At 43.0% G+C, this 288,358-nt stretch overlaps 2 protein-coding genes and 2 long non-coding RNA genes across 10 annotated transcripts; 1 reads left to right on the forward strand and 3 right to left on the reverse strand.

The window, feature by feature from the left end:
- Positions 1-46,707: 46,707 nt before the first annotated feature.
- FMR1NB (FMR1 neighbor) lies at positions 46,708-64,562 on the reverse strand. Of its 2 annotated transcripts, XM_075941074.2 has the most exons (8): positions 62,637-64,562; positions 61,359-61,436; positions 58,720-58,827; positions 57,906-58,019; positions 55,052-55,192; positions 52,913-53,009; positions 47,416-47,558; positions 46,708-46,888 (listed from the first exon to the last, which is right to left on the reverse strand). In XM_075941074.2, exons 2-8 carry the CDS (start codon positions 61,432-61,434, stop codon positions 46,830-46,832), a joined length of 738 nt encoding a protein of 245 aa, XP_075797189.1. In that variant the 5' UTR covers positions 61,435-61,436; positions 62,637-64,562; the 3' UTR covers positions 46,708-46,829. The 2 variants fall into 2 exon arrangements, with proteins under 2 accessions (XP_075797189.1, XP_075797191.1); XM_075941076.2 differs by lacking the exon at positions 58,720-58,827.
- A 118-nt stretch (positions 64,563-64,680) lies between these two features.
- On the reverse strand, positions 64,681-116,953 carry FMR1 (fragile X messenger ribonucleoprotein 1). Of its 4 annotated transcripts, none has more exons than XM_075941071.2 (16): positions 116,617-116,953; positions 101,817-101,869; positions 98,883-98,976; positions 96,372-96,443; positions 95,953-96,101; positions 92,245-92,338; positions 92,039-92,155; positions 86,963-87,133; positions 86,787-86,865; positions 83,661-83,770; positions 81,948-82,010; positions 77,692-77,778; positions 73,166-73,361; positions 71,689-71,868; positions 69,970-70,052; positions 64,681-67,226 (listed from the first exon to the last, which is right to left on the reverse strand). In XM_075941071.2, the coding sequence occupies exons 1-16, from the start codon at positions 116,665-116,667 to the stop codon at positions 67,065-67,067; spliced, it is 1,761 nt and encodes a 586-aa protein (XP_075797186.1). In that variant the 5' UTR covers positions 116,668-116,953; the 3' UTR covers positions 64,681-67,064. The 4 variants fall into 4 exon arrangements, with proteins under 4 accessions (XP_075797186.1, XP_025034614.1, XP_075797187.1 ...); XM_025178829.3 differs by lacking the exon at positions 116,617-116,953 and adding an exon at positions 115,915-116,089; XM_075941073.2 differs by having other exon boundaries at positions 67,083-67,221.
- Positions 116,465-163,963, forward strand: LOC112543815 (uncharacterized). 3 transcript variants are annotated; one of them, XR_012906950.2, is made up of 3 exons: positions 116,465-116,612; positions 117,037-117,232; positions 119,087-121,160. It is a non-coding gene; the product is annotated as an uncharacterized LOC112543815 (long non-coding RNA). The 3 variants fall into 3 exon arrangements; XR_016350612.1 differs by lacking the exon at positions 116,465-116,612 and adding an exon at positions 156,426-163,963 and having other exon boundaries at positions 117,030-117,232; positions 119,087-119,242; XR_012906949.2 differs by lacking the exon at positions 116,465-116,612 and having other exon boundaries at positions 117,026-117,232.
- Positions 163,964-223,129: 59,166 nt separating this feature from the next.
- On the reverse strand, positions 223,130-239,727 carry LOC142831257 (uncharacterized). The gene is made up of 3 exons (XR_012906953.2): positions 239,386-239,727; positions 229,592-229,740; positions 223,130-223,385 (listed from the first exon to the last, which is right to left on the reverse strand). It is a non-coding gene; the product is annotated as an uncharacterized LOC142831257 (long non-coding RNA).
- Between the last annotated feature and the right edge of the window lie 48,631 nt (positions 239,728-288,358).

Here is a 288,358-nt window from a genome sequence, read left to right on the forward strand (position 1 = left end):
TTATAAAAATGTGAAATTGTTGTTATTGGGAGAGCAAATCTGTGTGTGAAAACAAACATAGACTTGAGGCCTCCTTTGAAAATTGAGGCACAAATCCAGAGCAGACTCTCCTCAAATATAGATTTCGCCTTTTCCAAAAGTCTTTCACTCTCAAAACAACGAAATGCAAAACCAAAACAAACCAAGCTGACTGAAAATGGTAGATACTGCCCATCCGATAAATCATGATGTTTTTCTCTTCCTCCACCTCCTACCCCCACCTCCCAAGGAGGTAGGACTACTACAATAGCCAAATGAGAGCCAGAGAAACTACCCTCTCTGCCTTCTGCTATATTCTAACATGGAAATAAGTTTTCCAATTTTCAGCACACATTGCCATGTTCAACTGTCAGAAGGTGCTGATCTCCATGGTAACTGTATGATTCTCATTATCATACTGGGACCATCTCCTTTTTTAGAAGCCTTATTTGTCAGGCTCTCTCTAACTACTAAAGAAGAAACCGAGTGAATCAAAGAATGATTTGGATTTTGCCTTTAGACTATCATCAGACATTTATCTGGTTTTGTCCCTGGAGTTCTTTAGACTGCAATAAATCTATTGTGGGACTTGTGAGTGATTCTCTCTTTTGCTCTCCCCACTCCCTACCATCCCAGTACTCTGATTTTCTCATTTTTATAAATAAGCAGAACCGTAAATAAAATGACAAAAGCAGGGAACAAAAGCAGAGCTGATTCAGCTTGCTGAGAATCAACAGCTATCAGCCAGACGGCAGAAAGTTACAGCTCTCACAGTGGCTCCTTATAATGAAGAGCTAACATGATTAGGCACAAAGGCGGGGGAGGGGGAGATTAAGTCGGAACTCTCAGGTCCACTTTCCCATCCTCCTGCTGATCTACAGTGGCCATACGCAAGCTACTCAACCTCTGCATATTTTAACGCATCCTTCTGTAAGATTGATTTTTTTTATGCTTATCTTCTAAGAGTGTTGAGAAATTTAATACACACTGTGACAGACCCAGGGCAGCTGGCTACAGTAGCTTGGTGGAGGGTAAATATACAGGAAACTGGATGAATAATTCTCTGTTCCCTGAGTGAACTGGCCAGGCACTGCTGTCAGGAATCAAGGCGCCAATAAAGAGCTTGCCTGAAGCAACAGGCTAATCAGGGCATCTGCAGCCCATTAACGGACTGGGGCCAGTTTAAAAGGCTTCCCCCTCAGGAAGGGCAGGGAGAAGACCAAAGACTGAGAGCGAAGAGGTACACTGAGAGCGCTAGGGACGGGGAGAGTGGTAGAGAGCTGTGGAGTAGCAGGAAGGATTGCTCAGGTACTAAGGAGAAGGTGCAGGGAGGGAGCGTTTGAGGAAGAGATTCAGGGAAAGGCTGCAAGACTAGGAGTGGAGGAAACACTGCCAGTTGCCCCTGCCTTAAGGTCCCTAGGCTGGAACCTGGAGTAGTGGGTGGGCCTGGGTCCCCTCTCAACCCTCCACGTAACACTGCAGAGTCCACCCCTTAGGGTACGTCTAGACTACAGGCTGTTGTCGACATGAGAGTGTAGACGGAAAAGACAGTGTAGATGCAATAACGCCTTCTGTCGACAGAACTCTTCAACAAAAGGCGTTATTCCTCGTAGAATGAGGTTTACTGCCATTGACAAAACTGCCAAGTTCTGTCGGCGGTAGTGTAGACGCAGGTGTAGTTTTGTCAACAAAAGGCCACTTTTGTCGACAAAACCCCGTAGTCTAGACACACCTTTAGAGAGGAGACCAGCGGTATGGAGGGGTTTCACCCCAAACTATGGACTAGCCCAGGGGTGGGGAATAATTTTTTGCCAAGGGACACTTCAGAAATTTTTTAAGTGGCCCTGGGCTGCACTGGAAGGGGCGGGGCCTCAAGCAGACGGGGTGGGGCCAGGATACTTCCCTGCTTCCCCACCAACAGACCATCATTGGTTTGGGGGAGTACATGAAGTCTTCCCCCCCCCCCCCAGAGGTTTCCCCTAGGCACCCATTCCCCTAGCATTGGGAGGAGACTTCGCATGCCCCCGTTCTGCCCCCAGGCCAATCAGGGTTTGGGGGCAGGGGAGCATGTGAAGTCTCCTCCCGCCCTGACAGGAGTGTGTGGCTCTTCTAAGCAATACGTGCTCCTTGCAGGGCTGGGCCGAGGAAACTTGTGTTCTCGTTTTCCCCCTCCCCCCAAGGCCAAGCAGGCTGCACGCTCCTGGCAGGGTGGAGGACATTTTGTGCACTTCCCCCCGCCTCCACACCCTAATTGGCCTGTGGGCAGGAAGTGGCAGGGCCTCCGTGGGCCAATCAACCCATTTGGTGGGCTGGATCTGGCACGTGGAGGCCCTTTTGCCCACCCTGGACTAGCCTATGATGAGCATAGCTCAGTAGGCTGGGACCTTTGTCTCTAGTAAAGAGAAAGAGGCTGTGTGGAGTGTCATACTGTGCCTCTGATGTAAACACTAACCACCAGGAAGCACAAGATATGTGGGGCATGGCTACAGCTTTTCCACAATACATGCTGGTAAATTTGTTCTGTTTTTTTTCCTCATAAAAGGCACAATTATATAGTGTGTATAACAAACTTATGAGTCAATATTTTTCTGAGCTGATCCCTCAATAAGTCCAGTGTACGTAGGGAGGCTGATTCCCTGTTATGTTGTGTGCTTAGACACTTACAATACCCTGCTATTTTACTTCACTCTAGTCATACAGAAGGATAAAGCTATTTAATCAGTTGATAGGAGGATTGGACTTGAGATGTTCAACGGCCACTGATTAGCTCCTTACAGATGTATATTAATCCAGAATAGTCACCTGACATTTGAACAAAGAATGATCACAGATTTCAGTGGCATTCCATAATAATTAAAAAAAAGAATTGGAATAGGTCTAGTTCCACAGAGGCACTAAAATCTGAATGCTTTAAGCATGTCTAGAAAATCTTAGAGGCATTTTTACATACAAATCTATTATTTCCAAAGGATATTCAGTGAGTTGGCAAAAACGATAAAGTTACAAGAAACAATGCCATCAAATCCATTTTTAGCCGGAGGATGGATTTTTTAGGAACTGAGAGAACGTCAAATATGCATTGTCTAGCCCAGGAACCTACGCCTTTCATAATAAAAGAATCAGTAGTTCAGCTAATAAGGGCTGGGTTGAAGCCACAAGAATATTTGGTCAGACATCAGGGAATATCATACCTGCCAAAGGGCTCCTGGCAATCCACGCTGAATAAGGGTCAGCTCACGCTTAGGGTGCTTTAGGAGCAGACCAAGGACTGAATCATGACTGGCTCATAATTAGCAACCTGCTCTTCATTGCTTCATGGGGCAAGTAAACTGCCTGGCTTCCCTTCCCCATTCATGCTGGTACAGTTGAACCAGTTGGGGTGAATCCCAGATCTGCCCGCTCCCTAGGCTTTCTCTTATGCTTCCCACCCCCCTCCACAAGAAAGATGGAATCTCCCTCCCTCCATGCCACTACCCAAGCTACAGGCGGCCCAGGCAGAGGATGAAAGGGGCTTGTTTCATCCCTGAGTGGGAGTCAGGGTCATGATATGCTCTGAAACAGGAGTAATTTTGACTCAGGGCCCCTATTAGAGACACCTGCTTACTGTGCTCTAAGGGAACTAAGCGGAGGGCTTGGCTTACCAAACATGGCCTTTCCAATTGCTCAGCAAGTTATGGAAGAAGCCCTGTGTCCACGGGTCAGCATGGCAACCTGCCTGCTATAGAGTCTGGTTAGACTGAAGAAAATGGTGTGTGATGGGAAAAGTCTCCTGGAAACCAAAACAATTTCTCCTCTACCCCTTTTCCCCAGATTTTATTCATTCCTGGCACAAGCCAGTGAGTTTCCCATTGCAGCTAGTGGTGACACATATTAGATACAGTTTTTTAAGGTATACATGGCAGCCAGTTCGGCGAGACCACCTCATACCCCTCTTGTGCCAAATCTCCTGCTAGCATTGCAGATACTTCCAAGCCCAGCAGCGGGCGGGTTTTTCTTTCCTCAAAGGATGAACAGCTTGTTAGTCAGTCGCCAAAGCCCAACTCATTAAGAGACTGACTCTTTCTTTCAGCGCCACTTGCTGCTTAGCACCTTAAAATATGCTGTTCTGAGCTCCGTTGTAGCAGGTCTCTCGATGGTGTTGACCAAGGCAGCGTTGAAGAGTTGTGCTGAAGGCGGGGAAGGGAAGCAAAGCCAGGCTCTCTCACAGGCCTATTGCCTAATAGTTTGGCCCAAAGGAGGTGTCCCAGGATGCGGGAATGCCCAGAATACACTATCATGATTACTGCATGATAAAAAGTCATACTTCTCCCTTCCCCCATCTGCCCCACCACATAACCCCAGAACGATCATGCTACTGCATTTTCAACAGCAACCACTGTGAAGGCCACCAGCACTTCATAGGCTCATGGAACAGACCATGTTGATACATTCAGCACCCTGGCCAGCACTCACCACTGAACATACCAGCCCAAAGGCTTGGCACACATCGGCTATGTCTACACTGGTGAGTTCTTGTGCAAGAACATCTTGCACAAGAGTTCCTGCACAAGAACCCTTGCACAAGAATATGTCCACACGGCCATGTGCTTTTGCGCAAGAGCATCCATGGCCGTGAGGACGCTTTTCTTGCGCAAGAAAGCTCTGATGGCCATTTTAGCCATAGCCAAGCAGCCACACTGCTCTCTTGCGCAAGAGCTCTTGTGCAAGAGGGCTTACACTTTTTAGAGAAGCTCTTGCGCAAAAAGCCCTCTCTTCCCACATTTTGCGGTAAATCTTCTTGCGCAAGAGGGGGTGGGCCATGTGAATGCTCTGCAGGTTCTTGTGCAAGAACCCGCCAGTATAGACATAGCCATCATGTGCAGCCCCAGAGTCACTTTTATTCTGCTCCAGCTACTACTATAGAACAAATACATGGTGCAATTCCTATGGCTGTGTCTACATTGGCATGATTTTGCGCAAAAGCGACCGCTGGCGGGGAGTTTTTGCGCAAGAACACTGACGTTCTATTGTGTGAAATCAGTGCTTCTTGTGCAAGAACTATGATGCTCCCGCTCAGGAATAAGCCCTCTTGCGCAACTGTTCTTGCGCAAGAGGCCAGTGTAGACAGGCAACATGAATTTCTTGCACAAGAAAGCCCGATGGCTAAAATGGCCATTAGAGTTTTCTTGCACAAGAGAGCGTCTACACTGGCACGGATGCTCTTGCGGAAAAGCACATGCCAGTGTAGACGCTCTCTTCCGGAAGAGTTTTTGCACAAGAACTCTTCCGCAAAAGAGTTCTTGCGCAAAATCATGCCAATGTAGACGTAGCCTAAGTGTATATCTCAGCTGTTCCTGCAAGATTTCACTCTTTGCCAGCTGAGTGCCTCCACTGGGTCTCTATTGGACAGAGCTGGCTTCTCTAGCACTTGCTGGGAGCCCTTTTAATACAGTAACCTCTACAGACCTCAGCTCGGGGTCCCAATGCACTAGGTGCTATACAAACACATAGTAAGAAAATCCCAGCCCCAAGGATGACAAGGTGGGGGAGTGGAGAATGGTGGCACAGAGAGATGAGGTGACTTTGTCCAGTGCTAGAGCTGAGAACAGACCCTTGGGCTCCCAGGCCCAGGGAGGTGCTCAATAGAGCAGTGTCTCTCAAAGTACATACCTCTGGTGAGTTGGGCCAGAGCCTAACACTGATGGACTAACACTGCTGTGTAGACATGGCCCAAAATAACAAGGAGCGTGTCTACACCGCAAACCATTATTTCAAACTAATGTTAAGCTAGAGGACTTCGTACTCCGACTCCTGTTTCCCTCATTTCACGAGGAGTCAGGGAAGCTGAAAGAAGAGTGCTCTTCCTTTGATTTCCTGCCATGTAGACAGCGCCAAAAGCCAAATTAAACTATTTTGACTTCAGCTATGCAATTGACATAGCTGAAGTTGTGTAGCTTAATTTGAGTTTTGCCCTGCTGTGCAGACATACTCATAGGGAGGAGAGGTTTTTTCCCCCTAGTGCTGCAGTCAAACAGCTGTCAACAATTAATATACACTGCAATGTGATCGAAAGGATTCAGCACAATTGATTCCTGAATTGGGGAAAGAAACCGGAGGAAAGTGGATGGTTGATTTCCCTATTATTGGCCCCTGGACCACAATGTAATGATTCTGTGTCATCTTTGCGGAGGAAGGCACAGCAGTTCAGGACACCAAACCACAAGACTCTGAGAGAAAAGATCTCACCACTTCACTGCCACATGGGACTTCTCCCAAAAAAATCTAGCTGCTGAAGAGAGTGTAGCGACTTGGAGAAATTAACTGTGGGGGATAGCAAAGATAGTAAGAGCAGTCCGTCTGATGCTAAAATAAGCAGCAATAAAGAAATTTCTAAGCTCACCAAGAAAGGTAGAAAGCTATATACTGACAGAGTTATATAAAAAAAAAAGTTATAAACCCTGCAGAATCTGGTGAGAGTATGTAATGTACCAGAGTTGGGAATCCCAAATGGAAAAGCTACTGAGGGAGTTGCCTGGATTTATGGGAGGCTACATTCTGAGGACAAGCAATTTAAATGGAGCTGCCATAAATATTCTGTTTTTAGAAAAAGGAACTGCAGAATTTGTGTTTAAAGTTCTATAGGAAGATAATGAGGACAACACAATAATAAGGTTCTTATTCAGGAGCAAAGAGAAGAGGAGGATGCTAAATATGACCATATCCACTGAAGGAAACAATCTTGCTTTATTTTATTTTAATTTCTCCAGACCTCAGTGTGACATCCAAAGCAAGGGAAATCCTTTAGGGAAGTTTTTGAAGTTGGGTGCCTGTATCTGTGTTTACCCACCAGTAATATCAATAGACCCATTTTCCTTGATATTTATTGCACACACAAAAAAAGACTTAATTTTAGTTTGTCCATAGATGATTCATTTAATCTAACTAGAGATATTTTTGTCTTCTCTCAAAACTAGAGAGGAAACAAATAATTTATTTTACAGACTATTAAGGATAGTGAATTTTTAGCACCTCATAGTTGAGCAATTGCTAAGAAGGAATTGAACTTTACATAACTAATTCTTGAATGTCTGCACTTGAATTCAATCATGCCTCTAACTTTGTTTGATTAACTCCTGTCCAGGCAAAAGCTTCCCAGAGTATGTCACAAGAACCTGTCATTCAACATCAAGATTTTCCAAGAGATCCAAGAAAAGAACATTGGAAAAGGCCAAAACCCAAGGGCCATTTGAAAGGCTGAAAACAAAGGAAGAAAATTCCAGCCTAACTTTGATTAAAATATTTGAAGACTGCTGGCTTGCGAGGCAAAACTATAGTTCTTTGCTTAAATCAGTGCTGGGTGTATTAGTTGAGATGCTTTTCTTAATTGGATATTCATGAAAAGATCTCAAAGTCACAAGCTAGATTATGTCATTTGGGCACAGTCCTGAATTGGGTGGGAATGCCTCCCAGAATCCCCAGTGAGAGAGAGAGCACATAAAATTCTGTAGCTCTTTAAGAACTAATCCGCATGGAAGAAATAACGGTGTAGATGAAGAGTGTCATGGTTAATAATACATCCCCCTGAAGTCTGTCGCAACTAGTGGACAGGGTTTTAAATACTGCATTCTTGGTCTATACAGAGCACGAAATGGTATTTAGCATGATGTTAAGTACCACTTACCAGATCAGTGTTTATTTTTCTAGGACCAACGAGCCTGTGTGGTGCAGTTTATTGTCCTCTACTATGTGCACATGCAGCAGAGACATGAATCCTGCTTGTATTCACCTCCTCTGGGATACCATGTTCCCCCCCAAGAACCAGCCTCGGGAACAGCCTTATAATTCTCCCAAGCATGGGAGACTGCAATCTTGTACCCTCTACAAAGGAAGGAAGATTCCTTACACCTCACCCCACTGCATAAAACCCTGTGTCTGCATGAAGGCCTACTGATTTCATGTTCTCCCTCACCACATGACTTGCGAGAGAGCTTCCACCTCTTTCTGACACCCTTAAGCTTAGTCAACTTGTGTTCTGTCATTGCTCTGGGATTGTCCACTTACGGCAGGGGCTGTATCCTACTTTTCTCCATGGGGCTACACTCAATGTGAGATCATCATTGGCAGTCCAAAGACCTCTCCTCCATTTACTTCTCTTCCGCCATTTCACTCTGCAACCCTAGCCAAATCATTTAGCCTCTCTGGACCCGTCTTAAAATGCTTCCTTGTCTCCCATGGAAGTTGGGAGGCTTAATCTGTTTGTGTTTGTACCATGCTGAGACCCTCTCATGGACAACATCTAGGAAGTAACAAGTGGTTAAGTTAAGGCATGAATCTCTGCGTTGAGGAGTGGGCAATGTGTAGATTTCATGGAGGGATACCCTGAATAGGATGAGACGTTTGGGTCCTTGGGAATCGCTAGAGACTGTCAGAATACTGAGGGATAGATTCAGCTAGCACAAAGGGAACATAGCCCTCTGGCTCAGAGGTCAGAGAGAGGAACTTGGCAAAAGGCCAGAGGTGTTAGCAAGAACCATCAGAAAGATTTAGACTTGAAGGTGGGGCGGGGCGGGGGGGGGGGGGAAGATGTCTTCAGTAGTAACAGGAAAACTGCTGCAGGGAAATGGCAGTCAAGCAGATATTTCTGTCTTGGTCAGGTTACAAGTTCCTGTGGAAAGATCCCTACAGGTCAGAGCTTAATGTGCTGTAACAATGAAGAAACCCTTCCCAATTTAGAGCTGCTAAAAGGAATACAAAAGCCACCAGGAAAGGAGGAATTCATGCTTTTTGTGAGTTCCGGTATTTGTCAGGCTACCTTGGAAAGCACAGAGTTGTTCTAACAAGGATTCTGCATAGAGTCTTCTGAATGAGAGTGGGATTAAAAAAACCCTGAAGTTGTGAAGGGAAGGGAAGAGACGGTCTCATGGCTGACATCAAGGATTCTTACATTTCAAAAGAGGCAGTTTAACTGACTCAGATAACCTTTCTGTACTTGGAATAGACACAAGGACTGCCCAGATCATCTGTAGGTTCAGGAATATAGTCAGAGCCCTTGTACGTTTTGATATCCAGAGTAGTGGATGGAGACTTACAAAGGGATGGGTTGATTGTGGCTGCCCACTGGTCAAATTACAGAGGCCGCCAATGGTGTGAGCTTTGCGGGAGCACACTCAGTGACTCGACGAGAGGAGATTAGAAGTATAAGAAAGAAATAAGGGCTCCAGAATAAATGGATGAAAAACACAGTATGGCTGCTCAGGGCCTAGAGCAAGAACAGAAATCATGTGTTTTATATAGCATGCAAGTTCTTTGGGGCTAGGATTGTCTTTTTGTTCTGGGTTTGTACGGCACCTAACATAAAGGGGTCCTGGTGCATGTCTAGGGCTCCTAGGGATTACACCACCGAAATAACTCGTGTTTGCATAAATGCGGGGGGGGGGGGGGAGGAGAGGAGGGAGAGAAATACTCAGGCTTTGTCTACACTGGCATGTTTTGTAGCCAAAACCTGCCTTTTGGTGACAAAACAGTGAAAATGTTTACACTACAATGCAACTTTTGTCAGGAAAAACACCCTGTTTTGGCAACAAAAAACTTCCAGACCTGTGAGAGATTTTTGTCTTTTCCCTTTCCTTTATTGTTGACAAAAAGCCACTGTGGACTCTGTTGCTTATTTTGTTGAGAGAATTGGCTTCTGCCAGTATCCCACAATGCCTGCCCTGATGGCTGTGCTCAGTGGTTTGTGAACTCTGCTGCCCTGCAGGCATGCACCCCTTCCCTGTCAAATATCCAGGAAATATCTGACAGCTGAGTGAGCTGCTCCATTTCAGAGGGATGGCGGGGACAAAGATCAAATCATTGGAATGCTCCTGTTCTGCCCTTCTAGGAACACAGCGGCAGGTAGATTGCTGCTGCACAGGGAAGGCTGGAGAGACTGCTGTGTTGCTTTGACATTCCTCAGCACCCAGAGCTCACAAAGCAGTTCTGCCCTCCCACAGCACTGCCCTGTGGGATGCTTACCCACAAAGCTTTGCTCTATCTGTTGACAGGGGAGCTAGTAATGTGTCCATGAAATGTCAGCAATGGGAGGCAGAAAAACTGGCTTGACTGGTTTTCACTTTTGGAACTTTTGCACGTCCACAGCCCTTTTGTCACCAAACCTTCCCAGTGTAGACATAGTCTCGGACACAGAAAAGAGAGGGATACGTAGAACAAAAGAGATAGAGGAGTTGCAGAAAGATGCACGCATCACCTGGGCAACCCCACAGGACTGAGCCTGGCAAAGCAACGATCTTCCCTCTGGCGCATCCTCCTGACCATAGCTCCTGTCCACAGCTGAGTCCTACCCCTTCCAGGTGGAGAAGAGTCCAATGAATATAAACCCCATGGGCCCTTATAAAATTTTTCAACCCCAGCTCAGTACCCTATGGTCCTCCTCTCAGGGCTCTCTGTCATTCTTGTCCCACTCTGAGGGGCATCACCCCACCTTCCCCAGTAGTTGATAGGGAGAACCTAGCACCTCATACCACATTAAGTTCCAGTCCAGGAACCCTATAACCAACAGCCATCGTCTGCTCCTCTAGGCTCCTTACTGCTGCTTTCTTCCTATCGTAGCTGATCTCTCCACAGTCTCTCTACATCCTGTTCTCTCAGAGCTACAATTCTCAGGGCTCCTCCCTCTGAAACACACCAATATATGGTATATAAAAAGTATTAACTTAAACTAATTCTGCCCTCCTGAGGCTTGGCCTTTCACAAGCAAGTTCCCCCTTGCTATTTCTCCACTGAATGCCCCCTAAGGACTTCCCCCCTGCCCTTTTATTAGGGTTCCTCTCCACTCAACCAATTCCATCACCAGTGGCTTCTCTGGGTCTCTCCTACCCTCCTATCAGTCTTCTCTACTTAGGATAAGATCTCAGGGCCAACTCTTCTACTGAGTTATCTCTCTGGGGCCCCTGATTGCTCTGAATTTAGAAAATGACTGAAGGGTTTCTCTCTAAAGCCCCTTTCCTGCTCAAGCCTTTCTTTATAGTCCTCAAGGCCAACCCTTTTCCCAGCTGGGCCTCATCTTTAATTAAGCCTGGCCTACAATCCAGCTGCAGCCAGGTAGCATAATTGACCTCCTAAAATCACCTTAATCCTTTCATTGCATCACAGGAACCTAACCCTAAAACAGTGGTTCTCAAACTTTTTGGCTTGTGGTCCCCCACGCTCAACGCAGGCCTTTCCGCAGACCACCAGCCACCCACCCGTGATTACAAAATGGGTGGAGGGGATTGGAGTATGGGGTCTGGTCAGAAGGTGGGGTGCAGGAGTGGGTTGAGGGTGGGGGGTTTGGGAGGGAGAGTGCAGGGGCATGAGGTGTTGGCGGGAAGAGGATGGGAGTGTGGGGTCTGGGCATGAAGGGGAAGCTTACCTGGCTCTCTGCCTCCTTCCACTCCCAAGCACTGCCTCCCACTGCTCCCGTTGGCTGTGGGAGCAGTGGGAAAGCCACCAGCTGAGCTGGTTTCCTGTGCTCCCATTCCCCCAGCTGAGGGAAGGAGGCGTGGCAATGCGTGAAGCCATTTCCTTGCCCCGCAAGTCAGATCCAGCCCGCAAGTCTCCCCCTCCTACAACAGAAAGCCAGCACTGGTGCTCTTTCCTCACAGGGCAGGGCTGAAGCACCAGCACAGGCTCCCCGTGACAAGGGAGGGCCAGCCCTGAGCCCATGGATTACCTGCAAGTCGGTCATGGACCACTCGTAGTCCATGGACCACACTTTGAGAACCTCTGCCCTAACACCATGCAGAAAACATTGGGCTTTTTTTTTCCCCCACAGAAAAAACAGGAGACAAAACTGACTGAGTTGCAGCAGTGAACAGCCAACAATAGAGATAACAGGACAAATAGCAGTCTTATAGGCTGAAAGCCAAGACACTGTCTGAGCTAACTCAAGCTCTGGAGTCTTTGTGTGGCCTTTGCCAAATCTCTTAACCTGTGTGGATCTCATTTGTGGAATAGAATAACCCTCAACAGGCCCCAGGATGTTTTTACAGTTCTTTGAAAAAGTTCTAGCTACTTCGGTGATGAGCCCATTAAAAAGATATTTGATAGATTAAGTGGTATTATTCTCAGAGAGTTGCTAACTATTGAAAGTGGGAATGGACAAATACAAAACAAATACAAAAGGGAAGCAAAGCAAAACTCTTGATGAACCTAGTGAATTATTTTGTCCGTAAGGGTGTTCAGGTTTAGAAAAAAAACACCTCTGTTCTAATGCCGCTCAGTGCTTTCTGCCGCACACTCCCCAGTCCTCTGTGAATGACAGACATTACGGAGGCCAGTTTTGTCAGCAGGAATGAGTAGAAAAAGCAAAGCTGGGCCCTGCTGAATAAGTGTGCACTCCTGAAAATGGCCATAATTTCCTCAAGCCTCTTCCATTGATACCGATAGGAGCAACATTTTAAGATAAGCCTAGAGGAAAAAGCTGTAATTTTCTGGTTCTGAAAGAAACCCTTGCTTCTTTCCCTACTGCTTTTGTGGGAAGAGGAAGCCCCAGGCATCTGCCTGCCAGCGCTCAGTCATCCTGTGACTCTGACCTACAACCCATAATACAGGGCAATCACACCTCTATAGGGTAGCTATTCAGGAACAGTCGAGCTGGTACAGGCGAGATGGGTCCTTTCACATTTTTTGAACCCCTCAGTCTGGATGAAAATGTCTCTCCTTTTTCAGCAACTCTTCCCCTCTGTCCCCTCAAATATATATCCATCACTAATGCCAGTCAGAGCTGAGGTATCAAGGCCATGTCAAGGTGAGAGAGAAAAAGGCCCTACTTCTTGACAGTACCACAGAACAGGACACAGTCCTGTTGTTATCCAGCCACAGAGGTAAATCCGTGTGTCATAGAGAGGAAGAGGGAATCTCCGTGGGAGCTGGGTGTCTAAAGGGAGGGCGGATGTTCATGCAGGGAGTCTTATAGATATGTTAATATTCATGAGGGAAAATGTGTCAGGAAGCCAAGAGAAGATGAATATGAATGACAGACAAGGAAGAGGCAGAGGGGATTCTGTAGGAGAAAGGAGGCCTCTAGAAGGCAGCCAATAGTGTTCCCACTGTCTGGGAAGGGGATAACCCCAGAGAAAGCTAGCTCGAGCATATATTTCCGTCCTGGAAATATTCCAAATCCCCAGAAAAGCGTGCCATATGTAGCAACTGCTCTTCAGTTCTGTCCCGACATGATCCGTGAATACTGAACCATGCACTGTTCACATGGAGATGCACTGTGGGATCATAGGAAAAGGAGGATCACACCATGTGGCCATCATTCCTCACAAGGTAAAGGCACTTGAAATCTGTTTTCCTCCTCCTCTGCTCCCCACCACACTTTGCAGGGCAATAGAGCCTTGATCCTAGTGTTTTGAAAACATATTTCATACTGAATAGTGATAAAGGAAAAACATTCATTAAGGCCGCATTTCTCAAACTGTGGGTCCCGACCCCCGGGGGCTCGTGAGCAACTTAGAGGGGGGTTGCGGTATCACAAAGTTTGAGAACCCCTGCATTAAGGATAGACTGGACTCTTCAGCTGGTAAGGGAGACAAATGTCCATTAGTTAGACTTCAGAATTGGCTGCATTTTTCAATCTCCTCAAAAACTGTATCATTATTATTCAGCACTTGGAACAATAATTTTCCATTGTAAAACTTAATTATATTAATATAAAATGTCATTTCTATAGTTAATATTCCACACAAAAAATCCCCCAGTGCTAAGAGAACACTGAGGTTGCATAGTTAAGACAGAAAATGACTAAGTTAACCTTTACTTTGTCCCTTAGGCATATGCATTATAACATAGCCTTTAGTGACACGATTGCATAGTATTTACTGACTACCAGAATGCTCCGCAGTGCTTGTTTATTTACTTAGGCCTATTCTGGAAGATGTGATGTTTTTGTATAGTTAGGGTTGTTAATGTACTACAGATTGGTACATAATAAATAATAATAGTCAATACATTTGAAGAACCATACTGATAAAACATTAATATTTATTCATTTTGTTGAAATAGTGCCTACTAGCCACAGGCCAGGTCTACACTAGACCGAGCAGCTTGACTTAAGCTCATCTTAAATGAGCTTGGCGGCATCCCCACATTGAGAGGCTGATGGGAGCAAATGCTCTTGTCACCTTCCCTTACTCCTTACAAAAGCAGGAGTCCTGGACACCAATGGGTGTGCCCTCTGAGTTTGACTTAGTGAGTCTTAACTAGACTTGCTAAATTGAACTCTGGAAGATCGATTGTAGCAGCATCGATCTGCCATAGAGTGAAGACATGCTCCTGGTCATGGACGAAATCCCCATTGAGCAAGTTACTGTACCGACAGGGCAGAGGAAGACGACACTGCTCAAAAGAGTTTAGCATCTTAGTTCCGTGTATAAGATGGAGGGCAAAAAACATTTCAATCTTCCCTCCCCCAATATCAGATTTAAAAACTAAGTTCCTTCTTACAAACATTCTCATTTTATTGCACAGGAAGTTACATATACATTTTTATGCATCAGGATCAAGCTTACCTGTAGGCCTTTGAGAACCCCACACCTATTAAAAAGAAAAGGAAAAAGAGCTGCTGTACACTGGTTTATATGCAAACAAAACAGTGTACTGTAGTTCGTTTTCCTTTGCTTTTGTGAGTGTGTGTGTGTGTGTGTGTGTGTGTGTGTGTGTGTGTGTGTGTGTGTGCACACGCATGCGTGAAAGTCCAGGCACAACAACATTAAGGCTGGATTATTTTTGTCACAAAGAGAAACAAAACAATGAAGTGATTAATTAGATGAATACTCTTGAGCTTTTCATTTCCTCTTTAGTGATGTGATGTTTACTTTTAGTTTCCAAATTATTTTCACTTTATGCCATCACCGCTAAGCTCTCATCTTTAATTTCTCGGTGCCCACCCGATAGTGGGGTAAAACATCCTCCCACCAAGATAAAGAGTTTAAGCACAGCCTGATACCCATTGCCCTATATTTTAGGGACTCTGAAGAGAGACACCGCCACCGTGAGAGAACTAACAACAACACTGGAACCTGAGATAAGGAAGGACTGAGAAAAACAGCAACCACATGTTCTCATGGGATGAGGCTTGGCTGATGCTAGAGCAAGAAATACATGAAAGAAACAAGTGAACCGCACCCAAGAAATGACAGCTTCTCTTCAGTGATAAAGACTCAGATAGGCTCCTGCAAGCTTGCTCTCTGGCTCAGTAATTTATACCATCTATGAGCTCTCAACTAGGAAAACATTATAATAAAATAAACAATAATAAAACCTGGAAGCAACAAATGATTGGCAATTATTCTTGTAATCCTCTTTTTAATATACACAGAGCCCAGCGATGCTGTTAAAAATATTGGTGAAGTGTAAGAGTCCCTCTGTCCAACCAGTTTGTCAATAAATCCAAATAAGCAGACTGGTACAAGGTGAAGGCCATACAGTTCAACTTAAAACGGGTCTGGAAATATAAAATGAGAGATTCCTTCAGCTTTGCTCACTCTGGCACTCTGGTATGGTGTCTATTTGCAAAGAGACAGCACCGTACTAAGCGTGCTTTTATAAATGACCAAAGGAGCAGCAACAACAACAAAAACAGGAAGAGACAGTTTGAGATATATTCAACAGGGCCATATTAGAGCGCTGTAAGAAATTGTGATGAGACCAAGCCATGAACTACGCCTCTGGTTCTGGATTTCTCCCTAGCAAAGTGGTGATGATGTTTGGGACTCTCTATAACACGAACCTTCATATTCACATTTTCTTCCTATTTGAACTATGCTCCCTAATACCAGCAAGTGTACATTCATTTTAATTTCCTGGTTGTGATTTAAAAAAAACTACCTCCACAGCTCCCTGTGTGGAGGGCAGCCCCACCACGGAGTGGATACCCTCCCCAGGAGGGATGTGGGGGCAAGAGCTTCATAGGGCACCAAAATTGGTAGGAACAGCTCTGGTAGATTTCCTGTCTTTCATTCACCACCTTTCTCGTTTGCCTCACTCCCAGGCCTCTGAATTGCTCCTATGAAACTGTCTCTCTCCCCCCCCCCCCCCTCATATTATAAAACATAACCACAATCCTTTGCTGTTAATGAAGATATCTACGTTTTGATTGGGATTTCTCCCAAACAGTCCTATCTGGTGGATTCTTTAGCAAAAGTATTATGAGATAACACCACCTCATACTCCAAATGATCAGCCAGGGTAGGACAAAGTCAATATTAGGACTATATGGCAAGATGAAATAGCAAACAAAATGAGATTTGAAAGTGTCAAGCTCTTGTTTAAACACCAAAAGATTACACCAATTTGCAAAGACGGTGAGAAAAATACAAAATGGACCTGATTTCAATTCTGCTGCACTTTAAAGCTGCTCTTTAATATGTAGATTTTAAACAGGAGGAGATTGAAAAGTCAATACTTTAGTTTACTAATTTTGTGCAATGATTAGTATTTACTGGATCTTAAAGGCTATTCATGGAGTTACTGACGAAAAACAGGCTTTATGTTTCTAATCTGAAAAGTAATAAAAATAATTTAAGTAAACTGAAATCAAGGTGACAATATAATGCTGTACTTGATGGTAAAACCTGTTGTATATACATTTATTCTCAGGTACCAGATCAGGAATAAAGTAAATACCACCACATTATAAACTTTATTTACAACAGCTGCTGTTTTAAAGCATGACAATAAAGGGGAAAATGCAGATTAAATATTATCTCCGGTATTCAAACCTTTCTCAAACTACCTCTAGTGAACACTGTCAATTTTTAATTTTTAGATTACATGCAAATACGTGTTGGAAATGTGTGCTCTCTAAAGAATCAATTGACAAAAATAAGCTACTTTTACAAGTACATATCATGCTTGCTTAAAATCAATCATTTTAATTCCACACTGTGTAATGTATTTGTGGTGCAGGCATAATCCTTTCCTCACAGAAAGACCTGCTATTAATTCTAATCTCACAGTGCTCTCTACTGGCAATAATTTATGTTAAAATAAGAACATAAGAACGGCCGTACTGGGTCAGACCAAAGGTCCATCTAGCCCAGTAGCCTGTCTGCCGACAGTGGCCAGCCCCAGGTGCCCCAGAGAGGGTGGACCGAAGACAATGATCAAGCGATTTGTCTCCTGCCATCCCTCTCCACCCTCTGACAAACAGAGGCCAAGGACACCATTCTATCCCCTGGCTAATAGCCTTTTATGGACCTAACCTCCATGAAATTATCTAGCTTCTCTTTAAACTCTGTCATAGTCCTAGCCTTCACAGCCTCCTCTGGCAAGGAGTTCCACAGGTTGACTACGCGCTGTGTGAAGAAGAACTTTCGTTTATTAGTTTTAAACCTGCCACCCATTAATTTCATTTGGTGTCCTCTAGTTCTTCTATTTAGGGAACTAATAAATAACTTTTCTTTATTGGCCCTCTCCACACCACTCATGATTTTATATACTTCTATCATATCCCCCCTCAGTCTCCTCTTTTCTAAACTGAAAAGTCCCAGACGCTTTAACCTCTCCTCATATGGGACCCGTTCCAAACCTCTAATCATTTTAGTTGCCCTTTTCTGAACCCTTTCCAAGACCAAAATATCTTTTTTAGGTGAGGAGACCACATCTGTACACAGTATTCAAGATGTGGGCGTACCATAGTTTTACACAGGGGCAATAAGATATTCTGGGTCTTATTTTCTTTCTATCCCTTTCCTAATAATTCCTGACAAAATACAGTACTATGTAGCACTTTAAAGACTAACAAGATGGTTTATTAGATGATGAGCTTTCGTGGGCCAGACCCACTTCCTCAGATCAAATACTGGAACAGATCTAATAAACCATCTTGTTAGTCTTTAAAGTGCTACATAGTCCTGTATTTTGTTTCAGCTACCCTAGACTAACACGGCTACATTTCTATCACTATTCTAATAATTCCTAGCATCCTATTTGCCTTTTTGACCGCCGCTGCACAGTGTGTGGAAGTTTTCAGAGAACTGTCCACGATAACTCCAAGATCTCTTTCCTGATTTGTCGTAGCCAAATTAGCCCCCATCATACTGTACGTATAGTTGGGGTTCTTTTTCCCAATGTGCATTACTTTACACTTATCCACATTAAATTTCATTTGCCATTTTGTTGCCCAATCACTCAGTTTGGTGAGATCTTCTTGGAGTCCCTCACAGTCTGCTTCTATCTTGACTATCCTAAACAGTTTTGTATCATCTGCAAGCTTTACCACCTCACTGCTTACCCCTTTCTCCAGATCATTTATGAATAAGTTGAAAAGGATTGGTCCCAGGACTGACCCTTGGGGGACACCACTAGTTACCCCTCTCCAATCTGAAAATTTACCATTTATTCCTACCCTTTGTTTCCTGTCTTTTAACCAGTTCTCAATCCAAGAAAGGACCTTCCCTCTTATCCCATGGCCATGTAATTTACCACAAGAGCCTTTGGTGAGGGACCTTGTCAAAGGCTTTCTGAAAATCCAAGTATACTATATCTACTGGATCCCCCTTGTCCGCATGTTTGTTAGCCCCTCAAAGAACTCTAATAGATTAGTAAGACAGGGTTTCCCTTTACAGAAACCATGTTGACTTTTGTTCTTACACACCCACAGTACTAGGGCAATGTTAAGGTCTCTACCTAGAATGTGCCTCATCTATGAATAAATATAGAGATGAGAAGCATAAGGAAACAACATGGAGCCAAATTGGTGGTGCAGGCTACGTCTACACTACGTGTTTTGTCGGAAGAGGCAATGCAAATGAAGCACTGATTAGCATTTTCTTGTGCTTCATTTGCATCATCTATTCTGATCAGCTTTTGCGCATGGGGTTTTTGCGCAAAAACATGCAGCGTGGGCGTCTGTTTTGCACAAAATCCCCTTTCTGCCTCTCTGCATGTTTTTGCGCCAAAACCTCTTGCGCAAAAACAGATTGGAATAGATTATGCAAATGAAGCACGAGAAAATGCTAATCAGCGCTTCATTTGCATTGCCTCTTCCAACAAAACACGTAGTGTAGACATAGCCTCACTGTAAATGCTAAGAACAAGAGAACATTTTGTTTGAGGTTGCATTTCATATGATGCAGCAATGACAATTTAACTAGGTCATCGACCCATTCCTGTTTATGCTGAATTCAGTGCCAAAACACGCCGCTTGACCTGGTTCCCTGTACTATTTTGTATAGGCACAGTCCTGCACATCGCGTGCATGTCAATATTTTTCTCTGAACACAATAGGATTTGAGGGTTTTCATGAAAGATGCCAACTATCTTTAGATACAGTTCCACCTATTCTCTCTCTTTGGATGGTCCAACCACAAAAACCAAGGGAGATAGCGGTTTATTTATATACATAAATACTCAATTATTAGGAACACAATGATTCACCAATTTGATTCCACCACTGGAGACTTTAACAAATTATTTTGTAATCTCATAAGAACAGCCATACCAGGTCAGAGCAATGGTCCATCTAGCTCAGTATCCTCTCTTCCAACAGTGGCCAATGCCAGGTACTTCAGAAGGAAAGAGGTAATCACCACATTATTCATCCCACGTTACCCATCCCAGCTTCTGGCAAGCAAGCAGCAATATTAACCAAAATGTAGGCTAACTATCACTGTCTAGTGGAGGCATTTTTCATTTCCACGCAGTTGCTCTGTAATATGTTCGGTAACAACACTATACTATATTGCTCATGGGCCTGGCCTTGCTTTCACTGCAATCAGTGGCAAGACATGCCCTTCAGTGGGAAATGCATATGCTGCGTCTGTATCACCAGGTGCCAGTTCAAGCGGGAGCAGAAGCAGGCTGCGGTTGAGGCCTAGCGTGGAAACAGTTACGGGCTAGATCAGGAGCAGTCTCCTGTCGAAGCTACTAGGCAACAGAAGTGTCCACAGCCAAGTAATAGGGAGCAGACTAGAAAACAACTTCCCTTAGGAGCTTTTATTCCTGGTCCAACAAAACAGGTAAAAATATAGACACACAGCCAGGCTCATTTTCTGTATCTGTTCCTTAATCAGGCTCATCCCTGGTCCTACCACCTTCCTGCCTTTTTCCTTTGGTGTTGCTGAGCGCTGAGAGTGCTCCATGAGCTTCCCTCTCAGCTGTGTGGCAGCTCGGTCCTGCAGTGGCTTAATGAGCTCCGCCCAGCGGGGTCTCAAGGCTCCGCCCACGGAGCTGCCTGGCTGGGGGAGGGGCTCTTCTCCCTAAGCCACAGCAGCAGCTGCCTGAGAGTCTCTCCCGGCTGGTAGGGAGGGGTCAGGCTGGGCAGGGCTCATTAAGCAGCTGTGGGACTGTGCGGCCACGCAGCTTAGAGGGAACCTTGGTGCTTCAGCCCAGGAGCGCCCAAGGGGAAGCCGGACCACAGATATTTAGAGGTCTGACATGTATCTTCCTTTCAGTTCCAAGAGAGGAGTAACTCTCCTTGCCCACTTGGCTGTTTCCTCATCTCTTTCCATGCCTGCTCAAAGCTTTCCTCCATCCACCTTTTTGTCACTTTGTTTTCAATGTACTCCTCAGTCATTCATCAGACCTAAACTTTCCCCATCTTCCTGACATGGCTAAGTCACCTAACAGTTTCCCCCTATTTTTCTTTTCACACTTCTTTTTCCTTGATAAATTAAACACATGGTTTCAAAAAAGGGCGGGAGAGTTAAAAGATACAGTATTATGTTCATCTCCAGCATTTCAAGCTATTTCAAATGATTTCAATCTGAGGACAGTCATCACCAACTGTAGGCTCAAACTGAATTAAAGACAGAGAGTAAATTATCATAATCAAGGTTATAATAGAAATACGGATAGATTTTTATTTGCTAGGCCTCTTATCACTGCTGTTTACACCGCAGATTAAACTGGCGTGTTAATTGTTTAACAACATATGGATCACAGAAAGCCTAAACCTTTCTTAAGCCTTCATGCTACAAAGGGAACTGCTAAAATGGGCCTCTGATTCTCCCTGAATTAAACTCCTTGGGTGCATCTACACTGGCCGCTTGAATTTGCACAAGAGCACTGACTTTGTAATGTACCTTCTTGCGCAAATACTTTGATGCTTCCGCTCAGGAAAAAGCCCTCTTGTGCAAGTGTTCTTGCGCAAGAGGGCCAGTGTAGACAGGGAAGGAATTTTTTGCGTAAGAAATCCCCGATGGCAAAAATGGCCGCTGGAGCTTTCTTGCGCAAAATCACGTCTATACTGGCCACGGATGCTTTTGCGCAAAAGCACTTTTTGAGCAAAAGCATCCGTGCCAATCTAGACGCTCTTTTGTGGAAATACTTTTAACAGAAAAACATTTCCGTTAAAAGTATTTCCGCAAAATCATGCCAGTCTAGATGCAGCCTTTGGCTATGTCTACACTGCAGGCTTCTTGTGCAATAACGGAAGTTCTTGTGCAAAAACTTGCGGAGCGTCCATACTATAAGCCCGTTCTTGTGCAAGAATGTTTACAGTAGATCGTCAGAAGAGGGCTTTTTGTGCAAGAGTTATTCCTCTCCCCACGAGGAATAAGCCTTTTTGTGCAAGAGTTATTCCTCTCCCCACAAGGCATAAGCCTTTTTGTGCAAGAGTTATTCCTCTCCCCACAAGGCATAAGCCTTTTTGTGCAAGAGTTATTCCTCTCCCCATGAGGAATAAGCCTTTTTGTGCAAGAGTTATTCCTCTCCCCACAAGGCATAAACCTTTTTGTGCAAGAGCTCTTGTGCAAGAAGGCAGTGTGGATGGGCAACAGGGGTTTCTTGCACAAGAAACCCCTATGGCTAAAAGTCATCAGCACTTGTGTAAGAGAGCATCCACACCACCACTGATGCTCTTGTACAAAAGCACATCTCTTGTGCAAAAGCACATGGCAGTGTGGACGTGCTCTTGTGCAAGAACTCTTGCACAAAAAATTCTTGCGCAAGAAGCCTGCTGTGTAGACATAGCCCTTGGGTTAGAGTCTCTGCCACATCTTCTGCTAGAGAGCTCTCAATCCAGACTGCTTTAATCCTGGTCTGTTCCAGGGCCCTTGTGTAATTTCAATAGCTGTAGAGGCCTGTCCAAATTGTCACCGCCTGTCCCCAGCACTGCATGCTCTGCCTCCATCCTCAGCGTACCTTCTCCCAACCACATTCCACCTGGTATGCCAGCCACACCTGGCTATATCAGTGGAACCTCAAAGACAGCTTTACCACTTACCTTCCTCAATTCCTGTGCCAGGGGTATCCACCCCAGGGCTTTTAGAGCTGCTTTTTGACACTCTGGTCCTTTTAGGTGGAGACAAGGGAGCCATGGCAGAGTGAAGGCTTCACCCATGATGTTTAATAGGAAGTCCACAGGAGATAGGGTCCACAATTATGGATCTCTTTGCAGGCTCGCACTGCTCCTAACCCTCAGGCCTTCTCCCTATGGTTAATCCTGGGAGAGAGGCGGGGGCAAGTACCATAGGTTGTAATTCCCTGATGGGCCCCCCTCGGGACCTGACTGGTTCCAAGTGAGAGAATTTGCCAGACTAGGAGAGGTCGATACTAGCTTTTCTGATGCCGCCGGCTGCAAGACTCCACTCTGGCAGCAGCAGAGGGGCCAGCATTGATGAGTGGGGACTGGTGCTTGCAGGAGGAGGCAGGGCGGCTGTGAGCCCTGTGGCCAGGGGCCAAACCCTGCAAGAGTGCACCAAGCCCCAGGCCCCTAGCCATGGGCTCCACAGCCATAGGCCTCCTCCTCTGAGCATGACCCCTCCCCCCACTTCTGTCAGCCCTGGGGCTACACTCTTCAGCCACAGGACTCTTCAGTCACCCTGCCTCTTCTCCCAAGCATTCCCCTCAACCTTGCTCCTGCCCCCCTGAGCTTAAGCACGGCCGATAGCTCATTTACAGCACTCCAGAAGGGCAGGGGAAGAGTTGGTGAGTGTGGGGACCCACTGTTCCCCATGAGTGCTCCAGGACTGGAGATGCTGGACCACAGATGTTTAGAGGTCCAATTAGGGTTGCCAGGTGCCCGGTATTGGACCAGACAGCCTGGTATTTGCAGCATGTGTGCGGTAAAAAAACCCAGAAAATACCAGACACGTAACATGTCTAGTTTTTCTATTTTTCTCAGATGGAAGGCTGTTTGGGCCGGGGGGAGTGTGGGAGAATTTAAAGGGGCCATGAATTTTTTTTTTTATGCTCAACCAATTTTTTCCCCACGGTATTCGGTATTTTTTGTGAAACTATCTGGCAACCCTATTCAATTTCAAGAGAGAAGTAACTAGATGTTTTTGTTGAAAGGTTGTACTCTAAGAGCAGGAATGAATCCCAGGCCACAGCTATGAGACCACTGACTCCTAACCGCAAAGCCACCAGTCCTTCTCAATCAATGAAGTCTACTGCCCTCCAACATGCACAGGGCCAGATCTCAAGTCAGCATCGCACCACAGAGGTTAATGGAATGAGCACAATTTACACCAACTGGGATCTATCCCTTGCATGGTAAAGACATTCCTGTTTCCAAACACCTCTTGCTCGGGGAAGCACTGGATTCATTTCTGAGAACAATATAGGTGTTTAAAGTTCTCAGGCAATGTATTATTTTGCAAGGAAATGCCATTCAGAAAACCTGACAATGTGTAACTAAACATCAGTCACACAACAACCCGCGGTGCTACTAGTACGTGGAAAGTGATACTTGGTCTGGGATTTAAAACACATTAAAAAACAGACATTCAGGAAAACAATTCAGTTCGGGGCAATTTACGACCCAATTATGATGCGACCAATTATTGGATCGCATTGACAAATATTTCCTTCACTTTCTTCTGCTCTTGCGTTGGCAAGACTACCTGCGCTCGGAGAAGTTGGAATTCCTGGCAGGCTGCTTGGCACTTCTTTAATTGACAATTTTAGGGTAGTAAATTAGCAAGGTTTTTCATGTTGTTTACTTCTAATTTTATCAGACATATAGCCACTTGGCAAAGTCAGCCGCACTCTCTCTTCCATGCAAGTTCACAATGCCTCCATAAAAATGCCCTCATTGAAATGTAACTTAACTTTAAAGGAGTTACATAAAGCAATGTGCTGACTAAATGTGCTAGTACAGCGCATTGAGAGACTGCGAATTCCAATTTCAGCCATGCCAGTCATTTGGCATTAAAATATGCACCAGCTGTGAGTGTTTGGATCTCGATAAGTCAGAGAATGCTGGAAAGCTGTCAAGATACTGCTGTGAAAATGTTTTCAGCCCCCTAATCTCTGCTCCGTCGCTCCTTTTTCATATTTTGCTACCCATGTTGGTGTCCAATATATGAAGAAATAAATGCAAAATCCCAGGAGGATGTGCACAGAGTGACACAGAGTGTTTATAGGGCTTGTAAGATAGAGTCCAGAACTGTGAGAGCAGCAGTACTGCCTCGATGGGTTCTCTGTGGTCATCCTTTATAAATTGCTAATTTCAAGAGAGATGAGTCGGATGAGCAAAACTGGGAGATGAAATAATGTCAAGGCAAGGAGAAGGGAAATTCCACACTGGGTGCTGCAAACTGGACCACAAAGCTGCCAGCTTCTGTAGGAATTCATTCTTACAGTGAAGGAAATGTTTTAATTGCATTGATCGATCAGTCACATGAATAATTCTGTAAACTGTTTTGAGCAAAGACTCTCTCTCTCAGATCCACATTAACTCTCCTGCACAAGCAGCCAGATTCTAACCTGCTGAGGAGGGCATGGCTGTATGCTTTCCATCTGTTCTATTTAGTCAACAAGATGCTCTGAGCTTTACCCTGCCTTCCTACAATCAAATCTTCCTTTCCTATGGCAACCGTCTTCCCGGCGACGCCACGGGGGTAAGTGAGAAGGGAAAGCCTGCAACTGCAACTTCACAGCATAGCCGGAGCCTTCTGCAGCGGAAAGCCAAAGAGGGGCTGTTTCTATGGAGTCAACTGCTGTGCTCTTTGTGGTGTTTTACGCTGTTTGGGGGTTTAACACCCATTCCAGTCCAGAGGGCCCATACAAGACAGTCTACATCATTTATCCTTTAGGGTTGCATTCTGTACACTCCTCTCCCAGTATGGAGAGGGGGACATACATGCTCCCAGAATGCATAGGAGATTTAGCAGCTGGTCAGTAGAGGTCAAAGAGTTTGGTGACTCCACAGGTTATTCCGCTCTTCTCCCAGCAACGAGAAAAAAGAATGTAGTTGGCGGGAAAAGCTGCTTTGGTATCACTTCTATGGCACACTGCAGGAAGTGAAAACGACTGTAGTGTTCCTTAACATCTAGAACAGTTTCTTGACATGAGGACTGAAGAGAGGGTTTTGGCCACAATACAGAGCTCTCTGGATCATCAGCCTGGACTAGAGTGAGTGCTGTCCTTCAATGTGAACTACATAAAGATCCAAAATATGCATGTATCCAAAAGGAGCAAGTATACCCCCACTTATTTATAAGAACCCTCGTGTTATTTCCCGGAATGTAGCATTGGCAAGCAAATTTCTATTTTGATACAATATTAACCAATATTAAGTAATAGGAGGATAGTAATTACAGCTCCTGGCATGGAAGAGAATTTGTCACAGTATGCCCTTACTCCAAAATGAGCTAAAATGGGTTAAAAATACAAATATCCACACAGAGCTGTCTGTCAGCCAAAGCAAGGTTTGGAAATCAAAGCACCAAGCCACCACTGCAAAGGTCATTTCCCACACAGTTGTGAGCAAAACTAGAAAGAAGTTATTTTCTGTGTCACAAATAGGAAACAATTTTATGTTTCTATGGAAGAAAAGAAAATGTCTGACAGTCACCGTTTAGCAGCAAAAATGTAACAAATTGCCACAGTTAGAGCCAGAATAGTTTCCAATTACAAGCCAAGGTCGTGGAGCCTCATATGGAAATCAGAGCAAACTAATGATGAAGTAAATCCACAACGAAGGATGCAGATGTCGTGAGCAATGGAAACAATAACTTGGGACTTTCCCATTGATATCACCAATGATCTGTTTTAGCCACTCTAGAAGTATGAAATTCAAACTTTGATATTCATGAGAATCCTTTACTTGTTAATCAAAGAGTAAATTAAAGCATTTTCAGAAGCAGGCCAACCTCACTAATTGGTCCTATTAAAAGTGTAATCAATGAATACATACATTTGCCTCTTATTTTGAACTGTCATTTCCTACCTAAAATATTATTATATTATTATAGATGGGACTGGCAGCACTGTTTTATATTAAGGTTTCCTGATACTTCCCCATTATAAGTCCTTGTTTTCAACTACTTAGAGTTTTGCCACATTAACTATTTGGGGTTCAATTTCCCAGGCTAGATGTCTGCCTCAGGCTGAATTGTTTTGGAAAAAATTGAGATGAAAAGAGTCTGCAGTTTTCAAGAACAAGGCTAGGGAGTAATACATCGTAACACATTATTTTGCCCACATTAAAAAATGCTGGAGATCTTTTTTTCTCAAAAAGCTCTAGCATCTCCATTTATAGACTTGAAATTTGGTGGAAGGGTGGCTTTTATGTCAGGGAGCACCTTTGTTCACCATGTGAAAATCTACCCAAATTTGGCCAAGTTATAAGCCTTTATTTAAAACTCCCCTCCCTCATAGTTTCCACATGCTCGGTTGAAATTAGACAGAGTTTTACAGCTTAATTCCCTGAAGATTCTTTGTACAAAGGATTCCTGAGTCTCACCATTACTCTGCTGACAGCAAGCAGGTGTTACTCTGTGGCAAAATGCTCCATCCATCTCTAGTCCTGGTCAAAATAGAGGATGATAACCTGCTACTGGCATCAGGTATTCCATTAGCAGAAGTGGCAGACATGTCTATAGTGGATCTAATGGTTCCAACACCACAGATGACTCATGTGCATGTCAGTATGAAGTCACATCATGAAATGTCTGATTTTCCAGGTTTTTTTTATACCTAGGAAATTACACCTCAAAATTACATTAAAAGAACATCATTAGGGTTGCAAAATCAAGCATTTGAAGTTAAGAGATACCAGAAGTAAGTTTGCGTATGAAACTTTCATTCAGCCCCATTGTGTGTCTGCGTTGTGACACAGTCTTTAATGTCACAATCACATCTTATTTTTTTTCCAATTATGTAGTTTTTGTGGGTGTATTATATAGTAAGTGGAGACCAAGCTTTACTCATGGCTAAAACTGCACAGATACTGCAAATAATTGGTTGTAGATGTCTCACAATTTGTTTGCATTCCCAAATAAGGGAGTTATATCAATATCTGAGTATTACATTTGCACCCACAATTAACTGTAAGTGCAAGAATATGGGTACAATTATTGACAGGCACAAAATGATGATGAAAGTTTTGTGTCGAGTCTAAAGGACTGATGTTTAGACCCCAGCCACCTCCTGAGAGCACACACATTTGCACACACTCTTTTACATCACTAATGCCCGGCAAAGTTCTTTTACGGGTGTTGCTACTATAACAGGATGTGCCAAGATGAATGTGCACAAGAGCAACCTGAAAAAGACATGTGTATGTGTATACACTGGCTTGAATCCTCAGCTGAACAAAGCTGACTGACACCCGGTCGAGTGCCAGCCCTAGGTGAAAATATTGGCTATGTTGCTTTCATTCCATATGTACATAATTAATTCAGGGCCCTTGTGAAAGTGCCCCTCGGTGTTCTGCTAGGGTTGGCCAGGTTTTAAATAACGATTTGCCACTGCTTTGGAGCCCCCTACTGGAATGTGAGGAAGGCCAAAATACAGACAGAAGGCCTGCAGCAGCTGGGAGGAAAGGCAATTTCACTGAACTAACAGCTGTGAGTGGCGCAGAGAATTTACTTTTCTCTGATTTTATTTTATGTGACTTTATCCACTTACCTTTATTGAATACGTTTATTTTACTTTGATTTTATTGTCTCCTTGTGGGAGGGAGGGAGGGAATTCCAAGTGCCCACACGGTAAGACCGTACATCCATGTCTCAGATACTCATGAAAACGAAAGATGCAGCCTCAGATTTCTTGCTTCCAAGGAGAGAAGGGCGTTCTTCTTGAGGGATAAATGTTCGCAGCAAGGACCAGTTAGTCTGTAATAACATTAGCAACATAGATTAACTGACAACAGTGATAACCCCAGTCCATTGTTAACATACACCGCACATAAAAACATTGCACATTTAGGAGTCAGAACACTGAGCACACTGCTGTGAGAGAATGCATTGGCTCCTTGTGTGCTGTCAACACCGTCCCACTTACTACCTGCTGACAAGGGAGTAGCAGCTGTAACACTGTGACACAGAAGTGTCAAGATCACTGAAATTAATACTAGCAGGCATAGTGTTTAGCTGGTTGACTCAGGTGTGTGTTACAAGATCAGGGGAGTCAGACAGTATGGCTGGTATTATTTACCATCAAAGAGAAGATGGGTTTATTTGGTAAGGTCTCAGGCTTTTCCATCAGTATATATCCTTCGCTCGCCTTTCATCTTACAATCTCAATTTCCTTTACAAAATGCACCTGTTATTTTCCCCAGTTTTACAGATGGGGAAGAACGCAAGCAAGCTAAGTTAGGTGTTCAACCGGGGAAAGTCGCTGAGTTAGGAATACACCTGATTCTTGATTCCCATTTCTCCAGCTATAACCGTTATGCAGACTGGTCCTCCCAAAACAAAACCATTCTAAGAATAGTCACACACCTGTGGCTATTTAATGCTGCTTCACAGTTGTCACACTGCTGGATGACATGACCTCTCAGCCTGTCACTGCAAGGCGGGGGGTAGATCCCACAGCATCCTGTGCCAAAACCACGTGACTCTTTTGCTATAGTGAAAGTGAGATGCTTCGGTGTCCATGATCAGGTTTATCACATAGCTGAGGAGTTCCAATTCTGCTGAGGTGAGGACAGTAATAGCCATATCTACTCTCCCGTTCTTTACAACACTTTTACCTACCAGCTTGTTATGGCTTCCTTGAGCAAATGACAAGGTGGTCTGTCTGGATGTGACTAAATGAGACACACTGTTCAAATAGTTTTAAAAAAATAAAATGACATTACTTAATCTGATGTATCAAATTCCTTGGGCATTCATGGGCCAGTAAGTATACAGCAATAATAGACCACTACTAAATCGCTCTTACTCTTATGCAGAATTATCCCTAGGCATACACAAAGTACACAGCTGCATAGGCACCCAAAAATTTGGGGCACCAAATTTTTGGGAGTCTCCATGACTACTAATATGGCTGAGGATATGCCTCTGTTGGTTTCTCTCTGGCTCCTGCCTATAGCTCCTGTCCCCTGCCTGCTGACCGGCTTCTCCCCGTCTTCTTCTCTGACCCTCACATGTTCCTCTTGGCCAGCAGCAGCAGGTTAGTGATACCTCTCTGCTGCCAGACACGCACACGGCTTTTTTTCTACAGCAAATGATAGAACAGTGGGATATTTTAAAAAGAAAAAAATGCCAAAGCTGCTGACTGTCCCAGACAGACAGGACGAGGCACCTGTGATAAGGATGAGGCCTTATCTTAGCATGTGTTTATGTTCAACGCACCAGAAAAGTCCTGTTTTGGTTTTAACTATCTCTCCTATGGACAAAAGAATCGGAGGCTGTCAGTTATTGTACATTCATGCTACCTGAGCATCTTGCTTTTTTGCTCAAGTTTTGATGCACAAGCAATATCAACATCTGTTTCAAGGATCTCTGCTGGAACTGCAGCTTCATGCAGCCAAATTGCCTATGCTTCCACTGAGGAAACGGCTATTTATTTTATGCCGCCATCTGGGCTCTAAATAGTATGTTTTGTCATTTAGTGGTCTTGTTTTCAAAGCTTATTTTTAAGTATAAAATTTGATGCCTTCATAAGTAATTTCTTCTGTAAATGGCATATGGGTTTTTTTTTTATAATCAAACTCATGAATAAATGTTCCAGAAGTGGTTTGCAATGTCGGAGTCAAGTCATAAATATTTTGGAACTAAATTCAGCTCTCCCCCCTCCTACCCAATTGCAGTAGCTTGGATGTTTCACATTTACACTTTGTTGAAAAGCAATTTAAACTCTAGAGAGGCCATTTATAGTTGCCTACAGACTTGTGGTGGGAATAGTTCCATAAAGAGAAGAGGAAGCAAAAGTGTAAGCGTTCCAGAATATGTGATGGGAATGATGGCCATGGACTAGACTGAACCCAGGATCTCTGAGGCTAAAAAAAAATAAGAACATGAGCCTCTTGAGCTAAAGAGACAGGCTCATTTGTACCCCAACAGTAGCAGACTCCAGCTTTTTTGTGTGGTTGAGCCACAAGAGAAGAAAAGTGGTGGATCACACAATGTTAGCTTGGGTTCCACTACAAAACACAGATACCTTCTCCACCAGCATAACATTTTTGCTCACCAAATCAAATCTGTTCAGCAACTGGCTTCCAAAAATGCTATGCCGCAGAGTCTGGAAGCACCAGTAATGCTTCCAGGCCATTTACAGATGGCGGGAAGTGCAAAGTCACAAATAAGAAGGGTGAAATTGTCCTGGTCCCTTCGTGGTTACACTCACAATATGTCATACAACTGGCAGCAGCGGCACAAGCAGCCAACCTCGGCATCCTCAAACCCCTCCCCGCTTTTCCCCCACTGAGTTCCCAAACCCTTGTGCGTGTGACGGGAAGTGCTCCATCTCCTCACAACCCTGCCCTGCCCCCCCCCTTTCCCTATCTCCTGTCTGTGTACGCGTGGGGAATGGGTCTGTCCTCAATCCGCTCTCCATCTCCATGGTCAGGTGCATTCCCTCTCTCCACCCTGCTGCAGTCCCTTAAGGAGGCTCACTTGCTCCCCCCCTCACCCGCTCAGGTGGGGCTCATTCTCTTCCCACATTTCCCTGCTCAGTCGGTAACTCTCTGGGGAAGAGGAGTCCAGTCAGGGATCAGCCAGTGCTGTACAGGTCAACTCCTCTCTGCTGAATTTGGGATGGGACAGGGAGCTGGTGAGAGCAGAAGCTTTTCCTGCCTCACCTCCTCCCACCTAGAGCCAGTGACAGACAGGAAGAGCTGTGGTAACCTTGTTCTGGCTCAGCTTCCCTACCACTGCCTGTTCCCTGCTGTTATGGGCCTCCATTGGAGAGGGCCATAAAGGGACACATTGTCCCCAAACAATTATTTTGCTTTTTACCTCAATTTCCCAGAAGGGTGAGCCTCCCTCAGCGTTGCCCAAAGCCCAATGATATAAGGGGCCTGGGAGTCCAGCTCTGGCCACCGCATCTGCTACTGTGGCAGCTGGACTCCCAGGCTCCTTTGTATCACCAGGCCTTGGGTCAATTGCCCCTTTACCCTGCCCTGCCAGCAGGCCTGTGTCCCCTCACTGACAAGCTGTGCTCAGTTCAGCCCCTTCCTGACTCTGCTCTTCCCCCTTGTTCACTCCACTAAATCTGCATCACCTTCTTCTCCTGCTGATGTGCAGCCCCCTACACCTAGCACTCCCTTTCTGGCCTCCACATCCTTCCTCATAACACACTTTTTTCCATGAACGCCTGAAACCCTGATCTGCCCTCCAACAATCATTTGAAAACCCCTGTCCTCTGGAACCGACGACGCTAGGAGGCCAAAAATAACCTTCCAGGCACTTTGCTTCCTGCTGCTTCAGCTTTGGCTGTTCAGACAACGTTCCTCAGAGCAGGGACGTGCTCTTTCATCCATGTTGGTAACGCATCAAGCGTATGGCATCAGGGCATCTGACTCCAAAAAATGTGAGGCCACTGTATATAAAAAAAAACCCAATCTCTAACGCGTTAACAGCACCAGAGCCCTCAGGCAGTAGCAGCTGCTGCCTCCTCTAGAGCTGGAAACAGGTGGCATCTACTAGGACCATCCTTAGGATTTATGGGGTCCTCCGCAGTATTATTAAACTGGTGCCCCTATGCACCATGGCAGCTGGGGTCGGGGTGGTGGAGGGGAAGGATTTTTTAGTGTTGTGATTTTATAATCTTCAGCAACACACTAATGGGATATTTTTCAAGTACATTTTGCACTAAGGTCCTGTCGAGTGACACAGTAAATTCAAACACTGAGAGGATAAACCTGGGCTTGGCAAATGTCTGTGAAATGGCTTTGTTACCACATGAACGGCTCTCTCACAGGTTCAGTGTGCTGCTAATAGCTCTGGTGGGCTCTCTCTGTTTTACCTTTTTCGTTTAGCTCCTCTCCAGAGGAAACAGAGCCACAGAGCAGGAATAGAGGCAGGTGAGTGGACACCGAGACCCAGTGGTGCCCTCAGATTTTCAGATGCCCTATACCGCAGCATATTCTGTGTATGTTTTGGCTTCCATCTTTGTCCCTCCATCCTTTATTTCAATTTCCATTCCCTTCACCATCTCTCAAACAACACCCACCTGCAACCCAGTTAGGCTATGTCTAGACTGCAAGCCTCTTTTGAAAGAGGCTTTTCCAAAGATACTTTCGAAAAAGCCTCTTTTGAAAAAGAGCGTCTAGACTACAACCAGCACTTTGGAAAAAGCAAGCCGCTTTTCCGAAAGAGAGCACTCAGGCAGTCTGGATGCTCTCTTTTGAAAAAGCATAGTTTGTATTACATAATGCCTTTTTTCGAAAGAGCACTTTCGAAAAAAAAGCATTCTCCCCTGTAAAACAAGGTTTTCTGCGGTTGAAAAAACTGCTGCATTCTTTCGAAAGTAAATCGAAAGAACGTGGCAGTAGTCTAGACCCAGGGGAAGTTTTTTTTAGAAAAAAGGCCACTTTTTTTGAAAAAACCCTGTTGTCTAGACACACCCTTAGGCTATGTCTAGACTCGCGGTTTCTTGCACGAGAAATATGCAAATTACGCTAAGCGTGGAATATTGCTGAGCCTCATTTGCATATCTAATGAGCCACCATTTTGGCAGAAGAGGCTTTTGCGCCAGAAGGAGCTGTCTACACTGCCCCTTCTTGCGCAAGAAAAACCCTCTTGTGCAATGCCGTTCTTCCTGAAAATAATTAGCATAGCAGCATTGTGCAAGAGGGCTTTTCTTGTGTAAGAAGGGGTAGTGTAGACAGCTCCTTCTGGTGCAAGAGCCTCTTCTGTCAAAATGGCATCTCATTAGGTATGCAAATGAGGCATGGCAATATTCCACGCTTAGCCTCATTTGCATATTTCTGGTGCAAGAAGCCGCAAGTGTAGACATAGCCTTAGTGTGAGGGGCGGGGAGGAAGGGGAAGGAACCACTATGAACTTTCAGTGCTGTAATAACTAGGTCATGGCCTGGTAGTGCATTGACAGCCTGGCATGGAGAGGCCTGTATGATCCCTGCCGGCATATCTCCAGACTCAAGCATGAGTCGTTAGTCCTTGTTTCATTTTCTCGAAAACTAAATTCACTCTGTAATGTCAAAAATTCCAAGTTAAAAAAAAAAAAGAATGGGACAGCAAAAGATTGGGTTCTTCGCTATTAATCGCTTAGGTAATGGAAGCAGGATCAGACAGGCCTCTCCATGAGGAAAACAAGGTTTCATTATTGATTTCCGTTTATAAAGCACGCTGACAAGGTAAGGTGCCATAGAAGGGTTAAGGATTGTTATGATCCACCATTAAGGTGCTGTAGCTTCAGTAGGCCCGATAACGTGGCTGGCTGTGAATTTGCTTCCACAGTCTTTTATGGGAGATAAAAAGAAGGGACTCATATACCCAACTCATCAGAGACAGCCAATGACCACAAGAAAGCATTATGCCCAGGATGTCTACCTGTGGGCAAGTCCCTTGCTGCCTAGAAAGATATTATTAAACGACGGAAGACTGCATTAAAGTAACTGTAAGTGTCCTGACTTAGGCCCATACAAAGGAAATTCTGTGTTATAAATTAACCCAGCTATATACTCTTGCACTCTAGTTTTAAATGACACCAGCTGATATGTGGAAATCCCATGTACCATGTGTACTGTAAATACGTTGGCACAATATGGAGAATTAAAGATGGAGTTTCAGAGCCAACTCTGAATTTTCATGTTTGTGTGGTCCTAACAGATGCTTAATATATCTCTAAATAACCATTGTGGTTTACTTTCATTTTTTTTAACTGAATATAAGAAAAAAAAGGAGGGCTTTTTTGTTGTTGTTAAATGTAGACTTTTATTAAAGTAATAGAACATGAGAATTGCTACAACAGATCAAAGAAACTCCTTTGGGATTACGCTGTGCATTCTTTACTATGCATATTGTTTAACCAATAGACCATAACAGCTCATTTGGAGCTAGCAGGTCTATTGTGTAAATATCTGGTTAGGGGCTGTTTAACGGGTGTTATTGACGCTCTAGACCATAATGGCTGTTTTGGAGCTGTTAGTCTCTTTCATTTTCATCTGTTAAGTCCTGTCAATTTTGAAGGCACTTTATGGGCCCAGTAGACTGCTTGAGGCTACAGTTTAGGGGTGGTGTGGGCATTGCGTAATATGAGGATCTGTGACATCCTAGACCATAAAGAACAAGACACGAGTATATTTTGAACGATAATAGTCAGGGGACCAGATTTTCAGAGTGAATAGCCAAGATGCCAGCCACATATCTAGGGGACAATGAAAAGAGATGCAAGGGGTTAGGATGGGGAGGGAGAAAAGGAGGGAGTCCTTGTAAATGCGCCACTGAATTCATCTGAAACATCAGCAGAAAGCACCAGGAGAGAGTTAATCGTCTCTGCCTGTGAGGACCAAAACCTGCCTTTCGAGCTTGGGAAGTTCTACCACTCTCCCATTATGAAGGCAGATACATCCTACCCATGGGGGTATTTTAAGAGGAAAATAATTAGGCAGGTCCCTGACTGCTATGCACAAGTGGGGAATACCCACTTTGGTGACACTCCCCCTCCCTTTTTCTGTAGGCTCACCCACTGCCTCATGAAAATAAGCCTACTTTTGCATAGTACTGCATACCCTTCTCCCCCATTGAGTTCCCCGATACTCATTCAGCCCTGTTGTCAGGAAGAGTCCAGCTCCCCATTGGACAAACTTCTGTTATGCGTTCAGCACTCACCTCATGCAAGCACTCCTGTTTGGCCGAATGCGGGTTCCTGCACAAACTCAGTTTTTAAAAGCCTTGTGGCTACTTAGGCTGTCACACTCTTTTGTGTAATCACAAACCCCTTTAAGGGTACACCTCTAACAGAGACCCTTTCCATTGCAGAGTGTCTCTCTGATTCTAGTCTCTCAAACTGTTTCCCGGCTAGGTAGGAGAGTGGTGCCTCTGAGGCTTCTTCTTCTGGAGACAATGGCCTGCCCAGCTCACCCCGGTGAGCTGTCCTTGGTTCTGCCACACAGCCCCTTTCATCTTCTCCTTTCCTGGTCTGGGCTACAACTGAGCTGCTACTAGTCCTGCAGCTTCTTTTCTAGGTCTCCCTGGCCCTTGATTGGCCAGTTTCCTCCTAGCCACTCTAGCCTCCTGGAGGACTTCTCTATGGCCCTTTTGGCCTCAGGGCCTAGCTCCATTACAGGCCTCAATTGTTTCCCTACAGAGCAGCCAAATTGCTAACCCTTGCTATGCAGTAACAACCGTGTGTGGATTTTCCCCCAAAACATGTTTTGTGTGTCCAAAAAGGCTGTGATATCCCAAGTTTAAGGATAGCCTGGAGAAATGAGAATGTGGGACACATGGCAAAAGATGATCGATATGGCACATTTTGAAAGTCATTGCTCTGAGGCAGGAAGAAGTTCCCACAGCTGGGATTGTAGCCTTACAATTCTACCAGCAGGACCGGGGGCTTGACTGGCATACTGCATCTGTTTCCAAGAGCTTGTGGTCATTGAGATAAATGCTGAGAAACATCAAGTGCATAGACTGCTGAAAATATAATTCCCTTCCCCCGTCATTCAAAATTTTGCTAAGGTGATAGGAAAAGTGACTTCATGGAGTGACAGTGGGGGAGGAAAGGACAGTTGCCTGTTATTGGCATCATGGTAAAATATTGCAAAATGCACCAAAGCTCCCAAAATTACTGTATTCCTATCAGAGTCAGATAAGACCAGAGTTTGTATGGTATGATGTTCTGTGATCAAAACCAGTTTGTAGCTCTCATCTTACACTTCCTGATACAGTTCTGCAAAATTCTATCACTCACTTTCCGGGGGTGCAACACACATACACACAAAAATGATTTTGTTGCAGGGAGAAGGGGTCTTGAGTTCTTCCTCAGACAGAGGAAGGTGATCCTCCCCCAGGCAAGTAGCTAGCCCTTTCAAGGTAAGACCTTAAAACTGATGATTTCAAAAGTTTTTCCTCCTGCCATGCTGTTCTGCTCCTGCATTCCCGTGGTGCAGACAGATGAAGCTGTAAGCCTGCTTGCCTCCCTGCATCTAATCTTGATAGCGCTCAGCAGCAGGGAAGGTGGGCAAATGTTCGCTAGCAGTTGCTGGCAAAGAAGCGCAGCTTGATCCAAACTGGATGACGCCACTGTGTGTGTAAAACAACCATTTGAGCAACTGCTAGTGAGGGGGGGGGGGGAGAGGGGATTTTGAGTTGCTTTTAACCTTTTGCTAGCAAACTGGCTCCAGTGGCCAGCTGTGACTACATCCCTGGTGTCCACCAGTCAACAGCTAGGAACAGTCAGCTCTGTCCAGGGAAACTGGCAGCTACACCTGCATTCCCGGAAGGGGTGGAGCCTCAAGCGGAAGGGGCAGGGTTGGGGCTAGGCAGCCCTTGGAGTGTGTCACACCAGTCCCCCCTCCAGCTCTTGGAGTCACCCAGAGCATGCTCCAGAGGCAATTGAGAGAGCCTGGGGCTTTACTGCGGTAGCATGGGGGAGTAGTGGGAGCAGTAGCCAGCCCTGGGCCTTTTAGAAATGCTGGGCCCTGAGGCAATTGCCCCCTTTACCATCTTCTCCTTCCCTATTGAATGTGACCGTAACAAATCAGCAGAGTTCTGCATCACTCTGCATGCCCATTAAATATCCCCTGGCGTTTTCTGCTAAGAGTAAGGATTTCTCCCTGCGCCACCCTTTCCCTCTTTATTGTTGAACAGCTGGCCAATTAATTGATGCGCCCCACCCCAGAAATCACTGCATTTCTGCAGGCACAACAGTCATTTTCACAGCACCTCAGGAACTTGCACATCGAAGAACCAATTCTTTGATGGACATGCAGATGACATGTACCTGCACTGATAACTCCATGACACCTCCAATTAGGAGATCATCTTACTTCAGCCCTGAGACAGGATGCTCTGTGCCTTTAAAGGCCCCCTGGGTCTTGGGCCGACCTGCCCTGTCATGAGGTGAGGCCCCTTTAAGAATTAGGTTTGGGCCTGGAAGAGGACATGATGAGACACAGGTGGGAAGGGTTCCCAGGACTGCCCAAACAACACCTGATTCCTATCAAGGTGGAAAGACCTCAAGTTGAGGAGGGGAGTGGCAGAAAGCTGCTTGTAACAGAGTGTTGCTGTCTATAGGGCCTGTCTCTGGGAAGAAGCTTCTAGAAGTAGGGCAATTGACCTAAGGACGCCATGTTGGATTTATAACGAATGAATTTATTCTGGGGTTTGCAAAGGATAGTTGGTGCCCAAAGTGCCCTGAATGGATAATGGCTGTGGGGTTTAATCCTTTTTGGGCTGAGGCGCCAGAGCAGCAGCTGTCCTCCAGCGACATGGTCTCTGTGCCTCTGGGATCTCCAGCCTCTACAGCTCCTGAGGATTCTGACCTCTTTTGGGTGTCTGCAGATAGCTGAGCGTCTGCTGGAGCCCCAATTCTGCCAAAATCCAGGCAGTGCCCAAGTAAGCCTGCAGCTCTTTGGCAGCTCACCCTGACTAAACTGGGTTGCTCACTTTTGTACTGATACTCCAGTTGGAGCATGCCCAGCAGGGAAAACAGGGCACGGCTTTCTCTGCCCAAAATACAGATAACCCCTCCTTGTCCAGTGCGGGGCAAGTACACCCTGTCCCAGGGATGTTCAGGCAATCGAGTTTCACCTGCACAAATAATCAGGAAAAGCTTATTTTAGGTTTGCACACTTACATTCTTTCAGTGTAAGTACTTGGAACCCACTCTGTCAGCTTCATTTAGCATGGACACTCTAAGGCTGTCTCTAGACTAGCCAGTTTTTCTGGAAAATCAGCCACTTTTCCAGAAAAACTTGCCAGCTGTCTACACTGGCCGCTTGAATTTCCGCAAAAACACTGACTTCCTACTGTAAGAAATCAGTGCTTTTTGCGGAAATACTATGCTGCTCCCGTTCGGGCAAAAGTCCCTTTTCTGCAAAACTTTTGCGTGAAAGGGCCAGTGTAGACAGCTCAGATTTGTTTTGTGCAAAAAAGCCCCTATCGCAAAAATGGCGATCAGGGCTTTTTTGCACAAAAAGCGCATCTAGATTGGCCACGGACGCTTTTCCGCAAAAAGTGCTTTTGCGGAAAAGTGCTCGTGCCAATCTAGATGCTCTTTTCTGAAAATGCTTTTAACTGAAAACTTTTCCGTTAAAAGCATTTCCGGAAAATCATGCCAGTCTAGACGTAGCCTATTTTTTCCCATTTTTTTTCTCCTTTCCTTCTCCCCCGCCCCCAACCACCTCCCTGTCTCTGCTATTTGTTTGGAACCTGGACTCCTTAAACTCCATTCATCTGAAGAAGTGTACCCACAAAAGTTCATGACATCTTCTTTTTTGGCTAGTCCCTAAGGTGCTGCAGGACCATTCGTTGTATTTTTAAAGTTTTTTTTTCAGTTACAGACTAACATGGCTACCCCTCTGAAACTTTTGACTTTTTTGTATGAACAGTCACAAAAAGGAACGTGATTGTACGTTATGCTCGCCCAATCAGAGAATAGAAGCAACAGTGTGTGACTTAAGTAACCCATCACAACCATGCAACACAGCATTTCTCCTAAACGGTGAGTCATAAAATTAATTAAAAAATGGGGAAAGTTTAATCCGACTAATAACCTTGAGACACCTGGAATCTTTTTTAAAAAATGCAAATTCAAATAAATTCTAATGAATTATGGTTTGTGCTCTAGTTAATAAAAATGAAGGCCCATATGCTGAGAAAGGAAAAACAATTGCAACAGGCTCGGTATTGGTTTTTTAGATAAGCCATAAGACCATAAATATCGCCAGACCGGGTCAGACCAAAGGTCCATCTAGCCCAGTATCCTGTCAGCTGACAGTGGCCATTACCAGATGCCCCAGAGGGAGGGAACACAACAGGTAATCCTCACGTGTTCCCTCCCCTGTCACCCACCTCCAGACAAACAGAGGCTAGGGACACCATTCCTACCCATCCTGGCTCCATGAAGCTATCTAGCACTTTTTTGAACACTGTTAAAGTCCTAAGCCTTCACCACACCCTTTGGCAAGAAGTTCCACAGGTCAACTGTGCACTGAGTGAAGAAAAACTTCCTTTTGTTTGTTTTAAACATGCTGCCTACTAATTTCATTTGGTGACCCCTAGGTCTTATATTGTGGGAATAAATAAATAACTATTCCTTATTCACTTTTTCCACACCAGTCATGATTTTAACAGACCTCTATCATATCCCCTCTTAGTCTCTTCTTTTCTAAGCTGAGAAGTCCAAGTCTTTTTCATTTCTCTGCATATGGGACCCATTCCAAACCCCTAATCATTTTTGTTGCCCTTTTCTGATCCTTGTCAGAGCTACAGGAACTTAGCACTTTGCCATATTTGGCATTTTACAAATGACAATCCAGTTATATCTGTAAAAATGTCTCTTTGAAATAATATTATCTTCTTTTAGCAGATATGTCTTTGCTTTGGTAGTTAAATTTAAAAAGCTGCTTCTAACAGCCACAAAAAACACACCAACAAATCTATTTACATATTCAGATAAGTTAACTTAACTCTGAGTCCGTATACAATATTAAAGGACAATTCTGATATCAGGGACTGGGGAGGACTGAAACATGACATATCAGAAGGGTTGCTGCATTGGTCTGTATCCACAAAAACCAAGAGTCCCGTGGTGCCTTAAAGACTAACAGATTTATCTGGGCATCAGCTTTCATGGGAAAAACCCCCACTTTGTCAGATGAAACAATGTGGGGTTTTGCCCCCAAAAGCTGATGCCCAAATAAACTTTAGTCTTTAAGGCGCCACAGGACTCCTGCCTGAAATGTGAACATGTCATGTTGGCTCAAACTACGAGTCAATTTCTAGTCTCCAATTTAGTACACAAGGCTAGATCCTGGCTGTTTTTTTTAAACCTTATTTTGTCACAGATTGTCAATGTACTAGCACACAGTACAGTTCAGTTAGACACAACCGCATTTAGGAAGAGAGCCTGTGAGATCAACTGAAGCACATCTGGTAAAGGAGGACAATGTTACTCAATTAGCCTTTTACCTCTCCATCCTGCCACAGTCCTCCAATCTCCACATGGACCCTAAGAATACCCATATTTTTTCACTTTTCCCGAAGCAAAGGGCAGGATGACAGTCTGCTCACTGTAACCAAGAAGAGCTCAGCGTGCCTGCCTTTAGAAATTAATACTGTTCTCAAACCTGCCAGGGAGGTTTTTGTAGAGGAATATTATGCATTTTCTTCCCACAGGGGGGTAAGCCTCCCACCTCTGCATTGCTTCCAGTTTGTGCCAGCAAAGGATCAAAGGACAGATAGCATTTCAACCATGTATCCATTGCATGGCAACATGATGGAAATAATTACTTTATTGTGTCTTTATGCTGTGCCACTAATTATGTTCTCTCTTATTTGCGATTTCTGAATTCACGTGCAATCCAGTTAGGTGAAATAAATCAAGCAACGCATCCTTTTCTCAGTTTTGTCAACCTCAAGTTTTCAAAGAAAAAAAAAATCAGGCCCCAAACATCATGAGCCTGTTTTTAATAAGTGAGTCTTTCTTTGCCTTTGAGGTTTTGTGCCTTTTTGGTTCATGTCTTCCAGGGTTTCTCTGCAAATCTGAGAGCAGTGTGTTAGTCTCCAGTTCTTAAAAATGAAATAAATGCTCATGATCCCCAGATCTGAGCTTTTAAGAAAAGTACCAAATAGTGTGAGAGTTGGTATCATTGTTTATATTAGAAAATCGTAAGTTCACTTTGCTTTAAACATTCCTTTTTAGCAAACTGCTTGCAAAACTTTTACAATTTTCTGCATTAACATTAAAAAAAGAGAGGTGGTTGAGTCAACTTGCTTACTATCAAGTAGGCAGCTGGCTTAGCTGTATATTTTCATAAGCTTTGTGAAGAGGAGGAGGAAACATGACTGAGAAAGGTGTTGGTTTGGTGTGGTTCACCGACGTAGAACAGACAGCAGACTTGAAGCCACAAACAGACATTTCCATGTCTTCTAAAGCCTTGTCATCATAGGCTGTATGGTATTTTTGTGTTTGCGCTGAGTGACCATTGCTCTCTTGCACCATTTCTGCCTTCTTTGTGACTTGAAATCAGTGGAAAATGTAAAGATCAATAGTATTTTTTTTTAAAAAAGCAGCAGCAGCAACTGCATCGGACCCATCAGAAGTATAGCCTCAGAGAAAATGTTTTCCTACAGTGCCATCTCGTGGCTCTTGAGTATTCTAACATCTGAGGTATTTTCTAATGCCTGTACATTTACTTAGGCCAGGTCTACAACAAAGGGGAAGGCTGAATTAAAATAAGCCACTCCAGCTACATTAATTATCAATGTCCCTTAATTCGAGTTTCCCTGCTGTCCCCAGACCAGGAGGCTAATGGATGCAAAGTACCAGTGCTTACCAGGGCGCATTCTGCGTTCGCTTGTGGCAGCTTCAGTGTTCCCTGGAGTGAAGACATGGCCTCAGTTGAAGCTCTGTTTTTGAAGGTGACAGCAAGGGTGCATCTACCCAGCAGGGCTTAACTTGAAATGAGCGACGCAAATTGAGCTACGTCAATTGTGCAGTTTATTTCAAAATAGCTTATTTTGAAATTGGGAGAGTCTACACAGCACTAATTTCAAAACAAAGCACTCTTCCTCTGACTTCCCTTACTCCTTGTACAATGAGGGTTACAGGAGTCGGAGTAAGAAGTCCTCCAGCTTGACAGTATTTTAAAATAACTGTCTGAGTGTAGACACACACTATGTTATTTGGAAATAACACTAGTTATTTCGAAATGTTGCTGTGTAGACGTACCCCAAGATTGGATTTGGGGAACTGTGAACGCAGTGTTTTACAGTTTCCATTACATTCCACCACAGATGTATGTATGGGAGGGAGTGTGGGGGGGGGGGGGGAGAAGGTGTATGTTGGGGGGTTGGTGAAAACTTTTCTAAACAGTATACATGCTCTTCTTTGAGGACATGGAGCATAAGACAGGATCTGCCTCATGCAGAATGACTCGTGTTGTTAGGAATAGTTCTTTGTGGAGCCAGGGATACCAAGATGGCTTTGGTCATGTGCACAGAAATGGCCCTTGCAAAACAGAGGTGTAAATTTTTGAATGGTTAGCGAATGAGGGTGAACAATTTTTGTGACATATAGCAACCGAACTAAGTATTTCTCTATATGAGATTGCACACAGAACAGGTACCATCATTGTCATGGCTGTGAATGAATCTTCTGTAATGTGACATTCAAGTGACAGTCCTGACCACGGATAATAAGGACACAGATATCATGACATTTTTATTCTGGTGGTCATCATCTGATTGCATTTTAACATATCAAAAAGCACAATGCTGGTGCTGGATAGCTATTGATCCAATGTGGTCAGATATCTTCACACTATTCACAGTCAACCTGTGGAACTCCTTGCTAGAGGATACTGTGAAGGCCTGGTCATTAATGGGGTTCAAAAATAGCTAGATAAATTCATGGTCCATCAATGGTTATGCCAGGATAGGCAGCAATGGTGCCCCTAGCTTCTGTTTGTCGTAAGTTGGGAATGGGTGACAGGGGAGGGATCACTTGATGGTTTCCTGTTCTGTTCATTCCCTCTGGGACACCTGGCATTGGCCACTGTTGGAAGACAGGATACTGGACTAGATGGACCTTTAAGTCTGACCCAGTATAGCCATTTTTATGTTTGAGGCTGGAGCAGTGCACCCTTTCCGTAGGGGCTGGGATGCTGGGGCAGTGTGCCCTCCCCATGCTCTGGGGCCAGGGAGACAGGGCGCCTCTCTCTGCCCTGGGGCGGCTCTCATGGGGGGTTGGAGGCTTGGCTCCTGTGGGAGGCGTGGCCTTGGGCAGAAGTGGGGGGAGGGAGGGCTGGCAGCTTGCCTCTCCCAGCCTTACACTCACCCACCACCCATGCTGAAGGGTCCCCCTTTGATCTAAATGTAACTCCCCCTGGTAGTAAGGATGATGCTGATAGGAAGAAAGCATTGAGACCTAAACAAGGGAACAGTTTGGAGGAGCATGTAAGCTCAAGGCATTTCTACAAGCGTGTCGCTATTTAGTAGAAGTTGCCACTCGCCCACATTACAAAGCGAAGTGGCGAACAAGTGAAAAAAAAAAAATCTTCCAAGCAGATGTGGAGCTTGTGAGACATTGATGTCACTTAAGCATGGCCAAGTCCCGTTGCCCACATATCGTAGGGTTGCCAGGCATCCGGTATTTTCGGCTCCTGTCCGTTAAAAAAATTCAGAGAATACCGGACACCTAAAATGTCTGGTATTTTCTGAATTTTTCCCTAGCCAGGAGGCGAAAATGCCGGGTACCTGGCAACCCAGAAACACTCAGTACCCGGTCTCCCCCAACCCACCGAACCATCTCTGGCCCCCAATACCCCCCGCCCTCATGCTTACCTGGTACCCCAAGGCTGCTGGCACAAAATGGCTGCTGGCCAAAAGACCTAGGAGAAGCAATGCTCAACCGTTCCCCTGTTCCTATCCCTGCTGTTAAAGGGGACATGCTGTTTTAATAATGTTTTATTTTAAAATTTTTTGGCTTAAGTCCATGGAGTTTTTTTTTTTTTTTGCTTAACAGCTTTGGTCCTCTCCGGTTTTTCCCCTTCAACAGAGTATTTTCCTGGTGGTTTTTTTTGGGGGGGAGGGCGGGGTTGGTATTTTTGTTTCAACCATCTGGCAACCCTACACATGAGGCATTTGAGAGCAAAGCAGTTTGAATACACATTCCCTTGTATATCTTCAGGAATCATTGATCTCTCCTATAAATTCACAAGACTAAAATATGAACTGTTAGAAAAGTCACTGTAAATCAAGGGTGGGCAATAATTTTTCCCCAGGGGCCACTTCAAAAATTTTCGAAGTAGCCCCAGGACACCCCAGAAGGGGCATGGCATAAACAGGAAGGGGCGGGGCCTAAATGGAAAGGGGAGGGGCTCCCCCACCCCCCAGAGCATGATTGGTCTGGGGTGGGGAAGCTTCTTTGCCCCCACTTTCCACCAGGTACCCATGCTCTGGAAGAAGCTTGGCACACTCCCCCACCCCCAGGCCAATCAGGCCCTGGGGGTAAGGAAAACCTCCTCCTGCCCTGCAAGGAGCACGTGGCACTTTGACATGCCACAGGCTCTATGCAGGGCCGGGGCAGGGCAAAGGAAGCTTCATGCAGCTCCCCCACCCCCATGTCCTGATTGGCCTGGGGGTGGGGGAGCGTGCAAAGCCTCCTCTGCTCTTCCCCCACCCTGTGAGCAGCGCATGGTGCTTCAAAGTGCCACATGCTCCTGTCAGGGCGGGAGGAGGCTTCCCTTGCCCGTAGGCCCTGACTGGCCTGGGGGCGGGGGAGCAGCAGGGCCTCTGTGGGATGGATCCACCCGGATCTGGCCCTTTTGTCAACCCCTGCTGGAAACTGTACTTGGATAAAAGTCCGAGGTAGTCAGCCAGTGCATAGGGAAAATGGGGAATCTTCAACAGCTAAAAGTAAGCAGGCATCCCGTAACTGAAAAAGGTGGCGAGAGCCTGACAAATCTAAGAGCCATAAGAATATTAAAAATGGCCACACTGGGTCAGACTAATGCTCCCTCCAGCCCATTATTCTGGCTTCCCACAGTGACCTAAGCCAGATGCTTCTGAGAGAAGGAACAGAATAGGGCAATTAACAAGGGATCCATCCTCTGCCATCCAGTCCCAACTTCTGGCAGTCAGAGGTTTAGAGCCAAAATGTAAAGCAACAGGATTGGCTTCTTTCTGGAGCTAGATACAGAAGAGAACAGTAAAAGTGACAGAGTGGATTAAAAGGGTCTGAAGAGACAGATGCCTTTGTGGGGGGATCAAAACTGACTAGGGGATTTAGCCACGCCACTTCTCATTTCAATGAAAGTTGTCTGGCTCAATTCCCTATGTGGATTTGAAAATTCCAGCTCGGATGTTTATGGCTCGTCAAGATGGGTGAAGCTTGTAAAGCAATGAGGGAATATTTTCACCTTGGTTGAGATGAGACAGCAGGAGCAAGAGAAAGGACGCAGACAATGTGCCCTTCACAAGTTCCCTGTCCCTCACCAATGTGACAATTCCACAAGTTCGGCTGTCACATCTTTTCCTTGCACTCCTAGTCAATGCACTCTACTTCAGACTATAATCAGACCAGGGAGAATATAAGCACATTTCCATTCCTTGTAGCGTCTCCAGTGGCCTACGGTTTTTTTGCTTACATGCATTTTGGTCTGGTGCTGCCAGACACAGTGACTGCAGCTTGTTTGCTGTTAAAGTTGTTTCATCAGCGTGTCTCTTGTTGTCAAGACGTTACATGATACTGAAAGCAGCTGTACTGTCAATGATATGTAAGCAAAGGGAATTTATTACTCTTCAAATCAAAATCATGATGCACCAAATGAAGGCCTAACTTTTTCCAAAGTGGAGCTCTCTATCCTATAATAATGAGAAGCCACCAGGGTATATTTGATCTGTCACATGCATATTTCCGCAATGACAGTGCCCCGAAGTTCACAGGCAAGGAAATTCTTCATTTTACTCTACCTGCATTTTGCCAAACATCACAATGGAAATCGCATCTAGCCCCAGCAAATGGAGTCAGCTCCAAACTGAAAACAAGGGTTCGGTTACTGTCATTCCCCGGCGCAACATCAAACGCATCGCCGGCTCCTTTGTTTGCAAAACTGATACCTAAAGCGGTTCTGACAAAGGTCCTGCCGTGGTTGCAATATCAAGTTCTAAAGGGCCTGCATAGAGATGGGCGTAATCAGCAGCAAGGTCACTGATTACACTGCCAGTGCATTGCAGCAGGCTACTTCCCCTTACCCTAAGCCAGTGGTTTTCAAACCAGGGGTTGCAACCCAGAGTTGGGTGGTGGAATGTCAGGCACTCGTTGCTGCAGGGTGACCAGTGGGGGTGCTACAGCAGCTACCTGCCTGTCCTAACACCACAGACTGTGCTGAACCCCAGAAGCAGCCAACTGCAGGATCGGCTCCTGGGGCAGGGAGGAGGAAGAAGAGCGCACCGGGCTCCATGCACTGCCCCTGCCCTGAGCACTAGCTCTGCACTCCCATTGGCTGGGAACCTGCAACTGACTGCTTCTGGGGCACAGCCTGGTCTGTGGTGCAAGGAGAAGCAAGAAGCTGCCTTAGCACCCCCACTGCATCGCTGACTAGGAGCCACTTGAGGTAAACTCCTCCTGTCCCCGCTTGGACCCCCCCCCCCAAGCCGGAGCCCCCTCCTACAACATAAACTCTCCTCTTCAGCCCCACCCCAGAGCCCACATTCCAGGCAAATGATGTGGGGTTGTGGGCATCAATGATTTTCTTCAACTGGGTCATGAGCACAACCAAGCCCTTCTCTTGCTCTAAGTGCGGAGAAGAGGAAGCTGCCGACTAATCTGGGTGGCTCTAGCTCTTATCATTTAGGAGGAGTTCTTGAACAAATGGACTTGCAGACAGGCACAGATGGACTCGCAGACAGACAGATGCACATATACAAACACATATATAAGAGTACGAATTCCTGCTGCAAAGCTCAGCAGCAATAATCGCAGATTATTGAGACTGCACGTTTGAAACCAAACAACTCAACCCGTTTCCTGATATACTCAGGTTGCACTGGCCTCCTTGTCCTGCCCAGGCTGGTCTGGATCAGCTGGTCTTTGTTCTGTAAAGGAAAAAGAAATAGCAAAACATAGTGTAAAGGCAGAGTTAGGGGAGTGTTTAAAATGTCCTCAGTGCAAGATAGGGTGGCAGGCTCTGACCCTCGGTGATCCTACAGAGAGCACAGAGCTAAGTCCTGCCCATCGTTCTCCATCCTGGGGTGCCAGGGTAAGATGTCTCAGCCCTTCGCAATGAATCCTCACCTCCTGTCATCAGGTTAACCAGACTCTTTGGTTGGTTCCTCCGTGCACCCAACACAGTTTTTGCAGAGTTGGGGCTGACTGGGAGGAATAGAGGCTCTTCTCGGGAAGAGGAAAGGATTTTTCCTTCTGACCATGCAGATCTTCTGATTCACCCAGGCCAAAAAATCGGGGTGATACCGAATAAACGGGCCCTGTTGACATGGTTTATTCGTCTGGACTCGGCTAGCTGCCAATCTTTATTACCATTCAGGTAAAGAATAGGCATTATGGCAACAATGCTAACCAGAACAATGTACAGTTTAGATTAACCTTTAAAGCAGATTGCTACCTTTCTTCTTGCGCTTGCGGTCCTTAGCATCTTCTCTAAGTATATCCAGCAAATAGGCACCGATGGTTTTACGCCTATCTGTTTGCTTCTGTTTGACTTGCTCTACTTCTTTGTTTGTTCTTAGCAAAGGATTGACACACTGACTGCAACACAGGAAAACGACAGCTGAAATGGGATGCTATGAATCCACAGGAGGAAAGACTGCAAAGACCCAGGGTGAAATCTTGTCTGGAAAAACTCCCATTGACTTGCATAGCGCTGGGATTTTAGCCCTAGTAGTTAAAGAAGTTTCAAGCTAGGAAAAGCAGCTGGACAAAGTCTTTGCCATCTCTGAGGGTTTCTTCCAAAGATTTCTCTGCTTTTCCACTAGACGTTCCTTACCCCATCCAAATCTTGTCTAAAATCCCTTTGCATCAACCACTTTGGTTATATCATATCATCTTTGAACTAGAGATGGTCATATTTATTTTGCATAACTTTGAACTATCTAGAACAATGTGAGTTCAGAAGTTCCACTCACATTTATTGGCTTCATGTTTTACTAAGGAGAGACTGACTAGTGGAAGAAAGAAGAAAAAAAACTTAAGTGAAAATGTACATACCATAGATCAGATCCTGGGTCCCATTAAAGCAGCTTTATATAGAGAATAAAACAGTTGTCTCTATTTAAATCTAGGGTACGTCCACACCTTGAATACTACATGCAGGTGTGGACACCTTATATCAAAAAAGGTATCTTGGCATCAGAAAAGGGCAACAAAAATGATTAGGGGCATGGGAACAGCTGTCATATGAGGAGAGATTAATAAAACTGGGACTTTTAAGCTTGGAAAGAGGCCAGTACATGCAGATATAATACAGGTCTGTAAAATGATGGTTGGTGTGTAGAAAGTGGATAATGAAGAGTTATTTTCTCCTTCCCATAACACAAAAACTAGGGCTCACCAAATGAAATTAACAGTTGGCTGGTTTAAAACAAACAAAAGGAAGCACTTCCTCATGCAATGCACAGTCAACTTGTGGAACTCCTTGCCAGAAGATGTTGTGCAATCCAAGAGTACAAAAGGATTTTAAAAAAACCTAGATAAATTCATGGGGGATAGGCCCATCAATGGCCATTAGCTAGGATTGGCAGGGATTGTGTCCCTAGCTTCTGTGTCAAAAACTGGGGATGGGTGACAGGGGATGAATTTAAGCCTGCTGAAAGGGGTGGGATGGGAATAGAGATATTAGATAGTAGATAATAGAATAGTTGACTAACCACATGAATTTTTAGCAGTTAGTTGACTATTCTATAGTTCTCCTGCTTCGCTCACTCTTGCTGCCTCTGATACAGAGGCAGCAAGGTGTCGGGGGGGGGGGGGGAGAAAGATGAGAAATCGAGAAGATTAACCGATAAGTCTAGGCTTATCTGTTAATCATCTATTTGACTACTTTTTCATATCCCTAAGTGAAAAAGAAGGCAGTTACCCCACGGCCCGGTGATTCAAGGGGTGTGGACAGTGCTAAAGGATGGGGGGAGCATGCTGTGCTCTGGGCAGCGCTGAAGGTTGTCTGTAGGCCAACATGGCATGAGCTGGGCAGTGCAGAGGGCTGGATATCCTTGGCTCCTCCCCTTCCACTCTCAACTCTGCTCCTTCCAGGAGCACCCACCATCTTGCCCAGGAGTATGGGGGCTGTTAGGTACCTTGGATGGATCACTTGATGATTCCCTGTTTTGTTCACTCCCTCTGGGGAATCTGGCATTGGCCACTGTTGGAAGACGGGATACTGGGCTAGATGGACCTTTGGTCTGAACACATATGGCCCTTCTTATATTTATGTTCTAATTAAGTGACCAGCTGAAATCCCCCTTGTGTAGGTCATGTAGCCAAAGAAATGACCATGGAATTGTATTCTAACAGACCCTGCTTGCTGGAATGACCCCCAAGAGGCTGTGGTAGTAGTGAAACTTAGATTAGCCCTGAGGATCTGGGACTTTAGTGTTAGCCTGGTATTTTGGGATTCTTCTATCCAAAATCCTCAGGATAGCCTCCCCTCTTAGTTAACATTACTTTCATTTGATCATCCTTGGAAAAACATGGATATTCTCAGGGGAAAAGAGATTCTCAACGTGGAGCTACTTTTGAGAATCCCCAAAAGTGTTCATGAGGTTTGCAAAAATGTATGAATTCCGAAACTCCTCCTTCTTGGTCTTGGAAAGGAGGCTCAGCCATAACCAGTGTGAATCAATTATTTTAGTAGGGCAATAAAGGCCAGCAAGTTTCTTCATGGCTACAACCCACCAAACACTATCTTCTAGCACCCCTTTAGGAATTTTGAAGCATGCAATGCTTGTTAGCAGTGACTTTATTGTAAAGATTTATCCCAGAAGGACTCAAGTATCCTATTGGTCAAGAGCACCCTTGTATTTTTAAAGTATCTGCTTAGTAACTCATCTTTCCCACTGATCCTGGTTGGAGGTGGGATGGATAAGCCAGAAGATGAAACATCAGGACTACAAAAGACAAAAGCACAGATACCCTGGTAAGAAGAACTAGCATGCAAGGAAAGGGTAAATGATGTGAAATGGGGATGCAAATATATACAAAAAAAAGCCCAGGGACGGGAGAACAGAATGGAGAAAACAAAAACAAAGTAGGAAAAAAACCGTAACTGTGTCCTGTGTAGCTCAAATTTCCCACGTGAGAGAAGGCAGAGCACACAGACCATAAGAATGGCCATAGTGGGTCAGACCAAAGGATCTAGCCCAGGATCCTGTCTGCCAACAGTGGCCAATACCAGATGTCCTAGAGGGAGGGATCACAACAGGTAAACCTCAAGTGATCCCTCCCCTGTCAACCATTTCTAGACAAACAGAAGCTAGGGACACCATTCCTACACATCCTGGCTAATAGCCATTGATGGACCTAACCTCTATGAATCTATCTAGCTCTTTTTTAACCCTGTTCAAGTCCTAGCCTTCACCACATCCTCTGGCAAGGAGTTCCACAGGTTAACTGGGCACCGAGTGAAAAAAACCTTCCTTTTGTTTGTTTTAAGTCAAGCATGAGCAACAAAAACCCATTGACTACAGAGACTAAATATAACATTGACTAGAATAAGGCATACTGCGAACAAGTGCTCAGCCTGTCCCTTAGTTATTCCAATGCTGAGCATCTCCTAAGTAGACAACAAATCATCTCTAACTATGCCCAAGTGTATGGTGGTTTGGAGATATGGCAGGAGCTAAAAAAACTACCAGAAATGTAGTGACTTGAGCTACAACTGGACCAGAGGTGAAGACAAGTGTGCAAAAAAAGAAATTCCACCCCTCTCTCAGGCCTGTAGATACAAAGGTCAGTGGATGCAGAACTGGTGCACGTTCTGTTGTGCAAAAGGGCCTAATTTGTAGTGACTGCACTGGGGTGCAGAACCCCTCTGCGATGAGAAACTCAGCTCTGCATCACTTCTGTACATACTTGCTTACTGGGAGATTTGAGACGGGCCTACAAGAAGCCTGGTGTTTCTGGTGACTCCACAGTCTGATGCTCTAAGTGTTTTGCCAGCAGTAACAGAAGCCAATGTTTTGTAGCTTTTGAACATCATAACTCCCAGCCCATCAGCTACATTACGAACAGCATGAATGTTGCATGCAGGATTTCATGGATAACTGTTCTGCCATCTCTGTTGGATGTTGATGCAGCCATCAGGAATACCTCCCAGGTACCAGGGTTTGGTCCTTAGCAGAATGTCTGCCAAGGTCCCCTCCTGTATCAGCCGCCTTATTAAAACTACCAAAACTCTATCAAAAGTTACTATATTATAAGTTTGCTTCTTTCCTAGAATTCCAATATAGAACACTGGAAATTAAACCCATTTAGCATCTGGTTAATCACCGCATTACAAAAGCCCTCTTAGCAAAAGAAGCTATCTTCCTAGTAAAACTGTATAACGAACCCCGCTCCACACACACAAAAATGAGCATTCACACATTAATGTGAGTTCTCTCAAAAAGAACAAACATTAATTCATTTTCAAGCCACTTTTTAAAGATCATTTTATGCTAATTCTTTGTTTCCTGTTTTCAGAGGCCCTGACAGCACAGCATGGCTCTCTTCATTCTGAACATCAGCTGTTGAGCACCATGTAAGTTGTAATGTGGCAATTGGCACAGCAGGAATTGTCTCAATGTGGGACTCTCCATCTGGCGAGCCACTGCATTGGCGGGAGCCACATGCATTGGCATGTGCAGATATGTGTACACACGTGGACATGCCCACACACAACCTCCTGGTACATTTTAATATAGCAAATTGCACACTCGGAAAACATTGTTAAAAAATAGCAGTTCTGTCACCTTAACTGAGTTATTTGTGTTCTATGAAGAATTATACACTCAATATCAATGTCTGCCTTAGGAAAATAAACCTGTCCCCATTATTATAACAGCATATATATTCTGAACAACAACATAACAGCAATACTGTAAGGCAGTCAAATAATACTCCATGTTTCAGGCATTCCTGATCCACAATGCATGTCATTGTCTGTGCAGTAGCCATATTTCTGTCATAAGTAACATCACCATTTTGCTGACGTATCTGCTAAGATTGGGGTGAAAGAAAAGGTTTTTGCCTCTCTCTGCTGGTGACTGGAGAGATGGGGTAAATATGGGGGCATTTTCTTGTTTCCTTTCACTTTCTGATATATTCCAAAGTGTGATCAATTGCTCTTGTCATGGAGGGAACATTTCCTCCTCTCTTTCACTGCTCCTTCTGAGTTCGCTCTGGATCTAGGATACCTGTCAGTGGACATCATATTGGACCACCATGTAGACGCAAGCTCATGTTAGGTTGGGCAAGTGCTCGGTAGGTTATCAGGGCTATTATTTGTGTCCTCACTCCTGTTGGTGCTAGGGATAAATAAATATAAATATAAAAATAAATACCGGAGGGATGACAGACTCTCTGAAAGGAAGAGGTGGGTGGTGCCCACGCAATGTTGGTTCCCGGCATCCTAATAAATCAGATCAGATTAGAACTCAGTTCCTGTCAGAATTTAGCTGAGATCACGATCCAGGACTCAATTCCAGTCACTGGTAGAGCTAGAGGTCAAAACTTTTCCTTTCACCCCAGTCTTAGCAGATACTTCACGGAGTTCCTTGCAGGCAGAGCTCTATGACTACTTAAAGCCTCCTTAAGGTAAACAGATTTCTGTACCAATGTATGGATTTCACAAGAACGGAGGGCACAGGACTGCAAGGCTCCAAATATGGGGGTTTGGAAGGGGAGACCAGCTATATGGATAATATCTGGAATGTATTACCTCAACTTTGTCCAAGTCAGATTCTTTTTATTCTTATAGGGGTTTTTAAAAAATTGTGTCTATTTAATAGATTCGAGAGCTTTCTGTCCTCTTTCCCTTACTGGCTTTAAGCAAGTCTACTGTCCACAATTCTTCGTTACCGCTGGAGTGTGATATGCATCTTGTTCAGTGTCACACAATACATTCTTACCTCCCCTGTAAATATGTACAGCAGAAAAGTGGCAGACACCCCAAAATAATCATTCCTGCTATTCCGATTCCAAACAGTCGCAATGTCAGCTGGATTTCTGTTGGTTCAATAGAAGTATATATTAAATATTATGTGTGATCTAGACTCAAGCACTGATGCAACAAAGAAAACCACATCTAAGAAAGCCAGATGTGTTTAACTAGTCCTATTGAATGAGCAATATAATCAGATGTTAGAAATAAGGCCAGACTCAGATCAAAGCTGATCAGAATCCAGATGCCACAGATACTTGTTAAGTTTAGATGGATGCCTCAGGTTTTATTTTGAAGTAACTTGTGTGCACCCAGAGCCTGAATAGAAGTCCCCCTTTAAAAGTCTCTTAACTTGGGCACCTCACAATTAAGACACATAAGTCACCAGTAAGTCATGAAAATATAGGCTGCTGTTCCAATTCAGAAGCATCTCCCACAGTTTGTACAGTGGATTGTTGAGAGCCTCTCAATCAAGCTGTAAACCATTTCAAATCAGCAGCACATACAGGACTCTTTAGCTCCAACACTTATGGCCACCTCTGCTAGACATGACCCTTCACCTACTGGTGTCGCTAGCTTTTGCAACATTTTCTTAAGGCTTAAGCCTGTTACCATTAAAGTCAATAGCAAATCTCCCTAGATCAAGCCCTTGAATCCCGTATAGAAACGTGAGTGCCCTAAATCTAATATCTGTTAATTGTTTGTCATTTGTCAACAGATTGTTATGATATACACAGCTTGTGTTCCCAGAGCCATAAGGCTATGTTTACACTACACACAGAAGCTTGACACTGCTGCAGTTGATCTTCTGTGGTTTGATTTAGCGGGTCTACAATAGACCTGCTAAATCAAACTCAAAGGGTGCCCTCGTCGGTGCCGGTACTCCTGTTCCTTATGAGCATTTGCTTGTCGACCTCCCACTATGTGGATGGCACGGAAACCTGATTTAAGATACGTCAACTCCAGCTACACAATTAATGTAGCTGGAGTTGCATATCTTAAATCAACCTTCTGCTGTAGTGTAGACCAGGCCCAAGTGTATGTTCTTTTGACATATATTGAACGTCCTAGAGTATTCACATAGCAGCAGGACAGGGTGGCAAGAAGCCCCAGAGAGCAAAAGGAGGGTGGCAGTGGCCTTGTCAGCACCCCTGAATCACCCTCCAGAGGTCATCTGTGACCTCCCCCCATCACAACCAGAACTGGACACAGTATTCCATCAGCGGTTACACTAATGACAAATACAGAGCAGCGGCATAACCTCTCTAGTTTCTCAATATTCCCATTTGTATTTCGACTGGTTTATACATTAAATCTTTTGGCAGCAGTGTTACACCAAGAGCTCAAGTTCAGCTAATGAACCTTCAGTCTTTTTCAGACTGCTTTCAAGAACAGAGTCCCCTCTCCTGCAAATATGGTCTGCATTCTTTGTTCTTAGATCTTACATATGGTCGCGTTAAAACACCCATTATTTGCTTCTGCCCAGCTTATCAAGCAAATGCAGATCATTCTGTATCAGTGATTTGACCTCTCTCTTACATTATGCGTAGGGCTGTCAAGCGATTAAAAAATGTAATCATGATTAATCATGTGCACATCCTCTTTGAAATGCTGTGACGGCATTTCAACGGGGCAGCGCTGCATGGAGACCGGGATCAGCTGGGGATTTCCACAGAGCAGTGCATTAAGGAGCCTGAGATCAGCTGTTGCAAAGCACCTTTGAAGCGCAGGAGTGGCACTAAATGGGGCTTTGCAATGCGGAGCCAGGAATCAGCCGGGCACTCCAGCTGATCCCTGGCTCCCCTTGTGCTGCCCCTTTGAGGTGCCGGAATGGCATTTCAAAAGGGGCAGCGCAGCATTAATGCCTGCGATTAACACATTAAAAAAATTAATGTGTTAATTCTGTCCTGCATTAATTGCAGGCATTAACGCAGGTCACTTGACAGCCCTAATTACATGCAACCAGGACAACAAGCTATAGGTTACCTATCTGAGTTGATACACTGAAAAGATAAGGGAATAAACAGTACAAAATGACAGGATCTGAGCAGATGATGCATTTGGTTAAAGAGAATTCTGCAATAGTTCACAGGACAAGCTTACTCACTGTCTTTGAGCGGGGCGTAGCACTTGAGTTGACTGCTTTTTTTGGAAGAGTGACAACATCTATTTTTCAGACAAGTGGTCTCGTTAATATTGTCTCCTGCATGGCAAGCGACTACTGTTTGATCTTCTTTGGGACGACACGCTTTCAAAAATTAAATAAAGCATGAGGTTTTAGTTCTAAGAACAATGCTCCATCCAATAAATACATAATAATGATAATTTATTTAATAACTATACATTTGCATATTTTATAATGCTATGATAATTATATATATTCAGCATGTTCTGATGGGATGCATATTCAAGGGACTGGTATAACCAATTTCCATAAATGATGAATTTTTGGATATGGAATATTCACTTCATATGAGAAGTAAGCTTCTTGGGGCAGGTGCCATCTCTTTGTTCTGTATTTGTACAGCTCCTAGCACAACGTGGTACTGGCCCATAATTAGGATTTGTAGGCACTGTGTGATAATAAATAATAACAAATAACAATTAAAGCTAAAAAGAAGCTTAGATCATACAACCTAAGACACCTGGAAAGAACTGCTGATGTTTCAAGAACAGAAACATTAATAACGTATTTAAGAAAAGTATAGTCTAAATAGCATGGGGTATGTCTACACTACAGGATAAGGTTGAATTAAGATATGCGACTTCAGCTATGTTAATTGCCTAGCTGAAGTCAAAGTACCTTAACTTAACTTTAGCACTGTCTACACTGCAGGAAGTCAAAGGGAGAACACTCTCTCTTCAACTTCCCTTACTCCTCCTGGAAACAGGACTACCGGTATCAACTGGCATACCCCTTTTAGTTCAAATTGGCGTGTCTTCACTAGACCCACTAGACATCAGCAATTTCAATCTTCTCTGTAGTGTAGATGTACCCACAGTGTTGTGTTTGTCTATTTTTAAAAATTTTGAAAAATAACCAGGAAATTAGATTTAACTTTCTGATCAGAGATCTTCTCAAAGAAAAAGACACGCAAAAACCCTAACAGTTTTAATTCTAACTTATGGCTTTCTGAAAGACTAACAACTTAGTAGGCTGCACCTACTATATTTCTCTATGCATGACAGTTACATGTGTATGCACCTAGTGGGAAGTCATTTTCTAAATGACTAAGAAAACCTAAGAAAATATTATCCAAGTAGCTACAGTAATATTAGAAACATTTCTAAAGTTTGCTGTTTCATAATAGATTTAGACAGAAACTCTGTATAAAAGTATAAATGTATAAAATATTTATGAATAAGGGGGCATCTCCAACTATTGGCCATTTACTTTTCTATAAAACTTCTATTTTCAGTGTTCAAGAAAATAACCATATATTCCCCCAAAAGCATAGAGTCTTTCACATAGAAGAGTTAGATACCAAAGTAAATATTAGAAATTGTTGAAGTGCGAGTGGGAAAAATGGGGCTTTCAGTTAAACTGCAACTCCATACCTTCCCTTAGACATATGACACAGCAGTTATGGGATATGATATAGATCCTGCTTAATTCATTTATACTGCATCCTAGATCCTCTATCCATTGAAGTCAATGGCAAATGGCCAATTTGGTCAAATAGTACAGAATCAGGCATTTTAATTGGTTACTCTGTGGGGATAGATCTTCAGATGGTGTAAATTGTTGCAGCTCCAGGAACTTTCGATGAGGTTTGCAGATTGACCCCCCCCCCCCAAATGAGGATCTGAGTAACTATAGTTCTCCTCATACTTATTTCCCCTTTTCTTATTGCTCTCATTTGTCATAGGCCAGGTCTACACTAAAGGGGAAAGTCGACTTAAGATATGCAACTCCAACTATGTTAATTACATAGCTGGAGTCAACGTACCTTCAATTATGTTTGTGCACCATCCACACAGTGGGAGGTCGACAGAAGCACTCTCTCCCTTCAACTTCCCTTACTCCCCACAAGGGACAGGACTAACAGCGCCAATGGAGATGCCCTCTCAGTTCAAATTAGCGGGTCTTCACTAGAATAATGGGGCATCTCCAACTAGCTTGCGTTTACTTTTCTGTAAAACTTGTATTTTCAGTGTTTAAAAAAATAACTGTATGTTCCCCAAAAACAGATTCTTTCACATAAAAGAGTTAGATATCAAAATACATATTAGAAATTGTTGAAGGGGGAGTGGGAAGAACGGGGTTGCCGCAATCGATCTTCCGCATAGAATAGACGTGGCCATAAGGAATTCCTCTTGCATTCCGTGCACATCTGAAAGTCCCATATTGAAATCAAAGGAGTCCTGGCTGAGTGAAGACTGCAGAATCAGACCTTTTATCATCAAGCATCGTGGGGTCCATGTTTATAGGAATATTCCTGGATAAAGGCCATCACTCTTTCCTTTCACACACTACTCAGCAAGTGTTTAGCATTACATAGCATGAATGCAGGCTGTCTTCACTATAAATCCAAGACACTTCCCAAAAAACTTGGGACTTAGACGAAGAATTTTTTCCTCAGGACTGACTTCCATTTGCGCAGATCGGTTTCTTTTTGCGCGATGAAAGAGTGGGGAATGGGAAGACTTACAACGCATCAGTTTCTACAAGTGTCAACAACTTTAGTGCAGAACGGACTTATAGCAGGGACGCCCTGTACAACACTGCATACATGAATATAACATGTTACGAAAGACCTTAAAGCAGGCAACAATTGTGAAACAATGGCAGCAAATCTATGGTCCAAATGTGGATATAAAGGAACATGGAGACAATGCCACTTTTAATGGAGCCTGCTAAATTATATTGTAACCAAGTTTTACAGAACGGGTTAATCTTTCAAAACAATCGGTGCAGGTAAAAAGAGGGAGAACAATGCACTGACCACATCAACACTTACTTACTGGATTGAAGAAATTGAACAGAGATTCTGATATATCTTCCAGCTTTGTTTTAGGTTTGTTGGGTGCCACTTCGCTTCTTTTTACAATATGCTGACTTGGTGAAGCCAAACCTGAAAGCTCATAATGACTAGCTCATTACTATCAAAATATCCATAATTAATTACATGCAATGACATGTTCATACTGGTTATCTTTTATTACAAAGGCATTTATAGTTATGAATTGTGCATACTGATAGCTAACAGAATTAAGTATAAATGTCATTTTTGACTGTATTCGATTATATTACTTCAATTTGCTTCATGAACAAAGATGAACGAAGAATTATAGCTGTGAAATTTAAATATACTAAAGAATCCTTTCATCTAGAAATTGTCAAGATCGAAAGCATGACCATTTATATACAAATTGTAGATTACTTAAAAACAGGACCAGATAACTATGTATGTAGGTCCTTCTCATTATTTAAATAAAGCCCTTCAAAGCCTCAGAATCTTATTGTACACTGTACCCACAGATCATATGAACCAATCTCTGTCCCCACAGAATTCACACTTTTATTAGCTGTGTCTACTTATTACTAGATCAGCACAGCTGCAATCAATGCAGCATGTCGATTTATCTGGTCTGGTAAAGACTCGCTAAGCCGATGGCAGAGCGCTCGTTGATTTCCATACTCCAGCTTCCTGAGAAGTCTAAGTTGGCAGTATAGTGTCTCTTGTCTATGCAGTGCAGTGTAGACAGCATTATAAGTCTACCTAAGTTACACCAACTTCAGTTACATAACGCACTTAACTTACATTAACTTACTTTGGGCAAGAGGCTGGACTTGATGACGTCCTGAGGTCTCTTCCCCCTCTATGATTCTACACAACTGAAGTAGTGTAACTAAGGTTGATTTACAGATGTGGTGTAGACCTGCCCAAAGGTAGGGGGAAGGAAATATCCTCACAATACACATTTAACAAGCAGTGAAATGAAGCAAAGAGAAATTGCTAAGGCCACACAGGAAATCTATGACAAAGAAAAGAGTTGAATCCAGACTGCCTATGCCTCAGGCCAGTGCCTTCACCCCAAGACAATTCTCTTTCTAGGTACAACAAAGGTAATAATTGAAAAGGAAGAAATTAACTATGCAATATGGCAAAGGCAATCTCAAGAACAGATGGATTAAAAGGAGAGGTGGTGAAACCTGAGAAACAAAACATCACGAAGCCTCAGGACTCAAGAGTCAACACAAGTTTGAGTTCAAGCATCTCATGGCTGAGATACTAGTGGCAGACATTGCGGAAATGTTGTCTGGCTAGCAGTCATCTTACTTTATAATAAAATTTGCAGAAATTTCTTGGAAAAACTGTGACGTTATATGTCCTCCTCTAGAGGCTGGGCCACAGAAGAGGATAAGATCCTACTACTGCTATCAGCTTATGGAGTTACTCCTTTAATCGAGTTACATGGACAATTGTTTATACTGCTGATGGACCTGGTCAAGCCCAGATTTCCCCTTCTTCTGGAGAGCAATCCAATCCTTCCGTACTAAGAACAGAGAGGGCTGCAAAGCTGAAACTACCCTGCACACAAGCAGATAGATCCCTACATGAATACAAAATGTGTATCTGCAGCCAATTCGTGATCTGCAAAAATGACCTGTGCATATCCACAGATTTGTAGGATTTTCTATATAAAGTTTGGAGCCGCATCAGCCCATGATCTGCAGAATCGGTCCCAGGATATTTGCATTTGTAGCCAGAGATGTGGATATAAAGCAGATATCTGAAGATTGGCAAGGCTCTAGACACAAACAGAGCTCATACCGTGGAGATTCTGAACATTTGCATCCTTGGCTGGTTGTATACCCTAGACTCTTAGGACCTGACGGCTAATTTCCCTCTAATTTGCATGGCTGCACAACTTCCCATTAAGCCCCATGCAGGGGCTCAGGGCGGCAGGGAGGAGAAATACTTCTCCCCAAACCCTGAAGCTGTCCCGACCAGGGGAAAGGGGGCTCCTCCGGTTGGCCCCAGCACAAAGCAGCTGGGGCAGAGAGATCCTTCCCTCAGCACGGAGCTGCTGCAGCTGGAGCAGCTTTATGCTGGAGCCAGTGGGGAAATGACCAGCTGGATCCTAAGTGGGGGCCACAGGGCTGTGCACTGGGTTTGCGCTCCCATTGGCCAATGGTAGCTGGGGCTGATGCTTGTGGGCGAGAGTGGTGCACCACAGAGCCTCATGACCAACCCTCAGGAGCCAGACCTGGCCACTTTCGGGGTGCAACATGGTGTCCTGGGACAGGAAGGCACCAGGCAGCCCGCTTTAGCCCAACTAAGCCTCAGCCCCAGCTCCCTACCCCACTCTGAGCCCTCCCTCCCAACCCGGAGCCATCTCCTTCACTCTAAACTTCTCATACCAGGCCCCATCCCAAAACACACTAACCCAGTCCAGAGCCTGTACCCTCTCCTGCATCCCAACCCCTCTCCTTCACCCCAACCACCAAGTCTGAGTCTCCCACCCATACCTGGAGTCTCCTTTTGCATCCCAAAGTCCTCAACCCCAGGCCCACCCCAGAGCCCTCAGACCCACCTCCCCATACCCCAACTAACCCGCCTCAACCTGCAGCCCCCTCCTGTATTCTGAATTCCTTGGATCCACCCTCCAGTTTGGAGCCCCCTCCTACACCCAAGCCCCTCCTCCCCAGACACATTTTAGAGCCCACCACTCCCCCCCTCCCGCCTTCCAACTACTTGCAGCCGCCTGGAATCCCCATTTAGAGACAAACCCCCATGTAGAGCCCTCAACTCTACCCCTAGGCCTCACCCCCTACTCGTGTGCAGAATGACTTGATATGTGATGTCACCTCCATATTGGTGCACATTTCCCTCAGGTTAGAGCCACTTCCCACAAGCAAAACGTGCAGCCAGTGTGGTGTGACATCACAAAAAGCAACGGGTCAAATGTGAGCGTGGATCCCTCATATGTGTAGGGTTTTGTTACACGTTTGACATGGCAAGGGTTGCTACTGTTCATACTGCCTGACAACTTGGCTTGCCAAAAGGCCCCTTCTACACTGTGGAGGCACCAAATATGTCCCTTCTTACTTGGTTTTCTGGCTCTCCCAATTCCACCCATTGCAAAATGGGAACAATGTCTTTAAGGTGGAAAAATCTCTGAAAAAAGCCAAAATTCAATACTAGGTAAAAGCTAATAGACAGCTGTTTCCCATCTAAAGCCTGGACAGACAGGCAAAAGAGATGGGCTACAATTTGGGGAAATACTTCATTTTAAAAAAAAATAAATCTAGCTGCGGTATGCTGTGTAATTTGAAACACTGGAATTTCAATAGCACTTGGTATATTACAGCCAAAAATAATGTTGATGAGCTGCCATCTTTATCTTCCCAATAGTAAAATTACTAGCTAGCTCTATTAAAATACTTTTCTCTTTGTAATACTCACTTGGACTGATGCTAGGAACCACCACCAAAATCACATAGTTTCCCCAAAACAGAGTGCCAGTCACCATTTGCATCATTACTGCAATAAATCAGATTTATAGGTCCATTTAAGTCATTCTACCTCAAAAGACCTTTTGAATTTTTCCTTGTTGTAGGCTTGTAAAAATAAAGCATAGGAAGTAGGACAGAGAGCAACAGAAGAACGAATATCTTCCTCCATTAAAGAAACAAAACCAAAGTGTCTCCAAAATCAGATGGTTTCACAAGTGACTAGAAATGTTGTGTGTTTAATGTGAGACACCTTAAAAGAGGACTGATTTTCAGAGGGAGGGCAGGACACTGAGTTTTTGGAAAATGGACGTCCATTGAGGGAGACTCAGGTTGGATGTCTAAAATTGATACCCCCATTTTTAAAAATCTTAAAGAGTTTTAGTACATGTTTAGGGGCCAAGGCTGGAAAACGTAAAGGTGTTGAGATTTTAGTCAAGTCAGTTCAGTTCTTCAACCTTCCAAGCTCAAGATAGGGAGATCTGGTCCGAATATGAGGTGCTTTTGGATGAGAACAGAACTCTCTCTGTCCTACCTAGTCATGAAAGGTCTCAGGGGCACGTCAACAGTTAGTTTGTCTGGGTATCTCTAGACAATATTTTTCTTCCCCAACTCCTTGGCAGGATTCTACCTATTTCCACCCCCACCCCCTCCCGGCTGATGGCTCACTTTCACTTTAGCTTTTAAAGCATGCTGGCATCCTAAGGAGGAAAGGCACATGATGATTATTTCCATTGTGGTAAAACCTAGGAGTTCCAGTTGGGGGGGGATCAGGACTCCATTTTGCTAGGTGCTGTACAAACTTACATAAAAGATGGCATTTTATCCATTTTGAAGGGGGACTTTCTTTTGAGAGATAATGGAAACCCCATGGAGAAATGCTCTCCGCTGCTTAAAGAGAAAAACACTTGTGCATTGGGATGGATTAATATTGTAGAATACTATGGAAACACTTAAAATTGTAGGGGGACAGTTTCTGGAAGCTTAGTAAAAAATTCCACCAAGAGTAGTGTTTGAATTCTTCACTGTGGGACAGATCAGGAAAAAGTGTCAAAAGTGAATTGACAGCTGTAACCTTCATGAAAGTATAATGGTAGCTTCAGGACAGAAGGGAAAGTAAAGTAAAGTATTTCCCGAGATTGATGTCAGAGAACAGGAACAAATAGCAAGAAGACAGTGGAGGAAAATTCCTGATTTCTCCGCAATAGACATATCCCTGCTCCCTATCTACCTTCTTTGTAGTCATTATAGCAGAAACAGGAGTCTTTGTGCAGGTATAATCACAGCAAAGCTGTCCAGGAAGGGGAGGAAGGATAGCAAGGCAGCAAAGTCTGTAACAATAGGAACCTCTGTTACCAATGGTATAGGTCACAATAGAAATTACACTGGTGATAGCTTTGCCCCAGACTGTTTGTCAGGAAAGGGGAAAAGTCAAGTGAGTTGTGAAATACAGAATCTTCTTCCCCCCAAAAGCTAGTACCAACTAAAACAGAGTATGTTATGGAGTTCTAATAACTTAAGATCGCTTCTTTCCCTGTGCTAGACCTACAGGTACAGGCCTTATCTCCCCTCCTTCTCGTAGTACCAACATGGGAAACAGGAGGGCATAATCTTATACTTCTGACTTTATTGTAAAGATACAAAATCTGAGCACTCCCACACTGATGTATCAGTGAAGAGATGAACTAAACCACAAATCCTTCTCTATTTTCTAAAGCACTCTGATTTAAAATGCCTTTCTGGAGGCTATGATTTTAGGAGTTTCACCTTGGGCTGTAGCATTAGGGAAATCGGGCTTACCTGAAAACATCCTTTCTTTGTGTAAAAAGGTCCACAGACCATTTACATTACTGCAGCTTGCTTGATGCTTGGTGATAGCTTGATCTGTCAGTCACTGACATCAGCTCCTCAAGTTCCCTTCAATTGAGAAAACTTTCATGGCCAGATGAATTCAAATCTACTTTCTTAAATACAGATTGGTCACCAGCCCCACCAAACTGACCAACAGTGAGAGATCCATTTCTGGGTATTTGGGCCATTCCGTTAAGCTGACTTCTGCCAGTCAAATCCTCCCATCCTTTCATCTCCACTGGTGTGGATAGGACACTTTGCTCCATCCAGAACAGGAAAATCATTGTATTCCATCTGGTGAACCCTGTGTTCTCTTTTTCTGGCATCCATTCCTATATCAGTTCTTTAGCGTACAAATCCCCGCCCACAAGATCTGTCCTGGGAGAGAGAAATACATTTCTTTCCCTAAAAGCCAATGCCGCTACCATGATTTTGTACTGACATCCTAGGGAGCACATGCAAGATCAAAAAGTAATCCTCAAAGATGGGGAAAAGAGCCACTTTTAGGAACTCATTTAGTTGGGCCTGTTAGTCTGTTTTTCTAAGGCTAGAAAGAAGTTGGGGAGGATGAAAATACTTTGAAGTAGAAAAAATAAATGGTGGGCCAGGAGGACCCTTGTGGTTTTCCACTTCTTCCACCTCAGGGCTGCTGTCCTGCTTATCACTCCATAGTCATCTGCTGAGGGAAGGAAATGGAGGTGAATGGGATAATCTGCAACAGAGACTGGGAAACACACTGCACATTTGGGCATGGCCACCCATCGCAGCAGCTAGGGATGACAGCCTGATACTTTTCCAATCTTTTAAATGTAGCAGGAAATCAGTCTTCCTAAATTACATCATCACAGACTGCACAAGGAATAGAACTACAGTTTGCCTGGGACAGTTGCAGACCCCTTAAGCATAATTTCAGAATACTCTGGAGTACTCTTCTCTAAATCTGATTTGGACTGCTGGCCTGCCTCCCTAAACAGAGAATTCCCTTTGTATGGGGTATGTCTGTGCAAGCCCAGAGCACTCAGAATATCCCTAGTGACTGGGAGCAATTAATCTGCCAGGCTGCGCTCCATGAGGCTAAACAGGGGAACTGAAAATTGAGAATTATCCGCCAAGATGCACACAGTGATGGTGAGCAGGAGAGCAGTGTTAATTTTATTCATTTGCTTCCTCCTGGAATTGTGCTAAGGGAGGTGGGGTGGGAAGATAAAGGGGAGTGAGATAGAGAAAAATCTCCTATTTTACTAGGTTTATCATGAGCAATGACCAGAACATTTATCCTCCTTGAGGAGGCTACACAAACTCTCTAACCTCCCTCCCAACAAAGAGTGATTTTTCTCCTAATTTTTGAAGATACATTTGTTATTTTAGAGGGTTGTTGTTTAATCCTACTTGATCTTAAATCTTTGGCACCATTCACAAATACCTTTCACTGTTTAAAAAAAAACTTTATTTTTTAAAATAATTTTAATTCATTAGACCATACTTTATAAGTTACCAGTAGGATCTGAACCCAAGCATCAGACATGTTGCACTTTCAAGCTTTGTAACAATGCATGATTTTTCAAAATAAAATTCACATTTAGATTTACAAATTGTTTTTGAAATTTACTAACTTAAAAAAAACATTGGAATTTGAATTGAAAGGGATACAATGTTTAACTTCAGCAACAGAAATACTGTAAAATAAGCCATTACCCAAAATGCATTTGAAAATTGAATGTGATTAACCTATCAAATTGAAGTTTTAGTAATTAATCATTTACATATAACCTAGTTAGCACCTTATTCAACTCAGCCTTTGAGTGTAAAAAATATAGTGCATATTGTAATAACTCAACATGTATTGTACCATTTCACCTACAAGGTTCTTTTTTTGTTAAGCATTATTTGCCAATGTTTGAAAACTGGTAACATTTCAGAAGCTTTCTACAATATGTGGAACAATTACTATAGTTAAAGTTTAACAGAGAAATACAGGCTCTCTCTACTTATAAGCTGACTGTTTTTAAAAGCAATCATTTATAAGGATTGCATCAACATCAGTTAGCAGAGGAAGATCAAACTTTATTGAAACTGCTTGCATACAAAATATATTGCACTATAACCAAACAAATGTCAACATAAAATCCAATCTGTTGTAGCTAATATGTACAGAGAATATTGCCCAAGAGCAGTTACATTACAAGGTCAGTCTACCTTGGTTAATTATCTACAGTATTTTAAACCAAACAGTTTACAGATGATGTGTGCAAGGTACCAATTTCTGTTTTCAAATATTATACATTCCCAAAATAAATAACTAGAAATGAACATTAATGTTTGGCAATACTTTTTAAGACATTTTTATGTGTGTTAAATCATGTGCAGTTTGTTGCCATTTTTATATGCGTACTTGTATGCAAGGATAAACAGTGGAATAAAAAAAAGCAAAGAAACGAAACTCACAAAATACATCAGAGGCAAGGTCGTGTTTGTACAGTTCTGTACATAATCAGTGGCACTCCTATTGGAGTAATTTCAATAAAAATAGAATAGATTAAAATGAGGGTCCTCACACAGTTTTACCCAGTAAATTTAATTCATGATCAGAAATAAAGAGAAAAAAAGTACGTTTAATTCCCCCTTTATGTTCCCTGACTCCTTCCAAACGTTCTTGTGCTACAGACCTTGTACCTCAAAAATTATGAATTTGTCCTGCCTCCAATGTAGCTACTCTACAGCTACCTTACTCCCTGTAGAGAACAGGGTATCATGTGTGGGAATGTTCTTTTTATCTCCCTTGAGATACGTTTCAAATTAAAATTTTAAACAATTTCAAAACTTTTGGGAGGATGAAGAAAGGTTATCATTTTTTAATTGGTCATCTGGCCAAAAAGCAGGCACACATTACTAGCTTGTGAACAAGTTACATTTGTTCCCTCAGTAAAAATGAATTTTTAGTTTCCCAGAAAGGGAATTCTTTTTAAACTTCGTGTACTGTCTACAAAAAAATTACACCCCTGTCTCAGTAACACTATTTGCCAAATCTTCAGTGCAAAAGAAATTTCCTATTCTTATAACTGCCTAACCTGATGCTTATGTAAGGAAAAAATTATGGAAAGCATGCATTCTTCTATAAAGTACTAATGTCTGACAAGGTTTGCTACATATATTTTACATTTAGTGTTTCCAACTCATCTTCCCTGATTTCTGCATCCAAATATAATATTCCTACCTGCCAAGATATAAAAAAGGCACAGATCATACAACTTTTTTTTTTTTTTTGCTAATGAAAATGACAATTGTTACATCACACATATTTCAGGGTCCACTAAAATACTGAAAAAGTGGACCAAAACGTCAACTGACACAGGACATAAAACGACATAGCATTTCATGAAGAACTTGTAAGTTAGATTGAAAACAGAAGCCCAATTTATTACTGCAAACACTATTTATTACGAAAATTGAAATTGAGCAGTGATTTTGACCCAATGCGTTAAAATGGTACAACTGAACAAAAAGTATACCAATGCACAGCTCAGTATTTTTAAAACAAACAAAAATAATCTTTCATTGTTTGAAGTGCACAATGTACTTGAAAGCATTTTTCAGAAGTTCAGATATTTTTATGCAAATATTTGTATAACTTCTTATTCTGAAAACAACTGCATACTGCTGATGTTAAAAAAGGCTAACAGAACTTTTATGTTCATTTCATGCCCTGCGCCATTTTGCCTACTATTTGTCTTTGGCCTAACAAGTTTCTCTAATGTGGAATAAGAATCACTGAAACAGTATAGGAAATATGACTTTAGAATTATGCAGTTTAGGGTACTCCATTCACCAATGGTTGCTGACCATCCCCGCTGTCCGATTTCTCTTTCTTCTGATTACGATCTTTACCCGTGCGCAGCCGACTACCTTCATTGGAGGTATTCTGTAACGTTTTAGTGTGGACACTCCTTTCATTATTGCAGTCAATTCTAATCTGAAACAAGTTACAGTTATATAAAGCATACCCTTTAAATATTGCAGTTAACTGTTAAAAGGAAGCAGTAGCAAATAATTTAGATGCCATCTTTAAAATTTTATTTGAAAAGAAGCTAGCTTTATTAAATGTATGAATTTTTTTTACAAATATTATAGTGAATGCTTATTACTCATACACAATATATACATTTAATTAAATAGTGAAATGTTCAACACTGTAATATACCATATAAGTGCAGGAGAACCAGAAAGTAAAACTGATCAGTCTACTATAATTTTATTTTTCACGCAGACCTTAAATGTATATACAGGCAGTCCCCGGGTTAAGAACAAACCTACAGTCCCTATCTTGTATGTAAGTTGAATCTGTATGTAAGTCGGAACTGGCGTCCAGATTCAGCTGCTGCTGAAACTGATCAGTTTCAACAGCGGCTGAATCTGGACGCCAGTTCTGACTTACATACAGATTCAACTTAAGAACCCCAGGCATCCCCAAGTCAGCTGCTGCTGAAACTGATCAGCGGCTGATTCCAGGAAGCCCGGGGCAGGGGCTTCCTGTAGTCAGCCACTGGTCAGTTTCAGCAGCGGCTGTCTTGGGAACACCTGGGGCAGAGCAGCTGGGGTGCTGCCGGGTTGGTCCAGTAGCGCCCAGAGCGGCGCTACGGGACCAACCGGCAGCGCCCCAGCTGCTGTACCACAGGCGTCCGGAGCAAAGCCGCGGAGCACGGGGGCAGCGGGACAGCCCAGACGCGTCGTGGCTGTCCTGCTGCCCTCGGGCTCCGTGGCTTTGCTCTGCTTTGCTCCCCATCCCCCTGGTCTGCAGACCAGGGGGACGGGGGGCAAAGCAGAGCAAAGCCACGGAGCACGCGGGCAGCGGACAGCCCTTTCCGCTGTCCGCGTGTTCCGCCCCTTTGCTTCCTCTCCCTGGTCTGCTGGAGACCAGGGAGAGGGAGGGCCCCGTTCGTAACTGCGGATCCGACATAAGTCGGATCCACGTAACTCGGGGACTGCCTGTACGTATCAAAAGATTTTAAACTTGTTTCAGTTTTAATAAATCAAGATATTCCTAGTCATAAAGAAGTATGTTTGAATATCAACATTGCAAAACCATGATGCAACTATAGTAACAAATCAAAATCTACTCTGCCCCCCTCTGCCAAGATTGAATTTAAACTAAAAGTATTGTGGCTTTTGGTGTGGGCAAGAAGAATTATGTTTTAAATGTAAAATCTGTAACTAAATAATAATGTACCTTTCAAAAAAACATTACACATTAACAGAGCCTTGCACATATGAAATTTGTATCTGAATCCATATCTGTATCTGCAAAAATGAGCCACTAATATTCGCATCCACATCTGAGGCTGTGGCTACATGAAGGCGTTTGCAAATGTGCAGGGTTCTAGATACAAAATTTGTATCCACATTTATAGCTGCAAAAATAAGCTGCAGATATCCACATCCCCATCTGCAGGTGCAGATACACAGGGCTCTACATATTAAATTACTGGCTAATCAAGAGGTAAATATTGAAGTTACAGCAACATCCCGTAACACTTACTTTATTAGAGTATCATCTCATCAGCTCTCAGAAGAGTGAAAACTCCTGATACGCTGATAAAATGGAGGCTTTTTACCTGTAACTAGTTGTTACTCAAGATGTGTGGTCCCTATCTGTATTCCACATATGGGTACACATTTGCACAGCATGCTTGAATCTTGAGATATCTAGCAAGTATTGTGTATTGATACACATGTACATACTTGTTCTCCTCATAGTCTGGACTGAGGGTATAAATGATAGTGTGGACTGGCATTGCTTCAGTTTATCTTCTCACTGCAAATCTATTCATGATCCACCACAGAGGGGATGGAGGGAAGGTAGTGGAATTAACCTCCATTTCCTATTCTCTCCGTGATGCTGGGATGGATCGTTTGATAATTGCCCTGTTCTATTTATTCCCTTTGAAGTACCTGTCATTGGCCAGGATACCGGGCTAGAGGGACCACTGGTTTAACTCAGTATGGCTCTTCTTATTTTCTTGTTTCAGTGAAGGAACTAATACTCATTGATTACAGGGTTCTAATAGAAATAATGGTTAGGTTTGGCAATTTGAGGAAAAAAGGCCAGATTAGTCACTCAGTTTTAACAATTCTATTCAATTTATCAATAGTCTCAACTATAAAAGGTTTCGTTATAAAAGTTTCATATTTGCTGTACTATGGAGCGAGATCTACATGTATCTACAAGGCTCTCACACCAAGTTAACACTACGTAGATCTACACTGCCACAGTCGATCTTTTGGAGTTCAATTTAGCGGATCTAGTGAAAACCCACTAATTCGAAATGACAGGGTGCGCCCCGCCCCCATCAGCGCCAGTATTCCTGCTCCTCACAAGGAATAAGAGAAACTGATGGGAGCTTTTGCTCCTGTCAACCTCCTGCTGGGTGGACGGCATGAAAACATGATTTAATATTTACGTAATTAATGTAGCTGGAGTTGCATATTTTAAGTCGACTTTCCTCGTTAGTGGAGACCTGGACTCACATATCAAGACATGATGATTAAATACACCAGCGTTCTTGGAAACTTGTCTTGGGAATAGGAAATCAATTAAACATTCAGTGGAAGGTGACTTATTACCCGCAGTTTGAAGCAGGATGATGTTTGTACGCTGGCATTGGGTATGTCTTTACATTATACAGAATTTATTCATAGATTTAACAAAAGACATTTACCTGAAGCGATCCATCTGCTGTTTTCCCTTTAGATTCTCTTGAGTTACGCTGACGGTTATCTGTTCGTGACTGTTCATCATTTCCTATAAAGATAATATAATATTCAGCAAAGTTGCTGCTCGTCATTGATTTTAAAATTGCCCGATTCTTCTTTAAGCAGTTAACATTTATATAGTCAGTATGGAGTTAATTTAAAGCTAAATAGCATCAGAAATATTCTCATTTCTTCAATAAAGTAGAGCAGAAGTTCTCAAACTATGTCCATCAGTGATTCACAGAATCTTCTACTGGGGGCCTTAGAATGGAACAAAGAACCATGCTGGGATTTAAAAAGTGATCCACAGAATGAGAAAGATGAAGAATCAATTTTTATAGAGTATTACATATTTAACATCTTCTACTGACTGCTTATGTATTTTCCAAGCTCTGCTTTATCGGTCTCAAATATTTGTGGCATAATTCCCTGTTCTCAATATGTCAAAATAAGCAAAAAGTAGCCTATGGAAAAGAAATAAGAATCTCTCTAAAGACACTGAATTGTAAATTATGGAACATAATCAGAATGCTAAGTTTATTAAATACTATTTAAAAGTGAGAACTGGAGTTAAAATTTAGACTTCAAGCTTGGTTCTCAGATTTCACTCCCATAATTCTTTCCTACTGCACATATAAATTACAACCCTAAGTTTTAGTCACATAATATAAAAAGACAAGATGGGTGTAGAGCAATTTTAGAAGGGGGAGATATTCTAAGAATTTGGTAAGTAGTCAGGGGCTGTACTCTTCTACAATATTAATGGAGGGGTACAGATTCTGGAATGGAGCTTGGGTACAGGAGGGAGTTGTGGATTGGGGTGCACAAAGGTTTGGGTACAGGAGAGGTTTGTTCCCTGGGGCAGGAGGTTGGAGTAAAGGAGGGGTTGGGGTGCCAGGTACAGGCTTTGGCCAGGAGACGTTTACTATAGGCAGCTCCTTGGCTTCTGTGGCCCCACAGGCTGCTTAAATCAGCTGGCTGCAAGGGCCAGCGTGTGCCTGCATAGTGCATGCCCCTTGGAAGGGAGGAGTTGTTAATTCCCTTATCCCCACTACCCCAGAACCATCCTCGTTGCCTCCCATTGGCTGGGAACTGGCCAATGGTAGCTGCAAGGGTAGGACTTGCTGGCATGCACTCTAAGCAGTCACACTGACCCACCCAGGAGGCACATGCTGCGCAGACACACACATGCTGGCCCTAGCAGACGTCTGCTTTTAGCAGGGTGCGCGGCTCCTTGTCTGAGGCTACCACTGGACCATGGCGGGCTGGATCTAACTGTTTGGCAGGCCAGATCCAGTCCACCCCTGGTATATGGAGATCTCAGACAATTTCTGTAAGTTTACTGTATGTATTAGTGTTATATGCCGATAAGTGGACCAAACTGATTGACTCCCAAAAGGCTATGAGCCAAATTACACTGAAATTAGTAGAAATATTTTAACTTCTATAAATTTAAGTATTGCTATCAGCGGATCTCAATCAGGGGTTCTCTCTTTTTTGTTTTTAAATAAAGCTATTTAATTTTATTAAAATTGACACTATTTGGCATCCAGAACGTGTCATAATTCACACTTCAGGAATCCTACACAAGAGAATGCTGAAATGAAGAAATCAAAGGAGCAAAACTCTTTATTCAAAAATCCTACACCAAATTCCCTTTCTTCCAAATCTAAATCTCAATTTACCTTTGAAACCTCCACGACCCCGCCCTCCTTGGCCTCGTGCACCACCTCCACGTCTTCGTCCATCTCCTCTGCGAAGGTAATTGTCTCGTTCCTCTTCTGCTGGGGCTAACGACCAATCACTAAGCTCATCTCTGTGATCAGATTCTGTTTCAGAAGCATTTGATGCTTCAGAGTTAGTCCCTACCAAGAGTTAAAAGATGACATTGTCTATTTTTATGAATGTAATATTTTAGGAAAATCAACTGACTTATAAAACAAACACTGCAACAAGTTTCCTTTAATGAACAAATTTAAGTTTCTTGCTTTACAATCAGTAAAACTTGGTTGACAGAATAAAAGCTTTTACAAAGTTTATGTACCAATTCACTTAGGTAACATTAATGTCAGCCTCCAGTTCCCAAGGCGAAGTCATGTTGTATATTTACCCATCAGGCAGGGCTAATTTAATATGATTATGTTTAATAGTAAACTTATGAATTCAGAATTAAAAGACCACACTCTGAACAGTCTAAGCCAAGTCTGAGTATAGCAAATTGATGCAGCCAATTGAAAGATTAGGAATAGGAAAAAACATATACAACCAAATGAGCATGATGATGAATTATATAGTTTTGTTAATTACTAAAAGTTTACATTTTAGTTCAAAATGTTTGTTTTCATTACTTTGGTCCATTTAATTATTTCTTTTCCATTACTACCCTTTGATGTGTTAAGACATAACATATATACAAGTTTGGTAATTGCTGAACAATAATTACATATTTTTTACACCTAGGATATTAGGCAATCTTCATATACTAGTACTCTTGATGAATAAATACTAATGAACAGGGCTCACCGAACTGCGGCGAGCCCCGCTCACCAGCCGGACTATCCAGCAATCTGCGCATGTGCAGATCGCCTGAACCCAGCTCTTCTGGGTTGAAATCTACTCGCCCCAGGCAAGTAGATTGCATTATTTGTTGAACCCTGCTAATGAATATATAACTAATCCTCTGAAACATCCAGTACTCAAGCACTATATTTTACTAGAGTCCAAATTTCAGAAAATTACAAAATCAAAGTGGCTCTCTAGGGCTACGCCTAGATTACGAGTCTCTTTCGAAAGAGGCTTTTTCGAAAGAATCTTTTGAAAAAGCCTCTTTTGAAAGAGAGCATCTCGACTACAAGCAGATTTTTTAAAAAGCGAGCTGCTTTTTCGAAAGAGAGTCTAGATGCTCTTTCAAAAAAGCAGTTTGCATTCAATAGCGCCTTACTTTTGAAAAAAGGCGTTATTCCTCATAAAATGAGGTTTACCGTGATCAAAAAAACCTCCTGCATTCTTTTGATTTACTTGCAAAAGAACGCAGCTGCAGTCTAAACGCAGGTGAAGGTTTTTTTTTTTTTTAAGGCTACTTTTTTCTAAAAAAAACCCCGTCATCTAGACACACCCTAGAAGACCAACCTTAAAGCTGTAGACAGACTGGTATTTACCTACCTGAAGCATAGCCTGGACCGCGTCTGCTGTGCCCTCTGTTTCTGTAGGGTCGACTACCTCGCCCAAGTCCTGGACCATCATCAGTCATATATCCTTTTTCCTTGTCAGGACGATTTGGGGGTGGTCTAGAAGTAGCTCCAATTTGTCGGAGCTGTTCATCAATTTGCAATCTTTCCAAACGTAGTTGGTCCACCTCCTATATAAAACAATTTATAACATAGAATTCCTATTCAATTACTATTCAAGTATATAAATGCTTTCTAATGTTTGAAAGTGAACCACAGAGAAACGTGCCATTGAACAGGTGAACACATTTTTATTATCAATTCACTACTGAGAAAAAGCATTAAGAGATCAATAATCTTCAAATCCTTATACTAGAAATATGCTACTTTTGTAAAATAAGTTGTTAGAAAAGTCTTGCAAGGCTGATGCTTTTTTTTCCTCCCTTGATCCTTAACTATTTCACATTTAATTTTGAAGAGACAAAGCAGAGGTGAGGCGTGTGCTTCGTCTAGTTCAGTCATTCTAATGTTTTTTATACCCGACCCCAGAAATAGGGGGAGAGCAATACAGTCACAAGCGGAACCTCAGAGACCACTACTTAGATGTTTAAAAGTGAGAGGATGCATGCTGTTCATCCTCCCCTTGCAAAAGGTCAACAGAGAAAGTATATAGGGAAAAGTCATCATGGTTGAGTATTATCACCCAAAGCATCTAAGAAAGATGATAATCTGCTTAACTTGTTCCTTCCCACTTAAGGACGTTAAGTAAAAAAGTTACGATCTTTGGACACATTAACAATTAAGTCAGATAGCATCTATTAACATTTGCTCCCACATTCTCCTTCTGTGAAGCAACTAACTGAAAGCTGCAGTCCTGGTGCACCTCTCCTCTTGTCACTGCCAGCCCTGAATGTTCCTCATGTTCTGAGTAGGTATGGGCACATCTACACAGCAAAGCTAAATTAGAAATAAGCTATGCAACTTGAACTACGCTAACAGCGTAGCTTAAATAGAAATAGCTTAATTCAACTGTTGGTCCTGCCCACACAGCAGTTATTTTGAAATAGAGCACCCTTCCTCCAACTTCCCTTACTCCTCATACAACGAGGGTTACAGGAGTCAGAGTAAGAAACCCATCATTTTGAATTTATTTATAAATAACAGGCTTGCTGTGTAGATGCTCGTTACGTTACTTTGGAATAGCTGACGGTATTCCGAAATAACACTGCTGCGTAGGCTACTCCTGGAGTCAGCTAGAAGTTTTGTCTCAAGACAGAGACAAGTGGAAGAGACTTGTAGATGACCTATGCTCCACTTGGAGTACAAGGGTTTAAGAAGAAAAGAGAAGCAGACACAGCCTATTGTGAGCAGAATCTCTCCTGCTTCCAATTCCTTTGGTTCTTAAGAGAGTATGCCTTGTGCTGAGGTGTTTCTTTTCATGTTCCACAGGAAACTGTGAGGAACACAAAAGAGTGCTCCAGTTGTGAGGAGCACAAAAGAGCGCTAAAGTATCCAGTGATGATACTTGCATTGGTTAAATAAATTCCATCCTCAACTATTAGCTCAGTTATTTTATCAAACAACATTTGATTAATTAGCACTGCTTTCTAAAAACACTTGTAATTTTGTCAAGTGTATGGAGAAGACATTGTTTCCCAATCTTCACTATTAAAGTCGATTTGTTCCAAATATTTTATCCAATGTCCAACCTCAAGAAGGACAAGTGTCCCCTACCTGGGTTGGGAACACCTTAGTAACGCCAGGACTCACTGGAGAACTCACTCTGCAGCCACCGTTGTTAGACAAGCCAGTATCACCACTGTGTTGCTTTGAGGTTGGATTTTGCAGTAGGATTTTGAGGAGGTAAATGTATCACTGACAGCATAACTAGTGGATGGCCAGAGAAATGGCTAAATCAAAGAGCCTGTGACATCCTTCATCTCTGTGAAACACGACAAAGAAAGGAGATGGAAGTGGAGAAATAGAAGCAACATCATGTTGATAAAAGGAGAAGCGATAAGAACCTTTGGAACTGCTTATCAGTATGAAATGGTCTTCAAAAATAAACTCCTGCAAACTCAAGTCATCATGCATCAGTGCAATATACCACCTTCCTCTGCAAGCTGGTAAGAAAAAGCCTAAAGGAAGACTTCAAGAAGTACCAAAATGAAAGATTCTTAAAGATAGCTGAAGAGCGCAGAAGCCTCAAAAAAAACCATCCAAACAAAAAACCAAAGAGGAACTGATGTTGTATAGATCAACAACAGCAGCACTAAAAATAAAAGAAAAAAAAGTAGTAATTAACACGGATGCAAGTGGTCTGCAAAGATTCCTACATTGAACTTTTCACATCTCAAATATATGCCCCACTACCAACTGACCAATGAGCACTTACTCCTGGTCCTTGTCTGCAAATGTCAACATGCAGTTTACCAAATGAAAGAAGGAAAAGCCTCAGGAAATGGACAACTAAAATAAGAGCTGGAGGCTATGATCTCTAGGAAACCCCTACTTAGAGGTTTAGCTGTCACTTGGAAATGCAGAAGATACCTTCTGGCTGGAAAGAGTTTAATATCATTCTGTTGTTCAAGTAAGGTGATCATAAAGATCTGAAGAACTATCATCTATTATGCCTGCTCTCATGTCTACAAGCTGTTTACCAAAATAATAGCAAACTGATTCTTGTAGAGGCTGAATGACCAGCAGCTGAGAGAGAGAGCAGGCAGGCTTTTGAAGGAATTTTAACATAGTGGACTATATGTTCACTATATACTAGTCATTGGAATGCTTAAGGGAATAAAAATTCCCTTTATGCAATGTCTTAATTGACGATAGAAAAGTATCGAGATCAACACAATGCTTCTGCAGAACAGAGCACTGACATGAACTACATCAAAATACTACAGAAAGAAAACTGACTACACTACAGATAAAACTCTGTTCACCACTTCTCTTCACATCCCAGTGAAAAGGTGCAGGGCAAGGAGACCAGTTTTACTGAAACTTTTCACCGCTTACCTTGAAAACATAATGAGGCAGATGAATTAAAAGGGGGAAATCAGCAACCACAGAGAGCAATTAAACCACTCAGACTCACTGACTACTTTGCACTGATTACTGAAAACATCAAACTACAGAAAATGGTATAAGAACGCAACACAAAAAGCAGCCAAGTCGGACTGAAAAAGAACCGTTTCAAAACAAAATTTATGTAGTAAGATGTCTTGCCAAAAGTACAAATAATAGTCAAGAATAGAAGAAATTAAGAAATATGGGCCATGATCCAGGAACATGAACTCCAGCGAAGAAAGAAAGCTAACTATTGCACACACAATTCTATCAAGGGTATCTTCCAAGAAGGGGGGACAGGAGAAATCAAACATGGGACAACTTCCTCAATTCAACAGTACTGCTAACAATGTTCTACAGCAGTGAATCATGGACTCTGACAAAGACAGAGGAGTAAGAACGGTCACAGGAAGAGCAATGGATAGAATGTTTCTGGGGATTTCAATCAGTGACGGAGTCACCAATGAAGAGATCAGGCAGCTGGGTGGAATGCAGGATGTTGTTGAAAGCAAGAATAATAAAATGTAATGGGTTAGGCATATAGCTAGGCTCACTGACCATCAATGGACTGCAGTTGTCATGGAGTAGTACCCACGGGGAACAACAGTGACAATTCAGCTGACCTCTAAAGAGATGAGAAGATTTTATACTGAAAAGGCATGGTTGCTCATGGAGAAGGAAGACCAGGGTGAAAAGAATGGAAGGTGTGCTGTAGTCAGCACAATCTAGAAGGGCTGAGAGATCAATTTTACCCAGGTGATTTTACCCAGAAATTATAGCCATCTCATTCTTTTCATCCCCTCTAATTTGTCTCCCTACTTTCTTCTTCCTCAAATAATCCTGGTTAAACTTACCAAATAGCAGGTACTGTAGCAAAACAGTTGTATATTAGAGAGAACATAAGAATGGCCATACTGGGTCAGACAAATGGTTCATCTAACCCAGTATTCTGTCAGCAGACAGTGGCCAAAAAACAGATACCCTAGAGGGAGGAACACAACAGGTAATCCTCACATGATCCCTCCCCCGTCACCCATTTCCAGACAAACAGAAGCTTGGGAGGTAATGTGTCTTTTTTTCCCTGTGTCAGGTGCAATATCGTTATAAAAATTAAGGAGCAATTTGTATGGTTAAATAGCCTCTTAGGCAACTAGACAACTGATTTGTTCACCCAAATATATGATTAAGATACAGTAAGCTCCCTCAAAGCTTATTTTCTTGATTTGCATGAAACAGATGGCTAGTTGAAAAAACAACCAAATACTCAAAAACCCCATGATGTATATTTTTTAAATCATTTTTACTAGGGTTTTTAAATTATCTTTATTAGGAACACAGATATTTAAGACTTTTGTTACCTCACGTTCAAGCTTTTAAGACCTCTTTTAACTGTTAAATTTTCTTGTCAACTTTTATAAAAGCTTTGAAGTAGAGTAATATAATTGTCCTCACCTTTAAATAATTTAGGTGATAATCTAAAAGCACAGTTGCATTAGTGATGCTGTCCTTGGTTCCCACAAACACAAATGGTACCATTCCCTAAAAAGAAATTACATATTTTGTAAACCCATGCAACAATATTTAGACATCAAATATTAAAGAGATACTAATAAATATTAATGCATGACTGCAAAATATATGAAGAACATCCTTTATAATGGGGACACTCCCAGTCTCAATTTCATAAACAATTGACGTATCAACTAATAGTAACAGCAGTAAAAATAATTGCTTACTTGTACCTAAAGTAAACCTAGCTTAACAATAGTCCACTCATCTAAGGACGGTAATTTATCCTGGAAGGGAAAAATAAATTCTAACCTCATTTTATCCATTAACACTCATCACAATAAAAGTGGACAAGTAGGTTCTAGAGTTGGATAAGTAAATTCTAGACTGACTTTAAGGAATATGGATAATAAAGCCACATTTTTAGATTATACTTTCTGAACCATGTTACAAAATTATTAGCAATACTGTTCGTCCATCTTGCCTTCTCCCAAACTCAATGTAAACAATACTTTTCCATAAAGCACTAGCTTTTATGTGCCAGGTTCTGTTAATCTACAATCTCAGAAAAGAAACCATTTAAGCACTTTAAAACATAAGGCAAGTCAATCTGTGCATAAAACAGCACTTGCTTCTCCTAGATCCTGTAAAATAATTTGTAAAGGACAAACAAAAGTCTTCATTAAGGTGAAGTTACGACTGCAGGCATACCACCAGTGGGCCGAATTTTCATTATTTTTCAAAAACATTAATAGTTTTAACAACCATTTGTTAGAAGGCTAGGGATTCAGCACTAAGCTGAACACAATAATTCTAGCATTTGAAAATACTGACGTTTACAGGCAAGTCAACTAAAAGACCTTAGCTCTGTAGTTATAACAATGTAAGCTTCCCAACTTCCCTTCTATATCTTTTATAACTAATTTGCATGACATATTATTATTGTAACAAGGACTGTTTTTAAGGGCTTTAGGTACACATTCCTAGGTAAATCCAGAGATATGCTAAGATTCCTTAGCATTTCACAGAACAGATATTCATGGAGAGGTAGCATGCTATTTATGCAAACATAAGCATTTTTTCATGTGGAGTGTGTAAAACAAAAAAAAAAACAGAAAGCTGGCGCAGCAAGTTTGATTAAGAGTAAATTATTTTGATTTTGGTGGTCACTTAAATTTCAGTTATGATTAAAGTAACTAGTGATTACGATTTTCTCATCACATTGCCAGGGAGCAGAGTTTTATTTAAATACACTACCTGTGAATTTTCCTTAGGTTTTTGTAAATTTAATTTTAAATATGGATTTCCCAAGTGTGCATATGTACACATTTTATGCAGGAGATGTGCCTATCATCTGATGTGAGAATCCCTTCTCTCACTCCCAGGCTCTCTGCAAAATGTAGGAAGGCAAACATTCTGGCGTTTTCTGCTTTCCAGCATTGTATCTGGAGGCACTGATGAAATAATTCATAGACTTCTGATAGGCCATAGCAAAGATAGTAGAAATGGTAACATATAAAATAAAGTAACAAGTAATCTTTGGTGCTATGTACTATGACTTAGCTGAGATTTTTTCTCCTACGGGCTAAAAGCCCTCAGTTAAAAAAAAAAAAAAAAAAACAATTCTGTGTAATAGAGTAAATAATCTAAGGGATTGTCAGTCTGGAGCACATAACCCAATAACCATTCCTTGTCTGTGCCAGCTCTAATGGATCTGTTGTGCAAAAGCTGCCCAGTTAAATTCAAGATCTTATAAATACTTAAGGATAGACAACCTCCACAGGTTATGTTACTGTAACTCAGCTTCCTTCTGCTGCAGCCAAGAAAGGTGTCTAGTTGCACAGTTACAATTCTTATAGCAATATGTGTCTAACAGGTTACCTTTTTGAAGTAGTCATCTCTCCCAGAAATCCAAATAAAAACTTGAAGAGTTCCACCACAAACTTTAGCAGACTGAAGTCATAAACACATGTTTCAAGACCAATGACTTGTAATGCAAATACTAGGATGGGTATAATCAGTGCAGAATCCCAGCACATTTACAAGGAATTTCAAACTGTGACAACTACTCACTTGGGAAGATGAACCCTAAAAGATTACTCAGGACACAAAAGCAAGCTAGGAAGCTTGTTTACTATCTGCCTATGGCACTTTAAAAATGAGTTCTTTCCAAATGATTTAAGGATGGTTTCAGTTCAAATGCTCCTGATTTGCAGACATGGTTTTCCAAGAGAGAAAACCAGAGAAGATGTGAAACAAATGTAGCTATTATAAAGCCTTAAGCCATGTCTTCATTAAAAGGAAGATAAACACTGCCAATCAATCTTCTGGAGTTCGATTTAACTTGATTCGACCTTTCCCTTTAGTGTAGACCTGGCCTCAAATCAAAACTAATGCCTGCAGGCTGATGTCACAGTCCCATCTCTGTTTCCTCTTTTTTTTCCTTGCTGTGTCTCTTTCTCTTCAACATCTGAGAAAGTGAGTTGTAGCTTATGAAAGCTTATGCTTTAACTCCTAATAAATTCTACAGTCTTTAAAGTGCCACCGGTCTCCTTGTTGTTTATGCTGCGTGTGTGCTATCCTTGACAGGTTGGAAGGAGAGGCAAGTTCATTGGTCATTGGTCTATTAGCTTGCTAACTAAAGGTGCGTCTACACAGCAGGGCGTAACTTGAAATAAGCTATTCAAATTGTGCTACGTCAATTGCATAGCTTATTTTGAAACTTGGAGAGTGTACACAGCATTTATTTCAAAATAGAGCACTCTTCCTCTGACTTCCTTTACTCCTCGTACAATGAGGGTTACAGGAGTTGGAGTAAGAAGCCCTCCAGCTTGAGAGTATTTCAACATTATTTTGAAACAACTGCCTGCTGTGTATACGCAGAATAAGTTATTTCAAAATAATGCTAGTTATTTTGAAATAATGTTACTGTGTAGACATACCCTAACAGTTTTTAATTTACATAGCATCATATGGCTACATTTATTTAAATTCTAATAGCTAAGAACAGAACTAGTAAGTGTATTTTGTTATTCTCTTACACCTACGTTCTGATCTAGTAGCATCCTCAAAAATTTTCAAACCACAAAAACAGATGATTCAAATTGACTCTCAGTATCAGGAATATTTTGAAGTCTGGTGATATTTAACTCTCAAATCGAAAAAGGGTAATTAATTTATACTGAATTGCCATTCTGGTTGTCCTGTAATTGGTACTACTAAATAAAACCTATCAATTTACTTAAAACTTGCATTAAAAATGCCATTTGTGGCTTCTGTCAGTGCATCTCTCTGTGTGCACTGGCCTTTAACTTTTACTACAGAGAAAAACTGTAATTCTTTAAACCAGGGGAACCTAAGGCCTGGGGGCTGGATGCAGCCCCTGGCTTGTCTGAATCCAGCCCTTGAGGCTCAGGGCTCCCCTCCTCCAGCACTGTGGAGCCTGCACTGGCGCGCCAGTCCTTGCTGCACCACCATGGGGTTGGAGCACACAAAATCTACTAGGCTGGAGTGTCTTTCTCCTTCTCAGTCAGAGGCCATGTCAGTGAGGGTTCATTTATTTATTTGCCTCACTTGTGTGTGACCTCTGAGTGATTTTTCTGTGGGTCAGTGGCCCCCGACCCAAAGATTCCCCACCCATGCTTTTAACTTTTGTTTCAACTTATACATATAACATTGTCACAAAGGGAAATATTTACTCACTCAGGGTAACAGATCAATTTTAGTCTCTTAAACGGACACAGGATTTTATTTTAGTTAACTGAACATTGCTTCTGTATTCTAGACAGAAGGTCCATAGCCTATTTTTGACATCACTGAAGGATTCTGCATCAGGCAGACTTGAACCTACATTTTTTTTCTCTTAGTATTTTTAGGGAGGTCTACAAACTGTATGTAATCATATACCATGTATGTATTACAATGCTAAGACACTTATAACATCACTATTAAAACAAGATCTGTGGTACTTGTTTATATAATCATAGGAGTTATGAAATGTCAAATAATTTGTGAACATTTTGAAATCACTGTATAAGAATGAGAGCCCAAAACTACTTCTGAAGCTTTTAAAATTAACTGAAATGCTGCCCCCCCCCACCCCGCACCCTATGGGATCCAAAATCTAATCAAGTAGGTATATAAGCTACATTACAAACACAGTTTAAAAACAAGAATTTAGAACATGGAAGGATTCTTACCTGCCTAGATTTGACCTCAGGTATCTGTGTTTCCCCTGTTACAGCTGATGACACAACTAACACCTAAAGCAGTGTAAGGAATGCAAGTGTTAATAGTGTCATTATCTATAAACAGGAGATACACAGAACTCTGAACTCAGGACTTGGCAGGTAAAAGTCTTTCAATTCACCTTTAACATCTGTATTTTAGAACTGAACACCATATACAAATAAGATTTTTTTCAAGCTGAAAACAGCCTCTTATATAATAAATGTGGTCATAGCTTCTCTATTGCTTGAATTTTGCAGCTCCAATTGGACCCTACTTTTGTATTCTGTGCAACAGTTACACAATAATGCCATTAAAGTTGATGAAAAATTAGCTTAGAATAAAATACCGACCCCTTTGTTCATCCAAACGGCCCAAAACATCACACTGTAAGAAGATTTTGTTACCAGAAATAAAATGTGAAAGATATGAATTTAAATTTAGAAGCGGAACTTCTAATTCTAAATGCTGAGTGGTGCTGATACTGCATTTAAATACTCTCATTCTATTGAACAATTGTTCAAGTAATATTAAAGCAAGTTTGAAATTGGGCTACTGATTCTTGCCTAACACTCTTGTTGCGTTAGTGTCACAAAGGTCTCAATTTTCAGCAAGAACATTCAAATTAAAAAAAATACATTTCACATCTTATTCTGGGATATGTCTATACTACACAGCTTTGAGCAACAGGCCTGTCACTAAAAGTCAGCATGTATGAAGGCTGTTTGTCGGCACTTCTGCGGACAAAGTAAAAGCAACCTATGCTTTGTTCGCAGAAGAGCGCTCCTGCTGACAAAGCAGCATTCATATTTACACGTGAAAAGGCAAAATTTTGTCATTCCTGGGAGTGTGTGAAGGAGAGTGTAAAAGACAAGTTTTGTTGACCAAGTGTAAATGTAGACATAGCCTTAGTAGTAAAGGTTCATTTGTTGGCAAATTTTTAAATGCTAGGTAAATAAGGGCTTCAACTTAAAAGTTAACCATGTTTTAAAATTTGAAATTTGGGATGAAAACTTTGTATTTTAAAAATAACGGTATTTTTGTGTTATAAATTTCCTTTGCCAGCTACCCCTTTTCCCTAGAAATACAATTTTTAATGTATGCAGTTCAAGGCTTCATTGAGATCCTATCTAAGGTCAAAAATCTGTTTTAAATTTAAACAACTTTATACATTGTTCTTATAGCAGATCTGGCGTACACCACCTGTCAAGACATTTTTTAAAAGCACAGATTAAAAAAATACCCTGACTACTAGTAAGTGCATAATCTAATACCTGTAGTAACAGAGTTATAATAAAAGTGCAAACAGATTTAACTATAGCATAAAAAACCCCATAAAAATAAGACCCGAGGAGAAGTTCAAGATATCAAATTTAAACAAATTATTAGTGAGTGTGAAAATAAGTTTGCATGTATGTTTCTAGGATAGCACTATTCTGAGAAACCAATACTAATGCTTCTAACAAAAATAAAGTGATTCTAAAAAGGTGAATAGTGATGTGTCAAAAATCAGCACCAGTATGTGAAAAATTCTCTTTCAACTCCAGGGTGGAAAAAGTCAGCTCCATCAGGAAATAAACCAACATATGAATTGTACCCTCTTACCACTAAGAGGTTATTTTACTGTTAGATATACAACATCACCACCAATTAACAGACACAGAACACATTTACTATAAACATACCTCTTCTTGCGGAATATTTTTATCATTTTCAGCCTCAATTCTTACTCTCACAACACCCGATTTGTCCACTATCTCCTGAATCAGTTTTCCATTTTTTCCTATTACTTTTCCTACAGAAAAAATACACAGAACATTCCACCTTTAGGCTTTCTCCCCAAAATCTGAAAATATTACTGTACAGTAGTTTAGTAGACTAATTTAATACCAATAGAAAGGGTTTGCCAACATTCACCTAATGGTTTGCACTAAAATTTAGTCGAGCCATGAACTAAATTTTCTAAGTAACCTAAGGTATAAATTTTGGTAACCACTCCAAAGCAGCCATAACACCACAGAGGTAATTAAACAAGTTTTGAAATATGTAGATAGATTTGATGAACAAAACCAAGGAAAACTAGGAGAACAAAGGAAATTCAGTCACAAAAACCCTACATTTGTGTAATATGACTAAGTCTTAACACTAAAAATCTTAGTCTAAGTGAAAGTTCACACAGTTTTCATATTCTCATTTTTCCTGCTTTTGCGGACTTTCTTTAAAATTGCATAGAAATATATGCAGGGGCTGAATGAAAATTCTCTCCTTTTACAATATTACAAGTTTGCCAATGGCAAAAGTGGTTCAACAAGCAAACGGCATAACAAATTTGATTAGTTTGGTCCTCACAATTTTAGTTAGAATTATATTTTCTGGCACCAGAGATGAAGTTGACAAGGCAAGACTGCCCAAATCCTCAGAAGCACATTTTGTTTTGACATTCATGTTTGACAGGATATTTCTGTTACCTTAAAGTAATTTTTTAAAAAGACCAATAGAAAGAACTTTTCAGAATTATACTTACACAAATGTTTTATAACCAAAAATGTGTATCTCAAATAAATTAGAGGAACAGAAATTTACCTAAGGAAATGGGAAGTTTTAATCTGAAAATTCTTAAAGCTAACTGGAAACAAACACTTAGTGCTATTATAACTAAAATAAAAAAAATAAACTAGATATCCAAAAGCAGGCTAGTGATGTATGATGTTGATTTATAAAAGTAATTAACAAATTATCTACTGGAGAGACAGAATATTTAAAATTTTCATTAAAAAAGATTAATGCAAATGACAGTGTATATCAAACAAGATGAGAACTTTTAACATAGAACTTAACCTTATTTGTTGAATGAATTTAAAACATGGAGTTATAAAATAAAGGGCAAAAGATTTATTTAACAAATAATTATTTGTTCTCCTGGTCTGATTTAATCCAGCAAGAACAAATTGATTAAAACCCACTTTCAATCACACAAAACATGGTTCATCTCTCACAACATAATGGACATTTTGCTAATATTTTCTTAAATTCCCAGATACTAATTAGGGCCAAGTTCCTACATTACACCTAAATTATACAATTATTTTTACTTTAATTCAACCCAAATATTACCTCTTAGTAGTGATAATTTTAGGATGATTTTCACATTGTCCATTTTAATTTGAACATATTAAGAAAAAGCTTGCCACATATACAGCCAATTTGTTCTTCTTGACCACAATGACTAATTTAGGCCCTGTTACCAGCAAAGAGTCAAAAGCGTCTTGAATACTGGTAACTGCTAACATTTATAACAGATGAAATACAATATTAAAGTCAACATAATGGGTGCATATGAAGAGAGCCACACACACAAAAAAAATCTCATTAAACAATTACAAATTTCCAAAAACTATAAGAAATTAAGTAATCCAAAATACATTTGTTTATTTCAACCACTAATAAAATTATCTTCCCTCTTCTAAAAATTCAACAATATATATTTTATCAATCAATAGTCAATACAGGCTTGCATGCTCCAAATGGAATATATGCTACATAGTATTTAAGCAGGTGGTGTGTTTTCCTGGGAACTTAAAGCTTTTAATAACAGTTACTATAAAAACTCAGTTTAAAAAGAAAAATTAAAAAAAAAAAACACAAAAAACACACTACAATTATATTTTGCTAATTAATTGAGTAGTGAGAGCAAATTAATGCCCCCCCCTTTTTTAAACTTAGACTGAAAATTTTAGTTTTCTGCCAAGCTACAGGTAAGTGCACACTTTGAAAGTGGTAGTGTTCCTCCAAATATCACTTAATGTTCTTATTAATATATGTCCAAAATAACAAATGTATTTTCTTTCTATGGGATCTAGGTCAAGAAACAAAATGTGAAATGAAAAAGATTGCTCCAATATACAATGCAGTTTAATTTTAAATATTTTTAATTTTTAAATCCTGAACACATGGAGTAGTAATCAATTAAAATCCAAATTAAATTCAAGTCTACCACTTTTGTATTAGTTCGGAGTACAGCTCAGAGGAACATCGTCTCGGTACTTATCTAAAACTTCGAATAATTCAGACCATGCCACGTCAGCATTGCTTCCAAAATCTGCTGCAATGAGGGGTTGTGCCTTTTACAAAGACAGGTGATATGTATGTGCAAAGACATGAACTCATCTTGTTATCCACTGCTTAAAAACAACACGTAATCCTGTGGCACCCTAGAGAGTAATGATTATAATTTTTATTGTATATAAATATATATAGTATGAGCTGTTGTGTGCAAAACCCATGTCTTTTTTGTTAGTCTCTAAGGGTGCATTTACAATGCACCAATATTTTGAAATAACTAGCGTTATTAGCGACGAGGAGTCCTGTGGCACCTTATAGACTAACTGAAGTGTAGGAGCATAAGCTTTCGTGGGCAAAGACCCACTTCGTCAGATGACATGCATCTGACGAAGTGGGTCTTTGCCCACGAAAGCTTATGCTCCTACACTTCAGTTAGTCTATAAGGTGCCACAGGACTCCTCGTCGCTTTTGCAGATTCAGACTAACACGGTTACCCCTCTGATACTTAGCGTTATTAGGAATCAGTTCCTCACTCAAACACATTTTAATGAAAGTTTCTAAGATCCTACATGAAGCTGAAAAGTATTTTGTAACAAGAGTAACCAAAATCCACTCGCAAAACAAAAAAACCCCCACACATCTCCAAAATGGTAGGTTATTGTCCATATATTGATCTTAAAAGTTAAAACAAATTCTCAACTAATAATATTTCTCTACTATTTCAGAGCTAAACTCCGAAACTGACATACCTACTAAGTTTCTTGGGACTTGTATGACATCTTCAGCAAATTCGAGGTAACTTCTTGCCTTTTTCACTGCATCCTGATCCTAAGGAATAGAAAAAATAAAAAATAAAAGGAGTTAAGTGTTTTCCAAAAGCATCCTAGTTTATTAAGTTTTATCATTTATCTATCTGTAGGCTTACCTCTCCATAAATATGGAATGTGCAGGTATCTTCATCAAGATCAATAGCAGTAACACCAGGTACTTTTCTAGCTTGCTGAATATTGGCACCATGAGTGCCAATGGCCAGACCCATTAGGTCTTCACGTACAACAAATTGTTCATGAAATCGTGATGCAAGCTGCCTTGAGCTCTTAAAAAAAAAGTATTCCTAGTTAACTTTGCATTTTAATTTTACAGCAATTTACATTGATTTAGGTAACGACACATATATGTAGACTACTTCCTTATTTTTCACATCAGTTAATTTCTAAAGTGCAAGGAGAAACTGCCAAGCATGTACAATTAAAAAAAACCAGACAAACTGATAGACGCCTTCACCAAATTTTGAGCTAAGAAAGGTATGGATGGAAATCCCAAAGGTAAGGAGAAGAAAAATTACAGTTAAGTTTTCTCTCTCAACTCCCCCCTTCCCCCCCCAAAAAACCCCATGTTTTTAAATGTATGATAACCCTAAAGTAAGTCTTGATACCAGTACTATTAGAAGTTACATATATTTGAAGTTGCTTTCAAATGGTTTGAATCTATAAAATGTGTCACGCAGTGGCAGAAGTTGAAGCTTCATGTATCATTTTAGGGTGCAAGTAAGAAATCAAATAGAGAGGGTGTTTTACAAGATAGCAAAGATGGAAGATCAACTACTCGTGTTGCAGAACCCCCCCCCAAACAAACATAAAAAGTAGCCCCATGAAAATATATGAAAAATAGTAATGGCTGAGTCACCAGCTTCATTATGATTATGACAAAAAGTTATATGGATATTGACCATCCACACAAAGACCAAAAATGAAGACTCAAGTTCTGTGTAAAATAATGCAAAACACACAAACTTGCAGAAGTAACAGGTTACTTGAACAAAAGTATGAGCCCGAAGGGTTTTGGTACAGTCACCACCCATAGCGCTTTCACAGATATAGAAAGTCAAAATTCGAGTAAAGATCTGGGTTGTGCAAAAAATAACTATTCTTACAATCATGTACCATTAACAAGATAAAATGTACATCCTGTCTCATCAGTAAGGATGTTAAATTGCAGTTATCTGGCTAATCGTGTAGTTAATACAATTTGTATTGACTGCAGGATTAGTCGATAAGAACCATTCTGCAAAGTCACAGCGGGGGGTAGCTCCCGGAGCTTCCTCAAGCCAGGACTGAGCAGTCTCAGCTCATGCCGGCTCCAGGAGCCACCCATGCTACAGCTCTGCATTTTAAATGTAGTAAGAACCGCCAGGGTCTTACTACATTTAAAATGCAGAGGCGCAGCATCTAGACCAGTGCGAGCCGAGATTGCTCCATCCTGGCTCGCACTGAGTCCAGCAACCCCTGGAGCAGCCCCGTGCATGGCCAGCCTGGGATGCCGCAAACAGGGGCTGCTTGGTGGCAGCAGCTTCTGTCCGTGGGGGGCCCCAACTCCCTGATAGAGCAGTCTCTGCCCGCAGCAAGCCTTGGCTTGCCAGGGCAACGAGGGAGGAAGGGGAGAAGAGGGAGAATCAACAGAGAGGTGGTACTGCAGAGAAGGTACTGGGGGGAGAGGAAGGCATTTAAGCCGGCTCCCCCCAACACTGTTTCCTGCTCCCCCTCTTTGCTGCCTCTCATACAGAGACAACAAGGGGGGAAAGCTAACAGTCGAGTATGCCACTTGACTACTCTCTAACATCCTTACTTAGCAGATCAGTATTAATGATTTTGTAGGCCAAATTGGGCCTTCAATTACACCTGTGCAGCACAAGTGTCTTCAGTTTAACTATTGTTACATTTTTGCATGTTCCATTAGTTTTAAAAAAAAACAACAATAAATGGTCTGGTAGCACTTTATAGACTAACAAAACATGTAGATAATATCTACATGTTTTGTTAGTCTATAAAGTGCTACCAGACCATTTGTTGTTTTTTTCTGTAACAGACTATCTTGGCTATCTCCCCTGAAGCTCCATTAGTTTTAAGTGCAGCTTTACAGGTGTAAATCTTCGCCTAAAATGATGTACAGATTTTTTTCCTTACTGGAGAATTTGAACAAGGAAAATCAACTTTTATATCTAAAGGGAAGTTTGCCAGACACGGAATCACAAACACTCACACTTGATTAGTAAACTGAGCAAATCTAGTTGAAATCAGTAAAATACAATAATCCTACTGAAATTTACAAATCTCCTTCCAGGGTTAGAACTATACTTTAAAAGATTATATTAGAAAGCACTGTTCTGCTCTGTGAATGGGGTAACAATACATTGAGTGTAATTATGGAGAAATCAATGGACTTAGAAAACAGTTCCATGAAAAAAGCATCCTTCTTACAAAAATCTTATTTTCAAGGAACAAAATACTGACTAACAATTATCTATTACAAAGACTTCTCATGCCTTATAAAAAAGATATAGATGTAATCAATATAAGAGCGAGCTTTGCTGAAGAATGACAGTGAGTGGTAGAATGCCCAAGTCTTGCATTACTGCAAGAGTAATTTAGGCACACACAAAGTGGACAAGGAAAACATTTTGAATAGTGAAATTATCACATTTAAGTGAACTGTTGTGAGTACTCAATTGCAATTATGATAAACTAAATTTAAAATTTCAACTAAGAACAGTAAACACAAGGCAGTGTCACAATAAGATCATGCAGCATTTATTTCAACCTTATGTAAAATTATACATTATCCATAAATGCCTGGCATAACAGAGAAAAAAAACTAACTGGTGACTGAAAACTACATAATTTTGCATTTTAGTTCTTTTGCTCTCTGATGACAGAACTAATCTCTCTCTCTCTCTCTCACACACACACCCCCCCAAACTTACTAGCCCATAAAAGTATATGTAGGAGAAAATGCAATTTGGAAAGAAAAATTCTCCCTTCATCATTTCTATTAAATTGTCGTTGCAATCTCTTAGGTTCACAGAATGAATCTAATTAGTATATGATGGATCTTTAGGACAAATATACATCACAATTTATCTTGAGTTACTGCCATGCTAATGGTATTGTACGTGATCAGTAGCAATCCACAAATAAAAACAAATTTCCGTGATAAAATGTTTTAAGTAAGCACTGCCAAGATACATTCTGGTCACTTTAAATCATTTAAGCCATTTTAAAAAATAAACTGTTGATAGATATTACAGCCAAGTTTTATCCCACTATTCATACTGGATTCTAGACTGTTTTCCTTCAGGATCCAAAAAACCTTTCATGGTTTCTTGTCAGGATCTGCTGAAATTCCCCAATCCTTTGAGGAATTGTTAAGAGTTTTAGAACTGAAGTAACAGCAAGAGCCCATGGCTGGTTTTCAGTAAAAGCTGAAGAATGATAATGATAGCCGGTGTGCAAGAAGAGGAGCGAAAATGAAGTTTAGTGAGGAGATATTTCTGCTTTGCACCCACAGAGTTATTAGCTCTGGGGAAGTAGCACTGTGAGGAGGCTGTGTCCTGAAACACCACTTACCAAGGACCTCACATTTTGCGGGCATGGGACAAAGGAAAAGAATGGAGCAGTGGGACTGCTGGGGGAGGGAGGAGGAAATCAGCAAAGGTCAGTAGTACAATGGGAGTAAGTTGCTTCCCCCCCCCCCCTTACTCATGGCTGGGTGCTAGGTGCTCTCAACAGGAACATTCACTTGTTAGTTGCCTCCCATGAGTTCTTAATTCCTACACTATATTTCACAAGTGTCAAATTTCTTTTCACTTTAAGCAAAAATGAGAAATTAAAAGCTCTGAAAATAAGCGTTCCAAAATAATAGAACAGAGGTGTCATTTGCCAATATGAAATTTTAAATAGTAATAATGATACAGGTTGAACCTCTCTAAGCCAGCACTCCTGGGCCCTCAGGGTGATGAGCCAGAGAATTTATCGAACTACAGAGATCAACGCTGTTGCAAGCAGGTCTTTTTATATTTTTATTTCACTGAGGTAAATAAAAGGAATAATGTTTGCAATGCTGCTTAATGACATATGGCTATGCCTAGCCAAGGCAGAACAATTTTACGGTATTGGCACAAGGAAACAGATAAAGAGTAAAATCCATACTTAGCGGCATTACCAACACTTACTCTACTTACTGGGCTCTTAGAAGACACTTAGGGGTAAATTAGAGCTAAATAACTGCATAGAATACTGAGCGACAGGACTGTCTGCTTTATGCAAATTTTGTGGGACCTCAGGAAACTTGGCCATATGCATTATAAGGGGACCTCCAGCTAACAAAAATCATGCCTAACCACAGGAGGTTGGACTAGAGAGATTCAACCTGTATTCAACAGTTATAGCTCTTGCTAATACAGCTCAAAACTCTTTACAAATACAGACATTATCTTTGGCTTACACTTAGGAAAGAAAGAAAAAGTTCATTCTATTTTGTCGAAATAAGTATTTGCTTGCCCGCTCTTTTTCCATGTACAAACACAAGTCAGCTTACTTCCATGCAACACATTCTTCAATAACAAGAATATAGTGTGTCTTATGTTTCTTGTGAATTGATTTGTGCATATAGTATATACTGATTATAAATACTATCCCCTTCAGTCTCCCAATAACATCAGTCTCACCACTTTCTCCATTTTCTTCTCCAGTTCATTGCTGTGCTTTCTTTTATGCCACACTGTAAAGTCCTTCATATTCCAGTGTTCCAAGCTTTTAATCCATAACATTTTAAAACCCCATGTGGAAATGTGTTTTTTCTATGAGGGCTATAAACACTAAACTATGGCAAAGTCATGTTACAGCCACTCCCATCTATAACTGAAAGCAAACATTCTAAAGTAACAAATCTCTGGATTCTCCAGCATAGTATTCTCAAAAATCTTAATATTTTAAAGGGTCCAATTCTGTGAAGCAATTACTCTCTTACTCCTGCTGACTCCACTGGGGCTGGATGCAAGATTAGACCCTTGAATTGTAAATTTCTCTGTCAGGGACTACACTTCTATCTGACTCTGGTATAAAACTTAAGAATACTGGAAGTAAAAACATCTTGCCAACTATATATGCACAAGTTTGCTTGGTACAGTATTCAGGTTATCTGATGGAGAAACAGAAAAACATACCTCTAGCTGTTTACTAGCTTCTTCATTCCTCATTATCAAAGATAACTTGGTGCGAAGACTTCGAAAGTGCATATCAATCAGCATATTTGCTCGCTTGGTTGTTACTTCATTGATGGACTACATTATTGATAAAAATTAAAACAGTTGATAAATCTAGTGTTCGGACAGACCCGAGTAATAGGTATAATTAGGGAAATAATACTTACCAAAATGATAAGATGATAGTTTTCAGAATCATATATTACAGAAAATGCTCCAACTGCCTTTTTGAAGTCTTTATGTGCAGACTCTTTGGCACACCTAAGAACAAAAATCTATTATATATTTTGAAGAGTGAGTTTGTTTGTTTGTAGATTTGTTTGTGCAAAATAAAGTCATACTTTGTGATTATCAACAGATACCAAGCTTTGCATAAACAATCCTGACATTTAAAGTAGATGAATGCACTACTTTTATTACCAGAATATGCTGGGCAAAAAGTTTAAATCTGTCTCTCAAAGTGGTCCATGGACCCACTCTGAGAAAGCTGCTACCAGGCCACTCTGGGTTGTTTACTTACTGGTTCCGCAGCCACAGAGCCTTGCGACTCCCATTGGCTGTGGGAGGCAGCATAACCTGGGCCGCTGTTTCCTGCTGCTCCCTTTGGAGCCAGTAACTAAATAAACCAGACCTGCTTGGCAGCAGTTCTCTCAGAATGGGTCCACAGACCACTTTCAGAAACACTGGTTTAAACAATTATTTTTGTTTTTCAGCGGAAAAAAGTCATGACTATTATGATTAGAGTTCATAAAATATATTTGCTAACAAAATTAAAATCAAGTCGCCTATTCAACTGCTATTTTAGCGTAAAAAATTCTTTACTGTTACAAATCACAAAATAATTCAAATTAGTTACAGAAAGAGCAATGGAAGCTTTATGAGTTTCTGATTCAAATTTACTATGCATGGTAATTATTTAATAAATTGAATAATGTTTGAAATTGAAATTTCTACTAACTTAAATCTGTTCTTTTACTTCCATTTTGCAAGCACAATAATAAAAAAAATTCTATTATACATATTTAATTGCTTGAATTGTATAATCTATGTAAAATGACTTTATCCAGTCAATGATAGGCCTCGCCTGCTAGTGCTACATATTTACAGAATGTTTATTTGATGCATTTGTAGACTCAATCATAAGGTTTATCGTCTATGAAACTATTAATGGTAAAATATTTTCTTTGTAGAACATAGAAAAATATAATTCTGCTGGCACAAGTAGATATGGGAACCACAATCAACATCTTTAAAAGAAAGATTTGAATAACAAGATAGTTCAAATCTGCTTTTCGAAAAATCTAAACTTAAATATACTACTTCTATAAAGGATGAAGACTTTTTTGGGGGAAGTGACAGCAGTTCTTCCTGACTCAAATACAGAAAATAGTAAAAGGATACATATTCTAGTGGTCTCTCCACACATGCTTGCTTATGTGGTTTATAAAGATACTAAGCAAGATTAAAAGATTAGTACTCCAAGTATCTTTTTGGTCTTCACAAATGTGGGTATGTACACAGTGAACTTGTTTAAAAGGACAATATACTTTTATTACGTGAACATTATTGGGAATTGAAGATATAAATAATAATTTAAAGAAAATTAAGGAACTATTATTTCTACTGGTCATAGAGAGAACATTGAATCCACTTCATTCACATATCCATAAAAGATTCCCACACGACTCATGACAACAATCACAAAATGTCATTAGAACCTTGAAATGTAGGTCATTATTTTCATCTTATGTAAAATATACTTTTCTTTTATGAATGTCAAATTTATGAATGTCAATTTTTTAGTTTTGTACATTTGTAGTTGAATTATACCAGGTTATATCCATAATATATCTGTATTTATGTGACAATAACCACACTTAATTTTGAACACCTTAGTACTTGGGAAGGGGAGTATAGTGTTTCCTAGATTCTTCTCCCTACCTATTGTACCGATATAAGCAAATCCTGAACTCTTCATCAAGAGATTCACAAAGGAGCCTTTCACAAAATAATGGATGTGGTGGTGTTTTTTTTTTTTTTAACAATGGTTTTAATAGTGACATTTTCACCCATTTTTCCCATTACCAAGCTTTTCAGTCTTCAGAAAAATATTTACAAAACTATCTGAAGTGTATTAAGTACACTTATTCTGCATTTGATTTGTTACATTTTCAATTACACTTCTTAAAACAGAGAAGCTTCAAGTAAACTATTTCAACAGATGCACTCAGGTCAAAATGTCAAAAGTTTATGATTCATCAGAAACTGGAGATTAAATTATTTCCAAGTAATTTACTGCAGCTCATATATTGTTCCTGCACATAACATTCATCTAACACCGTTTTCGAAAAGAGAAATGATGAGCTTTTTAGGAAAAAAAAGCAGTTAAGATCTTATCTCTTTAAAAGACTCTGTTTAATCTTAAATACTTAAAAAAAAACCCACAAACACACACAAACACTGAGTTGTCTTTTTTTAATGCATCTGTCAGACCTTAGGATTTAGGTTTCCATATTTTGCCTTCCACTGATGATATAACAAACTACAGCACAGTAAATGCATCCAGTTCTCTACTTAATATAAATGAATGCTAGGAGGTCACTGAGGGACTATGTAATATTCCACTTAACTTATAAAAAGAAGCTATTCTATTGCTTAAGAGCCCCTTCTCTAGTTCTGTTTTGGGCCATCTTCTCTTCTCTATATATTAAAAAAAACCCTCTTCCTATAGGATCACAGAGTGACATCACGTCACTCTGCATCCCGCCTGCCTCCTCTCTCTTCCCTGGTGCTCTGGGGTGGAGCCGGGCCTGCTGCACCGCACCCTTGGTCCAGCCCAACTCCTTTTCCCCTGGCAGCCAGGGGGGAGAGATCCAGCCCTACTGAGGCCTTGGCTCAGCCCAACCCCTCGGCAGCAGCAGGGAGAGAGCCAGGCCTGCTGTGACCTCAGCCCACCCCAACTCCCTGGAGGTTGGGAGAAAGGAGGTAGAGCTAGGCCTGGTGAAGCCTCTCCCACTCCTCCCCCGCTGTAGCTGGGAGGAGACAGCTGGGATGGTATGGTGTGGCCTAGGTCCTACCCGGCAGCTGGGGGGAAAGGTGGGTGAGGAGGGGACAGGCCAGGGCTGCTACCCTTTGGCATGACTGTCTCCGGCAGCCGTGGGGAGAGCTGGGGCTACCTACCCCCAGAGAGAGAGAGGTTGGGGAGTGTAGCGAGCAGGGGGCACAGCCCCCTAGTAAAACTATAAAGGGAACTCAAGAGTTTCAACCAAGGTTTTTCCAACTACATTCTCAAGAATTTTCAGGTAACTGATATGTATGTCTTCTAAAAGACTGTAATTTTCAAATAAAGATAAATTTTTGCTATTATTTATTACTATTTCATTATTTCATCAACACATTCATAATTAAAATAATTATATTTTTAATGGCAGAGTAAGTTTAGGTTATCTAGACACTTGTCCTACAACCTGCTTATTAAATTCAAAAGTATTTTCATGCAATTATCAAATCAAGTTAATAAGATGCGCTCAATTCTTACAAGATTTTTTTTTTTTTATATTTATGTAAGTAAACAGTACAATCATGCAAGAAAAATCAGAACAAAATCTGTCTGGCTTCATATTATTGAAGATCATGAAAACCCAAAAGAAAAAAATTATTTCTGCAGGCTTTCAGTACTGCTTCAGGGATGATTTCCTGAAATAGGTCCAAACTATGACATTATTAATAATGTTTATATTTCTGCACATTCATTTGATAAATTTAAAAAAAATCTCATTACAACTATTAATGACAATTTTCAATTCCCTCGTCAGAGTTCTTAAATCTAGTAAAATTTCAAAATAAAGTATGCATACACACAGATTTATACTTACATTTGCCTTAAATCTTCTGGCACTTCCAGCTTGATCTTGTGAAAAGTATCTTTTGTTGCAGGTTTGTTGGGATTCACAGATCTTAAACGCTCAATTGTGACAATTTCATTGTATGTAGCATCACAGGCTGCATATTCTATTACATAAAACTGATATAAAAAATAATAAAATCATCCAAGCCACATGTTTAATGACAAGAGCAAGAACTGTGATATGACTGTATTGACCATTAATTGTGGAAATAAACTCAGCACTTCTTTAGTTTTAGGTAAAAAGACACTCAATCAAACTTTCTACTAATAGGATAGCCTAAATAGTTACTCGAGAATTTAAAAACAGAAAACTTAAAATCCAATGCCCAGACAGTTGCAAAGGAGAAATACAAGAAAATGAAAGTATGTGTGTATATACATTCCTACCTCACCCTTTATCATTCTCACTTTAGCCAGCCACCAGCAACATGGTTCTTTTTCATTTGCTCTGGAATAAACCTAAACAAAAATCATCATGTACAACACTGCAGGATGAGAACTGCATTATATTAATAAAGAAAGTTGCATAGAATTTGCATAAAGCACAAGTCATAACTGACTGATCTTACCACTAACAATGTACTGCTATGCAAGAGCTTTTTAAGCCAGCAAACTACGTAGCAAGGCTACTCAACTCACAGCCCATGGGCCGCCTGCAGCCCACATGTAGCCCTCAGGCATTTGTTTGCAGCTCACAGTGCAGTTTGGCTACGACTAGACTGGCATGATTTTCCGGAGATGCTTTTAACGGAAAAGTTTTCTGTTAAAAGCATTTTCGGAACAGAGCGTCTAGATTGGCACGGACGCTTTTCCGCAAAAGCACTTTTTGCGGAAAAGCGTCCATGGCCAATCTAGATCCGCTTTTCCGCAAAAAAGCCCCGATCGCCATTTTCGCGATTGGGGCTTTTTTGCAGAAAACAAATCTCAGCTGTCTACACTGGCCCTTTTGCACAAAAGTTTTACGCAAAAGGGACTTTTGCCCGAACGGGAGCAGCATAGTATTTCCGCAAAAAGCACTGATTTCTTACAGTAGGAAGTCAGTGCTTTTGTGGAAATTCAAGCGGCCAGTGTAGACAGCTGGCAAGTTTTTCCAGAAAAGTGGCTGATTTTCCGGAAAAACTGGCCAGTCTAGACACAGCCTTTAGGTTTATGCAGGGCTCAACACGTAGCCCGCATTTGGGAGCCAAAACAAAAAAGTAGTCAATATAATGATCTTCTGTTGATATGCATTTTAGTAGTTAAATTTCAGTATTGTCATTGCTCGTTAAAAGTGCTGTCATATTGGTGGAAATCGGGTAAATACTGCATTTTATTAATGTCAGCATAACTGACTTAAATATGTAGTCTTGCCTTAATCTTTGTATTTATGCCCATCAGTGTGAAAAGCTATTTGCATATATATTTGCATGTACATGCAACCACACTTAAGTTGCAGCCCTCAGCATGTACTGTGAGTATCATTGTGGCCCTCAGGGCTTCCAAAGTTGAGTAGCCTTGCTATATAGGATTCATAAAAATTGACAAAATGCCTAGTTCAAACACCATACAAAATATAAAATGATACCCTATATGTATCAACAATCAATACAGTCCTGAAGTACTCAAAAAAGCCTTATAGGTCAGCTAATATTTCATTTTCATCTATAACTCTTCTAATTACGTACAGGTACTGTCAGGATCATGCCAATGCACAATATTATAGAGACAGCAAATTAGCTAATAGTACTTTTCTCACAATTAATAAAGCTAGGTCTATTTTTGCCAGCATAGCAAGGTCAGTTAGAGATGTGATGATTTTATGGTATTTTTTTTTAAAAGCCCTAGTACAGACATAATTCTATAAGCAAAGAAGTGATTTTGCTGGCATAGTTTATTTTGCTTTCTGAATCAGAATAACCTGAATAGCCATACCAATTATGTAAATTTGTACAAAAATACTTCAATTGTGCAAAAGGTTCCAGTTTTCCCATAAACCCTTAAATGAATAATTCCGTTCCCCTTCAGCCATTTATCTGCATACCAGGGATGTAAAATCCTGTTTCATTAGTTAACTGGTTAAACTTTATGTTTAACTAGTTAACAGTCAGGAGGTCATGCCAGCTGGGACAGAGCAGCTCTCCTCTCCACTTCCAATGGGCCCTGGGGGGCTGGAGCAGCCCCCACCAGCTAACCATAACCATTAAGCCTACCTAGTAAGGGTGAGGCTTATGGTTAACCATTCACATCCCTACCGCTATCTCCCAGCTGTACGTCCATGATGGAACCCAAGAGCTGCCTCCAGGTCAATTAAGTATGTGCTTCCCAGCCCCACATCAAGCAATTCTGACTCTGTCCACCATACACTTATTTCTGCACTCTCTGCCCAAGTATCAAGTCTGCATTCCCAGTCAATCAACTGGGAAAGTGAAGACGACAGTTAAATCACAAGCATCACAAGATCTATAGGAAAGTCTGAAAACTCATCAAGTTGACAAGTTTATTATCAATGGGCAATAGGGGAATTTTTTAGTGCAAAGTTGCTTATTTCCCTTGAAGTTTTACATTTACCTGTCTATACTACAGTTTAAATAGTTCTGGTTAACATGATACAAGACCTTGCACACACTAAACCAATTACCTTTATCAATGAAAACATGAGAATCTAATCTACAGCACTGTTTGTAAGCCAATTGTTAACATTGCCATGGAGGTCAAGAAAACAATTGTGGCATGCAAATACTTCAGCTGTCAAAAGCTATGGTTTGCAATTGTTGAAAGAAGCTCTTAAATAAACTCAAGATAGATCTTCTATAACATCTGATATTTATAAGATGGCATAGTGTTGCAATTATGCCCAGTTACTTGGTTAGTATTCTTGCCCTGTCACTAAAAAGGTACTCTTTAAAACATAATACATACCTCTACTTCATCACTTTCGTTTATATCTTTATTATAGCCTGCAGGTGGTGGAAACCTCACATCATGGAATGGAATTTGTCTCTCTGGCTGCCAGCTGAAAACAAAAATACAGTGATAGACTGGCCCATGTACTTTCACTTTAAAAAAAAAAAAAAAAAAAAAAAAAAAAAGATTGACCTGTAACGTTCACATCTTTACTTTTCATGCATTTTAACACAAACTTCATAAAATATAACAAAATCTACTTCAGAACTTTGGCAGAAAAAGGTTTTAAAATATCGTTAAGCATCTTAAAACCAATAGGAGTATAAAATTTGTATCAAGGACCTTCTTGAACTCCAGATGTAGCAGAAACACCTTTTGGTTTTCTTATCACAAAATTTCCACTCTATCCCCACATTTTGCTAAGAATACTGTCCAAAATCTACAAGTTCTGTTTTTATGTTAAACAAATTCTTCTGTTTTTCATTTTTAAAACATAACTAAAGTTTTTCTGAGTACAACATATCACGAACACTGATGATTTAAAGGTGTGGATATTGAAGATTTCATCAAGAAATATGTGCTGAATGCATCTTATAATCAGGCTAACATGGATATATTAGCCCAAAACCTTAAAGAAAAAGACAGCTTGAAAATCTAGCCTTTTTTTTTAAGTTAAGTTTCAGATTTTACATTTTCTCTGAATCTGACTTATTTGAGTTTATTACATACTTCTTTACCTTTAAATAATGTGTTTCTCTTTTCTGTTGCCATTTGAAAGAGCCAAACAAATAAGAGAGACAATAAAATTGATTACACAGGTTGCATAACAGTATCTGTATCTCCCTAAACCGGGACTGTCTGGTCTGGACCAGAGAGCCGAGGGGCAGGGAGGGCAGTGGTAGGTAGGGGGCACAGGCAATGGAGGGAGCACAGCACCAGAGGGCTCAGGCAGCATGGAGAATCCCATGATGTGGCTGGGAGCACTGAGACACGGGGAACTGGTGGCATAAGGAGCCCTGTGGCCAGCGCAGGGAGCTCCGGTGGTGCAGCTGGGAGCCCCGCAAGAGGGGCTCCGGCAGTGCAGAGTCCCACGACACAGCCAGAAGCCCTGTAGAAGGAAATCAAGCAGCATGGGGAGCTCCGGCAACGCAGCCAAGAGCCCTGCAGCAGAGGTTTAGGCAGTGCAGGGAGCCCCGCAGCGTGTCTAGGAGCCCTGCGACAGGTGACTCAAGCGGCGCAGCTAGGAGTCCCAGGGCTGACGAATTCAGCCAGAGCCAGCAGCACATCTGACTGAAGACTGTGGGGGCCAGTTGGGACCAGAAGCAGAGTTGGCAGGTGCCTGGAAGGCTGGTGACAGGCGACCTTCCCTGGTCCAGCAAATTCCTGTGCTTGTGACTGGCCAGGTCTCAAGGGTGCTGGACCACAGAGATACAACCCGTACACTGAGGACTCGTCTAGACTACATTCCTCTGTCAAAAGAGGAATGTAAATGAGCCCGATCAAAAGTGCAAATGAAGCGCAGATTTAAATATCCCACGCTTCATTTGCGTCTAATCGCCAATCGTGGCTTGAGCCGGATCTGGTAACTCAGATCTTGCTCCCCGCCCCCCCGGACAGGAGGTGCTACCATCCTATGCTGCTGCTTCCCATACAGAAGCAGCAGCATGGAGTGGCAGGGGGCTTCTTGAGAGTGGGGCCAAAGTACACTGGCTGCCAGGTCCACCCTGGGGGACTATAGAATAGTCGAGTAACCAATAAGAACTCATGAGGTTACTCAACTATTCAATTAACTGATATTTAACATCCCGACTACAGAATACTGCAAAAAAAATTTCTTTTATATGCCTCTAAATGTGTACGTATGCTTAAAAAATGAAAAGATGTGGGTAGCGCATATGGATTTCCAAGGATGTTGCTATGGACCTCAGTGTTGATGTGGCTACATTTTAAAAACAACTCAGAATAGCTGCTGTAATAATTTGATGAGTCTAACATTTCTATTGAGAGATACTGGTTGAAGCCATAGAACTGCTTTTGATCCATCCAAACATGACAGGTATCATTAGTAATATAACAATGTTTAACATTGCCTTTCACAAAACAAACTTGTTTATTATTACACCTTTCCTATGCAAAATTTTCAAGTAAAGTACTTTTTATTGTGAAGTGGAATAGTACGAGCATTCCAATTTTAAATGTTTTACAATTACTCACACTGAAAAAACATTTTTTATGTTTTACTAGGGGGCAGTGCCCCCTGCTCACTAACTTCACCAACACCCCTCTCGGGGTATAGGCAGCCCCAGCTCTATCCTGGCCACTGTGGAGGGCCAGGTTGAGGTATAGGAGCCTTGGCCTGCCCCGGCTCTCCCCACTCCGGCCACTAGGGGAGGAGGGACTGGGCCAAAGGGAGACTGGCCTGGCCCTCTCCCTCTGGTGACGACGGAGAGGAGAAGAAGGAGGGGGTGTGGCACCTGGCCCTCTTCCTCTGGCAGGGAGGGGGAAGGAGGCGCGACTCTGGCCTCCTGCCATCAAGGGGCAAAGCCGTGCGGCTCCCATGTCCTCCCCCCCGTGATACTGCATACATCCTGCGCATTCCAGTCCCCCTACCTCAGTTCCTGCAAGGCTCCGCGGCTCCCGCATGCCCCAACCACAGAGAGGCTGTGTGGCTTCTGCACCCCCATCTCCCCCCAGGGCTACTGCACATCCTCCTCCACCAGCTCCCCCTACTTGAGCCCCCATGACTCCTGCATATCCCCTCCCTCCACCTAAGCCCCCACAAGGCTATGCGGCTCCCTCATGCCCCCCAATCTCCTGAGAGAGAACACAGTTCCCAGGCACCCCCTTCTTCCCCGGATCCCGTGCACCCCCCTCAGCTTCTGCGTGCCCTCTCCCCCACCACCTGAGCTTTTGCTTTGTGAAAAACTATAACATCAGCAGCACACTTACTTGTTTTCAAATGCAACTGTTATCGAATCTTCATGAACATCCTTCACAATTGCCTGTGTGAAAAAATTAGTAGAATCAGACGTTTTAAAAATATTGCCATCTTAAAGCTTTTCTCCCCCATTGACACCACTGAAACTTAAAAACTAAATCCATTTCCAAATAATCTGGTTTCTCTAATTTTGCAATATTTTCCCTAAAAGATGGGAATATAGAGATAATATTGCTGACATATTTGTAAGCCGCTGGCTCATCAGCACCAACCAGTACAACGATATATTTATGCAATACTCAATTTGTACATGTCCTATTTTATTTTCACTACTTAAAGAAAATAGTGTGTGATATCAACAGAACAAGTAAATATTAAATGAGTTAAATACAGTCACTTAATGTGTTGTGTTAATAAGGTTTACTTAGAGTTCTACATTTCTAGTAATTCTGACACTAAGAACTATAGTGTAAATCAAAAATCCCAACAAGCTTTTATTTCCCACTCGCATATACCAGAACTCAGCGCTCTCAGCTCCCTCGCGAGCTCCTCTCTTCACCCCAAAACACGTTCCAGTAACACCTTCAAGACCCAATTATACCCAATTCACTCAAGCTTTAGACAGATTCCCTTCATTCCTATTGTCAGGCACTCATCAATTTCATTTCTAAATTAATTCAAGTGGGACAAACTACATCCTTCCCTCCATTTTTCTCCTGAAGTGCTGGTTCCAAAAATTTCTTATTCCTAAGTTTCTCCTTTGGGGTAAGAAGGATAAAGCTTTAGTGGGCCTACTGGACCGGTAACTGAACTGTGACTCAGGAAACCTGGATTTTATCCCGTTACACCCCTGGCTTGCTGGATGACCATGGGAAAATGTCTTTTATCATCTGTGCTTTGCAGTATTGCCATTTCCCCATCTGTAAAATTATGAAATTAATACTCATCACTTCTATAAATCATTTAAAGATGCACCAAGGTGTTATATGAAAGGTAAGCACTATTATTCATAGCCTTCAGATAATGGTGGTTATGTAGAAGGGTAGAAACTAAAGATATTGATTAGTCAGTTACCTGTCTCGAGTATTTGATACAATTTCTATTTACTACACAATTGGTTGATAAGGGAAGATGCTCTGTCCTGGTTCCTGCTGGTCCAGGGGCTGTCTGCATCTCTGTAGTTTAAATGAAGCAGAAGCTGGGTGTGAAGGCAGCCCGGCCCCTACTACATTTAAATTGCAGAGCTCCAGCAGGGTTAGGTCCCACACTGGCACGAGCTGGGACTGCTGCGGCTCAGCATTTTAAATGTAATAAGAACTGGGTGGCTCCTGTCTGTGGTGGCCCAGGCTGGCCACAGGCAGAGGCTGCTCTGACAGGCTACTCCACAGCAGCCTCCCTTACCCAGTGCAGCAGTACGAAGGTGGGGGGCAGGTGGCACCACGGAGATGGTGCTGGGTGGAACTGGCTTTTAAGCCAACTCCCCCCAGGATCAGTTCTTGTCCTCCCCACTGCTGCCTCTGATACAGAGGCAGCAAGGGCGGAGGGGGAGTGAATAGTCAACTCAACTATTCACTTACATCCCTAGTAGAAACTTTGAAATTTCTTCCACTAACTAAGAACCTTCAAAAAAACCTTGCAAGTGTCTAAAAATGAAATAAATATATAATTGTTAAACTACGATAATTGATGATGGTATTATGGGTTTTCTGCTTGCACTTGTCCATCTAACAAGTTGATTCCTGTGTGATTTAGGAGGCTAGATGGGGAAGAGGGACACGAACAAAATGAATTATTCTAGTTTGTTCTACTAAAAAGTGATGGAATTTTTTGCACATCAACCAGTGACAGTATTAAAGATTATTTATACCAAATATTATATGGAACATTTAACCTTCCCCCACTTTTGAGACTTCTACTTAAACAAGAGGGCACTTTTATAATTCAGATTCCATAATAACTTCACTTTTCTTGCAAAATTTCTCTTTTAAAAATACTCCCAAGTATTTTCTGATGTAAAGAAGCACCTAAGTATGAAACCAGCATCACGAGAGACTACAGTTAAAAATGAAGCATAATGGGTATAAATGAGTACAACTGTCATTCTTCTAGCTTGATAACCTGCTATTAACTAATAATCTCTTGAGCTGAGGTCAAAGCAAAGTGAAAAAGAGTAAGACCACTGTCAGAGTCTCTGCAACCTGTTCCACAGCATTTCTCATCCTTTAAAGCACTCAAGAACATTAAAGGAAGCATTAAAGTTAATTATATTGAAGTACCTGCAAAAAGGACACACATAGATTTTAAAATTTGGCCATATCACTTACAAAGCCTTCCTTTCCATACACAGCAAAAATACAGTTAATATTTTTCTCTGGTATGATGTAAAACAAATGTAACATTACAGTTCACAACCAATGGCAGCAACAGGGGGAGATGACAGCGTCTGAGTAGCCGGGTACAGGAGCCAGTTAAACAAACCCCATCCCTCTCAGACCCAGACTCTACAGCCCAATTGCCCTCACAGACATCCCCTCCCACTGAGATCTCCCACACTGTTCTTGCACTCCCTCCTCTCCAGACGTTGCATCTCACCTGCACCCCACCTCGTGCCCATTCATACACCCTCAGCCCACTTCAGCATTCCACCTCTCACCCAAACCCTGCACCTCCATCTAGGGATGTAAAATTTAGTTTAATCAACTAATTGACAGATTTCTGGCCTGGAAGTTAACCTTGCTGTGGTTCTGCCTTTTAAATGTATTAAGAACCAATACATTAAAAATGTATTAAGAACTAATACATTAAAAAGACAAAAGCACAGCAGGAGGGACCCAGCATGAGCTGGGTCAGCTGCTCCCTGGCTCGCACAGGGCCCCCCCGCTGCGCACCACTTTTAAATACTTTTAAATGTATTTATTAGGATTGTGCACAGCGGGGGCAACCCAGCGCAAGCCAGGAATCGGTTGTCTAGGCTGGCACTGGATCCACTCCACTGCACTTCTGATTTTTAAATGTCTGATTTTAAAAAGCAGAGGCACAGCTTCTGGGACTGGACACAAGCCGGGAATCAGCTGATTCCCAGCTCCTGCTATCACCCTATCTACCCCCCACCACAGAAATGGTGCTGGGGGGAACCGGCTTTTATGCCGGCCCACTCCCCCCCCCCCCCCAGCACCAACTCCTGCTCCACACCTTGCTGCCTCTGATAAAGGTGGCAGGGGAAGCGACTAGTTGAGGGACAAGTTGACTATCTGATAAGCTTTTGCTTATCAGATAATCAATAAGTCATTTACATCCTTACCTCCATCCCTCTCCCTGGCAACCCCTTCACACACACTGAATCCCTCATTTGGCCCCACCACAGAGCCTAATATTTTGTGGGCCGTTCTACTAGCCTGGGTATGGATGTAATAATATAGTCAATTAACCGATAAGCAAAAGCTTACAGGTTAATGCTATAGACCAGTGGTCTCCAACCTTTTTACACCCAAGATCACTTCTTAAATGTCAGGACAAGCCAAGATCTACCCCATACCTTCCTTGTGGCCCCTCACTCTCTGTTCCCCTTCTCTCCATCACTTGCTATCCTCAGCCCTTATACACTCTCAGGGTATGGCTACACTGCTGCTTTTATTTGCTCCTTCTGTTGGAAGAAATTTTTCCGACATTTGGCCTGTCTAGAGTGGGCCAAATGTCAGAAAACCCCCTTCTTTTGGAAGCCCTTTTATTCCTTGTGGAACGAGGAATACAGGAGCTGCCAAAAGAGCATGTTTGCTGGAAAAACTCCTGCAGTCTAGCCTCATTGTGTTGAGACAGGAGGTGCGGGCTCTGGGGTGGGAATGAGGGATTTAGGTGTGGGAAAGGGTGAGAGGTGCTAGCTCTGGGAGGGAATCTGGATGCAGGAGGATATGGAGAAGAGGATGCTGGCTCAGCGAGGGGGCTCCAGGCTGGGGAGTGTTGGGCTCAGGTGGAGGGTTGGAGTGCTGAGCAAGCTACAGGCTTGTGGATGTGAGGGTGCAGGAGTTTGGTTTGGGATATGTGAGGGACTCAGGGCAGGGAGGTTGGGAGTATGATGGGCTCAGGACACAGATTTGCAATGTGTGAATGATGCAAGTGTGTTGTGGCAGAAGACTGAGGATGTGGGGATGCAGGAGTTTGGGGATGAGAGAGGCTCAGGACAGGGTTCCAGTATATGGTAGGCTCAGATTTGGGGTCGGAGTGAGGGGTACAGGAATGTTATGATGCTGAAGCCAGATGAAAGCTTGGCCCCAATTGGGGGCTTGTTGGCCAGGCTTCATTTTTAAATTAAATATTATGTCAAACACAAAATATTTCTGCATTGTCTGTATTTATGAGAGGGGAGGGGAACCTGTTTTGAGTCAGGGGACACTGATCCACAGAAAAGTCAGTCGGGGCCACATAAGTGAGATACAAAAACACAACTCCTCCAAAAGCCTCAAGCCTCACTAATGTGGCCCCAACTATGCTGGTGGTGGTAGGGGGACAGAGTACTTATGGGTGCTGGGGCAGGGGACAGGGTACAAGGGCAGGAGCCTGGTGCAGGAGACAGGGTTCCAGAGCAGGGGGCCAATGGGTGCTGGGGCAGGGTACTTGTGGGGGTCTGGGCAGGGAGAGGGGACAGGGACTGGTACCTGGGGATCCTGCAGCTGTGCGCCAAGGCCCAGGAAATGCGCGGGCTGCTCCCCCGTCCCCCAAACAGCAGCGCGGTATCTGAAATGCTGGCCATCGCATGCCTGATGCCTTCCAGCGCAAGGGGGGAGAGGGGAAGTCCCGGACCATGTCAGCTGGAGCCGGTGTGCTGGAGACTTTATTCCCCTGCTGCCTTCCTGCGCCCGGGGGGGGGGGGGGGGGGGGCAAGAGGGGATGTCCCGGACTGCACCAGCCCCAACCGCTTGGGCAGCACACTTCTTGCTCCTCCACTCCCCACAACAGCACGCGTTGCCCGAACAGCTGGAGCCGACACAGTCCCAGACTCCCACCCTCTTCCCCACGTGCAGGAAGGCGGCAAGAGAACAAAGTCCCCAGTGCGCGACAGACCGGCGTTTTAGGTACCGTGCCAGCTGTTTGAGGGGGGAGGGGAGAACAACCTACGCACTTCCAGGACCTGGTGCGTAGAGGCAGAACTCCCTCCCCCCCCCACCCCGCTGGAAGCCCACGCTACTTATGTTGTCCCTGGAGGTAGCATCAGCACGGCATTCATCTAGGGGGTGGAGAGCAGTGAGGGGGGCCCCCGAAAGCCTCCTGATAGACTGGTCGGGCCCCCAGGATCGACCAGTCGATCACGATCGATGGGTTGGTGATCACGGCTATAGACTACACGCATTCCCCCTCCCAACTCCTTGCCAGTAAATTCTTAGCAGGCTGGCCAGCATCCCAGCTTGCACTGGATCCTGGACATACCCCTGCTGTGGCTCTGCATTTAAAGTATATTGGGAGCCAGGCAGGCAGCCCAGTTCAGTTCCAGGTCATGCCAGGTCCAGGAGTTCAGATCCACCCCTCCCAGACAGGGGCCGCTTAGGAACTGTAGAATAGTCGACTAACCGATTCATGAGGTTAATCAACTATTCAATTAACTGATATTTAACATTCCTAGCCTTGAGACCACAGAGGAATTAATCTGGACCATGGGAAGTCCTGAAGCTCTGTCTTCCCTAGCCTCTCTTCCCCCCCGCGAGGCTGGAACACAAGGGGAGTGAGGTGTCTCAGTCATGGGCCATATCAGTGAGGGTTGGGTTTTTTGGGGGGTTTTTTGCTTTTGCTTCTAACTTGTGTGGCCTCCAACCCAAAAAAGGTTTCCCACTCCTATCATAAAGAAAGACAATGTTGAAATATTTTGTTTTTGACATAAATACTTTATTTAAAAATGAAGTTTGGTAAACTAACATGATAAAGTTAAAGCACTTATTCTGTTTAATGATTCTAATTAATGCTATTGCCTCTCTTACAGGTTACATGCACCCCCTTATGTCACAGCTGCATTTTTATGATCTAGTAGCCTAAAATGAATAAATTAGTATTTAAAGTATTTAAATATAAGCAAAGGCATTTTGTCATCCTGGGTGGTTGACCCGTGGAAAGGTTTATGTTGGGTTGGATGAGCCAGGCCGTGGGCCAAAAGTTTGAGAACCACTGCTCTATATGAAACACATAGTAATAACTGAATAACATATCCTTGTGTGATGTTACTGGATCTCTCAAATGTGTCAACATTCATGAACACTATAAAATAAGGTTTTACTTTCAATGTTCTGAACAGTTTAGGCTAAAATGTATTATTAGTCATTTTATAAATGTAAATGTTTGGTACTGTAAACACAAACTTATGTATTATTTCAGTGCCCAACTGCATGCTAAGCACATCACATTAAAAATTAAAGATGTGTTACCTGTCTAAAGGAGTTTAAAGTCTAAAATCAAGTGTCATAACTAGAGGTCAGAAAGAGGTAGAGGGAAGGGGAAGAGCAGAGATAAAGGTGATAGCAAGAAAACTGTTCACTTACTTAGTATGGCATATACACATTTTGATCATACTATTAAATTAAGTGTTAAGAGGGGTTACATTTATCTTTTAATTTTCTGTTGTGGGTGGCTGAAGTAATTTTTTTCTTCAAAGGAATCAGAGACAAAAGTGAATCAGTTTGACTAACATGCCTGGGAAAGGCATTCCACATAGAGTAGCAGAATGGAAAAAAGTCACAAAGGAGCAGCAGGGGAAGGAAACAAAGGAAATGTCCAGGCTGGCACCATTAGAGGATGGAGGGGATGAGGATGGACATAAAAGGAGAAAAGGTTGGAGATATCTGTTGGGGATGAATTATGTAAGACCTTCAAAGAAGAGACAGGAACTTGATATAGAGTACAATGGGGAGCCAGTGGGGAGTTCTGCAGGATGTGATGAAATTAAAACAAAATGATAAAACTGATTTTGGTGTTAGCAGTCTGGATGGATACAAATTAAATATTCAGAATTCCAAAATAAAAATTGTAGTCATTAAAGCAATGGACAAGGAATTTAACCATCATGAAATAAAAAAGGGGTAGATTTTAACTATCAGCAAAGAAAAAATGGCAACATTTGGCCACAGACAAAAAGTAGATGGAGAAGTCAAAAATGGACCCCATGTTACAAACTGACAGGATGCTCATATTCTATCAAAAGCAAGAGATGGAGGTAGTGAGAATCTTTCAGGGGGAAAAAAAAAAGCATATTTCAATCCCACTGGCACAGGGTTGATCTCATTAAACAGTTGTATACAATATTTTATTATCTAATTTAAATAATGTCATAGGCTTAGCATACATGCTAATTGTTTTTTAAGTGATCTCTTTGGTCACTTGCAGCAAAAGTGCAAAGACACACCTACTTCAAGAGAAGTACCCACTTTTAATCAACGTATCATATTGGCATCAATTTTACATGCAACACTGGTATTATGGGAGAAGGATTAAGCTATATAGTTTCATAAGGCAGATAAAGATTAAGAACACAGTAGAAGACCTAAAACTGGTAGTAAAACTAAATAAAACTGAAACAAGCGCACTACTGAATGTGCTACATTGGGTATTGTATTGTGCCTTCTATTGCATCTATATTCATTACAGAAAATATTTACGGATAGGCATCATGATTTTCAAGACTGAAAATAGAGCAGGCAGCCAAGAACTCAGTTTTAAACTCAGGGAGCAGCAGGCAAAATAACATGTTGAATATCTGCAAACTTGGGGTAATAAAAATTGTCTACCTACTTTGTGAAGAGATTAGAGGGTTGTTTATATTATCAAAGAATCATACAAATATTAAGTAGTAAGATATTATATAAAAATCAGTAGATTATTTTTCTATAGTTATATTAGCAACATATTTTTCCTATGCAAATGAAATAAACACTTTTTTTAAAGCTGTCATTGTCCAAAATGGCAATTTTACTTAATGTATATCCACAGGAACAAATGTTAGAGGTAAGGATTATTTTGTACACAAGGCTGCAGAAAGAGGTGGATTATTTTGTATACAAGGTTGCTCTGGCATTGCATGTAGGGATGTTAATTTCCATAGACTACTCTATAGTCACTTCTGCATTCCTCCTTTGAAACATACAAGAGCCCTCACTGGGGCTCTTGTGCATTTTAAAGGAGGAATCCGGAACTCTGCATACAGCCTGGGGCCAGTGGGAAGTCCTGCTGACTCCAGGTTGCAAGCAGGGGCTGCCCAGCGGGGGCTCTTGTGCATTTCAAAGCTATGGAGCCCAGGGTCAGCGGGAGAGTCCCTCAATGACCTATGGCTCCATGCTGTGCTGCATGCCATGCGGAGCCTGGGGTCAGCTGGGGAGTCCCCTGCTGACCCCAGGTTTTGAACAACACTTCCCCAGAACCCACGGTCAGCTGGGGAGTCCCCAGCTGATCCCAGGCTCCACAGCTGCCCCTTTGAAATGCAGAGGCAGCCCCGGCCAGAACCACGTGGTTGTCTGTCTCTCATATCATACTGAAATGTTATATCACTTTCATGAGGGCTCTAGCTGAGATGAGCACATAGCTGCAGAGATTATTGGCTCTGATCTAGCAAGGCACTGAAGCAAATGATTAACTTTAAACAAGTGAGACATCCCAAATGTGGTGAGTGCTCCTTCCCAGATCCCGCAAAAGACTAAGGGCATGTCTACACTACGAAATTATTTTGAGATAACTACATCTGAAATAATAACTCCCAAAGTAACAAAACTGAAAAAGCGTATCCCCCACCCCAGGTATTCAACATCTGTCATCATGTTCAAGAAATCTGGATATATTAATGTCACCGCCACTCATCTGTTTAAGTGTGTCTGTCTGTCTTTGTTTTGCACTGCTACTTTTCTGAAAGCAATTGCTATAGTCTTACCATTATGACATAAAATTCATTACTCAAACAAGGAAAAAAAATATTTGTGGTCTGGTGTCTGAGCTTTTAGGGTGCATCTGCTTCATATTTTCTCGCTTTCCTCTCCAACTGTGAGGTCTACAATTACAATTTTTTTAAAAGGGGAAAGCAGATATTGATGCAAACTTTTGTTTCCAGTGAGGCTTTAAGAAAAGTAATGTAAGTCCCATAATAAAAATCACAAAAGGTGGCAAGACTGCAGGAGGGGAAACGGACAACACACCCTGGGTCTCACCCCACTGATTAAACATTGTTCTTTACCAGGGCTGATTGACAATTTCTGAAGGAAAACTGGGCCTTTGACAAAACAAACCTTTTATATGTAAAATGTTTACTTTCATTAAAAAAATAATTTACAAGTAGGATTCCCCCCACTGATATTTTAGGCAGTTTTTGACCAGCTGTACCTGTTACTCATGAGTAAACTAGAGTAAAAATCCTTTGTATATTACTCCCTGCTAATTTTCCATTTCCTCCATTTTTTAAAACTGAGTTTTAGGCAGTACAGAATGTGATTTCCTATTGATAACGAAGGAACATCCAAGAGGATACCACCACAGCAAAGATATAAGCAACAGTAATCAGAACCCCTCATATGACAATAGGTTCACCATGCAGTCACTATGAACCGTGGCCCCGGCTCCAACTCTGGCAGCCATCATCTCTCTAGCCATTGTAAAGTACCATAAACAGTTCATTTGTGTCAGGTCAAGTTCTGCCAACCTCGAGAACAGCAGTAGCAGTTGATCTTTGCCAAGGAAACCATTCCCGCCACCATTTTTCACTGGTGTTGTGTAGCAGCATAGCACAAGTCTTTATTGTTCAAACTTTGCAGGTATGTGTGTGTGTGTGTGGGGGGGGGGGGGGGGGGGTTGACGTCTTTTTACCTTATTTCTAACAGATGGCATTATATAGTACATTGGCACTTACGGTCAGCCATAATAATAAGGATGCTTGAGTGAAAGCATTTAACAGCTATTCTTATTTTTTTGTGACTGGGAAAGGTCTGTTTTTGTATTCTGTCTTCCATAACGTTTAAATATAAATATATATATATATATATATGATATTTGTTAGTAATTGGTGGGTGCAATGGTGGCACACCACCAAACAAGAGTGCATGACCTCGATATTGGTGCACAAGACAAAACTCACTCTGCTCATGGATGGAAAATCTTAAAGGGAACACTGCACACAGCCTAGTGTAAAAAACACTTTATAACCTCAAACATTGAATTTCTACCCATAATTCAACAGGTGAGAGTGACAATAGAAGAACAGTTGCTGATCCCAGATCTAAATCCAACATCGCATGTCAACAAGAATTTCTAGAAGTAAGCATCCTACCTTTCAGGTGTGCTGAGCACTCTCAGCTCATATCATCATGTGAATAAAAGCTCAGAGGATCACTTCTGAAAAACCAGGCCAGAGAGTTTTACCCATGGGAAAGACAGAAATCCTATCATTTAAATGTGATTTGTTACTTGTTTCTAGCTATGACAGACTATGAAGTATCTGTCGTTAAGTTTCTGACAGTAAAATTTATAAAAGCTATTTTAGATCCTTAAATAATGTTTACATTGTAGTAACAGTTAGATGCCAGATCAAGACCCCACTGTAAAAGACACAGTAAAAACAAAAGCTTCCCCAATTTTAAGTTACATTTTCCCTTTCTACTAATATAATTGGATTTACAGTTTTAAAAACTTTGGCTTCTGGTAAAGAGATAAAAAATGTCCAACATTTTAAACAGCTCTCCAGAACACTACTAAAACATTTTCTTTTAATATGACATAAAACTAGTATTACTGATAGTTTGCATTACTGATATGATGGTACTACTGACCTTCATTTGGGATGATCTGAATAATTCTTTATAGCTTTGCCACTTAAAATTAAAATGGTCATTCCCTAACACATGCAAGGGAGTGTCTTTATCTTTTGTCTTTTACTCCATACATACTACATGATTTAATGTATTAACAATATTTTTGCTAAAGGTCTTCCAGAGTGAATTAACGTGGTTTTCTAGTAGGGATGTAAGAGAATAGTCGAGTACTCGACTACCGGATAAGCCCAGGCTAATTGGGTAGTCAGCCAAGTTCTCAACTACTCTACATGCATTTCCCCTCCACCTCCATAAGGACCCACGAAGAGCCAGCTGCTCTGGGGGAAGCTTAGATGCAGCTCCACTCTGTGTCTGTCCCACGCGCTGGGCTGGCCATGCTCCCTGGGAATCACGCTCATGGCCGGCAGGCAGGGAAGGGACTGGAGCTACCCACCGCTGGACCAGGCATTGAGGACTGAAGCCCAGGCGGGCGGAGCACAGCAGTGAAGCGAGCTCAGTGCTTTCAGGCTGCGCTTTAGGAGATGTAGGCTTGCCTCACTGGCCAGGCTAATGGTGCTCTGCGGAAAGGTCTCCCTTGGCGAGCTGGGCAAATGTCGCCGGTGGTGCTGTACAGAACACTGGCCTGGGCAGGCGGGGGCAGCACCTTGCATCGGGCTGGGTACTCGGGGATCCCAGCCATGACTTGCGGGCACCTGGGAGGAGGCTCTGGCAGCCGAGTCGGTGTGGCTGGGCTCGCTGCTCAGTGAACACCGGCGGCAGCAGCAGCTCCCATTCCCCAAGCCCAGTGACTGGAGCTCATCTGTTGCTGGGGCTTTGTCCTGGACAGGTGAGCACTGTGCGGTTCAGCCCAAGCACGCTGCAGCCTGAAGGAGCAGAGCAGGGCAAGCAGGGCTCCCGTGGGTGCAGCAGTGCTCGGGCTGTAGCTTAGCTCCACTGTCCTCTCATCCTGGCCCTGTGATTCTCAACCAGGCTCTGCCTGACCCGTGCAGTGCCTGGGTGCTGCTGCCCAGAGCATCAGGCAGCCAGGGGGAGCGCCCCCAGAAATGGCTTTGGTAGTTTGCTCTGTGGAGCTGGAGGAGCAAATAGGTGGGTCAAGCGACCCTCACCGACCCAGCGCTGTCTTTCTGGATCCCAGCGAGGCTGGAGAACTCTTCGCCTTCTCCTCCCGGTTGCGGGATTTGCGCGGCAGGGAGCACTTGCTGCAGTGTTGTCCCAGCCACCAGGGCCCAGAAAGGGGATAAGGGGTGGGAGAGTTAAATGAGATGCACTGGGAAGCCACGTCCCAAATCAAACCCACCTGCAGGCTGCCCCTTGCCGAGCTTGCCCAGTGCGTTTTGCTGCCCTTGGGGCTGGCCACTGACGGTTTGCTGGATCTGGAGTGAGCCAGCCCAGCCTGTGCACCTGGTTCTTACTACATTTCAACTGTAGAGCTGCAGCGGGGGTAGCCCCTGGAGGCTTCTAACCCTATTGACTAATTGTGTGGTACAAGATTAGCTGATTCTTAACAGCCCTATTTTCTAGTAGTAACTGTACAATGAGAACAGTATCAGTTATATATTAATATATCATAAAATGAAATGGAATGAACAGTTTTACAACATGATAATTCTACAGGGTTCTGTCAAGATTCTTTGTGAAGAAATTTCTTATTTTCTCATTTGGACAGTCTTGTGTTAAATCTGCTCTGTTCCTGATCCCGATAAGGTTAGACAAGGAAATTCATTCTATACTTCAGTATCTCCATCTGGAATATGGGGATAATACTGACATCTCACAGTACAGTATGAGGATTAATTAATAAGTGCAAGGTGCTTAGATATTATAACATTAAAATGACAACTAGAGTGGACAAACTGACTTTTCTGTTAAATACTAATCCTTAAACAATTGAGAGAAACTTTTCATATAAAAGCTTGTTTCTAGATTTATAATGTATGTAATCCTCTAAGTAATCTTTGAGTCAGAGTGGATCATTATGGCTTGCCATTTTAAAATTTTATTTATCCTTCCTATGTGCTAAAAAACAGGCTATATAAATTCTTAAATAGAAGAAAAAATATACATTTCTGCTTGGAGAAACGTTTGTAAAATAGGCTAGATGTACTAAACAATGTTTGAACAAACTCTCAATTTATGAAATAAAGTGACTTGTTACGAACCAACAAAACTTTCCATTCATCATAAACCTAACTTGTTCCGGGACACAAATTAACCAGAAATAATAATAATAATTATGGCTCGCCAAGCAGCGGCGAGCTCTGCTCGCCACCTGCACGATTTCACGTGGTTCTGCACATGTGCAGATTGCTCTGCGCTGGCTCTTCCAGGTTATAAGCTACTTGCCACAGATGAGTAGATTACATTATTTGTTGAGCCCTGATAATAATAAATAATAATAATAATCATCATCATCATGTAAGCCAGTACATTTTATTGTATTGGTTTAGTGTTAGAAAAAAAAACCAGAAGAGGTCATGAAAATTACAGTATTTTTCAAGTTGAGAACTTTCTGTACTAATGTCATGCAATTAAAGTATGTCAAATTTGTTTTATATACTCTCAATAATCTTGTCACAGTAGTACTGTATACTTTTAATTAATCAGAGAGAATACATGTTTTAAATTATGTCTTTCTACAAAGGCTGCCTACCAGTGCCACTTTATTACTGGCGCACAATTTGAAAAAAAAATTAACCCCCCCCCACAAAAACCCCAAACCTTCAGCCATTTAAAACTCCTACTTTGTTTATCCCTAAAATTCATACTTTACATTTTCAATTATCTTTTGGAACAATGACGAACCCGGAAGAGATAAAGAAAAGAGACTTTTGTGAATGCTGGGTATTTTATTTCCTACCAGCTATATACAGATCTTGGATTTCAACTGGAACACTGCAAACCCAACAGACACTCTATTTAGCACTTTTTCTGTTCTCTTACTATGAAAACACAGGAGATGTTACCATATATTAAAACTCTCCTCTCCAGATTTTTTTAACAAAAAATTGTATACAGTATGAACTTTAAAAGAAAATCAATATTATCTCGGTACCAGATCCTACTTCCTACCTCCCTTGTGCTACAGTATGTGAACTATTCAGTTTTGTAAGAGTTCACATCTACCTTGTTAACATACACATGCGATGCTGCTGAATAGTAGGCTCAATTCTTGAAGACACGAAGAACATTCAACAACCCATAGAAGTGGAGGGCTTAGCACTTTGCAGCAACAGACCCATCATGGTGAAGAGTATTTTGACAAAGGGTCTGGATCCGCTCCAACTGACTCCAGTGGGAGTAGGCCCTAACCCCATGCTCTACTAACCTGGTTGTGTGTTATCTTAAGTCTCCTGGATCACAGCCCATTGCAACCCAAAGGATGCTCTCCTGTCTACTGACCGACGCTCTTCACTTCACGGAGCAACAATGGCAACGCGAGCTGCTATCACAATAGCCAGGAATAACTCCGTGCCACGCTCAGGGGAGGCTCTCCCCACCCCCAGTGCACGCACCCCCCACTGCTGCCTACCACACACACTCGGGTCCGTAACGTTCGCAGGAAGCCGGGGCAGGCCCTGCAGGCCCCGCCACGCTCCCGCCCGTGCGGGTGCCGGCATCCCTGGCCGCAGCGGCGCGGAGGGGGGGGGGGGGGGCATTTCACCGCGAAAGCCTGCTCACGAGCTTCCGCCGCGCCCGGCAGGGGCTCGCCGGGATGCAGCGCGGAGGCTCCAGGCCGCCCCTGGTCCCCCACAGCGCCGGGAGGGCAGAGGCCCAGCCGTGCCCTCTCCCCCTTCCCTCGCACAGCGGCGAGGCGAGGCATGTCCCCCCCCCCCCCCCCGCAGGGCGAAGGTCTCGCAGGCCCCAAGCCCGCCCGCAGCTCCCTCAGACCTCGGCGGCTTCCCTCATTCGACCTCCCCTCAGGCTCTCCCAGGCCGCCGTCCAGCCCGGGCCGCTCGCCTTCCCGCACAGGCGGGGGGAGCCGCCGCCGCCGCCTCCGGGCCCTCCCCTGAGGCCCGGCGCACGGTACCTTGTAGAAGGCCCCATTGGAGCCCCGCACCTCCACCACCAGCTCCTCCATGTTGTGCCGCGGCGGCTCGGTGCGGGATGCCCAGGCCCGGCGCCGCCTCTCTCTCTCCGAGGGAGGGTGGGGGGGAGCCTCGGTTCGCTCCGTAGCCGGAGGGGTGGGGGCGGGTCGGCTCCGGTCCTCGCCCGCGGCTGCCCGGAAATGAAAGCGAAACGGTCACCACCCGGCGGCGCGCGGGGGGGGGCCGTAGGAAGAGGGGCGCCCGCTTCGAATGTAAACATTAAACCCGCATCACGTGACAGGCCCCCCGATCGGGGTGGGAGGGGCGGGAAAATCAGCTCGCGCGAGCACGCCCCGCTCACGTCCACCTAACGGCTAGCCCGGCGCGCCCCTCCCTCACACACACACTCTCTCTTCCCCCAGCGGCGGCACGCAACCGAACCTCACGGCGCGACGGCATCCCACCCCTGCCGCTCACGCTCTGAGCGACTGCACCGCCACCCAATGGCGGCGCGCCATCGTCGTGCGCCGCGGCCAATGGGAGTGCCCGGGAAGGAGGCCGCGTGACCCGTCGAGGCGCCTGTTAGCACGGCGTCCAACGGCCCTCGGGAAGAGACGGGTAAGGGGGCCGTTAGTGGAGTTCGCGACGAGAACGGAAGGGGTAGGGCTTGTGGCGCCAAAATAACGAGCGGGCGAGGTATGGGGAGAGAGGCGGGAGGGAGCGGTGCTGGTGCGGGACCAGGAGTGGGGGAAGACCCGGGGGGGGAGGGGTCTGAGGTGCGGAACCAGGAAAGGCGGAAGATTGGGGAGGCTGGGAGGGAGGGTTGTGGGGTGGGACTGCGGGTGGGGCGAGAGGGTTGTGATGTGGGGTGCGGGGTGCGGGACCAGGGAAGAGGCGGGGGGGAGGGTGGGGGTGGGGTGGGGGAGAGGGTGAAGAGGAGGCTTGTGGTGGGGTGGGGTGGGGGTGGGGGAGGCTGGAGCTGGGGGGGGGGAGGGGGTCAGACTGGGGGGCTGGTGCTGGGTGGAGGGAGGGCAGTGATGCATGGCTGAAAGAGGGGAGAGGCGGGGGGGAGGGTGCAGCGGGTGGGAAATGTTGGCAGAAGAGGATTGTGGCTTAGCTGTCCTGGGCAGAGCCCTGGGTGGTTACAAAGTTGGTATCTGCCAAAAGAAAAAACCCATGGATGCTTACATTTGCCAGTGCTCATACCTATAAAACAGACATCCACAGGCTTGCATTGTTCTAGATACACAGTCTCTATCTGCCAATATGAGCCGGTGGGTATCTGTAACCACATACCACAGCTGCCTGTGATTTGCATCACTCTCATCATGCAGCAGGTGAAGTTGAGTTTTCTGTGCAGTGGTGCTAGGTTTAGATGCACAACTAAAGAAGGCCCTTGGCAGTGGAGGAGTAAGCTGGCTAATCACTTGCCACGCATTTTGCACTAATTGTTTGATCTGAATTAAAACCCTGCAGGTGCTGTTAAGAAGGGGCCTATCTTCCTCTTGGGGATCTAACCCAAGCTCAGTTCTTCATGTTGAGAGTAAATGGAGGCCGTAGCTTGAGTTGTTTCTGCCCTTTCTTGTTAGCTGTTTCTCCTCCGACCTAGACCATTTCAGATGTTCTGTAGATCAAATCCGAAAGAGAGCTCAGGAAGCCCTTGTTAAATACAGGTGGCAATGTTGGGGACTGTTAGTGCTATTGCACAACTTCCACTCTTGGCTTGGACATTTATTGAAAGCACCATGCAATACAACAAACAGATACATTTAATACAAATTGTATCCCAACATAATATGTAAAAATGTACAAATAGAGTTCAAGCAAAGTAGTATCTATTGCTTATGCGGAGTTTGTACACAGATGGTCTGGATGAATCTTCACTTACGGGATATATTCTTGGTGCTATTCAATAATCCTATATTAAGACTATGAGGCTATATCTACACTGCAGGTATTTGTCGGCAGAGAGTATGCTAATGAAGCACTGTCATGTACATATTCTCCGCAGATGCTTTTTGCGCAAAAACAAACAGTGTAGATGGGTCTGTTTTGCGCTAAAACCCACTTTTGCGCAAGATCTCCTATGCCTAAAAAAAGGCGGTATACAGGTTCTTGCGCAAAAGGTTTTTTTTGCACAAAACAGACCCGTCTACACTGCTTGTTTTTGTGCAAAAACTTGTTGCGCAAAAAGCATTGGCAGAGAATATGACAGAGCATTGGCAGAGCACTTCATTAGCGCACTCTCTGCTGACAAATACCTGCAGTGTGGATAGCACAGAAATCTCATGTTTTGCAAATATTCCTTTTGGTTCAATGGTTTCCTTTGCAAGTTACAGAAATAATATCTTTGTTTGTCTTAGTACTGTATCTGATTTTACCCCTACAAACTGCTGGATTTATTTAAAAATTTGTAGGGTGTGCTGTTTAAATGCATTATAACTCTGAGATTTTATTTTACATAAACACCAGATTTACAAACAGAGCAGTCAACCACATCCCTAATTTGGAACCAGAAGAACGCAATCAGGCAGCAGCAGAGACTCCACCCCTAAAAAGCAAATACACTACAATACTATGTTAAATATAAGCTACTAAAAAATGGAAGATTAAAAAAAAATTGGCACGGTAAGGAAACTGATTATAATGCTTGTTTCATTTAAATCAAGATGATTAAAAGTGTTTCTCTCTCCCCCTTCCCCCCACCCTGTAAGGTGTCAAAGCTTTATTAAGTCAGCGCTTAGATGTAAACTTTTAAAAGAACAACCATAATGTTTTGTTCAGAGTTACAAACCTTTCAGATGGTATCATGAGCTTTCGTGGGCACAGCCTACTTCTTTAGATGTGGTCATCTGAGGAAGTGGGCTGTACCCACAGAAGCTCATGTTAGTCTGTAAAGTGCTACCAGACTATTAGTCTGTACAGGGTAAACTTAAAACACAACAAACTCGGCTATCCCCTGAAGCTTTTAAACTTCTCAGAGTTAGGGATGTTAGTGAGTAGTCAATAAGCTTATGCTTATTGGGTAGTTGACTGGAGTATTGACTACTTTCTAGCCCTGTCTGCAGCCAGCCCTGGCTGCCATGAACAGAAACTGGTGTCAAAGCAGCCTCTGTTGGTGGCAGACAGAGCTGGCTGCTGCCAACAGGGCTCCTGGACTCAGCATGAGGCAAGACAGAGCAGTCCTGGCTTGCACTGGTCCGGGATGCTGTGCCTCTGCATTTTAAATGTAGTAAGAGCCCAGCACCTCTTACTACATTTAAAATGCAGAACTGGAGTGTGGGTGGCTCCTGGGAATATTCAGTCCTGGCTAGAGCCGGCTCCTGGAGCTACCCCGCTGTGACTGTGCAGAGTGGTCCTTCTTGACTAACCATGAAGTAGATAAAAATATTGACTACACAATTAGTCAGATAGCTGCAATTGAACATCCCTATTCAGTGTTATGAACAACTTCCGTTCTCAAGGTGTTTATAACTAAGGTTCTGCTGTACTCAAGATCTGCATGCACAATAGGGCTTGAAATCTGATTTATAAATATTAAATGATATTTTATATCAGAGGCAACAGCATAGGGGAGACGAGGTAGGCGGGAGCAGTTACGCACAGGGAGCCGGCTTAAATGCCGGCTCCCCACGCACACCAGCTCCCGGGATGTCTACTGCCACCTTGTGTGAAACGACTGAAATTTTCAGCAGTTGTATGGTTACTTAAAATATATTTTAACATCTTGACTATTATCCTCCAGATACCATGGTGCTACAGGTGAACTATAGATAAATTTTATAACACTACATTAAAGACACATTAAGATTGCAAGGTAATACACTCAAAAGTTAGGAAATGCCAGAAGTAAACTTGCATGTGTGAAAGTATTATGATAGTCAGTCATCTGGTATAATGAAATACTATTTTGGGGCATATAGATTTTTCTGCTAATTAAGGGACAAGAAGAGGAGGGAAATACTATTTTGATACACTTGTAAACTTTTGAAAATGTTAATTTGTTTGTCATGGCCATGTCTTCTGGGACAAAACTTATGACTCTAGGTGTGTCTTTGGACAAAAGCCATGCTTTAATATTTCGGCCCCTTTGAAGACAGTGATAAAACTGTTGATGTCAGGAAGTCCAGTATTGCACATGGTTTCTTTCATCTTCATCACTCTGTTCTTGAACAAAACACTTCCATGAGTGTTTACAGATTTCTGTGTATGCACTCACTCTAGCATGTAGGCAGAGGGTGGCTGCTAGTGTTAAACTTTTAAATATAAAAAATTTTAAACACATTTTGATGTGAAAATGTTTAACCTCTCATGAGAAACAGCATTTTCTAGGACTTTTCCTTTTTAAACTAATGTTTTGTCATGCTGCGATGGATTTGGAATTGCCTGTAAAATAGTACTTGCTTGCAAAATTTGATAAATGTGTCAATCTGTTCTTATGTTTAATGTATGCCTATATTGAAGAAGGACTTGAAAAAGAACTGTGTGGTAAACTCATCTCTCTCTCTCCAACAGAATTTAATCCAATAAAGGATATCTCACCCACCTTGTCTCTCTGTGTATAATGTTATTTCAGTTGCACGGTCCTTAGGAAATGCACCCAGGGTAGCAGGGTGCTGATATACCCTTAGCAAATACTTGAGGAACAGTGCAAAAGCCATTACATTGGCACTGTGACTCAGCTCTTTCCTAGTTTCCTCATGAATAGCTCAATTTCTGTTAAACAATCCAAGTGAGTTGAAAGTCTGAGAGGTTAGACTTGAGATAAGATGCAGGGTTGTTTTTTGTTGTTAAATCCTTTTCTTATGTTATGCTTTTTCCCTATGGTTTAATTTACAAAACTTTTATGTTAAAGGCTGTTTTGGGTCACTAAATCACTGTGATGGGCTCCTGAAAGGAAGAAATGCTAATTTCTGAAACCATTTGGATCTGCTTGGGTAAGACTGTGGCTATGGAGTGTATTGTAGCCCCAGGTTTGTTCAGAGAAGCATGTGATTCTACTACTTGAAAAGTAAAGGCACAAAGTTTAGCACTTAAGCAGGAGTGATCAGAGGTGCAGCTGGTCTTGTAGCCATGGCATATGGATTTTCTCATCTCTATCTTTGACAATCATTCAAGGGCCAAATTCTAGCCCTGTAAAATGAGACACAGTGAGATAAATATTGGATCATGCTGTAACTTACATTGTAATTGTATAAATAACAAATGGATGTTTCTAAAAGCATTCTAACAGAAAGGTTCTTTTTCAGTGAGATTTAGGGAGGATGCTATATATATTCATTTTGTGTTGCCTTAATATCAGGATTCCATGTAAACAGCATCACATTGGAAGTCCTTGACATTTTTGTTGAAAGCAACTGTTCATATGACATGTAGTTTGTCAAATTACAGGCAGTCCCCGACTTACGCGGATCTGACTTATGTCGGATCCGCACTTACGAACGGGGCTTTCTCACCCCAGAGCTGGCAGGCAGCGGTCCCGCCACCTCGACCTCCGGGGCGAGAGAAGCTGCTCCCGGTGCCCCATGTCTGCTGGGGACCATCTCCAGCAGACCAGGGGCACCGGGAGCAAAGCCGCAGCAGCGGCAGGTTCCCGCGCTTCTGAGGCTTTGCTCTGGCAAAGCCTCAGAGGCACGGGACCCCGCTGTGGCTTTGCTCCCGGTGTTCCTGGTCTGCTGGAGACCCCCCCCAGCAGACCAGGGGCACGGGGAGCAAAGCCGCAGCTGCGGCGGGTTCCCGCGCTTCTGAGGCTTTGCCAGAGCAAAGCCTCAGAGGCGCGGGACCCCGCCGCGGCTGCGGCTTTGCTCCCCATGTCCCTAGTCTGCTGGGGGGGGTCTCAGCTAGTGTCCCTTCCCCCCCCCTCCCGCCAGCAGACCAGGCTTTTCTTGTGGACGCTGGGGCAGAGCAGCTGGGGCGCTGCCGGTTGGTCCCACAGCGCTGCTCTGGGCACTACTGGACCAACCTGGCAGCACCCCAGCTGCTCTGCCCCAGGCGTCCCCAAGTCAGCCGCTGACTACAGTTGCTCTGCCCCGGGCTTCCTGGAATCAGCCGCTGATCAGTTTCAGCAGCAGCTGACTTGGGACGCTTGGGGTTCTTAAGTTGAATCTGTATGTAAGTCAGAACTGGCCGTCAGTTTCAGCAGCGGCTGAACCTGGACGCTAGTTCCGACTTACATACAGATTCAACTTAAGAACAAACCTACGGTCCCTATCTTGTACGTAACCCGGGGACTGCCTGTATTCCAAGCACATGAAGTTAGTGGGTTTAAAAACAAAAACCAAAGCTGCAATAGGTAAGGCGTTTTAATGTGTGACATCCTTTTCATTGCTGTCTTTTAATGCTGCCAATCTGTTCCCAAAAAAACAAGGACTGAAACAGCATGCATTATTAGGAAAAGATTTCATGGGGTGTCTGAGTTTTTGTGTTTAGCTAATTATCACTTGCATAGGGGAAAGATCAAGCTATAAAGACAAGAACAAGAAGCTTATATGTACTTACAGTTGCATTACTAGCCTGTATTTAACCAGAGTTTGAATAAATTTTTATTCACTCTTAAGTGTGTTTATGTGAACATGTTCTCTATCTGACTTGTGATTTGATAGACTACATACTTATTCTCATGTGCTTTTCCACACAAGTGTGACTTTCAGCTCTTGGAAGGAATCTATGAATACTGGTAGTCATGAATGTACATGTATGCAAACATTGAATTTGTGGTTTTTATTTACACGTGAAGTACTTTGAATCCATCCTTAAGTATCCACTGCTATTCACTAGGGATGTGAATGGTTTACTAATTTCAGTTAACTGGTAAGGGTTGGAGCGCCCCACCTGCTATGGGCAGAAGGCCACTCCAGCCCCATGGGACCACACCACAGGCAGGGACTACTCCAGCTGGCCCAAGCAGCTCTTGACTGTGGTAGGGAAATCACTTCAGCCTCCCACCTGTTCCTCCTTTAATCAGTTAACCAATTAAACAGGATTTTATGTCTCTACTGTCTACTTTGAGATTACTTATTGCATGTAAGTCTCCCTGCTAGAGAAAGTTGAAGCCAATAAAACTGTCCTATCTTTTTCTTTTTTTCAGGAAGGGTCCAGGTATTTGGACCATGTAGCCAGCATCTGTACTACTTGTCTAAATGAGGACAGGAAAAGATTTTTAAAATGTCTTAGATTTCAAGTCCAGCTAATCTCCACCCATGTTCTTTATGGTCTACCAGGTATTTCTTAGAGCTCTGAAAGAGGAGGGGTGCATGTACGCAGGGACCCAAACACTGAGCAGAGCTATCAGGACAGGTATTGTGGGATACTAGTGGAAGCCAGTTCTGCCTACAAAACAAACAGCAGTGTGTATACTAGCTCTTTATTGACAATACAGGAGGGGAAAAGAAAAGTTTCTCCTGAGGTGAAGTTTGTCCCCAAAATTGAGGGTTTTTTCCAGACAAAAGTTGCACTGCTGTGTTTTACGCCTTCACTGTTTGGTTGGCAAAAGGTAGTTTTTGGTCACAAAACGTGCTAGTGTTGACATACCCTGAGAGAAATCCATATGGGAACATGTTCCAGCAGCAAAGAAAGATTTGATATAATCAACAATTATTTCAAGGACCTGAGTGAACAAGAGGAGATAAGTATGGGTAATCTTTTCAGAGATTCTTCTGGTGCTAAGTGTAAGCAAAGACAGAAAAAGTTAATACAGACATCCCACCACAGCTTTCCTGTGTTGTTTAGGCCACCTTTTGAAAAAAACCTAGACCATGTTAGTCAATGATTTTTTGAAAGCAGCTCTCAGCTGTGATCCAGTTTAACAGTTTGTTTCTGCCCTGCAGAGCCCTATTAAACACGTGGTAGAGTTGATTATTATTATTTTGCTTTAAGAGTTTGAATTACACCATAGAAATGTTTGAACATACCTACTTGGCAGAAACTCCTGTTTCTTAAAAGACCAACAGGGTAATTTTGGATTCTAAACCATCTGATTCTAGAGCACAGCAAGGAAACAAATAATTACTTACACTACGATAGCTGGTTTCATAAACTGAAAGTTCGTAATTAGAAAGATATACCTGGCATTGCTCAGGTCCTTTTGGGCAAGGGGTGTGGAAGGTACAGGAGTCAGGGCAGGGGCTTGGAGATGTATGGGGCTACAGGTAGGAGGCTGCAGGTGTGGAGGGGTGTAGGAGTTAGCCTTGGAGGATGAAGAGCGGACTTAGGACAGGGTGAGATCACAGGAGTCAGAATGGGGTTGGAAGGTTCAGGGGGTTAGGGTGGGGGCAGTCAGTGGTTTCTCTCTGGGACTATGGTTGGCCACACAACCTACCTGCTGGCTTGTCCGTGGGGATGTCTTCTCCTTGGAGGCCACATGGCCCTATGTGTGGATGCTCCCCCAAGGGTAGGTCAGAATGGTGGATGCTGTGCTGCTGGTCAGTGGCTGCTCCCTGGAGTGCTTGCTGTCCCCCGTGGTTACTCCAGTATAACTGCCCCTGCTCTCCCATTCCTCCCTTCCATTTGAAGCAAAACAATCACGTTCCCCACACATCCCATTGTCCTGGCACAACCAAATCCTGACTTTGTTTTAAGTTATAAGAGGAAGCTGCATGCTGAATTTGGTGGTCCTAGCTCTTGCCATTTAGGAAGAGTTTTTGAACAAATTAACTCAGATGGACACAAATGTACAAACGCTCTCAATATATTGTAGATTACAGGAGGGACAGTTTCCTCACTTGTCTTATGTAGACCCTGTCGCATTATCAGTGTTTAATAATTCCTTTGCGTTTACACATGCTGATTGATAGTTTCAGGCTGTGAACCCAGAAGGAAGATTGCATTTGGTTACACTTGGTTCATGTGTTTTCTTCACAAAAATGGGAGCTAGAAACCTACTGTTAAAAAAAAAAACTCATTTAGATTCTGTACAAACTGTTTGTCACAATGACTACATTAATAAATTAGTTACACTAGGTAGGGCTAGGCCAGGGTCTCATGCCCAGCCTGTGGTCCAGTCCTGTCCAGAGCAAGTGCCCAATGTGTTCCGCTTACCCCACTCTCTGTGGAAGCAGAAGCTGGAGGGGATGTGTGTGCAATCGCTGCTGCTATGTGGTGCGAGGCTCCTCCCTGGCGATCTCTAAAGCTTCATACTCCAGGGATGGACTGCCATGGGTGGGATGAGGCCAGAAAGTGTGGAGCTAAGGTGCTGGTAATGGATAGACTCCTTCAGCCTGCCAGGAGTTCCAGGCTGGATTGTGTAATTGCTCCAGCCAGGACTGGCCCATGGGATGGGAGTTGAGACCCCTGGACTAGGATCTGACACCTAGATTTATAACAATGCTGATGGAAGCCTTTGGGTGTTGTTACGTTACTGTTCGCCATTGCATGTTATTAGTCTTCCTTTACCAGGGTGGTATTGATCTGCTTTTTTTTTCTAAAGCACATAGACTAGACATGTCTAATTTAGCTCTGACCATCACCCAAAGATAATTTCACAAGTTTCCAAAACTGGAACTTTGCCATACTATTATCTCTTCCCCCTAATACCCTAAATTTTTCTCGCAGTAGCTTAAAATGCATCACTTCTTATTCTGTCACCATTAACTAGTGAGACTATTTAATCCCTGCCCCTTTTATAAACCCAAATTTCATATTTGCAGACAGTTGTTTTAGTCTTATTTTCTTCAGATGACAGCTTTTATCCTTTCCTTATAGGTCTTACTTTTTTCACAGAACTTATTTTTCTTGCAGTCTTTCGACTCTATCATTTTTAATGTAGTAGTCACAATAGATTAGCACTTTATCAAAACTATCTTTCAAATGAAGACTACCCTTTACCAACCCTTTTGAAAAATATCTGTTATAAATGACATAGGATCATTATCAAAATAAATTTTTTACAATAGTTGTGTAAAGAATGCTTCTCCCTTGACTTCTAAATGTCAAGTATAGTGCATGCAAATGTTTCAAGTAAAATATAGCCATACACTAAAGACAGAAGAGGTGATATTTAATTAAAATAAACTATGGTGCCCCCTTTGCTTTCTGAATTCTTCCCTATATAAATCCATGGTATGGCCACATCTTGAATCCTGTGTGTAGATGTGGTTGCCCCCTCTCATAAAAGATATAGTAGAGTTGGAAAAGGACAACAAAAGTGCTTAGGTGCATGGAACAGCTGCTTTATGAGGCCAGTTTAATAAAACTGAGAATATTTAGCTCAGAAAAGAGACTATTAAAGTGGGGGATATTAGAGAAGTCTATAAAATCATAGCTGGTGGGGAGAAAGTAAATGGGGAAGTGCTACTTATTCTACTTAACATTTAACCAGGGGTCACCAAATGACTAGCAGGTTTAAACCAAAGTATTTTTTTTTTTTTTGCACCACACATACACACTTAGCCTGTGGTACTCCTTGCCAGAGGATGTTGTAAAAGCAAGACCATAGTGGGGTTCAAAAAAGAACCAGATAAATTCACGGAGGATAAGTCCATCAGTGGCTATTTCACATTAGACAGGATGGGTAGGAATGATGTCCCTAGCTTTTGTTTGCCAGAAGCTGGAAATAAGCCACAACGATGGATCACTTGATTGCCGTTCTCTTCATTCCCTTAGGGCAGCTGGCATTGGTCCCTGTCAGAAGACAGGATACTGAGCTAGATGTACCTTTGGTCTAACCCAGTATGGCTGTTTCTATGTTCATAGGCTGTGGCAAATTTCCAACTCATCTACCTATTCCAGATTATGGGCTTGATCTTGCAAGGTTCATCATCTTCTATTCAAGTCTGTGGAGCTGACAGTCTTAACCAGGAATGCCCTGCTTCTTGCAGGAATAAGTTCCATCATATTATTTTCTGGCTCATCACATTTGGACTACCTTACTCTCATCAGCAAGTATGACATAAGACACCTGTTTTAAAGGAACCACCAAGGCATTTCTTGTTCATTGAGATTACACCAAAGGATGTCTTTAGTATGTGAAATATGTGAGAGGTTTTGCTCTAACCATGCCCTAGGTTGGGTATGAACTAAAATGCAATTTATCTTCAGACCCTGCCCCTTTCCCATCATTCTGATACTGTGGTGTATATGATGAGACATTTTCATGGATCCAGGGCAAAGATGGAAGAGATATTACCTCCTTGTCATTCTGAAGAGCCAGTGTTGATAGATTTTAAAGAGCTTGTCCATCTGACAAGTTACTATATCTTATCTAAAGCAGAACTATTCATTGTAATAGTTTATCAAATATTTTTTAAAATTGTAAAATTAGAAATAGAGAAAGTTAATAATGGCCACAAAAACTTTGAACAAATGACCGGTATATGGGGAAAAGTTACATGCAATAGATTTAGGTTTGGAAAAAATACTGTGGCTTCCTTATGTGTGGGCCAGAGTAGATCCCACTGATGAGCGCATCTTACAGACACAATAACAGATTTAAAAGAAATAGCAGTAGCTGTTGGGGCTGTACATGTGCCCTGTGCTGCCTAATGTACCAGTGCAAGGGCACACAGGGTGTGGAGTGGCCATGACCCTCCTTCAGTTCCCTCTCACTACCTGTGACAGCAAGACAGGACCCAGTATGTCTCCAACCAGGGATTTTCTCCAAGATTCTTAACTCCTCTCATCTAGTTTTGTGAAAAACACTCTTTAATTTGGATGTTCCTTCAGCAAACAAACCCGTCCACATCTCACCAAACACTCTACAGTGGGGCCTCATGCCAACGGCTAGGGTGAAATCTTAAACATCTGGTTTTAAATCCTATCTGTGCTGTGATAGACACAACTATGCCTTTTCTGTCTGAGGGATGGCCACTTCTCCTGTGGTCTCTTTTGTTCTGGCTTAGTTTGATCTATTGCTTTTTAAATTTTTTTAAAAATCATGTCTAATGCATAAGTTTGTACAGTAAAGCTGGCCTTGTTCTGGTTTAAATGTTGTCTTAGTGACTCTGATATTAGGTAAACTTGTTGATAGCTACTATATAATCACAGGATGTGATTGAAGGGGAGAATATTACATAGAATGGAGTTACCAGCAGAATATTACATAGAATGGAGTTACCAGCAAACAACAGATACATAAAATGTGATATCAAGAGGCAATTAGAGTAAAACCGGGAAAAACAGTTCCTATGTAGAAAAACAGGTCAAAGTGACCTGGCCAGAATGTATGTATAGTTAGCGCATCAGCAGTGGTAATAAACCAATCGAAAATAAATATTAACATGACTATAGCAAACAGCAAAAATTGTCCTTTAAACTTCACACATGTATTGTATGAGTTACATAATGGTGATTGGGAGAAAGCTAATATGTAATATGAATGTGTACAATGTTAGGGATTTTGAGAGAGAGTTGGAACTCCATAGGAGAAATCTATCATGACCCACCTATGCTCCAGGAGAAGGTAATGGGTTACTGCTTTATTTTGCGCGTGTGTTATTACTTACAATTCTTATTAAAGTAATCACAAAGTTAAAATAAAGGTTTGAATTAATAAACAATGTCTCAGGTCTGAGCATGTGGCCTTCTCACCCAACACTATTGAGAAATCTGTCTGTTACAATTAGAACCCCTTTTTAAAAAAGGGCCCATTCTGACCTTTAGTCATATTTAACATTGCATTGTTTTTAACAGAGATAAAATGAGGAGTTTCTCCTCATGAAACCAAATTCCAACACCACTTCAGTAACAAATGCCTGCCCTCACCCTCATTACATCTCTCCCTTGGTAAAAAGATTACCTTTGCCATGTTCCCTGAAAGTCAACACCTTTAGGTAATTTTGGACCAATGTGAATAGGAGGTCCACAAACTGAAGGTTTTTTCTCAGTCTCTTTCAGCAGTTCCTTCTTTCACATTAAGGGGACTCCAGTTGGAGAGTGTCTGCTGAAACAGAACCAGAGGTGAAAGTGGTCTGGTACACACTGGTACAGCATACTGGTAAGAAGTGGCCATTAGTACCAGCCCATACACAAGCAATGTTAAATAGTGCTCCTGGATCCTTCCAGCAGGACTGTTGAGTCGCCAGGGCCTCCGGCGGGGGGAGCAAACGGGTCAGCTGCCATGGGAGCCTTTACATTGCCATGGGAGCCCAGGGTGGCACATACCATGTAGCAATGATGGGCTGGCTGGGGAGGCTGGTCCCCAACCCCACCTGCTTTAGGGCCTGGAACCGGCTCCTGTATTGGGAAGATTTTTAAATTACTTTCACCCCGATGAAAATACACCAGATGACATCAGACCTGCTATATTTTATACCAACTTCAGATACTTTATTTGAAACATGGTCCCAAATATATTAATTTATAGTCATTTAATCTTGATGCTAGAAAGGCCTAGCTTATAGTAACAAGGTCAGCAACAAAGCCAGCACAGTCTCCAATGTATATAAAGTGTGGGCATGGGGAGTCTTTAGACATTTAGGCATGATTATCCAATAGTACCGGGTTGTTCATACTGGTATTGTATACTAGTAACTTTCTTACAGATAGACAGAAAGATGCATAGGTCCAAATATCTTCCTACTGTCCCCAAGGAGGCACTAGACTTAAGAGGAGAAGACTTCCAAATGTTGCATTGTATGCACCAAATCAGACCACTTCATCTATACAATTTTATCCTATAGTCAGGTAACTTATGATACAGTACCTGGGGGGAAAAATCATGGTATAAGCACAAAAAGAGCAAAGGAAAGTTGCTAAAGTTAATTGTTACAAACTATCTAAAACAAAAATCCTACACACTATAACACGAATAATGATTTTGTGTTATCATTGCTCAAAGCTACTCTTTGACTGAATACGACTATTGCTACTCGTGTGCAGCTCCATTTTCCCCCTTGCCTATTTCATACAATTACTGTGACAATAAACTGGGGATTGGTATGCACTGGCTATGCTTTGTTTTGCCACAAATCTTTTTGTTGTATAAACATTGCTTCCCACCAATCATTTTTAGTCGTCTTCAGTGCGCTGGGTCTTCCTGATCCAGGTAGCTTTTTAGGAAATCCTTTTGGATTTAAAGCTACTTCTGTTCACTTTGCAGCTGCAATTTGAGAGATCTCTTTTTCTGAAATAGCAAAGGAAGTGACAGTATGCGTCTAAGATTATTGAAGTCAAGCAATTCATGGAAACATCTTTTAGAAAGATGTTCTGGAAAATACCTTGACTATTGCCTAAGTCAAGGATATTCAAATAGCCCACTAAAAAGTCATTTTGTCATGCAGCTTACCTCATGAAATAATTGTCCAGCTGTACTTCTGCCTTTCAATTTGTAAGAATAATGAGTCTTAATAGTTATTTCCAGATTCTCACCAAAACATTTTAATATCGATTCACTAACCTTGATTTCTTTTTTTGGTGATATTTTTAAACTTAAATTTTACATTTCACATACCATTTTTCTGGTTCCTTTAATCTCTTCGAGCGTTAGTACATTAAGCCTACATGTTATTTCAGCAGCAAGTAGCATGCCCTCTTTATACTAATAATTAACGTTCCTGCATTAAAATGTAAACATATGAGTTAATTATTCAGTTAATTTGAATTGAATGTTTGTTATTCATTAACTAGATGGCAAAGATATGAAAATAGTTCACATAGTTGTGTAGCATTTACTCATCAACAAGTAAAAGTTTACTTCTCTTGCCAGGAGAAATCAATTCCTCAGGGAGTCTTCATGGGAAAGATACACTATTCCTCCAGTGGTGAGAATTACATAACCCCTGCCACAGTGTTATATTTAGTAGCTATCTAGTCATCTCAGGATAGCACTTCTTTCTGCTCCTTTCTACAATTTAACTTCCATCTTTTTCTCCTTCTCTCTAGGAACTGCAGTCTCTGATTCATGACTAAGTCTTCTGGCCAGATCACAGTAATTTTTCCATTCTGGGGATGTGTATCAAACTGCTCCCAAGCAGTTTGAGGCAGTCCTCCCATTCACTGATGCCCTGTACCTCAGAGATTCTGCCTCAGTGATGGGCAACCTAGGTTAGAAAGTGGACTGTACGAGTGGCCCTCCATCTTAGTGGGGTGCAAGATTTTCCTAACCAAGATGGTGTCCCAAGACAGGGTCATTTTACTAACTGCTCTTGCATACCTATAATTTGTGGGGTGTGCCAAGTGAAGCATAGCAGTGCTTTGATTGGATTCAGTGGGAGCACGTGGCTGTCAGTCAGTTTTGTGTGCAGTCAGCACGTACCCTCACTTCATAGGTCCTTGTTTTATGTGTGTACTAATGGTTGAAAAAAACTACCTGAATCAAAAACAGTGGAATCTGGCAACCTTGCATGTGGGCAATAATAAACAAAATGTCTTTCATGCTACACATAGAACCCTGATGGGTTGCATGCAGCCCACAGTCTGCAGAATGCCCACTCCTGCACCTTGCTGCCTTTCCCTGAGCTTCTTCCTTAACTACTGGCCTGCTCTATTCCTAAGGGTTTGCCAGCCTGTTTACTCCCTTTTCCCAGTGAGTAACCATAAGCTACCCGCCTCTATAGCCCCTGAATGCACCTCCCTTCTCCCAGGGAGTGATGTAGACTACCTCCCTATAGCTTCCCCTGCTTCCAATTTCCTATGTTCATATAAGCCGTACCTGTTCCCACAGAGATGAGCTTCCCCTAATTTAAGCCTTTCCTCCCAGACCTTATTCTCCCAGATGGCAGGTTAATTGAGCCTCCAATTCAGTTGTTGTGGGGACGTGTGGGGAGGACATCCATCGGTAACAGGCATCCCTGGGTTACAACCTGCAGCTGTGCCCTCAGGCCCAGCCTGGACTCTCATGACGCTTTTCTGGTGACAAGAGCAAATACCTCCAGATGCTACAATCACTCAGCCACCCGCATACAGCCACACACCCAGCTAAATTGCATGAATGCTCTCTCAGCGACTGATAAACCATACAGAGGGAGACTCCAACAAATCCCCCTCCTTAACCCTTAGCCTTGCACCCCCACAAATGCATTGTTTTTTTAGACTTTCAACAATGCTTCCTTAATTAGTTCACCACTTTGTCAAAGGAAGTGGATTTGCACCTGCCATGTGAGCAGATTCCCCCAGCACTTCAGGCAAACTAACAGGGAAAGATAAACATTAAAATTAAATAATGATGAATTAATAATTACATGTTTAAATAATAGTTAAATAAATTTAACTACAGAAAGATATATTTTAAGTTATTATAAGTGATAGGCATAAGTCACCTTTGATAGTTATCTAAGAAAATAAAAAGTAAAAACCACTATCAAAATACCAAATTCCATTAGACTAAGCAAGATTCAAATGAAACAGCTATTCTTACCCTAATGGGTCTCTTAGGTATGTTACAGTTCCTGAATGCCCTCCTCAGCCTGGGGCAAGTCTCATTTTGAAGTATTCTTGTCTTCAGCATAGTTGGGGGAAGACAAAGGTGAGTTCATGATGCTACTGTCCCTTATTTTATACTCAATGTCCTGGTGGGCCTTGCACAATTGAGCAATCCCCGTTATGTGATGCTTACTCTTTTGTTTACAATTCCTCTGCTGGTCAATGCCTCGAAGTGGTTTTTTAGGGTACTTCTAGACTACAGGCTTTGTCGACAGACACTGTCGACAAAGCCTCTGTCAAAAAAGAGCTAGACTACAGCCAGTTCTGTCAAAAAAGCAAGCTGCTGTTTCGAAAGAGAGTGTAGACGCTCTCTTTTGAAAAAGCACAGTGTGGACGCAATAGCGCATTTTTTCGACAACTCTGTCAAAGAAACGCGTTATTCCTCGTAAAACGAGGTTTACTGCCATCGACAAAACTGCTGCATTCTGTTGACTTACTGTCGACAGAACTTGGCAGTAGTGTAGACGCAAGTCCGGTTTTCTCGACAAAACCCTGTAGTATAGACACACCCTTAATGTCCATTTGGGCGTGGGTCATCATCTTTGTTCTCACTGGAGAGCTAGCAGTGGGTATCTTCCAAATTCCCAGCATGTTTCAATAACAGATTACAAAATCTTAACTTCATACACACTGAAGAGATACATATATAGGCTGAACAATGCGGTCCAGCATATGGTACCTAAATGGCATGCTTTGTATGAAATATCATAACCATATACAAATGGTAAATATGGGGTTACAGAGTGCTATTGTGCTACTTCGAGGTTCAGTGAATTACACCCATCACAGACAGGTTGTCACATTTTGTTCTCTATTAAAAAGGGATGTAATCAGGAAGATTGTACTTCCACAAATCTACACTAAATTGTTGCAGTAAAGAAAGTTGTGATCTTGTGGCTATAGCTAGAAAATATAAAGTAAGTAAAGAACAAAAGGAGTCAAACTGTATAGGGAGTTTTTAATCCTGGGTATGTCTACACTACATGGTTCCGTCGACAGAGCCATGTAGATGAAGGTTGTAGACATAGCAAAATGAAGTGGCAATTTAAATAATCGCCGCTTCATTTACATCAAAATGGCTGCTGTGCTGCGCTGATCAGCTGTTTGTCGGCTCAGTGCGGTACTCTGGATGCTTGGCGATCGACATCAAAAGCCTTTGTCGGCCGCCCCGGTAAACCTCATCCCGTGAGGCATAACGGGGCGGTTGACAAGGGCTTCTGATGTTGACTGCCGAGCATCCAGACTACCGTGCTGAGCTGACAAACAGCTGATCGGCACAGCGCAGCAGCCATTTTGATGTAAATGAAGCGGTGATTATTTAAATCGCCACTTCATTTTGCTGTGTCTACAAAGCTCATCTACATGGCTCCGTCGACGGAGCCATGTAGTGTAGACATACCCCTGATTTCAGTTTTATTTTTAGTTATATTTTACCTTTTTATTTCCACACAATCACATTTTCAGAAACAAAATCCTTGACATTTCAGTTACATGCTCATAGCGCATACTTTTAAGCTGTTCATGTTTTCATCTCTTTTGACCTTTCCATGTTTTTATGGTTTTCAAAATCAGCTTTGTCAAGTTACAGAAAATAAACGTTCATATAAACCACACATGATGGTTTGGAAGATGGATCAGTGGAATATGTTCATAAAAATCCATCCAGATTTCAAATGCAATAGTTGAGTCTTACCACAAGAGGACACTCAAAGACAGTTTGTCTTGTAAAGTAGTCACTGTATTACAATATTAAAATGAAAAATAATATGGAAAAATGAGGAAATACATATTTGGTGGCAGAGTGCCAATGTCTCCCATACATTTCATTATGTTCTAGAATAGATAATATATTTTACTGTAATGTGGGATGCGCATATGATATGATGCTAGAAGGGTAGTTATAGACTTGTTTAGGACTAATGATGTTTGAGCACACCCCAAGTAATCTGTAATCAATCCTAATAACGTCTGCAGGCAATCTTTTCCCTGATACATTGCGCTGGGGCATTTTTAAGCTGTACTATAATGGTTAAATATTTCTTAATAATGGAAACAAACCAGGATCTAGACTGCTCTTTCATAGTACAGGTTGAACCTCTGTAGTCTGGGACTCTCTTGTTTGGCAATATCCGTAGCCCTATCAGCTCATGGATGCTGCTGGACCAGAGAGCCTCAGTGGCAGAAGTTGCAGTAGCTGGGAGAGAAGCCAGGAGCTGTGGACAGGGGAGCCCAGCTGGAGCTGATGGCAGAGAGTTAATGTCCCTGGGCCAGAGCCTGGCAGCCAGGAGCAGAGTCCTGCAGGGAGCTGGAGGCCTATGGTTGGGGTAGGAGATCAGTGGCTAGAGTTAGGGGCTGGAGCGTCTGTGGCTAGAAGCAGAGCATGGTGGCTGTAGTGGAACCTGGAGGCCTGCAACCGAGGGGCTGGCTTTGACCTCCCCTGGTCCAGCAAACTCCCTCGTTTGGGACTGGTCAGGTCCCAAGGATGTTGGATCAGGGAGGTTCAACCTGTAATATATTCATAGCATATAAGGCCAGAAGGGACCATTGTAAAGTCAGACCACTTGTATCACACAGGCCATGCAAACACCATGAATGAAAATCTTGTATTCCAGGTGATACTTGAACTCATAGCCCTGGCATTGCTCCACCCAGTACTACTTTATAAAACTCATGGACTAACAGATTGTGCCAGTGGAGCACTCCTCAAGTACAAGCTAGTTACTATAGAGTTATCCAAAACCCTCAGTCTTCATGTCAAAAGTGGAACACTCCTATCTTTCCTCACAAACACAAGAAAACACAAAGGCCACGATTTCAAAACATGGGATGCTTGGTATTTAGCACCTAAGTTTAGAAAAACTATTTTTCTAAGAAAATCTGTCCAAAAAATTCTAGAAATGCCTTGCAAAAGTGAGCTATCCTTGTGTCTTCCCAATGGCAAGCATGGCACTGTGGTTGAACCCTGCTTTACTTTTCCCATTTAGGCACCATTAAATTCATGTCCACAGATTGGAGCAGTAAAGAACCAGAAGAAAGTAATCAAAATAATTGTCTCCTTTAATAAACCCTCAGGGAAGGCGAACTTGGAAGAAACGTTCAAAGGCCCTTCCCTTAGGACCCAGGTTCAGAACTTCCAGACTTTAAGTTCAAAAACAAAGTCTCTGCATCTGGTCAAGCTAGTCTTCCAGAGCAGGGGAGAGCAGCATCCCTTGCAAACTTGATGGTTTCTTCCCCCTCCCTCTTGTTCCTGTTCAATTAGACCATCCTTAAAAGAGGCAGAAGCCCTTTTAATTGCATGCTGACTGTTATGTTTGAGAGTTCCTGTCTGTCTTTCAAAGGGATAGGACTCTCCTTTACCAACCTAATGTGAAAACCAAGTTCTAAAAGGACTAAATCTGTATCTTTAAGGGCCCAAAGTCCATGTTGTAAATGGGCAGTCAAAACTGGTAACTCTCACCAGGACTTCTCAGGCAGCAGAAAAGTGTATATGCTGTACAGTATCTGAAGTATCACGGAATGATGTTTCAACCAAATATAATCCCATAGAAATGAACAAAACATATTTTGATTCTATAAAAAACCACAACAATCCATTAAAATGTACAGTAATGACCAAGAGAAACAGTATTTAACATCAGTATCACTGCTATTTTATATCATGTTCCAGCATCACTGCAACATCAAATTCTCCTATGTTGAAGCTTCTATAACAGTGCCGTTGCCCAAGGAAAGCTCTAGGCCTGATGACCTAGAGCTAGTTGAAGTATACTAGTGACATTCTCAGGAACTTTGCAAACGGTTTGTAATTATTACCTATGTATTCACCAAAAGCACCTTCCCCAAATTTTTTGATCTGGACATGAAAATATTAGCTAAATATCCTTCCATCTGGACTGCAAAAAGCACTTAACCAATGACACAAAAATACAATTAGCTAGAGTATTCAGTATTAGTACTTATCCCTTCAGTAACAAGGCTCATGAAAGAGTACCAGCAGTCTCACTGTTACTCTCTGCCAGCAGAAACAATCACTGCAATATGAAAGCAGGGTTTTATGTGCATAGAACTGGTAAAAGCCATTGACCCCATGAATGGTGCTTCTTCTTTCCATTTTGAAAAATGTGAAACAGAACACGGTGGAGAGGCTAGCTGCCACAAGTACATACAGTAGTCTCTGATGGGTACACTTTTGGGTTGGTTAGCCCCTCCCAATGCTCTTGCTGCCCGTTACATCCACCTAGCTAAAAGTTTGTGCATGTGAAGGCTTGTCTTCACTACCAGGGAGTGCAATTGATGCAGCGGGTGTTAATTTAGTTGGTCTAATGAAGACCCACTAAATCAAAGGCAGAGGCCTCTCTAGTTTACTCTGCTATGCCACTTCTCCAAGAAGAGTAAGGTAAGTTGACTAGAGAGCATCTTCTGCTGACGCAATGCAGAGAAGACATTGGGTAAGTAGACCTAAGGTATGTCACCTTCAGCTACATCATTCACAAAGCTGGAATATTGTAACTTAAATTGATGTAGTGGTAGTGAAGACAAGCCCATAAGTCTCCTTGAGCTGACATACATTTAGATTGAGGTTACTGAATGTTTTAGCAAAACTCGTGTCGCTCTTCTTTATAAAACATCTTTTGCTTTTGTTCAAATTGTTCTTCAAATTTTTGTTCAAATTGTTGTCAAAGCATCCAGTCCGGCTCTGGAGTTTGGTTAGCAATTCACTCCTTCTAAAAGGCTTGGCAATTCTAGTGTTTCGATGTCAGATGTTACTATTGATTTTTGTTTGAAACAAGTATCACTAAGGGTACGTCTAGACTACCGAGTTTTGTCGACGGAAGTTTTGTCGACAGATACTGTCGACAAAACTTCTGTCGACATAGAGCGTCCAGACACATTGAGTTCTGTCGACAAAGCAAGCTGCTTTGTCGACAGAACCCCGTAGTCTGGACGCAACCCTACAGGCAATAACACCTTCTGTCGACAGAACTCTGTCGACAGAAGGTGTTATGCCTCATAAAATAAGGTATACCAGCGTCGACAAAACTGCTGAGTTCTGTCGACGTTATGTCGACAGAACTCAGCGGTAGTGTAGACGCTGGTATAGTTTTGTCGACAAAACTCCCCTTTTGTCCACAAAACTCGGTAGTCTAGACACACCCTTAGAGAATCATTCTTTTTGTAGTAAACATTTTCAGTACTTTTACACTTCTGTACTGTACAGAGGTATATGTGTGGAAAAATAAACACCTACATTTTATGAATATTCTAATATTACAATAGGCTATCTTCAGAATCATCCTGGTCCCTCAGGAAAACCAATGGAGGTCAAGTTCCAAATTCTCCCAATAGGGATGTGTGGAGGTGATAATTGAGCAATGGGAAAAGCAGGTGGTTTAGTTATGCATACTCATGGATCTCATGGGATCTGCTGGACATACAAGGACATCCATTCAGAGATCCCATGCCTCTGCGCCAGCTCCATCCTGTCTCATCTCTTCTGCCCCGAGACCTTGGCACTATTTGACACTGTCCAACCTGAATGAATTGTGGGATGATGTTACAGAAGATAGTCCACTAGGGCAGGGAATCTACATGTAAGCACTAGAGGAGATTGCATTGTGATCACATGAGCAGACTTCTACTTTTCCTCATGACTCTCAGATTATAACTATTGTAAAGCTAAGGTGAATATCTGCATCACAGTTACAGTGCTGGGCTGAAATCCTGGCTCCATTGAAGTAAATAGGACTTTTGTCATTGATTTCAATTGTGTCATCACTTTATGGTACAATCATGCTTCAGAGCCTAATCACATTCATAAGTGTGCACCCTTTGATGATTCAAAAAGTAATCCCCTATTCTGTCAGTTTGCACTGATGATTACAAAGCCATATCTTCAGTAAAGAGAGTTAGGTGACAATCCCTGCCCTCTTTATTGAATCTTTAGCACACAGAGCAGAGCTGCTAGAGAATCAATTACAATACATAATTGTATTTGGAAGCAGGAAGATTGTAAGAAGGTCATAAGGACCTCCCACACTGACATTAAACAAAAGGGAGGGTATTGATGAAAGATAGCCTATGAACAGTAAGGAACAAGCATAGTTAAGCAGAAGAAAGTAATTTTAACTTCAGAGAAAAAATTCCTTTGCGGGCATGGAGTGAGGGCGATCAGACAGGAAACAGACATATGGATTCCATACCAGACTTCTTTAGGACATGCGGAATGTGGCTGTTACCAGTCAGATGGTCATTTGGAGAAACTGAACAGTTCCTAGTAAGAGTCAGAGTACATCAAGGCTTGGCACTAAGCCCTTTCTTGCTCAATGCTCCTACAGAAGATGTCTGGAAAGTGGAACTCTGGCACGTGTTCTTTTGCAGTTGATTTAGTGCTTATGAAGGAGAGCAAAGATGAAGTGGAAGAAGATTTCCAGAGGCAGAAGTGCATGTTTGAAAAAATTCACAGGACATTCATCAGAAGTAATACAGAGTATATGGCTTGTAGCTTTGATGATACATTGCAGAAAGACAAAGACTTAGTCTGGAGGGCCAAGTCTGGAGGGCCAACTGCTACCAAAGATGCTAAAATTCAAGTACTCATGTTTGACACTATAATGGAGAACTCAATGAACTTATAAGCAGAACAGGAAAGGCATGAACTAAGTGGACTGAAGTAAGTGGTGTGAACTGCAATAAGAGAATACCTAACAATTGATAAGAACTACAAGACGGTAATTAGACCTACTTTTTGTATGGCTCCAGAATGCTGGGCACTGAAGAAGCAACAGGAGTAGATACTGAATACAATGAAATGAAAACATTAAAATGCAAGCTTGGAGTTGCACAGGTGGACCAGGTTTGGAGTGAACAAATTAGGGGAAATGTGAGGGTGGTATCCAAACGAATTTTATTAGCTGTGAAGTGTCTGATGAACTGTTTCAAGACTGACTAGAATGGAGAAGTCTTTTAAGAGCTGACCTCATATCAATGGGTCTAGGAAGAAAACAAGGAAAACAGCAGCAACTAAATAACCACGATTTGAGATTTCCCCCTGTAATTGTTATGCTAATTGATCTATGTTGAATTAATCTTCATTATCATGGTTACCTCATAGCAGCCAACCTGCTGAAACTGCTGGCACGTAAAGCATGGATGTTTGGATCTAAACTCCGTATCCACTGCTTGAACAAGAGAGAAAGGATATCATCTGATAGTGATTCTAAATAAACAGGCAATAGATTTCCTCTTTAGCTCTCAATCATAAAGGAAAGATCCCTTTTCCTGAAGATTTGTAACCTTCTTTGTGGTTGCTTATCTCCTAAGAGTTCTTATTTGCTTGGGCAAAGTTTTTTTTTTAAAAGGATGGTTTTGTATCTTCTGAAAAAGTCCAGGTTTAATTTTTTTCTTCTTCCAGGCCATAAAATAGAACACTTTTATAACCTTAATAAAAATAGCTTACCCAAATTCTCTTTCTCCATCAACATGATGGTTTCAAATGAAGTCATAAAGCTGACACACTGATTTTCCTGTCGTGTGTGTGAAAGCATGCAATTAACAAGCGATTATTCAATTTGATTTAGCATTTTTCCCAAACCCATGACATGAACACTCCAATTTTTAACTCAAGTCAAACAAACTAATTATACCTTTTAGCAGACTCAGGCTGTGTCTAGACTGCATCCCTCTGCCGAGAGAGGGATACAAATCAAGCACTTCGGAAGTGCAAATGAGCCCGGGATTTAAATATACCGGGCTTCATTTGCATACTCACGTTCTGACACTGTGCCGCTCAGGCTTAGTGTTGAAAGTGAAAGTAAAGTGTAGCCATGGCTCTGCCGACAGTGGGGAGCTTTTTCGGCAGCTCCTATAGTCCTTTGGCAGAGCCACGGCTACACTTTACTTTCACTTTTGACACTGACCCTGATCGGCACAGCGTCGGAACATGAGTATGCAAATGAAGCCCGGGATATTTAAATCCTGGGCTCATTTGCACTTCCGAAGTGCTTGATTTGCATCCCTTTCTCGGCAGAGGGATGCGGTCTAGACGTAGCCTCAGTGCTGAAGATGCTTTTGCCCTCTTTGAGAAGCTATGGATGGGTACGTCTAGACTACATGCCTCTGTCGCCAGAGGCATGTAGATTAGGCTACCAGACATAGGAAAATGAAGCGGCGATTTAAATAATCGCCACTTCATTTAAATTTACATGGCTGCCGCGCTGAGCTGACAAACAGCTGATCAGCTGTTTGTCGGCTCAGCGCGATAGTCTGGATGGGCGGGTGTCGACATCAAAGGTATTTGTCGACCACCCAGGTAAACCTCATCCCAGGAGGCATACTTGGGTGGTCGACAAATACCTTTGATGTCGACCTTTGACCCGCGCATCCAGACTATCGCGCTTAGCCGACAAACAGCTGATCAGCTGTTTGTCGGCTCAGCGCGGCAGCCATGTAAATTTAAATGAAGCGGCGATTATTTAAATCGCCGCTTCATTTTCCTATGTCTGGTAGCCTAATCTACATGCCTCTGGCAACAGAGGCATGTAGTCTAGACGTACCCGATGATTGATGCTTGAAGGTTCTGCTTCAGAGATGGACTCATGCAATTAAATGAAGATTTTTCTGGAAAATTGCAATATTCAGTGCATTTAGGTATTTTTCATTGTGTCTCTATGAGATTTAGTAATAGGGGTTAGTGGAACATTTTTAACCCTGTTAGGCTAATATAAAACATGCAAAACAGGGATCACTTTCTTTCCAAGTAAATGGTGGTTTTGCTTTGTTCTGAACCACAGGGTTTAATGATAACAACAAAGCAGATGATTGTGTATTGCATCATCTGTAGGAAATGTAATGAAATAGCTACTAGAGGAAATGTTTATGATGATCATATTGAACTTTTTTGAGAGGGGTTAGAAATCAGAAACAATAACTTCTTGTCTCCCAGGGTAAAGATATGCTGATAGCATTAATGACATTGTTTCAGCCAGTTGTTGTTGGATTAGAACATGTACTGCCCCCCCCAAAAAGGAATTTCTCTTAAATCTAAAATCAAGATTCTCTCTTTTCACCATAGGTTTACATTATAGTGTTTGGTGATCAGACGACTTTTAAGCTATGGGTCTTGTGACGGTATTTGACACATCTGCAGTCTACAGAGAGTTTTGGTCCTGCTTGTAGGGGAGTCTACTCTTTGAGAAGTATCAAAATATAGTATGTAGTATTGGGTAATTGATTGCTCTTACAAGAGGTGTTATAGGATTGTAGCATTCTATCCCTCCTGTTCAGTGTACATAAGAGACCACGAAGGGAGACAGTGATTGTGTTTGTTATAATAATGCCATGAATATTCTGATAACACTAAGTTTTATGGGCTGGATTTATGCCTAGTTGCCCTGGCTCCCTATACAATGCATGAGGAAAACGCCTAAAAAGGAATTCAGACTCCAGAAGGCTGAGTGAGGAGTTGCTTAAGCTAGCCAATAGGAATACCAAGGAGAGAACCTAAGCTGTGTCCCTCAAAGGGTATTAGGCTGGGCTGGAGGAAGGCACCTCTTTACACCTAGGATTAACAGCCATGAACAATCCCTAGCTGTTAAGCGCTTAAGCCAGGTTAGTGTTTTTTCCACAATGGTGGCAATGGTAGTGTCCTTTTACCCAGTAATCCAGTGGTTAGAACACTCACCTTGGAGCTGAGTTCCTGCTCCACAGAAGGCAAAATGGAGATTTCAACTTGGGTCTGCTACATCCTACTTAAACCACTGGGCAACTGGGTAAAAGCTGGAGTGAAACACCAATGCCTCCCTCTTTTCCAGCTGTTTTGTGGGTCCCAGTCCTGCAGACATGCTCTAAGACAGCCTTTAAGTACACCTGCCGGACCAAGCCCCAAAGGGAAGATAGGTAGGGGAATGCCTGATTTGTGAATCCCTCTGAGTCTTAAGCACTATGCACATGCCCAATTGCTGAAATGTAAATGTCATGGGTTCTTTAATGGTGGAAAGAGGGAACTAGGGACTTTACGTGCCTACCGGGTTAGCAGACAGCTGAGTGATGGTATTGTGAATGCCTCTGAGACCTGAATGTTGGCATTAAGCACATAATGGGACAGATAGCCGTTTGTTTTAGTTCACCGTAACTGGTTGAGAGTGCAGCTTGGATGAGACTAAATTGACTGAAGCTCAGTATGGAATAAACCAGAGCTGGTTTTGCTTGGTTTGGTGGAAGCAGCCAGAGGAGATGGCAAAGCTCTTTGACTGCGGAAGTATATACATATTTGCTAGTATATGTCATGATCAGGGCCCTATTGAATCTTCATATGCTTCTGGATGTCCAGAAAAGAGCAAAGATTAAGAATATTTTTCCCCAGTCAGCAGTTGACTAGGGCTATTGCAGCCATTTCCGTTGCGTGCAATCCTTGCTTCCATTATCCATGTTCTCCTGAATGAACATAAAGAATGGCTATACTGGCTTGGACCAATGGACCATCTAGCCTAATATCTTTCAATGGTGGCCAGTGCCAGATGCTTCAAAGTAAATGAACAGAACAGGGTAATCAAGTGATTCATCCCAGTCATCCAGTTCCAGCATCTGGGAGACAGAGGCTTAGGGATATACAGAGCAGGGGCTGTATTCATGACTAGCTTGGCCAATAGAAAGACCTTTCCTCCATGAACGTATTTAGTTCTTTTTTAACCCAGTTATACTTTTAGCCTTCCCAACATCCTTTAGCAGTGAGTTCCACATCTTGACTGTATGTTCTTTCAAGAAGTGCTTCCTTTTGTTTTTTGCATTAATACTTTGCATTTATCAACATTGAATTTCATCTGCCATTTTGTTGCCCATTCACTGCAGTCTGCTCTGGACCTAACTATTTTGAGTAATTATGTGTGTTCTGCAAATTTTGCTGGCTCACTGTTTACCCCCTTTCCCAATATGTGGAACAGCACTGGTTGTAGTACAGATTCCTAGGGGATGCCCCTATTTACCTTTCTCCATTGAGAAAACTGACCATTTATTCTTGCCCCTTTTTTTCCTGTATTTTAAACTTTGTTGATATGTGAGGGGAATGACCTTCCCTTTTCTCCCATGGCTGCTTAGTTTGCCTAAGAGCCTTTGGTGAAGAATTGTGTCAAAGCCATCTGAAAGTCCATGTACACTATAGCCACTGGATCACTCGTGTCCATGTTTGTTGACCCTCCATCAAAAATTCTAATAGATTGGTGAAGCATGATTTCCCTTTACAAATACTGTGTTGAATCTTCCCCAACAAATCATTTGTATCTACATGTATAATAATTCTGTTCTTACAATAGTTTCAACCAATTTGACTGAATTAATTAGTACAAAAATGTCCTACATAGGGTTCACTGGAAGCATCATTGCAAAATTCAGCTGCCATAATGCAGAATGCACTGTGCTTTCTGAGTGACACACGTTACAGCTCTGCACCATAGCCTGCATTGACTTGCAATTCATTTCCAGATACATTTCAAGGTTTGTGCTTTGTCCTTTCATTCTCTAACCCTGCAGCTGATCAGCTAAGATGCTTTTGCTTACAGTCCAGATGGCAAAAGCTTCTCTACTGAGGGCCCTCAACCCTGATATTCACTTCACTTACGTCCTACACATGCACTTGCTCCAAAAGTAACCAGATTTGTTGACTTTCAGGGACACTAGGAAAGTGTTTACCCAGGTTTTCTCTGAGGAGGTGGGCGGAACAGAAAGGGTCTTAGCTTTTACAATTTTAGCAGTTTTTGGTGGCCTTCTTGTGACTGTATCAACTCTGATATATTTTGTAATATGTTTTTAATATGGATTGTGTATAGACTTAAGAATTCCATGAAAGGTGCAGTGTATAAACACACACGCAAAACCCTGTCAAAAGCAGCATGACATCAGCTTCTGAAGCTGGAGTGTCTATATTTTGGGACACCTCCCATCCCCTGACTTTAAGGGCCTATCTTTTGAAGAACAACTGACATGTGAGACACTAATTGGGTCGATGTCTCCATGACTGAATGGCACATGCAAATACCATTTCTACTTAAAAATCATTTTTGAACATTAAGAAATGTGGGTGTTTAAAATGAGGATGAAAAAATGTTTTTCGTGAAATCCGAAGGAGGGATTGCGGTATCATAGTCCAGCTAAGTACTTTGCACACCTGCCTCTAATTCACCCTATAGTCACTGAAAAGTCATGAAAGCCCCACATTTTCTAAAGTGGCCATTAATTTTGTAGCATACAAAGGAATGCTCACATCTTTGCTTATTTTAATTTTCTTAGGTGAAGATAAGTTAAATATGCATTTGATTAATTGTGGTGCTTTCATGCAATATGCAAATCACATCTAAAAAAACCTGGTCTAAATAGTTACCTTTTTGTTAAAAGAAAGTCTAAGGATAAGCATGGTAAATTGTCTTTTCTGGCAGTTTTGTTGGAAGACAGATTGCAGTTTCTATTTACATTAAAAAAAAAAAAAGCCCTGCAATTACAATAAATAGGAATGATCAAGGGTGGAGAAAGTCTGGAACATCTGCAGAGAGTCTCAAATTTCTAACAAATATGTTGATTTTCTGATGCAGTATTTCTTTTTTATTTACCATCTATGTTTCTTTTGAACTCCTTGGTGAAAGTGTCACACAGCTGTAATTTCTCTTACTGCCTTTGGCCTTCCATTCCACCTATTACCTCAAAAAAACAAACGAAACAAAAGAAATGCATCCACGGCTTCTTTCAGCTTTATCTCCAAATAACTTTACTTATTCTTCCCTTTTGTTTTTTAGTTTTGCAGCAATCAACTTCTTTGTGTCTCTCTCACACTTTAGGCTGTTACTAGTAGTAATCATGTTTATTATGGCAGTGCCTAGGGACCCATTGTTCCAGACACTGTACAGAATAGTGGACGGTCCTTTTCCTGAAGAACATAGTCAGAATAGAAAAGACAGAAACTAGCTAGGAGAAGCTGGTAGAACACACAAGAAGAGTGACCAATATGATTGTAGGAAAAGTCAAGTTAGTTCTATGTTTTTAGGGGTGGTGGAGGGAGGTTGTGTGAGATGGGCTTGGGTTGAAAGGGGATAAAATAAATTGAAAGAAAAGGGAAGGGAGAGGATTAGCCATGATCTTGCCCTCAATATGCCTTAATCATTTATCTTCTCTTTTATAATGACCACAATCTGATCTTCTAACCCTTCCACTTGTGCCTGCATTCTACAGTATGTAGAACTCCTACACATCCCACTTCCCATCGTAAGGATCACTTCTGTAATGTGAACCAAAGGAGTGCTAAACTCTAGGCATTTCCACCCTAGCCTTTTACACAGAGCATGTCCCAGATAGTACCGGGGTATTGGAGGATAAATATGATTTCTAGGTAATACAATACATTCCTTTTCTAAAACAGGATATGTTTGTAACAAGGGTGATTAGTAAAGAGTAAATAGTAGGCTGCAGCTGATTTCCGGACTGGAAAAGAGCCATATTTTAGAGTATCACTTTGCCATCCAAGGAACAAAGATTTTCCTAATCAATACAGAGTATTTGTTCACTATTTAGGACTTCTATGGATATTATCAAAAGGAATAATCAGAATGAAAATTTATATGAACATCTTACACTGATGGATTTCAGAATTCACTAAAACATAAACGCACATTTACTTCATAATAGAATGCACAGTATTTCCCTATTACCTTCATTTTACAGATGGAGACATGAAGACATAGGCTAAAAGCTATGTTTGCAGATGTGACCACTGATTTTAGGTGCTCACCTTGAGACACTTAGGGTACGTCTAGACTACATGGCTCCGTCGATGGAGCCATGTAGATTTGTTTGTTCGGCAAAGGGAAATGAAGCCACGATTTAAATAATCGCAACTTCATTTAAATTTAAATGGCTGCCCCGCTCTGCCGATCAGCTGTTTGTTGGCAGATCGGGGCAGTCTGGATGCTCCCCTATCAACATGAAACCCCCTTATTGACCTCCCTGGTAAACCTCATCCTACGAGGCATAACGGGGAGGTTGATAAGGGCTTTCAGGTCGGCGCGGGAGTGTCCAGACTAGCGCACTGAGCTGACAAACAGCTGATCAGCTGTTTGTCAGCTCAGCGCGGCAGCCATTTAAATTTAAATGAAGCCACGATTATTCAAATTACAGCTTCATTTCCCTCTGCCAATCAGCCTAATCTACATGGCTCCATCAATGGAGCCATGTAGTTTAGACACACCCTTAGAGAGAGTTTGACAGGGGTTCTGAGCACTTGCAGCTCCTACTTCAAATAGCTGTTGATGCTCTACACCTCGAAAGGTCATAAATTAAGTGTCTCAAGTTTTGTTACCCAACTTGGGAAATGTAGAATTTAAGGTCCTATAGGAAGACGGTAGGTACAGCTAGGAAAAGAACCCATGTCATATGACTCTAGCCTGTATTTCATCACCAGATCATCCTTCCCTCTGTGATCCCTTCTTTGTCTCTAGTTAAAGCACATATGCTGTCTGTAAAGTATCACTAATTAGAGGAAGTATAGTATTACATGAGAGAAAATAAGCATGAGAGGAAAATATTTATGCCTTGTTGCTAAATTTATCTCAGAACTGGAAGCCACAAGGTGGCATAACAAATTAGGAAGTCTGTTAGATTCTCTGCTCATGAAGATCCGGACTCAAATGTAATGAGTCACTTTGGCAGCTTGTTTCTGGTGCAGAGTGACATGTTTTGAAATTTTCTCTGTTCTAGGCTAGAAGTAAGGAAAATAAGCTGACTAAAGAGTTCCCATTGACCTATGATGCAAACAAGATTTCATGCACCGAATGGCTTGCTGATCTGGGATTTTAGATGAGTTTGAAAGGGCAGACTGTAATAGCTGGCCAGGTCCATATTTATCAATAGGTGCCAATGTGATTGACTGTCATTAGTTATCATAATACTGTAGTTTGCTTACGTCAGATTAGGATAAAAAGCGGCTAAGAGGAAATCCTCAACAAAGCCAAAGTAACTATGCTGATTTATGCCAGTTGAATATCTTTTGTGAACTATGCAATTGATATATGGAAGAGCTGGTTTCATCACAACATTTTGCTATTTTTTGTACTATACTTCTGCTTGAAAATGTAGTTAATACACATCATTTTCTGTGTTAAAAATTTTGCTTTGAAGTCCTAAAGCACTGGAGTTCTTAACCACAAGAGCCATGAGCCATGACTGTACAGTCACCAGCGAAAGCATGGAACTAGTAGACTAGGAAAAAAACCTCTACAGACTCCTCCCCCATGAACCAATCCCACAGACCTTCTACATGCTTCCCATGCTAAACAAACAAAACAGACCTATCATGACACTTTTACTGTAGGAATATCAGGACTTGTAGGGTGCATCTTCACTGCACCATTTTTTTGAGATAACTCTAGTGTTATTTCGAGATAATAATGCCAGCGTTTACACAGCCATTCCATTATTTCAAAATTATTTCAAAATTATTTCAAAATAACGGACGGCTTATTCTGAAATCTGTAAACTTCATTCTGCAAGGAATAATGCCTATTCCAAAATAGCTATTTTGAAATAAGGTATATGTGGATGCTCCACTGCTGCTATTTCAAAATAGCCCCTTACCAGGGCCATTCTAAGTTATTTCTCCCCAATGCCTCCTGCGGCTCTAAATCGAGATAGCATGTCTACATTAGGGAAGTCTGCCTCAGACTAATTTTGAGGCTTCCCTATAGTGTAGGCGTGCTATTTCAAAATAAGCTATTTTGGAATAACTATTCTGGAATAGCTTATTTAAAAATAAGCATGTAGTGTAGATGTATCCGTAGAAACCATTTTCAAACTACCCACCACAAAAAGGTCCAGCTTCCTCCAAAACACAACTGACTTCCTCAAGGAGCACTGCAAAATTAACAAACTCTTATCCGAGTATCATCTCTGCCTAGATGGATGTCACCTTCTTATACACCAATATCCCTAAACATGAAAGCATTGCTGCCTGCCTCATGTCTACAAGACAATGGACAACACTGAGATATGCACCCCCAAACATATTGCCAAACTTGTGCATTTCATCCTCATCCATAAACAATTTACATTCAACAGCAAGTACTTTGTCTGACCTATAGGAACAGTCATGGGTACTAGGATGGCTTTCAGTATGCCATCCTCTTCATGGGCCACCTCAAGGACGAATCTTGGGACAAATGCAACTCAAAACTATTGATATATCTGAGATATCAGTCATATTTTTATCCTCTGGACTAATGACCTATACTCCCATATGAATTTCCACCACAACTCAACAACTACCACCCATCCACCAAACTCTTTCTAGAACAAGGGTGGGCAATAAGTGGTCTATCGGCAAGATGCCCATGGTTAACCCCTGATAAGCCATCTGTGCTTTATTTACCTGCACGTCCATCGATATGGCTGCTTGCCGCTCACATTGGCCTCAGATTGTCATTCCCGGTCAATGAGAGCCCCGGGAAGTAGTGCAGACTGGGACACCGCTTCCTGCAGCTCCTATTGGATTGGAATGGTGATCCATGGCCAATGGGAGCTGCAGACATGTAGATAAATAAAGTGCTGACACCTCTAGCTTATTGCACCAGTCACACACCAGCATCAACTTCCTGGATACCATGATCAACTTCAGCAATAGAATCCCATAGTCAACTATATACAAGAAACCTATTGGTCATCCCTCTCACGTTCATAGATTCAATAACCACAAACTAAGAACTCTGTTATCTATAGCCAGTGACTCAGATAACACAGAATATGCTCTGAGGAAAGAGACTAGAATACATGCCTTAATACCCTTAGAACCACCTTCACACACACAAGATACTCCACTAGAGATCACATCATGAAACAGCCCACCTGAATATCTGGAGAGAAACTGCTTTAATACAGAAAATAAACCTTTTTACTGCACACCCCTAGTTGTCACCTACCATACCCCACTAGAACCCAGGCAGAGTATTAAACATTACTCATTCGGGACCATACATCCTGAAAAATATTTTTCCTGAAAACCCTCTTCTGGCCTTCAAACAGTTCCCCACCATTATCAAGATCATCATGACAATTAAGCTCTTAACAGACCAGGGCCCACCAAATCAAGCATCAGGCCCTCCTATAACAGTTGCAAAGCCTGCAGACATATCTCCATTGCTAACAATAATCAATATCTCCCACAATACACCTCTCAAAATCCAAAGGTTGAATGCATATCTGTCACAACACACACCTCATCTAGTACAATGAAAGTCCAAACAACAACTATGTGGGTGAAACCAGACATCACTATGCTCTTGAACAGGGGTGGGCAATAATTTTTGTAGGAGGGGCCACTTCACCAATGTGGGTGTGGTCAGGGGCCAGCCCCGGAAGGAGCGGCGTCTTAGGTGGAAGGGCCAGAGCCTCAGGCAGAAGGGGCAGTTCTCTCTAGTCACCACATGTGGGAGGGAGGAGATTACACACTCTCCTGTGGGGCGGAGGAATATGGGAGATCTCCCTATCCCTGCCCTTTGTGCGTGGTGCCCAGAGGGAACCAACCAACTGGTGGTTCCTTCTGCTGCCACGTGCCTCTGGCGGAGGGAGGAGGCTTCTTGCGATCCCCCACCCCCAGGTCCCAATTGGGCTGGGGGTGAGGGAGTACATGAGATCTCTCCCCCGCCACCCTGTCCAGCTAGGGTGCTGGATGCCTAGAAGGAATTGTCCACCCTTGGTGAGGGCAAGAGATTTCTCGTGCTCCCCTGCCCCTATGTCTCGATTGTCATGGAAGTGGGGGCACTGTAGGATGGGCTGCAGGCCACATCAAACAGTTTGGCAGGCTAGATCTGGTCCATGGGTTATGTCTTGCCCACCCCGCTCTTGAATAAATAGACACATTAGAAAAATTAGAGGACAAAAACACTGCCTCACACTTTTCATAAAATGATCATGCTATCTCTAACCTCTCAGTCCTTGTTCTCAAAGGAAACATGCACAGCACCTTCAAAAAATGACCTGGGAGTTGAGGTCAACTTTGTTAGATACTAAAAATTATGGTCTTAATAACGATGCTGGATGTATGGCTTATTACAGCAATATGTAACCCTCTATCCCTTCCCATTTTTTTTCCTGTGAGTGCAAACATGTTAATTGACCACTTCATCTTGAACTGTGCTGGAGGATCGACGGTCTGTTGATCAGTCCTCTGGGTTTTGATTTACTGGGTTTAGTAAAGACCCACTCAATTGAATGTTAAGTGTGCCCCAATCAGCGCAGGTACTCTTGATGTCACAATGATTAAGGGAAGTCAACAGAAACTTTTCTTCTGTCAACCTCCCTCTATGGGGCTGCACCAGAAAATCAGTGCCAGGTATGTCAACTCCAGCTATGCATTTTACATAGCCGAAGTTGTGTATCTTGCATCTATTTTCTCCACCAGTGTAGATCTGGTCTTAGAATATGTGTTAACTCTTTATGCTAAGTAATCAGCTCCACCTTGTTTTTAGCGGTGACCTCTGAGTACGTTTCCCAGACCCGAAGAAGAGCTGTGTGTCACTCAAGAGCTTCTTTCTCCAGCAGAAGCTGGTCCAATAAACGATATTACCTCACCCATATTGTCTCCCTAAATAGGCCAAATCTCAGCTCTGTTCTCTGTTTCATAGCTCCTTATAGTTCACTCATTCCCACTGAGAGCAATTCCAGGTGAAGCACCATCCAGTTCTGGTGTCCTCCAAGCAGAGTGGGCTAGAACCACTAGGCTACTTGCTTTGTCATTATCTCTTATGGTGAGTAGACACTACGTCTAGGTCTTCACTACACCTTTTTTGGGGGAAAAGGTATGCAAAATGCGCTCCACATTTTGTGTACCTTTTTCCGATTTTTTTTCAGAAGAGGCTTTTCCTAAATGTGGCCCATCTACACTAGGCCAAATTTCAGAAACTCTCCCTCTTTTGGGAGATCCCTTCTTCCTCGTAGAACGAGGTATACAGAGCTCCCCGAAAGAGCACATTTGCTCTTCCACAAAAAAAAAAAGTGGAAAAGATATTTTGGCCTTGGAAAGGGTTCAGAAAAGGGCAACTAAAATGATTAGGGGTTTGGAACGGGTCCCATATGAGGAGAGGTTAAAGCGACTGGGACTTTTCAGTTTAGAAAAGAGGAGACTGAGGGGGGATATGATAGAGGTCTGTAAAATCATGAGTGGTGTGGAGAGGGCCGATAAAGAAAAGTTATTTATTAGTTCCCTAAATAGAAGAACTAGAGGACACCAAATGAAATTAATGGGTAGCAGGTTTAAAACTAATAAAAGAAAGTTCTTCTTCTCACAGCGTTTAGTCAACCTGTGGAACTCCTTGCCAGAGGAGGCTGTGAAGGCTAGGACTATAATAGAGTTTAAAGAGACGCTAGATAATTTCATGGAGGTTAGGTCCATAAAGGGCTATTAGCCAGGGGATAAAATGGTGTCCATGGCCTCTGTTTGTCAGAGGCTGGAGAGGGATGGCAAGAGACAAATTGCTTGATCGTTGTCTTCGGTCCACCCTCTCTGGGGCACCTGGTGCTGGCCACTGTCGGCAGACAGGCTACTGGGCTAGATGGACCTTTGGTATGACCCAGTACGGCCGTTCTTATGTTCTTATGTTCTAAACGTGTTCCCTGGATGTGATGGAGTTTTTCCGGGATACCTTTGGTATCCCAGAAAAACTCCATAGTCTAGACATACCCTGTGATAAAATACCCACACCATCCAGTCTCAGAGCTTAGGTCAGGGCAGGGCCAAAAGTAACAGTACAGACTTTTGTGCTCAGGTAGGAGCTCAGGCTCTGAGGCCTCCCCCCCCTTGCAGGATCTCCAAATTCAGGTTCCATCCTAAGCCCAAACATCTACACAGCTGCACAGGCTCAGGCCCACAAGCCTGAGACAGCTCACTCCGGCCAGCTGTGGTGAACCATGCTTCCTAATTGCAGTGTAGTCATAAGTACTAGCACTTCAGATGTATTTAAAGTAAACATCTAATAGAATGTGACCTTCTTCCTCTTTCCCTAGATGGGCAAGCTCTGTTATCCAGTCAGAACCCTTGGGTTAACTATCCATTCTGATATACAGTACAGAAACTTCATACTAGTGACAGATCCAGCACAGCATTAACCATTAAGGAGCTATCCCCTGTTTCTAATAAGGATTAGAAACACACAAAGCATATTAATTAATTCATTGTTCATGTAACGTGTAGAATACATGAAATGTTTCACTTTATGTTAACACTCCCCCCAACCTTTTTCTGTTTTCCCCAGAAGGTGCTGTTATTCACACAAAATGAGTTTCTGTTTAAGATGTGCCAGAACCGACTCATTAGGTTTTTCTTTATTCTGACCTAACTTTATACTCCCACAGAGACGTTACTGACATCTTTGTAGCAGTTCAACATTGAGCCTCATGGGGGTGCTCTCTCACCTTAAATGAATGTTATGACATCATATCATGCTGAGAGTGCCTCTGTAGATTAGAATAAAATGGTGACATATATTGTAAGAAAAAAATTGCTTTCCTCTTTTTTCCCTTTCTTTTTCCAGAATGTTCTTTTACTTTATTTCCCATAGGAGCTTATGAACATTCTATAAGAAGCTTCACAACTGAGAATGGCTTCTGCAAAAGGAATCCTTCAGATAAAAAAAAAAAATGGTAGAATAATTGGAGACCATTACTGGCTGAACATTCAAAGTAAAGAAGACTAGAATTCTGGTGTACTATATCTAGTTTCTATGCCAGGAATCTTTTTTAAAGCATTATTTTGGATATTTGTAACACTCAATATAAAGGATTTGTGCTTCTTCAGGTTTTATTAGAGAAAAGTACAAACAATACACTTCAAGGACCAGAATTACACATGCATGAATCCGGAGTTCACTGATTTCAGTGGGGTTACTACAGATTTACGCTTATTTGGGTAACTGAGGTAAGCAGCTGGCCCATGGTTTTGAAAGCTGACCTCCAGTGCCTGATTAAGACAATGTTACCTGTCTGAAGTCCTTTTACTGATTTCCCATTTATTCCACAGCCTCTCCATTTCCCAGTTTTGCAATCAGCTGCTAAATATGGAGACTTATAAATTAATAACTATTATAACAACTCTTAGAGCACTTCCAGCATTTTCAAAGTATTATAAAGACACAGGATAAATATTTGAGTTATATACATGTCTTCCTTCACTTTTCTTGCTATACAGGAAAGAATTTAAGCACATTGTTACTTAAGTACTCACACTAAAGTTGCATAGAAAAGCAAAGAGGATGCATAAATATTCAAGTAAATGGAGCTATGTACATGCTTGTGTGCTTAAAATTAATCAAGTGTTTACGTGCTCTGTTGGCCTGGGGCCTATAATTTTTGTTTAAGTAAGCACTTTTAGCCTTTGGGTAGGTGGGGTTTTGTTGTATAGTGTAAAACCTCTAACATTGGGATGGTCCTAATGGTATCAGGACATCTGATATTAAGTTGAGGTCATGTGCATACATCTATTAGCACCGTCCGTGTTTTCTGAGAAATGTTCCTTTTGGGATTACATTTACATCACCCAAACTTGAATTTATTTTAGGTGTTGACACAAGTTCACTTAGTTACTTTGGAACTAAGGGAGAGTTAAAAGGAAATGTGGAAGTGAAGGTGGCGAGGGAAGAGAAGAAGATAGTTATGTTTTGCAGCTGTTACAAAACTGCAGATTCATTTTCATTCTCTGGAAATCCCAAAATGGCTCAGGAAAAAAAAAATCCAAAAGCACTTCTGAAATCGGCATGTGGTTAAGAATCTCGGCTAAGTTAGAAAAAGAAAATGTGTTTGCAGTGTCATTTCAAAGCATGCTTATTGGCACCTACTAAATAGAGACGGGTGAAGGCCTGCTTTCTCTGTCATGTCACAAAGGGCTCCTTCCTAGTCTCCCTCACCCATCCTGACAGACAGGGGTTGCTAAGTTACAGGCTACTAGTGTGACAATTGGAAAACACACACAGCAAAATCCGCCAAAAGTGCCTGAGCATCACAGTGAGGAGGAAACTGCAGCTGAAAAAACAAAGAAACACCTGCAGCTCCAGAGTGTAGGTCTCCTGAAACTTGTACTGCAATAGGCAAGTTTTATAATTTCTCAATTTCAGTTTAAAAAATTAAGGGCCATTCATGTCACCAGAGCTGCAGTGATTTACACTGGCTAAGGATCTGGGGTCAAATTGTCAGATTCACCTAAGTGACTTAGAAGCTTAAGTCTCATTGCAAACCGGGGTAGCTTTCCTGGGCCCCTGGGCATGGCGGGGGAGTGGGACAGCATTGCACTCCTGGAAAGGGTGGTGCCTTGGGCAGAAGGGGGAGAGCCGGGAGCAGCCAGCCCTCTGCACTGTATGGAGTGCGGTGTGCCCTCACCAGCCTTCAGAGCGGAGTGTGCCCTGTGGCCCTCTGGTGGCAATTTAAAGGGCCTGGGGCTAATGGCAGTGGAAACTGGGGGCCCCAGGTTCCTTTAAATTTTTGGGCCCTGGGGCAACTGCCCCCTTAGCCACCCCCCTCGTTGGCAGGCCTATCGAAAACCCACAGGGTTTAGGCTCATGTTACTTTTGAAAATGGAATTTAGGTGTTTTTTAACATTTTAAACATGGACTTAATTTTCTCTTCTTCGAGAGACATCCCTGTGGGTGCCCCAGAGCAGGTATTAGTACGTCCCAGCATCACAGACTGGATTCTTCACAGCAGTGCCTGGGGGCTGCACATGCGTGGCCTGATCACTCTCCCTTCAGTTACTTTTTACCATCCCTGGTTTAAGATTGAGCTGAGTAGTGCTCTTCTCTCTTTGTTACATCTTTAGATAAGTAGTTGTATTTTGGTTATTTCCTTTTCGTTTATCTTACGCCTTATCCAAGTTCATCATCTTAAATTAAAAACCAAAAAAACCCAACACCCATTTTTTCTCCAAATTGTTTCTCCCTCTTTACTGCTGTTTCTGTTCCCTGTCAACAATGCTGGGGTCATCGAGCTTCAAATGCTGTTATAACAACTGGCAGAGCATAACATCCAATAAGTGGGTGCTACAAACAATCCTCTCAGAATACACCATTCCTTTTCTCTCTATCCCTCCCTCCCATTGCTCTACCTTGTCCCCTCTTCAGGGACCATTCTCACAAGGCCATCTTAAGACAGGAGGTCAATCATCTCCTCCAATTAGGTGCTATAGAAGTGGTCCCACACTAATATCAAGGGAGTGGTTTTTACTTGCACTATTTCCTCACACAGAAAAAGAATGGAGGATGGTGCCCGATTTTGGTTCTCAGAGCCCTCAACAAATTTGTAAAGAGGCAAAAATTTAAGATGGTAATGTTCACGATCATTATTCCCTCTCTGGAGCTGGATGATTGGTTTTCATCTCTCAACTTTCAGGACACCTACTTCCATGTTACTATTCACCTTGCTCATAGGTGTTTTCTCTGCTTCACCCTAGGTACCCAGCACTACCAGTATATCATCATACCTTTTGGACTCTCCACGGCACTGAGAGTTTTTTTCCAAAATGCTTGCAGTGGCCACTACCCACTTGAGGAAGCAAGGCATCATTATCTATCCTTATCTCAACGATTGCCTCATCAAGGCAAGAACCGAGCATGATTCTCGTCAAAGCACTTACCTGGTCGAGGTATGCTTCCACTCCCTGGGCCTGTTAATAAACGAGACAAAGTGAGTGCTTACACCTAAGCAATCCATACAATTCATTGGGGCATAGCGCGATTCAAAAACCGCCATAGCCCCTCTACCACAAGACAAGTTCTTAAAAATCCGTGACTTGGTTCTCAAGCTGTGCCTAATGCCATGAGTCACAGCACATGACTGCCTTCAGCTATTTCGCAATATGGCATCATGCAACCCGATAGTGCTAAACACACGTCGCTTTATGTGATGACTCAGGACAGTCTACAAGCCAAAACTTTACCCTCTCACTATAATCCTGTCTATTCCTTTGACAGTAAAAAGTGCAATACTATGGTGGACAAAAAACAGAGAATCTATGCATTGGTATCCCATTTCAAGCACGAGAACCTGCTGCAGAAATGACCATAGACACTTCCCTCACTGGACGGGGGCTCACATGAGGGACTCCACAACTCAGGCCCTATGGCCACCAACAGAACAGGCTCTCCACATCAGTGTCCCTGAACTCAGAGCCGTATGGCTTGCTTGCCAACTCTTCTTACCAGAGATATCTGGAAAGTCAGAGTATACACTGACAACATCGCCTGTATGTTTTATATAAACAGGCAAGGTGGTGCCCGTTCCCATGCCTTATGCACGCAGGCTATTGTCCTGTGGAACTGGTGTCTCACCCACACTATCACCATGAGCGCATGTCACCTTCCTGGGGCCTTAAATACCACCACCAATGCAATAAACAGAACCCTACCACAGGAACCTGAGTGGCAGATAGATCTCAGGGTTCTCACCACAGTCTTCAAGCAATGGGGATTCCCTCTGATAGACCTTTCGCCACAAAGTCAAACAAAAAGTGTCTCCTTTATTGCTCCAGAGCCGGCATTGGCAAAGGCTCCCTCGGAGATGCTCTCATTCTCAAGTGAAATCATCACCTATTATATGTCTTCTCTCTGATTCCCCTCCTCAACAGGGCAATTCTCAAGATAAGCGGGGACAGGGCGAGGATCATTCTCGTAGCCCCATGCAGGCCTCAGCAGGAGTGGTTCTCCTTCCTGAACAAAATGGCTCTATGTCCCCATGCAACCCAAGGATCCTATTCCAATCGGGGTTCCAGACTCCACACCCACAGTTCCTTACACTGCACCTGAAAGCTTGGTACCTAGATGGCTCTCAGGGATAGAGCTATCATGCTCAACTCAGGTATAGAACGTTCTTCTACATGGTAGAACTCCTTCAGCTCGAAAGACATATAGTGACAAATGGTCATGGTTTGTTCATTGGGCAACCTCAAGGAACATTTCTCTGGAGACTGCCCCGTAACTTGTGATATTGGATTACTTATCTCACCTTAAACAGTCACACCTCTCTATCAGCTCCATAAAAGTATACTTGGTGGCTTTCTCAACATTCCATAGAAAAATTGATGACACTACAATCTTTGCACATCCAATGACAAAATACTTCCTAAAAGTGCTATACCCTGACGCAACCACACCCCATCAATCATAGCACTTACACTTGGAGCTAAACACCCATACAAAATCTCCGTTTGAACCTATGGCCACATGCTCACTCCTCCACCTATCTCTAAAAACTGCATTCCTTGTGGCTATAACATCAGTCCGCCAAGTAGGGGAGAAGGCTGCCCAAATGGTAGAGTCTCCATATATGATCTTCAAAGAGAAGGTGTCTCTGTGCACCCACCCCACGTACCTCCCCAAGGTCCGTTCATCCTTTTACAGCAACCAGATTATTCACCTACCTGAATTTTTTCCCAAGCCTCATGCCAATACCTTCAAAGCACAAATACATACCCTTGAGGTACGCAGAACACTTTCCTTTTACCTCCATAGAACAAGGCCTTTCAGAGCTTCACCCCAAACTCTTTATCTCTATTGCGGAACGCAATAAGGGACAGCATATATAATCTCAAAGGTTATCACACTGGATCTCAGACTGCATCAAAATATGTTACCACCATAACCAATTGCCATCACCTACCTCAATTCATGCCCATTCTACCAGGGCAGTTGCCACGTCAGTTGCCTACCTCCGCGAGGTCCCCATCCTTGATGGATATATCGAGAATATATGTGGTGCTCCCACATGGACTTCAGACCAAACTTTTGGCAAGCACTGTGCACTTTCACAGGGTCCTCTGTTCCACCAGACTGGGCAAGATTGTACTATCCACCGCTTACTTATCTGATCTGAAGTCCCTACCTCCATAGGACAATGCTTTGCAGTCACCTGCTGTAGAGCACCCACAGGACATCTCTCTCTCTCGAAGAGGAAGTTACTTGTCATTAGCAGTAACCGATGTTCTTCAAGATGAGCATCCTTGTGGGTACCCCACTGCCCTCTTTTCTTCCTCTCTATTTTGGAGACCTTATTAACAGGCTGGTTTCCAGGCAGAGAAAAAACTGAGAAGAGAGTGGCTGTGCATGCACAGTCATGCCATGCGGCACCCCCATACCCTGCTCTCTGTGCATGCATAGCCCCACAGGCACTGCAGTGAATAATCCAGTCTGCGGTGCTGGGACGTACAAACACCTGCTTTGGAGCACCCACAGGGACGCTCATCTCAAAGAATGTCAGTTACCGCTAAAGGTGAGACCTCTTTTGGGGATACACTGTTATAAACCGTATTCTACTCCTTCTAGGGGTGGGTTTCAACTGTATTCAAAAACAAAACACCTGGCACTGACCAACAGTCCTACCATCTCAGCACAAGATTAAAGAGTATCTGTGCTTTAATGTTGACCTAGCCTCCTAAGAAGAAAAAAACTTCCTACTATTATGGTCCAGCAAAGTTAAAATACAGTAGTTATGTCTAGGAAAAAGATACCTCATAGAAAAGCAAGAAAGAATTCAAATGAGTGTTAGTAATTCTAGATCAACAATTACTGGCCTCTAAGAAGCAGCAGCACTGTCATTCTACTTATAAATATAGTCCCATTAAATATATTTACATAAAGGGCAGCAGAAACTCCAGAGAGCTCCTCTGATAACTAGAAAGTATTTGGATTTCACCCTGAAAATCCTTGACCTTTACAAGACACATTGGTGCAAATTAAATATCCATTTTATGAAGTTTCTTCATTGTAAATCCTGCATTCCTGTACTAAAACCAAGGAAGAGTGCTGGGGGAAAAGTATAAGCATGTCTTTATATTCCACATGTGGCAATGTCCCTGCAACCTCCTTAAGTTATTTTGTTTTCTGATGATTATTCATCCTCAAAAATATACGGTGGCCCTTTTGGACACTGATACGAAGACCCATAAGGGTCTGGGAGTAACGACACTTCAGACCAATTTTTTTTAAAGCCCATAGCAAATGCACATTTCTGAAAACTATTAGTTGTTTGCCTTCATCTTCCTAGGAAAGCAATAGTAATATTGTATTTTTGCTGTGTTCTTAGTTTCTCCAGTCTTCTACTCTGTTCTGTAAAATATTAGATCCCCTCCTCTTGTCTTTGGAGATCAGTTTTGTCATCAGAGTCTGTGCTAGTCTCCATGCTTAGCTGTAGTCACAGCTGTAATTTTCACTCTTTCCTTTTCCCATAAAAGCCTTAGGTTCAGAGAAGTTGTAGCAGTAAGGGTGATATTGTTCAGTTGTATCCTTTTTTGCATACTTGTTTGGAAGATAGGATTTGACATCCTGGATTAGACCTTTTGTCCATCAAATCTTGTACCTTGCCTGTGGAAGTGCGAATTCTTTCCTTCAGAGGAAGACAAATTTCTCTCCACTATAGTTCACTTAGCCAGTTGGGCTATGCTACAGGGGAGGAAGAAAACCTTTTTAGCCCCTATGAAGCTAAAAAAGCTTCTGTGCAGAATGGAAGAGAAGGTGCAGAATGGAAGCTTCTGTGCAGAATGGAATTACAGTTCATCCAATAAGTTTACCAGCAGATTGATTCTACTTATTGTGTACATGCTTTGAAGTTCTAATAGACTCAGGTATTGCCAGAGATGGGGTTGATCTGCCAAGTTTGTATCCAGTTCCAGATCTGAATTTTCTCAAAGAAAGAGACTTTCAGACCCAGGGTTCTGGCTAGGGATCTTTAAATAGAAAGGGGCAGGCTGTGAAATTTAAATGTAGCTACTGGAAAAGTAGAGGGAGAGAACTGGGTTTGGAATGTGGATGTTTGGCTCTTACCATCTCTAATTATTATTAGACATAAGCTAAAATGAAAATATTCATATTTGGATAAGGATTTCTAAAAGTTCAGGGGTGGGATGTGGTGATTTGGTGCTGCGTGTCACGAAGAAGAGGGGCTGTTTGCAAACTGCAATTACAAATCCAGGACCTTTTTTTTTTTTTTTTTTGAACTCCTCAAAAAAGGTATGCTGAGGCCTGGGCTTTTGACTCTAGTTCATCTGCTTGTTCCCTTATGTTCAGCAGATTCTGAAATGGAGTGGTAGCCGTGGGCTCATTACAGCAAGCTTTACCTACAGCATATTCTCAAGTGCTACCTTCCCTTATATACTCATTTCAACAAAGCCCTGCTCTCATGTTGAAATTCTTTGGAAAAACCTGCTTAGCAGGTACAAGTGCTAGGATGGTTCAAATGCCAGTGTTTTAAATATGCTCCCCAGTAGTGCTGTAAGAGGAAAGTGGTATTTCTGAAGCAACTGCCTCTGGGAACCCTGAGGATGCGATAGAGGCACCTATCCCTTCCACTTGCCGTATGACTTGGGAGAGAAGACTGCAGAGGAGCCAGTCAGTGACTCCACTGGGTAGGGGCAGAAGCAGCCAGAACATGGACTTTGGGACATTCAGAGAAACTTCTACACTTTTGAATGGGTTTTCATTGTCCTGTGCTGATTGGCTCCAGCCCTTCCACTCCCCCGTCATTCACCTCAGCTTCACTCCACACCAGCTCTGTTTACGGTGTCCTGCTCTTTCCACCCACAGTCCTGTCCCCTTCCTTTCCATTTAGCTGAGCCCTTTTCAGCTAAAGCCACACCCATAAAGTTGTGGAGTTGAACTGACTCACATGGTTCACACTGGGCGCTGTTCCCCTCCCCCAAAATGTGTCATTTGTGACTAGATGGTAAGCTATTCAGGGGAGGGACTTCTTACTATTGTTTGTGCAGTGCATAGCTCATTGGGACACTACTGCCCTTTAGCAGTAGTGTAATAAACATGATTAATAACTCATCAAGATGGTGGTCTACAAAAGTAATAGGTAACTCAATCTGAAGTTATAATGCTATACTGCCTATTTTTCCCTCCTCCACAGGCATGGCAGTTTGTGCTTTCTAAGGTCTCAATTTTGCAAATGCTTTCTCATGCTCTTAATTTTACTTGCATGAGTAGTTCTAATATGATCCATGGTGGGTCTGTCCTTGGTAACAATGTTCAGCACATATGTACATGTAGGATTAAGGGCCAAGATTTGTTGGGAAGTCAGTCCAGCATGTCATGAAATTAGCTAGGGATGAATCCAGCTCACACAGAGTTGCTCCTTGACACAGAGAAAGCATAAGATGCTTGAGTCTGCAGTTTGATGAGAGGAATATGGATTGTTACTCAAATCTTGAATGTCTTGTGGTTATTTTTGATCCTCTGCATTCTTTTGCTCAGCATATGGCAGCAACACTTGGGTCAGCTTTTTATCATCTAAAAAAAATATTGCCAGCAAAAAAAGGATTCACTCAGCATGGCTGACTCTGCAATTTTCAGCGAGGGTTGATGATTGCAGCCTTTGCCTTCCTACATATGTTCTGTGCCCATGTCATCCAGACTTCTGTTGAAGACTAAATCACATTAGACCTGTCCTGCTCTGTCTGCGCTAATTCACCAGTTCCCAAACGCATTGGCTGCATCTAGACTGGCAAGTTTTTCTGCAAAAGCAGGTGCTTTTGCAGAAAAACTTGCCAGCTGTCTACACTGGCCGCTTTGAATTTGTGCAAAAACACTGACAATCTACTGTAAGATTGTCAGTGTTCTTCCACAAATACAATGACTCTCCCATTCGGGAAAAAGCCCTTTTGCGCAAATGCTTTTGCACAAGAGGGCCAGTGTAGACAGCTGAGAACCGTTTTGCACGAAAAAGCCCCGATGGTGAAAATGGCGATCGGGGCTTTCTTGCGCAAAACTGCGTCTAGATTGGCACAGACACTTTTCCGCAAAAAGTGATTTTGCGCAAAAGCGTCCGTGCCAATCTAGATGCTCTTTTCGACAAATGCTTTTAACGGAAAAACTTTTCCCTCAAAAGAATTTGCGGAAAATCATGCCAGTCTAGATGTAGCCATAATGTTCCACATCTTGACCTATTACCACTGGTATGTTGTGGAATGGATTGTGTCCTTGTAAGCCACTCATCTCCTAGGTATGGTGTTCTGTCCTCTCTAGTGGCACCGAAACCACTTAGTAGAATCATTAATCTCTACAGCCTTGGCTATGCGATGTGGCTTTTAGCCCATATGGCAGAGGGCTAAAAGCTACAGAAGCCCTAAATTCAATCCCGCCTGCTGACAACTGGGGATTGCTAATGTTACAATCTGACAACTATGATGAATACACCAATAAACACAACTCTTAGGATCTGTGTCTTTCAGATATGTATCTTAACACATGGTATACCTCATCCAGAGTTTGAAAACTCCAGTAACAACTGTTTGGGTGAAGCCCAGACAATCACTCTGAACTCAAATGATCTCACACAGAAAAATGTTAAAAGATTAAAACACCCTATCGCCTGTGGCTGAACCCTTTTCACAAATCAATTATTCCATGTCTGGTCTTTCAATACACATTTTTAAGGGAAACCTGGAAAACATGCTTTCAAAAAGTGAACCTAGAAACTCAAATTTGTAAGTCTGCTAGATACCAACCACATAGATTTGAGAGGGAAACTGGTTTTATGGTTCATTACAACATTTTAGCACATCACACTGCTTGCTACCTTTAACTGTCCCCTTCTAACTGTGCATAACCATCTACCCTCAATTGCCCACTTCAAATAACCACCTCCAACATGCTATCTCTTCTGCTTACCAATCTTTCCTAACTTATAATTAGTTCAGACTCTCTGCTTCCTTCCTCAGACCTCAAGAAGAGCGCTGCATAGCTCAAAATCTTGTATCTTCCACCAACAGAAACTGGCCCAATAAAATGTATTACCTCACTCACCTTATCCCTCTCACATCCAAGTGACCAATATGACAATACCCTATTTATCAGTCCTGTACATTTATGATAGAGCCTTTAGATACTTTATTGCTGGGTTCCTACATACAAGCTTTGCTTTCCTATCCCAACATCCTAGTTTTGCTTAATCAACAGTTTAGAGATGTATTCATTATTGGCTTGATCCTGTAAGCATCCAGACTATATGCACAAAGAAGAACTAATCTAAGAAGGATTGAAATCTGTGCTCCTTTCTCCAGCATCTTCTGCTCTTGGAACAGAGGAGAAGCATTGCAGTATAGAGCGCATGTTGCTGTAGTTTAACTTGCAAGCCAAAGCAGAGTGTTCAGTCTAGCTTATTTCTTCTGCAAGGTTTTGGTAACATGCCAAGACATGCAGGTGGCTTGAAGATGGAGATTCTAAAGGAAATTTCTAATTTTAAAAAATATTTTGCAAGAAAATATTGCTCCTCTTTGAACAGCACTGCATCTGACTGAAGTTTGAGCCCTTAACTATGAGAGTAATCATGACACACAGTAGGGGCATACAGCAACCCACGAGGACAATAGCAGCATATGGTAGATACCATTCAGAGCACTCCAGGAGGGTCTAAGTAACCCACACATCAATGGGGTGTGGTTCATTCTTCCATGTAGTGGCATTTAGACCACTTACAGAGAGAGAATGAGTTTGTTCTACAGAGTTAGCTGAGAGCCAGCTAGCTTCTATTTCAAGTAATAAAGGCTCATGCACTAAGTGCCAGTTCAGTTCTGCCTGTCAGTATTACATCTACATTGGGAAGAGTGCAACACAAATGAGTTTCTCATAAGCAAAAACCTCTGCTTTTGGTCAAAAAAGAGGGGGCTCTATTTTTTATTGAAAAGCCATAGAGCCATTTCCCTCCCCCCACCAAATGTTTTCTATTTCCAGCAACTGAAAACCCTTTTTTAAGTTTAAAATTCCAGAATGTTTGCTTTTCGGTGACTTCACCAACACACACAAAATTCAAAGAAAAATTTAAATTAAACTGAAAAGAATTGTTTATCAATCCTAACCATCTCTGCGTGGGACGATATGCCAAAGCCTGGGTCCTGCTGTTGAGAAGGCTCCTCTTCCAGCTCCATCAAGATCTCTATGTAAACTCTGGTAGTTATAACGTGCAGGAAGAGTGCAGCTCCTGTGGTGAGCTCTGGAAGGAGACATGATTCCGGACAGTATAGGGGTTTTATCTTGCACCAGAACCTCATCATGCATCAGACTGTGATGATCCAGAGAAGGATGCAGGGCAGTGGTGTAATATACTCCCCTTGGCTTGTCTTACATGGGGAACTGACGTGTCATCTCATATAGGCAGGCAGGATGGTCAAGTGGTTACATCACTAGCTAAGACTTGACAATTAGTGTCAATTCCCAGACCTACCATAATCTTCCTGTGTGACTTTAGACAACTTGCTTAGCCTTTACATGCCTCAGTTTTCCATCTGTAAAATGGTCACATAGCATTTCTCTAGCTCATTTATTTGGGTGTGTCTAAACTACATGGCTCCATCGACAGAGCCATGTAGATTAGGCTGATCGGCAAAGGGAAATGAAGCCGTGATTTAAATAATCGCGGCTTCATTTAAATTTACATGGCTACCGCGCTGAGCTGACAAACAGCTGATCAGCTGTTTGTCGGCTCAGCGCGCTAGTCTGGACGCTCCCATGCCGACGTGAAAGCCCTTTATCGACCTCCCCGTTATGCCTCGTAGGATGAGGTTTACTGGGGAGGTCGATAAAAGGCTTTCATGTCGGCAGGGGAACGGCAGCTGATAAGCTGTTTGTCGGCTCAGCGCGGCAGCCATGTAAATTTAAATGATGCCGCGATTATTTAAATCGCGGCTTCATTTCCCTTTGCCAAATAAACAAATCTACATGGCTCCGTCGATGGAGCCATGTAGTTTAGACGTAACCTTTGTGAGGCTAAATATGTTCCTGACCTTGAGATGCATTAAAGATTATGAGGTGCTCACATACAATGGTTATGAGGGAGGGCATTTATTCACCTCTGGGTAGAGTAAATTAAAATAACCCAGGTCCAAAGTAACAGACACAAGGACTATGATAGCTTGGCATTAAAGGCAAGGCAAAGGGAGACTTTCCAAGTCATGGATAGAAGGCGGCCCTTTCTTTTGTTCTTTTAAAGGACTCTTGAGATACATTTGCTGCTTCTGAGAGATGCGATGTTGATGGCTGTGGAATAAAGGAAATCCTGTCACAACTCAGGGCACGGCTGTACTTACTGCAAGGAGGCTGATCTTCTAGGATTCGATTTAGCAGGTCTACTACAGACCCATAAATAAAATGCTGAGGGCAGTTCCCACTGGCATCCAGGACTCCTCCTTTTGTGAGGAGTAAGGGAAGCCAATGGATGCATTTACTCCTGTCAGTCTCCTGCAGGGTGGATGCTGCCACAGCTCGGCTTAAGGTAAGCTGACTCCAGCTATGCATTTTGCACAGCTGGAGTTGCGTATCGTAAGCCGACCTTCCAGGTGCAGTGTAGATCTGCATGGTGCTCAGCCTGCTCTCCTCTGCAGGAGAATCTCTCTGAGGGTAGCAACTCCAGAGGTGCAGAGGAGTGTAAGTTGCGCTGCTCCAAGCTCCAAGCAGTGACTTCAGCCCACTATGTGCTGACATGGGTGGAGGGAAGCCTTGTGAAATCAGTCACTAATTTTTTTATAGTCTGAACATAAGCAAAAAGAATTTGAAGTGTGAAGAAGAATGACCTTTGGAAATGTCCTGAAGCTTCATTTGTACAAGGCTCAACTGTGCTGACTTTGGCTGAACTGAATGACCACCAGAAACAGCTAACAGCTGGGGAACATCTGCTCATTTGTCTCCACGGCTGAATAATCAAGCTTGGGTGTCACGTACCAGGGACAAGTGGTGGAATCAAGTGTTGTGAGACAGTAAATATCCTGATGAGATCATCTAAATCTTTTGAGACAGGAAGGTAGATAACTGTGTTCTCTCCCTCAGTCTCTTTTTTACTGGCACCAAAATGAGCGGTTAAGAATGGAATCAGAGAGCCCAGACATACAACTGATACAATGTCTTTTGTAGCTTGATGCATTTTTGCAGCTCCAGAGCTGACAGCTGTCTAGAGCAAGAGTAGTATGTGGAGAGAGGGCAAGAGAACCTGCCATGAGAGAGAGATGTCAGAATACTTATGAAGTCAGAATGGGAGACAGTGAGAGGGGACAGAGTAAACAAGAGTATTCTACCACGGGGAAAAACCCCACCTCAAGCTAACTGAGTTTCTATTGATGTAAGTTAACCTTTACAAAAAGAAAGAAAGGTTCTCTACACCAGTGGTCCCCAAAGCAGTGCCCGCGGGCGCCATTGTGCCCGCCGGGGCATTTATGTGCCCCTGCCAAGTGATTGGGGCGGGGGTCGGCCCCGCCCTGGGCTCACGATGCATGTGCAGTGCCAGTCCTGGGCGCGCGGTGAATGGGTGGCCCCAGCCCTGGGCGTGCGGCCATGGGGGGCACCGGCCTGGATGCACGGCGCATGAGGGGCCCCGCCCCCAGGTGCGTGGCAGCCCCAAAAGGTTGGGGCCCACTGTTCTACACATTATACTTAGGATGAACTTGGGGATATTTAAGGCCCGATCTTAATCCCACTCAGGACAGTTGTAAAACTCCCATGAACCGCATAACCCTTGATAACAGTGTGGCCCTTTAGTTCCTCTAGCCAGCCCACTGACAGGGGGACAAAGAGAGCAGCTTCCCTGAGCCCTTTAAATTGCACTAAGGGCGGGGGAGAGGCCCGCCCCAGGCTCTGGTCACTGGAATGAAAAGGGTTAAAAGGGCCCTGGGAGAGGGCTGAGGCTGGGAGTCAATCAGGAGAAGGCTTGAGGCAGCCAATCAGAGCCCAGCAGGGCTGTATAAAAAGATGGCTGGCCAACAGCTATTGTTCCAGCTCTGGAGGGAGAGGGACCTAACTATCTGCCTGCAGAGTACCTTGGACAGAGCAGTGCTAGGGGAAGGCAGGGTGAGCCAGGCTCAGGCTTGAATATATCCCAGGCTGAGACCTAGCGACAGGGGCTTAGTGACTGAATAGGGCTGCAGAGGGGCACCCAGGGCAGGAGAAGGCAGCAGATCCACATCCCCTTGTCAATGATGAGTGGCCATTTCAGATTGCAGTTTGCCTCTGAGGTATGGGCTAGATATGACTTACATGTGCCCAAATAAATCTGTTAATCTTTAAGGTGCCACGGGACTCTCTTATAGACTCCTAGAGCTGGAAGAGACCTCAGGAGGACATCAAGTCCAGCCCTCTGCCCAAAGCAGGACCAGCCCCAACTAAAACATCCCAGGGCTTTGTTAACCTTTAGGGATGAAGAGTCCACCACGTCCCTAGGTAACCCATTCCAGTGCTTTACCACCGTCCTAGGGAAATAGTTTTTCCTAGACCTCCCCCACTGTAACCTGAGACCATTGCTCCTTGTTCTGCCATCCGTTGCTCCTGAGAACAGCCTCTCTCCATCCTCCTTGGAACCCCCCTTCAGGAAGTTGAAGGCTGCTATTAAATCCCCCTCCTCACTCTTCTTTTCTGAAGGCTAAATACACCCAAATCTCTCAGCCTTTCCTCGTAGGTCATGTGCTCCATCCCCCTAATCATTTTGGTTGCCTTCTGCTGGACCCTCTCCAATGTGTTCACATCTTTTCTATAGTTGGGGACCCAGAACTGGACGCAATACTCCTGATGTGGCCTCACCAGTGCTGAATAAAGGGGAATAATCACTTCTCTAAATCTGCTGGCAATGATCCTCCTGCTCGGGTTCCCTGGGGACGGAGTTCCCCATCTGCCATAGCCCCACTTCTCACCTGCCTGACCATGAATCCCCGGGGATGGGGCTTGCCAGCTGACCCACTTTAGCTGCACTCTGCCAGGGATTCCCAGGAACAGGGCTTGCTGGCTGCCCTACTTCTGATGCGCTCCACTGGGGATCCCCAGGGACGAGGATTGCTTACTGTCTTGCTTTATCTGCTGGCTGCCCTGCCACTGCGGAGGCTCCTAGCCAGTTCACATTCCTGGGCACTGGTGCACTCTGATCCAACAACATCCGTAGTCCAGCAGACCAGAGTCCTGGATTTCGGAGATTCAACCTGTAGGAGCTTTATAAGCAAGACTTTATAAGACCAAACTGGGTGGGGTTGCGACTTCTTTGGAGGATAGGGACATAATTCAGAATGACCTTAGCAAGTTAGAGAAATGGTCGGAGGTAAACAGGATGAGGTTTAATAGAGAGAAATGCAAAGTGCTCCACTTAGGAAGGAACAATCAGTTCCATACATACAAGATGGGAAGCGACTGTCTAAGAAGGAGCATGGCAGAAAGGGATCTAGGGGTCATAGTGGACCACAAGTTGAATATGAGTCAACAGTGTGATGCTGTTGCAAAAAAAGCAAATATGATTCTAGGTTGTATTAACAGGTGTGTTGTAAGCAAAACTCGTGAAGTCATTCTGCCGCTCTACTCTGCACTAGTTAGGCCTCAGCTGGAGTACTGTGTCCAGTTCTGGGCGCCACATTTTAAGAAAGATGTGGAGAAATTGGAAAGGGTACAGAGAAGAGCGACAAGAATGATTAAAGGTTTAGAGAACATGACCTATGAAGCCAGGCTTCATGAACTGGGCTTGTTTAGTTTGGAAAAAAGAAGATTAAGGGGGGACATGATAGCGGCTTTCAAATATCTAAAAGGGTGTCACAAGGAGGAAGGAGAAAATTTGTTCCTCTTGGTTTCTGAGGACAGGACAAGGAGTAATGGGCTTAAAGTGCAGCAGGGGAGGTTTAGATTGGACATTAGGAAAAAATTCCTAACTGTCAGGGTGGTCAAATATTGGAATAAATTGCCAAGGGAGGTGGTGGAATCTCCCTCTCTGGAGATATTTAAGAACAGGTTAGATAGACATCTGTCAGGGATGGTGTAGACGGAGCTTGATCCTGCCTTGAGGGCAGGGGGCTGGACTCGATGACCTCTCGAGGTCCCTTCCAGTCCTATGATTCTATGATTCTATGATTCTATTAAGACATGAGTAGAAATTCCATCCCTGGCAGCGTGTCAGAGCCTGGCTTGGATTTCTTCCCCCTGACATTTGGGGTTGAATCCTTTCTTCTGCACAACTGCTTCCATGGATATAGGGGAGCACATTGCATCATGCCCCAGAGGGTGGATCTCATCCACAAAATGAGCATCCAGAAACTCAAACACGGCAGATTATAGTCATTCACTGTCAGTGGTAAAAGCTTTATTACTCTATTCAGAGTCAGAGGACTTGCCAAAATATTAAAATAGAACATAATACATCTGTAGCAAAGCTTTCCAACATTAACAAAACGTATTGGCATTGACAGCACAATTAGATTGATTCACCTCTTACAGGTAGGCTGTCTGAGCTGACTCATCTCAAAGGGCATTAAACTGTTCAGCTAAACCATTAATCTCTAAAGGCCTGACATAAAACATTAGATTCCCCTTTACATTTGTCATTGTATTTGAACATTATTATTAAGGTACAAAATGAAGGCAATCCTCATAAAAAGAATTTATGATGATTTAAGCTCATCATTCACAATAGCATCCTGAAATTTACAAGGAAGCATTAACAGCGTTAAGGGATACCATCTCTATAGTGCGGACTGCTAAGATTTGCATGGCCCAGCTCCGTAGCATATAGAAAGTGGCTGTTGCCACATAGTCTTATAGTACAAAGAACACATGATGCCTGCTTTTTTTTTTTTCCAAAAATGAGTAATAATTTGAATTTCTACTGGGGCTACATAACAAAGTTTGAGCCACTGATCAAATATAACATGGATGATGTTAGGCATTCTGTTAAGTGGAGCTTGTTTGCAAATGTTTTTCCCCAGATTATGTTGATCTTTAGTTAGATTTGTTAATATAAATGGCCCTGTTTCAAATAAGAAGCCTTCATGACTGGCTAAAGTACAATATTTTAACAAATGACTTTTGGCTTGTAATTGAGCATTTTGCTAATGTGAATGTACTAAAGCAAAGTGCATCAGAGCACACCCGACACTCCAAGTCTGCCAAAGTCAAGGGTTTTAAAGTGTCACATTACCCGTGTATGTTGGCTCCAACTCTGCTACCTACCTTCAAAGTGGGTTTTATTCAGAGAGGCTTTTATTCAGCCTCCCATGTTTGTCATGAAAAGTACATCTACAACTGAGCTTTGAGGACTGCCTAGGAGCATGGCTGCATAAAAACAAGTAGCACTGAGTCTAGGGAATTGGGCCTCAATGAAAAACACAACACGGAGAGGGGAGCTAAGGTAACCTATTTGGTTAATGTTTTATATTTTAAGAGCTTCCCAATTCTGATTAGGATGCAAGCGAAAAAAAGTTTAGCAGGCTCATTTAACCCCTCCCGTGGCTGTTGGTTCGCATCTTTGTACTTCTGCATAGTCCTGCTACATCTACCAGTCCTTGCTCATCAGCCATTGGCACTGTCTACGCTACAAAGAAAAGTTGGAAAAAGATACATAAATTTCAAACCACAATTTACTTATCCTTTTCCGCTTTTCTTCCAAAAGAAGCTTTTCCGACATTTGGCCCGTCTACATGGGGCCAAATATTGGGGGAAAACCCTGTTTCGGAACATCCCTTTTTCCTCGTAGAACGAGGTTTACAGGGATGCCAAAAAATGCATCTGTTTTTCTGAAATTTTTTTTAGAAAAGCAGATGCATTCCTTGGATGTGGCAGAGCTTTTCCAGGATACCTCTGGTATCCCAGAAAAGTTCTGTAGTCCAGACCTTAGTTATGTCTGAAGTGCTGCAGGTTGGAAGCAAGATGCACTAGCAGAGCTGTTTGCAGCAATGCCCGTGTCCATGGAGCAAGTCCTCATTATGCCTCCCTCCAGCTAGAGCTCTTAGTTTCACATCTTTAAAAAAGCAACATGTTCCTGTATCAGAGGGTCAGGAAAATGAAGCCAAGCCTGAGGAAGTTCTGTCTGTAAGCAGGCTGGGCAGATTCTCAAGCAACAGCGGGTACTAGTATTCCCTGTAAGCTGTGCACCTGTGTGGCTGCTTAGGAGAGATTCAAATGCTGCTCAGTGGATTAGCAGAATGCCCACAGCTAGGTTTTTTCTTTCAACTGATGGTGCACATTTACACATGCCTCAGTGCACATAAAAATATATTGTGCACATAAGTGGAAAAAATCATGGATGGAAAAGATTAGAGGAAAGATTGGTAAGTGCACTAAACTGAGGTATAGGAGCCACAGGGCAGAATGTGCCTGTTGTCCATCATTGTGGTATCTAAACACCTAGCAAAAAATCAGTAGTGTAATGAGAATCCTTGCTTCTCTCCCCCACTCCTGGGCAGTGGGAGGGTTAATAGAAATTTATTATGGAGGCAAAGAGCGAGGCTTCACTTTCCAAAAGGGCAGAGCCAGAAGCAGGAGAGTGAGAAGTGGGAATAGTAGATGATCCATTGAGTCAAATCTGCTTCCAGAAGTATTAACTCTTAGGCCAAGTCTACACTAGACCTGGCAGCTCGGCTTAAGGTACACAACTCTAGCTATGTATTCAACCTAGCTGAAGTCAGCTTCCCTTAAACCGAGCTTGGTGGTGTCTCCACAGCAGGAGGCAGATGGGAGCAAATGCTCCTATCGGCTTTCCTTACTCCTGGCAAGAGCAGAAGTGCCGGACACTGGTGGGGGCTCCCTCTTGATTAAGCGAGTCTTAACTAAATCAAACTCTGGATCATCGAAGCAGCGGTGATCTTTCATGAAGACAAACCCTTAGTCCTTTCTGTAGCTGTGGGGAGAGGTATGCAGACTTCCAGCAGTGCAGAAAAGCAGCTTGCCTACATGGAGACTCCAAAGCCTCCATGGGAATAGAATTTGGAGACCTGCTCAGTTCATGGACAATCATGAGGACAGTGCCAAACAGATGCTCTTACATAGGCTGGAAAAATGAGCAGTGCTTTAAAATATATTAGTCCAGTTAACTGTAGAAGAGACCCTGCAATTGACCATAGCTAAAGTGTTTGTCTACATCACTCTATTTGTCTACAACACATGCACACACAACCTATTTTCCTAGCCTAGGCATGTGGTGAAAGGCCTATTTGCTTGGCCCTTTGCCCACCTGCCCACCCCCAGTTTTCTTTGAGACTATGTGCTATTACTCTGCATAATTGTCTTATGTGTATGCCTTATATACACAAACTAACCAATTAGTCACTACTCCTCCCTGTCAGTGCTATTGAGAACACAGTAATGCATGGTGGCAGTTATGTCCTGGATGTGTTCTTACAATAAATTCACCCCTCTGCAGAGAGCCGTGCACCATTTAAGATAATTTTGAGTCTTCAAACCAAGGCTGAAGGAGTATAAGGATCTTGTGCTAGCCCTCTGTATAGGGGTGAGTTTCATCCTCATTGACTAGCTGTGTGAAAGTTATTTGACCTTAGTAGTGCTAATGGAAAAATATCTAAAATGCCAAGTCATTTTCTATCAATATTTGATAACAAGACCTACCACTGGACTGTCTATGATTAATGTTTTACTGAAGCATGTGAAATGTTTCAGCACTTTCCCTTTATAACATTTCAATTAAAATCCACTTCAGGGCACATGACCAAAACCAAAAACAGCTGTGAAAGAATACCAGCTGAAAACACTTTACACAGTTGTTCATACAACTAGGGGAAAAAAAAGCATATTTCAGTATGTTAAACAACTATATTTGCCTTTAAAATGTGGGCTATTACTAAAAATGGTAATTTTTTACATATTATGCCATTTTCCAAATAACCCAACTTAATAAAAACCATAGTGACTAGTAGTATATCATAAAATATGCCATAGAGATTAAAATCAGTTTGCACATTTTAAACGAGAACTGGGTGATTTCTATTGTAACATTTCAAAATGAGAGACTGAGGATTTTCTAAGCTTTAAACAAATAGGTCTTGTGTCTTATAATGCAAATGAAGATCCTGATGTTGCAATGCTTTTGTCATATGAGGCATTCCATTAACTAATCACACACAACAGGGTCTGCAAGGTTCAGACAAGCTGTTCTATCTATGGTGTGTTATTCTGCAAATGAAATAAAGGATGTCAGCTTACCCATAGTCATTTGATTCACGGAACAGTTATGGGATGCGAGAAGAATCCTTAGTAAAGTATCATAAGCACAGACAGGGACTGTTGCAGATTTATACCAGTGGAATTCAAGTTCTAATTTAAACCTACCAAGGTCCAAATCCTACTTGCTTTATCAATTGAGTGGAATTATGCAAGAGATTAAGATGAGCAGGATTTGGCTTTACAAAGGGAATCACGTTGGTTCCCAAGGAGAACTGGAACAACGGTCCAAATTCTGCCCGCCACTATGCTAATGCTATTTTATTGACTACCCTTTTTTTTTTTGCACGGGTGTAACGGAGGGCAACTTATATCCCAGTCTTAGAGATACTCACATTCCTGTCACAGGTAGCTGATCCTGTATAAAGTGAAGAAATTTATGTTTGAATTTCATTCACATGCAAAACAGTCCATGAAGATGACAACAGGTTTGAACTTCAAGCTACCAGGCAGTAAAGGCGGATATTCTACAACCTGAGTGGGGCCTCTGTTCAGAGCAATTGCACCTGCTTTCCCCTCACAGCAGTCCAGGAATGAAACCTGCTCTCAGGCTTCCAACTCTCTTGACATTGCCTCTTTTGGCTGGAGGCCTGTATCTCCCTCGCTTCTGACTGGAGTATCTTCAGTCTTGTACAGCAGGAGTGGGGAACCCTTTTTTGGGTCCGGAGTCACTGCTCCACAAAAAATCAGTCAAGGGTCACACACAAGTGAGAAGAAAACAAAAACAACAACAACAACCCCCCCACCCACCACCAATCAATTAAACCCTCACTGACCTGGCCACCAAGTCAGAAGGAAAATAAATTCCTCACTAACCTGGCCCCCAACTGAGAAGCAGAAAAAAACTACCATTCACTTCACTCCACTTGGGGTGCCAGGATCCTCCTTGCACTCCAGTTCCATGGAGATGCTGAGGCTCAGGGCTCCCCCACTCCCACGGCCATCCCAGGGTGGGAGTGTGGGGTCTGGGCAGAAAGTAGGATGTGGGAGTGAGCCATGGGTAGAGGTTTGGGGTCTGGAAGGAAGAATGTAGGAGGGCACAGGGGGGTAGGGTGCTTACCCGGCGCAGTTCCCACTTGGCAGGGGAGGGCAGGTGGTTCTGCGCCACCCTGTGCTTGCAGGCACTGCCCCCACACTCCAGTTGGCCATGATTCCTGGCCAATAGGTGTAGCAAGGGGAAACGCCTGCAGATGAGCACAGGGACAGAGCTTCCCTGCGCTATTGGCCACGCACACAGCTGAAGCACAGGGCGCAGGGGGAACGGCAGTGTACAATGAACCCCCCTACCCCGGTCAGGCCGAGCCAGCCAGTAATGCAGCATGCAGAGGCTTTAGTGGCTGTATCCCAGAGCCCCAGTCTAAGGAGGCTTCCCCAGCCCCGAAAGCCCCTTTCATAATCCAGCCTGCTTCCCCCTGAAGTGGGATTTGGTGCTTGCAAAGCCTCGGTCGACAAAAGCCTGTAGTCTAGACGTACCCTGGGAGTGGCTTGCAGGGGCTGATAACTGGAGGAATTACATCAACACCCCCACCTTTTAGAGGAGTTACATATAGTTCTACAACAAATGCACAATTGCATTTTAGTACAAGGGATCCCCAAAGGTATCAAAGGTATTAAGTTGATTTTAATTCTGCAAGATCTGTCATAAATGCATCTTGTTATGAGGCAAGTCTTCCAGGAATCACCAGAGATTTAACCTAACATTCGGGCTACCCCATCCTATTGAAGCGAATGGGAGCATTGTTAGGGTATATCTACACAGAAGGGCTAAAGCCAAAAGAAGCTATGCAACTTGAGCTACGTCAATTGCGTAGCTTAAGTTGAAATAGCTTATTTCGGCTTTTGGCGCTGTCTACACAGCAGGAAGTCCGAGAAAGAGCACTCTTCCTCCAACTTCCCTTAGGCCTTGTAAAATGAGAATTACAGGAGTCAGAGTAAGAAGTCCTCCAGCTCAACAATATTTTGACATTGTCAAAATAACTGCTTGTAGTTTAGACGCGGACTATGTTATTTCGGAATCATGTCAGTTATTCTGAAATAACAGTATTGTGTAGATGTACCCTTAATGACTCAAATGGGAACAGAACATGGACCTGGATGTTGTATACGTTTTGCCATTTTTCTGTTTTTTTAGACAACATCAAGGAATCTTACAAAATATACCATGTAGGGAACAATGTGGTCTACTATCTTAGGGTAATGATTCAAACACTTAGGTTTGATCCTATAGACACTTATGCACGTGTTTAACTCTATATCCATGAGCAGTGCTGTTGAGATTGATGCTGCAGGACTTGTATCAGACAGGAATCCTCAGCTCTATTTCTTATAGCTCCTATCATAAACATTGGACCCGGGTGTAGCTATTCAATTACAACTGGCTCTCCCAGGTTTATATGTGGCAGATTTCAATCTTGATTTCTCACGTCGTTCTTTTTAACACTAGGCTACACAGTGTTTTCAGCTAATTGGAACATTAAGGAAAAGCAATATCAACAAAACATAATTGTTTATGTAAAGTCGTTGGCACAAACTAAGAGTTGTTCAAGTCTGGTTTAAAAAAATGCTCCTGGCAACTGTTATTAAAATGAGGTTGAGAAAAAAATCTACTCAAAATTTGGCAGCTCATCCAGAATCAAATTGTCGTGGCTATGTCAACTCCTGCCTGTAGGGAGTCTTTGTTAAATCTTAGTCACAGTATGACAATCCTGGTGGCAAGTCAAAACAAAAACGGTTGGGTGGTGGGAAATCGTGATATTTTTAAAGACCCTGCTGTCCAAAGAGAGGCATGGAACCAGCATAAGGAATGCTAACTGCAATTCTCTGGGGCTTCCCCCTAGTGCAGACAGGAAGAGTATCAAAGAATTGTGTGTAATGGGAATGCTATGATATCTTCCTGGCATGAAGTAGCCGGTGCCTGGTGGCATTCCAGTGACACACAGCAAAACATCACTTCAAGCATAAGCCCTCCACCCCCGCTTAGAACCAGCGTTGCTATTTTTTGCTGTAGCAAGGTGTTCCTTAAAATACAAAACTCTAATTATATGTAGATGTAGATCAAGCCTTAGGCAAAGAGGGTCATCTGGTGGTCAGAGAATGGTGAGACTGGATGCCTGTGTTCTACTCCTGATTCTACCACTGTTTTACTGTGTGACCTTTGGTAATTCACTGAGCCTATGTGGGTATGTCTAGACTACATGGCTCCGTTGACGGAGCCATGTAGATTTGTTTGTTCGGGAAAGGGAAATGAAGCCGCGATTTAAATAATCGCGGCTTCATTTAAATTTAGGGTACGTCTAGACTACATGCCTCTGTCGCCAGAGGCATGTAGATTAGGCTACCAGGCATAGGAAAATGAAGCGGCAATTTAAATAATCGCCGCTTCATTTAAATTTACATGGCTGCCACGCTGAGCCGACAAACAGCTGATCAGCTGTTTGTCGGCTCAGTGCTGTAGTCTGGACGCACGGGTGTCGACATCAAAGGCATTTGTCGACCACCCAGGTATGCCTCCTGGGATGAGGTATACCTGGGTGGTCGACAAATGCCTTTGATGTCGGCAGGGGAGCGTCCAGACTACAGCACTGAGCCGACAAACAGCTGATCAGCTGTTTGTCGGCTCAGCACGGCAGCCATGTAAATTTAAATGAAGCGGCAATTATTTAAATCGCCGCTTCATTTTCTTATGCCTGGTAGCCTAATCTACATGCCTCTGGCGACAGAGGCATGTAGTCTAGACGTACCCTTAAATGGCTGCCCCGCTCTGCCGATCAGCTGTTTGTCGGCAGATTGGGGCAGTCTGGATGCTCTCCTGTCAACATGAAAGCCCTTTATCGACCTCCCTGGTAAACCTCATCCTACGCGGCATAACGGGGAGGTGGATAAAGGGCTCTCAGGTCGGCGCGGGAGCGTCCAGACTAGCACACTGAGTTTGTTGGCTCAGCATGGCAGCCATTTAAATTTAAATGAAGCCGCGATTATTTAAATAATGACTTCGTTTTCCTCTGCCGATCAGCCTAATCTACATGGCTCCATCGATGGAGCCATCTAGTTTAGACACACTCTGTGTGCTGTAGCTTTCTCATCCGTACAATGGGGAGATGAATTTCTGTCTCAGGCAAGTGCAGTGAGACAGTTCATTCTTTTGTAAAGAAAAATGATTGCCTTCATATGGGGCCACGGTTCCGCCCTTTAAGTTCTTTAGCTGGAAGGCACTATTATTATAGTGTTTTGCAAAACATTCCTTTGCTGCCCACCTTCATTGAGGTTCTGGGAAAGCAAAACCACCCCTGGCTTTTGCTCAGTATAAACTAGCAGAAATGAAAGAGGTGTGTGGAAAAAGAGAGTGATAAATCATAGCACAAAGCAGTCAGGATGGAGAGGGGGAGAATCTTTGTCAAGGTCCTCATCTAGGTCTTAACTTTGGGAATGAACTTACAGTGGCAGATCCGCAGCCTGCCCCACTTCTATGTTTCACACAGGTTCATGGGCTATGGAATGGAGGCACGAGCCATCTGAAGGGTTCTGCTGCTCCTTAGCCTTCTCCTTCATCCCACGGGAAAAATACTGAAGATTGCCTCCCCCCCATCCACATTTGATGCCTGAGCTGCAAGAGAGAAAGGCAGGGTATAAAAAATATAACAGAGTAATGTGGCAACAGAAAAGAAAAAAAACAAAGCCTCCTGAAATCCACTAGACCAACTGGAGAATCCTTTAAAAGTGAGCATGTTCTCAGCCAAGCCAAGCCACCCAGATAGCTAACTCTCACCCACTGCCAGATACTGCAGGAGAGTCTGGCCTCGAACAGAGAAACCAGACACGTTCATGATGGATTCACTTGGATTTTCTAAATTAACTTTTCTTCCAAGACTCAAACTGCTCCCCAACTTGATTCTTAGCCCTTCCTGCAGCTACAGCCTGGTGCATTTTTGAAGTGTCTTTATTCAGTGTTAACATACTACTCAATAAAGAACTAAAATAATTTAATAAAAAGTCTCATCATCTTCCTTCCATTATTTTCCCCAACATTAAGTGTAATTGTTCATGGGGCACTGGAGCTTTCTATTGCAGCTCTTATTTATTCCACAGACACAAATCAAACAAGAGAAAAAGAAACCACGGAGGCTGATTGAATCAAGCCTTCCAAGAGCCTATAGTCTTCACTGCAAGCACAGAGTCAGCCTAAAACTCCCAGTGAAATCCATTGGTAGACTAAAGAAGAATAAAGCTTTATACCACCTCTCTGGGGAAGGAGAAGACTCAGAAGGGCATCTCAGTTAGTAAAAGGACTAGTATTCCTTGTGTGCCATGTTTGTGAGTTCTTTCTATCTAGAAGGTTGCCACACATCTTCTGCCTACAAGGGTGTGTCTAGACTACAGGGGTTTTTTTTTTTTTAAAGTGGCCTTTTTTAAAAAAAACTTCCCCTGCGTCTAGACTGCTGCCGCGTTCTTTCAAAAGTAAATCGAAAGAACATGGCAGTTTTTTCGACCGTGGAAAACCTCATTTTACAAGGAAGAATGCCTTTTTTCGAACACTAGTAATGCAAACTGTGCTTTTTCAAAAGAGAGCATCCAGACTGCCCGAGTTCTCTCTTTTGGAAAAGCGGTGTGCTTTTTCAAAAGTACTGGTTGTAGCCTAGATGCTTTTTTTCGAAAGAGGCTTTTTCTAAAGTATCTTTCGAAAAAGCCTCTTTCGAAAGAGGCTTGCTGTCTAGACGTAGCCTAAAGGTGGGACTCACCCTCTCCCAGGCCCCTCAGTGGCTGGTTGTGCAATCCTGTTGCATCTCAATTATCCTTTCAGCATTAGCACAACTACTGCTGTGACTGAGGCATGCTCAACAGGGCACATCCTAAACACGCATCCCCTTCAAGTCTTGCTAAAGGTAACTCTGAGTTGTTTGGTGAGTTACAGTGTTAGCAGGGTATTGGCTTGCCTACAGCAGCTGAGCCAAGAAATGTCCTACGGAAAGGAGTGGAGAAGATTAATAGACAGCAAAAGTGGGAAAGGCGAGGGAAGTGGGTGTGTGTATGCTCATAAAGATCCTCTATCTACACGCAGAGCCAGGAAGCTTGTCAACCTCAAGGAGACCTCATTGCCCAAGACTCCACTTAAGTGTATTCGTTCTCTTTTTCTTGAGAGAGGCTTTATTCCGTTCCAGTATCTTATTGGACAACAGTAACAGAGTCAGCACCCACATCTCTTCAGCGCCCCCTTCAGGTCAGATCTGAGCTTACTGTTTCTTAGTTCTTGGAACAGGTTGGTACCTTTGGCAAAACTTTTGGCAGGTCTTGAATGACTCAGCCCTCTGGTTGAGTCACAGATATGGCCTGTAGGTGGAACAGAACAAACAACCGCTTTCCAGGGAATACAGTCTTTACCTTCCACCAAGATTTTCTCCCTGGAGACACTGTTTTCTATAAAATAATCCAACAGAGCTCATTGATGTTCCCTCACTTGATCTGACTAGGTTCTGGGCTCCGTCCTTGCTTGGTCCCTGAATCTAGCCAGGAGCTTCTTTTTTGCTGCCCTAGTCTTCCCTTGCCTAAACTGAGATGTTTGTGAGCCTGCGGCTCTTCCAGCCGAGTAGCAACTGACTGCTTTTTCCCTGTTGGTCCTTTTTATATGACCCTCCTCACCACTGATTGGTTACTCTAGCAGCGCCTCTAATTGGCTGCCTCCCTCAGCAGACACTCTAGACAGCCTTGAGGACATCTCCTCTGGTCTTTTCCTGGCTTAGTCATATACCCTATCACAAGAACAGGACTAAAAAGGAGTTAGCTCCTACCTACTTTTCTCTGAAATTTCCTTAAGGCCCTTTAAAAAGAAAAGACTTTCCCTGCTGATGGAAAAAAAAGTCTCATACCTCAAAGAATCTCAAGCATTAGTACTTTTCTTTGCTTGGGAGATGTCAGAAATGAGCAGATAGTCAGCCTGTTTCTCCCATTCCCGTTTTATCTCTTTTTTGGCCTCTGCTGTTGTACTTTGCTTCTCTTCTGCGTCTCGTCTTTAAACTTTACAGTACAGTCAGGAGACAAATGAAACCAGCTGTTCCAAATGACACACACAACTAAGATTTTTATTTATTTTATAGTCCATAATAACAGAGCTATTCTGTGTGTGTGTTCATATGGCAGAGTTGTTTTGATCTTATTCTGCTACCATACCATAGAAGTGTAAGAACTGGGATTTGCAAATGAGTAAAAAAAAGCTTTTGCTGAATATTAAAAACACTCTTGTGACTCAGCTGTGTTTAGAACTTAATTCAGCTCTTTTTTTCTTTTTTTTTGCAAGAGCTCAAATGCTAACAGGTTTGATGAAACAGCCTTGTGCAAATACATGATCATAGTTGGCACAAACTGAATCATTATACAAATTGCCATGGAAATTGAGGAAGGGAAAGAAAGAACATCAAGTGCCAGTTCACATTAGATATCTCCCAGGAATTCAGTTGGGCTAATGGCTGTGTTTCTATTGAAGACACCAGTTAATTGCTGTAGGCTTTCTTTATGGAACCAACTGGAGGCTAATGGTGATGCTGAGTCAATATCATTAGGCTCTCATAGCATTCCTTTCCACATTTATACCCATTTGTAATGGTAGCTACCATGGACACACAACCAGGCAGAATGCCAGATCTCAGCCCCTGCAGAAACTATGTGAGGCCCACCCTGTCACCGAGAATGGAAAGCACAAGGAGATACAAACACCCATTTCCAGTGATAGAGGCACTGCAGCAGCTGAAGAGGCCAATAATAAATTATTTTGTGACTAAGCAGCAGCCGTGGGATCAGAAAACCAGTGAGGGAGTAGAGATAATAGTTACTGATGCCTGGGCAAGGAGAGGAACAATAATCTTTTCAACCTGACCTGTCTTCAGGTCACCTCCATTGGGAGCTACGACATCTAATTCTATTTGTGTGTTTTATTAATTGTCTGTATTGGTTTGAGCTTTTTATTTCTAGCTGGCAGTACCTTGTATTTACATTGGCTTTAAAAATCCTAAGAGGAAGATGTAACAGTAGCCAGTGCCAAGTATGACAAGGGTTATGGACCTTTTGTGACTCTGCCCCTTGTCACACGATGGGGATGAGGAAATAAAAAGACTTTTCAGCACGCTTGGGTGTCATGCCTTTATTACACAGTCTAGAAGCTTTATTTTTTGTACAGTGCAATCAAACAGCTATTTTGAAGGTAATCCAATATACGTCACCACATCCAGGCAGCAAAGAAAACAAAGCGTACATTTTGGACCGAGTTTATGTCACTGAATTAAAAGTCTCCCAACTAGCAGAAATATTTCTGTCTACAGGTAATTTCTACTGAACCATAGTCATGATGGTTCAGTAACTATGCCACAGCTGTTCAAAAAAAATTAACTGGAAACAAAGCCATTACACCTCACCTCAAGCCAATTTTGTTGTTTAATGCAGTCTATCAACTGTGACAGATGTGGATAGCTGGTAGATTTCACTGCAGTAAGTGGTGACCCATGATAATCTAATGCTGGCTGCTACTCCCTTTATGCCATTTCCAGTTGTCAAATGGCTTCTCTCCAGTGCTCCTTGGAGTATTTACCCCCAGCTTCTTTGGGCTATCGCCGTTTAAAGGCAACTTTTGGGTTTCCATGATAGTCCAGTAGCACGCATCCTTGACATACTTCACAAAGAGCCATTGTTTGGAAAATATTTCTTAGCATGCTGACTCCACTAGTGAAATTTGAAGAAGGATAAATTCTCATGCTTTGAGTGCACTGATGCTGACCTGTTCCTCCAAAAAGCTGGTCAATAGAGAGCATTAGTACATCACACCATCAAATACTAAAACTAATTTTTCACAGTGTAATGAAAGAGCAATGTCTATACAATTACAGGCATACAACACACACCCAACTCTGGAACCAGCTACCTTAGCTCCTTGTACAAACCTCTCAGCTGATTGTGGTATATTGGAAAATTGTGTTGGAATTTGTAGGTTGACTCTTTAATTCCAAGGGGTTTCCTGTACCTGCTTGCAGGCTAGGGGAGTCTGCAGGAAAATATACCACCAGATTCAGTCTAGAATGAACAAAGCTGGAACAGGGTGGAATGAGTTGTGCCTCTTTGCTTTAGGGAGCAGCCGGCTTTGCTTCTCTCAGTTTTTGATTATTGTATTTCTGTTATCATTCTGGATTCTAATAATAAAAGTTGTGTTAAGTTTCAATCTTCCAGCAACAGCATTGCTGTTTAATATAATCTCTGGGTGTATTCTGGGAACATACCCAGGAGTGACTCTCAGTTTAGGCTCCCATTCATTCTGATCCTCCTTCCTTTTCTGCTCTAAATGATTGACATCCGAAATGTTGACTCTGGGAGCTTGAGGGCATTGGACAATTGTAGTTTTGAAAAGAAATTCCTCCCCATAGGGTTTGAAAATGTCTGGTACTACTGTTAGTTTATCAATTTTTTAGGGGGTGAGGGTCCAGTTCTTCCCCATGACTTAATGAAAAAAATCAGGGTCTTCACAGCCCGTTAGTCAGCCAGATAATAGTTTACGTGAGTCATAAACTGGCAGCATGGTCACACAAGACCAGTATTTCTCACACTGGGGGTCTTGACCCAAAAGAGAAGTGTATAGGGATGTTGCAAGGTTATTGCCACTTATTGCAGTGCATTCAGAGCAAGATGGCTGGAAAGTGGTGGCTGCTATTCAGGGACCCAGTTCTGAAGGCAGCACTACCACCAGCAGTGCAGAAACTAAGGGTGGCAATAGGTGACCAGAGAGAGTGGTGGCTGCTTGCCAGCAGCACAGCAGAGGGGGAGCAATACCATCCCAAGCCATTCTGTGCCGCTGCTGGCAGTGGTGCTGCCTTCAGAGCTGGGGTCTTGTCCAGCGGCTGCCACTCTCTGGCTGCCCAGCTCTGAAAGCAGTGGTATGCCCAGCAGCATCACAGAAGTAAGAGTAGCAATACCATGTCCCCCCTGCAACAACTTTGAAATGCCCTCATCACCTCTCTTTTGGGTCAGGACCCCTACAGTTACCACACTATGAAACTGCAGATTTAAATATCTGAAATCATGAAATGTATGATTTTTAAAAACGTGTGGCCATGAAATTGGCCAAAGGTGAACCTTGAATTTGGTAGGGCCCTAGTTATAAAGACCTGATCCTGAGGTGTGCCAGCCATGCTGTGTATACATTGTCTCTTCAGAGACTGCTTACTGGTTATTTCTATGAGTGTCCAGTGATTAGGGGGCTGGAGCACATGACCTATGAGGAGAGACTGGGGGATTTGGGTTTGTTTACTCTGCAGAAGAGAAGAGTGAGGGGGGGATTTGATAGCAGCCTTCAACTTCCTGAAGGGAGGTTCCAAAGAGGGTGGAGAGAGGCTGTTTACAGTAGTGACAGATGGCAGAACAAGGAGCAACAGTCTCAAGTTACAGTGGGGGAGGTCTAGGTTGGATATTAGGAAAAACTATTTCCCTAGAAGGGTGGTGAAGCACTGGGATGGGTTACCTAGGGAGGTGGTGGAATCTCCATCCCTAGAGGTGTTTAAGTCTTGGTTTGACAAAGCCCTAGCTGAGTTGATTGAGTTGGAATTGGGCCTGCCTTGGGCAGGGGGCTGCTCTCGATGACCTCCTGTGGTCTCTTCCAGCTCTATGATTCTATGATGGGTGCTGGATGCTACAGAAAGGCATGTTGGCAGAGGGACTTGCGGGTTGTTGTGTATCTGTCACAAGCTCACACAAGAGACTAAGAGCATGAGTCTGTAGAGACCTGAAGTCCATGGCTCTCAGTGGCCAGTGGCTGGTTGCTTCAGGGAGCTGAAGCACAATCAGCATGTGGGAAGACAGCTTTATACTAAAGGCCAGGGGTGACGAGGTTCCTGAAAACCCTAAACAACCCTGGGGAGTGTAATGGGGTCTGGACTCACCACCGTGAGGCCTCCTACTGGTCATTCCAGGAATTAGCTCTTACTCTCAGCAGGTCACCTTCTTCTGACTGGTGTCTCACCCCTCATCTCTTTGCACTCTCCCCACCTAGTGCTCTGGACCCATATCATTCCCAGGATCATAGTGTCCTCTTCAGTGCCCACTATAGTGGTGTCTCATTCCCCTTCTGGGAGTTATCCAGCAGTTCTTAGTCTTGCGCCTGTCATCATGACCAACTGCAGTCTCAGTCTAGCCCTTCACCTTAGGGGCAAGCCACAGTCCATCCAGGCCACACACAGTTCCAGAAGGAAGGGGGGAACCCAGGCCTGCCCACTATTATGGATCCCAGCCCAGGGATCCTCTGGCAGCAGCCTTGTCCTGCCCTTTGTCTCTCCCCTTCTATTGCCTCCTGTTCATTGGGCCACTTCCCCTGACCTTTGCACTCTTCTGGTCCATATATGAAGGTCCAAAGCCTAGCAGATATCAGACTGGAGCCTCTTTCCTACTCCCCTGAGCCTGCCCAGCATTGCTCCCTCTAAGGTACTTCCTCTTGAGAGCCAGTCTTGCATCCCCTCTGGTCAGGCACTATCTGCCCTCTCTGTGGAGCAGCTCCTTTTATACAGAGTTGCTGTTCTCCAATTGGTTTCTTAAAAACTTCTCCCTGATTGATCAGGACTCTGTGCAGGCTTCCTCTCACCTGCTTTAACCCCCTCCAGCCACAGTGGGGCAGCTGCCCCACTACAGAGAGCTATAGATGGCAAATAGGCTGGGTGGTACAATTTCTCCCCTCAGTTTGGGGATACAATTTTGGGAGTGGGGCATGAAAGATGTTACTATTTCAGTTATGAGGCTGTAGCAACACTGGCAACAACTGGGGTCAGGTATGGGATATAGAATACTATAGCATGGGGGGGGGGGGGGTAAAAGATAGCTTATCCTCGGTGCACAGCAAAGGAGTTTTTTGGCTCTCCGCAGCAGGTCAGGTTTGCTTCTGAACAGGCTGGTTTGCTTGTGGACTTTCCTAAATTGTGGGTTGAAGCATTAGAAGGAAAGCAGGAGGCTGCTTTACAAAACCTTTTAGTCAGTAGGGCCCGGATCCAAAAAAGCGCATTGCTTAACTTTACATGAATAGGCCCATTGGCTCCAGTGGAACAACTCATGCACTTAAAATAAAGCACGTTTAAGTGCTTTACTGGATCATGGCCTAGATGAGCTGTATATCAAAGGCTGAGGTAGAATGACTGGGACAGATTCTGTTTGCTTAACTTACGTGAGTGCTACTCCCAATTAAATCAAGTGTCCTACTCAAGCAAATAACAGCGTGCTGGGCCATGCTACACTAAGACAAATAATAATGAAGCCAGGGGGATCTCTGTCCTGGGTTAGAGCATTACCCACAGCTTTTCCAGTGTTGTTTCTGTGTGAATCAGGTGCTGCTAAATTGCCCCCAAAGTGAATAATTCTAAAGTACAAGATGGATCACTCCGTGGCAAAATACTGTGCACAAACTGTGTCACATTCTGTGCTGGATGGATCTCCACTTACCTGCTCGGGTGTTCTCCAGCTTAGATCATCTCTCCCACACCCATTCATGACTGCACAGACAGCCTTACCCGCACTCCCAAATGCATGTCTTTGCAGCAGGGGTAGCAATTGTTTACTTGTGGTTAGTACAGGACATTAGGAAGGATTTCATGGTTTGCAGAGTTTTTAAAATCTGTCTCAGGTTCATCTGAAGTACAAACGCCACAGTGTTAGTGCTGCAGGTCCACTGAGGCTGTAATGGAAGAATTCCTAACTGTGAATTTTTTCACAGTCCCGACTGTTGCAGTTAGGTCAGTGTAAGGTGCAGACCCAGCCTCAGTGTGGTAACTGTTTTGGTTTTTTTTGTAAGAGATTCGCCCTTTCTCCTTTTCCTCCCTATTTCCTTGCTTCATCCAAGAAGATGGATGGTTCAGAAGTTAAAGCCCAGCCTAGGCCTTCAGAGACATGGGTTCAAATGCCTCCACCCCCACAGTCTTCCTTTGTGTGCTTGGGCAAGTTATTTAAGATTTGTCAATACTGTGGCTGATGTTGACATAACTTACATTGCTCAAAGGTGTGAATCTTCCACCTCATAGATTCATAGTCTTTAAGGTCAGAAGGGACCATCATGATCATCCAGTCTGACCCCCTGCACAGTGCAGGCCATACGCCTCTCTGAGTGACATGAGTTGCACTGAACGTAAGTGTTAGCTTCTGCCCTTGGTTGGTTTTAATATACCGATGGGAGAGCTCTCACCCATCAGCCTAGAGTGCATTCTCAGCTACATCGGTTCAGCTGTGCTGCTGCAGTGCTGTATATGTAGACAGGGCCTAAAGCTCTCTGTGCATCTGTAAAAATGAGGATAATACTTTTCTGCCTGTGTGGATAAATACAATAAAAGCCCTGAAGTGCTTTGAGATCTACTGATGAAAAAGACCCTGTAAGAGCTAGATATTATCATGTGCCTCTTCTGATCTCTTAGCTGAAAACAAGGAAAGCCAGCAACAGATAATCCAGGCGTGAGCAAATACTGGCCCATGGAGGGTTGGGGGGGGAGGGTATCTGGCGCTCCAGAGTTAGCCCTGGCAGGCCATCACTATATTTACCTGTGCCTTTGCAGGTATGGTGATTGTTGCTCCCATTGGCTTTGGATCACCGTTCCCGGCCAATGATAACTATAGGAAGTGGTGTCCTAGCCTGCACCGCTTCCTGCCATTCCCATTAGCTGGGAATGGCAATCCAGGCCAACGGGAGCTGCAATTGCCTGTACCTGTGGAGGTGCAGGTAAATTTAGTGGTGGCGGTCTGCTAGAGCTATCTTTCGGAACTGCCACTATTTTATTGCATGCCCCAGAGGTAACCAGACGTCTCTCCATGCACCACTAGGAGTTCAAGGACAATAGCTTGGAACCCTACCCTCTGACCTGGTTAAAGGTAGGGTTTCTGTGTTGCTTCGCCCCTTAGATTGGCCATCTCATTGTCTTCATTAGACGCATTGGTTCTCACATTTTAACTTGTGTCTCCCATGCTCCTTTGACATATTACTACTTGGAACAATTTTTTTAGTCGGGAGAGCTCTAGACAGCATTACTGGAGGCCTATCCATGACTGATCTTAAAAAAAAATTGCCCATTGGCTATTTCCCTCCAAAAGTCTGCTCACTTATGGTTCTGGACCACACTCGTAAGAAATGTCAGACCAGCCTAGTGGAAATATCCTGAAAACCCGGTACATAATTCAAAGAGTATGTTTTAAGGTTCACTGCTGGAATCCTGCTCTCCCTGCTCCCTCGCCATTGTGTCTCTCATTATGCTATGTACACATAACCAGGACATAGCAGTCAGATACGGCCTGTCAAATAGCATTTGATGGAGCAGATGAAATTTTAGTCCAGAAGTGACATGCTGTTCATTGAAATGAAGGACATGTCACACACGATTTCCTTCTCATCTCAGGCTCTGTCATTTTGCCCCTCAGTCTGGCATGTGATAATACATGTCAACTGCAGTGGTTCCTGCTTCATGGACAACATCTGTTTGTAGTTCACCGCTTAGACGTGCGAGTCATCACCACTGTTGCACAAGACAGCTGGGAGAAAGGCTATGCAATTTAAAACAGTTATGCAAAGAGGGAAAACTGATGCCGAGTATGGCAAGAAAGAAAAGTCATGTGCCACAGCCAACCAGTTAGCATTGCTCATCTGAGCTGTTGACATTGTGAAGGATTCCTCAACACCAACTTGCTCTGATCTGTTACGTGTCAGGTTGGCTATTTTCAGAAATTACTGAGAATTTTTTTTAATTGTGCCAGTGGCTCATAAGAACATGCATGAAGATTGTCATTAGGGTTGCCGGCTAGTTTAACCAAAAATACTGATCCTCCCCCCCCCCAAAAAAAACACTGGGGAAAAAATTCTGTTGAGGGAAAAAAAAGGGGGAGACAGAAGTTGTTGAGCAAACAAAAAAAGGACCCAAAGAGTTACGCAATAAAAAAAAATTGAAAAAAATTGAAAAATAAAACAGCATTAAAACCGCTTTAAGTGTTGTTTTTAGAGTCAGAACAGGGATAGCAAGATTGGAGCGGTTGAGCACTAAAGACCCAGGGAAGGCATTGCTTCCCCTTGCTTCAGTTCTTTAGGCTTTTTTCCGGTGGCCATTCTGTTTTCTTGATGGAGCCAGAACACAGCTTTCCTGCTGAACCAGGTAAGGGGGGGGAGGAATAGGGGGTGGGCCCAGTTGCCAAGTGTGCTGTAGGGTTGCCAGGTATCTGGTATTTTCACCTACTGACTGGGAAAAAAATCAGAAAATACCGGACATTTCAGGTGTACAGTATTTTCTGAATTTTTTACTGGACAGAAGGGGAAAATACTGGACTGTCTGGGTCAATACTAGACACCTGGCAACCCTAATTGTCATGGCACTAGAATTGGACCATGTCTGCAAAACCATGCATGTGGGCTTGCATGTGAACATTGAACTTTGGAGCAGGAGTAATTCAGGAGACATCAGTCTAATTATCTTAATAATCCAAGAGTTATGGAAACTTTGAATGTACATCTCTGAACAACCATCTGTATGAGGGAACTGGCTGAATTACTATTACCCTTAGGGACATATTGTGGCAGTCTAGATAAAAAGGGAGATAGGACCAGATTCAGAATCAGCAAGTGACTGAAAATTAGTGAGTGAGGGTATTAGTCAAAACTGCCAGTGTCAAAGTCTGCTAACGTCCCCTGTATCCATAGTGACTCCTGGATTTCAAGGTAACTGAAGAGTTAGATTAGACATCAGCAACAGGTGGAAGGGTTTCCTTTAGGGACCTAATTCTCCCCTAAACACTGAGGGACAGATCTTGTTTTTAAAGTAAGAGTCAAATACACAGGAGTTCACTGAAGTCAACAGAACTATGCCAATTTACACCAGATGAGGATCTGGTCCTGAAAAATTATACTCCTACCGTGCAATTATTTTTGCCCTTCATTTTTGTACACAGAGCTATCTGGTTACAGTGCTCCTTGCATACGTGACACCTGTGCACCACACACTGTATTAGCTTCCAGCCATGTTTAGGTGCAATTCCGCATGTTTGTTTTCACCCAAGAAGCTCACAGTAATTTGTTTCTTGACTGCTGTCAAAATCACCTCTCCGCCCCCTCCACTGTGCTCTGGGCCAGCCATTCAGATCAGCCCACAGGACTGATCTGACACTCTCTAGCTTTGTATGGTTGGTGGCAGAGTGTTTCCCATGCAGTGCCCCCTAACTCTGGAATTTGTGTTCCTGCTGCTTTGTCCTATTGGCTTGCTAGGGATGCTGCCAGGCACATGTGTTTTCTGCTGGGGTAGGTTGGGAAAGTGGGTTCTCCAGAGGGAGGTTCTCAGCTTGGCATTATGTCAATTCCACTTAAGTTGCTTATGATTTTATATTTTGTAAGTGTACCCAGGGGACAATGTGCATATTTAATAAAGCCAACAAACAATAAATAAATAAATAAATAAGAAAAACAGAGCTACCTGAAATATTAAGAACATTGATGAAGAAATCATGTAATATGTTTTCCTCTTAGGCCCCTTTATGAAACAAATGATTAAATGAGTGAAACTATAACCGTGCTTGGAAACTGCTTGAAAGGTTTAATTTATCATTTTAACCCACTTCAGGATCACATAGCAGCCAGGGAAAGGATACAGTCAGTCAAAATCCTATACTACAGAATGCCTGATGTTCTTATCTGATCTCACATATACATCAGTGTGTCTCTGGACCACACTGTGCCTGATCTACATCATTTCAAGGGGAACCCGAATCAGGCCCTCAATGTATTCCCCACCCCAGGCTGAACAGACTAAGACTTTTGTCTAAGCAAGTGAGCAAGGACTGAATAAAGAATCTAGGTTTAGCCCAGAGACTAAATAACTCTGTTGTCTGAGCGCTAAAGTGAGACGATAAGACAAAATGTCATCTGGGAATTAGTTTTCCAAAGAGAAGTACCACAGAATAAAGCAATGCTAAGATGTAATTTGTGCATTTTAATAATTTCCTTTTTATATTTTAAAGCCATGTTATAAAATAAATATGACAAACGCTGAATGCATAATTAGCATGAAATTACACCTCGTTTGTTTCCTCAGAGTTGCTTTGTCTGCATTATAAATGGTATGTGGAAAGAGTGGAAACTGAAATATCTCTGAGTATTAAAAATTCTTTTAAGAGGGTGCCAAGGGGGATTTAATGTCTTCTTTTGTTCCTGACTCTAATTTATTCTCCTTCTGTAGTTAGTAATAACCCTCCTTGAAAATGCACCCTATCCTTCATCTGGGCTCTGCCCATTTCTGGGTCACTGGCTGCCAAAATAGCTGGTGCAAATGGTGACAATTTTATACTAAGTAGAAATAAAAACATGCTTCCTTACCATAACGTTCCCAGATAGAAGCAGCGAGAGATCTAATTCTTTTACTTTATAGAGCATTGATGGTAATACATGGGCACTAGAAGAACACAAAATGTTTTTATGTTTTATGTCCTCCTAGGAATTTCACAATGACCTGCATTTCCATACAAAGCTGTAGCTGACTGGGCTGTGGGCCTAGTGCTGAGAGTTTGGCCTAGTGGTCACAGCTGGATCCAGGGTGGTCAGAGTCAAGAGTTAGTACTGGACAGAAGACAAATGTCACCAGCTGAACTGAAATAAGCCACAATCGGAGCCAAGAATCAAACCCAGACATGTGAAGCCAAAGAGGAGCAGAGGCTGGAACAAAGCAAGAATAGGAACAAGAGCAAGCACAGCTGTAGACATGGTGTGCACTGAGCAGCTCTTGATCTGTAGTCTGAGCCAGGCTTATTAGGAGGGGTGCTAACTCAGTGCCTAAGGGTATGTCTACACTACAAAGTTAGTTCGAACTAACGGATGTTAGTTCGAACTAACTTTCATAGGCGCTACACTAGCACTCCGTTAGTTCGAATTTAATTCGAACTAACAGAGCGGTTAGTTTGAACTAGGTAATCCTCATTCCACGAGGATTAAGCCTAGTTCGAATTTACTAGTTCGAATTAAGGGCTGTGTAGACCCTTAATTCGCACTAGTGGGAGGCTAGCCCTCCCCAGCTTTCCCTGGTGGCCACTCTGGCCAACACCAGGGAAACTCGTCTGGCCCCCTCCCGGCCCAGGAGCCCTTAAAGAGGCACGGGCTGGCTACTGTGCCCGTGCCAGGTGCAAGCCTGCCAGCACCCAGCCAGCAGACCCTGCACCTGGCATGGCTTGAGCCACCCACCCGATGCCCCCCAGCCCTCCCCCTCTTCCCGGGACCAGGCTGGCGGCTCCCGGGAGCTTGCCCGGGACCGCAAGAGGCGGGCACCCGCCTGGGCTAGTGCAGATATCGTGGACCTCATCCACGACCTCCGCACTAGGCACAGGAAAGTGGCCGTCTAGGGCAGGAGAGCTGCCAGCCTGGCCACCCAGGAGCAGGTGTGCATGAAAATCAAGGGGGTCCACTGAGACCCTCGACCCTGAGCCCTGAGCTTACAATGGCCGTCCTGGGTCAGACCAAAGGTCCATCTAGCCCAGTAGCCCGTCTGCCGACAGCGGCCAACCCTAGGGACCCTGGAGGGGATGGACCGAAGACAGTGACCAAGCCATTTGTCTCGTGCCATCCCTCTCCAGCCTTCCACAAACTTTGGGCAGGGACACCACTCCTACCCTCTGGCTAATAGCACTCCATGGACCCAACCTCCATGACTTGATCTCACTTCCCTTTAAACTCTGTTCTAGTTGTAGCCTTCACAGCCTCCTGCAGCAAGGAGTTCCACAGGTTGACTCTTTGCTTTGTGAAGAACAACTTTCTGTTACTACTTTGAAGCCTGCTACCCATTCCTTTCCTTTGGTGTCCTCTAGTCCTTCTTTATGGGAACTAATGAAGAACTTTTCTGTATGCACCCTCTCCACCCAACTCCTGCTTTTAGAGACCTTTATCCTGTCCCCCCTCCGTCTCCTCTTTTCTAATCTGAGAAGTCCCAGTCTCTTTAGCCTCTCTTCATATGGGACCTGTTCCCAACCCCTCATCATTTTAGTTGCCCTCCCCTCTCCCAGCCTCTCTCTTCCCCTCTCCCACCTCCTTTTCCCAGTCTCCCCCAGTTTTGTTCAATAAAGACAGATTCCATTTTTGAACACAATTGTCCTTTATTTTGTACATCAAGAAGAGGGGCTAGGGAAGGGTAAGTGGAAGGAGGTGAGGGAGGAATGGGGTAGGAGCCCCTGATGGGGAGGACTGGGCTGGCTCTGCAGGCTTCTGGGGGTGGAAGCTCTCCTGCAGCCCCCCAATTGCCCCCTCTCCCCAGATGTCAGCCTGCGGTAAGTGCAGCCGGGCTGATGGCCGAGTGGTGTGATGTGCCCAGTGTGGGTACTCCGGGCACTCCAAGCCAGGACTGCTTTGCAAGCGGGGCACCCCTGAGAACTGTCTGTCCGGGGTGGGGGTCGGGACCCTTTAAGCACAGCCCTCGGTTAGCCTGAGACAGCATTTCCACGCTCTAAGTCCTCCTCTGATGCCCTGCCGGCACTGCTTCCAGCCATCCTTAACCCCGGTTCAGGGTCCACTTAATGTGGACTTGCTAGTTCGAATTAGCAAAACGCTAATTCGAACTAGTTTTTTAGTCTAGCTGCGTTAGTTCGAATTAGCGCTGTAGTGTAGACATACCCTAAGACTCTGTCAATTCCAGGGTAGCAGAGTTGGCCTTATTGGGTGCCTACCCGCAAAATTATTCATGGAGCTAGGTGGAGGTTTTCAGTGAACTACCCACAATGATTCCAAGATCCTTCTTGAGTGGCAACAACTAATTAAGACCTATTCATTTTGTATGTATAGTTGGGATTATGTTTTCCCAAAATGCATTAGTTTGTATTTCTCCACATTGAATGTCATTTGCCATTTTGTTGCCCAGTCACCCAGTTTTGTGAGATCCCTGTGTAAGTCCAAAGCTGACTTTGAAGGGTTGTGGGTAATTTTGTATTGTCTGCAAGCTTTGCAGTTTTGTTGTTTGCCCCTTTTTCCAAATCACTCAAGAGTATGTTAAACAGCACACTATATAGATTATAGGCTAGGAGGATCCCACTATTTACCTGTTTCCATTGTAATTGCTGACCATTTATTCCTACTCTTGTTTCCTATCCTTTTTTAACCAGTTGCTAATCCATAAGAGGATCTTCTCTTGTATCCCATGATGGCTTAAGAGCCTTTTGTAAGGGACTGTGTCAAAGCCTATCTGAAATTCCAAGTCCAATGCAAAGTACAAGGCAATCTCCATATGCCTGTTGACCTTCTCAAAGAATTCTAATAGACTGGTGAGGCACGATTTTCTTTTACAAAAGCCATGTTGACACTTCCAACATATTGAATGCCTATATAGACTACAACGCTAATTCAGTTCTTTACTATGGTTTCAATCAATTTGCCTGACATTAGGCTTACCAGCATGTAGGCTGTGTCCAGACTCCATGCCTCCGTCGACGGAGGCATGTAGATTAGCCAGCTCGGAAGAGGGAAATGAAGCCGCGATTAAAATAATCGCGGCTTCATTTAAATTTAAATGGCTGCCCCGATCTGCCGATCAGCTGTTTGTCGGCAGATCGGGAGAGTCTGGACGCGATGCCCCGACAAAGAAGCCTTTCTTCATCGACACAGGTAAACCTGGTTTCACGAGGCTTACCTGTGTCGATGAAGAAAGGCTTCTTTGTCGGGGCATCGCGTCCAGACTCTCCCGATCTGCCGACAAACAGCTGATCGGCAGATCGGGGCAGCCATTTAAATTTAAATGAAGCCGCGATTATTTTAATCGCGGCTTCATTTCCCTCTTCCGAGCTGGCTAATCTACATGCCTCCGTCGACGGAGGCATGGAGTCTGGACACAGCCGTAGTTGCCAGGCCACTTCTGAAGCCTCTTAAAAAAATTGACATCACATTAGCTCTCCTTCAGTCATCTGGCACAGAAGCTGACTTGAGTGACAGGTTACATACCATAGTCAGTACTTGTGTAATTTCATATTTGAGTTCCTTCAGATCCCCCCCAAAATAATGTCTTGCACTGAGTAGGAAAGACACAGAGAGGTCCTAGCAAACAATCTGATGAGCAAGTGTGCATTGTAATCAGTTCAATACTTTCCAATGGTTGCCATTGAATCATAGAACTGGAAGGAACCTCGAGAGGTCATCAAGTCTAGTCCCCTGTACTCATAGTTGGACTAAGCACCTTCTAGACCATCCCTGACAGAGGTCTGTCTAACCTGCTCTTAAAAATCTCTAATGATGGTGTCAAGGCTGATTCCCCACTCTGGCATGATGAATGCAGAAGTGGGGATCCACAAAAGTACCCCAAAACCTTATCTTTCCAGGCTTTGATATAAAACTTCCCCCCAAAATCTTAAAAACCTAGATTTTGGGGATAAAAATCCAATCCATTGCCACCACCCAAGTAACGGTAAGAAAACCAGGGAAGACATCACTTAGGAAATCTCAGCCCTAAAGTAAAACCAGGATGCAAAAATTAACCAATACCAGATTAATAAAAAAGAAAGAACTTTTGTTATCACCACAATACTTCTGTTACAAGCATAATGACTACATGGAAAAGTCACCAATTAATATACACATGGGGGACTCCCATGGGCCAAAAACTTAGTTACAAAGGAGAGGAAACCCCATTTTTAAATGCACAGACATCAGATTACCATTCCAAAACCATAAAAAAATAAAACCTAATGGATTTACCTAAACTTTACCCTACTTACAGATAGTGAAGAATCTTTTCTTGGAGAGAGACATGTTGTCTATCCCCCTCAGTATCTGGAGAGTCAACTGCCCAGAGACAAAGGAGGGAAACCCCAAAAATTCCTTTGTCCCAGTTTGAAATCCCTATCTGTATTTCTATTGGCTGAATGCTACCTGGCTAGGTACAGTTAACCCTTTAGTCCCCAGGCTGCAGGCTAACCCTCATGGTTATGACAGATGGAGATTCCACAAACTCCCCAGGAAGTTTTCTCTAATGTCCAACCTAAACCTTCCTTGCTGCAATTTAAGCCCATTTCTTCTCGCCCTACCGTCAGAGCTTAAGGAGAATATTTTTTCACGCTCCTCCTTGTAAAAATCTTTCAAAAAAGTTATCTTTTTCCCTCTCAGTCATTTCCTTTCCAGAATAATTAAACCCAGTTCTTTCAATCTTCCCTCATAGGTCATGTTTTCTGGATCTTTAATCATTGTTATTGTTCTTCTCTGGACCTTCTCCAAATTCTCCACATTTTTCCTGAAATGTGGCACATACAATTGACCATAATACTCCAGTTGAAGCCTAAGTGGTGCAGGAAGAATGAGAGAATTACAATTTGTGCCTTGCTTACAACACTCTTGCTAATGCATCCCAGAATGATGTTTGCTTTTTTTTGCAACGGTATCACACTATTGGTTGATATTTAGCTTGTGGTCCACTATGACCCCTGTATCCTTTTCTGTAATACTCCTTCCTAAGCAGTCATTTCCCATTTTGTATGTGTATAATGGATTATTTCTTCCTAAGTGGAGTACTTTGCATTTGTTCTTATTGAATTTAATCCTATTTTCCTCAGACCCATTTCTCCAGTTTGTCCAGATAATTTTGAATTTTCATCCTATCCTCCAAAGCACTTGCAACCCTTCCCAGTATGGTATCAACTGTAAACATACTCTACATACTTTCTACATTATCCACATTATCTCAATTGTTGATGAAGATATTGAACAGAACTGGTCCCAGTACTCACCCCAATTATTATGCCCTTCCAGTATGACTGTGAACCATTGAAAACCACTCTCTGGGGTCACGTCTAGACTACCCTGAGCTTCCGAAAGAAGATATGCAAATTAGTCGTGAAATTTGTGTATCTTTTCCTGATCCCTTTTTCGGAAGAGTTTTTTTTTTTAAAAAAACCGTCTGGACGGGGGAGGAGGGATTCGAAAGAACACTGTAAACCTCATTTTTAAGGAATAAGGGTTCTTTCAAAAAAGGGGGGTTTTGTGCAAACTCCCCCATCTAGACTGCTTTAAAAAAAAAACTTTTCCAGAAGAGATCGGAAGAAGAATGCAAATTCATGCCTAATTTGCATATCTTCTTTTAGAAGCTGCGGGTAGTCTAGATGTAGCCTGGGAATGGTTATCCAACCAGTCATGCACCCACCGAATAGTAGTTCCATCTAGGTTACATTTCCCGAATTTGTTAATGAGAAGGTCATGTGAGATGGTTTCAAATGCTTTACTAAAGTCTAGATACAGCACATCTACAGCTTCCCCATTCACAAGGTTTGTTATCCTTTCTAAAAAAGCTATTAGGTTGTTTTGACAAGATTTGTTTTGATAAATCCATGCTGAATGTTGTAGCCAACTGGGCACAGTCCTCCCTCCCCCATTGGAGTATGGCTGGCTGGACACAAACTCCTGTTCCTCCCTGCTTTTCTTATATTTCTAGCTCTCTCAGATACAGCTTGACTGGTTCCTGTTAAGCAAATGAAGTTTAGACAGTTCCTATTCACTGAGCAAATGTGGTTTAAGTAGCTTCCTGTTATGCTGAAGCAGTGTAAAGCCCCTGTAAGGCTAGACACTTGTATAGAAGCCATATTGCTTAAATAAAATTAATTATATTCATGCTTATGAATATGTATGTAACCTATGGAATGAGTGAAAAATTGTGAATGAGAAGCACCCAACCATAAGGCAGTCCAGCATCTGTAACTTTTTAAGGCAAGAAAGGACCCTGCAAAGTGCTTAAATTAACATAACAAGTGACCAGGTGGGAATCTCTCTTCCCTTGGAAAGATGTAACAGTATGCCAAGCCTGGGATGGACTAGAAGCAGTAGAGCCTCTCCCGTGGATCCGAAGGGACCCCAGGGAACTCTTGTGGCCTTGCGGTTGATCTGCAGGAAGCTGATGGCTTCAAAAGTAATCTACGCCGCACTTGCAGCCTGCTTCCAAACTTCCATCATAAATGTCATGTGTCTGTGTGAGTACTGCCATACCATTAAGAATCTATTATAATAAACTAGGTTCAGTGCTGCTCAAGTTCACCCTTTGTCTAAGTTTTTCCCCTTGGCTGGTCTAAGGACAGTTAACTTATCACCTTATTATCTTTCAGATGTTTTTCAAACTGATTCTTAAATTATTTGTGCCATTGTCTTTCCTAGTACAGAAGTTAAGTTTACTGATATGTAATTTCTTGGGTTGCCCTTATTTCCCTTTTAAAGAAAATAGATAGAAACTATATTTGCCCTATTCCAGTCTTCTGGAATTGCTTCTGTCTTCCATGACTTTTCAAAGATAATAACTAATGGCTCTGATTTCTCCTAAGTTAGCTCCTTGAGTATTCTAGTATGCATTTTATCAGGCCCGTGTGACTTGAATACATCTAACTTATCTAAGTAATTTTTAACTTATTCTTTCCCTATATTCTGAACCTACCCTGTTTTCACTGACATTTACTATGTTAGGCCCAATCACCACCAATCTTCTTGGTGAAAATGGAAACAAAGACGTCATTAAGCACCTCTTCCATTTCCATGTCTGATATTGTTTCTTCCTCTTCATTGAGCAACTGACCTACTCTGTCTTTGGTCTTCCTCTTGCTTCTAATGTATTTTTCTGAAATGTTTTCTTGTTACCCTTTATGTCTCTAGCTAGATTGACCTCATTTTGTGCCTTTGTCTTTTTAATTTTGTCCCTGCATACTTGTGTAATTTGTTTATATTCATTCTTTTTGTGATTTCAACTACTTTCCACTTTTTTAGTATTCTTTTTAGGATTCTTTTTTACTTTTAGATCATTCAAGATTTCTTGGTTAAGCCAGAGTGATCTCTTGCCATGGTTCCCATTTTTCCTACATAGTGAAATAGGTTGCTCTTGTGCTCTTAATAATGTCTCTGAAAAACTGCCGTCTTCAATTATTTTTCTACTTACACTTGCTTCCCCTTGGATCTTACCTATCAACCCCTGAGTTTTCTAAAGTCTGTCTTTTTGAAATCCATTGTCTTTATTTTGTTGGTTTTCCTCTTACCATTTCTTAGAATCATGAACTATCTTTTCATGATCCCTTTCACCCAAGCTGCCTTTCACTTTCAAATCATCAACCAGTTCCTCCCTATTTGTCAAAATCAAATCTAGAAGAGTCTCCTCCCTTGTAGCATTCATCACCTTCTGGAATAAAAAAATTGTCTCCAATACATTCCAAGAACTTGAATAATCTGTACCCCGCTGTGTTATTTTCACAGCATATGTCTGGGTAATTGACGTTCCCCATCACCACCAAGTCCCATACTTTGGATGATGTTTTTAGTTGTTTAAAGAAAGCCTCATCTACCTCTTCTTCCTGGTTAGCTGGTATCTAGTAAATGCCTACTAAGACATCAGCATTTTTACCCTTTTATTCTTATCCTGAGTCTTTCAACAAATCTGTCTCCTATTTCAATCCCATTCTCAGTCCAAGGCTATACATTTTTAATATGTAAGTTAACACCTCCTTCCTTTTTTCCCTGACTGTCCTTCCTGAGCAATCAGTAGCCTTCTATACCAATATTCCAGTCGTGAGTATTGCCCCTCCAAATCTCTGTTATGCCAGTTATGTCATAGTTGTGTTCATTTGGCATTATGAGTTCCGCAACTTCTGACCCATTTCCCAGGTCTCCATGTTTTTGACTTGGGTTGGCTATTTTTGCATTGGTTTGGGATCAGACCCATTGTTAGCAAGGGAATTTCACAGGCAGAATTTCTCAGCAGTGGTGGTTTCATCTAGCATTTCTAAGACAAGAAAACTAGGTGTTTACATTTTGCAGCTCAGATTTTGCTCTGTGTCAGTCAACTACTACTCACTAATCCTGCTTTTTTATAGATAGGAACTATGTGAGGTATTGAGTCATGTGGGCTATTTCTTAGACTCTGCAACTGCTCATTTTTTACCAGTATTTGTAATAATTAACAAACAAAAACAGTCTGAAAAACTATTCTATAGGTATATTTGACATGATCTACACAACTCTGCAGCAGCCGTCAAAAAATCTAACAGAAAATTAGGAACTATTAGGAAAGGGATTGATAATAATATAGAAAGTATAATGCAATGATGTAAGTCCATGGCATACCTATGCATGATTATTGCATGCAGTTTTGGTTGCCCCATCTCAAAAATGATATATTGGAAAAGAAAAAGGTATGGAAAAGGTCAATAAAAATGATAAAGGATATGTGTGACGGGGTGGACAGGCCCCGCACTGAAGAACAGGGGGTAGCTCAGGCCCAGCTGGTGGATAAAGCCCCGCCCCTCCAGCCCTGCTGGGCATGCTCCCAGCAGAGCCTGGGTATAAAAGCAGAGGGAGCCCTGAAGCCAGGGAGGCTGCAGGATGAGGGAGTAGACCAAGCTGGGCTGGTGTTTCTGCAGCAGCTGAGACCGGAGTCGCCTCCTGTGCCTGACCCGGAGACAGAGCCAGCAGCTGCCAACCCCAGGGAGGCAGGAGCGCGCCCGCAACCCTGGCAGGTACCGACTCAGAGGTGAATGGGCTCCAGGGGAACCAGGGCACGGCAGGAAGCAGCCCAGGGCAAAGGACTAAAAGCGCGGCTTGGCGTGTATGGGCCGGATTCCCCGCCAAGGCGCAGGAGCCATAGGCCCTGCCTAAAGGGCCCTGGGCTGGGATCTGGAGGAGAGAGAGGGCCCAGGTCCCCCTACCACCCATTTTCCCTTCCCGGGATATTCAACCCCAGTCCAGGAGAGGCTTCTCTGAGCAGCTAGGCCTCCAAAGCCGTATTTACCCCAATAGAGGGGCATGAAGTTTGTATTGAGAATGGTAAGGCCGTAATTATCCTTATAGAGGGGCATGAACTTTATGTTGGCCGGTAATGCCGTATTTACCCTAATAGAGGGGCTGGAACTTTTATGTTGGGACTGCTAGGGTTGTGTTCTCCCTGATAGAACAGGCAATGGGACCGTAAGAGGGGGACGCACCTCATGCCAGGGGCGTACCGTACCCCGTGACAGTATGGAACAGCTTTCAAATGAGGCAAGATTAAGAAGACTAGGGCTAGTCAGCTTGGAAAAGAGAAGACTAAAGGGAGGATATAATGGAGGTCTATATAATCCTGAATGATGTGGAAAAAGTGAATAAGGAAGTGGTAAGTATCTCTTCATATAACACAAGAACTGGAGTCACTCAATGAAATTAACAGGCAGGAGGTATAAGACAAGCAAAAGAAAATACTTCCTCACCTGTGGGGCTTGTTGCCAGGAGAGGTTGTGAAGGCCAAAACTAAAATTAGTTTAAAGAAAGGGTTAAAGAAGTTCACAGAGGGTAGGACCATCAATGGCTACTAACCAAGATAGTCAGGGATGCATCCCCTTGCACTGGGTGTCCATAAATCTCTGGCCGCCAGAGGCTAGGACAGGACATCAGGTGATGAATTGCTTGATAGTTGTTCTGTTTGCTTCATTTGTTTTAAAGTATCTGGTATTGGCCACTGTCCCAGTGAGGATACTGGGCTAACAGACCATTTGTCTGATCCAGTATGGCCATTGTTATGTTCTCATTGGCTCCTTATGTTCTTCTTTGGGTAGTGTCCCCGTGGGTGCTCCACTGTGGGTGTCGGATCCCATCCTGGTGCCACAGATCGGAGATCTTTTAGCTGTTGTTTGCTGGACTGCCTATGCAGGGCGGCCATCTTGCGGCTTTTCGCACCGTTTCTGCGTCACACGGTCCAGCTCGCCAGTTCCTCTCAACCGTCCACAGATGGAGAAACTGCTCCCTCTCCTGTCAGGTTAATTCCTGTCAGGATTGAGATATATTACATAGTTAGTGTTTATAGATATAGTTATAGTAGTTAGTTAGTTATGTAGTTTAAAGTTTAAAAAAAAAAATGTTTCCCCTCATAGTTACTCCCAACAGTTATAATGCCTGGATCCCCAGGTTTTAAAATGTGTGCACTCTGTAAGGAGTCCATGCCTATTTCGGATGAGCACTTGGCATGTATCAAATGTTTAGGTCAAGGGCACATCCCACAAAAGTGCCCTCACTGCTCTAAGCTCACGGCTCGAGCTCGGAGAGACCGCGAAATGTGGCTGAAAATGCTGTTGTTTGACAAGGCTCTTGTCACAGTCTGACCCTCCGACAGAGCCCACTGCTCCTGTCCTTACGAAGGCAGCCTATAAGAAAAAGCCTTTCTCGTCGTCTCACTCGTTAACAGCAAGAGTGAGTTTTGCGGACAAACTGGGAACCTCAAATTAATTGGGGTCCCGCAGGCTGGAGATGGACAAACATGCCCGTAGTGCGTTGGTGCCGAGCCCATCGGAGCGCCCATCACACTAGGACAAGACAGCAATACCGACACCGGCACTGGAACGCATGGTACCGAGACCCTTGGACTCAACAAGAGTCAGGGCACCATCCTCGTCCCTGGCACCGAGAAGCTCGGCACCAACATCACCGCCCCCAGAACCAAGAGCCAAGGCACCGACGCCTCCTCTGGCACCGAGACTTGTGGCACCTCCAACTGCTGCACTCAGTGAAGCACCAGGGCCATGCCATAGATTGACCTCCTCTACATCGCCTGTACAGAGGTCCAGTAGACTCAGGGAGAGAGTTCAGCGCCTCCCATCTCTGTCCCCTAGCCCGGGACCAGAGACGTTTTTACCAGAGCCGCCATCCCCACTGCCATGCTCGCCCAGGGTGCCATGCTCGCCCAGGGTTCTGGATACACACCGCCTCCGTGGTATTACTACCGGTGCTATTATTCTCCGTCACCTTCACATTCCAGACGGCATTCCAGATCGCCCCGGTCACCATCGTATCACAGGTCATCACGCTATGAACACCGCTATGTACGGCACTATGACTATGCATCTTACCACGATGACCGATGGTACTGTACATGACCCCAGGGAATGGTTGTCCCGCTCTCATTCACATTCAGTGACTAGATCTCTATCACCAGCCCCATCGTCTCCAGCACCACCTACAGTGGTATCCTTCTCTCCACTGCCTGAGAGACCGACTCCTTCAAGTGATCACCGTATGCCGATTGACTCCAGGCAACAACAGGTGCCTCTTCCTCCAGATACAGAGGACTCTCATCGACAATCCCCGACAGAGATTGCATCATCATCCCCTGATGACGCTATTTTCCATGGTGATGCCTCCGCTACTGACGACATAAAAGACTTCCAAGATCTCTTTAAAAGGGTTGCCGAATCTCAGAATGTTAAAGTGGGTGAGGTGCAACAGAAACAGCACCATTTGCTGAGAAACTTACACCCTTCTTAGACCACAAAAATGGCATTGCCATTGGACGATGCGATATTGGAAATAGCCGATTCCATCTGGCAGACACCGGCCTCTGCTTCGCCCAAGAACAAAAAAGAGGACAGAAAATACTATGTTCCTGCTTCCGGCATGGAATTCCTATTCAACCATCCTGGACTCAATTCTCTGGTCCTGGATGTGGCCCAACAGAGAGCAAAAGTGCCTCAATATAAGACCACCACAACAGACAAGGACGTCAAGCGCTTGGACCTCTTTGGCAGGAAAATCTATTCCTCCACCACACTGTCACGCCACATGGCTAATTATTCCACTTTGCTAGCAAACCACTCTTTCGATAACTACACCAAACTGGTCCCTCTCCTAGAGCATCTTCCAGAATCGAAGCGTCAGGTTTTAAAGGGCTTCATACAAGAGAGTTTTATGTCCTTGCGGTCAGCGCTTCACATTGTGTTAGATGCAGCAGACACAGCAGCGCGTACCACAGCGATGACTGTAGTTATGAGGCGAGCATCATGGCTCCATATGGCGGCAACTCCCAAAGAGCTCCATACAAAGGTGGAGGATCTGCCCTTTGACTGGCAAAATCTGTTTGCAGACAAAACGGACCAGGTCCTGCACTCCGGAAAGGACACACGCACTACATTAAGAACTCTGGGGATGCATACCCCGCCTTTTAAGCGCAAGCGTTTCACACCCTACCAGAGGCAGAGACCTTTTCCTTACCCGCCGTACCAGAGCAGACACTATGAATCCCAGAGAGGTCGTCAACATCCCAAAGAGGAGTCACTCTCAACAACACAAGCCAGCTCAACAACAAGCAACCAAACAGCAAGTTTGACACGAATATCAAGGGATTGTGTACCATTCCATTGATACCCGAGGCCAATTTAACCAAACCACTATTCCACCATCGTTTGAGGCCCTTCCAACATCACCGGGCCGCCATTATGACAGATCAATGGGTCACACAGCTAATAACTTCAGGTTATGTGATACCATTCCTTTCCCCCCCGCCAACCTCCTTCCCCTTCCTTCCCTTTTCAGGGACACTTCTCACGAGCCTTTTCTCGCTCAAGAGGTAGCCCATCTCCTCGACCTGGGGGCTATAGAGGAGGTTCTGCATCCTTTCCACGGCAAAGGCTTCTATTCCTGCTACTTTCTGACTGAAAAGAAGTCAGGCGGATGGAGACCCATACTCGATCTGCACCAACTGAATCATTATCTCAAATGGCAACGTTTCCAGATGGTGACATTGGCAAAGATCATTCCAGCACTCGAGCAACACGATTGGTTCGCATCTCTCGATATCCAAGACGCCTATTTTCATATCGCCATACATCCAGCTCATCGGCGTTTTCTTCATTTCGTAGTGGGAAACAACCACTACCAAAATAAAATCCTCCCGTTCGGACTTTTGTCCACCCCAAGAGTTTTCTCGAAGATTTTCTCAGTAGTAGCTGCTTACCTTCGTCGGCTGGGGATTATCATATTTCCTTATTTGGACGACTATCTTCTAAGAGCACAGTCGCTCACCGAGGCCTCTCAAGCGGTCACTATTACTACCAATCTACTGGGCCTCATACTCAAATTTCAAAAGTCCACACTGACCCCCCAGCAATCCATAGAGTTTATTGGAACCTGCCTGGACTCTACGAGGGTGCGCGTGTACCTACCTCTCTCCAGGTTCTGTGCCATCCAGGACTTAATACAGGTCCTTTCCACGAGCCCTATCATGGCGGTCCTCACCTGCCTCCAATTGCTCGGTCATATGGCTGCCACAACGTTTGTAGTACCCAACGTGAGGCATCATTTACGCTCGCTCCAACACTGGGTTTCCAAGATATACACACCTGGCAAACGTGACCTGCACAGGTCCGTAGAAGTACCCATTACAGTCAAGCGTTCTCTCCACTGGTGGACAGAATTGAGCAATATCATGACGGGTATGCCCTTTCACAAACCGTAGCCCACAGTGCAGCTTACTACGGATGCCTCTCTGATCGGCTGGGGAGCGCATATTTTGGACAAGCAGGTGCAAGGCCAATGGTCCCCGGAGGAGTCTCTCCTCCACATAAATTTGCTGGAACTACAGGCCATATCAAACACATGCAGACACTTCCTTCTGTATCTACGCAACCATGTCACCTCAGTTCTCACGGACAATGTTATCACTGTTTATTACATAAACAAAAACAAGGCAGATCTCGATCTCACTCCCTTTGAATGGAGGCTGTTCGTATCTGGAATTTCTGCAATTGCCACAAGATAACTCTGGTTGCCGCTTACTTACCTGGGAAGGACAACATTACTGTTGATGCTCTCAGCAGGCATTTTGAGAATCACCATGAACGGGAGATACATCCCCGCGTGCTCTGCGATATCTTCGACATGTGGGGTCACCCGTCAGTCGACCTCTTTGCTACGCACCACAATGCAAAATGCCTTCAAGACTGCTCTAGAGCGGGAATAGGACATGCATCTCTGGACCGTCAAGTTGCTGTACGCTTTTCCCCCCATACCCTTAATACCGAGGGTCTTAGAGAAAGTACTGTTGGACAAAGCAACGATAATTCTGATAGAACCATTCTGGCTCAGGCAGACATGGTTTCCTTACCTCTCTCGGATGTCTCCACATCACCCCTTCCGTCTTCCAGATCTTCCGGACATTCTCACACAGAATCACGGTCGCACTCTTCACCCGCAGCCACGGCACCTCGCTCTCACGGCTTGGCTTCTATCTGGTTCAAACAAACAGAAATGACTTGTTCTAGAGAGGTACAGGAGGTGCTCCTACACAGTAGAAAATCATCAATATGCAATACTTACCTCCACAAATGGTATAGATTCCAGCAATGGTGCTCGGCTAACGCATTGCATCCGGCTTCTTCACTATTGCGGTCTATATTGGTCTACATTCTACACCTTAAGCAAATAGGGTTAGCTAATTCCTCACTCAGAGTTCATCTGGCGGCAATCTCAGCCTTCCACGAGCAAGTAGAAAGATTTACCCCCTTTTCTCATCCAATCACTAGGAGATTTCTAAAAGGGATCACTAACCTCTTTCCTGAACACAAGCATCCAGCGGACTCCTGGAACTTGGAGCTTGTACTAGATACGCTAATGCATCTGCCGTTTGAACCCTAGCTACATGTGACCTTAATACTCTCACCATGAAAGTCATCTTCCTTTTGGTCATTACCTCCGCTAGACGGGTTGGTAGCTCTATCCGCCAAACCACTGTATACTGTCTTTACTCCTCAGGCAGTGATTCTTCGCCCTCAACCATCCTTCCTGCCAAAAGTGAACTCTCCACTTCATGTCAATGAACCCATTATTCTATCGGTGTTCTACCCAAAACCCCACGCTTCCGAGTGGCAAGCAAGAGTGCACTCTCTGGATGTACACAGGGCCCTCGCCTTTTACATTGAATGAACTAAAGAAGTACGACATTCCCATAACTTACTTATTTTTATGGATGCCCGCTCTAGGGCGTCCCCTCTCTCCTCGCAAAGAATCTCCAAAATAATCATTGCCTGCATAACTCGTCATTACGAACTGAGAAAGAAAGCACTTCCACATGCCGTTACAGCCCACTCCACCAGAGCAATGGCAGCTTCAACTGCTTTCCTTAAGGGAGTCCCCCTTAAAGACATTTGCCAAGCAGCAACCTGGTCTTCAAGCTCCACATTTGCGAAGCACTACACCCTACAAAATATTATCATGACTGACACAACGGTAGCCACAGCGGTGTTAACATCAGCACAGAATCATTAATTCCAAACCCGCCACCTTGATTGGGCTACTGCTGTGAAGTCACTCACCGTGGAGCACCCACGGGGACACTACCTGAAGAAGAGGAAGTTACTCACCCCGTGCAGTAACGATGGTTCTTCGAGATGTGTGTCCCCATGGGTGCTCCACGACCCGCCCTCCTCCCCGCTTTGGAGTCTTTCTTGTGCCTTTCAGACTTCGACAGTCTCGAGGAACTGGTGAGCCGGACCGCGCAACGCAGAAATGGCGCGAAAAGCTGCAAGATGGCCGCTGCACATGCGCGGTCTGACAAACAAAAGCTAAAAGATCTCCGATCTCCAGCGCTGTGATGGGATCCGACACCCACAGTGGAGCACCCACAGGGACACACACCTCGAAGAACCATCGTTACTGCACAGAGTGAGTAACTTCTTCAATTTAGGCCTCTCTCAATCAAGAGTTTTTTCTTACGTTGAAAGCTGGTCAAAACCTCTGTCAAAACTCGTTTGTAGTAGAAAATTGAGGTTTTTTTACAAAACAAAGTTTTCCATTAAAAATGTCTGCTTTATGTCGAAAGGTTTACTTTTTTCATTAATTGCTGCCCCTCGTTCTTCCCCCCCGCCACACATTTTTCATTAAGTTTTATGGCCAATGGAATCCTATGAAGCCCCCTGATAGCTTAGCAATCAAGGTGATCATGGTGCATTATGGGAGAGAGTGTGCCCAGGTAGTCCAGCCAACAAAGCAGAAATGGGGATATAAAACTTCTGAACTAGAATTCAGATGAATTATCAGGGTAGCACTTCCTGATTACAGTGTTTGATTTTTCAGACAAAAAAACCCTTGTTTTTTCCTCAAAGTAGAATTTTTTTTTTTACCAACCCCACTTTTATTCGTTTATTTATTGTAAACAGTGGTTGGTCTCTGAGCTGTTGAGTCTATATAGATTTTTATATAGCTACTTTCACTAATCCGTCCTGGTTAAGAGAATTTCAAACAGTAATCATGGATGTTCCAGGACCAGAGAGTACTGGTGGAGAGTTAGCACAGGAGCCCAGAATGCAGAGGTGATGAGGCTGTCTCGCACGGCAGCAGGGACCTGTGAGAGGGGGGAGCTGGCTGGGAGGCAAGCAGTCAGGCCAGGGTTAGAGGGCATGGAGGGGGAAGAAATGATCTCTCCTGGTCCAGCAAAATCCCTCATCCAGGACTGGTCAGGTCCCGAGAGTGCCAGACCAGGGAGGTCCAACCTGTGTAATCTGAGTGCTTTATAGATATTAGTCAGTTTATTTTCCCAACACATTCTAGAACATGGATCCTTTAAAAAATAAAAATATATGTCATGTCATAGCTGTTTTCAATTTGCTCATTATAAAAATAAATAAATAGAGCTGGTAAAAAAAGGCAAATACATTTTTAAAAAAAATCAAAAGTTTTTAATTTAATTTTAAATTTTCAGGAAGCTTTTCACATTTTGAAAAAACAACAACCCCTCGTTGATTTTATGCTTCCAGAAAGAAGGAAGGGGAAAAGTTAAAAATGTATTTTTTTTTGTATTTTTCTTAAAAAATAGGAAGATTCAACCAAAAATAAAACTTTCCAGAAAAAGCTGTAGTTTTGTTCAAAAAAGCTGTTTTTGTGAAAAAGTTAAAATGAAATATAAAATATATGTAGGTCAATAACAAAGATAACTAGAGATCTTGAAAGCAGAATTGTAGAATGATTCTGAAAGGCAAAGTTTGCTGAAAGTGATACTGTTTGAAACCCTTTACTTCATCAGTGATCAAAGCAAGAAAGATTAAATTGCAAGCACTTGAAACTCTAAATTAGCAGTCTGATTTAACCCCAACATTTATTGAACTTCTGAACTTTTACAGTGATTTGTATCCAGAAAATATAGCCTAGGTATTAAGTCAAAGTTGCCAAGCAATTGAGAGGAAAAGAAAAGTGATATATGGAATGCCTTGTGATTTAACAAGTGAAGGTCTAAATACAATACTCATTAAGTGAAGCAAGCTCATTCAGCAAGAATCAAATCTAAGCTTTAAAAATGCAGTAGCTTATGACTAATCAGACACTTAGAAGAATATATTGGTGTTAAATATCTTGATCTCCACTCTGTAGCAGGGATTTTTGAGTATTTACAAATATGTTTAAATTCTGGTATGTTTAGAAATTTGATTATTTTTTCCTTATTTCTCCCTCATTTCATATTTATACTTTATAAATATGTAATGTATTCTTTTATCAGAGGGGTAGCTGTGTTAGTCTGAATCTGCAAAAGCGGCGAAGAGTCCTGTGGCACCTTATAGACTAACTGAAGTGTAGGAGCATAAGCTTTCGTGGGCAAAGACCCACTTCGTCAGATGCATCTGACGAAGTGGGTCTTTGCCCACGAAAGCTTATGCTCCTACACTTCAGTTAGTCTATAAGGTGCCACAGGACTCCTCGCCGCTAATGTATTCTTTTGTTATTTGTAAAGCTTAAATAAAAAATATATTCGTCCTAAAATCACTGCATGGAACAGTACAATGTATAAAGCATAATGAACTTAATAAAGTGTTACGATATCAGAAGGATTTAGACCTGAAAGCAGCCATTTTAAAGAGTTCCCATGTGCAAGAAAGTCATTCATGAGTAAAAAGGGTAAGTCAGCAGAAGTGCTCTTTATACATTAAAATGGATGATTATACAAAATGTTAAAAGTGACTGACTTAGGACTCATCATAAATGGTGAAGAGTCCAGTAAACCAGAGGAAGGCTTGTTTTTAAAGGAAAACTAGAGAAAGAGACATGCCATGACATTCTTTTATGCATTCAAATTTTTAGTAAGTTAATTATTGGATTTTAGTAGCCATGTGGACCAAGCATGGAAAATGAAACAAGATGCAGCCATATTATGTACGGATTTTACTGTGCTTACTGCACCACTCCCAGATTTGTCTCCAGATGCTAAAGGTTGAGTTATGTTTTCAAGTGATCTCAGAACTGGATCTAGTGTAGGAATGTAGAGGTCACAGACTTCCACAGCGATGATAAATGATACTCAGAATTTTGGTTATGAAAGGAAAATGGGATCAGGTCCAACAGTTGGGATCTGGTTTAAAATCAGGAAGACAGTTACCAAACAACTGCATGTATGGTGTTGTACCTCGGAATTTTCGTACCTCGGTACCTTCGGTGGTCTGGACTGTCAGTGTCAGCGTCGTCTGGTCAGGGTCATCCTGGCGCACTCCTGACAGGACCTCTACTCCGTCGGTGATAATAAACTTTCGGCTGCGTGCGTAACAATCGGTACTCCCTTTATCTGGAGTGTTAGACCCCGTGCACTTGGGTCAACACAGGAGATCTCTGAGAGGCCCCAGAAACAACAGATGCAGGCAAGGTTTGAAATCAATTGAGCAGGTTTATTGTCAAATGTGAAGCTCTACCAGTTGGTAACAGAGATCAGTACAATGTTACACCACTGGGCACTATGGCCCGCGTTGACAAGGTGTCAACACCAGGCAGGCCTATTGCCATATATCAGATATTAACAGCAGTTAGTGAAAGTTAAGCTACTGTGCATTCTGTAAGTTTAGGCAATGACACCTGCTGTTCAGACACCTAGTGCGCCCCCCACCCAAGGTCGGCCGGAGAGCACCTTTTGTGGTGTCCTTTTATAGACAGATACAAACAACTTACATCATTTCTTTATGTACGGGTTACCACCCTCTGCTGCTTAGATACCACCCCTCACCTTACGGAAGGGGGGCTTACTTACTATTCTTCATGCTGTCAATTTCGACCCGGTCCTGAATCTAGGTCGGTATGTGCATTCGTTTTTAGGGAGTCTTTGTACCAAGACATTTCTTATTAAGATGTTCCATTACTTCCCTTTGGCTTAAAGTCTGTACCTAGTGCCTCCCTGTGTCCTTCCATGCTCCACCTAACTTACACAATTACACAGTTATCAGTAGGGCCTCTTTCTTGGCTCCTGTTACCGAACCAAAATCTTGCTCACTAGATTGCAGGCCTGTTGCTGTTTTCATGTTACAGGCCTCTATTTAGGCCTGCTGACTCCATGTTACTGACCCTCAACTTACTACATATGGTATGTGGACATATATATTTTCATTTATCTGTTGGAGTAGGGGAGGCAGCTCATCTGGTATAAAGCAACATCCCCCATTTGAAATGCATTACAGGTTGAACCTCTCTAGTCCGGTAATCTTTGATCCAGCAACATCTGTGATCCGGCATGATTTTAGTTAGCTGGATGTCTACTTAACTTGGGCGTGACCAAGTTTCTCGCGATCCCATCAAGTTTGTTTACAGCCACCTGTCCTAGCTCTCAGTGTTCTGTGCTACTATTTAGCTCTAACTTACCCCCTAAATGTCTTCTAAGAGCCCAGCAAGCAGTGGAAGAGTTGGTGATGCTGCTAGAGAGTATTGACCTCCTGTGGTTCAGCAAATTCTCTGGTTCGGCACCAGTCAGATCCCGAGGGTGCCAGACTAAAGAGGTTCAACCTGTACAGAATTTACCATGCCAATGGAAGTTTTCCATGTCACTTTACCTTATAAGATCTTAGATATGAGAGACTGTCATTTACAGCTCCTTGAAAACAATTGCATGCAATCATAGGAGTAAGTGCTTGCAAACATGAATAAGGATTGTACAATCTAGTCAATGTTCCATCCTCATGCTAGTGTGGAATTATGCCCCATTATCTAAATCAAGGCTTCCCTGAGAAAAGTATCCCACCATCCTAAGACATCCAACTGTCAAGAATCTGGAGCCTGGAAAGGAAACCTAAATAATCCAGTTTATATATGCAGCTGCAGTAATTGTACTCATAAAAGTAAACACAACTATGGATAAACAGCAGAAGGCTAACTATGAAAATCTGGCCCACTTCATGCTAATATTACCAAGAAATTAGATAAGAGGGGATATTTCAGTCTCTGCATATTTCTTAAATGAATGCTTCATTTGCATGTCTTAATCTCTGAAAACCACTTTGTAGGAAGGTCTCAAATTAGTAGTTCTGTTTTTTTAAATGGAAGCAAGCTCACAATTAGTTGCAGGAAAAGAAATGGACATCTCTCCTGCAGTATGCCCTGGTAAGGTAGAGCCAGTTCCATACACATCTCATTTTAATTCTGCTGAACAGTTAGCAAGATCAGATCATTTTAGTGGTCATGCCAAATGGGAACAAGTTGGGGGCAGCTTGAAAGAGAGCTGTTATCAGCACAGAAACCTCTGTTTCATACGACATTTTTCCTACTGTTTTGTAACAGCGAAGTGCTCTCTCAGCTTTCTTTACTGAAAGTATGCAGCTCAAGTTCTAATTGGGATATTTGATTATATATAAAAATAGCCGGTGGAATTCTTTTCTTGTTTAGGTGTAGTCCTTTTGGAATGGATATAGGAAGATCTTTTGATTCTATTCTATATAAAAATATCTGATTTTTTTTATACCTCCCATTATTAGAATAAAAAAACATACGTGTGTGTCCAGGTTGATTTTTATCAGGCTCTCCAAAAGTAAACCACATGTTGATTTATGTTTAGATGCTGCATTTTGTACTTGGGTATATTTGACTTTTCCCACAAAGGTCATTTCTTCTACTTAAATCTCATACGAAGCCTAGGGAAAAAAAGCTACAGAACCATTAAACTAGGACTTTTCCTTCCAATAATAGATTATGTCTAAATATGTCATAAAAAACAGACTATATGAATCAGATCTGTGAAAATATTGGCTATAATGGTTGCTTAAAACAATTTTCATTTGGGGTTTTTTGAGAGATAAAATCTCTAAGCCCTATACAATAAGCAAAGGCTGGTTTGGAAACTTTACTGATGATGGGAAACTAAAGTTGCGAGTATTTCTTTAGAACTAAGTCCTGGATAGCCAGCCTTCTGGTATACTTCAGAATCAGCTATTTAAAGATTTTTTAAAATCTCTTTTAAACCTTGTACAGTTGTGACTTTTTATTACTAGTTTTCAGGTAGATAATTTAGTTGCCCATTATTATTGTATTAAATTCACTTGCTGTTTTGATCTCCCTCTTTGTGGTACACTTAGTGGCGGCTGCTATTATCCTATTAATTGTATTTTGTAGGCTTTGGAATTCACTGCTATAAAGGTGGAACTGTGTGGTGAAATGTTACCTCATTATATTCTATACAATATCCTTATATTCTGTGGGAAATGCTAGGGATAAGCATTGCTCTGCATCCTCTAGAATCTAATCTTCACTTCTTGCAAGGTTTATAGATGTATGCATTGCTATCCAGAGGGGAAAGGGTCGGGACAGTAAGAGTGGCTAAAACTACAAGATGCTCATGAGCACAGCTGAAAAGAGGGTCCCTATTGTTCATTAATTTAGAGGGCACAATTTGGCTCACACTTAACCATACTGTGATCAAAATATGAATCCTGAAAATCACAGGGCAAAAGGACAAAACCATGATGTGAAACCAGAGCCATCTTTGCCATTATAGTGATACAAGAAAACAATATAATACAGTATTGATCATATGAACTGGTTATCTCTGTAGTATGCAATAGTTGTTCAGATCTTCATTTCCACATTTTGAATAGGAGAAAAGGTAATTTTGGGATTTGTTTTTTCCTGCTCCTCCCTTCTCTCTTACTTTTTTCAGTAGAGTTAGGATGGATGTTATATTCCTGCTCATCCTTATAATCCAGAATTCATATTGTTGTCTCTTTTTGGATTGAGTCCATTTATTAAAAATGGGAAAAAAATAACTTATAAATGAGCATCTGTACACCATGGTGCTCTGCACAAACTTTTTGAAAAAATGTAAGTATAGTGGGTCACATTTTTGATGGGGTTCTATAAACATGCCATAGTATTGACATATGCTTCCTTATATATATGCAAAATCCCATAATTTTCCATGAAATAGAAGTAAATGTGCATAATTGCCCCTTTAGTACATGTAAATACAGAGTTTGCAACTACAGTAGATTTATCCATGTATACTATGGGCCAGATTCTCATCTGATGTAATTCAGCAAGTTCCACATCAATAGATTTACACCAGCGGAGGATCTAGCCTTCTAAATGCCATTTTAAAGGTCAGCTGGAACTTTGGACACTGTTGTGTTTCAGTTACATCATTAGATTGATTGTTATCTCTATGCTCTGCTTCATTAATCAATATTTTCCTCTTGCTTTACAGGGCTTTAACACTAACTTAACATCCCTAGCTATCTTCTACAAATAAACTTGATTGATGGGTATTTCTTCCTAGAGAGGAAGGAAAGTGTTTTAGGGATTACACACAAACAAGTTTTTAATTGCATCTCTAGTTTTCTATGACTGTGAAGCTTATTGCAGTCTATAAGCAAAAGGGACAATACAATACTTGTAATTCAGTCACAGTGACAGGAGTCAAATACAAAAATCTAACTGCATGTATTGAAGCTCAGAGCATAGACCACAACTGATCACGGATACACCAACTATTTCATGAAAACACATTTCAAAAAACCATTACTCAGATACTTGAAGGCCTAATTCACCTCATGTTTTTATTTCCAGGTAACAGAAAGAGGACGCTCGCAGCTTTGACAATTATTTGTAATAGAAGTGGCTGTGTAATGAATAAACAGTCCTAATTAAGCTTTATGTTTCCTTGTTGAAGGTTTTCTAAACAGTTAGAAAGGGTCTGGGGAAGGGTTTCTTATTTGGATCTTTAGTAATAATTGAGCTTTTCTTTAAAATCCAAGCAACTAAAAAACAAAAGCTCTCTTCTTCCCTGCCTATTAACTATTTTCAGTGCTCTGACAAATCTTGTCCACACTGCAGAATTCTATGGCAGGTTTGTATCTTGGTTCTGCTTTAACACAAGTGAGGTAACATCTGTCTGACACATATAATTAGAGAGACAAAGTGGGTGAAATACTGTCTTTTATTGAACAAGCCCTTGGTGAAAGAGACAGGCTTTCAACCTTACACAGAGAGCTTCAGACCTGAAGAATTATATAATACAAATTAGAAGACCTGGTTAACAGATAATCTGCTCCTGCCTCTCTAACTACTGTGCATTTGGCAAGACGTCACTTTCTTTGGGTACGACTAGACTACCGCGTTTTGTCGACGGAAGTTTTGTCGACAGATACTGTCGACAAAACTTCCGTCGACAAAGAGCGTCCAGACACATTGAGTTCTGTCGACAAAGCAAGCTGCTTTGTCGACAGAACTCCGTAGTCTGGACACAACGTTACAGGCAATAACACCTTCTGTCGACAGAGTTCTGTCGACAGAAGGTGTTATGCCTCGTAAAATGAGGTATACCAGCGTTGACAAAACTGCTGAGTTCTGTCGACGTTATGTCGACAGAACTCAGCGGTAGTGTAGACGCTGGTATAGTTTTGTCGATAAAAGTCCACTTTTGTCGACAAAACTAGGTAGTCTAGACACACCCTTTGAATGAAAGACTGTCTTGCTTGTCTTTTTTTTTTTTTTTTTTGGCAGAGTAATGCATTTTCTGTTTTTGCAATCCAGTAATATAATACTCCCTATATAACCTTTTAGCCTTGCTTAGGCAAATCTCCCCTTGACAGCAAATGGAAGTCAAGGGGCATTATGTTTGTACAAGACTGCAGGGCCAGAATCTACGCATGGAAGGATTTTCATAACCAAGTTGATTCTTTTATAAGGGCAAAAGATTTTACTCATATGAAAGCTTTTAGTCAGATAAAAATATGTGCACCATGTCTGGATCATGGTTGTCCTCAAGGTCATTGGCTTCATTCAGTATTAACAGCATGGAAACAAATTCCTCAGAAAGGTAATTACTCAAACAATAACCTTTAGGATGTGAAAGGCTCGAAGCCAGAGCCATGCTAGGAGGCTTGCAGGGGAGGAGATACACCACTTACACTGAAGATGGCTGGAGGCATGATGCCAACACCTGCCTATAATAGGAAACTAAAAGCCTTCTGGGACAATACAGAAAATAATGGTTTGTCAGCTCCTATTCTCTGCATCCTAAGCTTGCTCCTCTACATTGACCACCTTGTTTTTCTCAGCAGTTGTAGCGTTGCTTCTGCCAGCATCTGAATTTCCTCTCCAGCTCTAACTCTCTTTTCAGACATTGCTATCTGACCTTGAAAGCTGTCCGCCCTGGCAGCAATTTGGTGTATAGCTGCTTGTGTTTCAGAGAATTTAGATTCAGTAATAGCTCTTACATTCTGGTGAAGTTCCTGCATTGCTTGTTTGGTCACAGCTTTGTCAGTCTTCTGCACTGCTCCACCATCTTGAAAACTTTGCTTTTCTAGAGCTCCTTGTTTTTATTACTTATTTCCTTTTGGGAGTGGGATGAAAAAACTAAAAGGGATTTTAGAGAGATCCCTATATCTTAGTTTCTGGCTGGCTTGAAGATTCTTTATAAATACCTCACCCAAAGATTTTAGGGTGTCACACAAGGCACATCCTATCCCAAGCCCAGAGAAGACTACATTGGAGTATGGGACTTCCCCTCAAGCTGATCTGCTTTCATGAATGTGTAGAGCTCAATGAATTTATAGAGGAATTGTGCTTTTACAAAGAAATAACTCTGAGATGGTCTTTGTTGAAATAAAGAACCCTGAGAAGGCTGGTGCTAATCCCACCTTTATGGTGGTAGTGACAAGACAGCAAGAGGAGTGAACTGTTACTGAGCCTGGACTGAGCATGGGTTCTTTGCTTTGTGGGGAAGGAAGATGGCAGAGTTCTCTTCCCATTCAGTTTCTTTCCCATGGTGCATTAAGAACAAGATGGTAGCCACGAGTAGGTTACCTCTTGCTTTGAGTTTGGAGCAGGAAGTGCACTCAGCTGATGTTTCATGATCATGATGTGATAGCATTAGAGTGAGACATGTATAGGACTTTTTCCTTCTGCTCCTTGCTGCTGCCACTAACCTAACTCTCTGCAAGTCCGAGCAGAAATCCACATGAGAGTGATTCCCAATCTGAGGAGCTCATGGAAGAGAAATGCACCAAAACAGACAGTAGAATGGCAGCTGGCTTTTGCACTCATGTTCTCATTCCCTGAGTGTCCTGAGATGTGTATGGACCTTGGGACACTACTGGTTTAGTTCAATGGGGAGGCTACTTCTCCTCCCATTCTCACTTACTCCTGCAGGAGAGGGAACTTGGCAAATATAAGATCTGATTTTCCTAGCCTCTTCATGAAAAATCCTACATTTGGATGGCTCATAAGCCAGTACAGTAAAACTCCCATAGTCCGGCATCCAATTGTACGGCACTCCTGATAGTCTGGCATCAAAATGGCAAGAGCCTAGTGAGTGAGCTTTAGCAAAAAACAAGTCACAAGGCAGCAATGGCAGCAGCTGAACCGAGCAAAAAGGGTAAAAAAGGGTTAACAAATCTAAAACATTACAGTATACTGTATACAGTATGTACAATAAAAAGGGTTAAACACTTTATATACAGTATATACAGTATATATAACCACCTTATAGTACCTCCTGATAGTCCAGCATATCCCATAATCTGGCACCACCTAGGTCCCAAAGGTTCCGGATTATCGGAAGTCTACTGTATTTGCATATTTATGTGTACCTGTGTATACAATGTGTCTAGTCATTATGGCCTGGTCTACACTAGACCCGGAAGGTGGGCTTAAGGTAAGCTATCCAGCTAGGCAAAATGCATAGCTGGAGTCTGCTTACCTTAAGTCGAGCGCCACATTATCTACACTTCAGGAGGCTGATGGCTACACATGCTTCTGTGAGCTTCCCTTATGAGGAGAATGAGGAGTACAGGATGCGGGTGGGGGCTGCCATCAGCGTTCGATTTGGGGGGGTCTACACTAGACCTGTTGAACCAGATCCTAGAAGATCAGCCTCTAGAGGGACAATCTTCTTTGTAGAGTAGACATGCTCTAACTCTGTATATTACATGTATTTAAATTCATTTGAAAGAAACATCATACTTTTAGAAACTCAATCAGCAGAAATCTCAAACCTGCTAACCAAGCAGCAAAGGTACCAAAGGTAAACAATACGAATAAAAATTACTTGTAGGGTATCAAAAATAAAGCACTGCACAAATAAAGGTACCCTCAGGGAGCATAATATTGGAATTAAAGCTGCAAAAGATAAAGAAAGAAACTCATTCACATTTAAACAAATTGTATATTTAATTGGGGAGAAGGGATTTGTATTTTAAATGTTCCCAAGTTTGTTTGTTTTTTTATTTGATTTGACAGAAGAAAATTGAATCTGCCACATAAAACATGTCACACAATATCTTTGAAATATGGAAAATATTCTTTCCCTAGCAGCAAGGAAAGAAAGCACTTCTAATAATATCTTTTATCATGTTTTTTCCTTCTTTTGGTTCTTGCAAGGTCACAGTAAAATAGCTTGTTGCATTGTACAATAAATTAGCCCATTAAGAAATGCATTGCATTAACGTGTGTTTTATGACCCCACAAAGGCAGAAATGGTGAAAAGTGTGACCCATTACAATACAGTTGAACTTGATTTTGTATCCAAAGCCATCAGTACCAATTAGGTTTCCTATAATAACAATCAAGGAAAACTCACACTCAAATTCCAAGATTTCTATTTTTTGTAAGGGCACAGAAAAGCACATGTATGGCATTGAAGTTGTATTTAATAGATGCAAGGTTTTTTCTGTGAAAAGGAAGAGTTGCTATGCTTCCTCTCTTATCTTCCCTTTCCTCATTTCTATTCTTCATTTGTTAATAAAACTAGCATACTTTGGGGCTGTGTGAAATATTACTGGGCATGTTTTCATAGCAACTGGGAGGTGTGATTGCAGCATGATGAGGCATACCTAAACTAGTTTGGATTGAGTTAATTTGCTGAAAATAACAGCCAAACAACTGCATTCCCTGCTGGGAACCTAGTTATGTGTGTACAAACTTTAGGCAGCAAGTCTGTGCCATCCTTTTAGCAAGTGGCTCAATCAAATGGGTATGCCTGAACATGTTGTCCATGTTCTGCAGTGTAGACATGCCCACTCCTCTCCTCAGGGGGTGGGGTTAGAGGTAAAGATTTAAAACATTTAAAAGTGTCTAAACATTCTTTAGCACATTACTTAGCTACAGAGGCCTGAACTATTGAATTTTAGTTTGAGGCAACCGAAAATTTCTTCTCTTTAAAAAAGTCACACCGTGTAAAGCTGATGGCAGCTTTACAAACTTGTAATTGCGGATCTCCACAAATAGTTGTTTGAGGCACCTAATATAAGAGATGCTGTTCATGGGACTTCAGGGACTGTACACATCACAGAATCCTGTAATTGACTAGGTATAGATTTTTATTTCTTTTCGTTTATCCATAGGAAAAGGTACATCCCGGAAGCAATAGCTCTCCCTGTCCTGGCCAAATCATAGCTGGAACTCTCTCTGTGGGCTAGAAGTTGATTGAAATATTCAATAATATTAAGATCCCCGTTGTTGAACCCTGAGCACTCACTCCCACAAGTAGCCCTACTGAGATCAGTGGCATTATTCACATAAGGAGAGGCTCATCAACATGAGTTAGGGTAGCATAGCTTGGAACTGATAATGGCACTCTTGGCTGCATCGGCAGCCAGGAATAAACTGTGACGGGGTGTTTTTATGATGTAAATACCTATAATCAGAGTCTACCAGTGCCGCCCTAGGATCAATTTAAGAGGGAGCTGATAGAATGGGAAGAAAAAATATTCACCCTTCAAAAGTAAAGTAAACATGTTTCTTCCTTATGGAGAAAGGACACAAGTGGAGTTTCCTCTTGATAACATTTGGTGACTAAACTCTGCTCATCCTTGAGTGTAATGAAGAGTGCCTGAAGTTCACCAGAGTTCAAGCCAACAGTTGGGCACCAATCTGTAACGATCCAATCTCACACATTCATTGCTGTCACTATAGTCCCTTTTCTCTTCAGATCAGACACTTGAAAGCATCTCCAGCTGGCTGGACTGAAGGACAATGAGCAGAAGGAACTTTCAAGGGTGGGAACATTCATTTAAACCTTCTCTTTACTAGGAATCTTATTTGTTTGTAATGTTGGTAGTGCTATGTTGGTCCCTGAATATGAGGCACACAAGATAGGAGAGGTAATATCTTTTCCCGAATCAGCTTCTGTTGGTGGGCGCTATACATAAGGGACAATACATACTATAGGAAGTCACTTGAAGTAGAGTGGGCACTAACGGTTTGATTGTTATGCAAAAGGGTTTTGAAGGGGGCTAAGAGTCAATAAGCAGGGGTGTAATACAAGCTATTGTAATAATCCATAAAACCAGTTTTCCTGTTGAGTCTCTTATATTTGGTGTCTATCAGGATTCTGAGTTTAAAATCTCAGGCTCACCCTTTGATGGTATCGTGAAGGTCTCCTTGGAGGATGAATATTGACAGATCAGATAGGAATGATTGCATTGTCAAACTCTTCATCCACAGGCTATGTGGTGCTTTTATCATTTTTCTGTGCACGTTTATTTGATCATGAAGTTCTGATTTCACCCATTTTAATGAGGCAGTTGATGCTCAGGATGACGTACATTACATGTTTGATAGGCACACCAATAAAAGTTGGTCCAATAAACATTATTTCACCTACCTTGTGTCTCTAGTCTAGGGCTGGGGAACCAGAGGGCCGGGGTCTGCATGCAGCCCCCAGCTCGCCTGGACCTTGCGCCTGAGTTTCAGCCCCCTCCCAGCACTGGGGAGCCCAGGCTTGTGCTCCAATCCCCCCCTCATTGCCCCATCAGAGGGCTGGAGTGCACAAAATCCACTAGCCTGGGCTTCCCTAGGCTGTGGTGTGCAAGGGGAAAGTGTGTAGTATCTTCTCAGTTGGGGGATCACATCAGCGATGATTTTTTTTCTTTCTCACTTGTGTGCGGCCTCCAGTTAATTTTTCTGTGGGTCAGTGGCCCCCAGTCCAAAAAAGGTTCCCCAAACCTGCTCTAGACACATCGGCTGTGTCTACACTGGCAAGTTATTCCGGAAAATCAGCCGCTTTTCCGGAAAAACTTGCCAGCTGTCTACACTGGCCGCTTGAATTTCTAGAAAAGCACTGACGATCTAATGTAAAATCATCAGTGCTTTTCCGGAAAAACTATGCTGCTCCCGTTCGGGCAAAAGTCTTTTTCTGGAAAACTGTTCCGGAAAAGGGCCAGTGTAGTGCTTTTCCGGAAAAGCGTCCTGCCAATCTAGACGCTCTTTTCTGAAAATGCTTTTAACGGAAAACTTTTCCGTTAAAAGCATTTCCGGAAAATCATGCCAGTGTAGACATAGCCCTACAGTATACAACTGAGCTGAATGAAGCCTGCATAAGAGAAAGTCTTGAACCTATCTAATTGTTTTATGATTTTCTATAGCACCCATCATCCTAATACTTCCCCAAATATGGACTGTGACCCTATTCAAATCCATCAGAGAAGTTAAAACTACCTGTATTTCAGGTGGATGTGGGATTTCTGAAAAGGAGTAAGTTATACATAAAACACACTAGCTAATTTTCATCTCCCCGCCCCCCTTGGATATACTGGTTACATTGGAGCACAGAGTTGGCACAACTCACTGCTTTTCCTTGAAAAGTGAAAGGCTGAAATAGCAGAGCAATCAAGGTACATTGCTACCTCTTCAATGGTACTTCATGCCACAGCAGGGGAAGCTTTCATTATGTCTGCTCACTAACCGGACCTCCTGTTCATCACCAAAACTGGATACTAAATCCACCCTAGGCCCATCATACAGAAGAGCAACACCAAAGAAAAATGTCAACTACCATAACATGCTTAATTTAATTGGATTTTCTGTTCTGAATTGCAAGAATGAAAGAAGCATTAAATGGAACAGGTCCAAATGTTACAGCAGCATGAGGGACACCATCTGTCACAGTGTTTCTCTAGTTATTTTTAATCTTCTGCTCAGTTAGTATTATGTTTGCTGAGAGCTGGCTTTATTATAGAGCATCTATTATAATGGGAGCTATTACATTCATTACCAATACTGATCTGCTGGCAAAGAGTAAATGCCCAGAATATAAGTAACTGTACAGATATATGTAAGCAAATACAGGAGGAATATACCGATTGCCATACAAAAGCAGACTAGGGAATTGTCTAATCTCTTATTATGCCTCACAATGCTCAGTAACAGAAGTTTTAGAGGAAGGCACAAGAAACCTTATAAAGGATACTTATGGAATAAATTATTTTTGAAAGAAATTCTGCCTAACTACCATTGATGAGTGGTTGGTCTATGACCTAATGCATGAGAGTATATCCTTTAATTTATTTATTCTATCTAATGCAACTATGGATATGCTCATAATCCATGAAAAGGTCTAGCGCACCCAACACTTGAATAGTGTAAGAATTTTCTTTGTAAGGAAAGGGTTCACAAAAGGTGATTTGAGCAGATGCTCATCCAGTAGGACACATGGCAGCAACTTGTGCAGACTGGGAAGCCATTGCTAGGCAGAAAAGGAATCTGTAGCTATTCCGTAAAAAGAAACCACTATTGATGAGCAGTCTGGAGAGAGAAGGAGCTTACACCTAGGCCTTGCCTTTACTCAGTGGAAGACTGATGCTGCCGCGATTGATCTTCTGGAGTTTGACTTAGCAGGTCTAATTAAGACTCACTAAATTGAACTCAGAGACACTCCCACTAGTGGCCAATACTCAGGCTCTTGAGAGGAATAGGGGAAGCTGACAGGAGCATTTGCTCCCATCAGCCTCTCGCTGTGGGGACGGCGCCAAGCTCGGTTTAAGATAAGATGACTCCAGCTGCATATTCTATATAGCTGGAGTTGTGTACCTTAAGCCGAGCTGTCAGTTCTAGTGTAGATCTGGCCTTAGAGTCAGTCAGTGTATCAACTAACATCAGTTATTTACACTGGCTGTACATCTGACTCAATGTATTTTTGACCATAATCACTCAATTTCCAGTCCTTTCAGTTTCACTTTTGTGAAGACTATAAAGAAAATCTGTGTCTGCTTTAAAACAGGCTTCCTAGAATGAGAAGAATTTCAATGTTCTGCTTATTTTTTACTTGATTCACTTTTGAATTGGTAGAGTTTAAAACCTCAGTGGATTTTCCACTAATGAAATCTTTTCCTTGTAGATTCTATTTTTAACCAATGCTAGTAAGATGATTTTGGTAAATACACAAGTCTAGATACAGAATATTAACACTTTTAATATTGAGTGACAACATAATGAATACAACTGTAAAAGCAGTCATTCTAGAAATCCAGACTTGTTACACCTTGTGAAATCATAGTTTGATAAAAGGAGATAGAGCAGCTGGCTTCATGGCTCAGTGAATATTGTCTTGATTTGACACATGCTGGTTAGTCCATGCAATGGGATTGCTGACATGCCTTTAGTCAAGTCGGTTCATTTATCTGGCTTCCTCATTATTGTCCAAATCCTTTAATCTGATCTGTGTAGGCAGACCTGTGCAGCATGTTTCTCACCATCTAGAAGCATTCTATGAGAGTCACATTGCACCTTCCAGTAAGGTCTCTGATGTTCAACATTGTCAGCAGAAGCAATTCTTAAAGATCATTTAAACAGATGGATATTTGGATTTTGACAATTAAATAAAATCCTTCAAACTCTACTTCCCTCCATCAGAATTTGGAAAATATAAAGGGAAGAACACTGATAATAACACAGACCCCAAATTCTGGTGGCACAAATTAACTGGACAATACCAAAAGGAGACAGATGCTTAGGTAAGTGATCAATATATGTTGTTGAACAAGCTGGGTGCGGGGGAAGGGATACATTTAACATATTAATGTATAGAGCACAAACTATATGTACTTCCATTCTGTTTTTCACTGATTAGGTCTCAACTGGAGTATTGTGTCCAGTTTTGGGAAAAATGTTTCAGGAAAAATGTGGAGAAATTGGAGAAAGTCCTGAGAAGAACAACAAAAATGATTAAAAGTCTAGAAAACATGAGCTACAAGGGACAATTGAAAGAACCGGGCTTGTTAAGTTTAAAAAAGACCGAGAGGGGACATGATAGCAGTTTTCGAGTATCTAAAATCATGTTACAAAGAGAAGGAAAAAAAAATGTTCTCCTTGGCCTCTGATGATAGGACAAGAAGCAATTGGCTTAAATTGTGGCAATGGAGGTTTAGGTTGGATATTAGGAAAAACTTCTTAACTGTCAGGGTGGCTAAACACTGGCCTAAATTGCCTAGGGACGTTGTGGAATCTCCGTCACTGGAGATATTGAAGAGCAGGTTAGACAGACACCTGTCAGGGATGATCTAGATGGTGCTTGGTCCTGCTGTGAGAGCAGGGGACTGGACTTGATGACCTCTTGATGTCCCGTCCAATTCTAGTGTTCTATGATCCTATCAAGGTGCTTGAACTATTGGAGAATAAGGGATATTTGAATTGTTTGTATGACTGCTACATGTTTTTCAGCTTACCAGTTGACAACAAAGAATCAAATCAGAGAACAAACCAGAAATGAAGCAATGGTCAGAGAAAAGACATCACTAAGTAAACGTCTAAAGAGAGTTATAGGAATAAGAGAAAGGGCATTAACTGAGAAGATGCCTTTCCAAGTTCTAGCCAAAAGCAACACAGCTTTTTTGCCAAAGCCAGAACTCAGGCTACATCTAAACTGCAGGCTTCTTGCACAAGAAGCTTTTTGGAGAAGAGATCTTCCGCAAAAACTTCTTGCGCAAGAGTGCGTCTACACTGCAAAAGCGCATCAGAAAAGTAATGTGCTTTTGCGCAAGAGAGCATCCAGACTGCATGGACGCTGTCTCGTAAGAAAGCTCTGATTGCCATTAACAGAATGGCCACCAGAGTACCTGTGCTTCTTTTGATAGGCTGTTTTTGCCCAAAAACTGTTTCCCATCCACACACACCTTTTTGCAGAAGAGCTCGTGCTCAAAAAGGAGTTATTCCTCATAGAAAGAGGAATACCTATACTGCAAAACCCCTCTGTTCTGTTGATTCACTGTAAATTTTCTTGTGCAAAAACGTGCTTGGGGTGTGGTCACAATGCAGGTTTTTGCACAAAACCCCTGTAGTGTAGACGTAGCCTCTGAGTACCAGAGACCCATAAACACATAAAGCCATCCCTTGGAGAAAGTAAAAAACAGGAATTGTCAGCAACTGCTTGTGGTGTGACATTGCCAGAGACTTGCTGAGAGGAGAGAATGCATGTTTCTCCCCATCTAGAGTTGATGTGGCTGGACTGATCATAATTTTCCTAAATTTGCACGGCAAGGAAAACATTTAGATGAATCTGGATGCACGTAGGCTTCTGCTGTTTTAATTCTTTTATTGGGTTGCTGTTTACCACTTGGTGAACAAACAATAGGTTGGAGTCACTTTCATAGCCATTGGTCACAGGCTTCCAAAGGGAAACCTATTGCAGCTGCCACATGCAGTTTATCCTTGTGTGTTTACATGGTTGGGAAATTGGGGGAGAGAAGGCTGCAATTCAACTATGCAAGCCAAGAGAGGCTGAACCATGCAATTCTGCCCTTGAGAGAGATGAGGGACTTAAGGACTGTACCTGCCAGCTGTGTTCAAGAGGAATCGAAGGCTCACCATGCTGCACTTCAGCTGGAGAAATTTTGTACAACGAAGCCTGAACATTGATACATTTTGTGGCTTTACAATTCTACCTTTAATTCTACCTTAAAAGAAATGCATGGCAGTAAATACCTCAAATCTATTGCTACATAAAAACTTGCACTCTCAGGCTATGTCTGCACAGCACGCTTATTTCGAAATAACTCAGGTTATTTTGAAATAACAGAGTGCGCATTTACCCAGCAAGCCTATTATTTGAAAATAATTTGGAAATAATGGGCTTTTTACTCTAACTTCTGTAACCCTCATTTCACAAGGAGTAGGGAAAGTTTAAGGGAGAGTGTTCTTTCTTCAACTTCCTGCTGTGTAGACAGCACCAAAAACTGAGTTAAAGATACTTCAGCTTCAGCTATGCAATTAACATAGCCGAAGTTGTGTATCTTAACTCGACTTTAGCCCGCAGTGTAGATGTACCCTCAGTGTTATCTATTTCCTATGGAATGTGAAAAGGAAAACATCTGAAAACAAAAATATTTACAGTTTCTAGGAGAGATGAAGAAATAGTATCCAGTTGCAAAATGGTTCCTTTGGGCACGGTACTGCCTCTCCAGCCCTGGCAAGACATTTTGGGAAAAAATTCTACAAGTAGGCAACTCTACACCATTCTAGAGGATCAATAGAGACTAGGCAACTGATAAGGAAGAACCACCTGAGTGAAAAAATCTGTCTGTACTTTGTGTTCATTGCTATAACATGGAAAACACAGTAAAGAAACATTGGTCTCAGTATCTGGTGTGTCATTTCTCTGACCATTCAAGCTGTAAATGTAACTAAAACAGGTACTGGGAAATACTTAAGGTGCTGTAAACTCCACAGTCCTAACTAACAAAATGTACAGAAATGCTTAGAAGAATTAAAAACTAAAGAATCAAAAGGCAAAGTCTCGCTTGAAGTCAATGGGAGTTCTTCCATTGATAACACTGGGGCCAGGGTTTGACACAAAAGCACTTTTCAGCAGAAAAAAAAGGGAAGGATTTAGAGAGTCAACAATAGCAGGAGATAGGAAGGAATCCTAAGATAAGGGAAAGCAGCAAATAGCCATGTCCTGCATTAAACATCTTTTAGAGTGGGTCTTTGCCCACGAAAGCTTATGCTCCTACACTTCAGTTAGTCTATAAGGTGCCACAGGACTCCTCGTCGCTTTTGCAGATTCAGACTAACACGGCTACCCCTCTGATACTTTAAAAATGCAGTCGTTCTTCTCCTGGGTTAAACACTTACCCCCTATTAACAACCCACAAAGATGTATTTGTTCAGCATACGCGTGGGGGAGCATGTCAGCCTAACATGAATGATGTTGCAAGCTACAACAGGTTTATATGAAGATTATATTCACAGATTCAGGAATGTGTATTTTCGGTCCTCTAATTTAAATGCCTGTTAGCTGTTTATTCTGAGAATCAACGTAGGGAGCAGGGCTGGAGAGAAACAGTCAGGAAACCAAGTTGTTCATAAACAACCAATTCTATCAAGACCTGAAAACAGAAGTCATAATTTTAAGAACATTTAAGAAGTAGGAAACTAGATAAACTGCCCTGCTTGCTACTATCATATCACAAACCACTACAAACAGAACTGGCATAAGGCACATGAAGAATTTAAAGTTGCAAATTTAACAGAGACTCAGCCACTAAAAAGAGTTAATCATGGTAGATCAGAGTTTATCCCAATCAAACACAATGCACCAAACAGTTTACAGGGCTAGTAGAAATGGATTTCAGCAGATCATTTCCAGATTCCCCTAAAGGACAGAGGAGAAGGAAGGCTAAGTAGAATATTAACTACACTGAGAATAGCTCTCTTCAGGAAACAGTAAGGGGGAGCAGGGGCAGCCTGAGGCGGGCTGAGGCAGCTGGTGCCCCAGGTGGAACGCATGATTGGCTCCCCCACCTGCACGGCTGTCAATGGCGTAATGTCATCATCGGGCGCCCCAGGCGCCCCGTTGAAGGTGGCGCCCTAGGCGATGGCCAAGTCGGCCTATACTCATGGGCTGCCCCTGAGGGGGAGTGGTGCAGCTGGTGACCCTGGTATGGAGCCTCAGTAAGAGGGAGATGACAGGTAGGATTGCTCATCAAAACATTTAATATTTTAAAGGCATTGGTTCAAGTACAATTTGAAAACCAGAAGCAGGACATTGTTAGTTTCATCTAAATCAGATTTCTCACTCCTGATTGCTTCCTCAAATATACCCCCTCAAAACCCACATAGAGGAAACAGTTGGTTAAGAACAAATCACACCCTCTTGCAATTGCTTGTGGTTTCTTTCCTTTTGTTGCAAAGTCAAAAGCCTACCAAGACCTCAGTATTGAAATGACTTAGATGCAGGTGGGTGTCCATACTAGCAAAGTGCTCTGGCCAGTGGAAATCCATGCAGATGCAGCAAGTAGGGTTGCCAGATGGTTTAACGAAAAATACCGAACATCCCTCTCCCCCTCCAAAAAAAACCCACTGGGGAAAAAACCCACCATCATAGCTCCTTTAAGAAATGCCTTTGAGTCTTTTTGACCCTAACAGGCTGCGGGTAACCATCTGCCATCTTGTCTTTCTGCTCTGGGCCAGAGAGCTCCCCTGTGGAGCCAGGTAAGCACCCGGTATTTTTGCCTCCTGGCCGGGAAAAAATCAGAAAATGGCAGACATTTTTCTGAATTTTTTTACTGGATACGAGGTGAAAATACTGGACTGTCTGGGTCGATACCAGACACCTGGCAACCCTAGCTGGCAGCAAGCTGTTTAATGAAGTTCTTTACAGGATAAGAGCCCTGTGTCTGTTGATTCACTTTGTATTTTGTGTTTTGGTTGTAGGGGGGAGAGAGGATGGGTATTGATCTATGTTTTTTTCTCATGGAATAGATGGAATGATCAAAACGTCTGTAGAAAATGGGGCTGAGATTCCTTTGCTCCTGTTTAATCAGCGCCCACATGTTTTTTCTTAAAATGTGTTATGATGACAAAAGCAGCTTATTAATGAATTATAAAAGGCAGGTTAATATCTAATGTCTTCAGTTTTGTAAGGTTGATGTAGACTAACTATCAATGTTGGTTTTAATGAGGAACATCTGCTGCAATAACAAAGCAGATAAAATCCATGCGACTTGTATTATTTTTTGGCTCTGTCTGCTCTTTGGCATTTTTTCCAGCTTTGGCTAAACTCCATTTCCAGTTATTTGGTATTCACTTGCATACTAAAATTAGATATTCTTCTTCACTCCCTTCAGCACAGTGGACATAACTGGGGCTGGGTCCTTTAGTGTCAAAATTATTCTTGTGTAAAAATATGTAAAACAAAACATTATTGATGCATGGAATACATACTGAGATGCAGCAAGATGTTGAGCCACAGGATGAAATTGAGCATCTGAACAGTTCCATTGGGACTATTCACATGCCTGATACTTTGCTGAGTAAGTGCTGGAATGGCATAGAAAAATATGAGTAAAACAGAAGTACAACAGCTGATAACATGTGTCTGAAAAGGAGATTCTTTTAGCAGGACAAAATTAACAAAAACAAATTATTTTAAATGTGGAAATTCAGTAATAGAGTACATTCAATAAAGATACTTGCATTCAGTTTATGTATGTATTGTTGTGTGTTGTAAAATTAATAACATTTATTTTTGATGGTGTGCTATCTGATCCTAGTGAACTCTCCATTGGGTAGGATGGAAGACATGACTTTAAGGCAACAATCAGATAGGAGTGTGAAAGGGGGCCTAAGAGAACTGGTTTAATCTATCAAGGAACAGGAAAGGGAGAACAGAATTAATGTGGCTGAAATAGTGAATAAGCTGATGTAGTGGGTGTATCTAGATTACATGGCTTCATCGACGGAGCCATGTAGTCTAGACACACCCAAGTGAGTGTATCCTAAGAATGCAGAGTCCATAGATGATTGGTGGCCAAAAGCTGTAGACAAGTACTCGAATGAATTCCATAGATTATTTTGAAACAGGCAAATTATTGATGCAAACGGCATTTTACAAAAGAATATTTAGAATATTAATCCAATCTTTTTCTGAGTGAAAGACTTTTTCTTTTCCTTTATATAATTTAAAAGTCCACTTACCTTGGAAACATGTGAAGACCAAGTAGAGTTTTTAGGTTTTGGAAGATAGAATTGCGATGCTCCTTTGGCATTCGGCAGTATCCTCTCCTGTTGATGCATGCAAGTCCTTTTAACCCATTGTCCCTCTGGTTCATCTTGAAGCTTCTGTGCTATAAACAGCAGAGAGTTGGGAACACTGTTTTGGGGCATATATTTGATGCATTGCCTGTACATCAAAGTGAAACGAAAGTGATCTAGAAGTGAAATAGTGCTGGAGATGAGCGAGCAAATGTGTTTGAGGTCTGATCTGATGTCTGTTGGAAAGACTTGCTTAAGGAAAATGGTTATTGATTCAGGAATGTAATGAAGATGGAAGTTCAGATTGAGGATATAACGGGCACCATTGATTTGGTGTGTATTTAAGCTCTCTATGAAGCTCATGCTATAGATCAACACAGTATGGACAATAAAAAAGCTCGCTGGTGCATTTAATGAGAAAGCATGGGATTGCACATAATGCTTTTCATACCAAAAGATCCCAAAGCCCTTAATAAATATTATCAAGTAGGATTACCTACCAACTTTGGCAGTGTAGCCTCTTTGGTGATGACATAACTGCAGCGGTTAACAATAACAGGGGCGGCCCATCCATATAGGCCAACTAGGCAGTCGCCTAGGGCACCAAGTTAAATGGGGCACCAAATGGTGGCGCGATATCATTGAGGGGTTTGGAGGTGGGAGCGCCGATTTCATGGTTCCCCTAGGGCACCGGTTGCTGGCAGCCAGTCTAGGGCCGCCCCTGACAATACACTGCATCACAACAGTTTAAGATAGCAACCGTCTATGAATACTGTGAGAAAGACAAGGCAGTGAAGCGATATCTTGTACTGTCCCAAGTTCAAGTGGTCCAGTAAAAGGTATACCTCCTCTACCTTGTCTTTCAAATCCCAGGGCCAACATGACCACTGCAATGCTGTGAATACTATGTCCATTTTAAACTGAAGGGGTCACATAGCATCTGTAGGCAGAAGATGATTGCGCAAACTGGAGTGTGACCAAGGCTCCAGTGCTTAACACACGCACTGGTAACTCATGTAACATAAGGCACTCAGCAGTAAGATGATGGTGAGATTTTTCACATGTAACCACTTCACATCACATTTGACCTGATAATCGAGGGTCCCATCCCATTCCCATTGAATGTAAAAGGAATTTTGACTTGTATGAGCAGAATGGGGCCCACTGTATCTTTTCAAAGACCCCAATGAGGACACTATGCTTTCATTGTCCTGGGTGCAGACGCATCCTGAGTCAATGGAAGCTTTGTGCAAAAATGAGTAGCAGGACGTAGCCATTGATGATGGAGAACTGGTGCCAGACCTGTTTTAAATGAAAGGGAATGTTTTTCCCTAGTTCAGAATTGATATGTGAATACAGATTGGTGGGAATCTAGACCTTGACCAGATGTCTTATGTAGATGTCTATTTACAGTACTCAAATGGTCTCAATCACCACAATGGTTAAGGTATTTACCTACATAAAACCATTGTGAGGTAAGGAAGCTCTAGTATCCCTATTTCACAGATGGAGAACTAAGACATAGAAGGTGACTAAGGATATGTCTGCACTACAGCCACTCCGTACAATCTGTCTGTGGATCTACATGCGTCTACACCCAGGGTTAAATCATTAGGGCTCAGAGTATAATGGTTTTCACCACCCTGAATGATATAGCGTGGTTAACATAAATTTGAGGTGTAGACGAAGCCTAAGGTCCAGAGCTTCAAAGTTACTTAAATGCCCAAGTGCCATTCATTTCAAGATTCCTGCTGATTTCAGTGGGAATTAATAACTTGCCCAAGGCCAGAGAGGATACCTGTAATGGGTAAGGAAATCGAATTCAGAGGGAGTTACAGGCTAGCACTCCAATCATTGAAACATCCTTCCTCTTAGTTGGGCAACTATAGCTTTTATTTAGCAATGCAAATCCAACCCAGCTCAACTTTTGTGGATAAACGATGAATTATTCATCTTATTCCTACTTTAATAGGTAGTTCCCAGTGGGAGGTGTAGGTATCTACAGTATTAAATTAAGCAGCTTGATTAATTGGCTTAAATAAAAGAAGTTATGTACCTAGGAATCAAAGGATGAACAAGCCATTGATGTTCGGTTTCTAAAAGCCATTACTTTAGTGAGAAGCCTGGAATTGTCTCTTATTTGACATCTTGGGCCATTTCCTCTGCTAGGAGCTTTACCAATTTACACCAGCTACAGTTTTGGCCCTTAATCTTTAAGCAAGAGAAGGGAGAATAATCAACTTCCTCGCTCCTTTTGATATCATTAAAATAGGATTGATGTGGAAGTTGTAAGTTTCCAGACAGGACTGTCATGACCAACCTTCTTAGGGAGTCTCATTTGTGGCAAAAAGCAGAGCAAGATCTTTTGAGGGCAGCAGACAGTTTGATCACAGAGTGAGTGAAGTGACATAGACAAGCACTCTCTAACTAATATAAATTAACCTAGATTCAAGGTTTAACTATGCCTCCAAAAGCACAACCAAGGCTCCAAAAAGTTGTAGGGTTTTTTTTTAAGTTATAATTTTCTCTTGTGTCAGAATAGCTTGGGTTTGGCAATAATCGGTATCAAAAGCATTAAAATAAGCCGCAAGACATGCTGTTTTTACAATAATTCTAACACCACTGGAAGCAAAAAGGAAGGAAGACCTCAGGACAGCCTGAATTTCCACACCTGCAGAGAAATAGGGGTAACTTCTGGATGCTTCTGTGAACACATGGCGCCTCACAACTCCTTGCAGCTCATTTATCATTAGTTCCTGAGGAAATCTAAGTGATATGCTTGCATTTTAAGAGAGAGAGGTTTGGGAAGATATTGGGAACAATATTTCCTAGAGCCCCCTGGCCACTGTGCTAGTGAGGAGATAAAGAATAACTCTTGAGAGGAGTGAAGGAATATATGAGGACAAGGAGGTACTTGGAAGTAAAATGTGTCTGGATGATGAAGGAGAAAAGATGAAACTTCACGGTTGAGATTTTCAAAGCTGTCTAGGGGTTTTAGATGCCTAACAACCTTTCAAATTAATTGGAATTAGTGTCCAACTCCCCTAGATGGCTTTGAAAAAAAACCTAATTAGGAGATGGAAACTAGTGAGGGGCCTAGAGAAGGGAAGGCGTAATTTTGTTGGGGCCATTTTGGACTGATTGGAATGGAAAGAGAGAGGAGAACAGGAAGCCTAAATGAGGAAGGCTAGCCAAGGTCTGGAGCACTGAAAGCCTAGACTACTGCCTTGAATGTGGAAAATAAGAGGAAGGGCTAGATTTTAGAGCTGCTGCACAGCAGGCAACAGCTGGATTTGGCAAAGGCCAAAGATGAAGTGGGCCTGTGTAATGGGAAGGTCGGTGGTGTTGTCAACAGCAACACAGAGGATGAGGTAGTAGAGAGAGTTTCAGATGGAAAATAAGCTTAGTTGCAAATGTTGAGCTTGTGGTGACTTCGGTACTTTCAGGAGGAGATGTCACAGAGGTGAATGATGACTGCAGGCCAGGGGAGATTTTACCAGTGCAGAGGCAGATCTGGGAGTTGTGGTAATGTACTATAGAGCAGACAGCACCACACAAGAAGAGATCACAGAGTGAGAAGAGAACACAGGCCTAGGAGGTAGAGAAAGTGATGAGGGAGGAGGATATGGAGGCTCTGAAAAAGTGGTCAGACAAATGGTCAGTTACTTTAGTCCTTGAAAAAAATCAGGGACAAAATCTCAAGGAATCCATTTTGAAACACTTGGAGGAGAGGAAGATGATGAGAAGTAATCAACATGGATTCACCAAGGGCAAGTCATGTCTGACCAACCTAATTGCCTTCTATGATGAGATAATTGTCTCTATAAATATGGGGAAAGCAGTGGACATACTGCACCTTGGCTTTAGCAAAGCTTTTGATACTGTCTCCGTCTGTATTCTTCCCAGCAAGGTAAAGAAGTATGATTTGGATGAATGGCCTATACAGTTGATAGAAACATGTCCATTTCCTTTGAACCAGACCTATTACAGTAGAATGAAATAGTATAGTCATTTGTATGAAAACATTGGCTCTGGGAATATGACACAACGCTATTATGAATGTGGTGCTATTTGCTTAATAGATAATGTGTGTAATCCAGCAAACTCAGCTCTTCTGAATGTGCCACATTCACAGGAAATTCATTTAGCTCTTTATATGATAAAATAGTGAGATATGATGTGTATGCTCATGTGTCCTGGGGCATCAGGGCCTAGTCTTCTCAGAACAGCCTTCCAAAGGCCTACATGGGGGTAACTGCCCAGGTGGCTGCTTAATTGGGAAATGAACATCTAACCTTATTCAAAGAGATCACCCCAAAGAAGGGTTCCTGTTTCTATAGACAAGGAATTCTCTGGAACCAGAGCAGGAAGCCTTGTAGGTACTCATAAAGATAGGAGACTTCTAAAAAGAGTTTTGTAAAAGGCAGGCATCCAGGAAGGCCTTGTTTCAGCCAAATGGATTAGCAAATTGTAGCAGGAAGCATAGTCTGCCAGAAAGGTACTCCCAGCAAGAAGGTGCTTCCCAGAGAAGGGACAGGAACAACCCAGGAAAAAGAACCAGTATAGGAGCTTCTGGAGCTTTGCTCAGTAAACAGCAGTGCACTGTGAGGAGAAGTGTCAGTTGGCAGAGTGTCCTGCAGAGGCCTAAGCTCCAGCCAAGGAACTCACATGGAGAGTGCTCCATGGTTACAGGGCCTAGACATAAAGCTAATTTATCCAGAGCAGATGGTTTCCCAGTGGGATAAAGGACTGAACATTCTGCTTATGTTTTTTGTTGCTCTTTTTTGTGAAATCAATGAACTTCTCTCATGAGGGCGCTCTTCAGTACCTCAAGGCCTGGTTGGACTTCTTTGTACCCTCAATGAGGGGAAATTAAGACTAGGTTTACCTGTGGCAGCTGCCCAACTATGAGGGACTGCTTTGTTCTTGCATAGTTGACTCTCTCACCCTTTAATGTATATTATGAAGGGATGTATAGTCTGTATACAGAGGAATAATTCATATTTATAGTGTTTTTAAGATGAAAAATAGATAATGGTCTGTATTCTTGTCTTACTCGCACCAGCTTTTATGTCAGTGTAAATCCATTGACTTCAATTAAGTAAATGGATTCTAAATGAGATAAGAACCCAGCTTTGTAAATTTTATCTCCTTAATGTCTGTGACACCCATTACTTGCCAGAAATGAGAGAGGGTAGCTGTTGTCTAAAAGATGTAAGTACAAATTGGAATATAAATCAACTTTGCTGCTCAGATTTCAAACCAATTGGCTGTCCTTCTAAAAGATAGGTGCTCTCTCTCAGGGTATGTCTACACTATCCTCCTAGTTCGCACTAGGAGGGTAATGTAGGCATACCGCACTTGCAAATGAAGCCCGGGATTTGAATTTCCCGGGCTTCATTTGCATAAGCGGGGAGCCGCCATTTTTAAAACCCCGCTTGTTTGAACCCCCTGCAGCGCGGCTACACGGGGCTCGAACTAGGTAGTTCGGACTAGGATTCCTATTCCGAACTACCGGTACACCTCGTTTCACAAACCAGTAGTTTACCGAACTACCGGTACACCTCATACGAGGTTACCAAATTCACATTTAATATGAAAACAGCCTTCAATTTGCACATTTGACACCTTTTTTTCTGTTTTTTCTCCAAAGGGGGGCCCCGCAAAATTGTGCTGCCCTGGGCCCCGCAAAACTCTCATCTGCCCCTGCCCACATCTCATCAGGAAATGGTTTTGAAGAGGAGGACTGACGCTTTAAAAAGGAGGGACAAACCCCCCAACGTACATCACAGTCACTGCCCGAGAAGAGACCCAGGAAGCAGCTGTCCTACTCTAGGGAAGGGGTCCTGATCTGAGAGTTAGCTCAGTAAGCAGCCGAAGCATGTGCTGAGAACACGTTGCTTTGAATCTAATGAAGTTGAAGTAAAAGTACAATTTTTTTTTTCTTGTAACCAGGTCTGACTTTTAGGCCTCATTACTTGTGGTTAATGAACTTGTTTCACCAGTGTGGTCAAGGTGACATGTTTGGGTAAGAAGCCGTGTGCATGTCCCTTAAGGGAATAATGGACGTAGTATATTTGTACTGTCAGGAGAGGGCTGTACAGTAGAGAATAACATTTCTGGAACGGCGGGAATCCGGAGCTGGGGGTGTATTAGGGTCACCTTGCAGTGGCTGCAGCACACCAAAAGACATAGCTCTGAGCGGCTTACGTGCTGGAGGCTGAGATAGTTCAGACTGTAGACGACAGCAACAAAGCATTGTAAAGGGCACCATGAGTTATGGAGCAGGAATATTATAGCTCCTCCTTAGGATGGATTGTGCCCTGATATGCAACACCCATATGGTCTTCATCAGAAACTGTACTATGTCAAATCTGCATGTTTTTTCACATCTCTACATGTAGATCATACTTTACCGTACTGTTCTTTATCAAAGTGTTTGATTTCAGGTACTTTAATTTGGCTATCAAACTTTCATGACCAGATAGGCTGCAGTATTGTATAACAGATGAGACCAGTTCCTCATCTGGAATAAAACAGCTTTACAGGGAGTCCCCGCTCTACGTCAAGATACGGTCCAAAAAATGTGGATGTATAGCAAAACAACGTAAAGTGGAGAATTTTTTTCCTGTGGTTGACTTCCATTGCATGAATTGGTCTATTTTTGTGTGTGAGACCTAAGAGTGGGGAATGGAAGGACTTATAATGCATCAGTTCCTACAAGCGTGAAAGTGTTAATGTGGAACCAGTGTATGCTAGGGGGACTTACAGCGGGGACACCTCGTACTTCACTGACTTCAATGGAGCTACTTAGCTTTACACTAGTTGAGCAGCTGGCTCATTGTTCTTAGAATTTTTTGACAGTGGAAGGAAAAGGATTTCATTGGCACTGACTATTGACACCAGCTTTGTCAAGCCCCTTATAAGTACTATGGAAATATGCTTAAAGGCAAAGTAAGAGACTCTGGAAGATGTAGTTTGACAAGCTTCTATGTGACATTACATTTCATTCTTTTATGTTTTTCCCCATACAATGGTTCCAAAGTAAAGCAGAAAGTTGGAATAATAATAATAAAGGGCACTATCTCACTTGTAATAAGAGAAACTGTTGTGGTGTGAAGCATTAGTGGAGCTGAAGGTTAAATACACAAAATCTGAAGTATCATTTTTTAAATGGTAGGATGGAAGTAAGATTCAAATACTGAATGATCCCGATACAAGTCTGAACCAAAAGAGAGAAAAATAAAGCTATTGCTGAAGTTGTTTGATTCACTCACCCATTTAACAATGTGCTCTTTTATGTTTAAAAGGACCACCACTTCAGTTGCTTGCTTTAAATGTAACTAGCATAATAAGGTATCTACAGTGCAATAAAAATCCTCTGGAATTGAGTCTCAGAATCTGGATCATCAGACATAGGCTAGGCTGTGGGGCTAAATATTTGCTGTGTAGATGCTCAGACATGAACTGGAGCCTAGTTTCTGAGACCTTCTCCCTGAGGGTGGAGGGTCCTAGACCTCAGCCTGAGCACAAGAGTCTACACTGTCATTTCCATCCTGCACATGAGTTAGCTGTGTCAGGCCAGGCTGCAGGTCTTTTACTACAGTGTCATAGAATCCTAGAGCTGGAAGAGACCTCAGGAGGTCATCAAGTCCAGCCCCCCGGCCCAAGGCAGGACCAATCTGAACTAAATCGACCCAGCCAGGGTTTTGTCAAGCCAAGACTTAAAAACCTCTAAGGATGGAGATTTCACCACCTCCCTAGGGAACCCATTCTCGTGCTTCACCACTCTTCTAGTGAAATAGTTTGTCCTAATATCCAAACTAGACCTCCCCCACTGCAACTTGAGACCATTGCTCCTTGTTCTGCCATCCATCACCACTGTGAACAACCTTTCTCCATCCTCTTTGGAACCTCCCTTCAGGAAACTGAAGATTACTATCAAATCCCCCCTCGCTCTTCTCTTCTGCAGACTAAACAAACCCAATTCGCTCAGCCTCTCCTCATAGGTCATGTGCTCCAGCCCCCTTACCATTTTTGTCGCCCTCTGCTGGACCCTCTCCAATGCGTCCACATCCTTTCCATAGTGGGGGGCTCAGAACTGGACACACTTCTCCAGATGTGTCCTCACCAGAGCCGAATAAAGGGGAATAATCACTTCTCTGGATCTGCTGGCAACGCTCCTCTTAATGCACCCTAATATGCCATTAGCCCTCTTGGCTACAAGGGCACACTGTTGACTTATATCCAGCTTCTCATCCACTGTAATTCCCAGGTCCTTTTCTGCAGAACTGCTACTTAAAATACACGAGGCCTATTCTGATCTCCCCCTGCAAGTCCCTGACAAAATTTCCATCAGCTCAAATGGGAGCAGGATGGGGTCTGTATTCCTGTATAAAGGGAAACAGTTTTGATTTATGAACAAGGGCTCCATTTTGTGAGGGGGGGAGGAGTGCTACCTTGATGCTGCTTGATTTTCTCCCCTATCCCCTCATGATCAGGGACTGAGGGGAAAGTACACAACTTCTGTGCACGCCCCTCACTCCTGGCTGGTGAGGGGTGGGGTCAGAGGAGTAAGAGACACAAGCTGTGTACTTTCCCTTGCTCTTTGACCATGAGAGGAAAGGGAAGAAGAGCAAGCAGCGATCCAGCACGTGTGACTATAGCCCTCCGTCTGCCCTGCTTTACTGAAATGGTGCCTTTGTTTATGAGATGGTTCCTCTCTCAAGTGGCGCCCTCCCCCCCTTTTTTTACATGTCTCTTCTTAGAAAACTGCCCACTCCCACTGCCCAGTGTAAAAGGACTCATCAAGTACTGGTGTTCAGCAGTTTCTTGGCTGGTGTCATTTCTGATGTGCAGTGCTGTGTGCATGCCATGTCAGCCTGCGTCAACTGGAAGGATCTGGTAAAAGAACAGTGAGTGGAGGTGACAAATCACGCACAGTTCTGGACTCTGACTGTATCCATGGCAGCTACTAAAACATTATCTTCTCTCTAAGTTGAATACTTTTTTTCTTAACCAAGATTTCATACCCTATGATCCTTATGCTCTACCCTCTTAAGTCCCAGTGAAGTCATTGGGGCTCTTGGTGATACATGGAGTAGTTAAGCCACATAAATACTGTGGTCATGGGAATAGACACAACTGCTCAGTTATGAATTCATTGCAGGGCTCATTTAATAACTACTACTCGTAATTGTATGTTATGGGGAAGAATACAAAGGTGGAGGAATTCAATACCAATAAAACAAAACAGACTTTGAAGAGGTTGGGGGGATGTATGCAAAATTATGAGATGATGCAGTGGAGCATGGCTGATCTTCCATATCAATGGAAAAAAACCCAAAGTGTGTGTGTGGTGGGAAAACCCAGAAAATTCTGGAGAAGCTGCTATATTGAACATTGTATGAATGGGTCTCCTGCACTATGGAGAATCGAAGTTGTGCCTTATGTTACGTGCAAGCTACTTTCCCCAAGATTCTGGAAAACGGTGTTGGAGATTCCCTGTTACATGAAGCACGTGGGTGGATCACCGTGGGAAAGGCTTGCCTTCACCATTGTCCAGGCTGTGGCTGCTCTCTGGAGAAAGGGAAAAAGCTGGCATCTGTGATGTACCTGCATAGAAGTCAATTGAGTGATACTCGGGATCTGTCTTTTTATTGCCAAGGCTGTCAATCCAATGCCATTCACAAATAATACATTCTTTTTACTACTAACATGAGATAGGTTTTACATACCTAGATCATCTGTTTTGTTTTTGTTCTTTTTAACAAATTCCAGTTGATCGAATTCACTTGTATATAGTTGAATGATAGTGATATTCACGTGATCGTGTGCAAATTCATGACATCTAACCAAAGCTGCAGTCAAAAGGGACATTGACAAAGCTAACAAGCCCAATGTGTATCCTCTCCTAATGCATCTTTTCCCCATTCAGGATTTGAAAATGATAGTAGCTCTCCAAAGTTCTTAGCTGTCCCAATCCACATTAAGGCCTCATGGTGCGAGAGCCTCGCCCAAAGTGATTGCCAGCTTAACAGACAAGACAAAGGTCTGCCCAAGGCACAGAGTAGATCAGTGGTTCTTAAACTGTGTTCCATTGCACACCGGTGTGTCACAGAGATCAAAAGAATTCAAAATAGCTGCCTTAAAGGGGCAGGCAACTTTTTTTTTGTCAGTAAATTTCCCCTGACCCTTCCCCCTCCCCCTGCCTCCCGACCTTTTTTTTTTCCTCAAAAAATCTTTGGTGTTCCTCATAAAATAAATTATTGTTTGGTGTTCCTTGGTCTTAAAAAGTTTAAGAAACACTGGAGTAGATCAATATCTAAACCAGGACTAGAACCCAGGATTCCTATAGCTTAGGCCAGGGCACTAGTCACCTGTCTGTTCTGCTCATAAGAGCAAGTACTACATGGAAATATACAAGAATTCTCTTCTGTGTGCACTTCCACCATATGTACATGCTTCTCAGTGAACCAAGACCTGTAGCAGGTCTATTTGAAATGCTATTGTTCCTGGTGTTGTTCCTTTAGGATGTAGAGATTTTGCGCCTATGAAAGTGCTTCACATTTAATATTGAAAGTTCTCCCCTTTCCTTTATCTCTCTCTCTTTGGGTATGTCTACACTACAGAATTTTGTCAGAAAAACAGCCGTTTTTCCGAGAAAACTTGAGGCACCTCCACACTGCAATTGCATTCTTTCACAAGAAAATCAAAAGAACAGAGGGGTTTTTCCAGCATTGGTAATCCTCATTCTACGAGGAAGAAGCCTTTTTCTGAAAGAGCTCTTTTGGAAAAAGGTGTCTGTGGACAGGGAAGAGGGAGTTCTTTTGGAAGAAGAGGAAAGAGAAAAAGCACAGGTGGTAGCTAATCCGTCCATAGTAATCACAGCTTACATGCGAGAGAGCACCCATTCAGTGTGGACGCTCTCTTTCAAAAAAGCAGATCGCTTTTTCCATGCACTTTTGCAGTGTGGAATAGAGATAGAAATGTAGCCATGTTAGTCTGGTGTAGCTGGAACAAAAAACAGGACTATGTAGCACTTTAAAGACTAACAAGATGGTTTATTAGGTGATGAGCTGTCGTGGGCCAGACCCACTTTGTCAGATCAAATAGTGGAAGAAAATTGTCACAACCATATATACCAAAGGATACAATTAAAAAAATGCAGTGTGGACGCTCTCTTTCAGAAGTTTTTTTGGAAGATCTCTTCCGGAAGAAGCTTCTTCTGAAAGAAGTCTGTCATCTAGACGTAGCCTTTCAGAAAAGAAAAGAAGAGTTGGTGGATAGGAAGAAGAAGAGTGTTTGGATAAACCTACATATTTTGAAATCTGGCCAAAAATATATACTTACTTCTGCTTGACTTCCTCCACATTTTACAGCACTCATGCCATGTAAGAATAACCTTTGTCCAGAAAATTCTGGTGACTTTAATACAGCATCTGAGTGTATATGGAATTTTTATTTCACTCTCTTTGCCACAGTGCCATTGTTCACTACTGCATCACATAAGAGATCTCTGACATTAATGACTCTACTTGCAGAATGCAGGACAAAAAAGAAAACACAAAGAAAATGAGCTAAAAAAGACTACTAGAAATTTGACATAAAGGTGACCTATTTGCTCCTTTGAATACTGTGGAGCTAATTAAACTCAGCATTTCTGGAAATAAAGTGCTGGAGAGAGAGTAAGTAGTCAGTTGCTATCACTGCATATGTCACCAGGGATTATGATTAAACCTGTTTCCAAAAGGCAGTTGAAAAAGAAAATGTTTTGCAAGACGTAAAAAAAATCCATCTATGGTGCCATGTGTCCAGATATGAAATGCAGAATTTTGGTAATGAGCCTGCAATGCATTTTTCATTTGAACCAGTTTTTAAATAATCCCCCTCCCTCAAATTCTGTTTTAAGAGACATTTTAAAAGAGTTTACATAACAAAGGTATCCTGTGGGTAAAAGAAAAAAAAAATCTCAAACGTTTGCAGTTCCTGATACAATATGTAATAGTGTTCAGAGGTTTTTAGTGTTTGGGTACGCTTTCAAAATACTATTGCCAGTGTCTTTCTTATCCCCCAAACACTGAGGCTACGTCTACACTGGCACCCTTTTCCAGAAATGCTTAAAACGGAACAGTTTTCCGTTATAAATATTTCCGGAAAAAGCGCGTCTACATTGGCAGGATGCTTTTCACCAAGTCGATTTAACAAAATTAGCAAGTCTCAAGTCGAGTCTCAAGTCACAAACAATGTACCCAAGTCGAGTCTCAAGTCAAGTCACCTAGGCAACTTAAGTCGGACTCGAGTTCAAGTCGTGAGACTCGAGTCAACAACTCTGCTAGTTAATCTATGCCACTGTATGTATGTGTGTAACCCACTCCCCGTTCACTGCCCCACTATGAGTTTGTTCAAAAGGGGGTAAATCTGCCATGTGACCTCCCACACCCCTTTGGAGAACGGGGCCTGAAGTTTCTCATTGTGCTCTGTGTCAGCGCGTATTCACCTCAGAGAAGAGCCATTGAGTCAAACTACAAGGAGCAAAGTTTTATTCTGTAAGGAAACATGGAACAGGATTACAGGCCAGAAGCCTCCTCTTTGCTTGCCTCCTGCTTCCAGGATCAGTGCCGAAGTATCCTGTTGCAAGGACAGAAGGAACTTTCTGGCAGGAACCAGTTCTTCCAGCGTGCAGCCTTTTGTAGTCTGCAACTTGTACGTTCCTCTGCTGCTGAAGGACATGGGAGCTCCTTAGGCTACATGTTCACAAACACAGCAGCTGATTTGCCAAGCCATTTTAAGACTCTGCTGTATGTACAATGTATATATTTGCAAGTCTCCATTTATCCCAATGGGAGACTGTAATAGTGCATTCCTGCCACACCATAATGCTGTGCGAGTCTATAAATTAACAGAATGCCTCTTCTTTCCTCTGTTTGCAATATGGAGCTTCCTCCTAGTAAGCATCTGCTGCAGTTGCTCCTATCTCTCTGAAACTGAGCCCCTCCATGGTATATTCAGGTGAGGCAGAACAGGTGTGTAATCAGCAGCCTACTATCCTCCTCCAGTGAGTTTCTCTTTCTCTGGTGTGGCTTCATTGTAGACTTCAGGGCATGGCTTTGAGCTCCAGGGCTTAGTGATTCTGCTGTGCGGAAGGAGCAGCCTGAGAAAATCTTGTAGCTGTGCCCTTCTGTTTTCATTCCTGCACCAGTTCTGAGTCTGGTGCAGGGACACAAATTGTGGGATTCGGTTTGGACCCTGAGTCAAATTAAAGCAGCCCACAGAGTTGCTGTTTTATGCACCCCAGCTGCATCTTCCCCTACCAGGAGATAGCCATCTTCTGCTCCCTGCATGTCGTGGATGTTCCCCGGGGCTCATCTCCAAGACCAGGGGCTGCTTCTGGGGTGATGTGGGACAGGTTATTTTTTTTAGAACCAGGGTATAGCATGTTAACTATTTTGCTTTGAAACAGGGCCCTCAGACTTACTTTATCTTAGGGCCAGTGCCAGTCCCCAAATCCTCCTAAGGGGCCTGCTGGCACCTCTCTTGGGCACGGCTCTGGGGTGGTATCTCCGTGCCTTCCCTCCCGTGCAGCCCCTGGCTCTGCCAGCAGGCCCATGTTGGGGCTGAGGCACTTTGCTTCCTGCCACCATGATGAAGCAGAGTGACCAGGCAGGCCTGGGAGATGGCAGCAGAGCAGAGGAAAGGCGGATGCATTGCTTTGCTTCCCCACAGCCCCTGCCACTGCTGTGAGTGTGGGGGGGCTGACTCCTGCGGCCACCCCATACCAGGCCTGCTACTAATCCCAGAGGCCATGTCCCTCAGGGGAGGAGGTTTGAGGGGAGGGGTAAGATGAAGGAGAGAGGGTGGGGTGGGGGGACAGAGCAGGGGCTGGACTTGGGGGAAGGGTATGGACACTTTCCTGGCACCACAGAGTAACAGCAGACATGCTAGGCCAGATTGTGGATCTGCTCTGGCTGCAGATGGCCCCCAGGCCGTGAGTTTGAGACCCCTGCTGTAAAATCTTAGTGGAGACAAGTCATGGTAGTGTTGAGCATTGGGTAGTCAGGCAAGAGATGTGCCATACCCCAGCACTCTTTGACAAGATAGTGCTATACTAGGTGGTTGACCTCACCTAATTTACCTCATGTCATGAAAAAATATTATGATACTTGCAAAGGTTGCAGCCACCCGAAACCATTTATAAAATCCAGTAACAAAAATGCTTACACTTCCCCATTCAAGGCACATGGAATAATGACCAATGAGTTAATCTGTTTTCTGACGATTTGAGCAAGTATCCCCACAGTGCCTGGGTGCTGGATGGATTCTGGGTCTGATAAACTCTCACTCAGATGTAGCTGAGTAGCAGTAGCTGTGTAGGCTGAAGAACTCCCTACTCCTGTGGGTTTTGAAAGAGACAATGCTGGTGACAAAGGCTGTTTCCTAGGTGCTGGTGACAGGAGCAGAAGGAGAATGTAAGGAGGTGTCTTGAAGTCTGGCACCAGCAGGTTTGTGTTTATATTTCAGAGATGGGCCTAAGTATTCATTTAGCAAGGAGCCTTAGCTCCCAGGATTAAACAAAGACTCTGGATTAAACAAAGACTGTGAATGGCTTGCTAACTACAAAAGCAGCTTCTGTTCTTTTGGAATTCACACCTCCAGATCAGCTGCAGAAGTGGGCCTCATCCTCCTTGATTGGATCACCTCATCATCTCCAGCCTGATCCTGGCCTGCATATTTATTCCTGCCTCTGGAATTTCCACTACATGCATCTGACGAAGTGGGTCTTTGCCCACGAAAGCTTATGCTCCTACAGTTAGTCTATAAGGTGCCACAGGACTCCTCGTCGCTTTTGCAGATTCAGACTAACACGGCTACCCCTCTGATACTTAGCTCCCAGGATCATCTTGGAGTGTCTTTATAACTGTGCACTGTGAGTCATTTGCCTCTGGAAAAATCAGTGGCTGTGCCGTTTTGAGAGCACCATTGCTTTGCTCTAGAAACATTCTCTCATTCTTATTGGGTGTCCGGAGCTCAGAGAGATGAAATTGCAGCATGATTTCTTCCCACATCTCCCTACTGTCTGATTCAGCAACAGTTCCCTCCTGGGCCGTCTTCAAAAATAAATCTCAGCAAAACAGTGCCTTGCCTCTTTCCTCTCAGCAACTCTTTTGCTCTGGCAGCCTTTTTTTTTTTTTGGTTGGGTCTTTGAGCTAGTCTTTCCTCCTGTTATCTGTTATCACAGAGGCAGGACTAGTTCAAAGATCAGAGATGAATCGGAGAAGAGTTGCTAGGAGAGAAACAGGAACACAGATCAAGGAAGCTGTGAAAACTGAAGATTTGTTCTTTAACTATGTGTTTTGTGTACAGAGCATACAGACTCTGAATTTTTTTTCTGTTCCTGCTCTTGAGGCAGTAACAGGGATGGTAGCAGGAGACTGGAGGAGGGAGCTTTGCTTTTGAACTTTTTCCTATATTTTTTATACAGCCCATGAGGTAAATTAGCAAACTCAGTTCCTCCAACTTATTTCTTGGCTGCCCATGACTTGCTAGGAGATAATGAGCAGCATAGAATAGTCAGAGCACAGTACACACTGGCCTTACTCCCCGCTCTCTGGCTGGTATCCAGCTAGCTCTCCCCAGAGCAAGACGTCTCCTTATACTAAGATATGTTGGGAAACTAACACGGCAGGGCACAGATTATCCAACAAATGCTTGGACTGCATTGGAGACAATTTTTTATTTCAGAAGGTTGAGAAAGCTACTGGGGAGAAGCTGTTCTTCATTTGATTTTAACAAATAGGGAGGAACTGGTTGTGAGTTTGAAAGTAGAAGACAGCTTGGGTAAAGTGATCATGAAATCATAGAGTTCATGATTCTAAGGAATGGTAGATGGGAGATCAGCAAAATAGAGACAATGGATTTCAGGAAGGCAGATTTTAGTAAACTCAGAGAGCTGGCAAATAAGATCCCATGGGAAGCAAGACTAAGAGGAAAAACAGCTGAAGAGAATTGGAAGTTTTTCAAAGGGACATTTTAAGGGCCCAAAAGCAAACTATTAGACTGCATAGTAAAGATAGAAAGTATGGCGGGAGACCACCTTGGATCAACCATGAGATCTTATATAATCAAAAAATCAAAAAGGAGACGTATAAAAAGTGGAAACAAGATCAAATTACAAAGGATGAATATAAGCAAACAACACAGGTATGCAGGGGCAAGATTAGAAAGGCAAAGGCACAAAACGAGCTAAATCTAGCTAGAAGCATAAAGGGAAACAAAAAGATGTTCTAAAAGTATATTAGAAGCAAGGACCCGGTAGGCCCATTTCTCAGTGAAGAGGGAGAAACAACAACAGGAAACTTGGAAATGGCAGAGGTGCTTAGTCACTTCTTTGTTTCGGTTTTCATCAAGAAGATGGATGGTAATTGGATGCTTAACATAGTGAAAGCTAGTGGGAAGGGGGTAGGTTTAGAAGTTACAATAAAAAAAGAACAAGTTACAAATTAATTAGAAAAGTTATATGTCTGTAAGACACCAGGGCCTGATGAAATGCATCCTCGAACACTCAAGGAGCTGATAGAGCAGGTATTTGAGCCATTAGCTATCATCTTTGAGAAGTCATGGAAGTCAGGAGAGATTCCAGAAGACTGGAAAAGGACAAATCTAGGGCCCATCTATAAAAAGGGAAATAAGAACAACCCAGTAAACTACAAACCAGTCAGTTTAACTTCTATGCAAGGGAAAATAATGGAGCAAGTAATTAAGGAATCCATCTGGAAACATATGGAAAATAATAAGGTGATAGGTAACAGCTGGCATGGATTTGTAAAGAACAAATCATGTCAAACCAAGCTGATAGCTTTCTTAGATAGGATATCAAGACTTGTAGATAAGGGAGAAGCGGTGGATGTGGTATACCTAGATGTTAGTAAAGCATTTGACATGGTCTTGCATGATCTTCTTATCAATAAACTAGGGAAATCCAACCTAGATGGGGCTACTATAAGGTGGGTGCATAACTGGCTGGATAACTATTATCAAAGAGTAGTTATGAATGGTTCACAGTCATGCTGCAAGGGCATAACAAGTGGGGTTCCGCAGGCGTCTGTTTTGAGACCGGTTCTGTTCAATATCTCTATTAATTATTTAGATGATGGCATAGAAAGTATGATTATTAAGTTTGCACATGATACCAAGCTTGGAGGGGTTTCAAGTGCTTTGGAGGATAGGGTCAAAATTCAAAATGATCTGGACAAACTAGAGAAATGGTCTGAGTAAACAGGATGAAGTTTAATAAGGACAAATGCAAAGTACTCCACTTAGGTAGAAACAATCAGTTTCACACATATAGAATAGGAAGTGATTGTCTAAGAAGGAGTACTGCTGAAAGTAATTTAGAGGTCATATTGGACCACAAGTTAAACATGAGTCAACAATGTGACACTATTGCAAAAAAATCAAACATGATTATGGGGTGCATTAATAGGAGGGGTGTGAGCAGGACACCAGAAGTCATTCTTCCACTCTATTCTGCACTGAGTAGGCCTCAGTTGGAGTATTGTGTCCGGTTCTGGGCACCAGATTTCAAGAAAGATGTGGAGAAATTGGAGAAGGTCCAGAGAAGAGCAACAAAAGTGATTAAAGGTCTAGAAAACATCACCTATGAGGGAAGATTGAAAGAACTGGGCTTGTTTAGTTTAGAAAAAAGAAGATGGGGGGGGGGGGATGACGACGACGACCATGATATCAGTTTTTGAGTATCTACAAGGGTGTTACAAGGAGGAGGAGGGAAAATTGTTTTCCTTGGCTTCTGATGATAGGACAAGAAGTAGTGGGTGTAAATTGTAGCAAGGGAGATTTAGGTTGGACATTAGGAAAAACTTCCTAACTGTCAGGGTGGTTAAACACTGGAATAAATTGCCTAGGGCGGTTGTGGAGTCTCTATCACTGGAGATCTTTAAGAGCAGGTTAGACAGACACCTGTCAGGGATGATCTAGACGGTGCTTGGTTGTGCCATCAGGGCAGAGAACTTGATTGATGCTCTCTTGAGGTCCTGTTATTCTGTTATTCTGATTCAGTGGTTCCGTGAGGGTTGTCTTACTAGTTTCTTTAGCTGCCAAAGTGGCATAAAAAGATCCTATAGAGTTACATGGCAAATCTGAGACCCACCATGACACCTTCTACTTCTGGTGCCAGTAAAGAGAAAGCTTGCGCAAGCCATTGCATACATTTGGACACTGTACCTTCCTCCATAATTATTTGCATTTCTTTATAAACAACTTGTATTTTTTTCCACTAGTCTTTCACACTTTGTCCTTCCAAAATATGGAAGTGCATTGATCCAGGCTTCATTTTTTCCTTTCGCTTTGCTGTTTTAGATTTACAAATTAAGTGGAAAAAGGAAGTTAGAAGTATTCGGTAATGCCTTTAAGTACTGCCTTTCCCATTTGAGTTTTATGATTTGCACGACAGCTCTGTATCAGAGTGAAAAATCAATAGATGCTTTTTTGAAAAGAGAATGGCAATAATTTGTTACCATAGCAATCTTTTCCCTACTTCAGACTGTTTTACTTTATAGTAATACAAAGACTTAAATGTCAAGTGTTCCTTATGCTTTTGCTCTGTGACTACTGCCAAGAATAAAGTCTCAGGCCATGCTAAGAGTCCTTTTTGTGAACTTTTTTTGTTACAGGCCTCTTCTGCCACGGCTGTGAGAAACACGCTTGTTGCTTTTAGCCCCGCTAATGAGCAAACCCATCTGTAGGCTGCTGCTGCACCATTGAAGTCATTGGAACCTCTTCCATGTTCTTCACTGAAGGCAGGATCTAGCCCAGGAGTGGGCAAAAGGGCCTCCATGGGCCGAATTTGGCCCACCAAGTAGGTTGATCCGACCCGCAGAGTCCCTGCTGCTCTCCCGCCCTCAGGCCAGTTAGGGCCTAGGGACGGGGGGGAGGGGGGGGAGGAGGGGGAAGCACACAAAGTTTCCTCCATCCTGCCTCAGACCTGCAACAAGTGTGTGGTGCTTAGAAGCACCACACGCTCCTGGCAGAGCGGGAGGAGACTTCACGTGCTGCCCCGTCCCCAAACCCCAATTTGCCTGCGGCCAGAAAGGGGAGCGCACAAAGTTTCCTCCCACTGCCAGGGGCATGGGCACGTAGGGGGAACTTCTGGGGGCAGAGGCAAAGGTGCTCCCCCACCACCAGACCAATCATGGTCTATGGATGGGGAAGCAGGGACGTATCCTGACCCCACCCCTTCTGCTTGAGGCCCCGCCTCTTCTGGTGTGGCCTGGGGCCACTTCAAAAATTTCTGAAGTGGCCCCTGGCAAAAAATCATTGCCCATCCCTGATCTAGCCCCATGTGAGCACGTTGTTAGCTGTAGTGGTGTAAAGGAAGCAGCAATTATCCACAGCATCCTGTGCTGGGGAGGGGATGCCCTTGGAGACTCCCCAGCTGGATGATTCTGGTATGGCTAGCCCATATGCTAGAGCCTTTGTAGCCCCTGGTGTACGAAACTGAGAAGAGAGGAGGTGGAGGGAGCTTTTTCTTCAGCTGCTGGATGGCACTTTGAGAGGAGGAGTTTAGAGCAGCCAAGTGGGTGCTCTAAACTCTGTCAGGACTAGAACCAGCCTGAAGCTAGCCTCAGAATCAGGGAGTTGCAACCAGAAGAGACTTGATGCAATAGAAGAGGTGTTGGCTCCTACAGGGTATTTATATAAATATCCTACAGCATGTAATTACTGTCACCTATTATTAAACATCATTACATTAATGAGGGTTTTTTTATTGAAAAATACAGTCAAATTCCCCTCTAAATCATTTTTTAATTTATCCTTCTATTTGTTCTAAGGAGGCTTTTCCATTAAGTCTTTGTCTCATAGTGACCATTTCATATTAACAGCGGTGCCAATTTCATTAACGAAGCTAGGTTATTACATGATTATTTCAAGACTTCTTCTTAATTGCCAGTGATCGGAGAGTTTCTATGCAAATACTCCACACCAGCAGAGTCTGGAAGCACTGAAGTCCTATTTAGGAAGTGGGTCAGACTCTATTATGCCATGCGGCACATTTATTTTATAGTTGATGTTTTTACTTTGTGCAGAAAGAAATGCTTTATATTGTACAATATGTCCTACTTGAAAGTCAGTTAACAACAGAGACACACTAATCATCTTTACATTTAAGGACCTGCTTTTTAATTCTCAACATAAACTCTTTCTGGATTAGGAAATTAATCATTTCCATTGGAATTCAATTAACAATTGCTCACTGGGCCTGAAATATACTGTGGCATCTAGCAACATCTCATCAGAGTATTCAGACATAGGAACAATGGCCAGGAAGTCATTAGTCATTTCAGAACCACCAAAGAGGGTGTAGATAAAAAGCTGGTAGATGTTATCGGTGAAATATGATTTACCGGGCAGGGAGGAGAATAGCATACCAGGGTGGATGATACCTGGAGGCTTACAGAAGTAGTGCTGCTAATATCTTTGTCTTTGCCAGCCCAGGCCTCCAAAAGTCTGCTGCCATGTCATCTTGAAAAGCATGACAGACCGACCTACATTTTAATGTTGGTAAAAAGACTTTTGAGTTTTATAAAGGTTTTCCATAGTGACTGAGTTTATGATGTTCTAGGGTTTTTTTAAATTTATTTTTCCAGTTAAGCAAACTGTGAAAATGGGCTGAGATTCCCTGAGATTGAAGTTTTCAGTGTATTTACAGGATGAATACAGCATGAAAAGAAGCATTGTTAAAAAGTTTGAACATATAAACTGGAGATACTATTTTTAAGAGGGGTGGGGGTAGCCATATGTTTAGCCTGCATCCATCGCTGTTGTTGCTGGGCCCCTTTCAGTTTTAAGGATTACACATGCCCACACGCCAGACATTCTGACCGTGCCTTCACAATTATTGTTCTGCTGCCAATTAGTGTAAATTATGATGGAAGTTGTGCTCTGAGACCACATTCATTGTGTTTCAGTTTCTCAACAGTCCCTCAGGTAAGGAGAGCTTTTAGACTCTGATAATACACTGGGTTGGGTTTTGAATCAGACAAATAAAGGTGGCAGAATCTCTGTATTTTACTTCCAGTCCTTAGTGAAGTCCAGCTTCCACTTTATCACTTAATAATCTTAGAACATAAGAATGTAAGAACAGCCAGACTGGGTCAGACCAAAGATCCATTCAGCCCAGTATCCTGTCTGCTGACAGTGGCCAATACCAGATGCCCCAGAGAGAGGGATCGCAACAGGTAATCCTCACGTGATCCCTCCCCTGTCACCCACCTCCAGAGAAACAGAGGCTAGGGACACCATTCCTACCTATCCTGGCTAAGAGCCATTGATGAACCTAAATTCCATGAATCTATCTAGCTCTTTTTTGAACCCTGTTAACATTCTAGCCTTCACTGCATCCTCTGGCAAGGAGTTCCACAGGTTGACTGTGCGCTGGGTGAAGAAAAACTTCCTTTTGTTTGTTTTAAACCTGCTGCCTATTAATTTCATTTGGTGACCCCTAGTTCTTCTATTGCGGGAATAAGTAAATAACTTTTCCTTATTCACTTTTTCCACACCAGTCATGATTTTATAGACCTCTATCATATCCCCCCTTAGTCTTTTCTTTTCTAAGCTGAGAAGTCCAAGTCTTTCAATCTCTTTTCATATGGGACGCATTCCAAACCCCTAACCATTTCTGTTGCCCTTTTCTGAACTTTTTCCAATGCCAATATATCTTTTTTGAAATGAGGCGACCACATCTGTATGCAGTATTCAAGATGTGGGCGTACTATGGTTTTATATAAAGGCAATAAGATTTTCTCTGTCTTATTCTTGATCCCTTTTTTTAATGATTCCTAACATTTTATTTGCTTTTTTGACTGCCGCTGCACACAGCGTGAAGAATCTTTCATTTGTTAACCTGTGTTCGAGTTTTTTCAGTGTCCTTGACAGCCATCTGATTTTTGATTATCAGTAGACTTTTTCCATTGCCAATTTAGTGAACAGAAAAGGTACTTATCAAATTGGAAGTGAATTCATTTTTAAAAGATCACAGAGTTAATATTTAAGTAGGAACAGAGAGCTCTGAATATGTCTCTGTAACTCAAACAAATGGGTAGATGTTCATTATTGCAGGTTGAAAGCCTTCTTCTGATGCATACCAAGGGAAATCTCATTATTGGTCAGTTTTGAAGGATACTGAAAGCCTGTGAGCGTCAGAATGATTGGAATGGAAGCTGTTGATATAAATAAGTGTGTCAGATTTGGTAGGGGATGTGATGGTAAATGTGCGCAAGAAGAAATCTAAATCCCCATCCAGAGAGGAATAAAAAAACCCAAACTTTTTCTGCAGACAAGATGAAACAAATAAGCTAATACATTTCTTTCGGCACACAGCTTTCCTCACTTCTGATTTAGATAAAAATATTATTTTGACACTGTTACAGTGTATCAGAGCATTAGCTTATGCATAGACTAGAGTGTCGGGCCTCATCATTTCCTCAAAAGATAACTTTGGTAGAGAGAAGTTAGTCAACTCTTACTGCACTTTTTTCATCCTGGCAGGAGGGTTATAAGTGTGATAATTGCAGCTTCTCAAACTAGACATTTCCTCCATGGCAAAGCAGGAAAACAAGTGACTCCTGAAAGCGGCAGGCATCCTTCCTGGTGCTATACAAGTTGAATCTCTAAGATCCGGGACTCTCTGGTCCAGCAACATCTGTGGTTCGGCAAGACCACGAATATTGTTGGACCAGAAAGTCCCAGCTGGCCAGGTTCAGAAGCACTGCCCGGGCTAGGCTGGCAATGGGGAGCCCAGCCCCAATCATGGTTGGAGGTAGTGGGGCCAGTGGTAGCGGGGAGCACAGTGGGAAACACAGCCTTAGGGCTGGTGCAGTGCAGGAGCGCAGTCTCGGCCAGGCCTGGCATGGTGAGGGGCTGGAGGCAGCTGCAGGTGACAGGGAGCACTGCTCACTCAGAAGCAAATCCTACAGCTGGGTAGGGAGCCTTTGACCTTCCCTCGTCCGGCAAACTCTGTTGTTCGAGACCACTCAGGTCCCGAGGGCGCTGGAAAAGGGAAATCCGACCCATACAATGAAAATTAGGTGTGCATCTATGCCAGGTGGATTTTCCTGGTGCTTTCATTATGCAGCAGCTTAAACCCCATTCCAGCCCTTTTCTGACTCAGCAGATAGCGCAGGGGCCAGGTATAAAGGGAATAGTGACTATAATGAGTACATGGTCTGAAGCAAGAAAGAGGAGACCGGCCACGAATGAGGAATCTTTGAGGTTCTTATGACCTTGGATGCACAACTGGGGAAGATACTGTCAGTATTAGCCTTTTCATTGATTTGCCTATTGGGAATAAAGTAGCTCCTATGATTATCTAGTACAAGGAAAAATTGTGAATGTTAATAGTATTATTTAATTATTTCTATTGGGGTAGCACTGAGGATACGTCTAGACTACAAGCCTCTTTTAAAAGTATCTTTCGAAAAAGCCTCTTTCGGAAAAGAGCGTCTAGACTACAACCAGTACTTTTGAAAAAGCAAGCCGCTTTTTCAAAAGAGAACACCCACGCAGTCTGGATGCTCTCTTTCGAAAAAGCACAGTTTGCATTACATAGCACGTTTTTTCGAAAGAGCGCTTTCAAAAAAAGGCATTCTTCCTTGTAAAACAAGGTTTTCTGCGGTCAAAAAAACTGCCGCGTTCTTTCGAGTTACTTTCGAAAGAACTTGTCAGCAGTCTAGACGCAGGGGAAGCGTTTTTGAAAAAACCCTGAAGTTTAGACACACCCTGAGGGACTCCAAGCAATGATAAGGGTCTCCTTTATACTACAACGACAGTCCCTGCCCCAGAGAGCTGGCAATCTAGAATCAAGACAGTACAAAGCAGATGATTGACACAGAAAAGGAAGAGGAGAATAACTGTAGAGACAGGTTCATTTGCAGAAATTTCACTGGTTGCATGGCATTGTCCTTTGGCAAAGAATCTTTGCCACATCATAGAACCTCTTCATGTTGAAGGCATCTGGTGTGCATCACCAGATGGTTTCCAAGAGAACCCTTCATCTGTCATGTTTGAGGGGATCCTATGGTCTCTGTGGATGCTGGGAGTGAACAAGAGAAAAACATTTGATTTCGTTAGGCTATCCTCATCCATATGGATGTTTTGGCATCGTACGGGGCCCAGTGCTTATAGTCTGTCATCTTCCTGTGTCTAGCTATTGACTTGCCACAAAGATACAAGCCGCCAAAGACCCTGGGATTTCTGTAATAATGGAGAGTAAGAGGGAATGATAGATAGGGGTAACCCAGTGGAGCTAGTTCACAGACAGCACAGGCAAAGAACATGGGGAACAGAACTGGGTGGAATGAAAAATGTCAATGACCATGAAAAAAAATGGTGTTTAACTTTTCTGTGCGAAATTTTGATTTTCAGTCAAAATTTGTCCAGTGAAAAAAAGTTCCTCTGGAAACTGAAAATGTTGCTGAGATGCCACATGTGAGTTGCCGTTTGAGAGTCTCATGAATGGAGTTTCCTGGGCAGACTACATCTCCCATAATGCATCAGAGACTCTCCTTTTGGAGGAAGCAGGTGATGCATCATGGGAGTCCATGTCAGTGTTCCTTGTAAACTGTGGGCTTGTGTGGCCACTCAAAAGAGATTCAAATGCCATGCTGTGGATTAGCAGAGTGCTCACAGCTAAGTTTTTTGTTTCTCCTGGTGGTGCACATTTACACATGCCTTGGTGCACATACAAATTATTCTGCACATGGAAGGAAAAAATCCACAAGTGGATGGAAAAGCTTGGAGAGAACATTGATCCATGGGCAGAGAATGCCATTGGAGATGCAGCTGGGTCGGGATACCTAGTCCATATGGGTGAATTGTGACCTTATCGAACCAAATTACATCTGCCCTGACACATTGCAGCAGCATATCCAAATCAAAACATTTTAGTTTGCAGGCATTTGTTTCTTAGACAAAAGGTTATTTTTTTAGAGAAAGCAAACACTTTTCATGAGACATGCCAGTTAGTCAAAACCCCAATTTTCCATTGAAAAGTGGTTTAGATGGAAAATTTTCAGCCAGCCCAGTGAGAAATGAGAGAGGCGGACTTTTTAAATTGTTTACTGTCAATTATTTACAGCAAACACTAACCATTCCTAAATAGGGAATGGAAACAAAGACATGATGAGACACCACCAAGGGATCTGAGGTTACTGATGTTTAGAAGAGACCAAGAAATAACTGGGGTTTAGCTCCAGCAGGTGTAGCAATGATTGAAGAAGCACTGCACATGAGAGGCCCGGTGAGTCTGTCGGCTTGCCTGAATGTACTACTGGAAGGTGTTCAGAAACTACTGCACTGATGAAGGTGCTGTAAGAATCCATACAGAATACCCCAATTCCCAGACTTTCCCTTCCTGTCTCTTCCTCCTTTAACATCACCACAGCTGGATTTCTAAGATGGCTGCTCTGTTGCTTCCCATTCTGCCTAGAGGAAGTGTAGTTTGTCCTGAAACAAAGGCTGGCTGGTGACAGGGCCCAACATTTTGTTTTTACCGTGCATGTTCTTGTGAAGCAATCATTGCTCATGCAAATGCTCATATGCAAGGAAATAAAGAGGGTTAATTTGAAATTCCCTTTAGAATTTGTCAAATGTTTATATATTTTTCCTCCTTTCACTCTTTATCCATCTTTACTTGCGCTCTCTTTCCTTTTCTGTAACCTTTAGAGCATCAGAATTCCAAACGAAAAGGATCTTAACACAAATTTAGCCCAATTCATGTCACCCGTAGCTGGTAAGGAAGCAAATAGGTAAGGAATAAAGGTCACTTTTAGCTCTTGTTGAGAGTGAAGACAGAGACCTGGATACAAATGTTTGATTTCATAAAATTAGGCATCTAGATGCCCAATAAAAAAAATGTGGGAGGAGGTAACAGTCACATTGATTTAGCAGCCAGGGCCGGTTGGACCTAGAAACAAACTATGGGGTTTGGTGCATGATGCTGAGAGCTAATTCTTTTCTAACAGCAGGCAAGGCAAGAGTGAAGACTTTTTAGAATATTCTGAGAAAGTGAGGGGGAAGCTGGGAGGAGAGAGCAGCCAATGTTAACAGGAATGAGAAAAAAAATCCAGCATGCAGAAATGGTGCTTTGCTTACGGCCAGCGAATCATGGCGAGTAAGGCATTTGTGCTGCATGACTGACAATCAATATGAATTCCATCTCCTTACAGCATATTGATCCTTGCATCCATCCATCACCCATGGTAATCTCCTTGCTGTCACTGGGATCTAAAACTATAAAAACTGGGATGGCCGGGCAGTGTTTGATCAAGAAAGGGCGATATTTACAAAAATGCACCATTGATTCGTGGGGGATGGAATGATAAGGTCACCAGTGGTTGTGCCCAGATTGCCCATAAAAGCTAAATGACTCATTGATTTGGTACGCAAAGCCTGTGAAATATTTTGGCTTATCTCAGGTAAGCTTCCTTCTCATTAATTACGGAAAAGTTGAATCGTATAAGAAGCTGGAATTTAGTGTATCAAAGACTAACTGCACCCAAGAATTATGTGGCATGCAATAGTGAGGGAAGTCAGGCCCGCCAGCGGGGGTGGCAAGCAAAGGGGGCAATTACCCCAGAGCCCGGCGATTCTAAGGGGCTCAGGACTTCTGGATGCTACCACCCCAGACCCTTTAGAATCGCCATAGATGTGCTGTGCAGAGCACTCTAGAGTCCCTCATGGCATGCTCCAGCTGGTTGTGAGGGCCAGCAAGGGGTCACTGCACTGTCCAGGTGGTGTTGGGGGCTGGTTGATCAAGCCCCGCCCCTTCTGCCTGAGGCCCCACCCCTTCCAAGCATGTGAAACTGCCCCTCCTCCCACATTACCCAGGGTCCAAGTAATCCTGTTTGTTCCCCTCGGTGCAGTAACTGTCCAGAGCTGTGAAGAGTGCATTTCTAAGAAAGAGCAAATAGCAAAAGGAACAATGTAGACTTTTGCCAGCAGAGAGTATGCTAATGAAGTGCTTATTAGCATTTTTCATGCTGGCATTAGCATATTCTCTGCCCGAGCCTTTTTGTGCAAGAGGTTTTTGTGCAAAAACAACCAGTGTAGATGGATCCATTTTGCGCAAAAACTCCCTTTTGCTCAAGATCCTGTATAACTCCTTTTTGAGGCATAGGGGATCTTGCGCAAAAGGGAGTTTTTGCTCAAAACAGATCAGTCTACACTCCTTGTTTTTGTGCAAAAACCTCTTGCGCAAAAAGCCTCGGGCAGAGATTAGGCTAATGACAGCATGACAAATGCTAATAAGCGCTTCATTAGCATAGTCTCTGCCGACAAAAGCCGGCAGTATAGACATGGCCTAGGTGTTTTTATGAACTAATGAAGACAGGATGTTAATTACAAAGACCAGAGATAAAATTCTTTGCTGGAATAATTCTGTTGACTTCAACGGAGAAACAAACAGCAGAAAATCAGGCCACAAATGCATCCAATGGCATTCCATAAGACAAACAAATTGCCTCTTTGATCTTTTTTTGTTCAGCTGGGATGCATTATATGTTTCACATGGCTGAGTATGTAAGTAAGAGAAAGCCTTGAGTGGAGCCCTAGGATTTTTACTCTCTTTGAGAAAGGTAGTGGCTTACTTGGATTATGGAATTTAAAAAAAATAAACCTTTCCTCTCTGAGCCAAACAAATGACAAATAGGTTACAGCTGGAAAAAAATAGGCTATCCTAATATTTATTAGCTGTGTGCAAAGTGGAGAGGAAGAACAATGCATTGGTCCTAGCACTGATCTAGATTCTGGGATATCTGTGTTGAGTTTCCAGTCCTGGGCATAGCATGTAGCCTTTATAGGCTCAGCCTCGCATCTGTAAAAATGAGCATAATAGCACTGCGAAGCCTTCCAGGGTGCTGCATGGATACACACATTAAAGATTGTGAGATACCAGAGGCTGCGGTAACGGTGGCCATTTAAGTACACAAGAAGGAGACACAGTGTTCTCTTACATCGGGAGTTCCATGTGTGTGGCAGGTCTCAGTCAAAGGGTCTACCAGTCTATTATATCAAAGTCATCTGTGTCAGACTTCTCGAGAGGACTTCTGTCCCCTGGCTGTGATATGCAGCAGCATCTTCTCCCATATCCTTCATTTCTCTTCTGGTGTGAGTGCTTGCATGTGTGAGTTTGAAATCCCGACAAGAATTGATGCAGGGGGAAAAAAACCAAACCGGTCATTCTGATTGTTCACTGAAAGCAAGCATGAGTGGTGAGAACGCAGCCAGAGTGAATTCATGTTACCTTTGAGTAAATACAGAGAATTTTTTGTACGGGAACGAAATCAGCTAGCCCAAGTTCTGATGCTGATTTGTGTCAACGCCGCTGCACACTGAAAGCTTCAGTTACAGAGACACTAAGGTTCGTAGGAGAGATTCAAAAGCGATAGGGTCATGTTTCCTATGCTGCCTCGGGTCCGTTTCATGTAATGACAGTGTTCTATTTTTAGGATCAGAAAGTGCTATCATTCAGGGTTTGGCCTCACATCATGGGCTGAGATCAATGGCTCTCAGGGACAGTTTGTCAAAGTTCAGCTTCCATTTCAGCAGTGGGAATAAGTGGTCAGATTGTCCAAAGAGTTTTGTACTGGGGGGCTATGCTCTTTTTGCGTTCTGGACTTTGTTTAGTTACCTAAATGCAAGCTGAGCTCCTTAGAAAATCAAGCGGAACTATAGTAATTTGAGTGGCTTTGAAAAACTGGTCCTTTGGTGTTTCCCCAAGGCCGCCTGAGAATACTTTATAATTCCTGAAAGAGACAGCCATGAGTGCCAAACCTCCATTTAATGACAGAGCTGTGGTTTCTTTAACAGGCCATTTATAACAGTGATCTATTGGGCAGTTCCAAAATGAAGAGAGGAAAGCATTTATTTTTTTATACAGAGGAGCAAGAATGACCTCACTCTTCCATCTAGGCAGTTGGTACCTGGGGAACAGTGGGAAGCAATACAATGTATTATTCTTTCACAGGCTATTCTAGGCATTTCAGTTTTAACAGAATCAACATATAAAGGAACCACTACAAACACTACGTAGTAATTCAACTTTCCTTTTGCTTGGCTGAGACCATTGTGAGAATGTGGAATGTCATGGTTAGTAACACCTTGTTGCATCTCCATATTGTGTGTTCCAACTCTGTTTAGATAATCTGATTCCTTTTTGCACTTCACTCAGCATTTATTTTCCCATTAGTGTGTATGGAATTTTCTCAAATAGCTCTCAATGAGGCAAACAGGTCAGTTGTATTTGTATACATAAACTCACCAATGCATTAATAGGAGACCAGAAACTATTTAGAGGTTGCTATTAGTATTGTTTGGCTATGTGGCATCCATAAAATCACATCTATTTTAACATTTAAAGCAGTATTTTCAAACCATGCTTTAGCCAGCATCCAGATTTGCTGATCAGGGGTTTAATTAACCTCATATAGACCTTAATTAGATTCCATTAATTATTCTGTAATGTCATAATTGATTGATATTGGTATAGAAATAGTGGGGATGGGGTGGGGTGTAGGAGAGAGAGTCAATTTCTCAGGGCTATTAGAAAGTGAAAACCTTCAAGACTGGTACAGATGATGGATGGTCTGCTTCAGTGCATCTTCACATTTACAAGCTATGTCGAAATCAGATTTTGAAATTAAATTTTTAAACATGCAACCCGCTTTGATCTTCATTGTCAGCTTCCAACTAGTAGCTCATCACTTGAAGATTTTTACCTCGCCAGTGGGGGATTATGCATATGGCACTAGGAATTCTTTGGATTTTAGCAGCATTAAGGCTTCCAACCCACGTACTCGTTAATGTTCTCAGCAGCCATAGCTATTCACTACTCTTACCCAAATCTGTGGGTATTAAAGTGATGTGCAGGAACTTCTGAGATTTGTCAAACTTTTACATATTGCAGTCTCTGCACAATCCATGGCTTCCTGAATAATGTACGTTGTTTGAAAAGAATGGATTTGAAACATGATTGATTTTGCAATGGACTTCGGAGCAGGGAGAGAAATGCTTGAAAAATGAAACAGCCAGGCGTTTTCATAAAACATTATTTCATCTGCAATCGTAATTTCATTAAAGAAAGCCAATTTTTGTTAAGCATTCTTCCTGCTTTTTTTGTGCTAGGTTTTCTCTGGTCATCATTCACCTGCTCCATTATTACACAATAATGGGAAGGGCCTTGTTGAATTCCCATTATGTGACTTACAATGCATGTTTGTTCTCAAAAGAGAATGACTTGATACACTCCTCACCTGTTCCTTACCTCCATTCTTTTCAGCTTCCTCTTTCTCTTACGGATCACTTGAACTGTCCAAGAAGAGTATGGGGCATGTCAGGAATACTCGTAGATTTAGCTCCTTGCTGTGTTTAGGTGTCATTCATGAAAGGACCGCCTCCAAGAGGTAGGGATGCCCTCACCAGCACATTCACATTTCTAGCTATTCCTGACAGTGCTGTGTCCCTAGAGTAAAACACCCTTAATTGATTTCGTACATTATGCCAGTGTGATTACAAGTAGTGGTGGATTAGCCATTGAGTCTAGGTCTCCTGGGCAAATGGGGGGCCCTAGGGCCTAGAGCGGGTGACCCCTGGCTCACTCATGGGCACTAATGATTGGTGAGGTTGGGTGATGGGGGAAGCTCACAGTGCCCCCTTGGACTCAGCAGGAGCTGGGGGTAGTGGTGTGGGAACGTCCCAATGGTCCTGGACCCAGTTCTCAGCAGCAGCCAGGGGAGTGCCTCTGGGTCCTTTTCTTGGAAGAAGCAGGCTGGCTGCAGGGGATGCCCCCAGAAACCTCATCCCTTGAAGAAGCTTGGAGGCAGCAAGGGAAGCCCCTGGCATTCCCTGACCCAGGAGTTTTGGGGAAGCTCCTTCACCCTTGAACCCTGACCCTGGCAGAAGCTGGGAGGCAGCCAGGGAAGCCCCTAGCATCCCTCTGACCCCACCCCTGGCAGAACGCAGGGGCAGTAGGGAAAGCTCCAGACCAAGATCCGTGAAGCAGTCCCACTTGCAACTTCCTGCGGCCTCAGGGCTGGGAATCTGCTCATTCCCTGCTGTGGCCTGGGGCTGAGGTGAGGGGTTGTAATGGGAGGGACCCTGGGTGGAGCAGGGATGGGACTCCAGCAGAAGTAGAGAAGGGGTGGGGTCATAGTCAGGGTCACACATGGAGGGAGCAGAATGGGGGTGGGATCACAGATGGAAGGGGTGGGCCCGAGCCCCCAGAACCCTTCATCCACCTCTGTCTTCACACCCTACGTGCCGTTGTAATAGTCTTGCACAAATATGCCTTCTGAAGTGTCCTCTGAAAACTGATAAATCACGGGTCAGCAATATCCTGGTGACAGGTATGTAGCAATAGGGTACATACCTAAAAGTTAGGAGTTCCCATATGATGTCGTTAGTACACGTTCAAAACCCGGCTGCCCTGCTTACATAGAAGTTGTTCAGCAGGCTTATCCAGGGCTGTCAACGGGGGCAAGGGGAGGAAAGAGGCAAAGAGGACAGTTGCCCTGGAGTCCGATGATTCGGGGGGCACGGCCGCTGCTACCTAGAGCCCAAGGCCTTTGAATTGTCATTGGAGTGCCACATGCTCTATTGGCGTAGAGGGCTGGGGCAGGAGGGCTCCATGCTTCTTTTGGCTCTGAGGGCTGGTTGCCCTGGGACCTGCCTCTTCCACCCAAGGCTCCGCCCACTTTGGGAGTGTGGAGCTGGGCCTTCCCCACACCTTACCCAGGGGTCCACACAGGCTGTCGTCTCCCCTGGACCTATCCTAAATGAAGGTGTGTGTGTTTACCTCAATTTACATATCGATAGTAAACAAGGCCCTCAAGACAACAAGGCGGGGAAGGGGCTGGAGACTGAACAATTTGTGATGTGGGCTTAGGGAAGTGGACCTGCCTGGGAGATGGGTGGCAGAGTGGAGCAGGCTGCTGGGTCACTCTACTTCCCTCAGCTCCCGCCACCATGGTGAGAGCAGGGGGACCCTCGCTGCTGCCCCATGCCAGGCCTCTCCAGCAATCCTCTGGCTTGCATCACTCGGGGAAAGGGGCACAATGGGATAGGGTGTGGGTGGAGCAGGGGTGGGGTTCGGGAGGAAGCGGTGGAGCAGGGGTGGGAAGAGGTAGAATAGGGTCAAGGCCTGGGACAGATGGGGATGCTCTGGGTCCCACATCCCCCTATGGATCGCTCTGGTGTCTACGGAAGACCATGTTAAACAAAGCCTTGAACCAAAACTTGCTAGACTTAAGTTTTAGGCTTTTAGATGCATGTTTTTATTTTTTATTTGTGAGTAGCTTTATTTCTGACACATGAATTCATTCCAATTCCTTTTGTCTTTTATTTTATATCTAAATCAAACCCAGTGCTGCGTTTAAACTGAACTCTGGTAACTTCAGTTAAAGGATCAACCTATTCAATATTCTGCTTAAAGGAGCAACTCCTCTAGATATCTGAACTCCCCAGGAGAAGGCTGACCACTGTCCAACACACACTTTTGTGAAAATCCCAACCTGGGAGTGTGTTGGGACCAGCCTACAAGTAGTAACCACCCTGGTAGAAGCCAGAGTGTGGCTGTGATCCTGTAGCGAGGCTGGTGTGGTCAGAGTTGCTGATCAGGGTTCAGGGTGTAACCTGGAGGCTGGTTGTGAGGTCCAGGTTGGGAGCTCCAGCAGCAAAGCATTGTGAGTCCTTACAGGACAGGCAGTGGCAAAACCCCTCCCTGGTCTGCATTGACACCCCCTTCCCCCTCAGAAGGTGGCAGTCAGCTTGTTGTAAAGAACAGATCTGACACTCTCACATCCACCTGTGGAGCAAGACACACTGCACCACACCTTGGGCAGCACCTATGTCTTTGGTGAGACTTTTATACTATGTCACACACCGAGGTAGCAACTGCAGGAAGGACAAGGGCCTTCAATATATATGCTTAAAAAGAACTCTCTCTGCCCCCTTGTAATCAAGATTACAGCCGTCATGTGGACGTGAGAAACAGCAGGTGTTTCCTAATTGGCATCTACGTAGCAGGAGTAGAAAACAATGAAGTGGGGACAGGTATATAATAACAGTCATCTATCAAAACTAATGGTTATGTGGACACAAAAGCCCTAGGTGTTCTCATTAGTCTCCTACCTCTTTTTAAACAAGAGCCATTCAAAAACTCTCCAAGGGAACAAAAGAAAGCAAAGATTAAATTTAAAGGCATCCTGGTGACGTGACAATGAAACCCATGTAATACAGTGGCTGTATCCTTAGGTCAGCTGTGATCTTTAATTCCTCCTGGCTGGAATAGAGCTGTCAGACAAACAGGGACAAGACCATAGACGCTTTCAGCGCTGCATGTTACTATTATTGAGTTATTGGTGCATAACTGGTTCAATAACAATTCTCAGACAGTAGTTATTAATGGTTCACAATCATGCTGGACAGGCATAACAAGTAGACTTCCGTAGTCATCAGTTTTGGGACCTATTCTGTTCAATATCTTCATCAGCGATTTAGATGATGGCATAGAGAGGACGCTTATTAGGTTTGCACATGATACCAAGCTGAGAAGGGTTGCAAGTACTTTGGAGGATAGGGTCATAATTCAAAATGATCTGGACAAACTAGAGAAATGGTCTGAGGTAAAGGATGAAGTTTAATAAGGACAAATGCAAAGTACTCCACTTAGGAAGGAGCAATCAGTTTCACACATACAGAATGGCTGTGTATAGACTGGCAAGTTTTTCCGCAAAAGTAACTGCTTTTGCAGAAAAACTTGCCAGCTGTCTACACTGGCCGCTTGACTTTCCACAAGAACACTGACTTCCTACTGTCTGAAATCAGTGCTTCTTGCGGAAATACTATGCTGCTCCAGTTCGGGCAAAAGTCCCTTTTGCGCAAAGCTTTTACACAAAAGGGCCAATGTAGACAGCTCAGATTTGTTTTGCGCAAAAAAGCCCTGATCGCGAAAATGGCGATCGGGGCTTTCTTGCACAAAACCGCATCTAGATTGGCACAGACACTTCCACAAAAAGTGCTTTTGCGGAGAAGCGTCCATGCCAATCTAGACGCTCTTTTCCACAAATGCTTTTAACTGAAAACTTTTCCGTTAAAAGCATTTGCGAAAAATCATGCCAGTCTAGACGTAGCCAATGGGAAGTGACTGTCTAGGAAGAAGTACTGCAGAAAGGGATCTAGGAGTGATAGGGGACCACAAGGTAAATGTGAGTCAACTGTGTGACACTGTTGCAAAAAAAGCAAACATGATTCTGGGATGCATTAATAGGAGTGTTGTGAGCAAGACACAAGAAGTCATTCTTCCTCTTTACTCTGCACTGATTAGGCCTCAGTTGGAATATTGTGTCCAGTTCTGGGTATCACATTTCTGGGTACCACAAGATGTGGAGAAATTGGAGAAGATCCAGAGAAGAGCAACAAAAATGATTAAAGGTCTAGAGAACATGACTTATGAAGGAAGACTGAAATAATTGGGCTTGTTTAGCTTAGAAAAAGTAGACTGAGATGGGACATGATAGCCGTTTTCAAGTATCTAAAAGGGTATTACAAGGAGGAGAGAGAAAAATTGTTCTCCTTGGCTTCTGATAATAGGACAAAAAGTAGTGGGTTTAAACTGTAGCAAGGGAAGTTTAGGTTGAATATTAGGGAAAAACTTCCTAATTGTCAGGGTGGATAAACATTGGACTAAATTGACTAGGATGGTTGTGGAATCTCCATCACTGGAGATATTTAAGAGCAGGTTGGATGTATCAGGGATTATCTAGATGGCGCTTGGTCCTGCCATTAGAGCAGGGGAGTGGACTCAATGACCTCTCGAGGTCTTTTCCAGTTCTAGTATTCTATGATTCTATGATTACCACTACTTAGATATGCATTTTTACACTCTGAGACTAGTGACGTGCCCCAGAGAACAACATGTACAGAACATGAAGGTAAAGAACTATGGGAGGAAAATGCTTGATGAGTTGTTTTGTATCTTAAAATTACATGGGGTCGTTTTTTTTTTTTTATTAAGGAGTTCAAAGTACTCTACAAATTCTAACATAGATGAGTGTTGCTTCACCCAGTGTGGAGATACAGCCATATTCAAAGTTAAAGGAGGGTAGGGTCACAGCTAGGATTCACAGGGCTCAAGACAGGATTTTGAAACAGTCCCCGTGCTGCATGGAAGAGAAGTCTATGCTGTCTACAGGTTAGGTTTTGAGATGAAGTACCTACACTATTAATTAAAAAAACCCAAGTAGATAAATAACTCTCAGAAGCTCTGTTTTCAGCCTTAAAATATCTCCAAGTTATTTATAACTAAAAGCGTTACTGTGACAGGGCGCCTGCCCTGCACTGGCCCTTTAACACCAGGACTCCGGCCCGGAGCCGGGGCTAGCAGAAAGTAGAAGCCAGCTGAACCCATTAGGGCGAGTATGAGCACAGCTGGCACGTATATATAGAGAAGCCCAGGTTGCTCAAGGGGGGAGAAGAGAGAGGCCAGTGAGGGGCTGACTGTGGAGGAAGCAGGAGCTCCCAGGAGGGAGACCTGCTGGGGATAGCCAGCAATGGCTGGGAGAAGGCCAGCTAAGGCTACCCTGACGAGGGGCCGGAGGCAAGGCCCAGGCTTGGAGGCAGGTTACAGCCTGGCTTAGGTAAGTGGGGCAGTGGAAATAAGCCCAAATGCCTATGATGAGCAACCCATACAGACTGTATTCTGCCCTGAGAGGGGCTATATGAGGACAGTCAGGGGGCACTGAGGCACACTGGGGTGTGAACCCCCTGACAGTTACCCAGCATAGCTTGGATTCTTTAGGGCAGGGGGCTGGCAGTGTGTGTGTGTGTGTGTGTGTTGGGGGGGGGGGGAGTCAGGACATGGGGTTGGGAGATGTGTGAGACACAGCATAGGGGGTGGGGTTGCTGGAGTCAGGGCAGGGGGATTCCAGGCACATCATATCCCATTTTCCTGGCACAACCAAACTCTCTCCTTGCTTTAAGTTAGGATAAGAGGAAGCTGTGTTCCAAATTCTGTGGTTCTAGCTCTCCTGTCTGCATCATGTTATGGAAGAATGTTAAGCTTGTATTCATTTGGGCAGTGGGAAAAATGTATTCTGTGCTTGTCAGGCACAAAATGTTCTTTACTTCTTCCCTTCAGGAAGGCTTAAAATATAAGATTATACAATATCCAGGCAGCAAGATCTGTCTCATGGCATTGTCACCCAGAGAGAAATAGAACTACTGTTCTGTCCATCTTGTTTGTGGCTTGTAGCCACCGACTGGGACCTGCATGGACCCATGCCGAGTTGCAATGTTTTCAACGGCACATCAGGAGGAGACAATCCATAAAGTAGCTCATCAGCACACAGCAGGGAATCATATGTCTTCCTCTCCAACACTAGGCATAGTACAACCTGCTCCCCCCGAAGCATCTATGTGGCTAGGGAAGGCGTCTGGTGTAAAGCTGTCAGGAAAACAAGAATTCTGTTTCATGGCAAATGTTGAGGCTTTGGAATTTGTTTTCATTCTGAATGAAAATGAGACATTTTTTCTCCCCAAGAAAGAGTGGGGAACTAGCCAGTAGGTCACTGTAGGTTCAGCCTGGATCTCCTAAATCCTGGCTGAGTGGCTGTCACGGCGCCTCCTTCCTGTAGCACTGGGAATTAGCTCTCGTCTGCTCGCTGGATGCCTCCCTCTGGATGGTGTCTCCCCGTGTCCTCACTTCACTCTCCAGTCCAGACCTGCATCACTCTTGGACTGGTATCCTCTTCAGCACACTGCACTCCAGGGTGTGTGTGTGTGTGTGTGTGTGTGTGTGTGTGTGTGTGTGTGTGTGTGTCAGTCTCTGCTCTCCAGGCTCATCCCCTCCCAGGAAACACCCAGTTCCCCTCCAGGGAACACTCCGTTCTCCTATACCCTCTTGCCTCAGCGACCCACTGCCAGTCTTCATCTAGCCCCTGCCTCGGGGGCAAACTGCAGGCTGTAGTGGCAACTCATCATTGGCAAGGGAGTGTGGATCTGCTGCCTTTGCCTACCCTGGCTGGCTTTCTGCAGCCCTCCTACACTCAGGTCTGGCCTCAGGCCCTGTGGCCTGGGAGCTTGCCTGGCCAGAGCTTCCCCTGCTCTGCCTTCCTTCCCCAGCACTGCTCCAGCTCCAGGAAGCCTCCTGCTTCCCAGGCAGATAGGTCTGTCCTGCTCTCCAGCCAGAGCAAGAGTAAGTCTTCCTTTCTTCCTCCAGGAGCCCTTCTTTATATAGTGCCCAGCTGGGCCCTAATTAGCAATAACCGCCTCAGCTTGGGCTTCACTCCCTGCCCTTGCTCAGGGCTGGGTTTTGCCCGTAAAGGGCCAGTGCATGCCAGACACTGTCACAGTGCCGTAACCATGGAGGTAGGTTCCTCTCCTTCTGAATAGACATTCCATCCGGGCCCTGAGAAACGTTCCCATAAAATGTTAATCACAATTGATACATTTCTGAAAAATTTTGTTTACATCAAATCCACAAGAAAGTGCAGGAAAAAAAGGTCAAAAAAATTCTCAGCTGGGTTCAAGCCAGGACCCAGCCTCCTTCCTACCCCCTCAGGGGCAATCTCTTGGGGTATGTCTACACTACCACCTTAGTTCGAACTAGGGTGGTTAATGTAGTCATACGAACTTGCAAATGAAGCCCGGGATTTGAATTTCCCGGGCTTCATTTGCATGTTGCCAGGCGCCGCCATTTTTAAATGTCCGCTAGTGCGGACTCCGTGCCCGTGGCTACACATGGCACGAATTAGATAGTTCGGGACTCTGTGACCTTTGAGTGAGGCATTTAGGGGATGGGATGCTTCTTATGCTCTTATGCTGCGCCACAGATCGATCTTCTGGTGTTCAGTTTTGCAGGTCTAGTTAAGACCAATTACAGTAAAACCTGAGCTATCCGGAACTTAAGCATCCAGAAAAATGTAGAAACTGGCAAATTTCTGACATCGGGAAAAGCAAAAAAAAAAAAAAAAAAAAGGAAATTGGCCCTTTAAGAGCCAGGCTGCTCCATAGACGAGCACACAGCACTTAGGGACGAACAGTAGCTGGAGCAAGCAGCAACATCTTGGCTCCCCCTGCGGCTCCTGGCACCCCTGGCAGGCCAGCCCCCTCGCAGTTCCTGCCCCCCCCCCCGGCAGTCTGCCCCCGCCATCTCCGCCTCCTGCCCCCTGGCTTCCACCCCCCTCACCAGGCCACATCTTGTCCCACCAGCTCATGGGCCGCCCCTAACAGGCCACATCCTGGCCCAGCACGAGTCTTGTGCCCCTACTCCCCTCCGTAGGCCCTGCATCGCTCCTGTCCTTATCCTCAGATAACCAGAATTTTTAGGTTACCGGCACTCCCTAATCCCGTGCTGGATAACACAAGTTTTACCGTAAATCAAATGCTGAGGGTGACACTATTTGGCTCTGGGAATAAGGGAATCCAATGGGAGTGTTTTCTCCCTTTGGCCTCCTTCCGTGAAGATGGTGCCACGCTCGGCTTAAGATAAGCCAACTCAAGCTAGGTATTTTACATAGCTGGAATTGAGTACCTTAACCTGACCTTCCAGGTCTAGTGTAAGCCTGGCTTTAGTCCCTCACTCAAGGGATTGGACAATCTGGATCACAGGGTAGATTAGATGCATCTCTCTCTTGAACATCTTATGGGCCACAAAGAACCATCCCCCATTGTGCAGGGCCCAGTATTGTTCATGTAAAAACATCCCTGGATGGGTCATTTGCAGAGATGGCAAGCTAGGACCATAAGATCTAAAAACAAGTGTCAATTGCTTGAGCTAAAAGAAGCAGTCAGAAATAGCTTTAGATGGTCTAGCTGATAGAGTGGAACAAAGACACACTTGATCAGCAACTTTGTGACTGACACCTGAAATTGTAGCATTTATTCCCATCTGGGTTGGGGGGAGGGAGGGCTTATGTTCTTGTGGGAGCCTTACTGCCCTAGTTGCATGAGACAGGGAGTTGTAATAACCATCAAACTTTACTCTTGGGTGGGGCCTGAGAAGAAAACCTTGCCATCGGTTTGTTCAAAGTTGGTAGAGTTTCAATTCACACTAAACACACCACCCTCTGGCAAGCGCTTTATTACAAAGCAACAAAACAAGGATAATGGTTTAAAAATGTGGGTGCTGAAGCTTGCTGGCTAGATTGTATTCGTATTTGGGTGTGGGATTGCAAGATGGGTCAGAAACAAAAAGGATATAAGCCCGTAAACCTAGCTGACGTGTTTTGCAGTTTAATAAATTCTAGCGCCAGGAGGGCGTAACTAAATTTAGAGTTTATCTTGAATATTAATCAACATGAAAAGGTTATGTATCCACGCTCTGGGTAAAGTTCAGTGCCACAAGGGCTCTTCTTACTCATATACCCCTTTGGTATAAACACGCTGCCAATATTTCAGCTTGTCATAAACATGTAAATGAGACACTGTACTTGTACTGTACTTCCTTCTGGCGTCAGCTTGTTACTTTATGGGTTGCTATTAGGGGATTCATTTGGGCAAGAACTAAAGTCAGCACTAGGATATTTTCATGGTTATCCAAGGTCACTTCTATGAGAGCAATCAGATGCTGACCAATCACACATCCCCAAGCAACTTTGTTTAAAATGGTAGCCCCAAATAAAAAGATATCAACTGGAAGAGCAGAAGGGATCATTCTGGAAGGACGCTTGAATGACATTGTTAGGTTTCTTTTTTTTTTTCTTTTTTTTTTTTTTATATACAGCATCTTTAAGAACAAAGCACGGCATGACTGTTTGGAGTCTTATGCTGGCTTAAACTAGCGTTTGGGTATGTTTGTGTTTTCTGAAACTGCAAGAACATTTTTAAAACTGTCTAATAATTTTGACAGAAGATGTTGTTTCTTCAATGTTTTCTCTATAGTGCAGCTAGAATGTTGCATAGCCAAAGGCGCTGAGCTGCTGAAAAATATGAATCAGAGAATATGTCTGTTGCTAAACTGTGCAAAAACTTGTATTCTTTGAATTCTAAGGCCAAAATATTTTAGACAGTGAAGAGAAACTACATTATTTCATGGGCTCAGATGGATCCAAGTCCTCCCCTGAAGCTTTTTTTCCCCAAATCCCCTTATCCCTAGCTCTTGCCAGCCCTCCAAGGGGGGTTATGTTAACATGGAGGCAGATGTGCTACAGAATGTACTAAACCCTATAGTCTAACCTTAGTGGGATGTTAACTGATTGAACTATGGCCACGTGGAACAATGTTGCTACTATTCTTATATATTGCAGCCCATGTGTACAAATTGTGGCATGTAAGATCTCTGTGGAAAGGTTATGATTTGTGGACTATGGTTGCTATTTGTATGTATGTATTTTTGTAGATGAAGTTAGAAGTATTAACTTTGTGCTTGTATTTCTAAAGTGCTTGCTTCTGGATAGCACCAACAAAGTACTTAAGCCTGCACATCTTGAAGGACTATTCAAGTTGAGTGGCTTCTCAAAAGAACATCTGATAATGGGAGATGCACATCTACACTGAATGGATGTTCCTGTGAATGTGCTGTTTGGAGTATTGGCAATGGCTTCTCCTGTGACAAAGTGGAATGGTGCATGTGACTTGTCTAGGAGACTCGAAACTCGATCTTTTACCTGTAATCTGCCACTAGGTGTGTTGAGGGTTTTGTTTGAAACAATGGGTTTCCTGCCACACAGTAGAAGTTATAAAAGTAAATGGCAAATAAGAAACTCCAAATTTATTTTTAATCTCAGGATTTTGCAGCCTATCTCATGATGATTTTGGAGGGAAGAGGAGGGGACTGACTCATGATTTTTGAATGCTTGGGGCTGACAACACTGCAAAGTCCTCATGAGAATCTGGGGAGTGGTATTGCAGGTTGGTCCAGAGGCCTGCACTAACCCTCTGCACTGGAGACGGAAGGTGTCAGTTTCTATCTTAAGTAGACATACACACACTTGATCTGCTAGAACTAGCTAAAGGTAACCATGCCAAAGTGAGTTGCAGGAGAAGCTAAAATAATCCCATCAGAGAATCTCGGTATTATTCAGGCAGCTAGTTTCTTCTGCTCCAGCTGCTGTGGTTACAGCATGACAGTTGGTTCTGAGCTAGTTCAGGTATGTTGCCTCAAATTGGAAATTATACCTACCCTGAGACATTACTGCTGTTCTCCATCTAAGTGGTGTTATCCAGCTGTCATAGAAAGAGGCTGTGATATGCTGGGTGTTTCTATCTTACCAAGCTACACAGTTTTTCTGTGATTTGCCCATAGCCAAAGAAAATTATATTCTGCTGAATTAATCATATATATATTATTGTTGCCATCAAATGTATGTCCATATCATCTTTCCAGCTATCAGTGCAGGAAACACAAAACTGCTAAAAATGACAAATCAGATTTGAACAAATTACGAGCACAAAGGGATGTTAAATTAAGAACGAACAGAGGAAACGGAATTCTCTTCTTCAGCATGGTTTGGGTGGACATGCTCTCATGCTTGGAAGAGACACATTGAGGCAAGGCTGTTTGCAACAGACGTTGCCCATCGGTGCCCAAGATTAGTGTTTCTGACCTTGGGATTTTGAGCTGTGTGCCCCAAGAAGTGGCAAATCAGAGCTAGAGTTCCTGGCAGGTTTTATTAAAATACGCCCTATTAAAATATGTCCTTTGTCCACTGTTCAAGAGTGAAATCTACCCATTGATTCCATGAAGAGCATCTGTTGCAATTTCCCGTTTTAAATGACTCCACTGCATTCGGTTCCCGATAGAAAGTGACAGTGAAGTTAACAATGTTTATTATAAGCTGAGAAGGGGTATTTGTCGTGGAGGAATAGAAAGTTTTATTTTTGTTTGCTGTGTTTGATTATATGTATGTATTTACAGACACACAGATAGTACTGAGGCAAAATTAAACTCAAAATGAATTTCATAATATGAGCTATTGTAGAGAGGAAAGTACTATGCATGTATAATCTACAGAGGAAATGCACTATATATCAGCTAAGTATTATTATTCTGACAGTTTTAGCATGTGTTTTTAGAGCACTAGAGTACACCTTTAAGGTCAAAATGAATATCCCTCAATGGGCTTTTAGTACTATAAACTCCAGTCCTGCAAATAGCTCCATGTAGACTGAACTCTGGGTGAGCTACCTTCACTGGGAGGGGATCTGCTAAGACGGGGGTGTGCAAAAATTTTTGATGAGAGTCACGCCACAAATTTGGTAAATGGTCACGGGCCACTCTGATCTGTGAAATTAATGGAGGAGATGTGGGGAGGCTGGGTGCAGAAGGGAGCTTGGGACAGGGATGGGGTGTAGGAGGGGGTGCAGGGACCGGGAGTAGATACGAGTATGGGTGCAGGAGAGGATTCTCACCTGGAGTAGAGATGGAGGAGGGGTACAGGGTTGGAGGGGGAGTGCATGCAGGAGTGGGACTGTGGAAGATTAGGCTTGTGACCTGGCTGCAGGGGTACAGGGAGGGGTGCAAAGGATTGGGGAGAGAGAGCGACTGGGTGCCAGAGACAGGCTCTGCCTGGTAGGTGCTTACCTAAGCGGCTTCTGGCTAGCAGCCTAGCAGTGCCCTCAGGTGGACTCCCTGCCTGCCATGCCCTGCATGCCACTCAAAGTGGCCAGCTGCAGGGGCCATGCGGTTCTCTCAGTGCTGTGAGCAGGGGTGGGGGAGATGCTTCACTAACACCACTCAGACAACGCCATTGGCTGGTTTCTGGCCAATGGGAACTGCGAGAGCGTGGTGGGGGAGGAAGCAGTGTGCAAAGCCTCTCCCCTCCCACTTGTGGTGCTCAAAGAAGCACATGGCCTTTGCAACAGTGTGAGGGGGTGAGGGCAGGCAGGGAGCCTGCTGGAGGCTCCTGCTGGGCTGCAGGCCAAATCCGGTGGCTTGGCAGGCTGGATCCCCTTCGTTGGGCTGTATGGATGCTATCTCGCATTTAAGCTGTGATTACTGTAGATGGGGTGGCCACCAGGGCACCTTTGCTTTTTCCTCTTTTCCTCTTTCTTCTTCTTTTGAAAGAACTCTCTCTTCCCCGTCCACACATGCCTTTTTCCAATAGAGCACTTTTCCAAAAAGGCTTCTTCGTAGTAGAAAGAAGTTTACCGATGTCAGAAAACCTCCTCTGTTCTTTTGATTTTTTTTTTTGAAGGAATGCAATTGCAGTGTGGACGTAAGTGAAGGTTTTTTTCCTGAAAAATGGCTGTTTTTAAAAAAAAAAAAAAAAAAAACCCTGCAGTGTAAACATACCCTTACAGAGCTGTGGATTTGCAAGATTCTTTCCTTTAACTGTGAGCCCTTTCATTTGGAACAATTTAGCACAGTCCTACTTTTTTTCTGTATTCCCACAAAATTACAAATATAGATGACCATATTTTAGCGATCCCTTTAATTAATACAAACATAGTTGGTATTGGGTCACATATTAAGTTGATTACAGTGAGCAAGACACCGCTCCCTCTATTGACTATCTAACAAATCTAGCAAAGCAGGAGCAAACTGTATTTACAGGGACACACTCAGTGTTTCTTCCCAATTCCAGCTAGCTGCAATGAAAGCATTCCTTCTGATCCTGCTTTCATAACTGTTGCACTATAACTAGTCTGGTGTAACTTCCTGGTGTGGGTATTCTGTGCCAGAGTAAAGTTATTTTAGTTATCCTGCGATTGCTGTACTGCTCTGTAGGCCAGTCCTCAGGGAGAGCAGAAAGGGCACATGCATCTACCATCATATCTCTGATTTAAAGCAGTCAAGTACTGAAACAGGTGGAATTGAGAGAATAACTCATTGAGTCAATTTACTCTCTTCTCTATTGGCAAATTGCCTGTGAGCAGCATGCAGTCCCCTTGAATGTTTTTATTATCAACAATTACTCTCTGACCTGTTCAGCAAGTCACCGGTCTGAAGATCTTTCATGAACAGTTCATTGCCGGTATTCACTCTCAAAAGAGTAAGAAGTGTTGATTAGTTTTGCTGAACACTAAGGTCAAATGGTGGTCTCTTTTGCTTGGTTGGGCGCGCAGAAGCAGGTTTCCATTATTTTTTTTCTGAGATATCCTTTAATTTGCTTAGACTTTTCAGTTTCCATGCGTCTTCCTGCCAGGAAATTAATTACCCAGAATATTCATGTAGTCAGTATCATGAGCTTTCGTGGGTACAACCCACTTCTTCAGAAGAAATGGGTTGTGCCCACGAAAGCTCATGATACCATCTCATGTTGTGTTTAGTCTTTAAGGAGCTGCTAAACTGTTTGTTTTTTAAGTTTTTCCAGTTACAGACTAACTCAGCTACCCCTTTGGAGCTTCAGAATATTGATGTAAGTGAAGACAAAAAGGGATGCAAACATAGCTGTAGCTGAGTCATTATGTTTATTTGGACTATTTGTTTTAGATAGCCGCCTCGCTGAATTTTCAGGGGAGCAGAAGAGTTCTGAGTTAATATGACATAACTCATGGGATGTCCTCTCTATCAGTTAAAGGCATGGGCACTTTAAGAGTGATAGAAAAGGTCTGAATGATGACTAGTATTTTGCTTCATTTCTTTTTTTTTTTACTTGGTTTTACCCATTTCGTCCAGTGGAGATGTTTCTCTTATGACTGAGCATAAGGTTGGGATAGCAAAGTGCTAATTTTTTAGTCCCTCTCCATTGCTTGACTCTCTTGCTACAGCCAAATAGGTCAGATATTTTTAGCCCTAGTCTCTTTCTCTAGTTTTAAGTAGCAATGTGTCAAGTGCTATGTACTCTTTAATAACAGCAGCCGAGCGTTTTCTGTAGTAGCCTGGGATTTTAAAGGAAGAGTCTTCCGTGTATATCATGCTGTTTAATGACTGTATGCTTATTCTTGGAATGCAGGAACAGACAACGCCTTATTTTTAAAGCCTGCTTTGCTGGCCTGTGCCCTTTATTATATTTCTTGGGAGCCTGAATGATGTGATGGCTGCACCAATTACGGGATCTTCTTGCACAGCAATCAATCTCAATGGGAGGGTGGTGCACATTAAGACAGAACTAACACAGACACTGCAACACTTGACCTCTGTTTACCAGCTGCACTGTGCCTGGACCTGTTTAAATCCTTGCCAGGCTAGAGGCGGGAGAGAAAATTGCTTCCACTATCTTTTAGAAGCCAGACATCTCTAGCTCCTATACAAAATTTTATCTCAAAGGTAAAGAAAGATAGAGCATCATTCTTGTAATCAGACTAGATTAGTTTTCACTCAGCTGCCTGTCATGTTTTGGAATCTTTTTTTTTTTCCCCCTTGTATAAGCCTTATTTATTTATTGGTTGGATGAGAATCAACAAACTTCTTTCTTACCTGATCTGGAGTGAGAATCAGAGATCTCGCTTGTTTCTCTAACAAAGGGTATTATTACATACCACAATCTTTGCTCTTAAAATACTTGAATGTACCTTCTATTCATAAGCATATGATCCAAACTGCTGTACTTTCTCATTTTGAACCCCCCCCCCCCCCCATAAATGCAGTTTCATATAATAGGGCTCGATTCGGTAAGATGGTAAATACCCTGGCCTCAGCCCATCCAAGCACTGAAGCACATTGCTTAAGTCTAATCATGTATTGTCCCATGGTCTTCAGAGAAACTATTCAGGGTTATATTTATACTCGTCAGGGTTTTGTTTCAAATGTGTTGCATTATAGGCTATTCTTCTGCTCTCAGATACGTGAATTTTCCTCTCAGGTACCCAAGGTACCTCTAATTGCAATCATAAGAACCTATTGCACATCTAAGGACATTTTTTTGCATATTAAACAATATATTTTCTATTGCACTTACTGAACAGTGGCACTAATTGCACTGACTGTGATTCAGAAGCCTAATTCCACACTGCAAATGTAGGACAGGCACTGAGAGGTATCTATGAAAGCTCCATATTTATTTAAGAGCCGTTCCAGGAACGTTTACTTCACTAGATCCAGAGAAACTTTAAATGACTCTGTTTGACTGTGTTCACCATAATAACTACTTTTGTGTACTGCAGCTAGAGGCCAGGTTAATTAAAAAGTAAATCAACATGAAACATAAAGTGAAACTGATGAGTGTGGTTAAAACATAATTAGAAAGGAAAAGGTAAGGAAAAAGGGAGAGGCTCCATTTACTAACCCTAATTTTAATGAATGGGTTAATGGCAAAACAATGATGTCTCCTGTTCTAGTAGTGATCATTCTTAACTTGCTGCTCTGAAGAAATGTAATTCACAGTTTTGGTAGTGAGACTGTTATCATAGATTACGAGGACTAGAAGGGACCTCGAGAGGCCATCGAGTCCAGTCCCCTGCCCTCATGGCAGGACCAAATACTGTCTAGACCATCCCTGATAGACATTTATCTAACCTACTCTTAAATATTTCCAGAGATGGAGATTCCACAACCTCCCTGGGCAATTTATTCCAGTGTTTGACTACCCTGACAGATAGGAACTTTTTCCTAATGTCCAACCTAAACCTCCCTTGCTGCAGTTTAAGCCCATTGCTTCTCGTTCTATCCTCAGAGGCCAAGATGAACAAGTTTTCTCCCTCCTCCTTATGACACCCTTTTAGATACTTGAAAACGGCTATCATGTCCCCCCTCACTCTTCTTTTTTCTAAACTAAACAAACCCAATTCCTTCAGCCTTCCTTCATAGGTAATGTTCTCTAGACCTTTAATCATTTTTGTTGCTCCTCTCGGGACTTTCTCCAATTTCTCCACATCTTTCTTGAAATGTGTGCCCAGAACTGGACACAATACTCCAAGAGAGGACTAATCAGCGGAGAGTAGAATGGAAGAATGACTTCTAGTGTCTTGCGCACAATACTCCTATTAATGCATCCCAGAATCATGTTTGCTTTTTTGCAACAGCATCACACTGCTGACTCATATTCAGCTTGTGGTCACTATAACCCCTAGATCCCTTTCTGCCGTACTCCTTCCTAGACAGTCGCTTCCCATTCTGTATGGCCGTGTCCAGACTCAGGGTTTTTTTCGGGAAAAGTAGCCTTTTCCCGAAAACTTCCCCTGCGTCCAGACTCAAGCCGCGTTCTTTCGAAAGTATTTCGAAAGAACGCGGCTTTTCTTTCGATGGCGGTAAACCTCATTTACGAGGATGAACGCCTTCTTTCGAAAGTTCCTCTTTCGAAAGAAGGCGTTCTTCAATGTAAATGGGCCGTCTTCGAAAGAGAGCATCCAGACTCGCTGCTCTCTTTCGAAAAAGCGGATTTCTCTTTCGAAAGATCCGACTGCAGTCTAGACGCGATGTTTCGAAAGAGGCTCTTTCAAAAGAAGCCTGCAGTCTAGACATAGCCTAAGTGGAGCACTTTGCATTTGTCTTTATTAAACTTCATCGTATTTACCTCAGACCATTTCCACAGTTTGTCCAGATCATTTTGAATTACGACCCTATCCTCCAGAGCAGTCACAACCCCTCCCAGCTTGGTATCATCTGCAAACATAATAAGCGTACTTTCTATGCCAATATCTAAATCGTTGCTGAAGATATTGAACAGAGCCGGTCCCAAAACAGACCCCTGTGAAACCCCACTTGTTATGCCTTTCAAGCCAGATTGAGAACTATTAATAACTACTCTCTGAGTATGGTTATCCAGCCAGTTATGCACCCACCTTATAGTAGCCTCATCTAAGTTCTATTTGCCTAGTTTATTGATAAGAATATCATGTGAGACCGTATCAAACGCCTTACTAAAGTCTAGGTATACCACATCCACTGCTTCTCCCTTTTCCACAAGACTCGTTATCCTATCAAAGAAAGCTATCAGATTGGTTTGACATGATTTGTTATTTACAAATCCATGCTGGCTGTTCCCTATCACCTTGCCACCTTCCAAGTGTTTACAGATGATTTTCTTAATTACTTGCTCCATTATCTTCCCTGGCACAGAAGTTAAACTAACTGGTCTGTAGTTTCCTAGGTTGTTCTTCTTTCTCTTTTTATAAATTGGCACTATATTTGCCCTTTTCCAGTCTTCGGAATCTCTCCTGTCTCCCATGATTTTCCAAAGATGATAGCTAGAGGCTCAGATACCTCCTCCATCAGCTCCTTGTGTATTCTAGGATGCATTTCATCAGACCCTGGTGACTTGCAGGCATCTAACTTTTCTAGGTGATTTTTAACTTGTTCTTTTTTTATTTTATCTTCTAAACCTACCCCCTTCCCACTAGCATTCACTATGTTAGGCATTCCTTCAGACTTCTCAGTGAAGACCGAAACAAGGAAGTCATTAAGCATCTCTGCCATTTCTAAGTTTCCTGTTACTGTTTCTCTCTCCTCACTGACCAGTGGGCCTACCCTGTCCTTGGTCTTCCTCTTGCTTTTAATGTGTTTATAAAAAGTCTTCTTGTTTCTCTTTATTCCCGTAGTTAGTTTGAGCTCATTTTGTGCCTTTGCCTTTCTTATCTTACTCCTGCATTCCTATGTTGTTTGCCTATAACCATCCTTTGTAATTTGTCCTACTTTCCATTTTTTATATGACTCCTTTTTTATTTTTAGATCATGCAAGATCTCGTGGTTAAGCCAAGGCGGTCTTTTGCCATATTTTCTATCTTTCTGATGCAGCGGAATTGTTATGTACTATTCAACAGATATAAAAGTCGATATTGGCACTTTGATGGCTTTGTGTTTAGGTTGCACAGTTCTTTTCTTTTTTTAGCACATCCATACAATACCCTCTGCCCCCCTTCTACTCCTTGCTCTAAATAATTGACTGTGTGAATTTAAACGGATTGATATATAATTTGCTGTTTTGTGTGTGTGGTCAAATAATAACCTGACTCGAAGCATCTTTCTACTTCAAGGACTTATTTAACTTCTTTGTTAATGGGAATACAGCCTTGTCACGGAGTGGGTGGCCCATCCCTGCAGGGAGACTGGTCTAGGTGTCTCACCCCGCATTCTGGCTCCGGTTCGAGCCTCTATCGACTGGGCATTAAGGCTCAGCATCCTAGTCCATAGGGCCCTCAATTGGTATGGCCAGATGGTCTAGTCTCTAATACCCCGGTCTGCAGGGCAGTAAGGCCTAGTGGCCAAGTCTATATCACAATTGGTTCGCCTCCCCCCTTGGGATCAAGGGATGTGGGAGTAGGGAGGGAGCGGGTCCTCCCTCTCCACCGGGCCCCAGCCCAGGGCCCTGTCAGTAGTAGGTATTTCCTAGCACTGGCTCAGTGGGGAATCTACTCAAAACATGTTGAGCTCGCTGGGAGGTCTCCAGCTCCCTGCCCTCTTCTTACCCCAGCCCTCTGGCTGGAATATTCCCCACCTGCATCCTCCCAGTTAGTAGCTCTCCTGGTCGTCCATTTGCCATGGTCACTACTGCTGGGCCAGTAGGAGTGGCTGTTCCTGGGTTCCAGCAGGAGCTCCTTCCTGTCCCGGGGTCAGCTCCAACTGAGCTGCTCATCTGGCTTTTATACTGGGCCTACATTTGGAGCATGCCCAGCAGAGCTGTGTTGGAGGGGCCTTCTCATCCCAGCAGGCCTGGTTAACCCCTCCCAGTCCAGTGCGATGTAGGTACACCCTGTGATGGGGGAACCAGCCCCCGCACTATAGGCGGCCCAGTGGCGGCAGCCCACCACCCGGGTGCTGACATGGCTGGCACGCCGAGCGGTGAGTGCGGGGACATGGCTCAGGCACATTGGCGCCCAAGCCTGAACTCGTGGGCTTTAGGACCCATGGACGTCTGGCCGACGCTGACACAGAGGCATGCCGGGATGCTGTGCCAGGAGTACAAAAGGGAGAAGGGAGGAGCGAAACGGGGGAGAGCCAGAGTTGGCCGTGCTCTCAGCCCCCACAGGGGGAGGGCAGGAGTTGGCTGTGCTCTCTACCCACACAGCAGGAGAGCGACCTGAAGGGACTGGAGGAGTGCCAAATGCCCCAGCGAGCTGCCCAGCTGTAGTTCCGGGAGAAGATCAACCCGGGGTTGGCTGGCAAGAACCCCAGTGGGATGGGCAGCCTGGGAGCTGGCTGGACGCAGGGAAACCTGGCGCACCCCGAACCGGCCCAGGTGAAGGCAGCGAGACCTGAAAGGGGAGTGGAAAGAAGGACTAAAGAGGAGAGACTGTGAGGCGGACAAAAGGGGAGCAGGAGCAGGAGGAGAGGCATAGAGTTGGGACCCCACATGACCCCTTCCTCCACTACACAACCCATCTCAGGCCTCCTAATAAGTATGTTCATCTCAGAGAACCATATTGCCACCTGTTTAGGGCATGTCTACACTGAACCCACGGTGTGTGCTTGCAGCTCAGGTAGACTTACCCCGGGTAGCTAACAGTGAGGAATTTCCCGGTGTTCTAGGAGAGCTTGTTCAGGCCCCGGTGAAGTACCATCTGCTGTGCTTCATTGATCCGGTACCTGATCAAGTTTGGTTAAGGCTAATTTTGGTGCATATGCACAAGCAACAGTCACAGCCTTGACTGGAGTGTAGACATATCCCTAATTGTTGCTTTAATCTTTTTTTAATATAATATCAATTTCGACTGGAATACCAGGGAATGTCAATATGTAGTCGACTACATGATTAACCGATAAACCTGGGTTTATCAGTTAATCCTATTGATTATGTGCACTGCTCCCCCTCTCCCCCGCTTCTTCAGTATCGGAAGCAGCAATGTGGGGGGAGTCAGGAGCCAATACATTTTAATCCAACTCTCCATGAGCACTGGCTCCCACCTGCCCCATCCCCCATGTGTAAATGTGTAACCACTAACATTTCAAGCAATTACATGTTTATACAAATACCCAATGGTTAACATCCCTATGGAATACCAGATGTTGCTAAACTTGTTTTTTTTTCTCAGAAATAATGATGCAAACTGATGTGTCTTATCTACTATAAGTCTTGTGGATAAGGGAGAAGTGTTGGATGTGGTATACCTAGACTTCAGTAAAGCATTTGATATGGTCTCACATGACCTTCTTATCAATAAACTAGAGCAATACAACCTAGATGGGGCTACTATTAGGTGGGTACATAACTGGCTGGATAACCATTCTCAGAGAGTAGTTATTAATGGTTCACAGTCATGCTGGAAGGGCATAACAATTGGGATTCTGCAGGGGTCTGTTTTGGGACCGGTTCTGTGCAATATCTTCATCAACAATTTAGATGATGGCATAGAGAGTAGGTTCATTAAGTATGCAGATGATACTCAGCTGGAAGGGGTTGCAGTGCTTTGGAGGATAGGGTTATAATTCAGAATGAGCTGGACAAGCTAGAGAAATGGTCTGAGGTAAATAGAATGAAGTTTAATAAGGACAAATGCAGAGTACTCCATGTATGAAAGAACAATCGATTTCACACATACAGAATGGGAAGTGACTTTCTAGGAAGGAGTTCTGCAGAAAGGAATCTAGGGATCATAGTGGACCACAAGCTAAATATGAGTAAACAGTGTGACACTGTTGCAAAAAAATCAAACATGATTCTGGGATGCATTAACAGGAGTGTTGTGAGCAAGACCGAAGAAGTCATTCTTCCATTCTACTCTGCGCTGATTAGTCCTCTTTTGGGCTATGTCTAGACTGAAAGCCTCTTTCGAAAGAGAGCGTCTAGACTGCACGTTGAACTTTCGAAAAAGCGGCTTGCTTTTTCGAAAGAAAGCATCCAGTGAGTCTGGATGCTCTTTTTTGAAGAAGCCCTATTTACATTGAAGAACGCCTTCTTTCGAAAGAGGAACTTTCGAAAGAAGGCGTTCTTCCTCGTGAAATGAGGTTTACCGCCATCGAAAGAAAAGCCGCGTTCTTTCGATTTAATTTCGAAAGAACGCGGCTTGAGTCTGGACGCAGGTGAGGTTTTTTCGAAAAAAGGCTACTTTTTTCGAAAAAACCCCTGAGTCTGGACACAGCCTTGGAGTATTGTGTCCACTTCTGGGCACACATTTCAAGAAAGATGTGGAGAAATTGGAGAAAGTCCAGAGAGGAGCAACAAAAATTATTAAAGGTCTAGAAAACATGAGCTATAAGGGAAGATTGAAAGAATTGTTCTTGTTTAGTTTAGAAAGGAGAAGACTGAGATGGGACATGATAGCAGTTTCCAAGTGTCTAAAAGGGTGTTACAAGGAGGAGAGAGAAAAATTGTTCTCCTTGGCTTCTGATGAAAGGACAAGAAGCAATGAACATAAATTGTAGCAAAGGAGGTTTAGGTTGGACATTAGGAAAACTTCCTGTCAGGGTGGTTAAGCACTGGAATAAATTGCCTAGGGGGGTTGTGGAATCTCCATCACTGGAGATATTTAAGAGTGGGTTAGACAGACACCTGTCAGGGATGCGCGTAGTGTTGCCATGAGGGCAGTGAACTGTTCTTGATGACCTCTTGAAGTCCCTTCCAGTTCTAGCATTCCATGATTCTATGCTCTAGGTTGCTTCTTGGTTCAAAAAGTATTCAAGTACATAGCTGTAGATGTATTGATCTCATCTCCATAGCATGAAGTCCACACAGTAGTGTTTAAAGTTGGGGATGGGTCTTTGAGGACAGTCACTCCATTGGCTGCTCCAACATTCTAGTTAAGAATGTACAGAGGATACTTCCAGGACATTGTACAAACCAGCACAGTGCCTGTATTGACAGTCAGCTGATACTTCATAAGGTCTGTGGGAAACCACGTTAGCCCGTGAAATTGTTAAAAGAACTAGGTTAAACCCCAGAAATCTTCACACACTATTTGGGTATGTCTACACTATAAAGTTAATTCGAACTAACGGACGTTAGTTCGAATTAACTTTCATAGGCGCTACACTAGCGCTCCGCTAGTTCGAACTTAATTCGAACTAGCGGAGCGCTTAGTTCGAACTAGGAAAACCTCATTTTACAAGGATTAAGCCTAGTTCGAACTAGCTAGTTCGAATTAAGGGGTGGGTAGCCCCTTAATTCGAACTAGTGGGAGGCTAGCCCTCCCCAGCTTTCCCTGGTGGCCACTCTGGCCAACACCAGGGAAACTCGTCTGCCCCCCTCCCGGCCCCAGACCCCTTAAAGGGGCATGGGCTGGCTACGGTGCCCATGCCAGGTGCAAGCCTGCCAGCACCCAGCTAGCAGACCCTGCACCTGGCACGGCTCGAGCCAGCCACCCGATGCCCCCCCAGCCCTCCCCCTCTTCCTGGGACCAGGCTGGCGGCTCCCGGGAGCTTGCCCGGGACCGCAAGAGGCGGGCACCCACCTGGTCTAGTGTGGAGATTGTGGACCTTGTCCACGACCTCCGCACTAGGCACAGGAAAGTGGCCAGCTAGGGCAGGAGAGCTGCCAGCCTGGCCACCCATGAGCAGGTGTGCAAGAGAATCAAGGGGGTCCAGTGAGACCCCTGACCCTGAGCCCTGAGCTTACAATGGTCGTCCTGGGTCAGACCAAAGGTCTATCTAGCCCAGTAGCCTGTCTGCCGACAGTGGCCAACCCTAGGGACTCTGGAGGTGATGGACCGAAAACAGTGACCAAGCCATTTGTCTCATGCCATCCCTCTCCAGCCTTCCACAAACCTTGGGCAGGGACACCACTCCTACCCCCCGGCTAATACCAATCCATGGACCCAACCTCCATGACTTGAACTCACTTCCCTTTAAACTCTGTTCTAATTCTAGCCTTCACAGCCTCCTGCAGCAAGGAGTTCCACAGGTTGACTCTTTGCTTTGTGAAGAACAACTTTCTGTTACTAGTTTGAAGCCTGCTACCCATTCCTTTCCTTTGGTGTCCTCTAGTCCTTCTTTATGGGAACTAATGAAGAACTTTTCTGTATGCACCCTCTCCACCCAACTCCTGCTTTTAGAGACCTCTATCCTGTCCCCCCTCCGTCTCCTCTTTTCTAAGCTGAAAAGTCCCAGTCTCTTTAGCCTCTCTTCATATGGGACCTGTTCCCAACCCCTGATCATTTTAGTTGCCCTCCCCTCTCCCAGGCTCTCTCTTCCCCTCTCCCACCTCCTTTTCCCAGTCTCCCCCAGTTTTGTTCAATAAAGACAGATTCCATTTTTGAACACAATTGTCCTTTATTCTGTACATCAAGAAAAGGGGCTAGGGAAGGGTAAGTGGAAGGAGGTGAGGGAGGAATGGGGCACGAGCCCCCGATGGGGAGCACTGGGCTGGCTCTGCAGGCTTCTGGGGGTGGAAGCTCTCCTGCAGCCCCCCAATTGCGCCCTCTCCCCAGATGGCAGCCTGCAGCAAGTGCAGCCGGGCTGATGGCCGAGTGGTGTGATGTGCCCAGAGTGGGTAGTCCGGGCAATCCAAGCCAGGACTGCTTTGCAAGCGGGGCACCCCTGAGAACTGTCTGTCCGGGTGGGGGTCAGGACCCTTTAAGCACAGCCCTCGGCTAGCCTGAGACAGCATCTCCACGCTCTAAGTCCTCCTCTGATGCCCTGCCGGCACTGCTCCTGGCCATCCTTAAGCCTGGTTCAGGGTCCACTTAATGTGGACATGCTAGTTCGAATTAGCAGAACACTAATTTAAACTAGTTTTTTAGACTGCATCCATTAGTTCGAATTAGGTTAGTTCGAATTAACGTTGTAGTGGAGCCATACATACCCTTTGTCTTCAACCATAATTGCAACTGCGATGTTGATTCTTGCCTCAGATCAGCCCATGATGCCAACCTGCGTGGCCCTCTTGTTAAATTGTCAAACAAGCCCCCCTGCTTTCTCCCATGTTGCCCCTCACCCTTGGTAGGAACACACAGATAGACTTTAACTGCTTCTCTGTGGGCATTTGTGATATGGAGATGTAATCGATAAATCAGCATGGGAGATAGGTGCTTATTTGAAAATTAAACAAGAGGGCCATGCTGGCTGGCATCGGAGGAAAAAGAAGAACGTAACAGCAAATACGAGTGAAGACAAGCAGCTTATTGTAATAAAATATCACTCTTCACCTCCACAGCCCTCCTCCAAACTCTCCTTTGACAAGATGCCTGCAAAAACAAACAAATGAACAAATCATGGCCCTGATTAGACTGCTGATGTGCTCTACTCACTGCCTGTCAAAGCTGACGAATATTGTCCCGTAGTGGTTTCCCACAGACCTTATGAAGTATCAGCTGACTTTCAATACAGGCACTGTGCTAGTTTGTACAATGTCCTGGGAGTATCCTCTGCACATTCTTAATTAGAATGTTGGAGCAGCCAACGGAGTGACAGCTCAGTGGTGTCGGAACAGTTAGTATAGTGAGGGTGCTGAAAACCACTGAGCTAAACTGTGAACCCTCTGTCTGATGGGAACTGCCACACCCCTAGAGCCCCAAGTCTAGGCCTGCGGATGCTGTGGGGAGTCCCAAGCAGTCTCCCTGCTTGCCTCGCCTCACCTTGCCTCACCTGCTTGCTGCTCAGAAATGGAGCTGCGGGACAGTTTTTCTTTAAAAACTCTTTCCCGTCGGGCAGGGGGAAGGCTTCAAGTGCTGCTTCTGCCCCCAGCACAATCCCATTAGCCGGTTTCTAGCCAGATACTGGACAAGGGGAGCTGTCTGTTTGAATAACAGGCAGCCATGAAGCACCACACCCTCTCCCCTTTGGGGTTCGTAGTTATTCACAAAGTACATGGCTATAGCCTGTGCAGGGGTAGGGCAGGCTCCTTGCCTGCTTGCCTGCCTGAGAAACTGATGGGCTACTGGCTGGTAAGTCTTCTGGCCAGAGCCTGTCTCTGGAACTGCAGCCCCTCCCTTCCCCAAACCTCTGCCTGCACTCTTGCCTCTTCCTGCACCCTAATCCCCTGCCCTAGGTCACAACCTAACCCCCTGCACACCAGTCCAGTGCCCCGGGTCACAACTGCCTCCTTCACCCACACCATCGACCACTTTCCAAATTCTTGGAATGCCTCCCCCCCCATCAAAAGTTATTGCCCACTCCTGACTTACAGGATAAGCCATTTGGAGGACAGGCCATCTTTTTTATGAGGTGTTTTTACAGTTCCTAGCACAATGTGGTCCTGGCAGTACTCACAATACAATAATAATATCCCTAAAGCTACTCTGTCTCTTTCTTTGTTTTGCTGTGGAGCCTCTGCCTAGAACTTTCCTTAGCCCCTCAAAAGCCTGGAACTTGCTACAGGTCTGCACCCATCCCAGCAAGAGGCAGATGAGGCCCCGGGACTAAGAAACGTATATGAAAGGGCATTCTGAAACAATTTCTTTGGGGAATCGGTGTACAGAAAAATCCAGCCCTTGTGCAAAAAGCTATACTTGATGACCTAAGAGGTCAAGTTTAGTTCTCTCTCCTATGAATCAGTTATTCCCTTTTTTATTTCCCAGAGAGCTATCAATAAAGATCTGTGCTGCAAAATGAAAAGAGGAAGAGAGAGCTGCCTGCAGCCACATCTGCCTGCATGGATCTTCTGAAAAGCAAGAGTAGCCTATCAAGTAAGTTACATCACCCTTGTGCTGCAAACACATCCACAGACATTTCACACTTGTACAAGCCGCGCCTCAAAACAGAAGAATTTGGCCTAGAGGGTGTAAGGAGTTAGCAAATATAAAATGTAAAAATGCAAGTGGCAGGCTGTTGTTCAGAAAGGAATATAGTGTATTATAGAATCTAAGAATGCCACAGAAAACAGGATAAACATAAAACACAACAAATAGTCTAACAAAACATGTAGATGGTATCATGAGCTTTCATGGGTACAGCCCACTTCTTCAGATGACCAGAGTGTTGGATTTCCAGAACTAAAATCAATAGGGCTACGTCTACATTGGCCCCTTTTCCGGAAGGGGCATGCTAATTTTTCAGATCGTAATAGGGAAATGCGCGGGGGATTTAAATATCCCCCGCGGCATTTAAATAAAAATGTCCGCCGCTTTTTTCTGGCTTTTAGAAAAGCCGGAAAAGAGCGTCTACACTGGCCCCGATCCGGCCCGATCCTCCGGAAAAAAGCCCTTTCCTACTTCAAAGTAGGAATAAGAGATCCTCCGGACATTTTTATTTAAATGCCGCGGGGGATATTTAAATCCCCCGCGGATTTCCCTATTACGATCTGAAAAATTAGCATGCCCCTTCCGGAAAAGGGGCCAATGTAGACGAGCCCTAGGGGAGAAAGGGGGAAGGGGAGAAGAAGGAAAGAAATGGGAGCCGGGAGGACAGACAAGAAGAAGTAGTGGGTATAAAAAAATATCAAGAGGAAAGCTGAGCTGGAATGTAACAGGAAAAGCAAATAGTCTATAAACACCTAAAGACTGATTAGTCAAAAGAGGCAGATAAGAACCATTAGTAGGCTATAGAGAAGAAGAAAACACCAGATACTATACAGACGAAGAATCATTGGCAATGTCATTGTTTGGTTGGTTGATAATGTCCCAACCATCTAGTATCTTTATTTAATCCATTAACATGAATATCAAACTTGTGAATGAACTGTAGCTGCAGTCCGTCCCCGTGTATTTGGCTTGTGGAAATGGTCTCTAACAAAACAGCCAACAGTGGATACTGATTCTAAAGTCACATAGCGTGAGAGATCACTTTAAACGTGTATAATTGAATTTTTCCTACAGTTGTTAATTAGTTCTTTACATGTTTTGAAACTGCAGTAGAAACTCGTCAGTAAAAATTTCTACTGCTTTTTCACAATAGATCCATTTTTTAGAAATTCTCTTTCCACAGCATTCTGTCTGAAGTTTTTCACCTGTGATCTTTAGCCAGAGTATGATTTTTCTGGAAAGTTTGACAAAGTATTTGAAAGTTATGTAAACATCTTATTTATTCTCAAACCCAATAAACTGAGTCTACTACATTGATCTGAAGCAGAACTGGTGAATATTGTAGGAAATCCTTCTTCAATCATATGGATGCAAACTGGATTTGCTTCAGAAGTATTTACAACCCTTTTCAATTCCAACAAATGTCCACGTGTCTCTAGCTCAGACCACTTTTTGTGGAAAGGAGCAATTTTGTGCATATTCATGTGAATATATGTTTTAACAAAAGTTTAACTGGCAACAATTTAGGAATGCCCTCCCTGACGTTATTCAGTCAGGATACAAAATAATACCAGAAAAACTTAAAAAACAAGGAATAGTCTAATAGCGCCTTAAAGACTAACAAAACATGTAGATGGTATTATGAGCTTTCATGGGTACAACCCACTTCTTCAGATGACTGGAGTATCGAAATTCCAGATCCAAGAATAAATCAGGGAAGAGGAGGAAGGGAAGAAGAAGAAGAAGAAAAAAACTGAGAAGGTAAGGTGACCAATCTCATTACCTGAATAGCCAGTAACGAGTGAAGTGATGATGAGCAAAGGGGGTAGAGTGTGTTCACATGGCACGTTTTGAATATAAAAACAAATCTATGTAAAAAAGTCTGTTTGTGGTTAATGGAAAAATAGTTATTTTTGTGAATCCTTTGTACTGCTCTAATCCATGGGTTATTGTAAAGGGGGAGAGGGAGCACATAACTGCCTAAGTCAGACGGGAGCCACAAGAAAAGTTCTTCCTCAAAGCCTTGTTTTTCTAAAATTTTAAAAAGAAGATTTCTACTTTTGGGGAGGGAGAATATTTTGATCTTTAATGAAACAATAAAGAATCTATAAGTTTCCTCACTGAGTTGGAATGCGAGCTCTTCAAATACGTTATCATTGAACATATTTAAATAGGAGAGGTAATGTCTATGACTAGTCTGAATTATTATTTACATAGTTACATTGGGACTAGGTGCTTTAAAGAGTTTCAGTGGCATTAAGTGTTCACCAGCAT

This window comes from Pelodiscus sinensis, chromosome 13, assembly GCF_052426305.1.
Source record: "Pelodiscus sinensis isolate ZL-2025 chromosome 13, ASM5242630v1, whole genome shotgun sequence".
In the NCBI taxonomy this organism is placed as follows: domain Eukaryota; kingdom Metazoa; phylum Chordata; order Testudines; family Trionychidae; genus Pelodiscus; species Pelodiscus sinensis.

Excerpts from the sequence above, each read along its gene's own strand:
- FMR1 (XM_075941071.2), bottom strand. The coding sequence starts at position 116,667 with ATGGAGGAGCTGGTGGTGGAGGTGCGGGGCTCCAATGGGGCCTTCTAC. Across the intron at positions 92,339-95,952 it reads CCAGAAGATTTAAGGCAAAT|GTGTGCCAAAGAGTCTGCAC; the intron begins GTAAGTATAAAT and ends TTTTGTTCTTAG. Across the intron at positions 67,227-69,969 it reads CAGCAGATGGATCGCTTCAG|ATTAGAATTGACTGCAATAA; the intron begins GTAAATGTCTTT and ends AACTTGTTTCAG.
- FMR1NB (XM_075941074.2), bottom strand. The coding sequence starts at position 61,434 with ATGATGCAAATGGTGACTGGCACTCTGTTTTGGGGAAACTATGTGATT. Across the intron at positions 55,193-57,905 it reads CAATTTCTTCAATCCAGTAA|CGTGTCGTCCCAAAGAAGAT; the intron begins GTAAGTGTTGAT and ends AATTTTTGAAAG. Across the intron at positions 53,010-55,051 it reads CTACGCCCCGCTCAAAGACA|AAATCCAGCTGACATTGCGA; the intron begins GTGAGTAAGCTT and ends TTGAACCAACAG.